General features: G+C 36.2%; 3 protein-coding genes across 23 annotated transcripts; 2 read left to right on the top strand and 1 right to left on the bottom strand.

Annotated features, from left to right (window-relative positions):
- Window positions 1-48,029: 48,029 nt before the first annotated feature.
- On the bottom strand, window positions 48,030-54,991 carry LOC148654907 (arg8-vasotocin receptor-like). Its single transcript, XM_088644844.1, has 2 exons — window positions 53,892-54,991; window positions 48,030-48,256 (listed from the first exon to the last, which is right to left on the bottom strand). The coding sequence occupies exons 1-2, from the start codon at window positions 54,811-54,813 to the stop codon at window positions 48,060-48,062; spliced, it is 1,119 nt and encodes a 372-aa protein (XP_088500970.1). The 5' UTR covers window positions 54,814-54,991; the 3' UTR covers window positions 48,030-48,059.
- Window positions 54,992-66,574: 11,583 nt separating this feature from the next.
- On the top strand, window positions 66,575-105,807 carry pnpla8 (patatin-like phospholipase domain containing 8). Of its 3 annotated transcripts, XM_088644840.1 has the most exons (10): window positions 66,576-66,762; window positions 67,776-69,012; window positions 71,473-71,622; window positions 73,477-73,628; window positions 74,777-74,871; window positions 76,811-76,982; window positions 77,629-77,686; window positions 84,370-84,564; window positions 103,213-103,408; window positions 104,799-105,807. In XM_088644840.1, the coding sequence occupies exons 2-10, from the start codon at window positions 67,873-67,875 to the stop codon at window positions 105,071-105,073; spliced, it is 2,433 nt and encodes an 810-aa protein (XP_088500966.1). In that variant the 5' UTR covers window positions 66,576-66,762; window positions 67,776-67,872; the 3' UTR covers window positions 105,074-105,807. The 3 variants fall into 3 exon arrangements, with proteins under 3 accessions (XP_088500968.1, XP_088500966.1, XP_088500967.1); XM_088644842.1 differs by lacking the exons at window positions 103,213-103,408; window positions 104,799-105,807 and adding an exon at window positions 85,641-90,049 and having other exon boundaries at window positions 66,575-66,762; XM_088644841.1 differs by lacking the exon at window positions 84,370-84,564.
- Window positions 105,808-120,264: 14,457 nt separating this feature from the next.
- Window positions 120,265-250,923, top strand: nrcama (neuronal cell adhesion molecule a). 19 transcript variants are annotated; one of them, XM_088644817.1, is made up of 34 exons: window positions 120,266-120,448; window positions 151,376-151,465; window positions 160,699-160,778; window positions 202,150-202,347; window positions 205,754-205,771; window positions 206,506-206,611; window positions 206,834-207,030; window positions 207,648-207,770; window positions 208,139-208,309; window positions 208,850-208,906; window positions 211,411-211,522; window positions 212,392-212,576; window positions 212,672-212,803; window positions 213,029-213,172; window positions 213,839-213,950; window positions 214,725-214,891; window positions 215,590-215,737; window positions 217,546-217,670; window positions 218,317-218,346; window positions 221,786-221,887; window positions 222,805-223,002; window positions 223,089-223,159; window positions 224,643-224,868; window positions 228,625-228,740; window positions 229,214-229,418; window positions 231,034-231,156; window positions 232,430-232,606; window positions 238,284-238,319; window positions 238,895-238,960; window positions 240,447-240,569; window positions 243,623-243,778; window positions 244,999-245,130; window positions 245,223-245,301; window positions 248,565-250,923. In XM_088644817.1, the coding sequence occupies exons 4-34, from the start codon at window positions 202,254-202,256 to the stop codon at window positions 248,797-248,799; spliced, it is 3,966 nt and encodes a 1,321-aa protein (XP_088500943.1). In that variant the 5' UTR covers window positions 120,266-120,448; window positions 151,376-151,465; window positions 160,699-160,778; window positions 202,150-202,253; the 3' UTR covers window positions 248,800-250,923. The 19 variants fall into 19 exon arrangements, with proteins under 19 accessions (XP_088500947.1, XP_088500948.1, XP_088500954.1 ...); XM_088644816.1 differs by lacking the exon at window positions 151,376-151,465; XM_088644818.1 differs by lacking the exons at window positions 120,266-120,448; window positions 151,376-151,465 and adding an exon at window positions 158,156-158,303.
- Window positions 250,924-267,101: the final 16,178 nt, after the last annotated feature.

Raw genomic sequence — 267,101 nt, 5'->3', positions numbered from 1 at the left:
GTGGACAAGTCAATTGATAGGAATTTAGCCTGTTTGTAACATATTATATAGTTGTCTCTTGTAGGTTAAGAAACAGCTAAACTTAAATGAGAAGTAAAAATGTTGTCAAAGTGCACTCATTTTCTCAACTCAACTATCAGGAAAATCTTATAACAGAGGAATGATAATGCAAACCTACTTGTAGCAGTTACGCTATAGCTATAAAAGGGTAAATATAATCTGACTATGCAAAGCAAGATATAGCAGTTACAGTATAATTTTTAAAGGGAAATAATGGGAAATGTAATCCAGTCATACCACCTACTGTAGTATTATGCTGACCCTGGGGTCTGGACCAGGCCTAGAAATGCAAGACAGAGGGAGAAAACAAAGAGACAGAAGAAGAGAAAACCAGCACACCCTATACTTGCTAATCATCAAACGCTACCCCTTGGAGTCAGCGTTAACCACATACAGTTATATCCATAGGCCAATTTAGAAATAAGAGTAAGATGATACTGGGTGGAGTTATACTCTATCTTGGCACTGTGCATCCTTGGAGCCCACAGTTGACCAGGATAAGGACCAGAACCAGCATCAAATACATTATTGAGACTTTAAAATATAGACAAAACTATGCACTCCTGTTGTAGTAGGTACATGCAGTATTTAGTATTCATAATATTATTATAGTCTGATGTAATTTGTGTAAGATGAATAAATACAGCCATCTGAAATAAGCAGCAAAATATATTTAACATATACAGTCCTCAAATCCATAGACATCATTAATACAGGTGCTATGCTTTTGTAAGAAGTTTGACAATTTATGCTCGCTTAATCTTTAGTATCACATGGTGTCAGAGTGTTATACTGTTGTTTAGCAAATTAGATGCAGAAAGATGTACAGTGTGCATTTAACAGGTGGGTCATTAAACACAGTGGAACAGAATAATTTATATTCAGTTACAAGGATGAGCTAAATGAGCAATGCTGCAAATATGCACATATTGTATTTAGTTCTTAGAGTACACTGATTTATTTAACTCATTGTTTTAAGTCCTTGACTACATACAGTATTGTATGTACAAGACACAATGAAAGGGAAATGACTGATGTACTAAATGAATATTTCTCAGGTGTCAACTACAAAAGAAGTCAAAAACATGCCTCTCTCTGGCGGCAGAATGGCAATCTTCTTTTTATCTTAAATTCTATTTAATCTTTTTATTCAATAGAATTAGCATAGAAAAGGGAGAAGATTTTTAAATTCTAGAAGCGCTAAAAAAAATCAATTCTGAGGTTATTCATAAGCCAATTCTTCAGCCAATCACTCAACCCAATGGTAGTATTCATGGACTGGAAAATTGCTAATGAAGTGTTCATCTATAAGAAAGGTGAAAAATAATAATCCAAGTTATTTTAGACCAATAAGTTCAAGTTCAAGTTCAAGTTTATTGTCATTATACTCGTATACAGGTATATGGTATAACGAAAAGCTATTTAGCTAGCTCTCGGACATAAGTAGTACAAAGAAAAAAAAACAACAACAATACAATTGTATAACAAAAGAAAGACAGAGACAACCGGCAGTGTGCAAAGAACAACAGGCACTGTGCAAAAAAACAACAACAGGCAATGTGCAAAACAGCAAAAAGGTAACAGGTTATGTGCAAAAACATGCATCAACAGAATGAAATAAAGGGATAGAAATAATGGGGAGTGAGCTTTTGACTTGTATGGTAGAGGTAGATTTTTCAATGTGTGTTTGGGTTTTTGGTAAGAAAGAAGGCACTGTGAGGTTCAGATCATAGGTGAGAGGTGAGGTGAGAATGAGAGAGGCTGGGAGTTTAATAGTTTGACAGTGCAGGGCTAAAAACTGTTTCTGAGTCTGGTAGTCCGGACCCGAATGCTCCGGTACCGTTTTCCAGATGGTTGTGGATCATACAGTTTGTAGCTGGGGTGTGTGGGGTCTTTGATGATACTTAGAGCTTTCCTCAAGCACCGTCTATCATAAATGTCCTGTATAGATGGGAGGGCAACCCCAGCGATGGACTGGACAGTTTTCACCACCTGCTGTAGGGCTTTGCGGTACTGCAGTACTGCAGTTGACTTACCACACTGTGATGCAGCCTGTCAGTGTGCTTTCTGTAGTGCATCTGTAAAAGTTAGTGAGGATCTGGGGACATATCTTAGCCTTTTTCAACTGTCTTAGGAAGTACAGGCGCTGTTGCACTTTCTTGATCAGACAGGTGGCGTTGAGAGACCATGTGAGGTCCTCGGTGATATGGACGCCAAGGAATTTAAAGTTACTGACCCTTTCCACTTCAGTCCCGTTGATGTGGATAGGGGCATGTCCGGTTTGCAGTTTCCTAAAATCAACTATCAGCTCCTTGGTTTTGCTGATGTTGAGGGTGAGGTTGTTATCATCACACCACGTTGTAAGGAGATTGACTTCCTCCCTGTAGGCCCTCTCATCATTGTCTGTGACACATCTCATCTGAAGGACAGCACCTGTTTACAGTATAGTGTCCCCGTCACTATACTGGGGCATTAGGACCCACATGAACCGCAGGGTGAGCACCCCCTGCTGGCCTGGCCCCTGCTGCCCCACTAACACCTCTTCCAGCAGCAACCTTAGTTTTTCCCAGGAGGTCTCCCATCCAGGTACTGACCAGGCTCACACCTGCTTAGCTTCAGTGGGTTGCCAGTTGTGAATTGCAGGGTGATATGGCTGCTGAAATCAAATTTCAGACGGTTACTGAGGTGTATAGCAGCCGTAAGGCATGAGTCTGCAGCTGCCAAGAGAGACAGAACAGGAATGAACATCACATCAGGAGCAAACCAGCAATGATTACTCTTTAAACAAGATCACTATCATCAATAGTCTACCTTTATGAAAAATACGTTTTTTTACAGAAGTTAATTTTCTAGGAAAATCAAGGCATTGGCATATACAATACCATCATTGGTAGGAAAAAGTGCTACAGAGGCTCAGTTAATATCTTAAGTATGTGTGTCTAAACAAATTCACTAGAAGCAGAGCTGTTCACATAGCGAGAATTTCTGCCTAAATATTCACTCTTTCACCAGCACTGTTTTAGGTAACAATTCATAATGTACTGTTATGAATTCCTTGGCAGTTCTTTTTCAAATATGATTCCTGAGAGATTTTCAGAAACCAAGTTAATACCGTTATAGTATGTGTATTACTAAACAAACTTGGAGGGTTTATAACCAATGCAAAATCTAATATTGAAGCATTACTCATTTTGTTTTGCTAATATTGTTCAAATGTTTTTCACCAGTATAAACTGACCATATTGAAAATTACTAAAGCATTTTAATATTTATAAAGCAATAACAAATACCTAGCAAAATATTGAACTCTGTACATTATATGTAGTCTTTGTTTCCAGAAGAGCACAATGCATAGGGAACAGTCTTAAAATACTAAGATATGGTACCTAGCATTAGGCTGTACATCTATCAGACAACATTAAAAAGATAAAACACATCAGATATTGTTTGAAAATGTCTTTAAAAGACCATAATATGTGGAAGTTGTTTTAAAATTCAGTTTGATTTCTAGGAAGATGGCTCACATTAAATAAAACTCAAATGTTTTTAGATTCTAACTCATTTTCACCTGTTTCAGTGCTGTGTTCTTATCACATTACACTTATGTGGTTGAATCACAATGGGATAGCTTGATGCAGAAAAAAAACACTTTGAAGTGCTGATTATTGCTCACAAATTGTTCAGGAATACTGTTCTTGCATCTATTCTTTGAGATATTTATGTGCAAACAGTATGCTAATTTACTAACATTTAAACAAAATTCTAATTCTAACTTTGCATTAAGATAATGACTACAGTATGAATACAGGAACAGAATATTTTTTCTACTGTTAAATACAACATTCCCCTGTTAATGCAGCATATTAAATTAAAAAATAGTAATTTTTCACAGTGTATTGGAAGGAACACAAACAAATATGTACATTAAATATTAAAGATTTGCAGTTAAAAAGGTAAGAGACCTAGTAAGTGATATTGTTAATTGATTTTCTTTCAATAACTGAACACCTTTACAAAGCTAATTGCTGTGTTGGATTGGTATTCATTTGTGAACAATTCCTGAAATTCATCTTTTAAATGACACACCAATTAGTTTGTTCAAACCTAAGAGGAACCCAGTTTCAGTGCTATAACCTATAATATTATTTTGGCTGACAAGGTTTAATACAGCACTAGATGCAATACAAACTTAATTCTCCTGGGGAGAGCAGCAACCTTTCATCATAAGCCCATAAATACTTAACAACATAAATAAAATCACCATAGAAACCAAAATTAACCTTTTTGTTCCACCGGTGTGCTATATAACATAACAACACTAACATAAAACTTGAACTGATTCATGATGACTGATTAATTTGAATGAAACACTTTTCAGCTAGATATTTCTTCCTTTCATTCATTAGAAATGCAAAGATTACTATAACCTCATACACAAGACTTTACTCTCATGCCTACACCCATTCATGTTTCTGTTGTGAAATTGCCTAATTGCCTAAGTGCCTAATTGTCTTCATACTTTTGATAAAAAAGCAATTACAAATAAACCTAAGAAAGAAAATGCTGGTGTACATCATCTTTTTTCAAGATAAACTAAAATGACAGAATGAATAAGCAGGTGTAAACCTGATCAGTACCTGGATGGGAGACCTGTGAAAAACTGAGGCTGCTGCTCATCCTGGAGCCTGGGTGAGTCCTAATGCCCCAATGTAGTGATGTCGGATGGGACATCCCAACAAATAACGGCCTCCCATGGGATAAAAAAAGGGGGCATGGTACCTGTCAGAACATTTGACGAAACGTATACTTTCACTTCTCTGGGTTCACTCCGATACATGGTACTGCAAAAACATCCTCCCACAAGCCTGTTGATCAAATCACCTTGTTGAATACATCAGAGAGGGTTATTTTTATGACTGAATTTGGGTGTTAAATGTTATCTAACAAAAATAATTTGTAACAATTGGGCATTTTAGATTTTCAATAGGTTTTGTTATGTCATGCGTTCCACAGAGTTCTGTTTTTGGTCCTATTTTTTTTTTATATCTACTGTATATGCTAGCATGTGATCACATTGTTCATAGGTGTGGTATTTGTTTTCTTTTCCATGCTGATGACATCCTGATATTAATCAAGCACTGTCATTTTGTTACACTGCTTAATAATTTGAAAAAATGACTGCAACATTTTTGACATCTGAATTCTGTCAATACTTTCCACATCAAATCCATTTTTCTTGTAACAATTCCTTTGTGTTATACTGTAAGTTTATAAATTATCTTACAATCAATCCCAGTACTCAGGTCAGTAATCTCTTCTTCACAGTCTCCTTTGATCTGAATCTTGCATTTAGAAGCTTGAATTGTTAATGTTATGAATGTGTCTTTTTTTCATGTTTTTAACATTAATTGTAATCTTTCTTGTCTCTCCTGATCTGATGCTGAGACGCTAATGCATGCATTTATTTTTCAAAGCTATGTTTTTCTAGACCAGTGCCTGGTGTTTTATCCAAATGCATTCTTAACATGTTTTATGTTCAAAACTCAGTGTCTTAGATCTGAAGTAAAACTAACCTTTAAAGGCTTAATTGGTTTGGATCCTGACCATGACTATATATCATCTGAACTCCTTGGACTCATTTACCAAAATTATGCTCCAAACCTTCAATGATCATGCTTGTATCAAAGTATTATATGCACAAGTATGTACTGTTCTGTGTCTAATGTTATTGTTTTGTTTTGGTTTATTGTAAAAAAACTCCCTGAAATTATGAAAGTGTGTATTATTATTATTATTATTATTATTATTATTATTATTATTATTATTATTATTATTATTATTATTATTACATATGCTCCTTCGGTTTATTACATTAACATTAGATATTTCTTTTTATTTTTTTACCTTCCAAAATTGCACAAAACCATTCACTATACTTGCTGAGTACACTTGGAACTCCAGGTCATTTAGCACTGGTGTTACAAACATTGCTACTAAGATTAATCCAGAGTAAAACAAAAAGGGGGGTTATAAGTTTACCACCGTGAAATATAGAGATCTGTTTTGCTGACACGGAAGATTATTTTCCAAGACAACATTAGAGATGAAAGACCTCTGGAGTCACCAGTACCAGTTATGCAAGTGACCTTTCCACCCTCAACAGGTCAAGAATCATTTAAATGTGTGTAGAATAGATTTGTTTACAAGATACTAATACAAAGATAAGCACCTCATTGCAGTTATTATACCTGATCTCTAGATCTCAGTGTGATTTAAATATGCTCATCCCATCTTTGGAGAATATAGAGGATTAAGGAGCTAGATGTTCCGGAGGGTTCAATTAAAAATGGTTTTTAAAGCAGTCAGTTATTCTTGCCCATGCCCATAGTTACATTTTACTGTCTGTCGGGACTAATGCTATAAAAGCTTTAGAGCTTTGTTTCCAACAATACGTCTACAAAACTATGTCCTTCACGTTTTCTTCTTTGAAATCATCCTAACACTAGTGTGGATAAATGTGCTCAAGATAAATTTCAATAAAAATACATGATGCTTCCGTTGATGATTGAGATCTTGTGAATACATACTGCATTTTGATTTTAAATCCTTGTTAGATGATAATATCTGAGACAAGAGAGATTAATGGCCTATACTGGAAACCCATTTTGTCAGTGTGACAGAGTGCTTGTTATTTTTTCTTTCTTTCTAAATGTGAAATACTTCCCCTACCCTTCTGGTATGTTTGAGAGAGTGTATGTGATACAAAAGAAGTGTGAATGATACTTACCCTTTTTGTTGTTCCCCTAAAAGCACTGCAGTGTTTCCCCAGTGGAGTATTGTATTGTATTGTGTTGATCAAGATGGCCACCAGTCACCTTTCCTGTTTGTAGTATCACACAAATGATCTTAAAGGGAAAGCCATCTAGAAATAACCGATGTAAGGTTAGTTGTTTTTGTTTAAGTGAATATATCACAGTTGCATGACTCTGTTAAAATGTATAAGTTATTTTGGGATAGCTAAATACTTAATTTTGATCAATCTGCCCATCTCTGTTAACAAAAATGTGAGCGAGTCCCTTTAGGAGGATGGTCCTTAGAAAAGAAGGGTGCCTTGGAGGAAAGGTATGGAGAGTACTCCTGTAAGGGTTTTTTTTTTGTTATCCTTATTTTTTGGCAATAATCCAGTTTTGTTTGCATCTGAAGACTGCTGTGTGGAAGTTTCTTTTCTTTAGAGCCAAACCTGGTCACTTGGCCGGTGACAGTCAGGTAAGACCATGCCATGGTAGTGCAGTTGTTAGCATTGCTCCCTCATAGTGGTGGGGTCCTGGGTTCAGTTCCAGAACAGGGATGCTATCTGCATGAAGTTCGTGTGTTCTCCCCATGTTTGATGGGTGCTGTCAGGGTGCTCCATTTTCCTCACACAGTCTAAAGACACACTGGTAAGTTAATTTGATTCTTGGAAAGCTGGCTGGCCCTGGTGTGGTCTGTGTGTACCCTGTGATGGACGAGCATCCTGTCCAGTGTGGACCCTGCCTTGCACCCATTACTTGCCTGTATAGGCTCCGGCTCTGCCTCAATCCTATACTGGATAATGAGGATGGGTGGATCATACCAAACAGGAATTTAATACTTTAAGGGTTTCTGTACGTAAGAGCTTTGTTTGGATGGATATCTTCTGGCTTCAACGTTGATGTATTTTTTTAGGAACCATATTGAATATCAGTGTTGCAAAGAAGTATGTACTTATTTGTATTAATCATTTATTTGTCAAAGAAAAAAAATATGTAATTGCCCAAGGTAATGGCATTAAGCAAATCTTTCATTATGCAAAAAAGAGTGGTCTTTTGCCAGTCTGCTGATTTCTGGCCTCAGATAGACAGCACAATGCACTATGTTCATAGATAAAAAGTCAGCTTGTTGAGTTATCGATTTCAGCATGTGATTTAGTAGCTTATGAAATTAATACTTTCTGTACATATTTCATTTTTACTTCTAATCTAATCATGTATAAACACTTAATTTGAAAGCCTAAAATTATGCAGTATAGAAATTGAATAGTAATTTGTAGAAGGTCTGTTGTAAATGTTCAGTTGGATAGGTTTTTTTACTTCAACAACTATAGTACCTTGAAAATATTCTAATCCTTAACAGAACTCAGAAATTATCCCACTTATTTACCCATAACCTGATAAAAACAAGGCCTTTTCTTAATCTATTTTTTTGTACTTAGAAGAACAACTTAAAGCCTGGAAGATGTTCCTGTACATCTCGAATTGTCAAAAACGAGAGCCAAAAGTCCTTAACCCTGAGAAAAAGCACAATACACTATATGTGCTGTGAGTATCAATACCATCCCTACTCCCCATTTTCAGGAAGACAAAGTGCAGGTGAAACCTAGAGGAAAAAATGCTGAAATCTGAAAAGAACATAAAATTATGTAATAAAATCACATTTTAGAAGAACTTTAAGCATTAAGCATTAAGCACAGGGTCAAAGATCTGACAAGAAGACAATGAATTTCATTGAGTTGGTCAGTCAAAGTCCTAACTTTTTCTACATAGGTTTTGCTGGGTTTTGAACAAAAAGTTCATTTGGGAAAAAAAGGCTACATCAATTGTTTTTAAATCAGATGTAATTGGGTAGGAGTGAAAAATAGGTGTGTAAAGTAACAAAGTAGAAATATTTCACAAAGCTACTTACAGTAAGTGCTTTATTACAGGGATACTTTTACTCAAGTACCTGTATATGTTTAGTAAAAATAGGACTTTTACTCTACTACATTTATCTGAAGCAAATCTGTCCAAGCTCAACATCTGTGCGAATTCAGCCCAAAAAATGTCACAAGGTCACATATGCACTTGTTGTGAAGTCTGCATAGCTCCACAGCGTCTCGAGAGATTCTGCCCTATAGCAGCCATAAATTCAACACAACCGAGGAGTGGTAGTCAACATTTGGTTTAGCAATGAATTGCTGTTCCTCTCACATGGGTTCTGTATACGTTTGAGTCACAAATGACTCAGGACATACACAACAAAATTGTACATGGCAGGAGTTAAAGTTATGCATATGCTTTTTTTTAAAGTGTTATACATTGCTACAGCTTTAGGTGACTAGGAAGTGTCTCTTAGAGTTTTGATAAAGTTTGTGACACCTGGCAGTGTAAACACTTCTAGCTTCAAAGCAGAGGGGATGTTTGTTGAGATGTGTTGATGCCCCTAATAAAAAATGAGGATCAATTGTACTTTGGTATACCTAGGTAATTAAGTTGTGAGTTAATGATTGTAAATTAACAGTACAGAAACACACCATATAAGATCACATTCAGACCACAGAGAGACAACAAGAGAAAGCACAAGAAGAAGATAGGAGAGAGGAGCCCAGAGGAATTGGAACTTGATGCTTGTGCCTGGCAAGAGCGCCTACTTCATGATTATCCAGACAAAAGCCAAATGTATTTGAACCTTGCTAGAGAAAGCTTGCTATTCTGTGTTTTTAGAGAATGGGTTTCCTGGGTAAAACATTTTGCTTCTTGACTAAACCACTCAGTGAAGCTCAGTCAGCGAACATGTGGCAGGATAGCCACCTAACCCTAGCTTGAGGTTGGAACTCTGCAGTGTGCAGCAGAAGACCTGCTGCAGTGATCCAGAAACAGTGGCATGAGGTGCACTGTGCAGATGTGGACGTAGTATAGAAACAAGCAGTGAGTTATCACTTTCTGAAGTTTGCTAGAACTGAATGGATAAAAAAGGATTCCAAATTATATCCACCAAAAAAAAAAGTTCTGTTTGTTAGTGGAAGCTTGGGGAGGGGAAAGAGTTTCTGACTGACACTGCACCAGTAGGACGCCAATAGAGAAAGAGAGAAGTTAATGGGGAGAAAACCTGTTGCCATAGCAGCCTGGGCTGTAGGTGTGGTGGTTGGATTAGATATTTGGGTTAATTAACTTCTAACTACCACGTTTGGTTACCTATTAGTGACAGGGGATAATAATAATAATAATAATAATAATAATAATAATAATAATTGCTTACACTTATATAACGCTTTTCTGGACACACCACTCAAAGCGCTTTACAGGTAATGGGTACTCCCCTCCACCACCACCAATGTGCAGCATCCACCTGGATGATGCGACGGCAGCCATAGTGCGCCAGAACGCTCACCACACATCAGCTGTCAGTGGGGAGGAGAGCAGAGCAATGTAGCCAATTCGTAGAGAGGGATTATTAGGAGGCCATGATTGGTAAGGGCCAATTTGGAAATTTGGCCAGGACACCGGGGTTACACCCCTACTCTTTTCGAGAAGCGCCCTGGGATTTTTAATGACCACAGAGAGTCAGGACCTCGGTTTTACGTCTCATCCGAAGGACGGCGCCTGTTTACAGTATAGTGTCCCCATCACTATACTGGGGCATTAGGACCCACATGGACCGCAGGGTGAGCGCCCCCTGGTGGCCCCACTAACACCTCTTCCAGCAGCAACCTTAGTTTTTCCCAGGAGGTCTCAGAAATCACCATTATTTTGAAATTAATTACAAGAAACTGTTAATTTAAAGAATTCTTTACGCATTCAGAAAATAAAATAACAATGAAGAAGAAACATGTTAAGGCAGTAACAACAGTATTATGTTACATTTTTCAGTTTTTCTCAATAAAGTCACACCATAGTCTAAAGTGCAGCTGGTTGCCCTTTAATCTTAACTGAACAGAGCATAAATGTAACAAGTATATTGGAAAGATTACGAACAATTACATTTTAACTACATATTTGATGAAAATAGCAGAAGATAAATTGGGATTTAAAATGCAGGCAATTAAATAGAAGCTCTCTGGATTTTTCCCTGGGAAGAAAAGTTAATTATTTTGAACAAGGAACGAGGAAGGAAATGACATTCAATTACATACGTTAAAAATAATTTAAAAAAAAGATATCGAAAAAATTTTCTAGGTTAACCAAGATTGTTATCTAGCTGACAAAGACGTCCCCTGGTGTCATGTATAGTGCAGGGTCCTGTTTAAGTCGTGCAGAGCCAGCTCCAGATTTACATTGACAAAGTCGGTAATCTGCAGCTAGAGATGCACTGTTCTCTGGCATCCTCCCCTATTGTTTGCCTGCTCTTAGTTTCAGTAGCCACCAGAGGACCTTTGCAGCTATTCTTTATGAAGGACAGGAATTCCAATAATCATTGGTATCTGGTGTTAATATTAGATTTGAGTCCAACAGCCCTAATAGAAGAAGTAAAGATCTACATTCCAGTGTGTAGAGGGACACTTTTGCAGAAACTTGTCCCCCAGCTTCAATACAATAGCCTGACAGCACAGGCCAGGTAGACCAGTTCTGTCAGCACAACCCCATCCATAAGTATATAGTAAATATCTTGTTATACATGTGGGAAGTATATAATGGTAATGACCTAGTCTATTCATTCTTATGAATGTCAAAGGTGTATATTTCCAAACAGATTCCATTAAACAGATGACAGCCATGGGGGATGAGCAAATGGAGTTTCACTTGGTCTTAGAAACTGCAATGGAAAATATACATTGCTCCCATTCATGACACATTTTTTTAGGCCAGTTTTTGTCTCAAGTTGTAGTTGAGACAGTGCTCATAGCAGCTGACATAACAGGAGGAATGGGCCCAATATATAATGTATGAAGAGTCTAGTGGCATGAGTGGGACAGATCTAGATGGACTAGACTTTGGTAGTGGAAACTGGAACATCACTCACTGGTGCGGAATGAGCTGTAGTGGGAGGATGAAAAGTACCAACTAGATATAGTACGTCTTACCTCTACACACAGCATTGGCTCTGGAACCAGATTACTTGTTTGAGGGTGGTCTCTTTCCTACTCTGGATTTCAACCAGGTGAGTGGCCCTGGGTGGGTGTAAGGATACTCATGAATCCCCAACTGTGCCGTTCAGTAGAGGGTCACCTCAATGAAACTACAAGTTGCAGTGAGGAAAACTCTGAATGAGTTTATGCTCCTAATGACTGTTTAGAGTATTCAGCCTTCTTTGAGATAGTGAATGTTGTGCTCAACAGGATTTCACCTACTAACTCTGTAGCCCTGCTGGGAAATTCAACTCTCACAGAATGACAGAGAGAGCTGGGTGAGTATGATTGGGAGGAATGAATTCCCTGAGTTATTATTGGATTTTTGTGATTCCTACGGACTATCTGTAATGAACACTATGTTTGAAAACAAGCTTATTTGTCAGTGTACTTGGTCCCAGAGCACCTTGGGCAGACAATTTATGATTGTATCATTGGACCTAAAGCCATATGTTCTGGGCACTCTGGTAAAGAGAGTGGCAGAGCTGTCAACCAACCACCATTGCAAGTCTCTGGTGGTGGTCTGGGTCAGATAGATGAGGTGTGAGCTTGACAGACTCAGCAGGCCCAGACAGGTAGTGAGGGTGACCTGGGAATTCCTGGCAGATGCCTCCATGTGGGATGAGTTCAACTCCAAACTTCAGTAGAGCTTCCCCTTTATCCTTGGGCAGGTCAGGACTTTGAGTCCTAATGAACTTTGTTCAGGACCTTAGTCGTTGAGCTAGCCACAGGGCAGGAAACAAAGGTTTCAAACATTGGAAGACACTAGCTGTAAGGGAAGCAGTCAAGACGAAGATGGATGCCTTTAATGCATTGCTTGCTGAGGGTCTCCAGATTTGGCTGAGAGATGCCAGCAAGTCAAGAAGTCTGCAGGAGAAGCAATCACTGAAGCAAAAGCCCAAGTATAGAAATTCAGTGAGGCCATGGCGATGAGGCTTTTGGATGTTCTGGCAATCCATAAGAAGACTCAGGAGGAAAAGGCGTCATGCCGCATGGACTGGTCTTTATAAAGAATGTTGTCCTTGTCTAGGGTTAACCTTGATACGTAGGAGCTCTTGAATTTGGTGGAGACATCCTCCTTTTAGGAGGCAGTGCTGGAATCCTTTGATAAGTCTGGGTCCATTTCTGTGGCTGAGGTCATTGAGGTGATTAAACAGATATAAAGTGGTAGAGCTGCACAGGGAGATGAGATCTGGCCAGAAATGCTGAAGGCCCTGGATGTTGTTGGGGTGTGGTAGTTAACGCGCCACTTCAATGTTATGTGGAAGGTGGGGACAGTACCTTTTTATTTGGAACCTGAGGTAGTGATCCCCATTTCCAAAAAGGAGACCAGAGGCTGTGTTCCAATTACAAAGGGATCACACTCCTCATCCCCCCTAGGAAAATCTACGTCAGGGTGCTGGAAAAGAGGTTCTATATGATAGTTGAGTCTCAGATATAGAAGGAACAATACAGGTTCCAACCTGGCAGTTGAACAGTAGACCAGCTCTTTGTCCTTGCACAGATATTTGAGGGGGCACTGGAGTTTGCCACTCCTGTCTATGCTTGTTTTGTTGATTTGGAGAAGACCTACTACCATATACTCCGGGGTATCTAGTGGGAGGTACTGTGGGAGTATGGAGTACCAGAACCTCCACTATTGCCATCTGTGCCTGTATTTGAAGAGCAAGAATTGTGTTCATATTCACAGCATTAACTTGAGCCCATTCATGGTAGTCTTCATTGTACTTCAATTATTAAGCTTAATGCCATTTCATAACGAGTGCTTGTGAATGAATTCAGTGAATTGCACAGATTTCTTCATTTTTCTTATTTTTGGTGCTTTGCTACTCTTGAAAGAGACACTGTTTAGTGGTAGGCTAAAGAGAACAAATTTAGACAATACAAAGGACATTCTTCTTTGTAGGCTACAGCAACAACAACTGATGAAACAGAAATTGTGTGACCATCTTGGTTCACTTCACCAGCAGTAGATGGGTCAATTGGCAAGTCTGCATGCATAAATACATTGCAGCTCAATTCTAATGATTCTAATCAAATCATTTTGATTTTAAATAATGTATGAAAACATTTTCAGTTAAATATAAAAACGATATTTTATTAGAAAATTAAAAATAAACAATTAGCACATCTGTCAAGGCCCATCCAAATCCTCTAGGCATACGCCTAGTTTGTCTACAACTTAATCCGTACCTTTGTCAACTTTGCAACATTGTCAAAGAGAATTAGGGGATGGCTTTACTTAATTACATGAGTAAATATATATAATATAAAATATACAATCTACAATTAAAATTTCATAGGGTTTCTATCACATCCATTGAACATCACTTGATAACAACAACAACTACAAAGTTACTTGCATCATTACATGGTAATATTAGCATAAGATTATAGGCAAAGTAGCTATTTTTCTTTCTGTTTTCTTAACAATTACTTTTCTAATTGTTATTAAGCAAACATGAAAGGTTATGGCTCAGCCATTAAATTGCTAAATGTATTCTGTAAGGAGAAATGAGAAGGATTGACCATCTGAGGGAGCAGGAGAACAGGAAAGGAAAATGTGCTTTTATGTCATCCAAGTGATATGTGACATGCCAAAAAAAAAAAAACCAACGGGGGAGAACCTATCATAAAAAATACAAAATAATTGTATTTAGAAATTTTCATATTAATTTAATGTTTAAATATTTGATTAAAGTATTATTGTTGGCTTTTTAGATAAATTCATTGTGAGATGGTGAACCAGGACGCATCTCGGCTGTAAACCTTAAAACACCTGAAGAAGACTCAACAGCCCAAACCTCTACTTGTTCTTTTTAAGCCCACACATAAATGCAGATCCACACTCACATCTCTTTAAACTTCATATTCTGCCAACTCTGACCGAACCAAGAACGATGTCTACATAGTGGTGAGTACAGGGAGGAGCTCATAAATAATTTCTGTAAAAATTAAAATGTGAAAGTATGGTATGCTCTGTAACATTTCTATTTTCATGTGAAGTTGTAACAGTGAACAAATAGTGATATTTTATATGATAGTAACAATGAAGAATACTGTCAAGCAATGCAATGCTGAAATTCTGAAACTGTGAGAGGAGTGAAGAACTTACAATTCGGGCTAGAAAGTAACTGATTATTTTGAATAACTTGGTATAGCATAAGAAACTTTGAGTATTGACATTAGGTGTGCTAGGAAATTGTGGGAGATATGATTGTTGAATTTGAACATACATGTTTTTCAATAAACAGTAGAGTAACTGAGAGATAAGCAAACTATTACAACCACCTGTGTACAGATACTACCACCAATCTAGTGGTATCCAAGGGTTCGGTAGTCTTTGTATACAGGTTGATTAGTTGTCTTAATCCAATTTTCAGCACATAATCAGTTTGCTTAAGAATAATAGCCTTTTTCATATGCTTTTATTGTTTTCATTATTGAATGTTCATTTAGAAAACATGATCACAATGCACAGTAAGATCAAGAATACCTTTCACATATATTTTTCAGTTATAAAATGCAAATGACATGACATCTTGTTTAAACATTTATTTTATTTAATAGCTAGAAGCAGATCAGTTCCCTTATGAATCATATCTCAAGTAAGATGTTTACTATTGAACATAATTCTTCCCTGTGGATCACTAGCAAAATGAAACATATGAAATTATTATGCATACCTACTCCTTCATATCTCAAGTGGCTGAATTCAGAAATCTGTGAAACATAACTAATCATCCTGGAGAAAAAACACAAATAAATGCCAAAATATTCCATGCTTACAAAGATGAGCAAGCACTAGACATGTGACTTTCTTAGTTCAACATCATCATCTAAATATTTTAACAAGGATGATAACAGGACTGTGGGGAATGGAAGGTGTTTGTTTTGAAGACATTTGCAGAGGCAATAGTTACTCATATCCTCCTCAGTTACAATAAATATAATTCCCTACAGTGTCTTATATTTCAGTTCATTAATCTGTGTTGCAGTGTGTCACATTTTAATAGTACTACAAGTACACTACTCAAGAAAGAGCTGCACACCAGAGATCACTCTCCTGGTAATGGATGAAAGGTTCTTGTATTTGCTGCTCATTATAATGAGTGTGAAAAATAGGTCTGCTGTTATCACAGCAATGAACACTGTTATTCTTTAAGAACAAACAACTAGTTTGTTTGTAACACATCATTAATACCATATGTACTGATGTGCAATGAAAATGCAACAGCCTGAGTTTTTACTGTACTGTATATTTCTGAATACTTTCTATATTTTCTATATTTTATATTTTCTAAAAGTGCTCAGTGTCTGGTATTTGAGTGGAATTAAAATAATCAAAATGAAATGATTAAGAATGATTAAGAATGAATTATTAAGAACCATTCAAAATGGTCTGATTTTAAGTAATGTAGGAATAACCATATTCTACTTGAATAATGAAGATGATCTGGTTGCTATTGGTAAGCTTGAAAGTGGTCTGTCTGTAAGGGCATTCACCTAGAGATGAGATGCTTTGCTTCTGGGATCAGCAGACTACCCCAGGAAGCCTTCTCTGAGGGAGAAATGACAATATGAAAGACAGACAGTTACCACACTCCTGATCAAGACCATTACATTAATATGATCTACAGTACTTGTGTTATTCTTTGACTTTCTGTCATGGTCAAGGAAAATGTCTTCCATGAACCCAGAGATGACTTATGGAGCCCATACAGGATCTGTACCTGCTCTCTAGCTTGAGCACGTGTTATTTTGGGAGTTACTGTATCTGGTTGTGTACAGTGCAATGTGGTGATGGTGATTTTTTTACTCATTGATCTTGCTTTTTTTCTCATTGTGATACTTTTAGGTCTCAAATTACTTGAATTTGTTCCGGAGATTTCTCAGGAGATTCCCAGGGCTTGCATATATTCATGTTTGCCTTTGCCATTACTTTAAAATACTTCCTCTGTTCTCATCAGGTGCAACTATTTGGCCCAGTTGGAAGACAGTTCCACCTTTGGGGAAACTGGAGTCAAACATCTAGATAGATCACCTAACAGGACTTAGGTGAGAGATAATGATAATGTCAATGGTTGTGGTTTGAGAGAACACTAAAGTGGTAAATCTGCTCTCTGTTCTCTGTAATTATCAAATATAGGAAAATGGGATTTTCAATATTTTTTTTCAGACAAAGTGAATATAAAAAGTGAGTCTATTTTTATTTTTACCTTTTTAGCAGGTAACCTGCTAAATAGCCAAATCCTGTGCTGATTATTAAGCTGGCACTAGATGATGATAAAATACTTTAGCTAAACATTTGGATATTCATGAGCTCTTCCAATCCAGAAAGAAACACAAAGGAATTAGAACACAAAACAGACTGAAAAGTCTCTGTCAATATACAGTACCACATAATAGCACACAAGAGGTTAAATATTAATGTTGAAAATGTTTTCATTTCTTTCATACAAACTTTTCTTTCAAATCACACATTTGCCAGCAAATATTTTAACTTGAATTAACATATACTCATAAATATTTCTGGTTGTTTTTGAAATTCTGATTGGAATAATAAGCACACTGATGTTAGATTTTGGGGCCCATGTCAGCTTTAGGATGAATGTTTTTTTGCTCCTATCTGAAAATGTTTTTGACTGAAACTTTTCGGTGCCTGGATGGTGCGGTACACCATTCTGTAATTTTATCCCAAGACTGAGTCGTTCAGATCAAAAGTTGTAAGCAAACATTATAGAATCTAATATACTTGCAAGAGCTTTTATAAATGCCTTTGATTGTTTCACATTCAAGCTTTTTGGTTGGGGGAATATGCCAAAATCCGATACCCAGAGGCCTTCAGATATTGATCCTTGAACGGGTCAGTTAACTACACAGCTAGGGTTAAGGTTAACAATCACACTCTACTTAGACAATTTGTACTCTCAGTGCTGGATTTTGGGGCCCAAGTCAGCTTTAGGATGAGTGTTTTTTTGCTCTTATCTGAACATTTTTTTTTTGGAAACTTTTCAGTGCCTGGATGGCACAGTGCACCACTTTGTAATTGTATCCCAAACGTGAATCGCTGGGATCAAACATTGCAACCAAACATTATAGAATCTAACAGGTTTATTCAGCTGTGTAGATCCCTCACACCTGAAGAAGGCTTCACGGCCAAAATGTGTTTTCTTTCTTCTCTATTCAGCATGGAATACACATGCTGACACACCTGAACTACTTATAGAATCTAATACATTTACATGAGATTTTATCAATGGCTTTGATTGTTTCACACTCATGGCTTTTGTTTGGGGGAATATATCAAAATCCGATTCCCGGAGGGCTTCAGATATTGATTGAGAAACAGGTCAGTTGACACCAGTGCTAGGGTAAGGGTTAACATTCAAACTCTAATTAGACAATTTTTAGGTTTATCTGTTCTCCACTGAATGTGTTTCATCTACACCAATAATAAGTCAGATTGACGATTAATGGTGTATTGTTTTATAAGATACAGTGGTAGATAGAGAACTAGATTCTAAGATTAATGTTTTCTTTTTACTTTATAACACTGATCTATTGTTTCAGGAGACAAAATGTATTAATAAAACAAAAAAAATTTGGCAAATGGCAAAAAAAAAAAGCGAAAATGGCAGTGGAACAAGACACAGGATAAATATACTAACAAGAACCTGAATTCACATTGCTCTCAAGTTACTATACAGTACACGTCCAAAATGTAATTTCTATTTCTGTACTGGATATGCAAACAATCATCAGCTTCCTGTTTACACTTACTAATGTCATCTTAGATAATAGCTGTTGAGTTTGGTTCTGGGATATCAATTTTGAAGATATAATTTCTTCTACTTATTTAAACTTCAGTAACAACAACTGAGCAATGATGCATAACACAGTTATGAATATGAATGAAAAAAATGTATACTTTTAAAGTACAAGTGTAAGAAGATTATTGGTCATTTACAAGTTATCAATGCTAAAAATACCCATTTCCCTGAAAATGAGAAGCTAAATTTGACAATAAAATTCCAATTTGACCATTACTGTACATTAGGATGCTACAAATGTAGTTCTATAAAATCATTGCTACTTAATGATTTTACCATATTGTTTCCTGATTGTGTTACAATTTTGTTTTTTTCCCTTATCAATTTTAAAGCATAGTTTTGAGGAAGCCAGCTTCAGGCAAGATGGCAGCTCTGTCCTGAGCTACATTCCTCAGAAAGCTATGAAGAAATGTCCCACCGCCTGCAGACCCCTACCCAGTTTGGGAAAAACTATTGGTCAGATGATGTTTTAAAAACCAGTACGCTGAGGCTTTCAGGATGAGAATGAGATGCTAGAGGAAAGAACCTTGTGTGGGAAAAGAGAGGCAACAGCAAAAGAGAGGACCCTGTGTGGGAGTCTGTGTGACACAAGAGTTTCTGAACTTTGTTTGGAACTGAGTCAGACATTAGTATTTTGTTTTAAGGCCAGTAAGCAGCTTAGCAGCCTGGTGTTATAAAGATGGTCACCAGAGAAGAAGTCTAATCAGTCGCTCAAAGAAGAGTTAAGCTTTTGTTTTTGTATTATTTCCCTCACTTATCAATCATAACCATTATTTTACGGTACTTTTGGGAACATACTTATACATAGCCTTGTATAGATACAAATGCTTTTTTGAAGAGTCTGGTTACTCATTATTTTACTTCTTCTTCATTTTAGCATCAACAATATCATCCAAATGGAAATGAGTAATTAAAGATTTTGGTCTCATTCCTGTCTCTTTATCACTAGAGTCTTTTTAAATAATCACTTTGAATTACAGATCAGTTGAATTCTGGAGAGTCTGTTTAGTTAACAAAATACCCTTTCATCATTACTGCACTACAGTGATTAAGGCAGATGAATATTAAAATTTCAGAGCACAGTGTTAGCATCCAAATTATTGCAAATTATAATAAGAAGAAGAACCAATTAGATTTACTGCTTAAACCTTGAAAGTCGGGGTTTGCGTTATTTTTTAAATCACTTAATACTGGGAATCATCAAGACACAACAAATCTTTCCCAGTAAGTTAGTGAGTACAGTTTTATTTTACTTTCTTATAAGTTCATTAATCTTTAAAGAAGGGTGAAGGTCTGAGACAGCTAAAATAAACTTTGAAACTTGTGGTGAACAAATCAGCATGGCAATTGGCCATCTTTGATATTCGTGTAATTGCTTTGGATCTTTCCTGTATGTATCTGTAATATAATGGGTAATAATGAAGTCATGCAAAACAAAACCAAGCTGTGATGTGACAGAAGCAGATACACCATACGCAATTCATCTCTCTTGTGAAAGTGCAGCTGTTTGAAACATTTTACACAAAAATGCTGAAAAACAAAATTAGGAACCATTTAACCAAAAAAAGCACAAATCTTTATGTAAATGCTGTTTTCTGCACTGCAAATGAGAGTAAATCAGATGCATAGCTACTTGAAAAGCTTTTACATTTTCCCCTTCCATATTTTATTATTAATACTGTAATTTGTATTTAAAGGGAGCATTTATCTCATAGATTACTGTGTGTTGGACACAACAAATCGAAATACTGAAAAATGCAACAGCTGCAGTGTGTGAGAAAGAAACACATCTCTTTAATTGTATGGTACATGTGAACATAACCATTGTCTGTTTACAGAGAGAATCATGGCTAAAAAAGTGTACAATGTATTTTCTCATACACATAAAAATAATTATAATGTATATTGATTATATCTAATGATTGTCATGTACCTACTATATTTCATGTATCTTTACTACTGATCTATCACATAGCTCTTTAAGCTGTTGCCTGAGACATTTAAAGATGGGAAGGCTTTAGCCCACACCTTTAAACATCATATTCCAACATGCATATTTCCTGTGATGTGATCAAGGGTCATATCATATGCTATGATACATTCTTACAGCACTAGAGGCTGAATTTGAATTTCTAAACTGCATGAAATGGCAGGGAACTTTCCTTATTGGTAAATGATGCTAAACAAAGTTCTGAACATGAACACAAAAACTTAAAATATACATTCTCTCCATATTTTTTATTAATAAACTTTTGCCAAGTATGATAAAAGGTACCTTACAATGGTCACACCCTATGCTGTTTACATTGAAGTGACAATTAAAGAGCATATACTGTACAGTATGTCATTATGTTTGTAGCAGCTTACCTGTGCAGCAGTAGAATAGAAGACCTTTTTTCCAATGCCATGGTTTCAAAACAGGTTTTTAGAATTATTTTAAATATATAAATATTTTAAATATGAAATACATAAATAAAACATTAACTTACATTTGAATTCATCAAAATTTATTTTTATTACGTTTTCTTTTGATAGGGTAGGAGTATACAGTATAGTATACAACTTAAGGAAAAAGAGAATCAATAGGTTCAATTATTCTTTTTGTGTAGCAGTTATTATACATGTCCTCTAACAGCCCCAAACCCAGCTTTTTTCGGTGGTATTCTTTCCATATTTCTACCCAAAGGATTGCTAAGCAGCATTTGACAGCTGAGACAGAGGCTCTCCACAAAGCTCTGGCAAGGTGGCCCCAAACGTACTGTAGCACAAATTAATGAGACTGGCTTAGTTCTCCTGGGTCATTGCTGGGACTGAGTGGACTCACCACCTGAAAAAAAATCTCTATATCTCAGATATGAAAGTAGTACAAACACTACTTTCAACCACAAAGAAATGCAGTGGGAGTCATTGTCTGTGCTATTTGTACAGGGGACAAGTTCACAGAGTCTATTTACAATAAGCCTCAGGTGCAGCACTTCAAGCCTCCAATGTATGCGTGTGCTTTTTAAAATGAAGCTGCTCAACCAGGATACTTAAGTATCATCTAACCTTACCTCTTAAGGTACAAATTAATTAAATTAAAATAGTTAGAATTACACATGGATATTCTCTCTTGTAACTATGTACAAATATCATTATGTAATGCCAAAATACTGATACCACTGTATATGTACTGTACAAATAAAAAAGCATTTACAATATTTACATCGTCTTACTTTGTGTCAGAAAAGGGGCAACCCCCTTTCTAGCATATCTTTTTTTAACTTAAAGCTGAAATTTAAAATACATAAAAAATAAAATGTTACAATTAATATCATTTTACAAACATAAATGCATAGCATTCCAGATAAATACTGTAACGCAACGGGGTTCAGGTGGGAGCCCTTACCGCATCAGGTCGGCCCCCCACCGTCGGGGGCTCAAACCCAGGACTCTGGCATCACTCAACAGGGACCCAGCCTGGTGAGCTAAAGAGAGATCTCACCCCAGCGGCTGTGGTCCTGCTATTACAGGGAAGGGCGGTGACGTCACCGCTCTGGTAAGCCGGCTCTTACACAGTGCCTGTCGGCCGTATGTGTTACAATACTGTTTCAGTATCTTTGTACTTTTTTCCTTTTAAAAAGTGTTACAGTACATAATACAACAGGGACTATTATGGCATGTACTGTAGCTACAGTATGCTCTTAGTATACGGTGTTTTTGTAAAGAATCCATATCTGTACACGCATGAGTAAAAAAGAGGGAAACGGAAAGCAAAAATGTACCTCTCTGGTTGACCTAAAAAACTTAACATCTCCCGGGTGATAACACTATAGTTTAAATGGGTTTAATAATCAATTTGGAACATACTGTAGTACAATCAATAATGAATCATTGCTTTCAAATAACTAAACAAAAAAGCCTTCATGCTTTCTTACATTGAAGAATATGGGCCCTTTACCAGAAGAAGTATTCTGATAAGACTTCTGTGCACATGTGATTAGCTGGAGACTCTTTGCTTTTATTTGTACAGATTCATTTTATGACTATACATACAACACTGCAAACTACTATGAATTGACGTGCTTTCAATCTCTCCTTTAGCAGAAATGTCTGGAGGAGAATGATGGATGCTGTTCATAAATATAAAAATAGATTATTTACTCTGTACTGTAGGTGCTTCTTTTTTTTCTTTAGAGTTCCTATTTTGTGGACATTCTCTCATTCTGACTCTGAAGGTGCAGGTTACACTCCAAGGAAAACTGCATTTAAAACTAACACAAATAAGAAAATGGATCAGAGCATAAGAAAGGTTACAAACAAGAGTATTTCATTTGGCCCATTTAGATTGGTTGTAAGTGGACAATTAATTTGAAAATCTCATCCAGACAGTTCTTGAAGGCCAGGCTACAAGATTTAACCACATGGCTGGGCAGCTTGTTCCAGATCTCCATATCTATTTGTATAAAAAAGAGCCTCCTGGTCTTGGTTTTAAATGCACTTCTGCATACTAACCACTTGTGTCCCCTGGTTGGTGTTTCAGATTTCTGAGAAGCCCTTTGAGATTTTGATTGCTTCTCTGTCAAACACTAAAATCTTTACTTTTATTATATTCTTATAGTATAAGGTATTCTTTTGAGTCTGGGAATGTACTGTATCTGGTTGTTCTTCTTTTGACTGATACCAACTAACTTTTTACATCATTGTGACCAAAATCACACATACTATTCTGAATAAGGTCTTACTAGAACATTGTAAAATGTACATAGTTCCACTGAATACAAATCTATATTTTAGCTATACAGTATATCCTAGCATTGTTGTATTGCTCCACATATTGTCTAAAATATTGATACAGTATATCAGCATAAATGGATTAAGTAACTTCAAGTTAATCATTTTCCACTTTGTGCAGTTTGTTTTAAGCTACCAACTATATGTACAATACTCTTTACTTATCTACATTAAATGTTATCTGTGACGTTTTCCCAGTGAAGGAATCCTTTTGAATGATCTTTATAGATTCTATAATGTTAACTAATTCTTAATTTGATATAAACTGCAAATGTCACTAGTTTACTTAACTATACCTTAAAACTAGATCATTGACATACAGTAAATAAGAAAAAGCAAAGATCCTTGTAAACATCTCTGTTTTCATCTTTTTACTGTTTTTGCTTGTTCACAAAAACACTGTTCAAAACAGGATAATCAAAACCTTCCCTTTATAAATGCATGTTAACTAGCTCATAGAATATCCTTTAATTTAGTTATTGTTCTAAAATTTTCTATAACCTCACATATAATAGAATTAAAATATATTGGTTGTAAATTTCTTGTTTTTTTTGGATGGGCATTACAGTACATAACCTCAACTGACAAATCCCATCTTAATCAACTATTGAAAGAATTGTATTAATATGGTTAATAATATTAAATAACATATTAAGGCATATTATTTGAGTCCTTAAGGATAACTGACTGAACATAATCTGATTTGTCTTCAGTGTTTTAGTACTTATCCTATGTAATATAGAACTAAATATACAGAAATGTTTAATTTTCTTTGGTAAACATATGAGTAAAATATACATGTAATACACCAGTTATTTTCTTCTTCTTCTTCTTCTTCTTCTTCTTCTTCTTCTTCTTCTTCTTCTTATTATTATTATTATTATTATTATTATTATTATTATTATCCTGGATATATTTTACTTCAGCCTTTACTGTTCTTTTGCTGTTGCAATATTGATGAAGGAAAGGATAAGAGTATTAGTTACAGGTAACATTTTGTAGAATAAGAACTACTGCAATCATATTCTGTCAAATATTGTGTTCATATTCCAGACTGTGGACATGTTTGTCATATTAACCAGTGCAAAAGGTGAGTCCCATAATTTATTTATTTACACTTGATCAAATTTCTTCTAAACATTTTCGTCAGTTTCTACTGCTAAAGGTATTTTCAAAATGACGAAACTCTGATGGAGAGTTAAAAAATTAAACCTTACTACAGACATCACCTCAGCTCCTAGAGGAATTTGAGTTTTCTGTTTTTTTGTTAAATATGTAGTCAGTTTCATTTTCTGTATGTATCTTCCAAGTTGTTTTGGTAAATTTACTTTTAATGAGGTGAATGTTTTGAGTAAAACCTCAAAAAGACCTTAGTCCTCAGCGATCTTAATTGACTATTAAGCCAATTGAGAACAAATTCTTATGTTCACTGATGAGATTTGGAGACTATCCATTTATAAAGAAGGGCATTTTATTGAGTTAATATGAATGAAGCTATTATCATCTCCTATATCTCATCTCTTTCTCAGCCGTCTACTATCATACCCATTCATTGCTGAGTCCACTGAGAGTCCACTCTTCCCACTCTTCCCACTCCTCCCACTCACTTACTGTAAATGCCTGTGTGACCCTGATCTTTGCTGCTATATCAAAAGTCTACCAAATAAGTTGAAAGGTCCCATCCCACTCACCATGTCTAGATCATTACCTATAATCTTCTCTCTACCCTTGCTCTTCAACATCTCTCTGCTCTCTGGCTTCTTTCCCTACTTATAAAAAAAAAAGCTTACATAATCCTAGTGACAGAGGGCAGATGCTGATACTTTGGGTTTGTTGCCATTGAAAACATTTTCAGTACAGAGTTGGGGACTAATTTCAGCAGCAATTGGTATATTCCTAGCTTACTAGTCTACTAGTCTAGAACACTTCACTTCACTTTATTGCAATTGACCCTATAAGTTTATGGAATTCATAATAAATATATGGAATTCGAATATAAAATATGGAATTCATAATAAATAATCAGTGACAAAAAGGTACATCTGTTTCCTTGTGGGTGAAGACCACATAAGGTAAAAATGTGTTTGATTTGAGTATGCTTTAAGTAAAAAGTAATGCAAGTCCCTCAGAGATCCCAAAGGAACATTTGTTGTACGTTCCAGGAGTTACAAAGTGTGTACTGTGACACACCCTGGTGTGGAGTGTCTTACAATAGGAATTTTAGGGGTGAATCAAGGTAAAACACACAAAGTACCCATGAGCTACAAACTAAGTGCAGTTACATATATTTACAGTGTCCTGGGCCAACCAATCAGGTAACCAAGGGCGGCTGCACATTCCCACCAGCATTTCAGGGAATGTGGTTGGAACAAGCAACAACAAGTTGGTTATGCAACATCTACCTTTTTATTATTAAATCCATTGTCACGATTATAGTCCCCCCTCCTTAAGGGTGCTCCAGCCCTTTCACTAAAGACTTCATTCTCTGCACCTGTTTCCCATTCCCTGCCCACCTTAAAAGCCAGGCGCTGACGCTCTTCCGGGCTCTGCATCTGATTTCCATATCGTGCGAGTCCGGGACCAGGAAGCGCCTGGTCCCGTTAAGGTTTTAACCTCGGTTCCCGTTCCTGTTCCCCGTCCGCCGGTTCCGACCCGGCCTTCGTGGTTTTTAATTCCTTCCTCTGATGGATCTCCTGGTTTTGGACTTACCCTTGCGTTTTGGATTTTCCCTAAGGATTACTCTCGGATTGTTCGCCACGGCCACACCTCCCCCGTGCACCAGCGCACCTTGGACACGCACCCTTGTCTTCAGCCCTGTTTTCCTGCATGACGTTTCCCTAGTGTTTCCCCACTCCGTCGGACTGTGTCGTCCGCATAGGGTCCGGAAAGAACTGTTCGTTACATCCATGTTACAGTATTTCCTTGGATTTATTTCCATATACAGTAGGTGATCCACTAGTTTAGTTCCTTTAATTGTTTCCATGACTTTACTTGTTCAAGAAGCCAGACCAATTTCTAACTCATTCTACGGATGGGTCCTGTATTATGTGGATGGGGACTGTTTGAAGTTGGAAGCTGCACAATGGCTCCTGAATAACATCTCTTGTTTTCTTGTGTAGTGGTAAGATAATGGTAAGATAAAATCAGGCCCTGATTTATTAATCTTGAGAGCTTCTAGAACCTGTTACAGTACACACTTTGACCTCTACCTTGTTCATATTTAGAACAAAAATTGTTATCTATTATAAGTATTAATTTTGTTTGGGTTGCTTTGAATGTAATTCACATTGGATAATGGTGTTGTCTAAATAAAAAAACATTTATATTTTACACTATTAAACAGACAACTGATAATTTGGTTTTGGTTGTAAGTATTGTATTTGATTAGTGTATGCAGCAGTACATTATAATTCCTGAATACAAATATGCAACATTAAGAGGAAACAATTTGTGTGGTCTTGTAATAATCTGCCTATAATCTGAGAGGAAGCTGCCATCATTGCAGTTCTAGTATCTGACAGCTGAGATCCTCTCTTTAAAAACATGTGCTCCCTTTCAGCAGGTGAATTCCTTCTATTTACCTTTACTATGGTTAGTTGTAAGCTGTACATATTTTTACACAGTATATACTGTATAGTGATTTCTATTTTCCTCAAACATTTTTGTTAATTACTGTATATTACTGTGTTCTATTGCCAAGTTTGAATACTTACATTTTTTTGTATATGTTTCATACTAAACAATGATAGTGAAGTGGTGAAATAATTTTATACTGGTTAAATGTCAAAAGCTTTTAGTTGGCTGAAGCTTTCATGGGGAAAAAAGCCTGCGGTGTTTTCATTTTAATTTGTTCCTTTATCGCTGCTTCACAGCTGTATGACCTTGAGTTCTGCTAAAGTTTTTATTGTGAGCCTAGCATATCTTATCTTCTGGTGCCTAACGTAACGCTCATCCTGTTTCTTCTTTTCTTTGATCCTTGAAAAGATTTTCTGACCATAAAAAACATTTTTTTTTAAATGGGCAATCCTGATATGGCTATTTCTTACCTCCACTTTATGTAACAATATTCTATGTTATGATGTTTGGATCTGTGCTGGCTTCATGGAATTGAACTAGAGTGGATTCCTACTACTCACATTACTATAACGTGACTAGAAGTAAAAAAACATGAATAAAATGTGTAATTTATCAATTCAATTTGTAACACCACCCTTGGTGTAGTCTCCAAACGAGACATTCTACCCCTTCTCATACCGTGCCTAGAATAGTCTTGCATGAATGTGATCACTTTTGCGAATGTTACCATGTCCCGGGGCAACTGCAGACTGTAAGCTGCTGCCTTCCTACACATGATATTTGTAATATACAAACCATCATTTTTCACTGTTTCTGTAGTTATTTCTCTCAAGCATTGTAACTTCAACACACAACATACTGTACATAAGGATACTTAACAAAATTGATCTCTTTTCACCTTATTGTACTCTTCAGTGTAACTGTAACAATATAGAAGATACCATGACCCCATGAGAAAAGATTTTCTGTCATCTGGAGAAGTAAACATCTCAAGCGGTATGCACTATGACCAGTATAATTACTGTAATTTAATAGTAATGAAACTTACAACAAAATTACTTTTCCCTGCCATCAACTTAATTGAACTCTTTCAAATAACAATATATCACTGTAAAGACCACTTGATTGAATGGAAAATGCAATGGTGATTGAATGCAATTTCATATAATAACTGTGCGCTGGGTAGTTTTTAACTTTTTTTGTGCAATTCACTTGAAGAGAATATGCGTGTACTCCATGTTATACATTATTCTGCAGAACATTCTTTCTACTACTGGGCATTCAAGAATGAAATGATCATTGCGTTTGATTTAAGTAAGGTAAAAGAGTAGCATTATTTCCTGTCGAACCCCAAACACTCTTAGTCTTCGCAGGAAATATAAGAGCTGCTGAACTTTGGAGCAAACACTCTCAGCATGAGTAGTCCAGCACAGGTTACTGTCTATGTGTACACCTAAGCACTTACAGTATATGAATCAACCTGAGTGATAGATGTGTTGTGGATTACTACATGTGAGTGATCACCAACTGCTCTGGGACCAAAAACTATTTCTTTTGTTTTATTTACATTCAAAATTAGGCTATTGTATTTGCACCATTGCACAAACCATTGGATTTCTGACAGTGTTTAAGAACCAAATGCATAATGCTTTAAATTGCATCATCGGTGATACTCTCCATAGTCAATAGTTGCACTGACTCTTGTTGGCCAGGAATCAATGTCACCAGATGGAACCCAGCTTTCATCAGGTGTTTCGACCCTTATCCATAACACCCTCCTGATTGCAGGTCAGCAGTGATAGCCAGTGATAGCCACTGCTCATCTCCTTCTGGCCTCCAGTTTAGCTCCTCTCTTCTGTTCCACAGAAGTCTAGGCAGCAGCCCATATTGAAAAAGCCACGTGTTGAATTCGATGAGTCCTGATTCATCCATATTCCTCAGCCACTCACTTATTTGCTGTTTCATGTTGCTGATATTTTCTCTGTCTGATGTTGTCTTATCAAACCAGTTACCCAGGCATTTGACTAGATCTGTCTCTTGATGGAATGGCTTCACCTTGGATCTGGAGTTTGAATCTATTGGTCAATCTACCTTTCCTGATCACCATACATCTTGACTTCCTTGGTTTAAACTTCATTCTCACCCATGTTGTATGTAATTCACCGTTGACGTGGTGTGGAATATGCTAGTGCTCCAGTGCAACCCAAGTCAAACTATATGGGATGGGTCTATATGTGTTGGCCAGATCCAGCCAGACAACTGTCAGGTCTACTTCTAATAGACTGTATGTTCAATAGTAGGGCTGTAGTGATTTTATAGGTCAAAAAAGTTATTAACTGAAGTTCAGGAGGGAAAACAGCCAAAAATAATTTTACCTACCTATTTTAAATTATGAGCATTACCAACACTATAGAATGTATATCTTATGCAAACAACTTTTTTACATTTTATATAATGGGTTATTGATTAATGTATGGACAAACAAGAAAGAAATCCAAACAAGCAAAACATAAACAAAGAAAATATTGTACTCATCTTGCATTTGCTTCACATTATTTGTATATATGTGGACCATATACATATGTACAGTATGCTTCACACTGCAAAGACAGAAAGAGACAAAAATGTTCTACCTATATATTATTTAGTTACATGCATACTTTAACACAAGGACTGTGCTTCTTATGATCAAACAAAACAAAATCTAACAAACTAAGCAACCAAAAAGAAACTTTTACATGTTTCTGTGTGAAGCTTCTCAAACAGAGGAAACAAAACAACCTATGACAGAATTGGAAGAAAACCAGCTGTATATTTTAAAACAAATGTTGCTGTGGTTCTGCACAGCTGCTGTTCAGAAAAATGTGGACTTGAGTAAAAATCTCTGCGTTCTCATCAGCCTGCTGTTTTGCATTTGTCTACTATTGCATCATTCCCCCTGCATCTCCCATTACTGCAAATACTGACATCAAATACTGGACTCTAGCTACTCTAGGTTGCAAAGGACTCTGTGATCACAGAAAGAAAAACGTGAAGCTTCAATAAACTAATCTTAATCCCACATGGTTACACCTGACAAAAGACTGACAAAGACAATCAATACCAGTTTAAATATGCTTTTGGATATTGGATATTTTTGGTATGAAAGGGCATAAACAGACAATTATAATCTGCTAAAGTTGTGACTGAATGCCTAGAGAATTTTCCATAACAAACTTATAGGATGTGTTCTCGCAATTATATTTTGTTTTAATTTTGCACCTGTAAAGATCATGAGATGTTTTATGAGTCCTGATATACAGTAAATATTTTTGAGATTACTCTTAAAAAATTGACTGTGTGGATTAATATGGCTAGACTGAGCATACCAGAAAAAATGCAGTACAAGATTAAAACTGAGGTTCGTAGTTGAGGTACCCACTAAATCGCTCATACAAATCCAATGCTGGAATGATGAGTTTCTGTTCATAATCACTTGCAATTGCAGTACTCTTATAGGCAAGGACATCTAAGTGAACTTCAGCAATATCTGCACTTAAAGTGGCAATTTATTTTGTAGTGCAAGTTTATATTGATCTCTGGAATTACCACTTATTGAGAAACATCTGGTGGTTTAAATAAGTATACAACAGAGTATGAACAAAAGACTCAAACCTCTACTTTGTTACCATACTGAGTTTTAGATTGATCACTGTTGTCAGTTTTGAAAATGGCTATTTTCCCCCTTAATGATAGTTTTATACGAAATAGACCTATATATAATGAGAGGCACTATGCTTCTGAGACCTGTAACACTTGATGCATGTTTAAACCCTTTCAGTATATACTGCATACTGTATGTAATAGTGTTTTCTTTCTCCCAAATCAAGATTCAGGAAATAAATGAAAAAAAAAATCCACTCTCTGGATGATGGTCTTATTTGACAATCAACAGCACTTGACACACTTCTTTCAAACCACTATCCTTTTTCCAAAGTTGGTAAGTACTAGGATGCTTTTCTTAAGAGATACTTCACAGACTGAAATATCAGCCAAGGTACCATCGCTCTTTGACTGGCATTTCACTTTGCAAAATAATGTCTCTCAGTATATGTAGCCCACTCCCTTTTCCCCTCTTGTCGCTTAAAACTGACTCAAAACAAGTTGTTAGTTTTTTTGATCGCCATTGTTGCTATATTTGAAAGAGCAGACATGATTTGTGTAATTACGTTTACTTATATTACTGTTCAATTTAAAGAATATTTGTAATTAAACAAATACTGCAATGGAATCTCAGTTATATTAAAACATTGCGTTTTTTATGTGAATATCTACTTTTCTGACATGTACAGTATTTACAATGTGTTATGAAGAGACTGGTGTACAAGACTTACTGTAAACTGAGAAATTAATACATTGATAGAGGACCACAATTTACTACAAAGACTGCATATAACTTATGTCAGCATATAAAGACCATTAATATGCAAACCTGAAAAATAAGCATACTGTATATGTCTGTATATACTGACATACCTTGTAATGTGTGGGTTATTTAGAGATAGAGTATTTGAATTCAGTCATTGTTTCTAACTTATTTGGTATCATTTTTTGTTAAACTCCCTTAACAAAAATACATTTTAGAAGGATTTGCATAGTGTTATGATACATGACTATTTAGTTAACATGCCTTTTGGGCTTTTATGATTTTAGATCTGTCAAATGCTGAAACAGAACTTTAAATTGATCTCAGATCCACCTACATACTGCATTCTGTATTCTACATTTTAACAGTCTCCATACTGTATATGCTCTGATGACGAAAGGGTTCATGTCTTCTGAAACTTCAGACTTGGACTATAAAAATAAAACTTGCTTCTTTTCACTAATGTCCATTTTTTGGATTCCTTAACTTAATTAATTTGAGCTTTCTGGGAGGTTTTACCTTTGATTATATTTATCTGAAATCCATAATGGCCTTTGGCCACATCTGACAGCACTAACTGAAATGTGACTTTCACATGGGTTGCCATTTAGGATAAACTGCTGTTTCTAATCATAATTCATCCATCCATTTTCTAACTACTTCATCCAATACACGGTCATAGGGGAGTCAGAGCTTATCTCAGTAAGTAATGGGTTCAAGGCAGGATACAGCCTGGTTAGGACTCCAGTCCACCGCAGGGAACATAGACATACACACTCACACCTGGGACAATTTTCCCAGAAGCCATTTCACCTACCAGTATGTCTTTGGTCTTGTGGGATTAAACTGGAACACCTGGAGGAAACATGGAGAAAATATACAAACTCCACATACCCCCAGGTCCAGAACTGAGCACAGGACCCCAGCACTGCAAAGCAGCAAAGATAACTGCTGTGCCACCATGCCACCCATTAATTATAAGAATAATTTTTAAAACTTAAAACTTTAAAAACAGGACAAGATAACAGCAGCAAAAACAATTAAACAAAGGAGATGACATCAATAGAAAAAAAAGGGTAGTGTCAATCACAACATCTTAAATCACAGGCCCAAAGAAGCATGTTGATGGTCCCTGTGTGTTCTATGCTGTATTTGTGTAACGGTTGTAATGATGGGGTCAATCTGGATCCAGCTGATAAGCAGAAATGTTAAATTATTCTGGGCATCAGTAAAGTCAGTGGTTCAGATAATGCATCTAAAACACGACTACCTTTGTTTGAATGAGAATGATGACATAATAAGCACCTTTTTACATGTGAAATATCATATGCTTACTGCTTCTTCTTGTGTAACCTAATTGAAATACTGCTTTGCTAAGGGATGGGGCTGCGAAGACATAACAGTGACAATCAAATCACCTACAACAAAAACATCCTGAGCTATCTGATTGGATGATTTATCTTGGCTCAGGAGAACAGTGCTGGCTTTTTTCACCTGAAATAAGATTTGATTTTTTCAAGCCATGTCATCTAAGTAGCAGAACTTTTTTATTAGAGAGTAAGCTATCAGGTACAAACCTGAAGTTGAGCCTCTGATATAAAACCCCCAAACAGCACCTAAATATAAATATATTCTAAATGGTCCTGACTCTCTGTGGTCATTAACAATTCTAAGTTGTTTCTCAAAAAGAGTAGGGGTGTTACCCCGGCATCCTGGCCGAACTTCCCATTGGCTTTTACCAATCTTTGCGTCCTAATAATCCCCATCTATAAATTATTGCAAATCAATTGTAATTAAGGAAACAATAAATGTTATTTATAAGTTTTTGACAGCTTGGACTACAGAATTCCTGTGTAGTGTAATAAATTATAGAGCAATAACTCTAACATTTATTATACAGTATGCAAAGCCATAGAAAATATAAGAACTAAACTAAAGGATCGTGTAAAAGGAAACAATATGTACACTATCTACAGCAAAAACTTAGGTCTTGATTACCTTGTTAGAGTTATTTGAACTAACAACAGCAATGGACTGTCACGGACGTCCAAAGGGACTAACCGTGGGGAGCAGGAGAGCGGAAAAAGACACATATGCGTAGCAGCGAGACGGGAAAAAGGCCCGGGCTCGATAGTGCAAAGAGTTCAGGAATGCCGTATAGAAACCTATGCCCTCAGGGAGTGGACGTGGGGCTCCCTGGTGCTAGGCGGGTCTCAGGACATCCGAACGTCAATGCTGAGCGAGGACAGAGAGCAAGACCCGGTATAGCCCAAGGGAAAGAGAGGGACCGGAAGGACAGCAGACCGGAAACTAGGGACAGGACAGAGAAGGAGCGCCCTCTGGCTGCAGAGGGCGTGACATGGACACACACAGAGCATATAATATGTGTACTGTATTTATATTTTAAGAGGGCTTTCCCTTATAGAAGATTAATTCACAAATACAAGCAATAGATAGTAGGGTAAATGTGTGTGAATTGAATAAAGATAAGGATGCTTTTATGAAGCATCTTTCAGGACCCTATGCAGACAACACAATCTGGAAGGGAGTGAAAAAACATGGGGGAAAAACACTAGGATAGGCGCTGGAAGAATAACAGGGGGCATGTCCAAGGTGCGCTGGTGCTCGGGGGTGGGGGTGTATCTAGGGCAAACAAGTCCAAGGGAATCTGTTAGAATATCCTGGGAAAGTCAATGTCCAAAACTGGGTGATCCATCCTGACACAGACGAACGAAGTTAAAAGCCGGAGTGGGATCCTGAGAAGGGTCGGGGGAAATAAAAGGGGGTTACGGGGACAGGCACTCCCAGTCCCAGACCCAGATGATCAGGACGCCGTTGTGAAGCTTATGCCGTCAAGTTGCTCCTGGACTCGTGGGTAGGTAGGCTTCCAGGTGTCCATCTTCCAAAGTTGAGCCCAGATTGGCAGGAACGTCTGGCTTTTATAGGACGGGGGCAGGAACCAGAGGCAGGTGCAGGAGATAAAGAATAAACAAGGAAAGGCTGGAGCGTCCTTAAGAGGAAGGGTTAACGATTGTGACAGATGCCTTCAAGTTGGGGTGATGTTAATAGTGGGGTACCACATGGATCTGTACTAGGAAAATCACTCTGCTTTAATTCACTGTTCTGTATTCTGGTGTAGTTAATAAACTAATAAGCTAATCAAGTTTGCAGAGAATATTAAAATAACAGGATAAAGCAAATACTGCAGAGAAGCTGAAGGCATGGACCCTTAGGTCTGATCACAGAAAGACATCAGACACAGCAGACTGGAGTTGATTGGCTTTATTTCATTGCTGGGAGACCACCCTCTCAATGTTTGTGGTGTGAAGAATTTTATCAGCCAAACAAAGTATTACAGATCTGTATAAGGGAACCCTTGCAAGGCTATGTGTGAAGTTATTTAGTTAAGGTTGGCAGAGCTTTAATACTTATACATTATTCAGCATAGTAACATACAAACAGCTGGAGAGTTGTCATGGGTAATGAAAAAAATTAAGCGAGGTTCATGTGACTTGAGATGGGACTTGTCAGTGAAACTTAGAATAAACTGTCCATACACAACAGGTTCTCCATTAAAGTCATTTAAAGTACTGTTGTTGATGTACTCCATTCCAAGTACTGTTGCTCAGCAACCATGGTAGAGGTCCGCCTCTTCAACTCTTGTTCTCCCCTCACAGACCTTCAAAGCAAATTAACTTCATAAAGACATCAAGAATGGTCTAAATGAAACATCTGCCATGTGTTTGTCCAAGTGCAGAGTATTACATACTAGTAGTAACATCATATACTCTAAATACACATTAAGATACACTGATTTTGATAAGGCTATTAATGAAAAAGAATTAGGTGCTTATGTTAACATTTACATCTTCTAGATGATGTTAGATTATATAGTTGAGAAATAGCATTTAAATCAAGGAATGTTATTTTAAAATTGTACAATGCAGTAATGGTGTAAAACATGATAAAAAAGATATTACTTCTCTGTAATCTTATAAAAAAGAACCTTTTTAGTCTCAACAGCAAAGGGGACCAGATCTGACCTCTGGACCTTTTCAGAATAATCAGTAAAAAAAATAAAGAACAGACATGGAAACTGCAGTAAATCCTTGTTATAACTGACTAATAAAGGGATTGTTATTGCAATAAGTAGATGTCTCTTTATTCAAGTATACCGGAGATGTGTAGTCTATGGCTTGAAAATCGTATGTTTTAGTGTTAATATTAATTGTAGCACATTTGTACTGCACAGTAAGCTTAAAATGCTTATTTATTTTTAATACATATGTATTTATATAAATACATCTCCTCCCTGGGCTACTTGCCTCCTCTCACCAAACCAGTATTCCATATCTTCACAGTGATCTGTTTCACGACCAGGCTTTCTAACCATCTCCTGTTTATTTACAGCTTTTGTCATTATAATATCATTCCCGAAGGATTTCGTATGAAATCTACAACATTTTTTTTTACACCTGAAGAAGGCTCCACAGCTGAAATGTTGTGTTTCTTTTCTTCTCTTTTCAGCATGAAATAAACCTTTACTTGGAACTTTTTGGATCATTACATTACCAGCAAACAAGTCAGCAAGATGAGCTTAATGCCATCCTTTCACTTTGTGCCATAACAGAATCTTAAACATGTAGACTGATCCAGGACTTCAGTCACATACAGACAGCCATAAGGTTAAGAACAATAGTGCAATGTATATGTATTGCAAGGAAAAAAAACAGACAGCACAACCCAAAACAATAGTCTAGCTCTTCTTTGAGCTTCTAACTGACTTCTTCATTCCCTAAATGACATACGTGGCAGCTAAGCTCCTTGCAGATTTCAAAAATAATCCTTTAAAACCTTATTGTCACTCTGAGCCTCTCCAAAAGCAGTCTTAATTGTCTTTATTACAATATGTTTCACAAACTCATGTCACAGAGTGGAAAGGATGGGTGTGAAAGGCGAGAAGTGTCAGGGGCTGTAGGGATGTTAATTACGTGACTGGACCACTAACACCTTAGTGTTGATGTAGTTTCATGACCTATCCTCTGCATTCCCTGCCATGATCAAAGGTCCACTTAACACAGACAATGGGCAATTAACTATTACCAAGCAGGGGTAATGCTTGAGGTTACAAACAGGTTTGACTGGAAATGTGTCAGCTATTGTTCTGATAAGATTTTGTTTCTTGAACAAGCTTTGGGCAGTTGGCTCTGCACATACAAAGCATCTCAAGGGTTACTAGTTGGCAAAGATGTGTACAAAGCAGGAATAAGTCTGGTTTTTAGGTGTTACCTTATCATGACACCCACAAGTTCCCCATTTACACAAAACTCACAAGCTCTGCCTATATTTTGAGCAGAGCAGACAGGGGGTCTGCCTTCTGATCCAGACAGCAGATCCTGTATCACTCCAATTGTATGACACAGACAACCTCCACTTCCTGTATTTTAAATTGTCAATTGTCAAATTGTCCTCCAGCACCTGGATGGGTGACTGAGAGCAGCAGCTCATTCCCCCAGTGGTTTCTGGGGAATGTGACTCAGACAACCATCTTTTCTGAATCTTACTTCTGCTTTTACAACATGTAGACTTCTTTACATTCTTATGTTCCACAGTTTCAGTTATTAAAATAAATTCATATAGACAATTGTGCACCCATCTCTTTCCATTTCTTCTAATGTAAATTACCAATAGGTAGACAGATGCATAGGAACACAGAAAAATGTGCCATTTATGACACTCCAGTGCAGAGGCTATTCACCCACAAGATTATTTCACGGTTAATAATATAAGAACATATGAGCCTGTCCTCCACGTCAGCTACCTTGAAATGGCAAATAAATACCATATTTTATATAATGCCTTTCATCAAAGTGAACAAACAATATGACTGAAATGAGAAGGGCTGTTTTGGGGGTTAAACTAGCAGTACATTGTGATAAACAGCCTGAAGAGAATTGAGGCAGGATATTGATTTTACCTGAGAAACATTAAATTAGATTTACATTTGTACAATAGCATTAAAGGAAAATTCAATAAATTTGGCAAAATGGACAAAAAGTCAACAAAAATCAACTGTGTATATTTTGTTTACAATATATACACATATAAAATAGAGGTTTCATTTTTTGGTTTTGTACTATTTCTAATATTTTCCACAGTTTCATCTGAATGATTATGTTAGATTTGCTCATGATTATTTGGTGAAGTTCTAATTCCAGATTTCTTTTGGAAATTAGACTTCGCAAATTATGACTGTAATATATGAATACAGAATTATTTTGCTTGTAAAGGTGAATTTTTCAGTGTGTATGTTAAAACCCAAGTGTCATAAAAACAATTTTTATTGTTTGCTCATGTGAGGGTGACAATAATACTTTGTTTTCATTGTATAGAGAAGCAGAGTACTTTCCTTCATATTTTTAATCTCCAGAGACTTTCCAGACAACCGCTTTAATTTATGAAGTACCCTTCAAAAGATTAAAAATTCAATTAGAGGGATCTGCAAATAAAATTACATCTTTACAAATATATTCCACATAGATAAATGGTCATGGAAAAAGTAGCAAATGGTATCTGAGACATAATTATTTCTTATTTGCAAAACAGAAAACAGCAATAATAATGCACAGTACAGGGCATTCTAAGTGTTGTGCAATGCTTATTAATAGACATTCGTTGCCCTTTCCCTACCCTAGTTTCAGGAGGTTCATCTGAGAGTCTCTCATCTGTTTGCAAAGGAGGGTTAAGATGTAATTAGCCTCATAAATAATCACCCCTATTAAATGTCTAACTTGGCATACTCTTTTTTGGCAATACAATGAGTTCCCCCACTACTTTTTATCTAATAAAAATCATATTGTCATATTACCACAAAATCATCTTTCTTTTCTGTCATGGAAAGTTACAGATATTTTCATGAATTCTAAGTACTTTACAAACGGGACTTGTTTAGAATGTTTACAATGATAATTAGAACTGAAACTAAAAACATCATATAAGAGCTGGTCATTTTCATAATGTTCACTCGGTTGTATATATTCCCAAACGTTTAAAATACGTAGTTACTTCAAAATCTGAAGTTTCTTTTTTACTTAGTTCTTTGCTATAAAAAGCCAGAGCTAACTGCTACAATAACTGTGTAGATATACTGTAACAAACTTTGAAACACATAGCATCTCGAGATAGAATGTCTTCCAGCTGTTTGGTGTTCATCTTTATGATGATGGGCTTTTAGCTGAAGTCATTAATGACTTGGCGTCTCATACCAAGTTCTATCACATTGTCGAACTGGACATACACAACCATGTTAACTGCAGTGGGTAATGGCTGCACGAAGCTTATTTCAGCTCTCAGATTACCCGTTTTAATAAGTGAATAATGCCCAGTGCACTCCTCGTTGGGGCTGAGGTTGAAAACTATCTTTTTCTCTTGACACCCCTTCTGATGTAAGCAAGGCCCAAACCTTCCTGCTGTGATGGTTGTGGCTTTGTCACTTTAGACATGACAGCACTTTGCTAACCATGTCTTTGGTGATGTTTTTAGCTGCCGATGCCATATGGGCATAGCTATTTCAAACCGGCGTTTCAGAAAAGGTATGACTTTTCTAAATAGCGCTCTGAAAATACCACCTATACCTGTACCGTACTGGACTGGAAGTCCCAAAAATCATGGTAATCTGTACCCAGCTTGGTGTTTATAGTAGTTTGTGTACAAAGAAGGATCCCCGTAGCTTTTGATAACAATCATCCTTTTAGATGTTTGACACTTTTGCAGGTCGGAAATGAAGCTTGACGATTACCTTGCCAAATGACACATGCTCGTTTTGATCCATCTTTATTTCAATAATGATGGTGTTAAAATGATCGATGCTCACTGGCACATAATGGGATTTGTCACACAAAGGAGTGATGAATTCACCATCCATGACTTTCTAGGGTACATAGCGCAAAAAAGGCACATACTGTAGACGTCGCCTATTACTGGTGTTCTATGATATCTGTATATACAGTTTTCTGTACATGGTGTTAAACCCACCCATCATATTGACAGGATGTGGTGATTTTACACTTCCAACACGTGGTCTGAAACCCAGGACCCTCGCCAGACATCCATGTGCGTGCTTAACAAGCCAGGTATCCCCAACAACCCTTGCATACCAGGCCCACTTCCCAGCTCCCGTCCAGGTCAATCGCCTTTGCTAAATGCTCCATGAAGCACAAGCTGGTGTTCTTTGGAACCATCTTTGAGGATAAATTACTGGCCAGTGTAACATAAAAAACGTTGGGATTCATTTTTCAACAGCTTTATATATCTTTCATCTTGGAGGCCTTTACCCAACTATTGAATTTATCATTCCACCCACGCCACTTTATCAAAAGCTGTTTGTTTTTCCCACGCCCTCTGGATGCTAAAATCTTTTGTATGCGGTAGACACACTCGGCATTGGGGTTTATCTTCTCAAGCTCTTCTGTGTAAAAGGAACCCTTAATGTTATCACCTGCATAGTCTTGCAATTTGTAATAGGGTCTCTGAGCCATGATCTGCTCTTTGACAATGAAAATTTCATCTGTAGAGGTCTGCTCATACCTCTTCTCAAACATTCCCTTTATTTTGGACATCCTTACATGGTCACCCACATTAAATGAAAACTTTGACAGTTTTCTTGCGAAATGATCACCATAGACTGTTCTCCACACCTTAATAGAGCTGTCTGACGTAGCAGAAGCCTGAGATCACTTAATAGTCGTGTGGTAACTACGGTTATAAGAGTAAATAAGGACGTCAATATATCGGGATGTGTTTTTGTGGGTAATTTTTTTTTAATAGTTCTGTTAAACCTATCTACGACACTAGTCTTCACGTCACAGGCCATAAAAAAATGTTCAATATTCTCGCGTTTGAGGAAATTTTGGAAGGTCCTGTTAAGAAATGATTTTCCCTTGTCCGATTGTAGCTTTTTAGGAGTATGACCCTCTTTGAGTATATTTCAGAAAGCCCTGGTCACTGCTTCTCCAGACTTGGTTTTCAGCGACACTGCCCAGGTGTATTTAGACAACATGTCTATACATGTTAAGATGTAACTGAAACCACCGTTGAACTCACAGTACTCTCTCATGTCTACTAAATCAGCCTGCCATTGCCTGTCCATATCCGACACCAACGTCCTGTTTTTCTTAAATCTCACGCGAGTCACCTTGTGCATTGTGTAAGCGAACTGTTCAGACAACCAGTCTGAACACAGCACGACGCCTTGCACGGCGACCCCGGGAGTGCACAGGCCTAACCAGGCTCTCCATGCAGCCGTAACTCCCCGGATCCTTAGGAGTATAACATAGCACGCTCAAATCCTCTGCAGACATGATCGCTTACTCCTGATACTAATATACACTTTCAAATATATATTTATAAGCACAGGGCAATGGTGGGGGGAAATTTGCACCCTGCGACATCATGCCACTGGCTTGGACAGGGGGCGCGACATCCCAACAAATAACAACCTCCCATTGGATAAAAAGGGGGCGTGGTACCTGTCAAAAAGCTTGACGAAACATGTATACTTATACTATTACCCAGATTACAATGTATAGCTTGTCAATGAATGGTCTTGCTACTGAAAACAACATTAAATGCCACAACATGGCAAGTAATATTTGGGTTATAATTATTAAATGGTCCAGACTCTTAAGTTTTGTTTTTAACAAAAGGAGGTTCAAAGACAGAGACGACATTGACAGATATTAATGGTTCATTGATGATGTGTGTAACAAAAGCCAAAGAGCATTTCAATATTAAAACAAAGCAAGAAAGTGGGAATAACATCAAAGGACTTTATGTTGTGTTTTATTTTAATGATTATTTCAGATATGCGCTGAGGAGAGACTTCCTGAAACTCTGCACAGTGAGATGCATTGCAGAAACTTGAAAGTAAAGCTGTGCTAAGACATGGAATAACAAAATACAATTTGACTTCTGATGTTATAAATTATACATTAAAAAATGAGTTCTTAACAATTTTAGAAATTATTACTTTAATTAATTACTTAAATTAATGTAATAATTTCTTAAATAATTTTAGGATCATTTTTCTCTTCTTCTATTAGATTCATAAAACACACTGAGCTAGCACATTACTATAGTGATGGTGGTATGGTTTGAAGGCTATGAAATAGACAGATAGTGATGTTGATGTAGCGGACGGCTTCCTCTGCATTGTGTCAAATGAACACCCAGGGACACCAGGTAGAGGTCTGTGATTTTATTTCCTTATATAACATAAAACACGTGGGCGTTACACAAGCTAAATGTCTCTCTCTCTCTCGCGTCTGAGACTCTTCTTATAATCATATTATATAAAATAACAGAATAATAATAATATCTAGAATGATATATAGTATATAACAATATAAAGAATGATATATAATATATAAAAATAATAGATTACATTGACAAGAAATTATATGGTAAAGCTGGCTGTTATGCCAAGGATAATATGGGATAAAGGATTTTTTTTTATTTTCTAAAACAGCACAATGGTGGAATTCTTAAGTATAGTGGCATCCTCAGTACTAGCTGACTAGTGGCATTGGACAAGAGGGTATACAATTATTTCAAAAAATGAATCTGAAATAATAGATGTAGATGTCACATACCTTAATACACTTGCATGTGAAAAAAGATAATAGAACCTACTGATAACAACACATGTCTAAATAGTCTGAAATGCCCAGATTAAGGAAATGCAGGTAGGAACACTGCAGGTGGTAACCAGGTCTATCTGATGGTAATCAGAAAATGACCTCAGTCTTGCATTGCCTTGAATATTAAATTATAAAAAATACAATAGAATTCTACTACCCTGTAGCCTAAAATTAAATTCAGTGCCATGTATTCAAATTATTTGAAATTTATACAGGCAATATTATCAGAGCAGTGTTAAGACAATGTATCCAACAGTTGAAGTAAACTTTAATCATAGCTAAAAATCTTCAGCAATACCTGGATTTCTTTTGTTCACAATGCTTATTTCACAAGCAATAATGACATCCAAGAATCAGATGCTTTGCAAATATTTATTGTTTATTAACAGGTAGCCTTCTGGCCAGAATATGAGGAGGCTTGATCCCCATTCAGAGAAAGGAGTTTACCAAGGGTTAGCTGTTAAGGTGGATAGGGTGGAAGAGGAATGAATGCAGAAATTGCCAGAAAAGGTACAGGTATGTGCAAAGAGTTAGATACAGTATGTAGTGAAAGTCAGCAATGATCGTGATTTAAAAGAGCTGGCTGAGACTAGCTTGTCTGTCATTATCCTTCCCAAACTTCAGTAAAGAACCAATTCAGTAAATTACCAATTCTTAATCAGCTCAGTCCATCACTACTTCCCCTACTACTTACCCTAAAATAATTTCTAGGGGGAGATCAAATGGTGTTCTACTTCTGAAAGTAAATTAATGTTATAGGAAACACCTTCCTTCTGAATTTCAATTTTAAAAGACTACACAAAAGTATTTTTTTGGTGTAATAAATGATAACCTTTGTAAAGTCACCGCTGAAGAAATTATCAAAACGTCCGAGTCTGGGACCATAGGCAAGCACATATCCTGCACTGAACCCATAGACAGGGTGACAGAAATTAGTTTAGTGTGCTTATTAAATCAACGAATCACACGTTTTAGTGGCTGGTGAGAAGCAACCTGAAGTACACCCCTTTAGGGAAAGTAAAGCTAATATGTTCAGTCAGGGAATATTATGGTCCATCTTGGGGACTTATATTAAAGGATATTAACCTTGGAATTCTAGGTCATTCTTAGCCTTGTATGCTGGTTGATCGTAGTTGTTATTAATATTTGCAAAGACTGAACCATCAACATAATAGAGGTTTATAGTGGCAAATATATTTGAAAGTAGACATGAAATATCTATATGTGTATCATTCATAAAACATTTACGGTATACAGTATAATGAGTTATATCTATAAGACATTAACCATCATCCCAATTTTGTAACAGTTTATTTTCTAATGAAAAACCAACATAATGAAGTTTAAAGACACAAAAGAATTTGTAAAAAAAACTATAGCCTCTGTAAATTAATTCATTTTGTAACATGAGTTATTTTCTTCCTTTCTGAAATATGTACAATAAATTTAACACAACTGAAATCCTTCAGAAATGTAGTCCACTGTGTTTCAGTGTGCAGGGGAAACCAGGTGAAGTGCACTGTTTGCATTTCAGTTAAATTTTTTGCTAAATGATATGACACAGCCAAAATTATTTAATTAAAATCTTGTGTGCTGATTTGTCTGTGACCTATTAGGTAGAGCCTAATAGGTAGACCTCTAAGGTAAATGTTTGCAACATATTTTTCCCAAAGCTATTCATTCTGTATTTGCAGCCTTTTACCTTCTTGTAGTAAGAAAGCACATACAGTATTCAAAGCCACAGCCATAACAAGGCTTACTTAAAAATATCTAAATACATTTGTATCAGAAACACCTCTTTTATGTTATGGAACATGTTCTAGAATCTGTAAGACATTGCGAAGGGATTTGTCGTCATATTTGTTTTCCATGTATGTATAATATTTTGCTTTTTGTTTAAGGTCTAATTTATTGATTTGACTTTGTTTGAAAATTAAGGTGTCAGAAATCCTGACAGTGAAATAGCTGTGTCCTAAGAAGTGTTAGAATAGCTATAGAACAAATGAAAAAAAAAATTCTTAATATTCTCTTCAAACAGTATATTTCATTTTTTCCAATCCTAATGATGAGATCTGACCAATGATGGCAGCTGGGTACTAGCACAGGTGAAATAATCAAGTAATAAAGCTGGCTGCAAAGGCAGAGATATGAGGGATGAAGAGACACATTTCTTGCATATACCATCTTGTTTTATTAAAATTAGATTCAAGATATGCTTGCATTCACTTTACCATTTCTGCTTATTTTTCCATTTCACTTATGTTTTATTGTCTGTAAGAGCCATCATTAGCAAAACCTTTATTGTAACATTCATCCCATCCATTTTTAACTGCTTCTTCAGGATTGTGGAGGAGCCACAGTTTATTCCAGCAATCAACAGTTGGAAAGCAGGCCGATTTTCCCAGAAGTCAATTATCCTACCAGTATGTTTTTCATTTGTTTTGGTGGTGGAACTGCAACACCTGGTAGAAACCCATGCAAACATGGGGAGAACATACAACCTTCACACAAATAGCACCATATGTTCAGAACAGTACTCAAACTTTTGACTGGTACTGTATAAACAAGCCACACAATTTTAAGTAACCTCTGTAAGCAATACTTTCAGAACAAAAACATTTATCTCTTTAAGGTCTCACAGTCAGGCAGTGAATTTCAAGCAATGATTCAACCATGAAGATCAAGGAGTTTTCAAAACACAAAGTTATATAAAGACACAGATCAGGATTAGCATGGGGATGTTGATCATTCAGAAGTGTAAGGCTCCCAGACACTGTCTAGACCAGAGTACAGAAAATGTGATTCCATGGCAGTTCATTGGGTTGATTTTGTCGAAGATCTTGAATACAAGAATCAGGTTAGCCCAGTTTCTTTTCTGTTCAAGACTAAAATTTTCAGTTCTTTTAGCCTGTCAATATACTTGAGGACTTTCATGGTCCTCATCATAACCAGTAACAGGCCATTTGTCTTTGAACTGACTCCACATCTCCTGGATGCAACAGTCCTGTTGAGGACTTGGCAATGATAGTCAGCTACAGTCTCATTTTTTGCTGGGACTTTTATGTGCATTTTTATTTTCAAAGTAATAATAGTTACTGTACAGTGTATAGTACTGTTTTAGTGCCTCCTAGGCTGTTGTTAACTGTAAGCTAAAATGACTTCAGTGGCATAGGGGTAGTCTGCTTGGACACAGATCACTGCTGAGAACGATGATTAGCTAAAGAATGCATGGGCTTGTCTTCTGGTTTGGCAGTAGGAACAGTATGATGCATCAGTGCCTGTCTATCTCCACAGCCTCTAGGATGTTATCATATTATCATGAACCACAGCGCAGTAATGACCAAACAATCATATGACTGAGTTCAGCCACTTGTCCCTTAACACAAACTTGTGTACTGCAGCCTGTTCTGTTCTGCACGAGTTATTCCAAACTTATTTTGAGTCAAACAACACAGTCCTCTGCTAAGTCTCTGCAAGGTTGCTCTGAGGTTTGGTCAATTGTGTAATTTTAGACTAATTCAATATTCTTAATTGGTCGTGTTTTTCTTTCCCATTAAAGTGATCTTCCTTCATGATGATATTGCTTGATAATCGTACACGGGAATGGTATGGTACCTTTATTATATCACCTGACTGTGTGCAGCAAAAGAACCCCCAGTCTTGTTAAAGTTTTATTGTAGGTCTTACATATTTAGATTTTCTGTTTTCAGTCTGGGGATGGAAATCCCATGTAGGCTGTATGCTTTCATCGACTTCTCAGCTATTCGTCTGCATGTTCCCTTGAGACAACATTCTCTTCCATTTACCAACCAGTGTCCAACAGGAGGGAATGTCACATGGCTCATCCAGCATCAAGCCTTTCTCTCAGAACACTCTCAGAAGAACAAAGGACTAGTTACATTCTACTTCCATTCCACACTTAATCAGTTGTGTGAGCATGAAAAAAATGAAATACTTTTAGGGTTATAGATAAAATAGAGTTGAACTGTTCAGATTTCAGTAGCAAGTGGAATTTCAATAATAAGCAAGATTTCAAAAGAACAGATAGATTGCTGAAAGTGACAGCATTGCCTTGGTAAACTTTATTTTATCAGCTATTGAAATACTGAATTTTTCACTGTGTGAATGATAATCTATACTTGTCTTATACAGTACATCCACCTTATATTGTAAAACATGGAGATGACTAGAACATTACAGGCACCGCAGCTGGAAACATACAAATTTAAGCAGAAACATTTCAGGTTTTAGAATCATAATACATTAGATGTTTTCATTTAATTCAAATTATCTTGATCTTTTGGTATGTAACAAAGGGACTGTTTTAATGATTATACAAAGATAAAACAGAAAAGACTTCTATAATGAATTGATAGCTTATTTTAGGATAATTTGCTATGTTACAGTATTTCATTTGTTTTGCAGTTTCACATAGGCTGTCCACACACAAAGTTGTAGCAAAAATATTTTTGCTTTACTAATGATATATCAATGAAAAATGTGTTGCCACATTCACAATATGTGAACAATAAATACTAAAAATTAGTTTTCCAGATCATGCATTTTAGATTAAATCAAAAGCAGATATTTATGTCAGGTTTTTGTTATTTTTATAGCAATGAATACGGTCTTTTTCACACATTTTTCCATGCCCATAAGAAAAGCTAAACAAAATAAGTTACAATATGTGTAATTTTATACATTGTTTTCATTATTTTGTTAACATTCTGAAGGTATTTGTACAGCTGAAGAATTACAGGAGTACAAACAGCTTTAATGAAGGCCAATGTCATTGTAATCCAGACAGATGTTATATCAAGGCATTTAAAACTGGACATTAAAAGCTAAAATATATATGTGGCGGATCACTGTGAAACAACAAAATGCAAAACATTTCCAAAAATGTTACAGCAAAAATGTAGAGCGATATTATTCAAATATAGTACACCTGCATGCTTTCTTAGTGTGACACTTTTTTCTCAATTCACATCACAAAGTGCAAAACATAACTGTAAATCACTGGCAGAAATGAAATAATTTCATTTTAAAACATGTCTAACAATGTCATATTTCAATATAATGCCATTTACATCTGCAATAAAACAGTGATACAACAAATTCACAAGGTTTATAATACATATATACAGTACTGTATGGAGAGCGAACAATGTATTTAGTGTAAAAGAAACATACTGTACAGTGAAACAGCACGCTTCCTCTCAATATCATCTTCAAAAGAATAATAACTCAACCTCAAAAATGTATTCACTGGGACTTTCTTAATAACAAAGACCCATCACCTAGCGTTTTTGTAAATAAGTCTGGAGTAACATACTTGCACTATGTTACAAACTACCGTAGCTACTTTTAGTTATCTTCTATTTTTGCAAACTTTAGTAGACTACTTTAATATACTAGATCTGCAGAACACTGTACTTTAGAAAAACATTTAGAATGATTTTATCTGAAATTTGAAAAATACAACCTAAACACGTTTCCTGAAACTGTAGTACTGTAGTGTGTATATTTCATACCTCTAACAGATTCTGTTTCCAATTTGTAATTATTTTTCCAATGAAAACAATTAACTAATTACATTGTCAGTAATTTCATACCCACTCTTAAAAATTAATTAAAATCAGCAATATTACAGCCATGTTTGAAACCAATAGGACTAGCCAGTTACTTATTTTTTATATCTATTGTCTGGAATTGCCAGATGCTAAGCGAATTGGGTTTAATGCTATAATGTTCAAACTTACAAAAAACGTGCACTTGTTAGAGGCATCTGCGATTTTTCACAGAGTGAGCCCCACAGAGCCTGCAGCATAGGTGTACTACTGATGACACAGTAAGGCACACCACACCAGAAATGTCTACAGCGGTGTGGAATGGTCTGTAGGGCCTTTGTCTCCGATGTTGATGCTGGCAGTTATCACAGAATCTTCCCGGATTGAGCTGCTGCCTTGGTGCTTTTTGCAACATGGTATGTGGCCACAGAAATACATGTAAATCCAAGGATTCGCACAGCTGTTAAGATTTCCCAGGAGCATGATGATTGTAAACACAGAACCTGGAATAATAAAAATGTGTTTCCTAAATTCACATTCAATTTCCATAAAAAAGCAAATACACACTTACAAGTTATATAGAAATTCTTTATCATGGTGAGCAATGAATCATTATTTCATCAAAATTGATGACAACATGGTAAAAACATGAATTTATATCCAATATCTGTATATTCTGTTTTCTAAAAACATACATGTATAAAAATAATTTGTGTTTTATTTTCATAATTTCAGTATATACAGTATGCATAGCCTAGTTCAATCATTTGGAACTGGTAGTACAGGACATACATAAGAACAAGCATAAATGTGTCTTTGCTTTACTGAAACTGACAGGGGCGGGAGTCAGTGCACAATATGTGGTTTGTCATCAACAAGAAAAGCCCTGTACCATGTACCTTTTGCATCTTCTTTCAGAAATGCATACTTTTCTCATTGTGTTAACAATATAAATTCATGGAGACGATGTAATGTTAGGAATTGATTTTTTCTAAACTATTTATTAATTGTTAAAATGAGGCATATTGTGAATATATGAACAGGTTCAGAATTTCTAGAACATAGATTTGGACAAAGAGTTTCTACCAAATATTACAGCATAAAACACATTATTTCAAACTTTTTTCTTAATGAAGTCTATCAACTTAAGAAATACATTGACACAGACTAAATTAAAAAAAAGTCAATTACAGGGTTTTAACTTTTAAAAGGCTGTGTTGCTTCCTTTCTGATTTTCTGTGTCATTAAAGAAAGTTCAGAAGAAGATTTCACCCTATCCTTACCGACTTCCATTCACCTACAGTACGTATAAGTACAGAAAGTATTTCTGAAAGAAATCAAATTCACACACTTCTCCTGGGTGCTGGTACCCCTCAGTCAGACCTCACACCACACATCGTTTACTGAATTACTAGCCCTTTGTCTTCCCAGCTCCACAAGCATCCCTGTAAGTACCTGTAAGTGTTAGTCTGCACCATCACTCCGCTTACTGTCCACTGCTCTGGCAGCTGACCCCCACAATCTGGCCTTTGTCTCTCTTGATACATTAACCATACCAGTTTGTCCATGGTTCCACTAGCCATCAATCTGTGGATACCCTTCCAGACAGCAGCTCCACTTTGCCTTTTGTCTTCCAGTTGACCAGCTATGACACCCAGCTCAAGGCAGTTCCTCCAGCCTGTCCCATCATTTCATCCATGGACCTTTCATCAGATACAGTACTTCTATCACTTTCAATGAGCCCTTTGCCTTCTTTACTTGGTTCACTCTTATTCTCTCACCCGTACACTCCTTCTGGCCCCTCATTAATGCCTGGAATCCTACCCACAATGATTCTAGTTCCAAAACCATTTTCCTATTGCACTTTCACCTCTTCTCTTTCTTCTATCATGGCTGCTCACCTGTCCTCCATCGTGGTCAACAATCCACCTGCTCACTGCCTTGGCAGCAAACATCTTCCCTTCAACAGCTCTTTTACCTGGCTTTGTTTCTACACGCCCAGCCCAGCCTCACATTCACCATTCTTACTCTAAGGGCATCGAGCCATTTCCCATTAAGCCCTCACGATGCTCTCAATCTTCTTGTTCACTTCCCCTGAGCCGACAACACATCAGCCCTGTCACGTTAGGTCTATAGGCTACAGTATTTATATGTACAGTAGGCTGGTAGTATAAGTGAGTGAGATAGGGGTTTGACCTTCTCCCAGACTTTCATTTAAAGCTTAATTAAGTGGAAATTCCTTACCTGTCCTCATAGAATTAGTTTTCTCCTCATAAGACTTCAAAAGGCAGAAACACCTCTGTCATCCAAACACCTTCCCCTTACCATCACATTTTTATCAAATTGCAAATGTACACTTTGAAAGTGCTGCCACACTCCTTTTAGTGACCTAACCCTGCAAGGACTATTTCTTTCTGAAGTTCCAGTACCACAATCTGAGATGCACTAACAAATACTGTCTTAAGTGCCAAACACTTTTCTGGCTAATCACTTTGGACTGGAGTAGTATTCTCCTATTGGATCCACACCATTGGATCCAACCACTAACCAAGATAAGTTCAGCTTAATTTTTAGCAAGTTAAGAATTTTGCACTGGCATAATGTGATTGTCACGCCCTCTGCAGCCAGAGGGCGCTCCTTCTCTGTCCTGTCCCTAGTTTCCGGTCTGCTGTCCTTCCTGTCCCTCTCTTTCGCTTGGGCTATATATTTCCGGGTCTTGCACTCTGTCCTCGCTCAGCATTGACGTTCGGATGTCCTGAGACCCGCCTAGCACCAGGGCGCCCTACGTCCGCTCCCTGAGGGCATAGGTTTCTATACAGCATTCCTGAACTCTTTGCATTAATTTCCCATCTCGCCGCTACGCATATGGGTCTTTTTCCTCTCTCCTGCTCCCCACGGTTAGTCCCTTTGGACGTCCGTGACAGTGATCCCATTTGCTTCATAAGGGGGTTCTGATAGCCTTATGGAGATGTTGTCATTCCTTTAGACACTTGGGGGTAAGCCTAATTCAAATTACATCTTTACTTAATCTTAATTCAGATTTTGCCAAACTACTGAAAGGGAGTTTTAAATTAAAGTTCAGAAGGAGATCAAACTGCAATCTAGCCCACCGAAATATAAATATCTTGATTCCAGTACTCATGCCTGTCATCATTATTATTTTGTATTTTTGAGATAGCTACCAAAAAGCACTAGTGTAAAATGCAAAAATGTGAACTTTTGCTCTTTTTCTTGCTCAAAATGTATTTTGGTTTTTGTCAGGTGACATCCCTTTAACTCCTCGGAGCTACCAATTCTATGCCCCAGTTATAAACATTAAATCCTCTGCTGAACACATAATAAATAAAGTAACCTGTTTCTCACTTATCACTACAGAGGAGTCCCTATTATGTCATGGAATGACAAAAATGGAAGAAGGGCAATGACTTGGGGGGCTATATTAACTTGAATTCGGCACAAAATTGCCAGTGTTTTGTTGGGTATGGTGTTTTTTTTTCTTTTGTGTCTGATTCACTCTATTTTAAAGGTCTTCCTGCTGCCCTTTCATGAACAATACAGCGGCCAGCAATCTTCATCTAAGTGATTGACCTGTCCAGTTTGACTAGACATCAATCAATTGCCATGCAGTCAGATGTGGCATGTGGGGTGTGTGAAGGTGCTGAAGCAGTGGGGACTGGACCTGAAACAGAGAGGCAGAAACAAAATAAAAAACAGAAGAAGTAAAGACTATAACACCTGGCAATCTGCATACAAAATGTGGTCCACAAATAGCCACTGTGGTGTCTGCTTCTCCCCTGTGATCACCTGGACATTCATAATCTTCATACCAGCCTTGATGTTCTGGCAATATAAGATTCCTGAACAGTAGAGGTACAGTACAGGGGCTTGAGCGCTCTCTCTTTCTCTGCCCTGTTTTGTTGCGTTAAGCCAGGTCAGTGGAAGTAAAATGGAATATTGTTACATAGGTTTTATTGGGCCTGAAGAGAAAGCTAGAAACCAAAATACTGCAGAGTTTTTTTTTCTTCTTTTTTCACTATGGCAGAAGGATGCATGCCTGGATAGGTGGACTGAGATGAGTAAGTACTCATGGGAGTACAGAGGCAGCAGCACGAAAGAGAAACCTGGAGCAGAGCAGATGTTTTTCCCTGATTTTTTGGTTTAAGTATGTCCAGTTCAGGAAAGTAGTGCTCTTCGGAAGTTATTTTTTGTATAACTGTACATACAGTATGATAGAGAGAGCTGGGACACTGCAGCATACAAAGAGCACTCCTTTAGATATTTGTTCTTTTTCCTCTGGTTACTTGGGAAATGTAATAAATATTTTTTCCATGTATCCGATGATACTTGCCTTATTGCAACTACACGTATTTAAGTAAAGCTAATATGCAAACTACTTTCTTGTGTTTTCTGTGGTTGCACTGGTGGCTCAGGGGGATCTGCCAGAAGAAGAGTCCTAGTACCTGTGTAGTCCGCTGCTATAGGTGTGCTTTGTCACTGTTGTAACTTCAATACACATTTCAATTCTGCAGTTTATCAATTGATAGACATACAGTATACACCCATCCTTAGTTTAAAAGGCAATTCACTCCTCTAAAATTGTTAAAAAATGCAAAACTTTGCATTGGGAACATTAATTTCCTGTAACTTGACATTTTTACATGTAAACATTTTACATGTAAAAGCTTATGACCTGTTCAGGAAACAGCTTTGTAAAAGAAAAAGCAAGTATTAAATGCTTCATTGTAGCTATAACAAATGCTGCCTAGGTTCTGTCTAGTATTTTGATCATTTAGGGTATGTATGTCTGGCCTGAGGGACGGAGGTATGTTGCCTCTCTTGTCAACTGCACATTAACCGACCTTGTAATTTGCTCATGCACAGTTTCAATATTGATTACCAGTCTTCCCAACCATAGGAAACCTTTGGTGATATACTTTTAATACACACATGGTTTTTCCATTAAGTCAAAAAGATTCTGTGGTCGTTTTGACTCCCTCACAAATCACCTTCATGCACCACTCAGCTCTCCGCAAATGAGTGTAACACCCATGATAAAATTAAAAACATGTATTGCCACTAGATTAAAATAGGCTGTACTGACATTACGTAAAAATAATAGTGTCTGTACATTTTTTCTCATTTTAAAGCGGGTAATTCGCGATTTAAGCGTTATTTTTGTTTCCAAAACGTATTATTTTATTAAATTAAATACCTGAAAATAAGGAGAGTAAAACACGTAATTATAAATCCAACAATAAAGAAATCGTGAAACCCAGCTCGCGTGCAAAATTATACTACAAACTGTGTGGCACTGGCTGATTTTCCAAGGTGCAGAAATGCACAGTTCATCTCTCCAAAGAAATGACTCACACCACTGACTCATTTAGTGCAGAGAAGTGTAAATTACATAGCTAAATTCTAGCTCGATTAAATTAAAAAGCCAGGAAATTGTTTGTGTGCTGTATTTGTGTTTAGTTCAGCCTTGTTAATGCGATAGTTGAATGTTTTAAGGTCTATGCTAACATTTAGCTGTGCAGGGAAAAAAAAACATTAGTTCTACACTAAACGCGTTTGGAAATCATGAACACGATTTAAACACCATGCCCCGAGGAGAGATGGATGTTTATTAACGATTAATATCTCAGCACGAAAACGATAAATCATGTATCTCTTGCAGACAAAACATCGATTTTCACAGCTGTCAGAAATTCTTACCCTACCTGTGTTCGTCAGCGGTGCGCAAAGTGTAAAGAGCTCAAGGCATCATTTCAGACTGTATCTACATCTGAAAAACCTTTATCTGAAAATACGAGATTTGTCGTTTTTATTTGGTGCAGAAGTATCAAGTTGACGTAACAAAAACGTTATTTATCATTTTTAACTGTTTTTCCCTGTATTCATAATAAATCTGTGATCTGACGATCTGTGTAAACTACCTGTCATATTACTGTATACTGCTGAAGGTAAGACTGAGGAGTTTCGCCAGATCACGGACTGCAAAAAGTAGAAGTTAATTCTTAAAAGACAATGGGAGAATAACGAGCATTTCGTCCTACTTTCATGAATGTAATTAACTACTACAGTACTTGTTCATTGAAAAAATAAGATTCCCGAGTGTGCTTAAAATATGTAACTCACCTTCTGTTATTGCGCTTGGAAACCAAACAGACCACAGTTGCACAACGAAGAAAGGAGCCCAACAGAGAATATAAACCACTACAGTTATAATCGTCATCTTTACCGTTTTGATCATTGCTTTGGAGAAACAGTTGAAATTGCTAGCTCTGGAAGGAATCACCTGCATCTGGTTATGTCTGAGTATATCCCCGTGCGTTTTGGCGTGTATGTTCATTTGAAGTATTCGGCATATCTGAACTTGACAAATAATGAGTATAATAGTGGGAATAAAGAATATAACTGTGAATACCCATGTAACGTAAGCCTCTAAACCCCAGGGAGTTATGAATTGAGCCCAGCATTCATTGACTCCAGGAGAGATTTCCGTTTTAGAGAATATGAACACTTGTGGCAGGCTAAAAATAAAAGCTATACACCAGCTAGAACAAATAGCTGCATTCCAGAAAGCCCTTTTCTTCTGGAAAGTCACCATTGGGTAACAAACTGCTTGAAACCTGTCAACAGTCATTGCAACAGTCATGTATGTCGAAGCAAACATCCCGACGAGTTGCAAGTATTTGACGACTCTGCACAGAAAATCGGGTCCCAGAAAGATGTCCGTTATGTCCCAGATAAGCTGAGGAAGAACCTGAAAGCCTGCCACTACCAAATCAGCAATACTGAGGTGCATCATGAAAACGTACATCCTAGACATCCTTTTTCTTTTCCTCCAGAGCACCATAACAAGAACCGAATTGCCGATTGAGGCGGTAAAGAAAATAATTCCAAGAACCGCAATTTCAATCCAGGCTAATTGTTGATCTCGCTCGGGTCTGCTAGATATTCCAGAGTTATTAGCTGTCGTTGTAAATCCATGCTGAAAAATGTTATCGCTTAAAATGTCGCTGTTATGAAGAGAATTAGAAGATGACAAATTTTTCATTTTTCCGTTTTTTAATACCACTTTGATTAAAATAATCAAGCGTGAATTGAATACAAATGAAACACCTGTAGCGACAAGGTGCTATGTTTAGAGTTTAAGGTACGAGTAATTCGGTGTTGCAATTTCAAAAGTATTCTCCGTAGTATTTCGGATACTGCTTATGCTGTACAAGGCTAAGAATTGCTATCTCACGCATATTTTGAACTTGTCTGACACTCCGTGTTTGGATGTTCCTTATTGTAGTCTCCGTCTTGGCGATCATCTGGACTCCGAGCCACTGCTTCAGCCTCAGCCAGTGGAATGAGTCACTTAATTAGATTGGGTAGTTCAAGTGCTACGGAGCTAAGGTAACTAGACTAGAGTACATTTTATTATGTGTTTTGATAGTAAAGGTAAACTTTTAAACATTGAACGCTTTATGTATTGGTATTTCATCCTGCATCAAATCATTTAACAAGTGCATTACCTGCACTTAGTTTTTAATCTTTAAACAGTTGCGTTCGCGTGCATAGTACAGTTACTGTAGAAATCATACAGTATGATCATATCAACTCCATTGAACCATGAATTGTAATCAGAGGACTTTAAAACGTGTGCGTACTGTATCTAACCTGTGAAGATAAACCGCATCCGAGAAAGACAAAATGATTACTCATATACTGTATGTAGACTTTGTACGAGGGTTAATACACAATCTTATGTATAAAAGTGAACAGTGTTAGCAGACATCGTACTTTATGTCATTTTCTATAAAATTATCAAAGTCGAAGCACACACACAAACTGTGCACCTTTTTAAGAAAAACGCCCCCACAAAGTAGCAACCTCTGACAAACATTTCCCAAAACGGAAATAACTTTTTTTTAACAAAATTAATTGGGATATTTTAGAAGTCCAAAACTATTTGTCTTGAGTCTCAATTTCACCCCACATGGAGTTTCATTTTCTTAGACTATAGAACAGAAAAATAACACTAAAATGGACACAATCACTAAATCACAAACACTAAAATCGACACAAAGATAGGGAAGGACTATAGTCGTGCGTGTTTATTAGCAGTCCATTCACAAGTGCTTTGAAGAATCTCAAGTGAAAAAAGTCATGTGAAAATCTGCAACAAAGCAGCAGGTTAGTGACAATTTCTTTTAAATGGGAAGCCTTTAAGTAAAGAAATGTTGTAGGGAAGATTTGTTTACACGGCTTCAGGGAAAGACACAATATTGTAATAAAATATTACAATAATTTATTTCTTACTTTCTGGAAGTAAATCTGCAAGAAATAAAGAATAGATTTTGAATAATATAATGCAGACAACAAATCAAATTTTTAAAATGGGCTCAAATTGTGTTCTAACCTTATTTAAATAATTCTGAAAATCTTAGGTGATGCTCACTAAGGCATTCAGTATATAGAATTCAAACATTTACAAACACAACATTTTTTTACGGCTTTACTTTCAGTTCTCTCACCTTAAAAATCACCCAAAACTGGCCATTATATGAGAATATTTTTACAAATATACAAGTACGAATACATTACATGAATTTCGGTTAGTTAAATGTAAAGTCAATTTCAATATTGGATAACAGATCATGATGCTCCAATACATAGCTTTACTACAATGTATTTTAATTTACTAATTGTAATGGATATTTTTGTGCAATATTAAGAACAAAAGGATTTGTCTTTTTAAAGCAATTTTAGATAGTAATGATGTAGAATCCTCGATATGGTTACAAATAAGTTGTACTACGTTAGTGCTGTACTATAGCACTATCTGAAAGAGGTCTTCAAAAACAAGTAAACAAGTATATGTAAGCATCCTTCAAAATCCTCAGGGGCAAAAAAAAAGCAACCCAACAGACTACTTCAGAATAAACATTGAAACATAAACTAGAAGACACAAGTGGAAAGTGGAAGCATTCCTTTACCCAAGATGTAGTACTCAGCCATATTGTTGAAGCCAATGCCTAAATGGGCTAGATAAGCCAAACACTCTCCTCTGATTTTTAACAGCTCTTATAATCTATTTTGTCCTTCTTCAGCTCTACTAGACTCACATCAGCTGATCTGGTGAGAGCTGGATCACTGCTTTCCTGGGTTGAAGGAAAAAAATGTAAATACGGTACATCTCTTTTGCTTTGCCTTATTTGTTTAACTTTCACAGTCTTATTTTAGTTTTATTAGGTTTTCTCTTCAGTTTCTCCGATGTCTGGCACTCCACGAAATTAAGGGTCTCAAATTGAGGTCCTGAATTTGAGATATCTTGAGACTCTGGGACCCAGTGAAGCCCCTCTGAGAACCTTCATTTGACAACTCAATAGACTCCGAGGACATCAACTCAAGAGGGGTCAAACTTGCAAGGACTACAGGAACAAAAGCCCTTAATCTCCCAAGGATTTACCAACTTTCTGAACTTGTTGAGGAAACCGAAGAAGTTCTAGAAAATGGTTACCTTCTCCCTGAGTGCACAGCTCCTCTGCCAAACTCTGGTAGCCAAAACCTCACCTGGTCCATGCTCCTATGCCCATTCTTTAGCACCTCCTGCACACTATCCCATCTCCCAGCCTGTTTCCAAGGTAAAGGCATGGCTAATTTTTCGCACACTAGCCACCAAATGCTACTGGCCAAGCATCCCTTCGCCTCCCATCATACTGTATGTTGCGCTGGAGTGATTTCTGGGCCATGTACATTGTCACAGGGGACAGTAAAGGGGCAGTATATTTCTGTCTGTGTGCTCACAAAGGGATTCAAAGACTCCTACTTCTTAAAGCCAGACTTTTTCATCCTTACACCAGGTTCACACTTTACCCCAGCTCTCAATGACCGATTAAATTATTTTCTAAAATCTTTCCCAACTACACATTACTGCGTTCCACACTTACCCTGTACTGTGTCTCCCAGGTCTCCCATGTCTTTCTTACCCTCCTATATCCATTCTCACATTGTCTTTCTTTTCTTATCCTTACCCTCATGTTCCTGCTGTGCTCATTTCCCCACACACATTCGCATTCCATAGCAAAACTGTTGTGTCCATCTTTTTTTTTAATTTTTCACTATGGAGTTAACCTCAAGTAACATTGATACAGCTTTCCAAACTAACTTCATTAAACAGTTTATATTAATCATTTGAATTTAGTTTGGTTTGACCTTCTCAGGCACACAGGCCAGATAAATGTTTGCTAGCCAGTTATAAATGTCTGGTTGACATCCTTTTTTTCTCAGTCTTTTTTCACTCATCCCTTGCTGATTTTACAGCACTCCCTAAGCTAAACTCTTATCTGAAAAGATTATTCTCATAACCAAAATCTGCCCTAAGTTCCCACTTTTTTAAAAAGATGAATACCTTTTTTTACTTCTCTACTTGAACTGAGGTGTAGAGGGCAAGCTGGCACATAAGAGCTGCCACTCATCAAGAAGATGGGTGAAGCACTTCAGTGGTAAATGAAGTGGGCCCGCACCTAAATGTACCTTGGTTTCAAAAGTGTTGTATAAATGCAAGAATACATTATTAGAAAAGTCCATACAAATCCCCATACTGATGGAATCTATTTTATTGAGTGGGAGTTTATTATGTCAAAGGGTTTATTTATTAGAATAAAGAAAAAGTTTGAGGTTTTTTAACTTGGACTCCAGCACCCTTAAGGAAATGACTAAAAACTGATTGAAGCCAGATAGATCAAATGTTCAGATGTGGAAGGTTTTAATGAAAGAGATATGAAGATTGTTTTAGGAATAGGAGAACTCACGCCATAATCCATCTCAAATGTATATGCAGCAAATTGTTGATAATAACCTATCCTGTGTTATTTTAAATGTTTAAAATGGAAACTTTTGCTGAAAGCTTTTATAGCTGTATTTTCTTGGACGAGTCTGTTTTCTCTTTTTTATTCATACTGTATTTCAAATTACACATACATATGCACAGGTTCTTTTATAATAAAATGCAGGGAAAACATAAAGACCATATAGAGCATTTATTGACTGAATCTTTATTTTTCTGACTCACCGTATGATTTTTCTTTGTATAGTATCCCATAATTTTGGAATCTGCAAAAGATAATATACAGTACAGTATGTAGCTTGTGGCTATCACTCCTGCTCTCTGCTCCAGTTCTGTGGACTTAAGGACTGTGAAGGCTCTTCTCTGGCATGTTCAATAATGTGCTGCTTGTCCCTTTTACTCACAGCTAGCTTTGCTCTGCCTCTGACTGACGTTATCACAAGCTCATTGCACATAGTAACTCACAAGGTTTGGTGATTATCAGCATACTTTGGCCACCTGAAGCTCACTCAACCTCTGTAGTATTCATTCAATTGTATACTGCTACTTGGGAAATTTCATTTAAAGATGGCTAATGACACTGCCCTATAACCCAGTTAGTGATATATGTAATATAGGGCTCAAATTAAGGAATTTGATCAAAAGTTCTAATTTTGTAATCCTCCTAACATGGCCATGTAATTTAAATGCATTTGTAAATTAAATGCATAAATGCATTAAGCTTCTGACAGTGTCCCATGGAGCTTTTCACTAACTAAGAGGATTGAGGTTATTTAAAATCTGTCTTTCAGAAATATGAAGTGCTCAGTCAAGATTTCTTTTTCTATCTACTACAGGATAGGAAAGGAGGGTGCCTTTATTTCATTTTTGTATTCTGTCTCCCTGGGATCTACTTGTGAGACTGACTGAATTGCTTAGATCTGGTTTGGAACTAAAAAACGAATTAGTTAAAAATAAAACCCTTAAAATCGCTGTTGGAAAAGTATTCACCGCTTTAACACAACACTCCTTAATAAGACCTGCTTAATTTCAAACAGAATTTGCACGATATGTTGATTGAAATCCACATGTGTGCAATTAAAGTGGTTAATTACTTGGGTGTCCAGGGTGTCCTGCAACAGCTAGAGCAATTTTGTAAGGAAGAGGTGGTGAAAATTAAACCTGCAAGATGTGAAAAGCATGTTGCAACATACAGTACCATAAAAGACACAAGGCTGTAATTTTTGCGAAATGGGGAACAACTAAATATTGAATACTTAAGGTCTTAGGGGAGTGAATGCTTCTCTAAGCTGTATTGTTTAGTGTTTTTATTTTTTATATTTTTTTTACATTAAAAAGTTATTATGTGGTAAATGTCCAAGTAAGGTTAATATTTTCTACACCCACTGTACAGTATGTAGTTAGGAGCCTCAGTAATTCCTTTGAAAAATGCTATTTTACAACATAAGACATCTTTGTTGTTTAAAAAAAGCTATGGGGCATGTTTAGAGAGGCAAAAAATATGTAATCTGACTGTAATTAAAACAAGTGTTAAATGTTTTTTTGCTTTGTTTGACACTAGGGATTTTTTGTAAAAGTATAAGTAAAACAATTCTTATCTTCATATCTCAAAAAGATGAACAGTTACAATACATTTCATATCACATTCTTCTTATTATTTTTTAGTATAATGACACAATAGTTTAACAAGAGAACTAATAATAGATTATAAAATACTTTCTAAATTTTAGAAATTTTATAATAAGATAAAATTTAAAAAGTACAAGTTCTTGCTTTCTGTGTTACAACTGTGATAAACAAACATTAGTCAGTGCCAACATATACAGTACTATTCAATTCAATTCAATTTATTTTTATATAGCACCTTTCACAACAAGGTTGCCCCAAGGCGCAAGCGACCATACAGTTTGTCAATATAGAACAGGAGACCAGAAGACAACACAGGAGAGGAACCAAAAACTCCTTAGTAAGGAGAAAAAAAACCAATAGGGGTCCAAGGTCAACTGGCTGCCCAACCCCTTTGGGCATGGTAACATTATATAATTTTAAAAAAGGAAATAAATGAATGAGGGTATTAATCCATCCATCCATCATGTCTTCCGTATCTGCAGCTCTCTGTAGACCAGCAAAATCCTCCTAAACGATAACTATATCCATGATGTCCCTCTTGGATACAGTGATGCAGCATCCAATTCAGATGGTGCCCAGCCCGGGCGCCATCTGGACATGTGGGGAGGAGAATAGGATAGTTTGGTCAGAACAGATGTATCTACCTGGTGGGCCAATACGGAGACACACAATGGCATGTACAGCAGCACCAGCAGCCATGGTTGCAGCAGGCTATAATGTAAGGTGTGGGTAGGCTAGGCTGAAGTAATAGGTCTTCAGTCTGGATTTGAATACTCAGGTTGACTCAGCATCCCGAATATGGGATGGGATACTGTTCCATAAGCTAGGGGCCCTGTAAGTAAAGGCTTTACCACCAATTGTTTTTTTTATTAATACTACATAAGTTTTTCAAATGTTAACAGAATTGCTTGTCCATAATCTGAACTTGTCCATAAAGGTTGCAAAGATGCTGTGAATCTTGGCTAGCTAATATTTTAATTAAGCTATTATTCAGTAACAGACACTTCTGTAGGTTATCACAAATGCCTCCACGTTGTCACTCTTGGTTGCATCAATCATCCCAGCAAAAGCTGTCAGCCCAGGCCAGCCACAGCATCTGTTGGGTAAGACCACTGTCAATCACTTTCTGGCCATTCACTTTCCAGCTGATGGTGCTGCACTAAGCAATAAGGGGCAGAAAAGAAAATTACATCACCCCCTAAACCAAAGAAAAATGAGTTACTTTTTATATATACCATACTTCAAAGAAAAATGAAATATTGCCATTACATTGTTATAGAATTTTGTGACTAGAAGGAAGGTTTGGTTAGCCTTTAAGTTGTGTAATTTCTCCAGATGCTGCAAGAAATAAGAAATCTTTCTTATATAGGCACACAAAATGTCTCATCTGTCTTTTACAGTTGTAAACACAGAACAGTAAACTCGCACCCCACTGTACTAGTCTAAACATTGCTTTTTATTATATTGCTACATTATATTGTAGCTTTCAAATGTGTTTGTATGCAAATCTCAAAAATACCTCTTAATTACAAAACCATTTTCTTAATTTGAGATGTGAGCCTAACCATAGACTCAGAATCTGAGCCACCAGACTGCTATTTGTAATAGCATTAACTGCAAACATTGAACAACATTGAGAAAACCAGGCAGCAGACACAACCAACAGCAACTCTATATCTACAACAGCATTGAACACCATACATTTACTGTACAGAGAGAAAAAGAACAGGCATCAGGGAAGCTATCTAACCCTACAAACTCCACAGACCAACATCAAATGAGCACATTAGGGATGATATACAGTACTTGTTTATGCCTTCAGAACACTGGACAAACATCTGGGCAGACTTTGATGTGCTGTTATTCGTAAAAAGTCAGCTGTACTTTTGCTTTGGCTTAATATATTTTACCAGAACTCTGTTCCCAATAAAAAAATAAAATGCAGATATTTGTATGTACCTGTTTTTTAGGTATTAAAAATTTACCACTTGGAGATATCTCTGGAAAACATCTCAGACTATTAGGCACATTTTCAGAATTTGTTAATGATAAAAATGGGCACATTATCATAATATTTTTTCATTGTACTACAAGGGTGATTATTTCCAATAATAATCTCTGTAGCAGTACGCCTGGCAGGTAAGTACATTTGGTTTGCCTTAGCGGACTCCCATGAAAAAACGCAAAGGCTTTCAGTCTGTCTTGTTATTGTGGTTTATCTATTCTTTACTTCCTCAGGGACCACTCATTACTGAGATCTAAAACTGCAGAGAAACTGTAATCATTTAGTGAGTTTAATGTTTGACATTGGCATTCATCCTGCGTATCAGTGGATTTACACAGAAAGGTTAGACTTTAATTTCTAAACATATTCTGTGGCTTGTTGCAATCACCCCTGGAAATACATCTTTTTTTTTTTACAAAAATATATTTTTTAAGGAATTATAATTGAAAAAAAACAATACACAAAACCATATCCATTTTGCATTGTTAGATCTTGTTAGGAAAATGTAACACACTCAGACTTCTTTCCCTAAGAACAATTTCTGAGAATGAATTAAACTAGGTGTGATTGAAAGGTATTGCATTCTTTAGTCAGTCTCTCATGACAGAGGATCCTTGGCTAAAATCAGATGCAGGATGCTGCTTTTACTGTATATCCTTTAATAAGGTACGTTGTTCATATTCCTTCAGTAAATGCTCTGCTAAATACAGTAAATGTACCTCTCTGGTTCGTAACTGTGTATGAGAATTTGTTCTCAATTGACTTATAAGGTAAAATAATTGATTAAAAAGCATGGTTTTTAGACACCCATCATAGTGACACCCATCAACCTTCAGAGTTATTATTGAGAAAGAGTTGGGGCTCAGCAGTGCTGTCACACCAGTCACAAAGCAAGGATAGCTCCTACAACTGATGCTGTTGCGATTTTGATGCTATGGTTCCTGGAATACGTGCAACCCCATACGTACCACTATATTTTAAATGAGCAAATGCTCTGGAAAATATACATGTATCATAGTATTGATTTATTTTTTTGTAAATTTACATGTACTGTACATTTACATGTAAATTCCTTGTAAAATTACAATTTACATTTTCAAGTTTTATTTTGCTCCTGATTTTACTTTGGTTTAGAATTTCTGAATTCTGTTTTTACTATGATCAAAATCGATATGTATACTTGTATATGTTAGCTTTTTTAATGATTGTATTCATTTTATTCATGTAGGTAGCTGCGTTAGCGTGTGTAGGCTGCAAAGGAACAAGTAAAGCTTTATTCCATGCTGAAAAGAGAAAAGAAACACAACATTTTGGCTGTGGGGCCTTCTTCAGGTGTCACACCTGAAATATAAAATAAAACATTTGGAGTAAACTTGTATCATGATTCAGTAAATCATTTCCTAAAACAGACTGCTTGCTGTGGTGTTATGTGGGGTCACCCTTAGTGGATGAACATCTCTAGTGATTGGAAAAGGAGGTTAGTTTTTTCTTGATATCATAAATATAAAATATTTTGTAGGTGAAAATGTGACTCTGGCTTCAGTGGGTCACAGGATGTCTGAAAAGAGTTATTCAGATACACTTATTTAATCCACATAGATAAAAGATTAAAGCTTGCCTTTTGCTTTAAAAGCACGTTTGCTTCTTTCATCACTGCTTTTGTATTGACGGTTTCACATGAACCATGTGGATACTAGCCTTCCCATGTCTTATTTGTGAAGACTGCCAACCTTTAAACAGTACAGAAGCATATTGTATATACTACAGTATACTCAACCAGTAAAAGGCTTAAGTATTCAAAGTAGTGGATGTCATTGTTATATAAAATTGGCTTTAACAAGGCTGACAGTCTGGGACATAAAAAAGTGTCATTAAATTAAAAAGAAATGCAAGTACATGTCAAGTACATCTGACATTTATAACAGATTAGTATGCATTACAAGCTTACTAATGCAAGACATGCTGTGGAATGTGCATATAATAACAGGTTGGTAGCTTGGTAGCTATATTAACATTTTTATTCCTTTTCAAGTTGTATAGTTTGTGTAAAAATGAAAAGAGTAAAAAATAAATAACAAGAATGTATGTGGCTATAGAGAAAGGCACTTTTAAATAATTTTAATATAATTCCAATTTACATCATACAATTAATATTTAATAATACACTCTACACTCCTTTTTCTTTGAAAACGGAAAACTTCAAAGGTGAAGAACATTTCATAACCTTTCATTTTGATGAATATTCTTTATAGCTTGAATAGTTTTTGGGTCCTCTTGAAATACAATACCTATTACTAACAGCACATTGAAAGAGACCAGATGTTTTCAGCAGTGGATCCTAGATTTATCTGAGGTCCAGATCATTTTGCCATAATAAGAATAAGAATAGTGTACATTAATTCATGACATTTTTCAACACACTGTTGTATAATACAATACATATACAGTGGTACACAGCAGAAGTAGAGAAAGTAGGGAAAAGCTCAGTAAAGATTTAATTGAAAATTATTTCTAAATATGTGTATGTGTGATGCTTGATAGGGATGTGCATATGACGAAATGACCAAGCATCTAATCAAGAGTTTATTCATGCATTTGCCAATGCCATTGGGATAATCTTTTTTTTACCGCAACCTTTTCCAGGAATGCGTTTTTTCTGATTGCAGTTAGGATTTACAGACAAAATCTGCTAAAATAGCCCAGAAATACTGGGCATCCCCCGCCGAAAGGGAAATACACTAATAATAAAACAGGGTAACATAAATAACTACGGAAGTTTAAAATTCTGCAATATCAATTGTGCCCTGTAGGGGTAAGTCAATTATTTGCGATAGGTGTTGTTTGTGTTTCGTATTCTTTAGGGAATTGTACACAGTATATTTAGGATTCATGAAATAAAGAGCAAAGAAACAATCTTCATTAACTTTCTTTATTTAAATTGTTTTAAAATAAGTCAATAGATAAATAAAGCATATTGTAACGCTACGGGGGTTCTGGCGGGCGCCCTTGCCGCATCCGATCGGCCCCCCACCGTCGGGGGCTCGTACCCGGGACTCCCGTATCACTCAACAGGGACCCAGCCCGGTGAGCCAAAGAGAGATCTCTCCACATCCCAGGGGCTGTGGTCCTGCTATCACAGGGAAGGGCGGCGATGTCACCGCTCTGGTAAGCCGGCTCTTACACACCCTGATGGCCGTATGCGTTACAATACAATGTGTTCTGCGGAGACCTGCGGAGTTGAACCCCGACCCTCACCGGCCGCTGACCAGCGCCCTATCTACTTATATAATAGTATGATTTGGGGCTGAAAACCCGTTTTCATTCGTGATTCATACAGGACACCCCTTCCCCCCTATTAGACCGTTAAACCGGGGGTTACTAAATGGTGTTGTTAACGAAAGATTTAAATCTGTGATTTTTGTACAATACTCTTTATTTCTTTCTATCACATTCTGCCATCTAGTGTTCATAAGATCACTCATCATTTGTTACTCATCACTAGTAGTGTGTGACTCAATGTATTTGAGGACATTTACAATATAGTAAATACATGTATATAGCACATTTAGTCATATAATAAAAAATATAAAATGCCACGCAAACACACAACTAATAAAATTTAGATTTTAATGCATGGACAGATAGCTGGGTAGAGCTATACAAATAGTAAAATAGCACGAAAGGATCCAATACACAAATAGCATTTTTTGTGCAACATCTTTCATTTATAACGTCTTGAGATAATCAAGCATAACAAAAACTAAATAAAATGGCAGTTAAGGAATACATTTTTATTCAACAAAGAATACATTTGGTCACAAACTGAAGTTTCTGATTCCTTTAATTTTTAATTTTGCGTGAAGATGAAAAATTACAACAGCTTCGACTCATATGAGTTTAATTGTGTAATTTTAATCATAGAGTGATTATAACGGTACATATTCTTAGCCTATATTTAATGCTTGTTTGAAATATTTAAAGTGTATATAGGCCATATATACTGTTTACAGTGTGTATAGTGTATATACTGAATAAAGGTCATATATTTGAAACCATTGTTATTCTCATAATAGTTTTAACTGCCTTTATGGTCAGGAAAAACGATAAGTGTAAACGTCCCCCCAAGCTCTCTCTAATCATGCTTTTATTGCTGAATTTGACATGGTTTTCGATGCCCCTTAGTAACCCTTCCAAGCACTGGTAATGACGTAAGAGATATTATGGGTGTGATTCTAGAAATGCTCCCAGTATTGGCAACCTCGGTGGTGGTCTGTCAATTTCAACCAATCATGTCGTCAGTTATTTCGAAGCCCAAGAGCAGCAGCCTATCATAGATCGGTTTAGATCTCTCGTGATTACCTATTCGATGTTATTTTTTCACGGCTGGGAAAGGAAAGTGTTGCTGTTGTTATTTTCAGATCTTGAGATGTAAACGGAAATTAATTGAATGCTGAAACGACGAGAAAAGAGAAACATGGGGTTTTGTGTTACATTATAAGGCATGATATGAGCGACCGGACTCTCTTATACCGGTACGTATTTTTATTGCATTACTAGCTAGCTGTATGGCTGAACTTTCGTATTAATAACAGAAACCTCTTTATTTTTTTTCGGTAATGCGGAACACTTACTGTACTAGAAAATATTGTATGTTATGTATGTTGTATGTAAGGCTACTTAGGGAGGGTTAAAATGAGTTTGGCGTTTGCTATTTAATAAAGAAGCTGAACTGTTCTGTCCTGCTATGATTGACTTTTTCAGATACGGGTTTCAGTTTGGAAATTTCTAGAAAACTTCCAGAAGTGTTAAAAGAATTAGTTATGTTAAGTCTGAACTGTCATCATTTTAAATCGCTTGTCATTATTTGCAGTCTTTAATATTGTCCTAAAGAAACAGAAATAGTGTTTTGAATGTAAAAAGCTGAGTATTTAGGGTACTAAATACGAGATAGTATTAAAGGTACTATGTTTTTAGTTGTAAAAGGGTTTCTGTTTGTTCACGAGAAGAGATGTGAACTAGTCTATTTCTTTTTAACTTATCTGCAAAATTGGAATGGATGTGTCAAACAACTTTGAGGCACTTGTCAAGTGTAGGCCTAACTGAAGACCAAAGTTCAGATTGCTCAAGATGTAGAGTGTACCACGACGTTCCCTATTTCCAGAATGATGACCAGGAATCCTGCTGTAGCAAATGCAGCCCATTAGATGGGACATTAAAAGGAGGTCCGGATTGCTTGGTTTTTAAACTTCCCATGGCACTGTTCATATGATCAAAGGTGTTAAACCTGGTGTCCTGGCTAAATTTCCCTTTAATTTTGTCTAATGTTCCCTAAATTCCCCCCTTAATTCAACAGGTAAAGCAGTTCCTGCTTTTTTATTTGATCCCCGCTGGGTCTGCCATTAAAAAAACAATGGCGTACATGATAATTGCATAATGGCTGCAGGAAATTAAGAAGTTGGGTGCTGCCCTTAAGTAGATGATGTGAGACTTCAAAGCACTGTTTAAAAAACATTTATTATTGTTATTTTTCTCTCTTTTTTTGCAGGTGATGCTTTGAAGTAATGTCTTCAGCACAATGATGATGGTTTCTGTGCAGCACTGGAAGTGACTTATTGAAAATACAGTTTCAGGAAAATAAAGGAATGACTGTTAGTCTGCTGTTGGATACCTATGTATTTGTCCTTTGTAGGACAGGCAACCTGTGGTTGAACCAAGGTCAAAGGCAGGTTTCTTCCCAGTCACCCAGTGTCCATTTTAGGATACAGAGTGCTCAACCAGCCACAAAGCTCCAGTTTAAAAGACCCCTCAGCTGTAAAGCTTGGTATTTAAACTTGAAGCAAAGCCACTGCACTAATTACAGGGGGCTGAAGGTATGGGTTAGTAGAGTTAGTTATCTGCGAAAGAAACTTGGTCTTCACACCAACATTTCCTTTTTAAGTACCTCAGTATCACGTGGAACAACAAGCTTCAATCATCGCATGTCGCGGATCAAGAGCACCTTGGACTCCGTTTCAAAAGCTGTCAGTGGAACACATAGTGAGCTTCTTTCCAGAATAGCACGATTTAAACCAAATGCCGTCCAGGCTTGTAAAGAAGTTGAGTCCAATGTGCAAGCTAATAATGAAGGTTCAGGAAGAGAATCATCAGGCACTGAAATTGATAAACTGACTCTACTTGAAGAAAAAAAGCAACCCTTAGAGCAATCCTTCCAAAACAGTGGAAAATCCACATCTTCCTTGACCAAGGCAGTCCAGAACACATCTGGAAATAACTCTAAACAGAGCGTTATAGAACTTTTCCATCCTAGCTACCTCACCACTAATTTTGGTGAGACGTATAATTTTCTGGCAAGTCATATTAATGAGTATTTTGGGGAAGGAACAAGAATGGATAAAAAAGAGTCGGATAGTAATGGCAACTCTAAATGTTCTGGCAAAGGCAGTCCTCTTCACAGTTCTGCAGATCAGAGTTCTGCATTAGGGGCTCCTGCTGCAGATAGCCAGTCTTCTGAGTCTTTACCTTCTAGTTCTGATCCTGCCTCCCCTAAAAAGCGCATTGCCCACTACTTGTCAAACCCTGGCCACAGTGTGCAGGCATTTGTTGGCAGCTACCTTGTCCCTTTGGTTCCCAAGTTTCGATATGAATCCAAGGGAATTCCAGAAGAAAAAGAAAAAACTCCTACTGTGGTAGAAGCAGGTGTTATAAAAGGAGAAGTTGCTAATGGTAAAGATCAGAAGAATGTTGATGACAAAGCCAAACGACTTTTGCTCCAGAGAGAGAAGGTACAAATAAAGTTTTTTTAAGTTTGTATTTGCAAAATGTAAAATTACTTGTGTGTCAGTGTGCATATGGACCACAATGTCAAAAAATCCTGTTTTAATATTTACACAAAAAATAAATTTGTAGTCCTCAGTGTGTTTGTGAAAATAATAAAACACACACCTATCCATCAGGCAGTAATGTGTTTTTTATTTGAATACCACTGCCATTTGACACTAGTATACTTTTTCTCAATGTGTTGTTTTAAGTATCTGTTAGAGTCTTAAGGGTTTCATCGTGATAATGTGGGTAAAGTAGTAGAGGAAGTTCCTTTCTACTCCAAAGAAAGCACCTGTTTTTAGAGAAACGTGTTAGTAGCATGTTAACTGGCAAGCTTGTTAACTGGCTACTGTTTTATTTGAGGTCTGCTCTTGAAAAAGGAATATGGGTAAGGTCAGATAAATATGTTTCCTCTTCAATCATTTACAAGCCAAGCTGTTTGAATAGATTTTTTCTAGAAGTCAAATGAGAAGATATTTAAGTTAGTAATATATTTAGCTTAGTAAAGCTCAGTCACATTTCCTTAATGCTGTTTCTCAAGTTCTGATTTTATGAATTAATGAATGTAAGGTATTTTTCACTATATAAGTGACAGGTTTTAAATCTTTATTAGATATCTTTCTAATGGATTACTTAACATTTCCTGTAAGTTTTGTTAGAGTAGTAGGGCAAGTTAACGATTCTTATGAATCTGATATTTCCATAAAGTGACATAACTTCAGAGGGTTAAAACGTGCCTTAATGGCCTGTGCTGGAAACCCATGACAATGCCGCAGTGGAGCAGTGGTTAGCATTGCTGTCTTGCTGTGCTGGGGCCCTGGGTTCAATTTCAGATCTGGGATGCTATCTGTGGTGATTTTGTAAGTTCTCCCTGTGTTCATGTGGGTTTCTTCCAGGTCCTCCAGTTTCCTCCCATAGTCCAAAGACATACTGACTTAATTGTCTTCTGGGAAAATTAGAATTGGCCCTGGTGAGCATGCCCTGGGATGGACTGGCGTCCTGTACAGGGTATATAATGCCTTGCACCCATTGCTTGCCGGAATAGGCTCCGGCTCCGGCTCCCTGCCATGGTGTATTGGATAAAGCGATTAGAAAACAGATGGATAACATTCTGTTTTGACTTTATCAGTGACACATCAGCAAATACTCTATTGCTGTCAACATTTTTTAAATAAAAAAAATATTGAGGTCTCCACATTTAGGAAATGTTTATAATGGAAGACTCATCATTGATACTGTCTGATGTATCTATCCACACATCACTGATTTATTCCTACCTTAAAAGTTGCACTAGAGTACTTAATAAACAGTCCTGCATAGTGATTTTCTGAGACAAAAATAAAAATGATTTCAATTAACCAACGCCTTATGATTAAATCTGACACAATTTTTGATATCTTGACACGTGATAATATGGTATTCATACCTGTGGTAATGGATAGAATAATTACACTGGGGATGAAATGAGTAACCATTGCTATTCATTTACTGTTTCTCTCTTAAATTTCTTAATTCAAAACTATATGTGCAGTAATTGTGGTCTGCAGACATTTCAGTTCTTGTATATTCTTCATCCCTAACTGTTTGTGGAGAGGTCTTGAAATAAGGTCACTTCTTGATAAAATTAACATGTTCATCTGCAAAAAATGTGCTACTGAAGATGTATTTAAACATTTTATAGTTTTTTTTTTTGAGTATTGACACTGAGTTGTTGTGGATTTGGAAACATTTGTGTTGGTTTACTAATTTTAGTGTGGTCTAGACAAAAAAATAAAGCTGAACTTTAGTTGATGACAGTGTTTTTTGGATCTTGTTTCATATACTGTAACTTACGTGTAATGGATTCAGTTAACTAGATGTTTCCATTTATATCATGTTGCATTATATTAAAGGAATATAATGTGTAGAAACAGGAATGTGTTTAAGTACAAAAATGGTGTTAAGGGGTATTTCTACTGTGTATTTCTACCTTTTCAGGCGATACGTATTTCGTTTTATTTTTTAGAAAATGTCAGTTTATTGTTAGATATTTATAGATTTAATTATATAATCATCATTATAAAATCATGAATGTTCCCAATTGTTACATTAAAAAGAACATTTATGCTCAATAAGACACAACCAAGTGTTGTACTAACATAGTATATATTTTCACAGGCCTGTAATCCTATGCTTTATAGTTTTTATTGAACTACTATACAGGTAAAAGTGGTTCTAAAGCATTAAAAAGCCATATACTGTACAAGTCTGCATATACAGGTACATTTAGCTTTAATGCAGTTGAAATTTAATATGTGGACTTTACATAAACTATCAGTAGTAATACAATTGTATTTTTAATGTTTTCTTATGGAAGTATGTATGTTAACTATGAAAACTTTTTGCATTCCTTTTCTTATGGTTCCATTTTTGCCTATTTCTAGATAATTGCAAGAGTCAGCGTAGATAATAGAACAAGAGCTCTTGTCCAAGCCCTGCAGAGAGCTTCTGATATCAAGATCTACATCCACAGGGTTGAGGAGCTGAGCTGCCATCTCCTTGAGTTCCCCGAAACAAGAGGAGTAGCAGTGAAGGTGAGTATGAGTTAAGTCCGTGACAGTATGCATTTTAAGTTACACTCATCTATGTTTTCTTTTTATAATGTTTAATTTCTTGCCTTTAGTTTATCTCCTTAAATGTCACCTTGCACAGTTCCTTGATTTTCCCTTTCTGCTTCAACAAGAGTAAAAACTAAATCTGTTCAGACCACCTATATACAGTATGTCATACTCCTGTAGAAATAAAAGCAACACTAGGATTATCATTATCATTAGGATGAATTTAACTGGATTGTCATGTACCTGTTGGCCATGATGTTACTTAACATCACTTATGCAGAATCTGGTATTTCAGCTTTGACTCTACTTTACCCATTCCATGAAACGTTATCCTTTGTCCAGCTCTCTCTGTATTATCTATCAGGCTAAAATCTCTTCCTGCAATCTTGGCTAAGATTTTTGTTAAAATGTATGTTAAATTATCTCTCCAAGAATTATAGTATTCACCACAATATACTGATATCAGCACATATACATTTATAGTTCTATGGATGAGGTGTTCTCTGATTGCTTGCATGTCAATCACAGTGTGCTCTACATGTCTGTACTATTTTGCATTATTGATCATATTACATTATTTCTAGTACTATACATTGCTATCCTTTTTTCTTTCCTGTACTTCTACAGAACATAGAGGTATTTAGAAATTCTTAAAACAATTGAGTTACTGTATATTTTAGGATTGTATTATAGCACAACATAACCACACTAATCAGGACCCATGTGGTTAAAAAAGGTATTTTAGGGCTGCAAATATGTCAAAGCCCTGTGGGACGCATGCCCACCTCCTGCGCAACCACTATACCTCCTGCGTGTTGGTATATTGTTATAAAAAGTCCAAGACGTAAAATAGAAACACTAAAAATAAAAAATTGTGAAAGTCATATGAAAATGTATCAGAAAGACACTGCAAAAAAAGGTCCAGTTCCAGGGTATGGAAGGAATATAGCATTGTAAATATTGATTACCTAATTAAATGGAAGATCAATTTCTATTACTGTCTTTGAAGAATAAATGTAAACCCTGCTGATCATCCATAATTTACATCCATGGTGTAGAGCATGTGTTCTATACAAAACCTTGATGATTCAGAAGAGAGTGATTGGCTTCACTGCTGCTGAGTCCATATTAGGTGTTGGTCCAATATACAAAGGAACAAATACATAATTCTTCTGAAAAGTGGGATATATTGGTTGTTGTTTGTGTTTTTCTTTCTTGATTTCCACCAGTCTTGACATTCAACAGGATAAATTAGCTCATCACTTAATTAACTGCCCAATGAGCTGTTTTACTAAGAAGGTGATTTATGAAATAATCACAGTTATGGCAAAAACATTTAATTAGTATCTGAAATTATTAGTATCCAATACTTTTATTTTTAAAAACATGTATGTATGGAGTAAAAGAGTAATATATTAGAGTAGGTTTCTTCAAATTTAAGATTTGTATCATTGTTCTACAAACAGAAAATCACCACCACCAGGGATTGATCTGGCCCCCCAAATATTTTGAGGACCCTGGTAAATTGTAACAGTTAAATTAATTAAATCTTATCACTTGTCCTGAATTCTATGCAGCTGTACAGGACTAGTTTTCCATTATGTAAACCCTTCTCATTAGAACAGTTTTATAACACAGTGAAGTTTAAACTGTGGTGATATTGCGTTGTTCCCAAAAAGGTTTACCTTTTAATTTAAAATGTACTTACCTGGAAAATGCTTGTTCACACGTAACTGTTGAAATTCATAATGTTTTTGCCACAGGGTACAGTAGACAGTTTTGTTTTTAAATGAAAAAGAGGAGGATTAAATGTCTTTGCTTGTTCTGCAGGAGAAGGTCATCCCTTGCTTGTTGCGCCTCAGACAGGCAAGTGATGAGACCCTGCAGGCTGCAGTGAGGGAGGCACTGGCTCTAGTGGGGTACACAGACCCTGTCAAAGGCAGGGGAATCCGAGTCCTTTCCATTGATGGTGGAGGAACAAGGTAAAACTGCTGCACATGCCGAAAGATTTCTGGAAAAGAATTCAGCCATGTAGAGATTTCATACAGTACATTACATATAACAATTTAAAAAATCAAATGTGTTGTAAAAAAGTTTTGAATTTTTTTTGTCTTTGGGCAAATCTTTGCTATCTGTTTCTCAATCTCCTTCTCCTTCTTCATTTATAAAATACTCGTAATCATAATAATATGCTAGTAAGATACATAAAGGAAACCAATACAAATATTTTATTATGGTCAGTTTTCTTGTCACAGTTGTACCTGGTAAAGTTTCACTAGCAAATCAGATTATTCTATCACTGATAGAAAATACAAAATGAAATCTTGAATAATGTTATGCCAATAATGTAATTGACTTATGGTCTTAGTGGAATGGGTTATGCATGTAAAACCATGCATCAGTGTTAAGTCAATTTGGAACAAGTGAAATTGGAATTGAATTGGAAGTTCCATTAGGTGACAAGGTATTATTTTTCTCATTGCGAAACAATTAGTGGAAGAAAATAATGGCGATCAAACCTTCAAGTGTAATGGCTTAAATAAATATCAGAAAATAGGAAAAGTGTTGATCAGGGCATTAAAGTACTCTAAAGGCAGTTCTTTTGGATATACAAATTATGGAATTCATGCCCAGCTGGACTAAATAAACTATATTTTACACGTTTTTTAATGAAATTATTTAAAAGAATGATTCTCTCCATATAGTATGTACAGTAATTCCGTTTTAAACCTCCCCTTGAAGGATCAGTTTTTCAGCTTCAATGATGTTCATTTCAAGAGGAAATATGGTGGTTAAAACTGGATATTTATCAACTAAAAGATGTTTAGGGTATTCTAATCCAGGTTATGATTTGATTTATTCCAACTGACTATACTTGTTTCAGTTTATTTGAAAGGTGTGTTTTAAAACGTTTTAATTTCTCTTTCTAAATCTGTATTGTAAATAGAATACATGAAAAAAAAATATAATTTGCAAATCTGATAGAAAAAGAGATTGAGTATGGATGTAAAATAAGTTACCAAGATCACCTTAATGTGGTGGTGTCCTTTATCTTTAAAAACAGTGAAGGCACATTATAAGTAGCCTAATACTGATGAAGACTGTAAAGTGTTTTTTTTTCTTATTGCAGGGGACTAGTGGCTCTTCAGACACTGCATAAACTTGAAGACCTCACTGGAAAACCAGTATATCAACTGTTTGATTATATCTGTGGTGTCAGTACAGGTAATGTACTTCAGAGCCAAGACAAGTGTTGTACTTGCAAGTTAAATTGTTTTGTTTTTTATTGAGGCAGGAAATATATATAGCTTTTAATTAATTATGAAAAGGTAGTTGCTGCTGTTTTTTTTCTTTACAGCCTTTCAGCGGAAGAAATATGTAACGGGTTTGGATATTGACTGAAGTGTTAACATAATCTGTAAAAGAACATGTACTTTTTTGTTCTGCAAAAGAAAATGTTTTTAATCTGCTGTTTATATGGCTTTGTATCACAAAGAGAGATTTTAATGGGCATGTGTTTATTTTTTACTCATTATTCATTTACAAAGTAGCTTTTTCAAGCCTTTTTTCAGCTTTTTTAAATTCAGCTGTGTGGATTTGGCAGCCTCTCTGCCAAACAAGGAAAGACTTATTTTAATCTAATTTACATATCACTCTGAGCTAGAAAACATTATTTGCATGAAAAAACACAAGATCTGAAGTGCAGACAGAGCAAAGAGTACAGAACAAAGAGGCACCTGCACCTGAATTCCTTTCTTAAAGGAAGGACGGTCTGTAAATTTGTCACCTAAGGTCAAACTAAGTTTCTTACATTCTAATGGGAATTTGCAAGCCTTTTTTTACAACTTTATTACAGTATTGCCAAAGCTCAGTTTGTTCTTCCTCTGTCATAAAAACCCACATTTTAAACTGAATAAAAGGATGCTAAATGTCCCCTGCAGTTAGATTTCTTAAATTAGCTTTTAAGCTAATTTTCAATTTTATTCTATTTTGGGTTTTACTTTTTAGGCCTTAGCAGTTAATCAGGATGTGTTCAGTTCTTATCAAGATTATTATTTTCAATTCTGCTAGCAAAACACAGCTCCTGTTTGTGCTGTAAAACAGCCTTTATTGAGTTTCCATAGTATTTGTGTGGTTATATGTTTTTGTATATTTAAATATAAGGGTGTGTGAGGACAGTCACATCTGCATTAAAGCAGTCTGCCCACAGAGAGGCGCTGGTGAACATCATATATTCTTACAGTTCCAGAGCACACTATCATTGATACAGCACCAACGGCTTTACAGATTCTGAAAGCAGAAGCTGGCCCTAATAATATAAACATGGCAGATTTTGTTATGCTTTGCTAAGCATGTTTTATCTTGTTCTTTTTTTACTCCATATTGTCTATATTCCTCTGCAGTTTAAATTCATACTGGTTCAGCTTTGTTCTAAGCTAAAGGAAGCCAGTGGACAGGAAACATTGAGAGAACATCTGGAGCTTTGTTACATGTTAAGACAATGTTCATTCAAACATAGTTGCAACATGCCTGATTTCATTCTATTGAATCTCTTCTCCTTGGTTCAGGAGTCCAGATGGCATTATGTGATGTCACAAGCATGTTCCCAATAAATTTAATCCAAAGGGAACAAGGCACATCAAAACGATCCTTCTGTCTTTCTCACTCTATATCAGGATCTGGTGATCTGTCAAGAAGTCTTTTATCCTTTGGTCATTTAATCTTGTATGACTAGGGAATGTCTGTTACACAGTAGAGTTGTTTTCACATCAATTCACTTTACCAGGATCAGAATCTGAATTAGTGAATAGTCAAAATGTCTGCAAAGACTAAAGTCTCAGAATTCAATTCTCTGAGTTGTCTGTGTTAAGTAGCCCATACTGTAGCTTCCTTTTCATAGCTCTGACCTTTCGAACTCTGCACAGAAAACAATAATAACCACAATTTATACTGCGGCTGATTGTAGAAAATTATTTTTTCTATTATTTTCCCTTTTGCAGATGGGTCATAAGACAGTTTGGTAACAATAAAAACATTCAAAATCCAGAACCATTTTATGAACAGCTCGTGCTCTTGAGAGGAACAGGTACCACTTAGCAAGATGAAAAAAGAAATATCTGTGATAAATAACAGTAATCACTCTGATCTTCTTATTACCTACTAGGGGCCATTTTAGCCTTCATGCTGGGAGTTTTCCAGATCCCCCTCGATGAGTGTGAGGAGCTTTACAGGAGGCTGGGTTCTGATGTTTTCAAGCAGAATGTCATACTGGGAACAGTAAAGATGGGATGGAGCCATGCCTTTTATGACAGTGAAATGTGGGAAGCAATACTTAAGTAAGTTTTCACTTTCATATTTTGTTTTCCTCTGTTTTTTTCAGGATTTGTGTATTTAAAAAATAACCATGACACGGAAGTCTGTGTTACACACAATAAATATGTACATTTGTAAATATTAAAATCCTTTAATTCTACGTTAAGCTTCCTTTGCCAGTAGTTCATTGTTATTGTTTGTTCCTTGTCATGTATAATTTAATGACTTACAAGAATCCTAGGAATTTGTTTTGTAAAGTACTTGCAGGTATTTTGTAATAGTTTACAAAAAAAATCAAAATAAAGACATTGTGAAGATCATAAAAAAATATATTTTTACTTTAAATGTTCTACATCTTGGAGCTTTTTGACAATCCTTTCATTTTTTATTATTGAACAAATTCATTATATCTTATGGATGGATGGTAATAAAACCAAATTGTGTTTTATGTGGGTAGTACATAAAGTTTTAAAGACTTCCAGATATGGTGCGGAATGTCACCAATATCAAATTCTTTTTAATTTAGCTTTTCCTCTAGGGTGACCCTGTGTTTTTATTGTGTATTACCTCTTTAATTTTTCCACATGGATAAACATGTTTTTTTCCACTGCTGTACTTCTTTTTCACCACTAATAGTTAAATAACATAACTCTTTTTTAATTGCAACAGAGAAAAAATGGGATCTGATCTAATGATAGAAACATCAAGGAATTCTAAATGTCCAAAGGTGAGTTTTTTAATATATTTTTTACAAATTCCAATGTACAGACGACTCGCAATTTACGTGGGGGTTAGGGATTTTGAGTAATACGTAAAGCCAAATTCACGTGTAGTCAAATTTACCCTATAACCATTATAAAAACCCAACTGATCTCTTACAACATATTAAATATTAGTATAAAAACAGCAAATAAAAGTAAATATGACAACTGTATAGGCTCACTAACTAGCTCTCCTAGGCGTGCTTGACAAATTTTTCAGCATTTTTTCAAGATTCTTTATGGAGCTGACAGTGTAAAGTTGCAAGCACCTTATTTGTGAGAGCGTAAATTGCAAGTCTACTGTGTATAAATTTTATCTAATTAAATTACATGGCATGCAAATTGAGTGTTGGCTTGGGGATATTTTGAAATTAGAATTGTGAACCCTTTACAATTGAACCCCAGGAACTCCTTAAAGATTTTGTTCTGAAAGGAAAAGAGATAAGTTATTTGACTGTGAATTAAAACTCATTAAGTCCAAGTTATTGTAAACCTGTTAAACATTATATTGTAATGTCTGTGGGTATAAACATTATAATGTGAATGCCACTTCATCAGTAACTGGCTGGTTTTAAGCATGACAACAATACTAAATTTTCTGGACTGGTTTCAGCATTAAACCACCCTGGTCTGTAAAGATATTTATTACATTTTACAGTTAGAATTGTTAGAAAGGTTTTAGGTGGTGTTAATTATATAATAATTGTTAGGTTGTATTACATATATAACCAATGAAATGTTACTAAACTATCAAAAGTGACACTATAGCTGCTACTACATACAGTAGTTCTCCAAGAAGGCCCTTTACTTTTTAAAGAAGCGTGCTGTTACATTCAGGAAACTGGCTTTCGTAATTTAAATTGTGTATATTTATTAAAATATTTTAACAATAACAATACTACAAGAAAAAAAGACCCTTGGTGTTTTGCAGTATGCTACAATGTATGTGAATTCAGGTATTTATCATTTGGCAAAACTTATTAACAACTGCTGTAGGAAATGCATTACTTATTTACCTGACAATACAATAACATAGAGAGAAATTTTTCTTTTATTGTGTTTACTGACATCATTACTACATTTATTTTTAGTTGCTTGGCATTGTTTGCCATTATTCTCTAAAAATAGTCCAGACTGTTTTTACCTGGTGATGTGACTGGTGAACCCCTATGACTTGCATATTTGACAAAAGGCTGTTTGTATGATATGCCAAGAAAATAATAAAACAGTGATGAAGAGATGGAGAACCTGAGTAGAATGCAATTTTATCACTTAATAATGGCATATATGTATTGTTTTTATACTTTATTCCCAGAATAATTGTATCTTTGTAAGTCGGTGTTTTGGATGTTAATGGGATTGTTTTAACACAATTTTCTCAACACATTTTGTCAATACTTCAGTGTGTATTTTTGCCCTAATCATTTGTAACATTTGTCTTATTTCCCCGTCTGCAGCACTCAAGTGTGTGCTGATACAAATAAAATGTTTTGGCTTGTGAAGAGCAGAGAGATAAGCTTTCTTAGAGGAATAGATTGCTCAGATGGTCTTTTGCACTGACACTTGTTTATAGCAAGATGTCATTGCTAGGACTTAAAATTGCTCATTAGAACTATCATGAAACACTTCAGAAATGCAAACATATTTTAATTTCATTTTGAAATAGAAATGTATAAGTTTAGGTATTAAACCTACTTTAATTTCAGGAGTGAGGTGAGAAGGTTGCCTGCATAAAACTAAATTTAGGGAGACTCTTAGACACAAACAACAGTATAGCTAACAAGCTAATTACTGTGAATTAAAGTACAGAGCCTGCTGTACTTTGCTAAAAATTATGTAGTAAGTAACTGTAAATATACTGTACCACTGTTAAGCCCCTTACTAAGAAAGAGTATTTAGGTTATGCTTTTTTGAAGTATTGTAGCTTGCATTAATATAAGACAAATCTATACTTTTACATTATGGTTTTATTAAGAATGTTGTTCTCATTGTGATTAGTCTATGTAATCAAATATACAGTACTTGGCTACTACCAAAGGCTACAAGTGGAAATTACAGGGAAGTGCCTTTAAATTATGTAGGATAAGGCTCTGTGTAAGGAAGGGTGTTCCATTTAGAGCTCATCTAACAAAGGACGGGAGAGTAGTCCCGTTCCATCTGGTTGAATGGAATGTCCCATGTTGTTTTGGATCATGAATAAGTTCTAGGTCATTTCTTGATGCCTAGTCCACACGTACCTCACTATCACTGTCTGATGCTAAGTATCCCCAGTCTGGATGATGACTGTAAAGTCTCCCATATAGATGGCTGGGTGGTAAAAGGAATGCAGCACTTGCCACTCCCAGCTAATACTGAGAGGTTTATAAATGTTGACTATGTGGAAACTACCAGTCATCATGATGTCAGAATATATGGTTTTTCCCAAATAGTGTGCTTGAAAAATGTCTGTTCTATATTGATGGCCATGTTTTGCATGTGGGTGATAGCATAAGAGGTCATAGCCTTTAATGGAGTATCGGCCTACCTCTTCTGTTGCAGTGTGGGTTTCCTGCAGACAGATGATGCCGTTGGTGTGTTGGGCAGCTTTGACTTCATTGAGGCTATGCTTGGATGCTGACAAGCCCTCAACATTTAGTTGCAATATTTGGAGATCTGGTCCAACAGTGATGTTCTTTTTGTTTATTGTCTTGGCTTTCGAACTTGCTCCAGGATTTAGTTTGCTAAGTGGATTATTAGCTTCCCTGGACATACCTGGATACTGAGGTGGGGAACAACACAAACACTGATCTAGTGCTCCCCTCCAGGAAGTACTGGACCCTCATATGCCCACTCGGAGCTGCTAAAAACCCATGCATTCAAAACCACCCTTCTGTCATTCCCAATCAGATCTTTAGCCATCTGCTTGCTTTTGCCAAGTCACCCCTGGAAAGAAACACCAGAATAATAGTCAGGGGTGAATCTTTTGGGTCACAGAACTACAGAAGATTCTGCAGGACCTGAAGGCAACAGGATATGACACCACCATCAAGCCAAAGATTATAAAACAACTTGGTCCATGTGCCCTTGCCTGGATGACTCTGTTCTACTCACTGATTATGAACTCACAACACCATCCCAAAGATTAGGTGGAGAGCAAAATTTCCATCCAGCTACCACCCAGTTTCCCACCTATCAGTCTTCTACAAAATCCTTAGGCGCTCATTCTCCAACACATTACACCAATGTGGACCAAGCTTGTTTCTGCAAGGAGCAAAGCACAACAGAACAGCTACTGGCCATCACCACCTTTCAGAAAAACCTGAACACAGGGGCTGTGTTCCTCAATCTCATGGCAGCCTATGACACAGTCTGGCACTCGGGGCTTCTTTTGAAGCTGTCACAGGCCCTAACCCCCCAGCAACAAGACTAATCCAAACACTTCTAAGCAACAGACAATTCAGAATTCACATTGGACCAGAAAGCAAATACATAGAAACAAATGAAACAACTCCCTCTAGGATCAGTAATGTTCCCACTCTATTTAAACTGTACATAAATTACCTCCATAAAACTGCATCTCAAAAGTTTATACTTTGGACATCTGTCTGGCAACAATCTCAATTTTGACAAATTGGACCAGGGCCTAAGTGAGTGTATATCAAATCTTAAACAGTACTGCAACACATGGTGACTCAAACCAAGCCCTGCAAAAACAGTATCCTGTCTATTTTACCTGCACAATACAAATGCTACAAAAATGCTCAACATTCATATGAACATCAGAAATATCACCAACCTACTCCAGCATACCTTGACGTGACTCTAGACAGGACAATTATGTTCCGGTAATATTTAAAGACAACAGCAGCCAAAGTCAAAACAAGCAACAATCTGACCTCCAGGCTTGGTGGTACAACAGGGGAGCTGCCAATATCAACCTCCGGACCTCAGACCTTTGCACCGTCTATCTCAGCAGCACAATATTATCCCTCTGTCTTGTCAAGATACAGAGTAGTCACCCAGCTGTCCATCATCACTGTCCACCCCACTCACCTCCCTGCCGGTACTATCAATCCTTCACACATCCGGTGACTCACAGTAACCCACAAAATGCTCAAAAAGATATCATAATAATAATAATTGATTACACTTATATAGCACATTTCTGAACTCTCCACTCAAAGCACTTAACAGGTAATGGGGACTCCCCTCCACCACCTCCAATGTGCAGCCCCACCTGGGTGATGCGATGGCTGCCATAGTGCGCAAGTATGCTCACCACACACCAGCTATCAGTGGGAAGGAGAGCAGAGTAATGAAGCCAATTCATAGATGGGGGTTATTAGGAGGCCATGATTCGTAAGGGCCAATGGGAAATTTGGCCAGGATGCCGGGGTTACACCCCTACTCTTTTCGAGAAACGCCCTGGGATTTTTAATGACCACAGAGAGTCAGGACCTCGGTTTTACATCTCTTCCAAAGGATGGCGCCTGTTTACAGTATAGTGTCCCCATCACTATACTGGGGCATTAGGACCCACATGGACCACAGGGTGAGCGCCCCCTGCTGGCCCCACTAACACCTCTTCCAGCAGCAACCTTAGTTTTCCCCAGGAAAAAAAAAAGTTTTCCCCAGGAGGTCTCCTATTCAGGTACTGACCAGGATCACACGTGATTAATAGGTAATGTTTTCTAAATTTTAATCAGCTTTAAAATCGTCTACATAACTTTGTTATGCCCTACAATAAAAAATGGAAGATTGTTGTTAATGCCATTTGTGTACTAATGTGTTGCAAGATCTTATTTTGATCTGTTTCTCTGTTCCCAAATGTAATCATACTGTACATTTTGTTGACGAAATTAATTACCATACTGCATTTATGTATATCTACCCATTGGGTAGTTAATCGGCATTTAATAATCAAGAAAGATATAAGACTCAAGATAAAATGTATGATGATACAACATTCATGCCTAGGCGATTGAATGACACTATGTGTTTTTGTGTTGTTAACAGGTCAAGTATTTATTCATAAATAAATAATTTATTATTATTTTCCTGAAAACATTTTCGTGTCCATTGATACTGCAATTTCAGTTGTGAGGAGTTTAAAAAATATATTAGTATGAGTGCATCACTGTCTATTCTGACTGAGAAGACTGTTTTGTGAGATTTGGAGGGTTTCAGAGATGTTTTGCAACACACAGTCATAATACAAAAGCCTCATACCTTATGACCTGCAATTTGGTGTAATTTGTTTTTTGTTTGAGAGTGGACTTTCCCTGTGAGAACAAGAATAACAAGGTAGATAATATCTGACAAAACAATTCTCACCTGCTGTTGTATAGACATTTTTCGGTACAACCCTTGGAGTGTTTTATTGATTTGTGCTTGTCCTACTGATACGTGCAAAGGATTTTACAAATGTTTCTCCACATTTGATCAATTACAGTATGTAACATGACTGCTAATAAAATTGTAAATATTAAAGTTTGTTTTTTTAGATTATGAACATTAATTGTAAAAATGTTTTATCATAATGATATATGCAGTATCATTCTAAAAGCACTTCACATATACGTTGTCCCACTTCATTCATCACTGAAGGCAGTATCCAGCTGGATGACATGTGGCAGACTTTATGCATCAGCAGCCTCACTATGCAACAGCTCTAGTGGAGAATTGAGAAATAACTTTGATTGAATTGCGGAAGAACTTTTTCTAGGTCAGATTGCACAAGCTCAGAGTGGAATTTTGCCAGCACACAACCATGCTTCACAATTTGCCAGGCATACAAAGATGAGCAGACCAAAGTAAATATTTACCAAAATGAAGGAAAGGTTAAAGTGTCAGAAAAAGAAAACAACTGCAGATGCTCCAAAGAACACCTTATCTATGAAGAATAGTAAATATAATCTCATCACTTAGACATGCATTGCTGCCTCTGGGATGCTCTCTTTTTGTCTAAATTGATGCTGTGACTACTGATAAGCAGCAGAATGAATTCTGAGGTTTAGAGAAACATTGTTTCTGCTTGTGTAGAAAAAAAATGCTTCTGTACTTATTGGGAGCACTTCAGCGTGCAGCATGGCAGCAACCGAACTCGTACAGTATAGCCATTGTGACTAAGGAGTTCATCAGGAGAAAATAGCAAGATGTCCTAGATCAAACAAGACATTCTCCAGACTGAAATACAGTTGAGGATGCATTTTACAGTACATGCTGAGGTACACTGAATACCCCAAGAATAGACAAGGACTCAAAGTGGCTGGCACAAAGGCTTGGCAAAGCATCTGAAACAACTGCCCAAGAAGGTTGGTTAGCTAAGTGGGTTGCAGACTTCATGCATTTATTGCCTTAAAGGGATATGCATCCAAATACAAACTTTTACACTCTGAAATGTACTTAAAGTTAATGTGTTGCAGTACACACAGTCACTTGAAATCACTGCGTTCAACACACTTTGTTGTTGTTCAAATATGATCAAAGTTGTGCATGGAAATATCCCCAAATAAAATGTGTTCTGCTGTGCATATTGTAATGAATACAAATAACATCACTGTAAAGCACAAATAAAAGTTTAAATTTGCTGTCATAATACTTTTGGATGGCTTTGTATAAGGATCTTCCCTCACCCCTGATCGTACTTAATTTCTGTTTCTTCCATAAGGTGGCGGCAGTGAGCACAATAGTAAACAGAGGCACTCCTTTGAAGGCCTATGTTTTCAGGAACTACAACTTGCTCCCTGGGGTGAAATCTCACTATCTTGGAGGTTGTCAGCACAAGCTCTGGCAGGCAATCAGAGCATCTTCTGCAGCACCTGGCTATTTTCAGGAGTTTGTACTGGGAAATGACCTCCATCAGGTAAAATCCGTTAATGTATATGACTAGAGCTTTTAGGATTTTAGCCATTTTAGATTATTGAGCACCTTTTTGAATGTAGCACAGTCTACTTCTAAAATGGTTTTGCTAATCGATACCAGTTATCCAAACTATTGATTATACTTAAAACAGGAGTGGGCAGTCTTGGTACTGGTGGATTGGTGTGTTTGTATGTTTTTAGGTTTCTTTAAACACCAGCAGTTGGAGAGCTAGGAGAAGGTGTTAGATTGGTTCAATTTTCCCACCAATTATCTGATTTTTCAAGACCTAAATTAGAATTGAAATCATTCAACAAATCCCAATCACACTATAGGATGTTACTTCCAGTTTTACATCAGGTGTATGGTTTCATTTTCTTCTGTCCTAGAAGAGTGTAAACTTCTTTTACAGTTCTTTCATTTGTGATCTGGAGCTCATTTTATTTGTCTCCATCTTTTCTACCAGGTAACCAGGCTTTATTCTAAATTTGCCTGTCTTTTGTTAAGTACTCAGCATATTGTTTAAAGGATCTTAGTAATGTGTTCTTATGAATGATTTATTGCAATCATTATCCACAAATTGGCCATAAACTACATTACATTGCAAAAACAGACATGCAATTTGTAGTTTTTTCAATTGAGTCTCATATCAAGGAAAATAACAATTTTAATACAGTTCTACTGCTTCATTTCTTCTTTTTACGTATTGAAAAAACCCTGGAATGCTTGCAGCAAGCATGTACATTGTAGCTTTTCAACAGGAAGGCCTTTTTGGTCTCAGGTTATAGCTCTTTCAATATGAATAATGATTGTTTCAAAATTCTTATTCTCTGTAGCAGTCATCACTTTGGAAATACAGCTCAGTCTTTAGTATTTGGTTTAGGTTAGATGTCTTGCAAAGTGAAATGTTTTAAGGATTTGTTTTGTTCTAACCCTTGAATGTAGAACAAGGTCATGACTGTGAAGATAATTTGAAATTGCAGTTTAATTAAAAACTTAGTGAAAACTTTCAATGAGCAGAAGATGTAGCCTGACTTAGAAGTATAGGTGTTACCAGGATGTACTGTATGTCATTGACAGGAGGATAAATGAGCTGAACGGAATGAGAAACACTTGGGTAAATCCATTTTGTGATTCATGAACTGATGTATGTTCATCAGTCCAGCTGTGAAATCAATATAATTCATTTGGACGTTTCCACAAAGGGATCCTTAAGGTCAGGTATAAAAACTCTTTGGTACAACAGTGATACTTAAGACATTTTCCTGAAATAAGAATCATTATTACATATGGCAAAAACCTTTATTTTTTGTTCTCTGTACCATTTGAATTTTTTTGTTTATATTTCTCAATATTGGAGATGAAAATAAATCTGATCATTGTTAGGGTCAAAAGAATGACTGCAAAAGGAGCCAATAATATGATAATGCTCTGATTTAAAATCTGTGTAGTTAGCAGGGTTAGGAAGGAGACTAGCTGAATTGAAAGAGAATGTAAGACGGTAACCTGCAGAGCAGGGAATTCGCCAGATTGCTTTTTGAAGTTCACCTTTCATCAAGGGAATCATTAATCAATCCTGACTGCGTTTCATCAGTTCAGTTTTCACTTTATAAATTACATTGTATTGCTTGTTAATACTTAACTTAAAAATTTAAGAATTTGTATCTACTGTAGATCCATACATTTACCAAACATTTTCTTAAATAAGGTTTGAGAAACAAAAAATACTTATTTTTTTTAAATATAACATATTTATCATAAATATTAAGTAACCCATGCAAACCCAGCTATTGTGCTATTGAACTTTATAAATAAAGAATGAATGCTTTAATTTGTGTATTTTATATATTCAGGCATCACAAGTGATGCTGAGTAGTAAAATGAATGTTTGAGTCATGTGTAGAAGTTTGTTGATGCTAAATTTCAATCCATTAAATTGTCTTTTTTACTAAAACAACATTAACAGTGATATTCTGGCTCTTAGTGGATTATGAGCTAATTCACTGCAGCTCTGCTCTGTGTTCAGAAGCTGTCCACTGACTTGAGTTCTTTTCAGTTAGATGCGTACAGTAAGGACAGAGAGAACGCAGCCTCAACCTTTTTTTAATACCAAGCTTGCATTCCCAGAACTTCTTTTCTTCTGCCCACACATTACTGCTGCCAGAACTGAACTTGTTTCAGATTCAATGTGCTCATGCTGGCATGTCAAATAGCACCAAGAACTTTATTCATTGCAGTTTCTTTCCAGTTTAAGCATTATTTTGTTCAAAAGGTTTTGTATGCTTGCTGCCCACTAGTGCCCTTTGCCTTTTTTAAATTAAACTTTTGAAGAGTTGTGTTATCTTCCTGAGTTATACATGCAAGTACATTATGCTAAAGATCGTCTAGAAAAGATGTATTAACACAGCTTGTGATTGTCAAACTTATCTAAGTAATTTCTCTCTGTGTTTTTAATATACAAAATGACCAAATGAATAGGAAATCTCACCCTTTTCCTTTGACTCCCTCTTCATGATAGGGTTATCATTCACGTTACAAAGCATGCATTGTTTGAATAGGGAAAGAAATAGAAAACACTGCTTTGAAATGTTGAAAATTAACAGAATTTTAAAAAATCAAATATAAGACATTGGAATTGAATGAAGAACTGAACAGAAAAAACTATGTGTGTAAGCTTTTTGCTAATTTTGTTTTGGTTATGTCTGAAGTATTCTAAATGCGTACCAGGAAGATATCCCAGAATATTTTTTTTTATTTGTCCAGTTAAGCAGCTGGCTTTAATTGATTTTGACAGAGAATAGGAGAGGTCAAGGATAAAGAGCAGTAATGAGCAATTTATGCGGGCTGCAATCCCCCTGTTGGATACACAGCAACAAACTGCATTAAAAATGTACCACCTTTAAATTATTTGGGAAGAATAATACAACCTAAGCTCTTGTTTATGGTTAATTGTAATTTAAATTTTTTAGAAGTGTAATTTAAAAGGTAAATTGCATGATTCGTTCTTTAAATTTGTATGTAATGTACTTTTTATGGTCATTTTTATAGTTCTTTATTCATGTTTTAATCTAGAAGGAAGCCTAAGATTTCATATTAATTAAATAAAATTTGAAGAGATCAAAGCTGGTATTACTGTTCATAAAGCTAAGAAAGCAGCATTCATATGTCATGAATCCCCCCACAATATATACACACTGAAAAGATTAGAATTTACATACTAATTAGATATAAAAAAAAGAATTAAGCTTCATGCTGTTTTGAAATTAATCATACATTATGATGGGTAACTAAAATAGCAATCTCTCTTTCAGGATGCAATATCTAATTTATAATGCTGTGTTTGTTCAAGGACTGAACTCAGAAGGAACATAAGAAATATTATAATAGAGTCTGGTACATCCTTCTTGTTTGGTGGATAGATTAGTATTAGTAAGAAACTCATTTCTTTTGACTTTTGCAACATACAATGTAGGTGTTGCCTATTCTATCTAGAAACTGATAGAAACAGGTGTCAGTCTTGGCTTCATTTTATATTACCTGCTCTGGTCCTTTAGTCGATGTTGAGTTTAATGTTCACAGTGGCATTTGGATGTCTTTCCCTTGCAGGAATCTGGCAAATCTTGCATAATTATTATTTTCTTCCATCTGTGGAGAGTTAGGACAATGAATCTAGTGTCATGTTATTATAATATAGAGGATAATAGTATAGAACTGTTTATGCTTTTATAATTATATATTAAAATGCACCTCAAAACAGATTTAAAAGTATCACAGCAAAGTACCTCAGGTTTTATTGTGTGTTTTTTTTTAATTCTCTGCTTCTTGTTAAAAATCCTGGTTGCCATATAGACACTGTGAAGAGGTTGCTGGGAAAATAAGTGCATAAGGAAACTAAACTCTGTGATAGGTGAGGTGGCTAAATACCCTCAACATGCTAAAAATCGAAAAATAATTACAAAGAACAACTGTTTACACATTGTAATAATACATAATCTCTATCTTGAACTTGATTAAGTTATTAACTTATACATGTACCTCCTTCCCTCTGGAAGTTTCTGTCTGGTACTGTTTTTTTAAAGAGTGGGTCTACTGTATACTGTCTTGTTTTTAAGTATCTTGATATACATACTACTGTATATGAAATACATATTCTTTGTTGAAGATTATCTTTGGATTGTTATTGTCAGACGTGAGAATATTGGAGGTTAGAAATGTGACTGTAGTCTACCCTATTTACAGTGTACTTCATGGAAAAAATATATTATTATTATTATTTTTTTTTTTTAACATTAAAAGTGAAACTAATGCAGAGATTTTGATGTGCAAAAAGTGAATTGTTTTTTGCTGGAATTTGGTTCTCGTGCTCTGGTATTTGATGTCTATCATTTTACACATTCCTTACATAAACATGGCTACCACTTGAGAAATACTAATGCCCTGACCATCACATTGTCTCTCCTCTCTGTTTTTGAAATAGGGCACAAATTTTAAATGAGTATGTTTTGTTGACTGAGGTCACTTGCAGTGCCCAGTAATGGAAAGGACTTTAGAGACTCTTGTTACTGGCAGAAGTATGAAATTAAAGAGAACTGGTTACCAGCATCAAGCTAAAGATTACAATTACAGGAATACTGTGTTTTTCCTCATACAATGATAGCCAGCTGTGTCTTTTTGACAAACCAGAGAATGAACTGAGGGGCTAAAATCTTGGTTTCAGAGCACAGATTGTGTGCACTATTTCTTTACTACTGTTTGTGAGTTATATAATAGAAATGTGTTCAAGAACAAAAGTAATCCTTGTTTAAATAAATGTACTCATTAAATCAAAGTGTGCAGTAAACATGTTTGTTCTTCACCTTAGCTCTTGATATTTGTTCTTCACTTGTACTTACGCCCTAAAGTTTATACTAATTATTCTGGTTGAAATAGAATGGATTTATGATACAAAAATGTAATCAGTAAAAATATAAATAGGACTGTTCTGTTGAACTGGTATCACAATGTTTTTAGTAATGAGATGAAGAATTCTGCACACTATTTGATATACTATCCAATTTAAATATGAAAAATGCTTTTTAGGAGGTGAAGGAGCTGTTCCGGCTTTGTCTAAAATCAGATCTTCTTTAAGATAGTAACCCCTTAGAATTACAATTGCAGTCCTCTATCTTCTGACACAATGCAGAGTGGGAGGAGCTGTGGCGAGCAGCGGTAAAAACGCCCTGGGTGAGGGGATGGGAGCACCAGTGTGAGGTTAAAGTGTGAAAAATAAACAGAAAACAAAACGAAAGTGTACCGCTGTGCCTCGTAATCTCCAGGCTAGGCTTACCCTATTTAACGGGGTCCAGCGTGAGAGAAAGATCAACAGCTAGCACAGTGGTGTGCTACTGTGTAGGGAGAGGGGAATAACGGGTTCTCTTGTCCTATTAATACCACAGAAACCAGGAAAGGCTCTGGTTCAGGGAGGGAGCCACTTGGATCTGATACAGAAATGATCTGTGGTCCACTTGAAGTACCCTTAAATCAGATCTGGTCCATCAGACTGTACTTACCCTATTTAATGGGATCCAGTCTGGTAGAGCAGGGCGCGTAAGGCAAAAACAAAACAGAAACTTAGTGCGTGAAAAAGGTGTGCCAGCCCCGGTGAAAATATGTGATGAGACAGGCAAAAAGAAAAGAAAAAGAACATCTTACACAGGTGCAGTCCCCTCCAGGACTGTCAGTGTAAACAATTGACAGCACCAGAAGAGCATAGATGACTGAAAATAAAATTTAGCTCAGTAATTGTAAAGGTTTTTTACAGCCAAGTTTTTTTAGTTGCATACATACCTGTGTCACATACAGTACCTGTGCGCTAAACTGTAAGTCTTCTTGGGTAGATCTCTATCAAATCTCTATCAACATTGTACACTGGCTTGGTACATCATTTAGTTGCCTTGTTGTAAAGCCCATGTGTATTTGATATGTTATTTCAGTTTCATGTAAGCCCCCTTTGTGACCTGGATATTGTTGACTCATGGACATTTTCTTCCATCTCAGCCACTGAACTCTGTTACTCTTTCAAAATAACTGTTAGCCTCATGTGGCATCCCTAACAAATTCCAGGTGCTCAGTTTGAAGGAACAGCATGATCTAGGCAAAGTGTGGGTCTATTGCCTAAACTTGATAATCGACTTCCCATCAGGGGGCACTCACCCTGCGGTCCATGTGGGTCCTAATGCCCCAGTGTAGTGATTGGGACACTATACTGTAAACAGGCGCCGTCCTTCGGATGAGATGTAAAACCAAGGTCCCGACTCTCTGTGGTCATTAAAAATCCCAGGGCGTTTCTCGAAAAGAGTAGGGGTGTAACCCCAGCATCATGGCCAAAATTTCCCATTGGCCCTTACCAATCCTTATAATCCCCCTCTATGAATTGGCTTCATTACTCTGCTCTCCTCCCCACTGATGTGTGGTGAGCGTTATTGCTGCCGTCGCATCATCCAGGTGGGGCTGCACATTGGTGGTGGTGGAGGGGAGTCCCCATTACCTGTAAAGCGCTTTGAGTGGAGTGTCCAGAAAAGCGCTATATAAGTGTAAGCAATTATTATTATTATTATTATTATTATTATTATTATTATTATTATTATAATACAACTTTATCCCTTAGCTGTTGTGAAAGCTTCTTGGTCTTCACAGTTGAATGGTCTGCTTGGCATTCACTGAGAAGCTTTATAGAGATAGGTTTATTCTATTTATTCTGAAATTGTGTGAACCACTAATATGTGGTACTAAATATGTAGGGAGAGGAGAATAATGGGTTCTCTTGTCTTATTAATGTCTCAGAATCCAGGAAAAGCTCTGGTCCAGGGAGACACTTGGATTTGATAGAAATTACCTATGGTCCACTTTAAGTACCCTTAAGTCAGATCTGGTGCATCCTAACAAATCAGTTTGACACACCTGAATTGCGCTCTGAATAATGCAAGAAAGGTAAAAGACATTACCATACCCCCTCTGTTTTAGTAGTAATTGAATTTAATAGTAGGTGAGAGATGTTGTTAGGAAAATGAGATGTTATTCAACAAACAACAGACTAGTCTAAACCATAAACCCGGATCTTTGAGAGACTGCATATATTATGATTTCCAGATCACAGTGTCTACAGCACAGGGAATTTCAGGAATAAATAACTCAAATGTCCACAGATAGATCTGACGGAAGATGGTGTGTGTGGAGGCATCATTATGAGTGTTATGCTGTGTGTTGTATTGTTAAAGCCAATTGGTACTGTACTGTAGGGCAGTGAACATTATATAGTATAAAGAGTAATTTCCACGAACACAAGACACCTTTGGCACAAGTTGATTGCTACCTTACTCTTCAGCACTACATTGACATTCTTGGCCCAATAGTTTCTTTATCCTATCCCTGAAGTGTCAGGTTTCCAACAGGACAATGATGAACCACACAATGTTTGGATTACAGTGGCAAAATAACGTTGATGTCTTGCCATTGCAGTTTTCTCTTGTGGCCCAAGTCCAATACTAACATAACTGCTCCTGCACAGCAAGTGTGTCAGATCATCCCACAGTGATCAAGAGGCTGATCAGGTATACACATGAACATGAAAGTCATTACTGTATTAATGCTCAGGGAAGTCATATCCAATACTAACTTTGTAGTTTAATTTTGATGCCATGTTGAGTTATTTACTGGACATTCTTAATTCTTTGATCTGTATTTTGGGTCATGGTTTTGTATTTTATTGTTTAGTTTTTCTGTCCAATAGTCCTTATTCCTGCAGTGTTTCTGTGCATCTTATATTAACAATACTGAATACATTTTTGCAACAAAACATTGATGCATAAACTACATTTAGTGTGTTCCCTTTTTAATTAGGTAAAAACAAAACAAGTTGCTAATGCCTAAATGATAGAAGCTTTAAAGTGTTAAAATAATTTGAATTAGAAGCTTTTATTAACTCTAATGGTTACGATACTATTAGCATAATAGAATCCTAGCTAAATATGTAGGAATGTGTACATGATGAGTGGATCTAAATTATTTAGGAATGACAGAGATCACAAAAGAAATGTATTTTTACACTACAGGAGCTCTATATGTTAAACACGTGAATCACCTAGGCACTAATGAGAAGAATACATAATATGGATGTATGCTGTAGGCTGCTAGGATTGAACAGTAACTTCAATTTACACTTCTGCAAATATATGGATTACCTGCCTTGAAGATGATGATGTAATGGGAAATTTTAACATGAAATACATTTTTTTTTATTTTCTTAGTATCTTTAAGATAGAAATGTGACCAGTATTCATTAAGTACCGTAAGGAAAAACACAATTAGCAATTTTTGTAAATAGCCTCCACAAATAGAGATTTTTTAAAGATTTAACTTTCATTTTGTAGTTTATGAGGTTATTAGAGTGGTTTCAGTTGTTAAATTGTCAATTTCAAATGTAAGGAACTGAAAAATTATAATCTAATTTTATATTTTGTAATGCTGGGTCACTCACTAGTATGACATTTCTAGAAGTAAGTTATTTATTAGTACTTCACATGGTGTGCAATACAGCCTATGATAATCATCCATATTCCTTATAGTATAGTGCTTGATTACTTTTCTTGCCTTAGGGCAATGCAGGCACTTTCTTTAGCACATAATTTGTGAAAGAATTAGGATTTCCTTCCTGTGTTAGAAAACGAGATGAGAACTTAAACCTCATTATGACTCAAGAAGCATAGGGCCATAGGTCAGGGAAGCACATTAGTCAACATAGTTATATAATGTTGCATAAAAACCTTTGGCTTGACTGACCCTATTTAGGACAATGCTAAAGACAGAGCTGGAGGGTGGGTTGTCCGCTTAGGCTAAGCAGGAATTCCTTTTCTTTAACCTGGCTGTTTTGTTTTTATTGTTATTCTGTTTTGCGCCACAATAACTTCTTATTTACCGATTCTTATAAAGCAAAATTTCCAGTGAGAATTATTTTTAACTGATTCTGCTCTCATCTTTACTTTAATAGTTATAGTTAAATTATCCTTCTTTTAAATATATATTGTTAATGTGAAGGCCTAGATAAAATAAAGTATTGCCTTTGTGTACTTACATTATAGTAGATTATAAAACTGCCCCCCTTATGGTATATCTTCTTTGCAGACGTTGAGTGTTTTGATTGAGATAAAAAGAATAGTTTAGACTGTTTCATGCATCCAGGATTCATAGCTCAGCTAACCTCTACAGATTGTCAGCTTTTCCAGAACTTGGTCTTCCATTTCATTGTTTATTGAAAGAAAGGCAAAATGATTTACTAATGGTAGTGGCTCTTAACAGAGGCTTAAAGATTGGCTGGAAACATACTGACGCTTCTCCAAGCCTTAGAGTGCCTCTTTCTTTTGTATTGTAATTACTTGTCCTTTCAGCTTTTATTCTGCTTTTCAAAGGGTGCTCTGTCCAAGCACTGGGTAAGGAAAAGAAACTGTCTGATGAGTGCAGTTGTTGTTACTCTTAAAAGGGGCAGATGTGCTCTCAGAGTAGGATTTTGCTTTTCGCATCTGTGTGTGCATAAATTCCTTTAAAATGATTTTTTTTTCATTTGATGAAAAAATTCATTTGAGTTTTTGTATTACAGTTTTATATGTGCAGTATATTTTAAATATAAATTCTAATTTTTATTTTTATATGAATGAAGCTTGGTAATTTAAGTAAATAAAAAGTGTTGCTTATTGTAGTTGACTCTATTTTGGGTTGTAATAGCCTCCTGTGGCATGATAATACTCTGATGCTGAATGCTTTGGGAGTAATTCCTCTTTACTTAGCTTTTGTAGAACTTTATAAGCTCCCTTCAATAGTCAGAATTCCCTTAGTAATGTTTCAGAATCATTGTTGTTCTTAATAATCAAACTCCTGGAACATTCTGTTACATTAATTAACAGTAAAACAAGAACATTTGTTCAAATCTGGAAGAATCACAGCAGCTAATTTGCAAACTAGTCTTAAAAGCATGAAGGAAAGACTAGATACTAGTCAATTAGGAACATTTAACCCAGAAGCAAAATGAGGGCTTATCAGTGTTTTAGTAGCCTTGATGCTTCAAATACTGAACATTACTTGCACCAAGACATTCAATTCTGACAAAGACATTAATATTAAAATAACAGCTTAACAGCTTGGCAAATTTGCACCACAGTTTCTGTTCTTCCGTTACTTCACAGTATTCTTCTTTCTTACAGTTGCTCTTTCTGTTTCCCACATTCTGGTTATCACTTATCCTGGGCCACATAGTGGAAGTCAGTGAATATATTAATAACATAATAATAAAAACCTTTTTTATATAGTGCCCTTTAAGGTGGCTTTTCAAAGCACTTTACAGAATCACAACAACAGTAAATAAAAAGATAAAAAACAAGATAAAACACAATAACAATACACAGAAGAGACTGTGGATGGTGGTTCTAAATATAGTAGGAGCAGAGGGGTAAAGAATGGAACCAGGTAAGTGAAGGCTCTTCTAAAGAAGAAGGTTTTGAGTCTGGATTTGAAGGAGTTTAGAGAAGGTGGCTCTGATATCCTTGGGGAGAGAGTTCCAGAGCTTGGGGTCATAGCGGGAGAAGGCTGTGTCACCCATAGAATGTAGACTGGCTTGGGGGACAGTTAGGAAACCAGAATTAAAGGAGCGAAGGTTGCGAGGTGGGGAGTAGGGCGATAATAGTTCAGACAAGTACTGAGGTGCCAAGCCATGCAGAGCCTTATAGGTGAGCATGAGGATTTTAAGGTTCACACAGAATTTGACAGGAAGCCAGTGCAAGGAGTCCAGAATAGGAGTAATGTGAACACTTGCACTAGACCTAGACAGGATTCTGGCTGCCGAATTTTGGACATACTGCAGTTTGTTCAATGTAGATTTAGATACCCCAGCGAGTAGAGCATTACAGTAGTCAATTCGGGAAAACACAAATGTGCTTTTCAGTCACAGTTAGTGATAACACAGGGCAAAGTCTAGCGATATTTCTGAGGTGAAAAAAAAATGTTTTGACAATATGCTGCGAATGTGGGTCGATTGTTAAGACAGAATTGAATATCACCCCAGGGTTTTTCAGTTTAGACTGAAGTTCAAGTACAGAACCATCTGCAGATAGGGTTACAGAATGGCTTTACGAAGTTGATGGGGGGTGCCAATAAGCATGACTTCAGTCTTGTCACAGTTAAGATGAAGGAAATTTTGAGTCATCCAAGTTTTTATGTCAGAGATGCAATAAGATAGAATAGAGACAGCCATATCAGTGTCAGGTTTAGTATGGATGTATATTTGAGAATCATCAGCGTAGAAATGATAGCTGGGGCCATGTGATCTTAAAAGCTGACCAAGTGGAAACATGTAAATGTTGAAGAGCAAGGGGCCCAGTATTGAGCACTGAGAAACACCAAACTTAACAAGACCAATTTCAGACCTGTACCCATTAAGAGAGGCAAAGTGACAGCGATCAGTGAGGTAAGACTTGAACCATTTGAGAGCAGTGTTAGAAACTCCAAACACAGTCTCAAGACGAGAAAGTAAGATGTCATGGTCAACAGTGTCAAAAGCAGCACTGAAATCAGGAAGGATGAGTATAGAAAGAGAACCAGAATCAGAAGCTATTAGAAGATGGTTAGTGACTTTGACCAGGGCGGGTTATATGCTATGAAGTTGATGGAAGCCAGATTGGAGGGGTTCGAAAAGGTAATTTGCTATGAGGTGGAAATGTAACTGAAATGTGACAGCACGGTCCAGAGTTTTTGCAAGAAGGGGTAAGATGGAGATGTTTAGATTGTCGAGAGCCATATTAGGCTTTTTTGGCACGGGGGTAATGGCAGCAGTTTTGAGTACCATTGGTACAACACCAGTGCTAGAGGATTCATTTATAATATTGAGGACAATGGGACAGAGAGAAGAGAAACAAGACTGAAATAAAGTGCTGGGAATGGGATCTAAAATAGATGTGGTGGATTTCATGTGTGTAATTAGTTTATCGAGGGATGCTGAGTCAAGAAGAGAGACGTTGGAGAGAAGGGAACCAGAAATGTTGGATAAGGAGGGAGGAGGTATTGAAATGACATGCGTAGTGGAGAGAATGTGGTCGGATGTTGTCGATCTTTGAGGTAAAGAAATCTAAGAATGTTGCAAAGTTGCAATGAGGCAGGTAATGTGGTGGGGCAGTTTGGCTTTAGCAAACTGTTGATGGTGGAGAAAAGATGTCCGGGGTTGTTAATAATCATTATCTAACTATTTTTGCCTAGTTCACAATCATCTTAATCTGGAGATATGGTTTAAGGAGGAAGGGATGGGCCCATTGGTTTATATAGTGTAAATGCATATCTTCACATCTCAGACAGTAAAAATAATCTTACACACATACAGTATGCACCATGATAAGGGGTTAATTGACATCTTAGTTTGTAAGTCTGTCACCCACACAATATGCTGAAAGTAGCGTTAAAACTGCAAATTCAAATATGTCATAGCTTGAGCCCCTGAAAATGATGGCTCAGAAAGAGGAATGATCTCATTGGCAAAACGGAAGTAACCAGTGAGAGTGAATAGCCACAGTTTAGATTCCAAAAGTAGATGGCATCAGTCATCTAAGTACTGTGCCAGGACATCACTGATTAAAAATCCTACCCTGTATTTTCTGACTTGTTTTTTGCAGCTGTAGCTAGAACTGACCTTCTTATTTATGTAGATGAGTCCTGAATAATTTATACTGCCAAACACACACACAGAGTACAGACACTCTTCAGTTACTTAGATTAGACATTTAATTTAATGAGGAAGGAAGTCTGTGTATTTCTTCATTAATTTTCTTTCAGTTTTTATTAGAACCTGCAGGTGCATCTCTTACAACAGTACCTCCGTTGGGATTTGTTCTTTAAATTGGGTAAAACTTTGTTTTTTATGTGTACTATGGAGTACACTTACTAACTAATTCTAAACTAATAATATAAAAGTACTTATGTTAGTCAAAAACATTGAAAGAATGTATTTTTATGCTGTTATGCTACATTGTGTGGTTATACTGTATGGTGGTGATTTGTTATGCCTAGTATCTTGTCAACGACACAATGTGACCTTAAACTGAAAAAACATACCATCAAAAGTAACCACTTAAAACAGCAAAAATCCCCACAAATTATCATCAGGATTTTTTGTTGTTGTTTCAAGAGCATTGACATTTGAAACAGACATAGGTAATTATCTAAATTACAATTATATTCAATAGGGTTGATCAACAGTGACTCTACTTTCATAGGCTAGTAGTAGTCATAGGCATAGGTGTGTGAAGCCACTGTTGAGCAAAATACAAGCTATACATCTGCGATGCATGCTTTACACCAGATTGCAGATGCTGTCTTGTTGAATTCTTTTCCATTCTTCTGCCAAAACCCAGACAAATATGTAGTTGTTCTATCACATAAAAATGTAAGAAGAGTAATAAGCAAATGGTCCATTTGGTTTTAAGTAGCTCCTTTCTTGAAGAAAGCTATAATATAGGGTTCAAGCACATAGCTGGCTTCTCAATTTTGACTTCTCAAATAGGCTTCCGTAGTTCCTTCTTGTGTCCTCTGGTTTTTATTTCACTGTTCTTTGCGAAGAAATCCACTACATTAACTATATCAATGCCTTTGAGAGCAGAAATGGTCCTTATACAGATCCCTTTGGTAAACTAAGGTTGCTGCTGGAAGAGGTGTTAGTGGGGCCAGCAGCAACCTTAGTTTACCAAAGGACCATTTCTGTTCTCAAAGGCATTGATATAGGGCACTCACCCTGCAGTCCATGTGGGTCCTAATGCCCCAGTATAGTGATGGGGACACTATACTGTAAACAGGCGCCGTCCTTAGGATGAGACGTAAAACCGAGGTCCTGACTCTCTGTGGTCATTAAAAATCCCAGAATGTTTCTCGAAAAGTGTAGGGGTGTAACCCCGGCGTCCTGGCCAAATTTCCCATTGGCCTTTACCAATCATGGCCTCCTAATAATCCCCATCTATGAATTGGCTTCATTACTCTGCTCTCCTCCCCACTGATAGCTGATGTGTGGTGAGCGTTCCAGGTGGATGATATTGCTTTGATCATTCACCGCTTACATGTACCCTATGTCTGTTTTCTATTTACAGTTCTCTTTGTACATGCACTCATTCCCCTAAGTGCTAGCCAGCTGTAACTTGATATTCATAATTTATGGAGAATTCAGTCAAAGAGCTAATGGAAATCTAAATACACCATATAATGCGCTGTGTGTGTTAATTACTGTTATTGATTGTTCAAAGTTCAAAGCACTATAACAAGTTGGTTTAGACAAAACCTTCCTTTTCTATATCCATGGTGACAATTTCCTAAGATGCTATTTCCATAAAGATGATTCTCTAGTTCTAACAAGTTCTAGTAATCTAAAAAGTCAAACTTATTGGCTCAGTTTTGTCAGCTTTCCTATGGATTAATACTATATTAACAATTTTCCAGTCCATGGGTACTTACACTGTCTTGAGTGACTGTTAGGAGAGTTGTGCCAGTGGCTTCCGAGTACAACTGGTGAAATACCATCAGGCCCAGAGATTTATTTTGAGTCCATCTAGAACCTGAAGCCTATTTATGCAAATATTATTTAATAAAGAACTTCTTTCCACTGCTGGAGGCATGTTGTTGACTTCTTCCTGAGTGAAACTCTCGTTACATCTGCCATTTCCCTTTCAACATCCAGAAGTGTACTATAGTTGTCTAGGATACATTCTACTCATTCTCAATGGTTCTTCTACAGTTGAAGTATTGAAAGAACTTTTTATTTATTTTAGCCTCCATTGCAATATTCCTTTCTTTCTCTCTCTTGGCTATTCAAATATTCTTTTTAACTTGGTCTTGTAATTCATTGTACACCTTTATTTAAGTGTGTCCTGTTGTTTTTTAAATTAATAAAGTATTTTGTTTTCCGCTACATTTTTCCTAGGCCTTTTTTGATGTAGAGAACACACATTATCCCCACTCAACCCTTTAATGATCAGTGGGGTTAATTTTTGGTGAGGCATCCATGAAATAACTTATCTCATCTTGCAAGAAAGCGGTTGTTATATGAGCAGATGAAAATGTGCATTGTCCTGCTGGAGTTGGGTTCAGGACAAGCCAGTAGATAGGACAACAAGAAAGGTCCATTTTATCAAAGTTGTGTTATACAGTCAGGTTGCCATCAGTCACTACAGGAGAAGTTATGAAGTGACTAACACTTCTACCTAGACCATCATAGCTTGGACCTTTCCAAGTGTGAAACGCTTTCAAACAGTAGTTTATTTTTCTATATGTCTGTGTCACACTTGCTGACTTTCATCAAGGTGGTGTACACAAAACCTTTATTAATCACTTACGAGTACCTGATAACTTCATCACCTGTGCCAATCAACACTCACTAATGATGCATTTTTAGTGGTAATGCAACAAACACCCAACTGTTTTTTCATCATGTTCACCACAGTCAATCATACATAATCAAAAATGTATTTTTTTAAACAAACACTTGCCTACAGATATTATTTAAGTGCTAGTGAATTCTTGGCATCACTGTCAGTCATTGTCTGGGGTGTCTTGTTTCATTTCTACAATTTATTATATAAGCAGTGTCCTTTACAGCACCTATTTATTTGTGGAAAACCTCAGGGAAAGATGTTGAATAATTTATTTTTCAACTGAACACTGTCATGTTATAAGATTCTTAAGACCAGCCATATCTGCCAGTTTCACAATATAATCATGACTGCATGGCAGAGATTCCATATGGAATCACATGCCAATTTTAACAGCAAAATATTTTCAATGAAAAGGATGGGGTTTGTTGAAACCCATCACAGTCTTAAGACCTAGTGCCTAGACACTTGAATTAATAGCTTTTGCCTCAAGCTTAGTTTCCTAATGTAGAGTCAAGGCATTCTGTTTGATCTCAGGATGAGCATCCTGACTAATATCTATTCAGTAGGCAAGCTGTCATATTTTTTCATTTGGAAAATAATGGACATTCACCATTTCTTTCATGATTCATATGGGTGATAATAAAAGTTCAAAAATGCTGATTATGCCCCATGTGAAAGCATTTCACTGGGTTATGATTTAATGCAGCAGTATTCAGAAATAGAGTTTTATTAATAGATCATGGTATTTGCTTCCATAATCATCATGATGTGAGCAGGACGCTTTCTGTAATCTACGTCATTCTGTCTTTGCTGTGAACGTACACAACCACATTTAGATACAGCTTCTCTGCATTAGCAGAGTTTGATGTCAAAAAGCTTAAAATTGTCAAAGCCAGTTTAGCAATGATTTTCTAAATAGAAATGAAACATTACAGGTTTTACAAAAGAGTATGCTGCCATTATCAGGTAGAATTTGACTTAGGAATTCTTACACAGTGTCTGTACAGTAATTGACATAGAGGGAGTGGACAAAAAATGGAAACACCTGGGTAAATGAGGGACACCAAGTACAGTATATTGATGCCACTCAGGTGTAGCTCATGTTTATTAAGGAAATAATATCAGTGCATGTTTAGGGTCTTGTATAAATATGCTAGACAGATCTAATTTACTATATTTGTGGCTAGCATGTCTGCAGGAGACCTCAGTGTCCTGTGAGCAGCCAGTTACATCATGGTCTTCTCAGTTAAGAATTGCTGGGACATTCTGGCATGACACCAGAGACAGTTTTATCCCCCATCATGAACCAGAAGTGAGCAGATTGACTTTCTCATTAAAGAATGGTGCCTCCAACAGAAAAGCTGCTAGACTGTGCTATAGCGTATTCAGGCCATACTGGCTGCAAGTGGTTGCTTAACGTTTAAGTGAATTTACATTGTTGTGACTTTTTTTGTTTACTGCCTGTACTTTAGAACATTTTTAATTTATTTTGGACACAAATTTTCCACAGGATGCTGTCCTCCCGCTCAAAGGGTGGATTTTTTAAACTCTAACAAAAATTGAATGAAAAGCAGAAACCCTGTAATAAATTCATTGGATTTCTTTTTTGGGTATGGGATTTCTGCCATGAAACAGGCAGAACTACTTACTTACCACAGTCTCCCCATCTTACATACTGTAGATACTAGCCTGGATGTGTTTGTATGCTCACCAATTAGATAAAACCATTTAAATACATTGATATTTTTAAAATCAACTTTATATGACATCATTTATAGATATAAATGTAGGTACAACATTGTTTATGCTACATATGCCTGTTATTTGATTTTGATTTTGTAGAAAGGTGAGCAATTCTGTGTGTACATAAGAAAGGTTACAAACAAGATTAATAATAATAATAATAATAATTGCTTACACTTATATAGCGCTTTTCTGGACACTCCACTCAAAGCGCTTTACAGGTAATGGGGACTCCCCTCCACCACCACCAATGTGCAGCATCCACCTGGATGATGCGACGGCAGCCATAGTGCGCCAGAACGCTCACCACACATCAGCTATCAGTGGGGAGGAGAGCAGAGTAATGTAGCCAATTCATAGAGGGGGATTATTAGGAGGCCATGATTAGTAAGGGCCAATTGGAAATTTGGCCAGGACACCGGGGTTACACCCCTACTCTTTTCGAGAAGCGCCCTGGGATTTTTAATGACCACAGAGAGTCAGGACCTCGGTTTTACGTCTCATCCGAAGGACGGCGCCTGTTTACAGTATAGTGTCCCCATCACTATACTGGGGCATTAGGACCCACATGGACCGCAGGGTGAGCGCCCCCCGCTGGCCCCACTAACACCTCTTCCAGCAGCAACCTTAGTTTTTCCCAGGAGGTCTCCCATCCAGGTACTGACCAGGCTCACACCTGCTTAGCTTCAGTGGGTTGCCAGTTGTGAGTTGCAGGGTGATATGGCTGCTGGATTAGATTAAACCATTCAACCCATCTAGCACATTTGGTTGCTGGTAACTGCTTCAAGCCATTCAAGCAAGGATATCATCTTTGAAACCACACTACCTCATTTGTTAAAATTGACTCCTTTTATGAATGAGGACATACCACTGATTTGATTCCTCTTGAGTTGCCATTGAGGATTTTGGATAATTGAATTAGGTCCCTTTATAGTCGCCTCTGTTCGAGACTAAAATTATACATCCCTTTTAGCTTCTCAATATAAAATATTTATTGATGTACTTGGTCACTCTTCTTTGGGCTGTTTCCAAAATAGTATTGTTTTTTTGTGAATCTGTGACCAGCATAGAATAACATAACATAAATATTGTTTAACATAGAATAGAATAACATAACATAATGTTTAAGAATAAAATAAATCAGCGAAATGGTAACTGTAAACTAAGCTGAATCAGAAAACAGTCCCAGTGCCCTTTTAAAAATGTTTTAATGTTTTCAAGCTTTAAAATCACTCTGTATGTCTGAGTCTCTGATTTGTTTGAGGAAATGTTTTAGTAAACCAGTATAAGCTGAGCAAAGGTTACAAGGAAGGATGTAAACAAATAACATTACTTTGATACTGTAGTCTATAATTTAAACTATATATCTCTTAAGGTTTAAATTGTTTGCCTCTGACAGTGTAGTGTATGTACAGTAGTTCTGTTTTACTGTATAATGTATATGTTGTGTTTTATGTGTGTGTATTTAACTTTTTTCACAGGATGGAGGTTTGCTGATAAACAATCCTACAGCCTTGGCCATTCATGAGTGCAAATGTCTTTGGCCAAACACGCCTGTGCAGTGTGTTATATCCCTGGGAACTGGTCGTTTTGAGAGTGCAGGCAAGAACAATGCCACCTACACCAGCCTCAAAACCAAACTGACAAATGTTATCAGCAGTGCTACTGACACAGAAGGTGGGTGATGGCATATTTTCACAGTAGTGCAACAAACATGGCGGTATTGTGAGCTTTTTTATTAAAGATTCTTACTTGCATTTCCAGTGAATAAAACCTGTTTTACAATGTGATTACAATTGTAAAGAATGTTTTAAAATCTTAAATGTGTGAACTAATACCAATGTTAATGGAGTTTATCAGAGTGTTTTAGTTTTTTTTGTTATCCTGTGCACCCATTAAGTATGAACGTATCGGTAACAAACTATAACATTCAGCTATAATGTTTAATGTTTATTAGAATATCTGACACATCATTTGGTTTTAGCATTTGGCATTTTTCAAACTTTATTAACTGTATGATATTTTTTATATTTGTGTTTTTGCACAAACCTTTTTCCTCAAAGTAATTTTATGTTCATTCATGTACTTTTCAATTTTCTTTCATTATTGCAGTATTCAGTACTTAGCATGTAAGAAAATATTTGACTTTGTCTTGCTAACCATAGTTAATTTACACATAAATAGCTTTGGTTAGAAACCCCAAATTTGCATTGGTAGCGATGATTGTTTCAGGTGTTGCACTGAGGTGGATTAACACGTAATTGAATGTGACAAAGACCAGTATGACTATCCTACTGTATTATTCGTGCTGAAAAAGGAAGAGGGTTTCCAAATGAAGTGCTGTTCATTTTGCTTTAACATCCTCCTAAAGGTTCAACAACCTTTAACAATAGAAGCAAATATACTGTACAGCAGTGTCCTACTTTTGTAAATTGAGAGCAAATGTTCAAACAGCTATTACTTTCAAAATTCTGTGTGGTACTTCATACAGTTTAGTTACCCTCAGGTGCACCATTATTACAGCAAAAAATGTAATTTTGGGACGGTTCCTAACCATTACTATGAATAGCATTAATTATGGTGACATACAAAGTATCTGTATATAAATGTGGTAGAAGACTGGTAAACACATTAGACTAGATTCTATATTGTGTCTTGGCGAACATTATATAGTTGCACTTGGATTTTGGCACACTAAACAGATATTTTAAAGTAGCTGTACAAAACATAACATAGTGAGTGAAAGACAATCATGCTTTAACCTTGGCACTTTCTTTGATGTCATGAGAAGAGGTGATCTTGTTAACCTTTCTATAGCACAGTTGATTTATACTTGTAGACAGCTGTTTTTTGCTTTTGTGTCTTCTATACCCGTTTGTGCTTGATTTATTGACCTATGGACACATTTGCCAGAGAAAACAAGGGTTGAGCCACACTGCAGTGGCTCTAAATTGTGGTAATGAATGTAAAATTGAATCACAAGTGAACACTGTACTGTTTGTATAGAGAAACCCATTATAGCATAGACATTTTTTCATGTTTCAAATAATTTATCATTTTTATCCAGAGGTCCACACAATGCTTGATGCCCTCCTACCCCAAGATACCTATTTCCGCTTCAATCCTTTTATGAATGAGGACATACCACTGGATGAAAGTAGGAAGGAAAAACTTAACCAGTTACAAATTGATGGAATTCACTACCTGGAGAGGAATGAGCAAAAGCTGAAGAAAGCTGCCAATATATTAATTCAGGAAAAGACCACGCTTCAGAGACTGCATGATTGGGTTAAGTTAAAAGCAGACATGTATGATGGTCTGCCATTTTTCGCCAAATTGTAGGAAGAACAAAAAGAAATGTATTGTGTGTTGTTTTCAATTCTTTACAGATCCATAACCTGAGTTATTTAATTCTAACACCAGTAGAGCACATTCTAGGCCTGACACTATTGCCAGTTTTTGGCTTAAGAGTGTTATCATGGACTGTAACAAAAACTAAAATTGTCTTTAGGCTAAGAGTTTTTCATAGTTACACAGAGTTCTGAGCAGCCACTTTATTAAGACTTTAAGGGAACAGTGTTTAGTGTTGAAAGAGCCAAATGGGGGAGGGAGGGAGATGCTCAAGCCACACAGTACTGGAGGTCTGTCCTTTAGTACAACTTTAACAGAGGAATGCTGTGCTGCATAAACTTATTAATGTTTTCTTTCAGGAATAGCATTTGACTACATTTGTATTTTAATTCACTAGTGTCTTTGACATTCTGTCCTTTCATATTATTTATTTAAGATAATGTTTATGTATAATAAAGAGACGGAGCGCATTTGAGAACATTTTTTTTAAGTGAATGTCATTATTCCCTCCCTTTTTACCTCTATTAATTGTATTTGTGTAATAACAGACTAATATGGTAAAAACAAAACAATCATGCACTAAATGTAAAGAAGGCTAGAAAACTACACTTTTCTCTTCCCACTTGACAGTTGTATTATTTCTTTGGAAATGACCTATATATGTACATAATCTTTTTTGTCTAATACAATCTGTGTTTGATGCAAGGACTGAAAACAAAGTAAAAGCATGTTTATTACTTATGGATTACATCTTGCGCTTCAATTTCATGTTTATAGCCAATAGCAGTAACTTGTTTTTTTATCTTTCATTTATCTTCTATTAATTATGCACTTACCTACCTACAACAAAAGAACTTAGATTATAATGAGATTCAGCAATGAATGGTCTCCTCATGTCAGTCTGATTTTCTGTTTTAGAAAACAACGTTGGGTCACTTATTTCTTCAAAACGAGTATGTGAGATATTTTGGACCAATATTCTTTATGCACAGTGTTTTTTATTATTAAAGAGATGACTGAATATAATATTGTGCTTTCTAAACTTCTAAGCTTCTGCAGATGTGCTTATCCATTTTTGTGTATTTTTTGTTTACCAACACAACACTGAAAAATGTTTTGTTTTGATGTTATAGAGAGTACTTGTTGCACATCCAGTAGATTGCAAATAAAATTGTATGTTAATGTACGAAATGTCTTGTTCTTTTACTGTAAATCGCTTATTTACTGAACGTCTGCATTTAGTACTGTAATATCATAATTAAAGGTAGCCTAATTTGGCTAGTTCAGGGGTGTTTTACAGTTTTGCAGGCATAATACTTTTTTAATGACAACAATAGCCCTATTTACATTTTGCTGAATACAAATTGAATGATAAAATTTAAATAATTTATTATATATAATTATATATTGCTAAATGGCACATCTTACCATTTAGTATGATCTTTGCCCTTGGTTTCCCTTGCTGAGTTCTCCAATTTCAGGCTCGTTGCTTGACACTTTAAAGTGCACATTGTCCATCTCCTGAAGCAGTTTGAACTACCTGTGCATCAAGGCTGATCAGACTACGAGAAAATTCATTATTTTCACCACTGTGAAAATGCACAAAGATTTCCACAAAATGATTAATAAACATCTTTGCTACTACAGTATATATCTTCCCCTGTAGCTGTGCCAAATACATTTTTGTCTTTCAACTTTAAAATCTGTTGTTAACATTTTCAGCCATTTCACATCTCTCCTCTGATCTGGCAGTCATGGGTAAGTTTCATAGACCCAGCCTTGTCCATTTTATCCTTGAAGTATTGTGTTTTATGTGAAAATGTCATTGGATACTTGATGGAACAAGTAATAGGTTTATTCCATGCTGAAAAAAAACACAATGTTTCGGCCGTGGAGCCTTCTTCAGGTGTGAGAAAGACAAGGCAGTAGGCAAAGGTAATGCAGTGGGACAACAAAGGCTGGGAGGGAGGAGGGGAAAGAAAGAGAGGCCAATCAAAAGGTGTGAGGTCAGGATAGGTGTAGAAAGGTGTGAAATGAAACTTCCAATGAATGGAGAAAATTTAGTAGAATAGGAGTCCGTCGTTAAGAGAAGGGGGAAGGTGTGATCCTAGCTGCAGGATAAGTTTGGGTACCGAAACGGGTTTTTTTTCTCTCTTCTTTTTTTCAGCATGGAATAAACCTATTACTTGTTCCTTTGCAGCCTACGCATGCTGACGCAGCTACTCACCTGAACGACATTGGATACTTGATGTTCAACAAACATTTCTGTCATAACATACACCACAAACAGCATGGTCTTTAAGTTGAACAAATCCATATTCATCTCTCCAAAAGGGCTGAAATGTTCAAACATCTAGCTTTTCTTTCTTGGCTACTGCAATGCTTTTCAAAATGTTTCAGAGGCACAAATTTAAGAGCTTTCCTTTGAAACAGACTTTTCTGTTTCACTAAAAATTATGAAGTAAATAAATCAAGTGAATTGTTTTTTTTTCTGCGCCAAAGAGCTTTCATTAGCGTGTTATAGACAGTATCCTAATAGTAATCATAGTTTTTATCTTCTGTTTAAGTTCATTTCTTCAAGACTTATTATTATTATTATTATTATTATTATTATTATTATTATTATTATTATTATTATTATTATTTTATTGCAAGTGCTGTTAAAAATACCTTTGTATGACAATGATGGCATGCATGCTGTAGGTTTCCGAGTCCTGTCTAGTTTATTCATTTTATTTTTTTAAAGTGTTGTTTAGTTTGGACGTTTTATTTCCCAAATTATTTTAGTTCATTTTAGATGAAAATCCAACCATTTGGTTAAAATGGAACCAATACCCATACCAAAAGCTCTCATAGAAAGAAACCAGAAATCCTGAGTCCATGAGTTTGACATTGCTGTAAAAAAATAGCTAAAACCATGGAAACTCACAGTGTCCAATTTTTTCTGGCTCATAAAATCAGTTTGCAATTTGTTACCAATGTGTCACATGAGGTAGCATACATGTTATTTCCTTTTAACTTGTGTGCTCAACCTGGAGGTCAATTGAAAGTGATAAAAATGAAAAGCCTAGTTAGTTAAGTTAAGTGTGTTGGCCAGATGATTCCTGTGCCAACTCTGCAACATCTTTGCCTAACCATGTATGGCAAATCGTGACTATCTAAGATTGGGTTACAGATCACATCAGAGGAATTTCAGTTTTCTTTGTGTCATTAAATGTATAACCTCCATTCATAACCATCAAGCTACCAGTGGCCTAACTGAATGTTTTATCTTGGCTTTTAAACATGCAATGGGAAAAAGAGATACAGTATACTGTAGGCACAGCTGTCACTTCCTGTTAACCTATCAAAATTCAAATAATGCTACATTAAAATGGACACAAGCTAATGGGCCCACATTCAAGATCTTGAATATACTGTATCTAAAACTATTTTCCCAGGGATATGCAGAACACAGAGTGCCAACAGTGCAGAACAGCTATGCAATTTGGACAAAATATCTTAGCATAAAATAATCAGAACCAGACGGGTGCCTGGATAAATTGTCTTTCAATCCAGTCCAGTGACACACCTGAAATAGGAGATAAAATCATCCAGTGTAGACCTGCAGGTCAGATCATGAATGCTGAACTTAATTAAACAACTGAACTGCCATTGTTGCATACTGTATGTACTGCCGCCATGTTCAGAATTTGCTCTGTTCGACAAGCAAATAGGATTAGACCTTGAACTGAGAAAACAATAACACACATGAGACTTCTGTGACAACAGGCCCTGTTTACTGCTCTAACACTTGAAACTGTGGTGTATGATGATGGCATTAGCCTTATAGAATTCTACATTCACCACAAAGTCTTTATCAGAACAGATCAGAACATTGCTCACAACAGGGAAAATAATCTTTTAAAGATGTTTATTAAATAATGCCTAGTATTACTGATATTTTGCATGGTATAAAAAAACATAACTAATTGAATGCTGAGATAATTAAACATATAATAAAATGGAATACAGCTAACAGTAATTGATTAATTAAGTAGTTGCATACAGACTATACAACAGGGAGGTACATCATGATATTCCATTCTGATCAAGGACTTTGTAAAGATAACATCATGCTAGAAACAGGCTGGACTAGCTCTTCAAGGATAATAATAATAATAAAAATAATAATAATAATAATAATAATAATAATAATAATAATAATAATTGCTTACACTTATATAGCGCTTTTCTGGACACTCCACTCAAAGCGCTTTACAGGTAATGGGGACTCCCCTCCACCACCACCAATGTGTAGCCCCACCTGGATGATGCGACAGCAGCCATAGTGCGCCAGAACACTCACCACACATCAGCTATCAGTGGGGATTAATCAGTGTTGTCACACTCGCCAACTAAGCATACTCTACATTGTTTGTATTCTCCACTTTTGAAGATGTACTGTACCTCAACACTAACACATCTAAGAGAGGAGAACCAAGGTGAAGCTTGGTATATTCGTATGAGTATTTCATTACAAACATACCTTACTGAATCTTGGAAGTCTAGAGCGGTACACACAGCAGAGAAAAAAAAGTATTGAGTAATTTGGTCTTAAACTTTTAGTTTTTAAAAGTCTTCTACACTGGTGGCGAGAAATTGTAATATACCGTATATGCACATGACAATAATTAGGATCTTTGTCTTACAAGTAATTTCCATTAACTGGAATACTAGGAGGCAGTAATATGGTGCTCTTTGATACTGTATTCAGTGCCCATCTTGTTTTTGAAAACACTAAAAAAGACACTAAAACAAGTAAGTGCAAGTACATTTGCTTTTTTAAATTTTTAACTGGGCTTCTTAAAAAAAATCGTAATTTTATTTTAAATCTTCCAAGGTTTTGTCAGTCTTACGCCAAGGAGCAGAAAGGAAGTTCAAAGCTGAGTCCTCATATGAAGAAGAATGGGTGGGTCAGCATCATCAAACTAACGTAATAATAATAATAATAATAATAATTATTATTATTATTATTATTATTATTATTATTATTATTATTATTATTATTATTGTTGTTGTTGTTGTTGTTGTTACTGTTGTTGTTGTTGTTGTTGTTGTTGTTGTTGTTGTTGTTAATATATACTGTAGAATCTTTGAATACTTGGTAGCAGTCAGGGATTTTTCTGGTTGGTCAGGATGTAAGCCTTCAAGACGCCTTGTTTATAAGTTTGTAAGTAGTGTACAATTAGTGTGTGTATTGTTATTGTTAAATCCAGTGTGCTTGACTTATTACTGTTTTCTCAAATGTTGTGCTAAAGAACAAAGAACTCAGGTGCCTCCAATTCTGCTAACCACTCAGGTATATCCTTGGCAAAACCTTTCCAAATTGGGGTTATGATTTTTTATTTTAATTATTCACTGATTTGCTTGGTCATTTTCTGATATTCTCTGTCTTTATAACCCTTATTAGAAACAATATCAGTTTTATGAGGAAGTTTTCATACAGTACAGTGTTAAATCAGAATTGGGTAAAATAATTTACATTTTATATAAGAGTCAGAACAACATTTATAGTGTAAACTGTTTACTATTTCAATAAGACTCCAATACATAGTATAGACATAGCAAAAATTATGCCATTATTAGATATCAATACATGTCTTGAATTCTTACTGAGAGCATTACTCTACCTTAAGAGTCCTGATAATGCTTTGATGGGACAATACAATATGTGCTCTTCCACCCCCTGAAGACAGGTCTGCTTACTTGTTCATAAAGATTCCCATATATTACAGGTTAAAGATTCTTTTGTATGCCCATTGGAAATAAATCATTACTGTCAGTTGTTTGTTCACAACCTACCTGGGCTACCTAAAACTCACATTTTTACCTCTTTCTGTAGATGCTAACTTTGGTAGCCGTCTGTTAGATATAAACTGGAGTGAGTCCATATCTATCTGTTTCAATGCAATTTGAATTACACTAAAAAGAGGCTGAAAGGATGCCTTTTATTTGGCACATTTGAAGTGTACATTCATACAGGTGTTCTGAAACAGACATTTAGCATTCAATTAACAGTCTTAATAGCATTGTGGGATACTGTATGCTTTAATCTAATTGTAGCCCCTATGTGGCTTTTAAGACCTTTTTAACATCCATTAACATTATTATTTATGTACAGTAGCTAACCCATTAACAGATTAAACAATAAACCCAAGAAAACACCAAGACAAATTGCTGACCAGTAGATGTGATTAGACAAAAGTGAACTGGAATAGGTCCCAAATGATTGCATTTGTGAGTTTAATGAAATGACTGTCTCTGGAAAACAAAAGGCCAAGCTCTTGAGAAAAAAAAACTGACTTTATTTAATGCATTATTACCATATTCCTTTGCTGTAAATTATAGGACAATTAATAGCCTACAACCTGTTCATTATGTGAATTGCATTTGTTTGATCACCTCAAAGCAGATGAAGTAAAGTTCTGTTCTCAGATCTTTCATGATGATTTATAGAACTGTGAAAGTTCATCCATCAATTTTCAGTCACTGTTAAGTCCAATACAGGGTCACAGTGAATTACAACCAAACATGAGAGACCATGGGCATTATAGGGGAAAAAGCATATAGGTCACACATGGGTGATAATTCAGAGACACCAATTAACCTAGACAGCATCTCACTGAAATGCGGAAAGAAACAAGTACAACTGGAGAAAACTAATGCAAACAGGAGGAAAACTACCACACAGAAGATGCCACAGGCCAGAACTAAGCCCAGGGCCCTTGTTGTGAAGCAGGAACACTGCTGTGCCACCCTCTGAAAATACATTTCTGAGTAAAATATTATAAGCATGGTATTATTTTTGCACTACTTTCAAAACATAGTTTGCCATAGTTGCCTATGCCTTTCTGTTAAACAAGCAATTATTTTGAGATTTTCATTACTTGGGAAAATTCAAAAAGAAATGGTTCAACAGCAGAAAATATCATTAACAATTGATCAGATAACTAGAAGCCCAATTAAATCATGGCGTCTCTTCTCAAATATAGAAGAAATATAAAATCATCATTTCCATCTCAGCACTGCTGCTTGAGGCAATCAGTGTTCTAATCTACTGCAGAATAGAGGTGCTCCATTACCCTCCAGTCAACATCATTTAACACTTCTATGAGAGCTTAATATGAATAACGCTTTCGGTGCAATAGCATTCAGAAATGAAAAACCTATCAATGTCACATATTTGGCTTTAGATATTCTCATTCCACCCTTTCTTGTGTTCTTTAAAAGAATCCTCATCGTGGCAGTTTTAAGATTTTTTCATTTGGCAACAATTTTTGTATTAGCAATTTTTAACCTTTTATAAGCTTAAAAATGACAGTTAAGGTACCTATACTGAATATGCGTACTTGGCAGAGATAACAGGATCCTAAAACAATGCCCTTTTCTGGTTTAAACAGATAATCTTTCATTCCATCACAACATCTGATTCACATATCCATCATTATTCCTTCTAATTACCTTTCAGGGAACGTGGCTAAAAACGTGCATGCATTGCATCTCACACGTTGCTACCCAGAAGTCATCCTAAAATACAATATACTGTACATTTATATGACAAAAGAAAAGTAATTGCCCACTTAATATAAACAGTTTTTTACCTTTCAGTGCCAGCTTCGCTAAAAATGAGAAATTTACATTTTCTTTCAGATGAATGCTCAGACTGGAGTGATAAAATTAGTGGAATACTGTAGGTATCTGTGCTAGGACCACTGCTCTTCTTAATTTATATAATGGATCTAAATGATGGTACTGTATAGCTAGTATTCAGTTACATTTGCAGGAGATATCAAATTTGGAATACAGGCAAACACTGTAGAAGTAGCAAATAATTTGTTTTGAGCAAATAAAATGTTAAAAATGCTTAGATAAAATTCAAGACCAGACAAACAGCTGACAAGTAACATTTACTGTACTGTAGACAGCTACAGTGCTTTTCATGTAGCAAAAACATCAAATAGAGCTACAACAATAGGAACCCCATCATTCATTTAAGTATGGATCCTACATCAATTTTACATATGGGCCTACTATCCGTCCATTCCATCCATCCATCCATCCATCTCCACTCCACTTTTCCTGGTGAGGGTCACGGTTGGAGCCGAGTAGATTAGCCCAGACCTCCCTGTCCCCAGCAATAGATTCCAGCTCCTCCTGGGGGATCCCCAGGTGCTCCCAAGCCAGCCAAGAGATATAATCCACAGGGTCTCCGCCCAGTGGGACGTGCCCGGAACAGCTCCAGCGGAAGCCGACTGGGGGCATCCGAATGAGATGCCCAAAATACCTCAACCGGCTCCTCTTGATCTGGAGGAGCAGCGGCTCTCCCGGATTGCCACACTCCTCACCCTGTCACGGAATGGGCCTACTAATTGGTGTTAATTCACAGAACGACACATAATGAGTTAAAAGTTTTAAGTTTTTTTTCTTGACATAGAATCGGTTTAGGGCTATGGTAAATCTGGTTTTGAGTGAATAGATATTCAATTGAATTATAATTGACTTATTTAGTTGATGAAACTTAGAACTGTGCAAAGGTCTGTAAGAAATATATTGATTTTGGAATCTTCCAATATAAGACAGAACCACAATAGAGGTAACAGACAGAAAGATCAGAGAGATCACACAAAGTCATATCTATTCGTGAGAGCCTGATAACATGAATCTCTGGTAGAAGAGACTTCTACTCCTGGTAGAAAGATAAAAGCAGTCTTTTCATTGCAGATGTCAAGACAGCGTCCTTAAGCTAGCGGTTGCCCTGGGAAACTGTCACATTCTCACAAGGGCTCATGGTTTTCCAGGATTTGCTGCTCTGACTGGATCACCTTTCTGTGATCTGTGTTGATTAGCAATTTCCTACTTAATATTCCCGTAATATTAAGTATTACGGGAACTTACAGGGATGAAGTTGTACAGCTGCTTAGGTGGTGTCATAGCAATAACCTGGACTTGAACATAAAGAAAACGAAAGAGCTAATAGTGGACTTTCGGAGACACAGGCCACACACTCACAGCCCACTCAGTATTGATGGAACGGAAGTGGAAACAGTCACCAGCTTTAGGTTTTTGGGAATTCACATCTCTAAAGATCTAACCTGGACTGTGAACACTGACTCTATCATGAAGAAGGCTCAGCAGCGCCTTTATTTCTTGAGGTGCCTCAAGCGATGGGGGATGCCAATACATGTGTTGGTGAACTTCTACCGCTGCACTATCGAGAGCGTCCTCACCAACGGGATCACCGTGTGGTATGGCAACACCTCTTCGCGAGAAAGAAAGGCACTGCAGAGAATGGTCAATATGGCCCAGAAGATCATCGGCTGCGGTCTCACCGAGATTAAACAGCTCTATGAGGACCGCTGCCGTGGTAGAATTCTAGCCATCACAGAGGACAGTCACCACCCAGGGCATGAGCTCTTCACCCCACTGCCCTCAGGCAAGAGATATAAGAGCATACGGACACTTACCACTAGATTCTTCAATAGCTTCTATCCACAAGCAGTGAGACTGGCGAACACATTTAGCCATCCCCCTCGGACCACACCTACACCATCACCATCTACCTCATTGTAATTTATTAATTGTACGTCTCCAGTCATTGTTTACACGTCTGTATTGTTTACATTCAAACTGTCTGCATGTTTACTTGCACATTGTCTATTGTTTGTTTGTACATTGTCTTGATGCACTGTTTGCACTTTGTTTTGTTTTTTACACTTGTTTTATAATTGAGAGACTTTCTGTAAGTAAGAATTCCATTGTACCAGTACCGGTTACATATGGCAATAAAGTTCAAGTTCAAGTTCAAGTTCAAGTTCAAGTTAATATTGTCTATTTAAAGCCGAGGTGCCCCCTTGACGGCTCTTCACCATTTTTTACTTCACCCTAGATTTTCACCTGCACTACTGCTCTCGCTCTCCACATTTTTCTTAAAGCAAGCCAGCAATTCACTCTGCACAGACGTTGCAGCCTCAGACTTGCCCTGTAACCTGTTTGGTCCCCTTTTTCAGGAGACTCACTCTTCATTTTCACCTGAGGCTCCCTTTCTTTTCCGACCCACAAGTTGTTGTTACAGTTCCAGCTTCCCACCACTAGAGGGCTCCTAAACCACTGGCTCATACCTCATCCACTTAGGGGAGGTGTAGACCAATCAGACATCCTTAGCCAATGCTAGTACTCTCGCATCACCCCGCCTCCCTTCTGCAGCCTATTTAAACCCTGCTCTCTCTTCCTACAGTGCTCAGTATTGGTTTAGACTTTGAGATTAGATTTACCCACATAGGGTCCATCCCTTTAAAAACAGCTGCTCTGCAGTCTAACACTTGTGCAGCAGTTTTCTGCCTCAAGCCTACTCTTCAGTTCTATCTGGTTCCCTTCCAAGGAGGCTCGCTATTCGGTTTCACCCCTGCCTTAGGCTCCCTGTTTCCAACCAGCAGACAGTGTCTGGAAGTCTATGCAATTTCAAGTCAGCACTTCTCCTTGCTCAGCAGTCTCTGCATCCTCAAGCCAGTGCTTTCTCCCGTACCCCATGCTCCCTGTTTCTGACTAGCGGACTGCTTTTGGCAGTAATTTTAGCTTCAAGACAGCGCTTCAAGCTGCAAAACACCCTCAGCTCTCAGCGCTGCACGGTGTAGCCGTTTCAGCTCCAGCATTGCCTGGCAAAGCAGCCTCAGATCCTTGCCTGCTCTCCGCATCGCCTGATGCAACACTCTCAGATGTAAGACCAGATTCCTTTTCATACTTATTCTTCTCACTGGTCACTGTGTCGACCCTCATATTTGTCAACATAAACCCCCAGCACTCCTGAGGGCTGCCCTTCTAAGCCTGTTAGGTTCCCTTTTCAGGGGTCTTGCTATTCAGTTTCTTTCCATACCCAAGCCTCCCTTTTTCTGACCAACGGGCTGTGTTTAGCAGCCTTTTTTTGCAAGGGATGCAGATAGCCAGGTTTTTACTGGGATCCTCCCCATTACTGACTTGCCTGGGCTGATGAAGTCCCACCAGCCAATTATCAATTATTTCATTATCACCTTTCAATTTTCACTCTCCAGTCTCTTGTGCTTGGGTTCTCACCACCCAAATGGCTGTATCTGGACACAACTTTACAGCAGAAAGTTAGATGGGTTACGTTAAGGTTTAGATACCACACAGAGAGCATTTTGTAAGGATATGCATGGCTCCAGGTTAGGAAAAGGAATACTGGGAGGGGTAAAATATATTTAACTTTAATTCAAGATGAATATTTTTGCTGGTTTAGTATAATTAATTGTCCTTCCTCAGGATTCGCTTTAAGGATTATATGCTTGAGCTATTACAGTATTTCTAAAGGTGCCAGGAGACACCACCAGCAGACACAGCAATAGTATAATGTATAGATGTGTAAACCTCTTATATTGTCCTCAGACATGCTGCACTGTTGTAACTAGAGTCACTGTGCAGGTGTCCATTAGACTGGACGATGTTTGAATCAGATGGGCCAGTGCTCCAATTTGACGATAATCCCGTGTTGCATGTGCAGTATAGGAAGAGGATACCAGATTAATAGCAGATTAATGAATGTTGTCTTCATTAATAACAAGTGAATGTTTGAACTATTACCTTATGGCTATTCTTCATAATGTGTTTGTTTTTGTGTTTACTGTGAAAAGGTCTTGTGCCCAATTAAGATCATTATTTTGTTAGTTTGTTAGTTTTTTACCATTAAAATAAAAAAAAAATCTGTAATCTCTGTACCATGTCCTTACATTTTCATAAGCTTTAAACCATATAATCAAAATAAATCAAGATAACCATACTGAAACTGGTTTTGTCACAGTATAATTTCATTTACCTTTCCCCTGCAGTCTTGATTACAGTAGCAGCATGCCTTAAAATTAAGGAAGTGCCATGACCAATGTGCCATCATTGGAGAAATACTTTAGCTTCTCCACATTTACAAACTGCAAAGGCCCTCTTTCTAAACCATCACATATTAGAGTAATAAGAATGCTTAAACAAAAGAGATGTAACAGATTGTCACCAGATAATGAAGGAATTTACAGCACCGTCACTCACCTAATGGGTCAGTGGAGCTGCTTTGTTGATGGCCTCTGGATGGGCAGCACATGGATGACTCCAGATTTTGAAATGGGAAAATATTACTTTATGTCATGTGATGTCCCTAAGCCATTATATAGTCCTGTCCTCCATGATCCTCAGCACAATGCATTTCTCAAAGCAAATAGCAAAATGCATCAGTGCATGAGATAAAACAAAACCATTAAAACGTGAAGTCATGCACATCCAGATGTACAGGAACTCAAGGCTATCCATTTGTCTTGCAGCTGTTGGACAGGAACACTTTTATTGAATTAGCATTTCATTTAAAAGGGAACCATTTTATTAACATTTTTCATGAAAGAAAAAAAATACATGAACAAACTCCATACAGGAGAAATCACAACTAAAAACTTATTTTGATAAGTAAAAAGCAATTGAGCATACTGTCATGGTTGTCACAATAGCAACATTTGATCTAATCATTATTCACTCTTTAAGAGTAATTTCTGTGAATTCATTGAAGTACTATCTAAAGGTATTTGATTCTCCCTTTAACCTTGCAGGACTTGTGGCTACAGTTAGATCCACCAACAAAAGGTGTTCCTGAAAATAACAGTAGCCTGAGAGCGCAGCTTTAGTGACACAGTCACTGTATATCCAAAACCTTTTTAAATACATACAACAAGAAATTGCTTTATTACAGGACATTACCAAAACATTACACCCTTCACCTTGCAATCGATACATACTGTACAGTATATTCCTTTGGTATATGTATGGATATGTATGTGCTCTGAATATAACTAGTTACAGTAGAATGATGTTGTTCTAGGTTTTTTGTTGGGAGTGAAATATGGATCATGGAAAATATTAAATTAATTTGACAAAGTCCATTCATTTTTATAATTGAGCTTCTGCCATTTAGTATAGCCTGTAAAGAAGATAATCTAGTAAAAACTGCTATAATTCTATTCTGGTCATCGATCTTATTATCTTTACAAATCTGTTGAAAATGGGGGGAAATCTTAATATCTAAATACCTGCAATACCTGTGGGTGACCAGGAATATGGAGTTGGTAGAAGAGAGGTTGTCAAAGCAGTCAGATCCTTATGAATAAGGATATAGTTTTATATATCCAGAGAGTCTACCAAAGTTAGAAATGTGTTTAAAATGTAGATGAATAACAACAATTCACAAGGAATGACAACGCACCAAGATCGAAGTGTAACGAACTGTTGTGGAGGGAATATTTGGCTTAACCCGCTTAGCTGAGGGCCAACCTCCTGGCCGTAGGACGAGGAGGCCAGGACCCCCCTCCGTGAGGTAACTAAGGGGTAGCTGCAGAGATGGAGTTGGGGTGGAGGTGGGATGCAAAAGTCGTAAGCGAGGGAGAGAGATATCACATTTGGTGTTTATAGTGTTCGGTGGAGGAAGGACGAAGGGAGTGATTGCTAATCACTGACAGCTGGGAATGATTGAGCGTGGTTGTTGTCATCCCTCCCGAACTTTAGTTAAATAAACTCCATACAATGATGGTGATATTTTAAGGCCTTCTTCAAGCATCAACTGTATGCCCAGTATACTTTGAGGGACATCATTGACCATATCTGCACATACAGGTAAGTGAATGGATTGATGAATAGGATACAGATCATATTGAATAATGAAACTTCAAGGCTAACGGCTGTTAGAACAATCCATAGTTCCATTCTAGCATATCAAATGGTTTCTTTGCATCTAAAAAAATACACAGACCTTTGGCCCACAAACATGGTAGCCAATACTACAGTTTATGCACACAAATCATCCCAAATCATCAGTATGTACAGTATACTAACCAAGCACTTCTAGAATTAAACCAGTACTGTATACAATAAAACCAACAATGTACAATATGTAAAAAAACAATATTTTGTCTGTAGAAGCCATCTTGTGAAAAGAAAGACCACTATCTAGGGTTTTTAAAATAAACTGTCATTTGCTTCAATTTAATTTTCTCAGAAAAACATAAGCCTACAAATTTGCATTTATATTAGATCTAGACTGTCTCGCAAAGGTACTGTATTAGGACTTTTTATGGTGTCAGATTTCATGAAATTATAAAATGGTACATACACAGTTGTTTAAAATTGTATTTCATTCAAAACTTGAATACTCAGACTAAAGACTTCTAAGGATAAGACAAGTTACAGCAAATGTAAAATAAACCTAAAGAATAAAAACCCAACAACTGGTGAAAAGTATTTTTGGGTAAGTCTGTATCAACATTGCATACTGACTTGGTACTGTACATTTCACTACTTGACCAAGGAATCTAGGAACCTCACAGAGACAGGTGTTTTTATTTGGAAATATTGAGAATTACTATTATTACAAATAGACAGAGGAAACTCAACTAATTGTGTAGTTTGATAAGGTAGTTTTATGAAAGTACATTAATTTAGGTTTACCACAGCAAAGAGTTTGAATGCTAATGCTATCACTTTTCATTTTTTTTTCATTCATATGAATTATCAATTTCCTTATTTCTTTTCGTTTTGGATATATGGAGTTGGTTGTGTATAACATATTATTTGCTACTTTATAGTATGACTGCAAGCTTTAAAGCAACAACATGTGAAAACTGCGCAAGGGTATGAATATTTTCGCAAGGTATTGTATGCAGATTGGTTTGTATGCAGATTTATACTGGATGTAGTGGACGCCCTTTTTGTTCAGTTAGAAACTTATTTTTTTAAGTAGCTATGTTTCGCCCAGAAAATTGATTATAAAATTGATTAATACTAATTGTTTGAGAATGTTAGGTTATTGAAAATTTTTCATTATTCATATTTTTGTGATGGTGCAATACTTTGGCCATACCAAAATGTGAGCATATTAGAAATCACGTGAAATGTGCCTTTCAAAGTTTCTGCAAGGATACGGTACGAATTACGATTGCAGCAAGGAATATTTGAATATTTTGGTACAGCTCATAGGGATAACGACTGGAGCTTACGCCGTCTGAAACATTGTTGTTTAGAAATAGTAACACGGTACTATTTTGACACATCTATTGAGACGACTCATGCTCAGCAACCGCCGGTGTCGCTGCAGTGACAGTTGTACCGAGTTTGCGCAAGAAAATGCTGCTCGTCAATTTGGACAGGGAGCTGGTGGGAGAGGACCAGAGGCAGAGTGAGTGAAACAGAGCGCTACTCTCCAAGGGTCTCTCTCCGGCAGAGGAAAACAAACGACAGCATACACCGTCTGTGTACCAGGAAGATACGAATTGTCCATCGCTTTGCACTGTGAGTCTTTTTTTTCGGGGAATTTATAAATGCATTATGGATTATATTTTATAGTCTGAAGGAATTGTCATTGCAACTGTGATAGCTCCTGTTCGGCAACATAAAATGCGCATTTGATGCAGTAGATGTCAAGATAAAGCGGAGGATGGTGGTTTCCAGTTGAACATTTTTCCATAGCAACCAATAATGTTGCGGAAATATGTCTATACATGCCGGTATAAAATGTATAGGCCTGAAAGGAATTATCGTTTTCTAGCTGATATAAATGTAAGTGAAAAAGTGATAGAAATGATCATCCAGTACTTATAAAAATGATCAGTAGCCATGAACGATAGAGGTATGATGTTTTTACAGTTCTAACGCGAATTGATTATTTCTGTTAAAATGCATAAAATATGGCTGCAATTTAAATATAATATATAAACTACATATTGTCCGCGTGTTTTACTAAATCTCCTTTCCAGTAGGTTCATTATCACAAACCAGACATTTCATATTTTAATGATTGCAACAAATGCCGTGAAGAATGGTTTTGAAAAGACTATCATGTTTCCATGATAAAATAAATAATACATAATAAGGCTTTGCTGATTTTATGTGTTTATTTTGCCATAGTTTCTAAATAATTCAAATGAGTATTAAACCTGCACACTGATTTTACCTTGAGGCTGGGCTACAATGCGGTTACCAGTAGTTTCTCGTGTATTAACGCAACCTTTATATTGTAACCCGCCGAGACATTTTATCCAAAAAAATTGGGTGTTTTAAATTTAGTAGGATTATGGTATGTGGTAACAGCTGACGTTTGGAGATTAAGTGACAGTTTATTTTTTACATTCTGGACTGTAATGTTCTGGCATTTGTGTGTTTTTTTATAGTTCCTGTCAATGGCTATGCGGGGCACACCTTATGGATGTTGCAAAAGATGATTATAGACTCGTTTTCAACATTTGGATTACCTGATTGCATTTTGTAACAATTTTTATATAAATATTATCATTATAAAGAGCCCAGTCTAGATGGTTCATCATGGTTGTCCTCTATAGAGAGAATTTCAAGAGATTGTGTTAATTTTCACCACATTGCTAGTGCTTTGTTTTCAAGTATCATGCAGTTTAAGATTAAGAAAGAATGTTTTTTTTAAACAAATTAACATTTTACAGAAACAAAACAAGCAGTTTTGAATGACTGTTGACCTAATCTGGAACATTTATGAAAGATTTTGGCTTTCCAATAATAATAGCCTGGTGCACTTGTTCTAACAAAGAAGCACAGTTTGTGGCAAGCAGAAAATGTATTCAGTCTGGATTCTTGACTAGTTATTGGTGAATACAAATAAATGTTCTGTGGTTTGTTTTTGATTAGTTTTGCTTCGATGGGAGTAAGTTTCCCACTTCAGTCGTAGTTTTATTCATGGCCCTGATTTTTCTCTGGATGAAAACATTCACGGTGACATACCTGCACATATCCAGTACACATTGTATGGAATGGAATCATTATGGGTCCCTCACTTGTCAACAAGTGTTGTTAATATAAATTCAGAACCTAGTCTGTCAATGCAAAAATAATTTTCTTGCATTCACAAGGTATTTGAGGTTAAGAATGTTTTGTCTTGAACTAAAAAAAAATCATTTTGGTATTCCATCTTAGCATTTAAGAATTTAATAATTAACATGACTAATTTTGCACTCCCTATGTTGCTTTAGGTCTGTAAAGATTTTTTCTTATTTGGAGAGAAGAGACACCTCACTTTATTGCATTGTCCTGCTAAGAATATCTCTGATATGTTTCTTCTCTGCTTGAAATTGAATGGGGATGCAGGTTGCATAGAAGTGTTGAGACAGAAATGTCTAAAATCTTTTTAAAAGAACAGACTTTTAGGTTGACATGATAAAATTCTCATTTGTGGCATTTATGACTTTTGTCCAGCCTTTCATTTCTGCTTGCAATATATGACAGTTCATCATATGAATGAACCTTTTATATGTTTTCTATTGAGAGCCTGCAGAGCCCTCCAAAGCTTCAGACCTCCTCTGGCTGCAGTTTCTCTACTTAATGTAAATGGTACAATGAAAAATATTCTTGACAGTTGTGGGAATGCGGCAAAAAATATGGAATGACCCATTTGTCTAGTCATTATATCGTTTAACCTGAAGAAAAGAAATCTGAACATAATTAGATTTCTATAGCATAGACATAATGACAAAAGACCAGTGGCATTGTTCTGGGAAATGTGAATTGCTCATGGTACCAATGACCTGAAGGAAGTGTTATGTTATAGTAGGAGGTTGTGCACTGTGCTACTTTGAAATGAATTTCACTTATTTGGCCATGTAGGCTGTAAAGCATGCAAGCCATTTTGTCAATGTGTATTTTTTTTACTTTCTACTGAGTTGTACTTCACTGCAAAAGTCTACATGCCATTTACTGTAGATATGAATGTGTGAGATTGAGATTGTGTTTACGTCCATAAAAACATTCTGAACTTCATTGTGCTCTTGTCTCCACAGACCAAATGGTAATTGCAGGAAGAGTGACTAAATTGAGCAGTTCATTTAGAATACTGCTGGAAACACAGAGTATTAAAGTTGAAATAGAAATAGAAAATAGCAGAGAGATTTAATTAAAGAGGATTGTTACTACTGTAGTTGCATAGTAAGATTATATTCTAAATAATATCTGATTATGCCATTTTATTTTAAATTATTGTGTGCTGTTATTAGAAAATCAACTAACAAATGTTCACAATATCAGATACAGCGTCAATACAAGTAAATGATGCAGAATAACCGATTTTTACAATAGCACTTGACCAGAAGCATTTTATAACAACATGACAAGGTTACAGATGAACATAGTTAGTATCTTATTGACCCAAGGACCAACAATTTATTGAAAGAAACTAGGATATCGACTTTAACAACATGGCTGGGTAAATGGTTGCATACTCCCACAATGCTTTGGATAAAGAGGCTGCTTCTGTTCTCAGTTTTAAATGCACTTCCACATAGTTTCCACTGTTCAAGACTTCAAGACAGAAAAGATTAATTTTCTTCAGATTATCAGGACATGCAACCTGGTTGCTCTTTTCTACTTGGATTCCAGTGCAGCAATATTTTTCTATAACATGTTGACCAAAATTACACACATTATTCTAAACGAAGCCTTACTTGTGCAATATTCAATGATTTGATTTTGGCTTGATTTAAACTATATGCTTTAAAGATTTAAAGTATATAACTATCATTTTGTTTGCCTGATTACTTGCTTCCCCACCATGTCTAGAAGATGTAAGTGATGTGTCATTATAAGCCCTTAAGTTTTTTTCATAAGTAATACATTCCAGAATTTTACTGACATTTGACTTGCACACATGGTTCTTTTCTGAAGATAAATATTTATTTTTTAGAAAATGTAGCCAGTTCCCACAGAACATCTATGAAGGCAGTCATATGCAATAATTCATAGATAGAAAAACATAATATTTAGCAATTTAAGCCAAAAAAACAACAACAACAGTATATTGAAATATAATCTGTTAATTAGTTAATTTTTTCTGAATATTGTGTTTATGGCAGCATGATGGTTATGATAATTCAATCTGAAAAGTAAATACTCATAATACTCTCAATAAATATGATTAATTGTTCATCATGCATCACTTTTGCATTGTGATATTCTTTAACTACTTCTTTGCAAATCCATTAAAGTGCCTTGTTAATCTAACATATACTGTATGGCTTTCTACTTGCTAATTACTGTGATGCCACCCTGAGAAAACAGTTTGATTTAAAACATCAACATAATAACCCTGCTGTAGCAGGTTTAAGCCCTTTGTTATAACTTTTGATTTGTGTGATCAGACACTGAAGGAAGCATGGTGAGCTCCTGGAAATGTCGCTAGAACCGTACTATGACTTAAAGACCTTTTTATACTTTCCATATGAGAAAGTCTTAACTCCAGTTCTAGTACAGATAAAGTTTCTGAAATTGAATTCCTACTGTGATGATCATCTGATTTGTTGAGATTTAGGATATTTGTATTTTAATTTTTTATTTGTACTTTTTGTTCATCCACTTAATACTACTCTAGATGATATTCACTGAAGTTCACTTCAAGTTGTTTTTTCAGAGTCATATTTACATTCTGGATGGCATTGTGTCAGGGAGATTTTAGGGGATGACTGATCTAATCAGATGGCAGATTACATTGTCATTGACCGATTTTGTTTCTGCCTTAATCACATTATCATATGTTCCCTGTGTCAGGGAATTTCCTTGCAATATATTCCTGTAATTAAGTAAGCAAGGGCAAAACTATTATTTTCTTTCTGTTGCATAAACTTCTTGTGGTGCCCAGTAATTTTTACTACATTGTGCTATTTCCATATACTGTATTTTTAACTCATAATTTGCTACTAAGACTTAAATATACATATTAATAATAATAAAAATAATAATAATTGCTTACACTTATATAGCGCTTTTCTGGACACTCCACTCAAAGAGCTTTACAGGTAATGGGGACTCCCTTCCACCACCACCACCAGCATCCACCTGGATGATGCGACGGCAGCCATAGTGCGCCAGAACGCTCACCACACATCAGCTATCAGTGGGGAGGAGAGCAGAGTAATGAAGCCAATTCATAGAGGGGGATTATGAGGAGGCCATGATTGGTGAGGGCCAATGGGAAATTTGGCCAGGACACTGGGGTTACACCCCTACTCTTTCCGAGAAACACCCTGGGATTTTTAATGACCACAGAGAGTCAGGACCTCAGTTTTACGTCTCATCTGAAGGACGGCGCCTGTTTACAGTATAGTGTCCCCATCACTATACTGGGGCATTAGGACCCGCATGGACCGCAGGGTGAGCGCCCCCTGCTGGCCCCACTAACACCTCTTCCAGCAGCAACCTTAGTTTTTCCCAGGAGGTCTCCCATCCAGGTACTGACCAGGCTCACACCTGCTTAACTTCAGTGGGCTGCCAGTTGTGAGTTGCAGGGTGATATGGCTGTTGGCCATCATACTTTCTTATACTGTTTAACAGGACTGTCATAAACAGTTTTTGATTTAAATATAAATTCTGAGTCAGTTCTATTTATAATTTATTATAAATTATATATATGGATGGGAAACAGTAAAATTAAATTTATAATTAAAATGTATTGTAAGTGTGTATTTTAAATTCTTCTTTAATTGTCACACTTTTAAGGTAATATTTAACTTTTTTTACAACAATAAAACATCTTCTAAAAATGTCACAACACATTTGTTTTAATCCTCATTTTAATCCTTGGTTTTTAACATAAGGGTAGGATGGTTTGTGAAATCCTGTTATTCTAAAGTATCAGGTAGAGCTGTTTGTTATATCATGTGTTTGTAGCGGATTTATTGAAATGACAGTCACTGAGTTCTTGAAGCGTTCTTTTGCAGAATTTCAGAACTTTTCCTGTGAATTGATTTGGCATGATCACACTGTAGGAAAACTGTGGTGTGGAAGTATTTGGTCAGGCTCTAGGAACTGGTGAACTGCTGAAGACCAGGTTCCTCTCCTTCACTCTCATCACCAGCTCAGCATTCAGTATACATACATACTGCCAACCTCAGCAGAAGAAAATGAAAAAAGAAAGTGCTTATAATACTGTAAACCATGTCTTGAAACCTGAAAGGCAGAAAACCACTATGTTAAAAATAATGCAAGATCTGAATGAATCTATAAAGCCTTGTTCCACATATTTTATTAATTTGCCAGTAATGTGTTTTTTGTGAGGTCATCAAGCTCATTTGGTTCTATTTTTCTATAATCATTGGTTGGAGATTATGTTTAATGCGGATATGTGCAAGATATTACAAGATGACAGATGTCACTAATGTCAAAGATCAGAAGTGTGGTATTGGACTGAAATATTCTCAGTAATTGAGAATGATCTAGTTTACATAGACTAATCACTACTAGAGAGTATGTGGGAGCAATAATACAATATGTACATGTATTGTTAACTTTGCAGAATTAAAATGAAGCAACATCATGTGAAAATGATACAATACATTGACTGGACCTCACTTGGACTATTGGGTTCAGTTTGGGCCACCATATTATGAGAAAGACATTAAAGAAGATAAAAAGTAAATAAAAAGAAAATAAAACATTCTTTTTCTTGGACTATGGGGCATTTCATACCCAGACAGACTAAAGGAACTAAATTATTTTAGCCTGGAATAGAAGCAATCAAAATTCAGGTATTCAAAATCCTGAAGGACATTGCTCAATTCAACTCAGGGGACTTATTCAAGATGACCAACTACACAAGGAGCATAAGTGAAAATTACATTTAGAGTCTTTCATGACACAACACAGGAGTCACTTATTTACGCAGGAGACACTTATTTATACAGAAGGGTGTGGGAATCTAGAACTCACTCCTGAGTAATGTGCTTGAAGCTGTTTCAATTGGATTCTTTAAGAAATGTATAGATGGATTATTAAACAGGTAGCACCCAAATAAGCAAGGTGTGCCAGAGGGGTTTTGCTTATTTGTAACAGTAATTATGTTGCAGCAGTCACAGAGTTTTTATATTGGCATATTACTTGTCTCCTTTAATGCGCTTATTTATTATTTGCTATGGGTTATTTGTTTTACTTTCAGTTAGACTCGTAAGAATAAATTTACCAGGTCTGGGACTTGATAGTTTAGTGTTGTTTATGTATTTTATTTCACCACATTATATACCCAAGGACTGGCTAAGGAACAATGTAGGGACTTACCGCTGATGGCGGAGATATTAAAAAGAAGAGTAACCGTCTACCTGACAGAAAAGAGGGTGAAATGATGGGATGTGTGAGGGGAACTGGGCAGTAGAATAATATTAAGAATACAGAAAAAGAAACAAACCTCAACCACAATTTTAAATTCCAGGGTATTCAGTCATCCTCCTGGACAGACAAAAAAGTGGCTGTGGCATGCGCAGTGCTATTCGATTGGCACATCCTTTCATGACCACCCTACTGTGCCCTTTCATGGATCCTTCACCAGGCACCATTCTGTTGGTGCAGCATCTTTATCACACTTTCAGTCTGCTCGTTGTGAAATGACCAGATGACTCATAAGGGGATTGTGTCATGATCTGTCTTTCCACGTAGTATCGTTTTGTGCCTACAGACCTTGTTGTTCTCTTTTTTTTCACTCTTGGTAGACAGTGTATATACAGTTGCCCATTATGAGTACTCCGAAGCAGTCATTAGTGCACTCGTGTTGATGAAGCCTGACTAGTGATATTCTTGGCTAGCAGGCAAGTGCAATTACTTTTTTACAGCTGAGTGGAACTTCAGCCAGATGGGAAGTGACACTATTCTGTTTTCAAACATTAGCAATTCTTACAAATTATTTAAAATACCCTGTTTTGTTGAAGATGCAATTATTTTTATACACCAGGATTCAGAAACTATTTTCTGCTTTTGGAACATTAACATTTTTAAGTAAAATTTTAAAACTAAATCTGTGCTATAAACCTGCATATAAGGAACATGATTTCAGTAGCAGTATTCATGTCTCCAGAACCTTTCAATTTAATTCAAAGTTCATTGTAGTAAAGTAGTCTAAATTGAGCTATGTTTAAAATAATTTAACTTTTTTAGTTTGCTCTTGAAAGCATACTGGTATGCCATGTTTGGTGGTGGAACTTTAAGTATAATGTGTTTTTGAAGAGGTTTGGCAGGACTGACAGTTGGCCAAATAAGATCGGTCAACATTGATCACTTTCATTTGCTCAAGGGACAATAGTTTGCAAGTGTTAACTGTGTCAGTTTTATTACACCATTTGGATGGACAAAGGCAGTCGACTGCTCCTCCATTTGAAAATTCAGCTTGCTGCAAGAATTAAGTGCCAGTGCCTCCTTTGAAATGCTTAGTAAAGATAATGAAAAGTGACATTGTTTTATGTTCTCCACTTAGCTACTGATAGGTTAATCTGCCAAAATATGAATGAATAGAAACCTCATATGAAATGTGGTTATAGGGGGCCTGATTTATTCTGTACTTTTGTTTTGCGCACAAACACAAAAATTAAAAACAAAATTAAAAAACAAACATCTAGTGCTACTTGCTAGTCAAAATCCAAGCTTGCTGTAAACAAGTTACTTTGGTATATTGTCACTTATTGAGAACTGGCTAAGCTTTAGAATCATGTACCTCAATAGAATGTTGAAAGGGAAAGTTTGAACAAAGGAGGCCTGTTTTCCCTGTCCCACTTGCTGGGCTGTTGTTCTTTCCCTTTCTAGTGAAGTGGGGGGTACTGCTGGGTCAGAGTTGAAGAACATTGCAAAAGAACCCAGGCATTATATCACAATTTGAATTACAAGTTAGTTCTGGAGCTTTCCAAGTATGTTCTCATGCACTGCAACCCTAAAGTCTATAGAACCTCTGGGCAACAGATGTTAAAAGTACAGCACTGCAGTGGAGAGTGCTGCTGAATCACACAAGAGCTGTTGTGAACTGAGGTCCTGAAAAATCCACACTAAGCTGTCTGTTGTGTGTTGCGTTTTCTTGGAAGCATACACTATAATGATCAGACACTTTTGAACACTCAAAGCATTTGCATAGGCTTAAGGAGAGGCTCTTCCTGGCGGCGTACAAGCTTTGCCACTTGTGTTGCCTAATTGCTCAGCAAAGATTCCACTGTAGCACTCGTCCAAGTTTATTTATCCAATTATGAATCACTGTATTCTAATTAGGGGCAAAACAATAAAGCAGATGGTATTTACTGTAGATTCCATTGTGAAAATAGAGAAGTGAAGTGAAAATGTCTCTTTGATGTAATGTGAAATAATAATTTCTCTTATTAATCAGTTTATAGTCTAAGTCAGCTTTTTTTTCACTTGCACTGTGATCAAGATGAAAGAGCTGAATTCTCTTAAATGGAGAGAGAGTTGTATGGTGAACTTTTTGAGAGTAAAAAACAATACAAATACATTATACTGTACATTTCAAGTCATGAGGTAAATGTGCTACTTTCCCATGGGACACTATGTAGCAGCAACTTCACAATGTTGGATGGCATTTCTGCACAAATGTTAGGTTGATTTCCAGATTCAACAAATATAAGTAATTTCAGACTGAGCAGTAAACACCCAGTAAGCATGAGAAAGCAGGCCCAATATGATCACAACTAAAGATGAAAGCAATAAGTCGTAGACAGATTAGATCATATAGCTGTGGCTCAGGAAGCTCTCAGTGAAAATCAATGGTATTTTTGTCTTACTCTTGAGTGTTACTCATTTGCATTGTTTGCCTACATTTCACTGGTAAATACTTTACTCAAGGACTGAAAGCATGATTCTGATGGCAGTGAGTCCCAATAGGCTCAATATTGTATTTTGCCAGAATCAAACTTTAAAAAAATATCCCTTTAGCTAAACAACACTTATTGTTGTAATCTTTGTTATTTTATTTTCAACTAGCTGTGCTTACCCCTTGAGGATTGCTTTTTAGCATAAAGGTCAAAAGTGCCTTTAAAAAGTGAACAAATAAGTAAATAACTGATAGACTGGAACCACCTTCCTCATTTTGATTACAGCTACTTCTATTCTGCATTTCTTCTATAGTCCTAAGAATTCATCACAATTTCTGTCACAAAGAAGTGATTTCACTTCTTGTCATGTAGCCACTTATCCTACAAATGTCAGAAAAAGAGGAGCTTTTTTTATTATTCATTAAGAACAAAAGAAATGAATACTTTTATTCATATGTATAACCCAAGTTACATAACAGTATTGTTGGAAAGCACAATGTCTTCATAATCCTAGTTCCCGGAATCCTAGTTCATTCTTTATCTAGAAACCAGGCTGATGTGATTTATCATGTACCAGTTTGTAGCTAGAACCAGGAGCCAGCTGATGAGACAGTGACTGAGGAAGAGTAATGGTTGCATTTCTTTTCTGAGAACAAGAGGTGTGAAGACAACCCAGAGTTCCCTTTGACGGGCAAAGAGCAGTCGTCAGCAAAGGGGATATATGTACTCAAGTCACTGTGAACAGGTCTCCAATAGCTACAGTAGGTCAAGCAGAGGGCACAGTGCTGGAGAGATCCAGAGAGCCCCTAGCATTCAAGAGCCGATTGCTGGTCAAAAAGACTACATTATATTGAGGTCACAGAACCTGGAAAATGTAGAGGAGGAAGCCCGTGTAGCTGCAGATATTATCTAGGGAATCTCCATCAAAAAGGGACCAAGAACTGGTCAGAATCCTGGTGGAACCGGTGTTATGTGTTTACTGCACATAACCTAGCTAAAGTGCATTACTTCCAAGAACTTAAGCATACAACTTGGCAGTTATTAAGGTGCTTCCCAAGGTTAACATCTTTGAAATGACAACATACTGTGCCATACAGCAAGTGAGTGTTTTTCCTTCCATTTACTCTAATTAATTGGTCACATTTCAGCTTAAACATGAATGAATGAGACGGGTAATGAAATATAATTAGCACAGCACTGATTCCAGTTACACATTCCATTCAACTTTTAAGAGCTAAAAGCAAATTTAAAAATCAAGAAAAAACTGACAACCTTAAAAACAAAATTGAAATCCATTGACCTATGATTAAGATCCCAGCTAGAGCAAAACCCATACGAGACTGCTTTTTTAGTTAGTTAAGATTGGTGACATGACATTTTCCCATTGGAGGTGACTGAATTTCATCCTTGAAGGATGTTGCTTCCTGTGATACAATAATCTTTTATTACACTTAAAAATTATTGACTTATAAATTTGATATGACAACTTTTGCATAAAAATAATAAATTGTATGGGTCTTAAAGAATAAAAAAATAAAAGAATTGTTAATCCTATGATACATATAACCCTTTTATTAATTTAACGTCAGAAGAAAAAATGAGCATTTCTTTCGATCATATTCCTGCAAAATGCCAGTTGCAGCTTGAAGTAATTTGAAATATACATCATTACTGACAGAGTACGAAATAGCTGACTGAAATGATAAAATGTCCATCACTAATACTTTAATCAATTTTAAAATGTGCTAGGCTATGATTTACTTCATAAGACATATAAAGCTGCACTACATCCATCCATTTCATACTGCTTCATCCAGTTCAGGGTCGCAGGGGAACCAGAGCTTGTCTCAGCAAACAGTGGGCACAAGGCCTCACAGTGCACACACAGACACAAACACAGACTTGCACACACTCAAACCAAGGCCATTTTTCCCAGAAGCCTGTCACGGTCGCAAACCCCTCCTCTTAAGGGCACTCCAGCCCTTCCTTGTTTGTTATTCATCTCCCGCACCTGCTCCCTGTTCCAACCCCTTTTCAGGTCCCCCTTAAAAGTCTGACGCTGGGTGCACCTGGCCCCATTAAGGTTTTAGTTTCTGTTCCTGTTCCCGTTCCCCCCGCCTGTCCCGACCCGGTTCTGGTTTTAATCGTCTGACTTGGATGGATCGCCTGGCTTTGGACTTTCGCACCGTTTTGGATTTCCCTTTTGACTCATCTCTGGATTGTTTGCCAAAGCCAGACCTCCCCTGACCACCAGCACTCCACGGACCACGCCCCTTTGTTTTCATTCCCGTCTCCTGCATGCCTTTTTTCCCCGTGTTTCCTCACTCTACCCCGGATTGTGTCATCTGCATAGGGTCCGGAAAGAACGCCTCCCTGACAAAACCACTTAACCTACCAGTATGTCTTAGGACTGTGGGAGGATGCTGGAGCACTCAGAGAAAACCCACACAAAGATGGGGGAGAACATACAAACTCCATTCACATAGCAGTGGTCCAGAATTTATCCTAGGGCTCCAGTGCTACAAGGCAGTAATGCTAACTGCTGCGCCATCATGCCACCCAGCTTCAGTAGAGTACATACAAAATTCATTGGCTTCAAAATGCAGGCTGAAAAATACATTGTAGGGTTTCTCTATAGGTAGCTTGTTTTATTTCCTTGAAAAGCTGTTTTAATGGTACAATAGCAAATCAAAAACAATATAAACTCTTTTAATTTACTGGTGTTTTTAAACAGAAATCTGGGACAAGGGTAAATTTTAATCTCGCCAGTTTCTGCTCAACAACACATACTGTAAATGTATCGTCTGCCAAGTACTCCCTTTGCATTTCCTTCTCAAATTTGGCTTCTTGCTCTCATTGGAGTCAGATGTTTCTCATACTCAGTATTGCTACACTCGACATTTCATTTCTTCATTGTTCATTGGCCTTCCTAGCATAACTGGACCCTGCAATCTGACCTTCATTAATCTCCTCTAAGGCAGGACAAAAACTGCCTAAGTGTGACGGAATTGCACCTCTCTTCACAACAAACAGGTTTCTTCACACTCTGGATGACATCCAGTTCCTTGCATTCATCATGATATCTGCTCTTTATTTCTTGCTCTTTTGATGTCCTCAGGAACAACTGTGGAAACTCCTTCCCCTCTCTCTATCTCTTCTGCTTTCCATTTTTTATTCAATGCCCACTCACCCTGTAGATCAGCTGTTGTACACTTTATACCTTAAGCCCCTGCCTTCTTTGTGTCTCTCCACCTTCCTGATTCTCATTTCTGCTGTTCTCATAGGAGCCCTGATCACTCATTCAGTCTTGAGGGTGCAAGAGCACCATGTCAATCCTCATTTACAGCTTTTTCTGACCTTGGTGCCTGTGCTTTACTTACAGCACAGCACAGGACAGCATAGTTCCAACAGGTTCCCTCCCATGTCCTTAATATCCATAGTTTTTATCACTATTATTTGGATGCTCATCCATCCAGTTGTAACAAATGGATCAGACTGTTCAGTGCATCAAACGTGATTCAGCTATTAACTCTGCACGTCTCTATTTGAGTCACTCTGATGTGCTGTTAGCCTTCCTGCTCAGTGGCTAGCATCAGCAAGTGGTTACTGGTTCCTACACCACTTCTACCTTCCTACGAAAGCTGACCCCAGTGCAGATAGCCTTGGGCTGTTCACTTCAGATCATCACAGTGCCTTCTGAGCTACTGAACTCCATCCTAGTTTGAAAACAGAGATCATCAATGATTTATTATAATTAATGTACAGTACCTCAAACTGTTTGCTGGGGGGGGGGGGGGGGCAATTGGTTATGGTACCACCCAGGTCTGTATTCTCCTCCCACAGATAGTTTTTCTTTTCCATATCTCTGTGCCCAGTGTAAAATTCTCTAGTGTTCTCTGTAGCATTAAAGAGCTTGCAGGAGACTCAATCTCCCTTTTTCAGCAACACCTGTTTGCTTGCAACTCTCGTATAAACTGAACCTACTTCCAGTCCTACACATTTTTCTCCAAGCCAGCCACACTGGTCTGACCTCCTTGCCTAGGAAACAACTTGCTTGGTCAAGTCACCAAGTTGTCTGACCTCTTTCCCTGTTCTGTATAAGCGCTTCCAGCCACCGATGCCTGCTTTAGCTGCCCCCTTTCAAAATAACAAATAAACCCAAATAAGGCACCCATTGAAAGGATAGAAGTTACATAATCCAAACTGCTTATGAAAGGTCACCACTTCCATTGAGATGCTTAAAAGTAAATGGCTTTCCCTTGCAAAACTTACTGTTTACAGTTGTAACTAGTTACTAGAGATCCTCCCTACTCAGACTTAAGATGGAGTACTTTTCAGTGAGAAACATACAATTAAAAAAATCTAACTTCATTGATGATCCTTATACTATTGAATTTATTTTATCAATAAAAATATGGCACCATCACCTGTGGAAGATACAAGCACAAGTTTGGAACATAAAGTATCTGTCATCAGTTATAAAATTATAGTATAGTTCTGCATTTTATATTATTTTATGAGCACTGTAGATATGAAACCCTCAGCTGATTAGTCTTAGAACCTTTAATTTTTACTGCCATCATTCTAGTCTCACCTTCATCTTAATTTCAGTGTCTCCTTATCAAAATAAAGGATAAGAAATAGATTTAAGCGAGTATACTGCATACATTTTTTCATTTGCACTTAGCTGGTTTAAAACTAGAAGTGAAAACATACAGTATACTCCAGCAGGCCACAATAAGACCTAATCCACCCCCACAAAAACATCTAGCCATTGAGTCTCTTAACAATAGCTGTTCTGGAAGCTCTTTTGTGCCATTGCATTGGAGAGGTTTATATAATTTCTTTATTTAATTACACTCACAATTGCTAGGAGTTTGCCACTTTTTTGGTTGCTTTTTATCACAAACACTCATGTTCTAGTTATTACAAAAAAATGCATTTTTTGTATGTACCGCAGAAGAGGTATATTTAATTTGCTTGCTGTGAGTCTAAAACAATATCGCTGACTGCTGTGTGATTATGTTGCATGCTGTGTAAAAAGAATAATCTATACCAGCGTAATCTATGTCTCTGCTTCAAAATGATTAGAGAAGATTGAGGTCAAAAACCCATTAGCATCATAAAATTAGTGCACTAACCCATTCTTCTCTATCACAACAACCAATCATGGGACAACTCTGCAGTCATGTGAAAAGAATCATTCAAATTAACCAATCATGTTTAAATGTCAAAACAATGACAGTTTTCTGAGAACATAATGCATTCTGTCAGCTATGGCAAATTCTTAAATCCCAGAAGCATGTGATCTTTCAAAAATGATTTCTGACCAGCATTTTGATAAATGTACAGAATACTGTCCTATTTTCTCTGTCTCTAATATGTATTTTGTGCCTTTTACCAATGTATATATTTTTGTTTATAATCTGACACACATTAAAGGCATCACATTAATTTTTAAAAACAGCATTCTGACTGAAAGCGAGCTGATTGCATGCTTGTTAACCTTCTGAATTAAACAATATAAGCAACTCCTTATACAGTATATACAGGCATCACCATTTTCAACTTGAAGTGAAGTGTGGCAGCTTTTCTGGCATGATCTAAAAGTCTGACCTAACAATAAGGCCTTTCTGCTATTTAAATGGATCTTTTAGTAGCTGAATGAACTTTATTGTCTTAAAGATAAACTATTCTGCAGCTGGGCTTTGGAAATCATCTAGCCTAAACATGAAGTGGATGAACTACTGAGTCCCCTTATACAACTTAATTTATCAGTGTGGAGGCCAGCCACTGATAACCTAATTAAAGCTCTTTTCTGTTTGTTGGTTGTCTCAACACAGAGGAATGCATAAGACTGGCATCTTTAGCTCTACAATCTGAAAAAATGTCCTTGTCTTCCAGTCTATATATTTTTAGAATGGTGAGAGGAGGGTGTTTTAGAGCAGCTCTCAGACAACTGTTGCCCTTGACATTTTGAAATGTCAATAGTCGTAGATTACTACTTTGTCAAAAAAAATCAAATAAAGTCAGTTATTTATTCAGTAGATAAGCAAGCAAGTAGTGCAAAGGAAATACAGAAAACAGAGAACACAAGGATTTAAGAAACTAGATTTAAAGTTTCATTGGCAATGTACAAATAATCCTGTACATTAAGACGTGTAAGACAACATAGGGTTTTACTGTAAATATTGATGCAGATTGATGCATATATTCTGCAGTGTTCCATATGTCCTGTAGAACAGATTTAATATATTATTTAATGTATTTTATAATCATGGTCTCCAGCTTCTGTCCTGAAGAGTTCCAGTCTTTCTGGGCTTTATGTCTTTAATCAGTGGGAAAACATCATGGGGGTTTTGACTAATTAAGTATCTAAAACACATCTGGAATAAAAACCCGAAAGCTCTGTGCATTCCAGGACCAGGGCTGAAGTGGAATGTGTCTGCTAAAATGAGAACATAATGCAGGACTGTGTGTTAAACCACTCCCAAGCAGCTTAAATATTTCTTTGAGCTGAATATTCTGTACAGTATGTGTTGGATCACTTGCACTTTGTTAGATATGATTAGCTTTTTTATGATGCCTGAGTTTTAAAACAATGCTCTAGGAATATGCAGAGGTATGTGTGTGTATTTTAAGTAAAATTGTGTTGTTGAATGCTGCATAAAACAATCTCTGAAAGCTTCTCAAGCAACATGAGTCCCAAAAAAGCAGGCAACAGTGCTCCTGAAGAGCGGGTTTCACATTGAATGCCATGAATGAATGTAATGTAATAATGAATGTACTGTAATACAAATTGATGGGAAAAGAATATTGAGACAGTTATATACTGGAACGTACATTGCTATTAATATTCTACAACCTAACACACATTGTTTCTTGGTAAGATTTCTTGAGTGTTAAACCTTTGTGAATTTTCTGACTTTCCAGGTCATAAAAGTATATGCTAAAATATAGAATGTAGTAAAAGCTAATTATCATAGAATTACTTTTGTGTGCAATACAACTTAAATGGAGTTAAATTAGTGGAAGCACAGCTTACATGGTTGAGTCATAAAAATGAGAATGCTGGATATGAAATTAGAAATAAATGCATGCTGAAATTTGAGATCAGATGAATATACTGTAGGCTTCTTTTTTCTTATTCTCAAAATATACTGAGTTCTAACATTGAATAACTGTATGTACTCTCATGTGAGTTTTAAGAGCTGTTCATATTTCTACAGCGAACATTCCATTCTAGGTTACAATACATGATTAAGTGGCATTCAGTAAGCTGTAACACAGGCCTCATTCAATCTGTGAGTGTCTGCCATTTAGATGGAATAAATTCAGCAGATGTGTAATTTTCATCATTAGGAAGTCAGAGTACTGGAGGCCTACATGATACATACTGTATATACTTATATAAATATACCATAAATACCTTTGTATCTAATTCTTGCATGTGTGTGATTTTAAATTTCTGGTCTGTTTATTTTCCAATAAGTAAAATAAAGGATTATTACCTTTGCATTTACTGCATTTATTAAAAAAAATACTGTTGGTAAAAAAGGTATTGCTAACAGTCATTGTTGTTCTTAAAATTTATTTTGGTCATAGTTTGTTTCCATAAATTGGCATCCCTCTGTGTGGTCACCATGGTGTTTTTCTTTTGTTAGTTGAAGTTGAAAGGGATCTAATGTGAACCCATACTAATGGATGTCTTTATAAGGCTGGCTGATCGCAGGCTTCAGTGACCTTGTATACAATGAATTATGATGAAGGCCTCCTTTTAAAAGTGGTATTTCAGATGAGTTTCTTGAAAAGGTTCTTGCATGACAAAATGCAGTTCACAAATCTGAATGGAAGTGTAGGAGCCTATATTAGAGCCTATAAAGCTGCTTTAGAAGGCAAGTTTCTTTGTTGTTCTTTTTACCTCAGTATGTTATTGTAAGTCATGCAAGCAAGGATGCAGAAAACGTAAGTCTTGGATGTCCAGATTGTAAGCAAAATAGAGCATTGGACCAATTTTTTATGTTAGTTACCCAGGCTTAGACCTGTACTGTTGCATTATTTAAGATCACCCAAATGTTCTGTGACATTTATTTTATTTATGTGAAGATAATGTACTGTACTTTAATATACAGCTGTGTTAATAAAGCAATTACAACTCATATACAACATACTGTATAAAAGGTGGACAAATAAAACCCTGTATTAAACATTCAGACATTTCCTGAATAAATATGAATGGACATTTAGATGCAAGTACAAACATAGGATTTTATGTTATTGAAATTCACAGTTATTCAATTTATATTTATATAAAGCAGTTTTCTTGAAAGTCCCTTGAGATTTTACACAGCCATGGGGAAATTTTACATCTACATGCTGATCAAAGCAGATCAAATGTGCATCACCCCTAATTTTTACTGATAGATACAAAGTGTGTTCTTTATAAAAATGTGTTGTTTAGAATATCATTCATAGCAATTGTGATGTTTATCGTTACTAGGTTTCTGAAGGATGCTTGAAAATAATTAAAAATGAATCAGGATCTATAACCAAAACTATAAATAAACACCTTTTATACCACACCTTCTAAAGGTGTTACCATTTTTTCCTTTAAATTTCAGTTTCTTCCAGCTACTCAATGTGGAAAGGTCACATTTAGGAAATCCAAACTGAAGACAGTGTTTTTTATTATTTATTATGAGTATAGTATTACAAGCTATTGAGCCCCAATATTGCCACATTGCACAATTAGAGCATTATAATTGGTTGAAATCTTAAAGGAACTTTCATTCAAAAGGAGTAGTGTGTTCATCATACTGGAAGGAAGTGTGCCACTCCCTTTTGAGTCATCCAGACAGGTCAAAATCTTTGTCTTGGGTTCATGTTTTTTCTATGTTTGTACTTTCACAAATACGTGGGATTTATATATCAAGCTGTGAGATTGAAACCAAATATTGGACTTGATATTTTAAGTAGCATTTTCCCTATTTATCATTGCCAGAAAACTCAAAACAAATACATATGTCCAGAACATGATAAATTGTGTATTATATAGTTTTGTGGGAAAGCAAAGCTCATGCTCCAAACTATAAATATTGATAGCTGCATGTGTGTGATAGTATTTAAATGTGAATATAAAGCAGAAGAACAAATAGATGACCAAGGCTGTGGTAAATGATTCTTCATGGTCTATGTGCATAAAAAAGGCAGTTAAAGATTTGGTGCCCTGGGTAATATTTGTTAATATTGTTATCTTCATATACCCATGTGCAGTCCTAAATATGTAAGATAATATTTATATTCTTACAATTCATAGCTAGAAAATAACCATGGTTACATGATTATCATTAAAATAATCCCGACCCCCTTCTCCATTTTCTATTTACAGTGGATGCATTTTATACCATTCATATTGTCAATGCCATCAAACAGTTATGAGCATTTTGAATACTTGTCATATTTCACTGTCCATTATAAAGGGAAACCAGTGTTAACAACAATTGTGATACCGTAGCGTGCATTTAAAAGGTTAATTTATTTAATATAAAGTATTATAAACTGTAATTTGAATAAGTAAATGTAACTTTGTAAGAAAATAAGTAGAACACATGAAAGGCTATGAATGAGAGGGGGGTCATCTGGCCTGGCTAACTTGTTTGGTTTCTAGTAGCTGTTTCTTAAATCTTGTTCCAGACTCCTTCAACTCTTTGTTTAAAGGCATGCCTCCTGAGATATGAGTCTTTATTATACAGTACCTCTCCTTTTCAACTTGTGTCCATTTCTTAATTTGTTTCTTTAAAGCTTCAGTTCTGTAATACATACGTATGACAGGCCCTTAAGAACCCACACCTGTAGGGTGCAGGTGATGAGCTACAGCTGTGGGTGTTGCTACTTAAACAGACTGTCTTACTCCCATGACACAGATATCTGCAGATATCTCTTTGCATCTTGGTGGACATAGAAATGTTGACTAGGTGAACTCTTGTAATATCAGTAAATTGTCATGATGCTATAATCTCTGATATTTTTCAGATATATTAACTTGAATTTTACTAATTTAAATAACCCTAGAAAAAAAGACTAAAGTATTAAAATTAAGCAAAAACATTGACATGGATAATAAGAATCATAAGAGCATAAGAAAGTTTATAAATAAGAAGAAGCTCTTTGACCTACACTATGTAGCCCATTTGGTAGTAGTTAATTGATCCAAGGATCTCATCCAACCGTTTCTTGAAAGAAGCTAGGGTATTGGCTTCAACCACATGGCTAGTTAACTTGTTTTATACTCCAACAGTCCTTTGGGTAAAAAAGGCCTTCCTATTCTCCCTTTTAAATGCACTTCCACATAGTTTCCAATTGTGTCCTCTGGTTTGTGTTTCACTGTTCATTTTGAAGAACCCAAGTCCTTTGGGTTGCCCTTGTCAATGCCTTTGAGTCTTAAATCTCAATGCCTTAAATCTTTCTATCAGGATCCTTTTCCTTTGGTCAGTTTTGTCAACCTTCTTATATATGCGCAATCGGACCATAACATGTTAAGCACTTAACCTGTGCTTGGAGTTCAGTGTACTGACAGGTCCCTTCTTGTGACAGATGTTCTCAATTGCTCAAAAAGCTTTCAAAATTTGACCCCTCATTATGACCCCTCGTTAAGTTTCACCCCAGCAGGTAGAACATTTTGATTTTTAACATTTATTTACTGGGATTGTGATCAATACTATTGACTTCCTACCTTTTTAATTTCTGTCATACCCGAATGCATTTGGAATGGAAAGAAATGTTTTCTGCTGTTAATTCTTTCAGTGCATCCATTTTTTCCCTAAAAGTGTCAAACAGCATGGAATGTTTTAATGTGTTTGGTCTTAAATAAAAAAACTATGTTTTTGCAATAATTAGATTAATCAAAATCAATGATTCAATATAAAGTAAAAGATAAATAGCACTAAGAAATATATTTCAGTTTGTGGTTGTTTTCTCAAAATCTGGCTCATATGTTTGATGCATTATATAAAATACATGTGGGAGACCAAGCCCTTTTTAAGTGTCCTAGTTGCAGCTTGTGAATTATTCTTAATTTTAGCAAATTATATGTTGGATGCTAAATCAGATAAAGAACATGCAGGTTTATAAAGTACGTATACACCATACAGTACAGTATATAACATATCAATAAAGACAGCATAGAACAGGTGTTATACAAATTTTATTATCACCAAGTAAGAGGAAATTCAAGCTTTCATACATTACATTTACATATATGTAAATTTACATTTACATTTAATCATGCCTGCAGTCTCTGTGATATACAGAGATTTATCACACAACACTTTTCAGTTTGTTTTCTGACTGAAATAACTGCTAACTTGGTTCAATTATGGTATCAGCTCAGGTACACTTTGACAGTAATTCAAAGGTCGATAATATAATAATAATATATAGTTATTATTTGACATATTTCCCTTGCATACAGTATATTAACAGCTTCTGAATCTAATATTAGACCATTTCTAGAAATATACCTCCATAGCCATGTTTTGAAGAATGATACAATCAAATTACCTTATGTGACAAATAATTTCCAGTGTGTAACATTTAAAATCTCAAAAAAACAAACAAATCAACCAAGAAATATTTAGTATTTTGTTTACTTATACTTACACTCAATATATTTTGATGTGTGGTTTTAAAAAGGCATTAAAACAAGGTGATGTCATTTGGATTTTTATAAAATGAGAACCTGTTTGTATTTTTCAGACTTCATTCTTTTCTTCTCAATGATGACTAGAGTGCTTATTGAAATATGCAGGGTCTTGTCTCTGATATCCAGCGGTGAAATTTCATAGAGGTTTCTTGCCAGTTTGTATAATATATACTGTGTAGTGCCTGACAAAAGTATTCATCCCCTTCCAATAATGTTCAATTTTGTTAAATCACAAATGATACAGATTTTTCACTGAATATTATTAATCATACTTGAACACTCAAACTGAACACTTTTATAAATGAAGGATGTTAAATGTCAGCAATCATCCAGATTTATTGGATGGAGGGGAATACTTTTGCAAGCTACAGTAGTGAATATATTTTGCTGATACTTTAAATAAAACATCAATGTAAATGAATCTCACTGATTTGCCTTTTCTGTTTGATTAACAGCACTTCTTGAGGCTAAATACATATAACATTTTTGTTAAATAATTTATTGACTTCCTGGCAGATACGTGAACATGAATGTTTCATTTTTCTCATTCAGAGTGTCTAAGCCCTAGGGGACAAGTCAGAATGCTCAGTGAAAGCCCATACATTTTAAAAAAGAATATTTGATCATTCTTTACAAACAAAAACTTTGTGTGAACATTTCTTAATGAGGTAAATCCCAATTCTTTTGTTTTGTGTAAGCTTTAAAGTAATGTTTTGAAAAAAAAACATTAAATGAAGAAAAAAAGAATATATTTTAGCATTGTGTAAACTTTGAGTTGTGACATTTTTTACATTGAATCTAATTGTGGTTGTTGTCCTTAGACAGATTTGCCATTAATGTGTATAGTTGTTGGAATAATTGCTTAGAGTATATATCTTTCGATTGGAGTACACAGGGATATTACTCATGATTATTATTATTCTTGCATCAGAAATGTTCTTTGCCATTGGTTCAACTCAGCCATGCCTCCTGTCCATGTCACTATCCACCAGAGGTAGAGGAGTGGAAAGCTGGGGAGAAGTGAGAGGTATCCTATCCCCACCTGCTAAGTACAGCACGCTGATTGGATACTGATGCTGATTGTTGTACGTATCTGTCATTTCTGCCATGTGCTATCTCTTACAAACACAAACATCATTTCACTATTGTATTTGGATACATGCAAATAGTTGTTCATTTGTTTTTCTGTGAATCTCTTTGAAGAAGCAGACCACTGTAAGTCTGAATTTGACAGTCTTTTAAAATTACTTTCCTGATTTCTGCTCCCACATTAAGGAGATTTATCACAAGTGGCTCATGCTGTCAGTTGCACTATCAACCCTTGTGAACAGCAAGTTTAACCAACTTATTTTATAGAATAGTTACATGGTGTATGATCTGTCCACTGAAATGCACTTCTTCCTGGCAAGGACTATAGCACAGTGGTGGAAAAAATAATGTTTCTGTTGTTATAAGAAATTTAGAGTCATGTTCGAAAAAAATCTTTAGATTGTATAGTATGTACTGTACACTAATAAAATTCAGTCATGAGCCAGTTTACAGACAATTTACAGACAAGATCACTTCATGATTTAATATAAACTGTACACACATTTTCAGTGTTCGTTTATCATGATGTCTTTATATTTTGTGTTCTATACTTGAATTTTTTCTTATCTAAGTGTTTTTACTGTGTGTCAACTCAATGTAATGCATAGAACCCATTTGCAGTGGATTCAATGTACTGATTTAAAGTTAAGTCTGACAAGTTTAGCTTCAGGAAACTGAAGCATTCATTATAATTTTATGAAAATTGTGATTTGAAGAAAACAAATGGATCTTATGTTGTTTTTTGGCATTCCTAACCAGTTTCCTGACAAGGAGCTTCCTGTGGAAAGTGGGATTGCCAGTAATGACCGGCACACTTCCAGTAAGGCCTTGGTGAATTGAAGCATTTCAAACTGATGAAAACACCCAGTGAATGAAAGGCTCACATTGATTGACTGGGCCACTGTGATGGAAATCAATTGTACTCCTAATATTCAATAACGTACCCCATTTATCTACATTTGATTTGTATTGTTTGTTAACACGATGGAGTGTTTTGAAAGATAATGCAGTCGTTTTTGCAGACATCGGGGCTTTCCAGTTTTCAAAGATAGAAACTGAGTGACAAGTCAGTTCTATTTTTCCTTTAAAGCATGGTACTAGGTTTAATTCTCACTCAATTGTGTCTGCTTTCGTTGCTTCAATTCATTTAACTCTTTGATTTCCTGGGAATTGTCATGCTAAAATATGAAACCCCCCAAAAAAGACAAGTAGTAGAAAAGCTTTTTGCATGAGATCTCTGCAAATTCTGCAGTTTATATCAGTTCTGTACAAATGTATCTTGCACTTAATTCTTCAGTTTGTTAGCCAGTCTTTTTTTCTATGTATCTCTGCAATGGCTCTACATTCATATCACTTTTTCTGTTATTGACCAAATTGCCATGAATGGATTTTCTGTATTTTTAATTACAGAATTGAATTGTATTGTCTGAAAGAGAGTGCATGAAAGGACTAACATCAATAAAATAATTTGCCACAAAGCAACAAAAGTTACTGATATAGTGAAATATAAAGCACAACCATTTGTGTATTATGCAGTATGAGTACTTTTAATCTCACTTTGGATGTAAGAGTATCTTTTATTATAAGATTTCCCTTCCTTCAGACAAATGTTTTTGCAAAAATGTTGGCTTTCAATATCAGCTTATCAATATCAATGTCTGAATATAGTTATTCATGATTGCTAGGAAAGTACATTGATTTATTGATCCTTTAAACAGGTTAACAAGGAAGGTATGTACTGTAACACTCCAAGGTGTTATCATACTTTCTTTGCAACATTTTGTATCGTTAAATACATATTTAAGCTACTGTAATATCATCCAATCAGACATTTGCAACTGTGATTGAAATTGTTTTTGTAAAATATAGACCATTGTCTGTAGCTAGTTTACACTGAATGATAAAAGAGTATCCAACATTATAATAATCCAAGTCTCTCCTGAAGAACTGATGGTGGTTGTTTTTCCAATTTGCTATTAGAAACTTGAACAAAAGCTTCACTGTGCACAGAGGACAACTTCCTATTAGCCTTAAGTAAAATGCTCTGAAATCATTCAATTTATGCAAAGATTTGGTAACACAGCTTTTCTATAGCTGAAGTTCTAAACAATTACTCTGAATTATGCTGGGTCTTTTGCATTTGTTCAGGAAAGTAACAAACTTCTAAGTAATTTTAAAAATAGTTTATCATCGTTTCTAATTATCTGTCCTTGCCTAAAGCTAAAATGTTTTTAGTGCATTAGATGAGCTACTCTGATAGGATTTTTAAATGTATCTTATTTGCCACTTTTAGTTCTAATAAACAAGGATTAGATATTTTGCTTAGGAGAAAAATAAGTTCATTTAATTTTGGGTTGTATTGTTTGATTTTCTTTTTCAGGTATTAGAAAACTTGAACGTAATTCATTCTAATTTATACACATACTTCTGGGATAAATTTATGTATTGTATTTGTATTCATAACAAGTCTGAGAAAGGTACAATCTTCTTGTTTTATTTTCTTTGTTTTCTTTTTCAAAGATGAGTATTATCTATAGAAAATACTAATAAGTAGAAAATAAATTTTGCCAAAACATGAAATCAACACTTCTTCTGCACAGACTTTAATTCGTGATCACACACCTCATATGGAGTACATCTGGCATACATTTTGATTCAATCTTAAAAAAAGTTGGATGTATAATAAAAGACATTCTGAATGATTAATGGAAATATGTGGGCAGTGTTCTGTAAAGTATGTCATTCTACCCCTGCAGAGCTCAGTGTATGATTCCACTGTAACTGCTCTGGCTGTGCTCCAGGTAATTTTACTGTAGCACCAATCTGTGCTACTGTGCACGTTTTGTATATTTCTATACACTTTATTCACCAGAGGGAATGTGAGAACTTTCTGTTTAGATATTTGGAAAGATCTGAAAGATAGCCCGTGGGTTTCAAACAGAAGTTCCCCATTGCTCATTTAGTTTCACTTGAGAACACCAGCCCAGCTTGAAGCAGTCCGTAAAGAAATAGGTGCCACCCGTCCATGTCATGGCCAAAGCTCTGCTACACTAGTGAAACTGTAGTCTCCTGCTCTAAGCCATTCAGACCACTCAAACAATGCATTTTTTTCCGTGCCATAAAGCAGATGCTGTATTATTCAAGTACAATAGCAAGCACATCTGAAACTGCTTAGCATTTGAAAGGGCCCCTTCGGTATCTGAATTCCAGACTGTGCGCAGGGCCGTTAAAAGTTTTTAATGAGTCTGCTGCTGTAGTGATTGGATGACACATGCAGTTATTGTACTTTCTTAATATGTTTTAGAGGAAATGCATTAGAAAGTGCTGAGGTGTCCTTTTTAATCAGCAAAAGTTTTTTGACCACAGAGAGATTACCATGTTGAAGAGTGAGAGCATCAGCAGTTTTATAGTTTCTAGGCCCATCGTAGTGATAACAATAGATGTGTACAGAGATAACTATGACCATGTGTTTACCTCCTGTTATCAACTGTAGTCAGGCTTCCGATTACATTACAATGCACTGAGTAGGTTAAATGGAAGTACTTCATCCTCTAGCTGCATTAATACCAGGAGTCTTGAAAGCTTGTGTTAGGGACCTGATTATACATATACTATATATACATATTTAATATTTATTAGGTGCTCTTAACAATGAATTTAAAAATAAGACCTAATTTTAAAGTGTATGTAATTGTCATCTTTGTATTGTCATGGTTGTCATCAGATATGTAGAGGAGTATTTTTCTGATATTAAAAATCCCATTAAGTAATTAACTTTTTTATTTTTTGTAATTGCTTGACGTTAAGTCTTTTCACAAGGTACTAACAGAAAAACAAGTCTGAGATGAGCCTTACATATATTGATCTGAGGAGAGATGTAGACTGTCAATAGTTCCATGCTCCTATTACCTTAGACAACTTGTATGGTTTTTAAGTAATGGTTTAACATCTATTCACAAATATTTGAAATGAGCTTTATAAGCATTGCACTAGATATTCTACCATGTTTAATAGCTACAATAGTCACATAAATCTAAGAAATTGAACAATTGTGTATGTTTTTATGCATTTTTTATACATTTAATAACTAATATTTTGACAATCAATCACAAAACCAGTACTACTGGAACTTAGAGCATGTTGCTATATCACTGTTATTGTGCAAATTTTAAATTGCAGACCATTCAAAATTTAATTATTTTTACAAAAGTATTTTTTGGTTGAAAAAAAAATATTTAGCCATGAAAATAGCTAGCATTCACAACCAAGGAAACAGACTTTAGAATTGCAAGGAGGAGCTGTCGATTAAATCCCAGGGGTGTTTCATGCCAAAGGTGGTTCATCACGGAATGACATGTGTCCGGCACCTTGCTATTTTTGAGGCTTATCCCTGCTGAGTTGTTGATCTTGGCTTTGGCTGAAGCTCAGCAGTCACAGAAATTGGCATCCATGCCTCCAGTATTTCAGCAGGGAAAAGAAACTCAGATCAACGTGTGGCCCTTAGCTTAGTTCAGTATTACCTGGGTGGAATTCAGTTTTCCATTAATTAATGGATCGACAACATGCACTCATAAGTTCATCATATGAAGAGATATGTCTTTGGCAGTCTGAATTGTTTCAACAATGTATTTGTAAAAGTGTTACAATCTTTTTCCAAAAGTGGGTATTAGATACCTTCATTACTTAATCATCTTGATAATAATCCTTTACATTATTCTGAACAAAATGTTTTAACAATTGTATTATATTAAAACAAGTTGTACACATAATTTAAATTAAAACAAAACAATTATGTTTGCCTAACAATTTATTATTTGCCTTTTTTCAGTATTTTTAATTTCCCATTTTTAGGATTGTTTTACACTATCTTAAGTAAATATTGCATAATGTTATATAAATATTGGAGTCAGTGATAGATCCTGAGAAAATATCAGAACTCAGTAGGATACTCCTATATTGTGTTGAATCTATGGAAATCACATCTGTAGATCTTTTTTGTGTGTTTTATCTAACAGCTAATGGGCATTTGATCAATAACATTATCTCTTTCAAAACCTTTTAAAATGGTTTATATAAAAGACAGTAATGCTTACTGACTGAGTTAAGGTAAAGACTAGGTTCCATTAGAACTTTAAGTGCTGTAAACTTAAAGGGACCAATTTCCACTGGGAGTCTGCTTTTACTGCTACAACTGGAATTTGGGAACTGAAAGTGAACAAGATGGTGATGTATAACACTACAGTTGTGTGTAGAATGTTGTTATATCGTGATATTATAATATTATTATATTGTTGTTACATTGTTATATCAAGGCAGAGTGAAACATGTAGTGTAATTTTCTGATGGAGACTAGAACAAGGAAAGACATAATGGAAAGTGCATTTGTTACTCAAGTAAAACTTAGCAGGAAAAAATTCCAAAACAACTTCAGAGCTTTTTAAAATCTGTGTAAACCACACACACAAAAAACCTTTAAAAGACATGTCTAAGTTTAAAGTTATACAGTATTTAGCCTCCTCACAATAACACATGTTTTGGTCTTTTTTCCATTATTTTAATATTCTCTTTATAACTAATTTTATTTTTTATAATTCTGTTCATAACATTAAAGCTGTTAGAAAATGGATGGACGGAAGTATTTAAAGAATCATTTCAACCTAAAAAAGAAGACAAGGTCATTTAACCTCAGAGCAAAATCCAGCTGCTGAATTTCTTTGAATTTTAAGCTGAAAGAAAGTCTTCAGCTTTTGGTAGAGCCAGAAAGGTGATTAATCACACTCACAAGTATGTTTTTATAATCTAAGGTGCATACGGACAATTCAAATGTTCTTAAATGCGAATAGACAGAATAATTGTAAATTATTTTTTTTGTTGTTTTGTGTCAAGGACAGTCGATAGCTGATTGACTTGTATTGTTCTAGCTGAATCAATTTTGGCACAAATGTGTGTCTACAGCTGAAATTGAAATGTCTAATTCTACTCAGTGGGGAATGGAAATGTTCTTCTACATTCTGGAAATTCTATTGAACTATTAAATGTGCTGCACACCTTATTTACATTGGATGCATAGGAAGCAATAGTGTATTTAATTGGAATTATTATATTAGTTTTAACATCTATTTAAAAGAAGGATATGATTAACTGTGGAAGGGAGCATCAAAATAAATCAATAAAAGAATAAGAGATAAAAGAATCCACAGTTGTACATCCTCAACACCATGGTAAATTTTACAGAGGATTACATTCCTACCATGTATGGTCGTTCACTGAGGTGACTCTTTTGTGATTTTTGTGTGGAAATAATGTAACCTTCTATATTAAAGCAAGTCATGCATTTCCATATTATTTTTGTTTCCTAAATTTGAAAAGCAGTCATAATCTTTAATAAATTTTGATTGTTGAGTAATATCTTTAGATAGTGATTTGGTTTCACTGACTTGGTTTTTCAATATTTTTTGTCTAAAAAGGTACAGCAGCATTCAGGATGTTTGGTTATGTATTTTGTAATCCTTACATGTTGACTAAAAATGTAAAATCCACATATATAGTTAGTTTTTCCTATGCAGGTTTTATTTTAAATAAAGACCCTTTCCCCATCTGATTCAGCTTTACAGGCTACTGCCAGAGGATTCCAGTGTCAGTGCAATGCTCCTGTGGTGTGTTATTTTTTTGCATACGTTAAACACTCTGTGCTAGTGGCTGATATCATCACATTATCCATGTGCTATCACCTGAAGCCTCAGGGAACCCTGGGATTTCTTTTGTGATTGCTAGAGAGTGTTTTATCCAGCTCATTGACTCCCATTCCTCAAGCTACTCTTCACTGCATCTGGGCTGATAGCACACCCTCAGTTAATATTAAAAAAAGAATGGTGCTAGGCAGCATCAGGCTTTAATCTCAGCTGGTTTATGGCATCCAGGGGCCATCTCTTTCTGTAATTTTCATGAACTGAAGTGACTATGTTAGTATTGCATGCTGGAAGGAGTTGACTGCAATGCTGAGGTCACACTTTCTGATCTGGGTGCTGGGGGCATTGTGGGGTGAAAGTGTGGCTAACCACACTCCACAATGCCTTAGATAAATATAACTCGGCACTTCTAATGACTGCTTCTGATTCCGGTCTATATTTCATGTAATTTCAAGCTCGAGTAAATTAATAAAAAAAACTTTAATAGCATTTTTGCTTCAGTGCATTTCTGAAAAATAAATGTATCAGGTTCAGAAGTACAGCACAGTGTCTGTCATTTTGATGGGACAGGAACTTCCACAATATGTTTATTAAGCTAATCATATTTAATTGTAAGGAAGACTTCACTGGTGATTCAATTACTTAATAACTTGTTGTTCAATTTTATTTGAGGCTACATTAAAACACCTGTTGCATTCTTATTTCATAATAGTAATTGAACAAATTTGAAAATGTTATTTTTTTAAATGTTCAGCTGTGTCAGTCCTTGTAATATTGATATTTTTGGTCCTTGGAGCAAGGACTGTTTTTACTTCAAACCATTTCTTGTTGTGTCTAATTAGTGTATTGTCTGCAATTGAATTAGTTTTTATTTATCTTTGTGTGTTTTCCATGAACCTTTAAGAATTTATTTTCAGACATTTTAACTGTATTTTTAAAACTGATCAATTCATTTACAATTAAAATTAATTTTGTAATATTCCTAAATGCTCAACCAGATATTTCACATATTTCCACATATTTCAAATTTCATGAAGTCTCTTGCTAGATACAGTATTTGTGGATTTTACATTCTTACTATGACTTATACTGTATTGCATGTCCAACAAGGCAGCTCACACTTGGGGGAGTGAGTCATAGTGTTATATACAGTACAGTACAGTAATAGATTGTTATGCACTGGGACCTGTGAATATCAAGGGGGGTTGGACACTAAGAAAATAACCCTAGACTTTTCATTTTCCATATATGTGATTATCTATATTTCATAACTGCCACCAATATTAAGAGAATCTAGATAATGCTGAGTCTATAAAAGAATTAAACTGACTTCGTGTTCATTTAATTCAGCATAAGGTGTGTTTAATACTAATCTACAGTAGATTCAAAATATAATAGAATTAAATTGATTTTTTTTATTCACAGAAATATTATTGTTTTTTGTGCCTATTTTATTATACTACAACATTTGATACTGAAAGTCAAAATACAGTATCATATTTTTGTTGTTGAGGTCACTTCTTCTTGATAGGCTGGTCTCTTGACCCAAACATTTTAACCCACCAAAGTAAAATAGTGTAATTTTTCATTTTAACTAATTAAATACAATACAATGAAAGCAAATAACATACACCTTATTATGTTCTAACTCTCTTACATATTTTGTTTTAAAATATCCTTGTTATTAATATGGAATCAAGCAGTACCACACCTTTAACATTAACAGCTCAGTAAAGTAAATGTGCATTGAAAGAGGATTATCGTACTGGTTATTTTAGAATGGAAGGATACCACAGTTCATTTTTAATTATGGACAGGTGGTGTCTGTGGTGTGCAAACAGCATGATTAGAGTGTGAGGAAAATGAACTCATATCCTGCTGTTTTTACAGATTGTGGCTCTGCTGTTTGTTTCTAAATTAACCCTGCCTATCAAAAAACGTTTGTTGTTATTTACCAGTCTTCACGAAAAAAGTCAAGTGGCAGACTGTAAATGCTTTTTAGAAGACTGTTTACTAATCTCAGCATCCTTTCTCAGCATTTATTCTAGACATTTGATTATAACAGTATGCTAATTTTCTTTTTTGTTCTCTAGAGAATTTATAATGCTAATCTCCTTATATATCATGGCTGAGTAGGTCTACTATTCACACACAGGTACAAGACACACTTGGAGATTGTGTATTGTCATCCATCCATCAATTTTCCAACTGCTTTATCCAGCACAGGGAGCCAGAGCAGATCCCGGTAAGCAATGGGCACAAGGCAGAATACACCCTGGATATAATTATTCACAATGTATAGTCAACTGCTTAATAAAAAAAGTATATAAGACAAACAGTACTTTGATACTTTGAGTTTTATGATACTGTCCTGAAATAAATTACATTAAATATGTATTGCGTCAGTTCACTATGATGCAGCTGCCAAAGTCTAAGCTTGATACTAGGTCAAAACTCCTCTTCTAGTTATAGTTTATCTGAAGGAATAACCTTAATTTAGTTATAGTTTTTATTGAGCACTTTTTTTTTCTAAACACTTGTTTAATCTCTGTTTTATTTATTTTTTATAGTATGTCACATCAGTAGTTGCATAGCTGATTTATAGCAGAAGAGCTTTTGAGCAAACTGTCTGAGTATAAAGAATTTATACCCTAGTGGAATGGAATTTGTGCAGTTAATCATATGTCTACATATTTTGTGTTTTTAATATTTGGAATGCTATTTTCAATTGAATACACAATCCACCCTGCAACTTCACTTCTGACCTGAACAAAACACCACATATACTTTCTCAGAGAAGTTCTCCCAATCTGATGACTTTCTTGTGACTGTTACATTTACTGAAGGAGCTGAGCTTTGATTTCAGGTTCAATATTCAGTCACATTCCATCAATTTGTATGGCAGAAGTCATCTCTACAGACATAATAGATTGTATCTAAATAAGGTGCACACCAGCCATCTTGGCACATGACGATCCACAGGGAAATTCTCAAAAGATATTAAACTAGAATGTAAAGAGGGAGAATTCAGGGAAAATATGAAATGGAGATGCACTGGATTTAGAGCCGAAAAGACAACCCCAGAGAAAAACCAAACATCAGAGATTTAGGTAATCATGTACTAAAACAAATGCATGAGATAGGCATGTGTAATGTACCTGTATTTGGAATCACAAGAACACATCTAACAGAGATTGATACAACATACAAGGATACAACATTATTGGATACACTGTGTTCCTTTCTTCCATCTTTCCACTGACAGGAGAGATGGAAGAAGGGGAGGTGTGGCCCTATATGTCAAAAAGACATCCTGGCACATACAGTAAAAGTATTTATCAAAAAGGTAGACAGCTGTTGTCCGAATGGTTTATTATATCAATCAAGAAAACGATAGAGGCTGAAATAGTTATGTTTTTATAAGTATTTGTTTTAGATTGTGAAATACTTAGTACATTACTTTAAGTGATTAACTAAATTGAGCATAATTCAGGTGAAGGTAAAGTATATAATACATTTTTAATACAGGTAAAATATATTTGCAAACCTATGAAAAATGAACCAGAGGATACGAATTTACACTATGGGGCGTGCATTTAGAATGAAGAACAGGATGTTTTACTTTTATAAAAAAATTGTAAGAGTCTTAAACAATTGATATCACTTCTTCTTTCAAGATGAACCAGTTGAAATTGTTGAATCATTTAGCTACTAGCAACCAAAATAATCGAGATAAGCTAAATGTGCTACTCTAATCTATAACCTTTCTTAATGTTCTTTTACTGAAGAAGGCACTTGGAAGATCCCAGAAGCAAACCAATTGGGACCAGATGCCCACAAAGCTGAAATGTGTATTTTAGGTTATGCTGCTCTATTGTAATACGCGTCATGAAATTGTCTACATTTGAGGTACTCTGTCAATATTTATAGCTGAACTGTATGTGGTGACCTTTAACAGAAATAAGACACATTTTGAAGGATGGGTGGATGTTTTTTTTTAAAATATCCAATTAGGTTTTTTGATCATTGTGTAGTATTTAGATACATTGTATTGGCAAAATTGTCAACTTGTTTTTCCGTTTGTATTGCAATCTCTTAAGCACAAGTCTGTCTTTTTGTGCCTTGTGCAGAAGTGGTGGCTGCCTACAGCTGGAAGACAATTTGATTGGCTTTGTACCGTAGTGTTTGTGAAAGAGAAGAGAGGAGGCCCAGATCTCAAAGTGAGATAACCTAGATACTGAATGTCTTCAAACATGAGAGTGTGTAGTATGACAGTGATGTGCTTCTGAGGAAGCTCTGAAGGCTCAACACCTGATTGATTTGGGAACAATAAACAGCACCTAACAGCAGGAACACAGCTTTTGCTGTTTTCATCAGAAAATCACTGAGCCTTTATTTTGTATTCTCAGGGTAAAAAGATGTACTGTACTTGTTAGGAGCTGTTCAGATTCGGATATGCAGAATATTTTTAATCTTCATTTACTTGCCTACTATTTTGAAAAACTTATTTAGATGCTAGTAATCAATCATTGGGCTTTATTGGACACTTACCAAAGCACCAAAGTGAAAATAGAAATACATTTGTAATTCATCATCAATGTGATTCATCATTAATCATATCTTCTTATAAATGACTCTTAACATTGAAATACCATATCCATTAAAAGTACCATGAAACATTAGGATAAAACAAACCACTGAATGTCATAAGTAATAAAGGTTAAGATTTTAAACAATAGAATTCAGCTCGCTATGTGTCTATAGATTCATTAAAAGTTTACTAACTTCAGTTATAAAACTATGTGTGACAAATGGTAGGATGCATTTTCAAATATATGAGCTGTATGTTTTGCTTTTATGGCATTAGAAGATACATAATATACAGAATATAAAAACAATTTACAGACAACCATCTGATATTAAAAATATATAGTCAAATATTTTCTTACAGTACATACAGTATGACTCAAAGCAAGTTCAAGATCATGCAGGTGCTATATATCTGTGTAAGGCTAATTTGTCCCTTCTGTTTATGCCACCTGAAACCACAGTTCATCAAAACAATAGTAAAGACCATTCAATTTTTATTACAATAGCTGTCTTTGGCCATAATAATCTGAATTTAACTTTCATTTTTTCCCCTCTCAACACTTTGTCATCTCTTTTGAACATGTACAGTAGTAAGAACACTTGATGTCAGCAGCGTGATACAGTCCAGAATGAATACTTTTGTAAAGACTCTAAATACTGTAGTCAGGAGTCTAGATATTAGTATTATTTTAATGGTTGTAATCAATATATTGTTAAAGACATACCCTGTTTTTTTAATACACTGGTAAAGGTATTACTGTTTTCTATTTCCGAAAATGACATCAGCATAAAATATATTTAATGTAACAGCACTTCAGAAGGCAATTATTATTTTCCCAGGAAGCCTTTTACTTTAGCTGCATGCCAGAACATCAGAACCATCTGCTACTTCTTCTTGTAGTACTCCCCTAGACTTCCTGAAATAATAAAAAATGTTTTTGATTTCCTCACTGGCGCTAAACCAATTCTTTGATAACTTTGTTCTTTTAACTAAAGTGAGGATATGAGAAAAAATACTTGCTGGGCAATAATGCCCTAACCTCTAGAAAACCGTCTAGCATGTGGGTGGTAATCTTTGATTAAATGGCTTTACATTTCCTTTGTACTTTCTTATGCTTCTCAATGTCTCTTTCCCCAGAAGCCTGTCTGGTGGTATGTTAACACTCAGACTGTGTAAATGAACTGCCCCTGGTAGAAACTTACAGAGCCATGGAAACCAGTTAGATTGATTTTATATGTGGTGCTAGACAGGGGGAGGGGTGTAAAATTATAGCTGTTGGACCATTTTTAAGATTTCAGAGTAAAAAAAAAGTATCATTACAAGTTTCAGATTGTCATCTCTTCAGTTTTATAGTTTTATCAATTGTTTAAAATAAACATTTCTTGAAGAAAGCAGGTTCCATCTTCCATACATTTTAGTTGATCTCTAGTAATTCTGGTAATTGATTGGATGTGACCCAAAAAAAATTGAAATGCAAAATATGTTGTCTTATTCTGTGATCATTCAATGAACTATTAAAATCTGTGCACTGTATATTATAGGTCATATAATAGGTCATGTTTCTCCTTCTTTTGACAATTGGTTTGTCAAAACAACTGGTTTTGATCTTTCTTGGCTTGGGCCTGAGTAAGATCTTACAATAGGGTTAAGAAACGCAAAAGAAACAGTGTAACAAGACTTTATATTGCTGATTTATAAAGATCCATTTACAAATACAGTAGATATTAAATTAACTGTCCAAAAACAGATTATGTACAAACTGCAAGATTACAGCAAGACTGTAATCAAAACAGGCCTGCTTCTAAAAATTATTGTGAGTGCAGGAAAGGTGGGCACAGATGGGATTAATAATAACATTGACATTGTTGAAAAAAAGAAAGGCTAAAATAACTACTTTCAGTATTTTGTGTACAGAAATCTCTCCTTGGATGTGATGATTCTTCTCATTGATATTTTGGAAGGCTCAGGATTACCATAGTTATGATTTAATGGTATTTCCAAAAAGCAAGTCCTGTGTTCCGCAAATACATTTCATAGAACAGAATTTGAATCAGCGGGTTGTTAATACTGTGCCACGTCTTACATCATAGGATGTGAAAAAGTACACAAAGCCAAATGATCTTGTTTCTGGGAAATAATAATAATAATAATAATAATAATTGCTTACACTTATATAGCGCTTTTCTGGACACTCCACTGAAATAATCATGTAGAGTATGAAAATGCTTCCAACCCTCTTCTCAGGGTTTAGAAAAATGTGTCCCTCCTATTCTTTTTCAGCCAATCAGTTCTCATTTGGTTGGTTTGGTTGGGACCCCACATAGAGGCTTTTCCTTCCTCACTTTATAAAGCCCCCCACCACTTTCTAAGAAGTAAGAAATGCAAGCGCACAGTGAGCAAGATAACTGATTTCAGTATGAACTTCATGTTTTAAAAAATTCTCATTGAAATATTGGGTCTTCATTATGTGTGCTGTGATACCCACTGAGTGCTACTGTCTTTATAGCAACATAGCACAGTGTGAGACTGAAGGAAGAAGGGACATCAAGAATCATTTAGTGTTTAAGGGGTCTCTGCTGATGAAGAGATTCAGTGTGCAGAAGTAATTCTGATTAGACTTGGTCAATCATGCTTTATAATCCGCATATTGAAAAAGTATACTTTTATTTGGAATCTTACATGAGAAATATGTGTACATTTACCAAACCACAGGTCACTTGTTTAAGGCTTCCTTGAATAAAACTGCATAATCTAATGAAAGGTGAATGTTTTAGTCATGAAATAATGGTGCTTGTGTAATGTTTTTAGCTCAAAATGTAAAAGTGAACAATTGAGATAAAGAGTATGTAAGGTTTGAAGACTAACAGTCAAGAGGAAGAAACATGACATAGAGGAGTGAGCAAAAATTGGCACCAAAAAAATTGATGAAGCATGAGACTTTTGAAAGTTAGTTTTGTCCCAAACAAGTAATGCATATATGTTTACTACGTTTGATGATTTTTTTCCCCAAAAAAACATGAAACCTTTTTATTTACAGCTCAACAAACCGAGACCAGTAAAAGCCAAATTCTTTTTAATGCTCTGGAAACTTTTAACCTTTTGCTGGAAATAGATATGCCTATAATTACATGCAACAATGACTCTCAAAAAACACCTTTCATAATTAAACCATTAGCTATTTATTTTGAATTTTGAATTTGTTTCAGATATTGCATGCTGTCTTTTTCACTTCATCTGTGTTAGAAAATATTAATACACAATTTTGAAATTAAAGACAAGAAAACTAGAAATAGTTGCGAAAACAAAGTTGTAGGAGGTGGTCTTTAAAAGATTTAATCGTTATCTTCCTCTGATGGACAGTGTGCTTTGAAGGAGATTATGTTACATTAGCTGTGCTTTAGTGAAGAGGAGCATTATACTGGGCAGGGAAGGAGAATAGACAAAACTTTCAAAGGGATAGCGCTTGCTATTGTTGCAGGCAACAACCATAGCTAACAGATGTCAAAAGGGATTTTCAGGTTTTCCCTTTAATGGGTGGCAATTCCCAATAAACAAACCTATACATGTGACGAGTGTGGATAGAATTGCACATAACATCTGTTTAGGGGATTTTAATACCTTTTTAACCTGGGAAATGATAAACCATGGAAAAAACTACCTTACATGTTTCTTTAAAAAATATAGAGTATTTAGCAGGGAGAGTCTACCATAATTCTTTGGTTTACTGTGGGTAACCTCTGCAGCATTATAAATAGTATAACGTGCGGCTTAGTGGGATTCTTCTTTCTTGTTCCTCTTTTAAAACAGAATTGAAATTGTAATCCTTCAATTACAAAACCCAGCATACAAGCAGTGCAAAAACCTGTGGTAACAAGGAGTTGCTGGCAAGATTTGTAATGTGACCAATATTTGTGTACAGTATATTAGAGAATTTACTAGAATTTAGAGGAACAAAACAAACTCTTAGAAATATGTGTTGAATTTCTTTCCATATACAGTATATATACAGACAAACTATAAGGTAATATACGCTTACAGGATCCTGAAATTGGACAGGATAAGGCATGAATATTTTACATAGTTAACATTTATCATGTATTTCAGGAACCTTAATTTAGATTTAAAGATTTCTGGAATTTTAAAATAGACATTCGGATACAATAATTGTTTTCTGAATTTCGGTGTAACTCAGTGGATTTTCCTTGCTTGCATATGATACCAGGAAATGTTTAACCCCTATTGTGTTGTGACAAAGGCTGTTTTAATCCCACTGTGAAGGGAGGTTCACACAAAGTTTGGTTGGCTGTTTGAAAGAGCTACCTTTTGGTACTGCAGCCTTTCAGCCAGCAGCTGAGGAGCTATCATCAGAAACCTCTCTGCTTGCCTTGAGGATTACAGGAAGAAGGAATATGTGTCACCAACCAGATTTGTATGTTGTCAAAAACAGATGTCAATGACAGCTCCATGAATCAAGGAAATACTTTGAAGGACAGTAAGTTTATAATAGGAAGGAGAATCTGTGTTTTACATCTGAGTCTCAGCAAATTTAATAATAGTATGTGTTTGTTGTGGCTAAATCTATTGTTAGTAAAACATATTCATGTCTCAGTATTAATTTAAGTATTAATGCATTAGTTTGTCACTCTGTTGATTAGCATTGCTTTGTTGTTACTAAGAGTCGCAAGTATTATAACTATGAAAGTGTTTTGAAATCCATTTGCCTAATAACCAGAGGTTTTACTGATTGTACATTTTTTTCTGTGTTACTGTTCTTCCTATGTTTCTTTTTTTGAAGCTATATAGAAACTGAACGTTTATATTTAGGAAGTCAGCAAATACAGGCATTACTATGTTTCCTTCTGCTTCTGTAGCTTGTCTAGACTTGGTTATCTCTTGAAAAAAAAGATTATACAAATTTTACCTTATATGTTTATTTTTTACATATGTTTTACATAAAAATAAATGCTTTAGGATAGTTCTGTGTTGCTGTTGTGTGGGGTTGTGCTCTGTATTGTATATATAAAAAAATGAACTTTAATAGTTTTTATATATATTAATGCATTTCTTGTTGAAATACATTTAGAATTACATTAGGTGTACTTACTTTATGTGTGTTATGTTAAATTACATCTTTCTGGAGTTCTTGTAAATGCTTTTACTTGCAGAGAACTTTGAACAGTTTGTTTCTGAAACTGTTTGACACGCAGTACATAAATACATTATTAATACTGCACTGTGCATCCCGTTGAAGAATTTTTAGATTTAACTTTCAATAATGCATGCTCTTAGATTCCATGACTTCCTTGCTTTTTTTAAAGCAACTCCTTTCCTTTCATCTCCATAGCAACAGTACTGGGCTTAGGTCACCTCTATAAGTTGGTATACAGTATATCAGCAGTTTGTGAGAGGGGGTTGTCTTTTTACAGTATGTAAAATTTACATTTTTTTTAAGGATTATAAAGTTCAGTGAAATATTCAAGTTGTATGTACAATACATCACCTTCACTTTTTGGTACAAATAATATCATACTGTAGTATTCAACAATAAAAGATTTTCATATGCATATGGGGCTGTATTAAGAAAGAATTAAGTAATTGTTAATCAAATTCTGGGGTACAGTCTTGGAGGGCACCTGCCTTCCAAATACACTTAAACATCAGGACTTTAACTTGGATCATTTTGACTTGTCTTATGTCATTGCTAATACACAAATTGATGAGAGGGGCCTTCAAGAGGTGGTTAGCAATTCTGCCTCACATCTCTAGAGTCCTGGTTTTGATTCTGACCAGGTGGAGTTTGCATGCTTTTCATGCATTAATGTGGAAATTCGTCAAGTGATCTGTTATTGTCCACCTCCCAGAGACATTCATGCTAGCTTGTTCAACTGCTCTAAACTATTCACATAGGCATCTCCCTCATGAAGAAGAGGCAGGTCTTCCCTGCTCATTATCTTGTCTTGTCTATCTCATGCATAGAGTATGGGAATAGCCAGAGCTTCCTGCCTTTTTGGGAAAAAGGGAAAGAAAATTGGAAATGTCAGCTAGTATTGCTAAGACATGATTCGGAATTATTTTTCTTTTTAATTCTCACACAAGCAGAGGCTTGAAAGATAGGCTCTTGAATGTTATGTCAGATACTGTACACCCTTAGACAAAAACCCTTTTCGCTGAAGAGGAGTATGAACCATTATAGGTTTCTCACTTGAGATGCGCAGACCTTAACCCTGCTTGATTAGAAATATATTTAAATATATTAAATTGAAATATAGATTAATAGAAATAGAAATTAAATATATATAATAGAAATATAATATGACATCTATCCAGTTTTGCTGTTTCCATCACAAAACTGTCCCAGCTTTTCTCTAGTACCACCAATTACATTTTCTATGGATGTTCCACTGGGCCTCAAACTGTACTACTACCAAATTAGTCTCTTCAAGAAGTTGCAAACAATTATTAAATAACCTCATTAACCTCTCTCAGCTATACAGTATGTTAAAACCTCTTTAACATATCGAGGCAAATCCCTAACTCATCAAACACACACCTCAGTTTGATAGAAAATTTGCCATTATTAATAAGGCTGACATAAAAATAATTGTTTTAAAAATATGGTATTGGATTTAACTAATCACCTAGTTTATTTAAGTGATTTCCTATTTTCTGATTTAGATTTCTTTATTCACAATTAAATACATACGCTAATCAATTCTTTTTTGTGTCTGTACTAGTTATATCCATTATCATTTTCATTTTGAGACAGATTTTCCCCAATGATTCATTACTTTTATTTCTTCTTTCACTATTTTTAGTTTGTGTCAAAGAGCAAAGAAATCCGGGTTGGACTGAGAAGAATTTTAAAATGGCATTTACCTTCTTTGCAGGTTTTAGAGCACATCCACGAAGCCTGCCAGAAAGGAAGACTGTAAGAGACGAAGGGATTAACATTGCAAGGACTCTACAGGTTGGACAAGTTTGAAGTCACGATGCTTTTGAGTTCACTTGTGAATGTACAGTACCTTATCCCTTTAGACGAACATCATACTGTATATCACAGTTTTTGTTCATGTCTTGTGGAATTTGCTAAATTAAAAGCAGCAATCAGTACTGTATGTAGTTCTCATGATCTTGATAAGCAATATGTTGTGTAAAGTTTAGTCAGATTAAGGTAGAAATGTAGAATTTTTGTAAAGCTTTTTCCTCAAGAAATCCATACAGTAGTATTTATTTTTAAAAATCAGCATTTTCAAGTAGATGCAATTGTTGTACAGTATGTGTGAATTGGTAAAATTTTGCTTTGCAAACAGGAATTTGTGTTAAACACCTATTGATTTGTAGGTCAATAAGCCCTAGAATCAGCAATAAATGTGCTCTTTGACATGCAGTAACTGGTAATCTTGTTCTGTGTAGAAATTTATCGATACTTTCTCTGTTCCTTAAATTGTTCTTCTATGAAAGTTATATATATATGGAAGAATCAATACAGAATAAGGGGTCCTTCACAAGTAATAGAGAGAATTGTAACCTTTCTGAAAATGGGCTGCAAGTGAAGTGAACTAATGTAAACTAGCTAACTAATATTTTTTAATGAACATTTCTTAAATTTGAAAACTGATCATATTTAATTATTTTCAATGGTGTTTTGTTTCTAGACAGCTGATTTAGGATTAAAATGAAAGATATGAGTGAGCATTGTGAGTAGTAGCAATGATTTAGATGCTTTCTATTTCTTTCCATTCTCTACAAAACCCCCTAAAGGTCAACTCTGCCATTGACTATTACATCAGCCAACTACGTCAGTCTGTCTGCACAAATCTGATAGAACAGAAAGACAAAGATTTTTCCCAACATGAAACATCACAGCACATTATCATTTATTCCCCCTCATGTTCTTTTGGGAAATCTGTGCAGTTGGATATTCTCTGAGTAATTTTGACATTTTAGATGTTTTTTTTAAATATAGTAACATATTTGGTAGCTTTGTTAAATTAAATAGAACAGTCAGCATTACTTTTCCAGTGTTACGGCTGCTACTCCCCGCAAGCACCTAATCAACCCTAAGCAGCACAGAACGAGGTAACTAATTATCCCCAGCTTTCTACCATCAACTTACTTCCATTTAAACCCTCTCTTCTCATCACACTGTACCTAGTATTGGTCTCTCTCTCTCTCTGGAGTTCATACCTCGCCTTCGCTAAAACTTTTCTGAATTGAAACCATTCGTCCTTGGACCACTACTTCAGTCTCATGGATCAGATTGTTATCATCCAAGGAAATCTCTCATTTTCCTAGTTCTTCCTCTACTTCACACAGAATCCAATTTATATTAAGGCTGGCCAGGCCTAACACATTTTTCCCGTTGTACAAGTAAGCTGCATTGAAAATCTCATTGACACAAAGAAAGAATAATCTAATGCAATGTGTGAAGTAGATGGTAAACACAGGCTGGAGGAAACAGTGGGGTTAATTTCCCTGGTATTTAAATTAAAGTGTATAGAAAAAAATATACTGTGTTACTGTCTTAAGATTTTCATGTTTCTTAACTATTATTGTGAAAGCTCTCACTGGGGAAGCATGTGATACAGACTTTCCTCAGTGATGAGTTAAAAGCAAGCGGCTGAGTCTTCATTTTTGATTTGTCTCATAAAGGAGTAAGCATTGGAATATAAATGGAGAAGAACGATTGACTGATTTGGCAATTTGAAACACAGTCAGGCATGAAAGTTTTGTTTGCAGAAGCTTTTGAAATTGGTTTTGAATTGTGAGCTGCCAGATTTTCTGTTTGCTGTGTCTGCCTGTGTTTATGGGATTCTTAAGGCTTTTAAAACTGTTCAGTATTATCTGTTTTTTTTTTTTTTTGTGGTGATGTGCAATAAGACTGAGAGTACTAGTGACTTATTTTTTTACTAGTTTGGGTTTGTATTTATTAGTAATATGTGTAGATGATGAAAATATTCTGATATTGACTTCACTGTAATAAAATGCTACATTAAATGCTATTGGCTGTCATTGGTTACAATACATTTAATAAAGCACGTGTTTTTCACAGAGTACTGAATCAAAAGCTGAAAACATCTTTGAACTAATCTGATAAGCTATTCCTAGAGATATGTTCTTGTACTTTTAGTTCTTTTAGCAGTTGGATGTGTATTATTCATCAGAATTAATTTTGCCATTTGAAATGTTTTAATAGCTTTTTCCACAATGCAAAGAAAGAAAGTTTAGCTTCCTTTGATAAAGTTTAGTAATTTTGTGTTTTGTGAATGAAACGTGGGATGAAACATTTCTTCCTATTTAGCTTTACATCCTGTCTCATCTAATACTTTTCAAGTGCATGTTAGTAAGGCTTTGTTTGACCTTGGATTTACATTAAAAAATTGAATTGCTTTTTCCAATACAATTATATTATGTTTGTCTTTAGTGCGAACAAAAAATATAGTTAGAATAAAATAAAAAGTTTAGAATAGCAATTGTGAGTCATAGCAATTTGAGTTGTATGTCTTAACCTACAATATCTTACATTTTTATTTTTTGTTTTTCTTTGATATCTTGAGCACTGTTTTGAAAAGACAGGTGCATAGAAAGAATTGGGAATTTAAATTTAAATTTAAAGTAATGCACCTTTACTTCTAAATATACAGTATATGTTTCTTATATGACATTAAGAGTATTAAACCAGTCAATACTTGACTCGATACCGCATTAGTGAGGTCTAATATAAGCAAAATATTTCCTTGCCTTGACAAAAGACATGTATACATGTGATTAAACAATCTCTTTAGACATGTAGAATGACTTTGCATTACCTGTAGACATGACAGTATCTTCCCAGACAAAACCTGTTCAGCCTAGCAGAGAGGTTGTGTTTCACCTACTGGACTTATCACTCACCTTTAGATATAGGGAGGATGATCATTTTTGACTGCGAGGGATAGCCAATAGATGTTATAATATGTATATTTACCATGTAGCTCAAATAAATACAAATGCTCATGTTTCCACTATTCATTTATTTTTAATGCATGTCAGTATTTGTGTGAAATACTCATAGTAAATTGTATGTTATTTTCTAATGGTAGTGTTTAAAAATATATTTTAAAATCAGAATGTACAGCTTCAGTGTAGTAAAGCTACAGACAATGTTCAAGCCAAAATATCTCAGATTTTGCTTGCCAAAGGTGAGAAAAAGATTTGTTGCCATATCTGGATTCATGAGATTATAAAGATCAGTGAAGCCCTGAGGGACAGATCAATATTTCACGTATACTGTTGCCTATCTGCTCATTTCAGTCTACTGCCACAGGGGAAGATAATTCACTGTGAGAAAGCCAACAGTGCATTAAGTTGTTGTGATTAGTGAAAATGTTACACCTCCGCATTTTGTCCTGAATGTGTACGTTATGTAAATTTTCTTTTCATGTGGTTTAAAAATTAAACCTGATGTCAGATAAAAGTACATTATGCCTAGAAATGCTGTTCTTCTTTTCCTAGTTCAACTCAATATTAAATCACTGCACAATAGTAACAAGTAATTGCTATACAACTTTAACAACTACTAAATGATAGAAACCTGTGACTGTTGCATTGATGTTATACCCAAGGTCTTCTGGTGTAATGAATTCCCCACGGCTGGAGAGACACTGTTGAGTGAGGTGTCATGAACAGGATTTTTATAGATAGGTCTAGGTAAAACAACCACACAAAACAGACACAAGGTTTTTAGAGTTAATGCCCTTTTATTTCAGTGTGAGGAAAATAACCAAAACACTCATCTTTCGGCTTCTAACTAGAATTTTTCAAGAGTCCTATCTAAAAGCTCAGCTGGCAGTGACTGTAAGCTGCTTACCGAATCCAATCACTTAAGTCTCCCTCTGAGACTCTTCCAAAACTAACATATTCAAAACTCGTTCAGTTTTGTTTTCCATTAATTGCCAAGTCAAATTCTTCATTCTCTTTTATCCTCTAGTGTAGTTTGCATAACAGTGGATCTACTCTCTGTCTCTGACTGCAGATGTTGACTGACTGTCTTACACCAGTTTTTCAGGTGACTGAGGGTGGTAGGTCATTCTCCACATCTGTCTGGGGAATTAAGTTCTAACAAGTGCTGTCATCTTTCTTGACTGGGGGAGTGTTGTAATATTTTGCAAAATTATCCTTTTAAGGGTTGTGGAACTACAGTATAAGGGGCATTGCAGTCTCAAGGCTCTTATATAGGCAGGAACTCGAAACAAACCAAGTAGTACCAAGTAGAGGACCAATACAACAGCCTGACTTCTTCAGAGTTTAAGCCAAAACAAAAATGCAACAACCAAATTGCAAATTCAACTAATTTTGGTACACTTTGTTCTTCATTCTCTCAGACTTAATGGCATCTGTACCTTCCAGGTTGCACTAAATTACTCAGGAATGAGGATGGAGCAGAGTTCACTTTATCCTCATAAAGGCTCATAAGCTTCAACTCTGCTGTTCTGCTCCTCCATGTCACACACCAGAAAATCTTGCTTTGCCTATTTTTTGCCTATTTTGCCACACAGACGTTTGGGAAATGTAGGAACAACATCCACCATCTGACTCTCTTCCCACTGCAGAGCACATATATCCAACACCTTGTGATTAAAGCCAATGACAGACTGTTAACAGTTTGGATTTCATTGTTTCTGGCTCTGAGGACATGAACAGTTGCTCAAAAAGGATCTGGACACTGAGCACTTGCATTAGCAACCTCTTTCCTTGAGCAGTCAGGTGACTGCAAGCAGCATCACTTCGTTCTCAATTTCCTTCTCTTCAGGCTCAGGCTTGGCCAACAACAATGTTTCATTATCATGCTCATTTTTGTATGTTTGCTCCCCCTTTTCATTTTTTTTTTCATTTTTTGTGCTGTGATGGCTCCTCCTCACCTTTCCCTGACACACAAACCTCCGTTATCTCCTCCTCTATATATAGGAATGATAGGAATTCCTCTCCTATACCTGACAGACAGTCTTCAGGGACATCCTGTTCCTAATATTGTAGCATTCACCTGAGATCTCTTGCTAAGATCACGGTGGCTCTAGCAACTCTTTATCTTCAGTTACAAAGCTCCTCCCTCTAATCCAGTAAGGGATAACCTTTCCACCCCCCTCCACACTAATTTCTTTGCTGGAAGACTCCCTAGGCTTTCTTGGATCTCTTGACTGGAGAAAATGCTAGTATCCACACCTGGACGACTTTGGAGACTTCAGCCATCTGCCCCCCTTAGATCCTTTTAGGCCCTCAAATGTAGCCTTTTTATATTCTGACTTGGAAAGCTTTTGTAAAGCACGTATAGTATATTGCCTTTTTATGGCCTCAATCCTGGATGACCCCCAGGATGTTCTGAAACATTTCCTGCCTTTATCACAAGCTAGAATGGTCATTCATTCAGTGGTCCAAGGATCATTCATTCAATCGGGAATTAAAAACAATGACAACAAAAATTCTTCCTTCTTTCTGGTGGCTTTGTTCTGTAATTGGTGTAATGTAATTGGTTATGGCTGGTGTTGAGTCTACTTCTTACCTTAAGGGTTGTTTACAGTAGCTTCAGCTATAACCTGACGTGCACATCCTATCCTGCCCTTCTCTCCACACACCAGAAAGTCTTTTTCTTTCTGTATTTTATGACCACCTGACCAATTGCTTTTCCCAGACTGGTTGGGTGAACGCAAATTCAAAAAGGCTACTGAAGAACATATTGCTAAAAAAATGTACTATTAAGCTCCCCACATACTGCAATGCCACAGTGTACTTGAGATTTATTTATTTGACATTGAAGCCTCTAGATTCGAATTGTTGTGTTTTCTTCTTTTTATATTTCAATACGTAAACAAATTTAGATTTCTTTTACTTGTTTGCATGCTGATTCAGCTCTTTAATCTGACATTCATTCATTGTTTGGAAGTAGTTTAGTTAACAAGAACCTAAATTCATTCATGCTACTGTAAAGTTTTCTTTAATGAATTAAGAAAAATGATTAATTGCTGTTGTTAAATGCAGATTATGTCACTTATTTTAACCTTGGTCTGGTATCTGTTGCAAACTTTTTAAAGTTCGCCTTTCATTTTCCTAATAGAATGTCAAGATCTTATAAATGCTCTAACAAAATAAAATAATTTACAATAAATGGTGTACATAAAACTAAGAATCTAACAGTGATATTTGTGTTAATTAAGAATGTACCTTATTTTTAAAAGTTTACAAATTAAAATGTTTCAAATGTTAATGTAAATCTTTTAGCTACAGTAAGTCAAACATTTTTATATAGGCTATTGTACACACATTACACATAACCCTGAAAGCAGCTGTGAATGGAATTAAAAATAACTGCATAGATCTACAACAGATTAGAGAATGATTCAGAATGTAGACGTTTCTCAACCAGTGTATATACTTTTAAGATAGTACTGTAAACTAAATTCTATTTACTTTATGATGTTACACTGCTAAAGCGAGGCAAATTGTCTTCAAATATCAAATTACTGTACAATCCATTAAAAAAATTACAATATTCATATAAAGTGACAGCTGTCCGGCACTTACAATGCTGCAAATTGTATGCTTACAGATTATTATCTGCTACTCTGCAGACCGATAATAAAGATTAAATGTGATTGTTTTTCTTTTCAGATAAGAAAGATTCTTATCACATTTACTGTGAGAACAGACATTATTTTAGATTTCTTTTCATCCGTAAGTGTTGATAAGAACAGGTAGAAATATTTTTCATTGGTCTATTTTTATCTTGGCAGTAACAGATCTTGCTATCAGTTAATGTGTAGGATAAAAATGGCCTATTCAATTAGTTTTTAAGGTATACAGCATGCAGATGAGTTTTATTACGAAACTGTCTCATTTTATGTACGTGGCCAGACATTCTTACATTGGGGAAAGTTTTATTGTTGGAGTAATTGTGGCTTAGAAAGAAAGGCTTCTTATCTACATGTATCTTTGAAATAGTAACAATTTTTAAACAATACATAATGTTTTAAAACTAATTAGATATATATACAGTATTAAAACCAGCAGAGTTCTGTGTGTATTTTGATAGAGATGTATTGATCCGTTTTACCAGAATGTTGTCTTTATTTCTCCTTCATCCTGTCTCAGTGACCGAAAAGTTCCAAAATTTTTTGTACATTTCAGAATTTCTTACTTCTTTATATAGACCCTAATTAAATTTATTATATGACAGTTTGTCCTTTTCTTTTATGGATGTCAAAAAAGTGCAGCATGTTTTTTTAAACCATAATTTAGTTAAAATGGGCAGTAAAGTTCACAAATTAAATGACATTAAACTAAATTAAATGAAATGACAAGTACCTCCCTGAACTCCCAGGAAAGAGAGTGCAAAGGGCAGCAGAAACTTCACTGGCCTTCTCCAAGCCCAGCACAGAGCTCAAACACATGGAAACGTCTTCTCATTTGACAGTTCTTCTATTGTAATTGAATTTCCTCTGTATGTAAGGAGCAGTGAAGGAGAAATGATTCATTTACTAAAGTTGAATGGCAGAGGTAAGGGGCTATTGAGAACATAAAATGTGAATGCAGAATAGAAAAACAAATATTTCTGGTTTATCAGTAATCAGATTGTTTTTTTACAAAAAAAACCCCAACATATTCAATTCTAATTGTGTAGTGTGTAATAAAATACAACACAGTTATTTAAAACTAGTTATTAGTATTGGAAATCAGCAATACCAGATGTGTTTATTTAGCAAGAAAATAGATATCCTGTGAAAAGATAGAAAGAAGAGGGCAAGAAACATCTTGGGACTTGTAGGGTTTTGCTTAGATTTGGAATGCTTCCCAAGATTATTTTATTTGCACTTAAATCATTTTGTATTCTATTCCTTCATAGTCAAGAAATAAGAAGTATTTAAAAATAATTAAAAAATAAAGTATTATAGCATTTTGATTACTGGATAATTGGACAAAGCATCTTATGTCAGCATTGTTGTTTTATGTTAACTCTGTATTTAAGTTATTAAAATGTATATATGTACTGTATATACAGTATGTGGTCCAGGTGGGTAGTTGCGTCAGCATGCGTAGTCTGCAAATTCCATGCTGAAAAGAGAACAGAGGCTCCACACCTGAAGAAGGCTCCACAGCCAAAACTATGTGTTTTCTCTCTTCTCTTTTCAGCATGGAATAAACCTATTACTTGTTCCTATACAATAGTTGTCATGTGTCTGTAGTGTCTAATGATATACAGTAGAAGTATGCTAATAGGGATAGATATAAAGTTTAAAATAATACTGATAGATTCTCTTGATCTGCATTGACCTGACACGAATGGTGATATGTTTGAGTTACAAAACCTATGCATCTGTTTTCTTTTAACTTTATTGGATTTGTCTTATTTTTTTTTTTAAGTTTCCTTAAAATCAATTGAAAAGTTAGAAATGCAATGATGTGTTTGTCCCATCTTTACTTATTCTTTTCCTTCTTTATATGGCTGTGCTGTGGTGAGAATGATTTGTACAAGTTCCTATGAAGTAAATAGAAAATAAGTGGTTGCTGTCTTTGGCAATGTTTTCACAAATTGGACATTAAGAACAGTCTTGATTTATGAGAGTTTACAAGCTGATGCTAATGTATCCTGCTTTGATGAACTTGTGACATGATGCATTTTCATCGATGTTTGTAATTATATTCTCTTTTTGTTTTGCCTGCCAGATGTGGCCTTCCAGGGCTTTCAATGTATCTGTCACAGGCACAAAGAAATAAAAGTGACCAGGACAAGAGTGGGTATTTAGAATTGCTTTTACAGTTTTGTGGTACAGGTCTGGTTCTTAAGAGAGCCTCTGGAACAATGAGGCGTTTTCAAAGCTCTGTACCCCTTAGACCCCTTTGATTTCATTTCCTGGCTTACACATATACTGTTCACTTTATACTGGAAAGAAAGCTCAAAGCTGGTGGGAGACATGGACCTCCTCTGCTCTGACCTTTCAGAGGCGCAGGTGGAGTTAAGTCTCGGAGACAAAAGTAAAGGAGGAGAGCTCTTTTGTTGGGCTAATGAATGCCAAGAAGGTTGAGCATTTTAACAACACAGTATCTGGTGTTAAGGAATATTTTCTCACAGGTCTCTCCTTGTTACTGACAAATTGCTGTGAGACTGGTTCTGCCCATCATGTGTATTTGATTTTTGTATCTTTATTGTTTTTTACAGAATTGTGCTTGAAACGTTTTTGTAACTGCTTTTCAGAGATGCCTGAGAGCATATTTTGCTTCCATTTATACTAAAGGTTACTGAATACCACACATTAATATTGATGTTAATGTTTTTCACAATAGATGCCATTAATTGGAGAGAAAATAAGGTATTTTGGGTTGTAGCTACCATATTAATGTAACTAGAAATTCATTTATTTTTCGGCCATAAATATGAGTGCTAAGGAAGTATTTATCATAACAACTAGCTTTTCATTTGTGAAATTTATAATGATTTTGGGTGACCTTTTTGGAGATAAATTGGTGTTGAAGCATGAATATGCTTTTCTACCTTCTGTTCTATTGCTCTTATATTGTAGTTGTGGGATAGACGTGAATTTTGTTGTAAATGCAGAATTATGTCATTTTGAGACTGGAATTAAAGGAGTAAAAAAGTAGTAAAACTTTTTTGGAGTAAAAAAAAAGTCAAACTTTCAGAAGTCAAAAGTATTATAAATCAAAACTCAGTCTTACCTGATACTTTCCATCAGCTTCATTTAACAAAACTATGAAGTAAAGTAGATTTAATTTCAGATTAATAGTTACAGTATACCTATCTGTATACCCTCACCAACACAATCTATAAAGATTTGACTAAATACATTACTTGTAAAAAATTTTAGATGCATTAGAGAAAAAAAAAACACTGTTCTTATTTCCACAATTCTACAGAAAGGTACTGTAGTTGCAGGTAAAAGAAAGGAGGGTTCATAATGGTTGTAATACTTGCGGAGCACTACTGTAAAGTTATATTAGATGGCACAATTCTATTGGACAGAAGATGCAAAAAGGCCTTAACACGAAAAACTGTAATCAAGCACTGTTTGTAATTTACGATGAATCTCTGATTTAAAGATTTGATTTAGTCTGGGCCAAAGGTAACTACCATTAATCGTAAAGCATGTCCAGCAGTAGCTTATTTCATGAAGTTTTATGACTGTTTTAACAGGAATTAAAGTGGCATTCTCTGTCATTAAATCATCAGTATAGAGGGATATCTATATAAAAAAATGGTCAGTTTTGGATAGTTTATTCTACATCAGATTTATATCTAATGATTATCAAAATGGTTTCAGCTATTTAAATTATGTTGTAGTGTTCTAACACTGAACTTTCCATACTTATAGCACAATATCCTGTTTTAGGCTAAAGGCAACTACAGTACATCCTTGAGAGGGAATGTGAGTATAATATCTGCTCATGTGTATAGTATATTTTAAAACCTATCAGTCGTTTCCTTATTCAATGGTAATTTCCTAAAACTAACATATATTAAATGTATTATGGTGTATGATATACTAAGATAAAAGTGAAATTATTCTAGTATTCAGTTTGTGATACAATCAGAACTCTGTGCAAGCTATAGTAAAGTGATGATTGAATGTTCTGTTGAACTGAAAATAACAATGCTCCTTTGGTTGAATAGCAAGCTGCTGACAATCAGCAGTTTATAAAGCCCAGGAAAGCTAATGGAAGAATGGTTATTGATTTGGGACAGTGCTGGAATGACAGAACTATGAATAGCTATGCATGTACAAATGAAAGGGCTGATGTCATTTATTTTTACAGACAAGACATGCAAACTTTGCAAATGGAATATTCACAATAAAGTCAGGAGTTTTGCTTTGTTAAGGATTGTCACCTCAGATTATTCTGGTGTGACAATTTAAAGTATGTTGGAAACAGTTTGCCTGACATGTTTTTAACAAATAACAATATATTTTAAAGCAATAAGTACTATATGTGCTAGTTTGTGAACAATGCAGAAGGGAGCCTGTGCACAATTATTCTTCCAGGCAGAAAATGGAAGTTTAAAGATTCAGAGACTAGGATTTGCTGATTAAATTTTAGTTTTATAACTACTGTACATGTTGGCACAGATAGAATAATTCTAATTTTTTATACACCATTTTCATGTTTCTTATTAAAAAGTGCATATTTTATTTTGGGTAAGTTGTTTATTTCATGCTAAGGATTTAATCTGTTTAATAATCCAACTGCATCTGTTAACCTAATGCATTTGCTGTTTCACTTTCTATAAAACATAATGCAGGACAGCATCTGAGACATTCATTTTTTTAACCTTTCACAGGCTGTGTTAGTAACAAGAATTATATCATAATAATATAAGATTTGTGTATATTGCACACTGTAAATATAGTTAGAGTACAGGTGGTCCAAGCATCACCATTTTGAGTTAACTGTATCATTATCCACCTGTGATTCAAAAAAATCACTTATCAGTTTCTCAGTTACCAAAGAGAATCAAACAAAATTCAGGGGTAAATTGTGGAAAATGGTAAATACTTTAGCTCAACACTCTCTGGGATGTGAGCTTTTCATTCCTTAGATGCTAGAACAAGGATTGTAATAGTAAATTAAAGGGATTGGCAAGCAGCAGTGGTAATGAAAAATAATCTGTGGTTCCAGATTTGAGTTTAAATGTTTATGTAAGTACGCAAAACAAGCTTTTTCTAAGCTGGCTGTGAACGTTTATAGGTCTCTAAGGAGCTGCATCAGCATACAAGCAGCAAAAGGAATAAGTAGAGGTTAATTCAACTGAAAAGTATAAAGAAAGAAAAAAAAGCACAACTTCGACTGCAGAGCCTTCTTCAGGTTTGTGGGAGAATGAGGGAGAAACCAGGGGTATTGAGACAAAAGGGTGGATAAAGAGGACAAAAGAAATAGAATGTGAGAATGTGTTTGGGATGTGAGAAAGGGGGTGAAAAGAGATGGAAATCTGGGAGAAAAATTCCAGGGACAGTGTGAATGGCTGAAATCAGTAAATGAATGAAGTGGTTTAAAGCATAATTAGTAAACCACTAAGAGCTGGATGAAGCTGTGAAACTAGTTTAAGTATAATGTTGGGTTCTGGTGTCTCTTTCTGGTGTCCCTGAATACCTATCAGAGGACGCACAGGGAACAATGTTTATCATGTCATTATATTATCATGGTCAAAAAAGGTAAAACAGGGACCCTTTGGCTTAGAGAGATTTTTGATTCTCCCTGCTCTGGACAAACATATAGGTTGGTAGCCATATAGTTTGTGACAGATTTCACTGGTGATATAGTGCAAGTGTGCCTCTGAGACAATGCTAGAGTTTCCGGTAGGAGCTCAAATTCTAGTCTTGCCCATTTCTGCTCTCCTACACATAAAATATCTCAACTCCTGTGTCTCCACTTAGCACATCTTTTCTTGCGCCCCTCATTATCAGCCTTGTCCTTACAGGCAGACTGACATTCCCTCAGCCTGACAAGTTACTACAGATACACTTTCAATACATTTAGTCTCTTCATCGCATTAATTAGGATTTGAATTGCAGAAAACTGATACAGAGAATTTTGCCTAACAAAATTTGACCAGATTTAGAATGAATCAAAGAAACGACGTTGAAGTCTGGCCTTTTGTCATGATGAGGTCATCACATTGGTCAAGTACAGTTGTTAAATTTTATTTACTGTTCATTAAAAAGAAAATATTACCACTGTAGCCACAGAATCCCATGAATACATCATAATTAACTTTGAATTTTACTACCATCAAAATCCCCTGGAAGAGCTGTGGTTTAATATAAATGATTTTTTTGTGTTGACCTTAATGACATAGAAGGCAGATGAAAGAAAATTATGATTAAAGCCCAGAGAAGGAATTTAGAGATGGATTATTACTTTTAATGAAACACACGGATAGTAAAGTAAAAAAATATTTGTCTTGAAGTTGCTGATGATCACTATTAGAGGAAACCATTTTTTATTGGTGATTAAACAAAAAATTATATACATAGTGTATGAATTATTCTCAGTGCAAATACAGATAAAGAAAATTAAAAAATTAAAGAGCACCTATCTGGCATGAAGATAATGTTAATTCCCAGTTGTTAATCAATTTACTATTAATACTTATGTTAATTTCACAATCCTTGAATATACATGAATGTATGGTGCATTTTACTAAAGACCTAGCAAGTTTTAGATTATATACATATAAAAAACATTGTGTTTTCTTATTTCACTGTTTTGTGTTTCATAACAGTATCCTGTCAAATAATTAAATGGTGAATGAAATATGGTGTTTGTGCTTATGAGTTACTTAATGGTATTATATATTTAAAAGGACATAAAAAGAATAATAATTTTAATTCAAATGGTTATTATATATTTAGTAAATATATCCCTGTTACATAATTAAAATAATATAATTTAAATGTTTAACTGTGCATTAAGTATTTCTGTAAAAGTGCTCTAGAATGATAAAGTCAAGAGTGCTATATAATAAATTGATATCATACTGAAAATCCACAGTGTAGTTTTGCTGTAGTCACAATCACAACATAAAGGTGTATATATACATTACGGTATATATATATATGCAATGTTCTTAATTAAAATGAATAGTTGTTTTTATGTTATGGATAAGGCAATGGATAAGGCCAGACTGAAAACATTCCCGTGCTCCATCCAACATGTTTGTTTATGCTAATAAAGTGCTACATTCTACATAACAATAGCCCAGTGGATACATACTGTGCTTCAATTCTGTCAGTGCTGATTTCCTTAAGAACCAGACCTTTGAGTTTGAAAAAAAGTGTCCTCTATTCAGCAATTCCAGAAAACACACTTTCTCACGGGGTGTTTTCTGATACATACAGTAGGTAGTTGCTATTGGTAAAAAATCTCAATTTTTGGAATTGAATATAAATCCCATCTCAGAAATTTTAACAAATTCAAGGATGGGTCTGCAGCCACTTACGCTTATAATTATTATGATGTAAGGTGCCATTTCTGAAAATATAATGCACTTTTTTCTCATCCATAGTCTTACTCATATCACCTTATTACTTCTACATATTTTATTCCCCTCTCCTTTGTTTAAATATTAATATTTTTTTTCATGAAGGTTTTATTATATATTAAACATTTGTTATACCATAATTAAGTTAGATTAAACCGCCTTTAACAAAACAAAAATAACATGCAAATGAAAGTATTTATCTTTTTTATGTGCAAAAGTCCTTCCAAATCTTAAAGCTTAAAGCAAATGTACTAATAATTACATATTTGAAAATATATTTGGTAACATGTATTGCTTATTTTGCTCAACTAAACAGTTTTGAGGCTTATATTCCAGTGTATTCATGATTTAACAAGTGAAATAAACATTTTTTTCTTATTGAGGTAAATGAAAATATTTTGTTATTCCACAAATAAATAATATGTATGATTATGAGTTTTAGAAAATAAGCAGTGTTGTGTCATTTCAAGATGAAAGCCCATTTCATATAGGAACTGAACCTACAAGCCTTGAGGCCATCACATTAAAATCATTGCAGTATGATCCTGGATTATATTCTGATTAAACTGGGGAACATTGCTTTTGTAACATTTTGTTAATATATGCAATCCGTCTTTCCTATGAATACTAAAAAGGTCCTTTTTAAGATGAAGGCTTCATTAGCATTTGATAGATCAGAATCAAAGCAGAAGGTGTTTTGTTTGCGTGTGACAGTGGGGGAGGGAGATTAGGGAATGTGTATGTATTTGTGTTACAGAATTGTGTGTGTGGGGGGAGGGTGCATAGCACGAAGTTGTAGTCCTAATCATAACCCTCCATAAAGGCACACTCCAGCCACAAAGCAATATCATATATTCCTAAACAAAGTCATGGTACTTTAAAATCTGCTTTTCAGTTTGAGTAAAGAATCTGATTTCTGTTGAACTGTTAACGTTTCCACACCAAATCTCTGTGTAGTGTAGTTGCCATTGCAATGTGATGACTTGTCGCAAATTAAAACTTAATTATATCAATGCTGCTGCTTGTAAACTGGAAAACATTTGAGCATTGCGCAATACTGATGCGAGACAAAACAACTCATTCGGATCAGTTTTGTTTCTGAGGCTAATTAATAAAAGATGAGACTTTGGATAGTATGTGAGGGAATCTTACTTTGAATATTTATTTAGATAACACTAATAACCTAGATGAACACTGGGCATGTAATTATAAGCAACTCTACTGATATGATAAGTACACCATTGATTTGCATATAATCCCAATTCCGAAACCTAATGAGTACATTACGTGGAATGTCTGAATTCACTAACAGAGAAAGACCCATGTGAACAATTCAACAAATAATGATCCTCAGCCAACTGCAGAAAAGAAGGTCAGAGTTAATCACTAAAATATAATGACCACTTCCTTGTTTCTCCTCTTTTAATTAGGTTGAATTTGTGTTTATCATCCATTTGGTATTTAATATTTTTTGTAATCCATTGTTAGATGATTTTATCACTTCCTTGCTTCTCAAGAATGGCCATTTTACTTACCAGTTTTCCCCTTGTGATCACATATTTTTGTGCAAAGAATAGAAAGAAGGAATTATAGATATTTTATGAGGAAATAATGCTGTGACTTTCAGGGAAACCCTATATCTACACCTATTAGAGCATATTTATTTTCTGAGTCTGTTTTAATATCATGATAGAATAAATATAAAACACCTCCTTGTTGTAGTAGACTTGTACAATTATCATATATTAAGTGTTGGGTGTCTTCTAAATACATCTGAGGCCTAATTCTTTAGTTCTCTCATTAATAAATTAATGATAGACCTGTCTGGTTTAATTTAATAGTAGGTGTTATTAAAAATACAGCTTGATGAATTTCTCTATATTAATCATGGATCTGGAGAAGATCCCTATATTCTTTGGGTTTCAGTTAAAGGTTTTATCAGAAATACTACTACACTGCTTCCAGTCTTAATAAACCCCATCTCAATAAAATTATAGAATTGGAATCTAACTTAGGTCTTCCTAAACACACTCTGAAAAGTGACTTATCCAAGACAAAGGCTTGCAAACAGAAAATTACTAGGACAAATCTCAACACTTTTCTCAGGTGGTGTGCAGAATTTCTTATGCACAGAACAAGGCAGAACTAGTATTTTCATTTTCATACTGCTACTACTCTTCTGCTTACCTTCTGGGATCAGCTGTGACCTCTGTTACTTGAAATGATACAGGCAGTTATAGAAAGTGGTTTCTTTAACAGGAATGTTAACACTACTGTAATTTCCTTGCTTCTGAAAAAAAGATGGACCCCTCTCTATTTGCCAGCTATCAACCTCTGTCTTTACTGAATTCTGACGTTAATATGCCAAGGTACTGGCACAGAGACTAGATAACTTTATGAATATCACATCATGACCAGCTGGGATTTGTCGGGACTTTACTAGCTACAGATAATTCTTGCCACCTTCTCCAATCCATCCATGCCTACAACAATGACAATTCTGTTTATGCTGTTCTGTTACTGGCTGTTGAGAAGGCTTTTGATCATCTTGAATGGGATTATCTCTGCACAGTTACCATATGGGGCTAGGCATAGACTTCATGAAAATGATTAAAATATTATTCTCAAACCCTTCAGCTATGGTTATGATGAATGGTATCTGCTCTCCTTTCAAGCCCATATCTATATAATTAAAATGAATAAACATCCCCTCCCCCCTCCCAATGACGAATGCATTAAATTACAGTCACTGGTCACTGTGTTGTGTAGAGGGGAAGATGACCACATCTTACGCCTTTGATGCTATGAGAAATCTGTAGGAGGGTTATTCTTGCCAAATTTCAAGCTATATTCTAGTCATTCATGATGCATCCAGTCACGGTGTGACTGTTTAGATAATATAACTACCATGTCTTAGCGCCACTGTAGGAATTCTCAGTTTTCACTGTTCCACTGTTTTTCCACACTGCCTACACAATCTGCTTTTGTCTGGCATATCTCTGAGGCAATCCAAAGTACATTTTGACCCTGTTGTTTCGTAGCTAATTACAGTATGGATCCTAGTAGAAAGACATATAAAAATCAGAAAAAATGGTTCTCACACTCTCTACTTATTCATAATGCTGGTCTCTTATCTGGAGGGTGCCTATTTGTCTTTCCACTATGATCACATAAGGGAATTAATATTTTTTTAGACATTATTGTGGATAACATCATGTATACCTTCCAGGATATCCAATTATATTCTAATATATCAAATAACATATTTTTTATGTAATGCATGAATATAGGGCTCTCTGAGACACAGAACTTCTAGCACTGGATGCTGGACTGGACTTTGAAAATAGTGTACTTGAATTATTCTTTGTTATTGAGATCCTTGTAAATCTCTGAGAATCAGGGATCATGGTAAAGAGTCCTTTCTTTTGTAAAAGGCCTCATCCCATGGGACAATATTCGGAGTAATCACTATTCTGAATTTTGCAACAGAAAATCCTGGTCACTAGCTGATACATTTTAATTGTATTCATAGGTCTTACTTAAGTCCTCAGAGAATTGTAATGCATGTTACTGACTCTGTGTACACTTAAATGTACTCTGTGTTTCCAGTGATCCACATGCACATTTTGTCTGGGAATACAGAGATGTTTTAGAGTTTTGGGAAAGTGTACATTATGTGCAACACTGCCCATATAGTTAAAGCAGAGTATTCCTTGCAACCCTTTGGTATTACTGCCAAATGACGACTCCTCTGTTGGCTTAACAGCAGAGCTGAAGAGGGTCTGTTGGCATTACTGCCGCCAAAATAATGATCGTGCATTTCTAACAGTTGTCTCAGTCTTTTCCCTGGCGCCAATGGGCACTTTTATTGACGTTGCATGAACGGAACTGTCTACTACTTGGGTCCTTGATACCGGGAAAGAAATTCTCTGGGAGACAAGTGTAGAAAATATAAAAGCGTTTTACATCTACCATCCCCTAGTTTCTGAGGAAGACCTGAGAGTTCCCCAGGACAGGGCATCTGGGGTTTAGACAAAGGAGTTTGTTCTGGGTTGGGGAGATTATTAGCAGCATTTTGTTGTTGTTTCTAAAATAAATAATGTTGGTTGACAAAAAAATGCTGCACATCACTTTCTAAATAATGGATTAATCCTGGAAAATGCTGTGTAGTGTGCTCAGCTACATAGAAATATGAGCGTAACATTTCCGATAATAATGGTACAGTTGACTACTTCAGTATTTAAAGTAATGAAAATCCAGAACCATAAATGTGCATCAGATGTTCCTACTTTCTCTGTCATGGTCTCCCATTGCTCATATTAGGCTTTCGTATACTTCTCTGTCCTTTGTCATGCCTTTCCCCAGTATTTCACTGTGCTTTATACCACTTGACTGTGCTTTTACCATGGTGTGTGACATTGCATTTTTAAAAGGTGAATTCTGAGAACATTTCTAAAAATTACAGCTAATATTTGGTTTTTAAAGAAATTACATGAACATAATCGAGGAATCCTAATGTCATGAAGGAAATAAAATTTAAAGCTTATTTAATCGAGGAATCCTAATGTCATGAAGGAAATAAAATTAAAAGCTTATTTAGCTTTGACAGTGAAGCAATCTGAAAATGTATCGATAATTCCCCATTAGTCTACCCTGTAATCTACCCAATCGGAACTTCAACTTGACAGCAAAACCAACTAAGCAGAAGAGCCCCAGGAAGCACATTTGGCTTCATCTCAGTGATTTGTGCTACCCAGACTGGAGTCAATTACCAGTCCTCCGCACTGTTTTTCTTGTACTGCCTACAGGGCAAACTGGCCTTGAGTACTCTCTCACTGCTTAATGGAAGAGAAAGAGCGCAAATATATCCTTAAATTCAGAAAAAAAACTGAATTTAAGAATTCATGCTACTTGAAATTAGTAATAACTTGCAGTGTTAAAGAGATGTTGAACAGGTAAATAGTTCTATTTCCTTCTTTTATAAACAGCCTTAAGCTTTTACTAAAGATATTTCATTTGATTGTATGTTTTAAATAACTTTCAGTATTTTTCTGTTGAAAATTCCAAGTTTCACATTTTTGTTTCAGGAAAAAAAAGTTTTAAAACACTGCTGTACGACTTTTTAGCTTTTTAAAGTAAAGCAAATTAGAGATATGCACTATTATGGTATCTATTTACAATTACGATAACTAAAAAAATGATTGCTGATGCATAAGTTGTTCTAAGGGCTCTAATGGGTATAGATGATTAGTTGAGAAGACAAAGGCAATATTGAGAGAGAAGGGAGGACTAAAACTTTGATTTTAACTAGAAACTTGAACTTAATGAGAAACTAAAGGAAACATGGTCTCATAGGAAACTGCAGACATCTCTGTGAAAGAATATGGATTTATTCTAAAATTGTTGACAAAGTGTTGTATAGGTATTTGGGTTGTCCTTGGGAAAATACTCATATACTGTATATATTTTTTCATTAAGTAAAAGTTACATAATGTTTACTAATGATTACAAATGCTTTTGTTCAGTATGTTAAATATCTGTATTAATGGTTCAGGTGGGTAGCTGCGTCAGCATGCGTAGTCTGCAAAGGAACAAGTAAAAGGTTTATTCCACGCTGAAAAGAAAAGAGTGGAGCCTTCTTCAGGTGTGAGAAAGACATGGCAGACAGCAAAGATTAAATAGCACAGAAGAACAAAAGATGGGAGAAGGGAGGAGGCAGGATGCAGGAGAGGGCAGAGAGGTCACTCAGAAAGTTCAAGTGGAGAGGTGTGAAGAAAGGTGTGAAGTCAAAATCATCATGAGAATAGAGAAGATTACACGAAAATAATTCGGTCATTGAGAGAAGGGGGAAGGTGTGAACCTAGTTTTGTGATGAGTTTAGTTTCTGTAGTCTTTCTGCTATGGGAATTGAGAATCCCTTCTTTTGAGAACAGAGACAGAGAGATCAGTGTGATCATGGCTGTCTGAGGTGAAATGAGAATCTATGGGCTTGGAGAAATCTTTAATCTTCACAGCCCTAACATATTCTCTGAAGCGGTCTCCTAGTCACCTTCCGGTTTCCCCAATGTAGATCGCTGGGATTTTTTGCAGGAGATACAGTAAATGAGGTTACTGGAGGTACAGGATGTCGTCTGGGTGATCCGGAATTGACCTGAGGGGCCCTGTATGAGTGTGTTTTTAGATATGTATTTGCACGTGATGCAGTGAGTTCTGTTGCAGGAGAAGGTGCCTGGTGGGGATGAATGATGATGGATTGGTGATGATTGGTGAGTATTTGTATTAATGTATGGTTTACAGGGTTCTTCAAAACTGTCTTGCTATTTATTGTTGCTTTCAACTATCCAATTAAAACTTATCTGGTATAACAGAATGAATGAAACAGTATAACAGCTCTGCACATCCATTCAGCCAGTCATTCTTTTACACAATTCATTTGTTCCAAGTGACCTTGGAGTTCAATGGGATGTGCAATGCAGTGTGCTCATTACAAGTGTGCAGAAGCAATTAGTTTGCCAATGGTTAAGTAGCTTGCCTTGTAAAAATCGCAAAGCGCTAATTGATCATGCAGCGTTAAAGCTAGGCTGCAGAGCAGAAAAAAGCTAATGTTTGTTTTTCATGCAAATACATTTAAACAACACGTACTAACATAGTGAAGAAACATGCTTCACTCAGAGCAGCTACAGTACATTCTACGAATGACATTACTGTATGTCTACAGAGGATTACTTTAGTATAATCCTTGTGAACCTTTGCTACTTCCAAGAATGCATCTAATTTCCCAATAAGAGAAATGTTCCCTGACATTTTCAGTATATTAATTTAATGTACTTTAAAATAGACACATATTGTATAATATTACTCTTGAAAACAAAAATGTCATAGTTTGAGTTGAGCTTTAGTGTAAACGAATTAATATAGGCATATAAAATTTCAGTAAATAAAATAATCTCTTAACCACTTTACCATAATAAAACGAATACACTTTCTATAAGTCCTTCATTACTGTTACTTTATCAACACAAGAAAGTATCACAGGTGTAATAGACTTGATAGAATACTTACTCTAAGAAATTTGAATTCTTGAAACTAAAGTACAGAAAATTATAGCAATTCACTAAATAAGCAGCATTTCATGTTTGTGGATTTTACTTATAAAATATTTTTTTAAATAGTACAATAACAACTTCTTCATTTTGCTAGATGCACTTTTAATTTAATTTATAACATTTAAAGTGAATAGTAAAAGTGTACTGAACAGCAAAAGACAGCCCACAATTACTTATATTATTGTTGTCATTGTTGTAGAGCTATATGGTGAAAAAGTCTAAAGTAACCTACATTTTAAGAGTAAAAGCCTTGTTTCTGGTTTTTAATGAGAACACAAATAAGAAGGAATGGGCATTAAGGGGAACAATACTAGTTCCATCTAGCATTCCATCAAAATATATACAGAAATTAATACTTGAAATCAATGTTGTTTAAATTGAATATGTATATTCTAGGTGAGCGGGTTTTATTCATGTCAAGAAAAAAAAAACTTAACCTTAACTAGCCTTTATGTGCTTAGAAATACTAGCCTTTAAGTATGGGCTGCTATTTTGTTGTCTCTCACTTCAAAGCTGCAATTTAATTGATTTCTTTAAAAGCCTCTTACTGCTGTTACAACAGTCTTATACTGTACAATAAATTTGGACAACTCAAGTGTCCTTCAACAGAGCATCCGTTTCATCCTTTTATGCCTTTTAAGTCAAAGGAATGATTTTCCCCACTGAAAACCGAGGGACCTCCTTTTCACAAATTTACTTCAATAAACCTTTCCTTTCTCAGAAATAAATTCTCCGGACAATGGAAAGGAAAAGGAAGAGGTATTTAAATTAATATCTCACTCAGATGTTTACCAAGGAAATAGTTAACAATATGCCAAAGGCTGCAGAAGGACAATTTTTTTTTATATTAAATAGTATTAACACAGAAGAAGCAGAAGTGGTACAGGTACTGGAAGCATTTAACATAAACAAATCTTCAGAGTCTGGTATTCTAACAGTTGTATTTAAGGGCAATACCCAGGAATATGAAAATTACTAATTTAGTGCCTGTTCATAAGTGAGTAACAAGCCCGAACCAAGCAATTATAGACCAATAAGTATTACTTCTATTACATCTAAGGTTATGGTAATAACCTGAATTACATAATAACTGAACTAAATTACAGTTTTGTCATTTTAGAAATAAGATCCCAGTGATTACTTTTCTCTGTATTGATTCCAGAGGAACAATATCTGGTTTTAAAAGTTCTGGCCAAAATTGTACATTGTCTAAATGAGGTCTTATATCTGCTGTAGACATTTTGCAAATTTTCTAAAGTTCTTAAAAGAATAGACAATTCTTCAGACCTAAAACCAGAGAAAAAAATCATCCTTCAGCACAGTATTGACCCAAAGAGCAAGGCAAAAGTTACACTGGAGGGGCTCAAGAGCAGGAAAGTGAATGTTCTTGAAAAGGGCTCATCTAGGTTCTGACTTAAATCAACTGTGGATAGACTTATAATGCTGTCCACAAGCAATCCTCAAGCAAACAGAAAGCTTGAGGAGATCTATCAGGAACAATGGTACAAATTGGACCAGTTGGTAGAGTCTTACCCTGAAAGATTTGTGGCTGCAATTGCTGCCAATGATGCTTCTGCCAATTTCCAAGTTAACAGATCTGAATATTTATACATTCAACATATTTCATTTTCTTTCTCTTTAGTTTTTGCTGACATTTACTGTGATGTATCTTACACTTAGAAGTTTTTATTTTGAGCATTTTCAATAAAATACAAAGTTTAAAAAGTGTAGTTTTACAAAATGAGATGCAATAGGAAAATACTTTTAGTTTTTTAAAAGTACTTACTGTACTGAATACTTCTGCAAATTAAGTGGTGAACTCTGTGGCTCCTGAAAAGGAAATCGTGTGTGACAAGAGCTTAGAAATCAAACCTAAAGTTAAATACATCTGATAGATTACAGACCAATTGCAAGTTAAACCCAGTTCAATAAGTAAGACTGTTACGATGCATCTTTCAGGACCCTGTTTAGAGAGTAGAATCAGGAAGGGAGTGAAACAGACACGGGGTGGAGATGACGAGGAACTGGGCAGGTTGACGAACAGGGGGGCATGACGACGGTGCACTGGTGCTCAGGGGGGCGTGGTCCAGGGGATCAAGCCCGGGGGGAAGTCCAAATGTAAAAAAAAAACAGGAAATCCAGAAGAGACTACAACACGACAAAAGTTCAAAACCGGAGCATGATACGGTGAGGGGTTGGGGAGATAAAAAAGGGGTAACTGGACCAGACACTCCTAGTCCTGGACTTGACTGTGTCAGGACGCCGATAGGAGGCCTATGCCCTCAAGCCGCGGGCGACTTGGTAGTAGGCAGGCCTCCGGGCATCCGTCTCCCATTGCAGAGCCCGGAACAGAGTGAGCGTCTGGCGTTTAAGATGGGCTGGATAGGAGGCAGGTGCACAAAATCAACTTAAATGTGAAAGAGCCGGAGCGCCCTTAAGGGGGAGGGATTTCAATCATGACAAAGACTGAATGACTACTACAGAGCATATTGTAATTCAAAATCCTGGAAAACAATTATTCATGCTCCTGTATCTATAAACAGGAAATGAATAATTAATATATATATATATTTGTACAAAGTCAGCATTATTCAGACCTCCAAATTAAGTAAAAAAATCTATTTTGCTGTTATCTTTACAGTATGAAGTGTTCATCATTTAACATTTGTTAATTTTTGCACAGCCACCTCTCAGAAATTATTTTTGAAAAAATGACACCTTAGTGTGTTATACATTTCTACCTTTTCAATGAATTTAAATTTAATAACACAATCTCATTCAATACTAAGATTCCATGGACATTAGTGGTGACATTTCTATTTTTAAAGATCTAAACTGAACTGTTGGTTATATTTCTTATGCTATTTTTATGATGTGTGCTTATTATTTTTTCTTTTACAATACCCAAATGAAAAGTGTCTCAATGTCACTGAAAGTGCCAGTCTGGACACCAACATACTGTATACTGTACATCCTGCTTTGGTATCACTGTAGCTCATGTATGCAGTGACAATGCTTTTCTGCAGTGCTTTCTGTTAAGTCAGTCTAGAGCAATGAGTTACATTCATTTGGTAAGGTGAGTCATATACCATGAATTATAGAAATACTGGGCGCAACCACAGTATTATTTCACAGTATCTATTTGTAGTGTTTTGTGTTTTACAACGACATGCCTCTCTAATTGGCAGGATGGTGATGCAGTATGGTTAGCATTGCTACCTCACAGTGTTGGGGCCCTGGGTTTAATTTGTTACCTGGGGCGCTAATCTAAAACAAAAAAAGGGAAAAATGATAATTTTATCCATAAGTGATTTAAAATAGGCAGTCAATGGAAATTTGAATTGGCTTGAATTTATCTGTGCTGTCAAAATGTTCAATGTTTCACAATTTGTACCAATTTTTTCTGGCTAATTACTTTACTAGGTTAATGGACTAAGTAATAGAAACATAACTGTGTTTTGACCCTTACTCTTAAAGGAGAAATATTGGGAAATTTTATAAACTTCAGAAACAAGTCATAAGCTTGAGCATGTAATAGAAATTTTATTTCCGTAAAGTTTCGCGTTCCGATTAGGTTTGGAGAATGGGTGTACAGTATGTGTGTATCAGTTGTTAAACTGCAGGATTGAAATTTGTGTTGTACAACTCTAGAATAGTGATGAGGCCTGTAAACTCTTCTTGAAGATCTGTGAAACCATTCACAAGTGTGATAATTTTTTAAAAAAAGCTTGCCTTATTTTTGTATTAAGTAGTTTTATTATTTTACAATAAAACAATCGACAAAATGTCAAAGGGATGCTTCATATGCAATGACGGGTCCTATTTGTATGAAATCAGTGATTTAAAAATAGCAAAGATAACTCCTACAACTCTTTGTAACATCTACTTGTACAGATTAAGCACGTCAGTTTTTCAGCTATACAAAGAAATATAAATTTCCTTAATTTAAAATGCTTATTTTTCTTTTCTTTGATAACATCATTACAAGTTACTTAATATAATTTTCAGAACTCTCCTTTTGAGATAATACAAACAACTAGACATAGTTTCAGTAATAGTACTGTTTGTTGATTCAGCTGCAGAGATTCAGGTGGTCATTTTGCTACCACAGTTTTTGTGCAAAGATATGTCCCTGTCAAACTAGATTTGTGACCTCTTCAAACAGGTGCACTACATTTGGATAGAGCTAGAGAACCACAGGGAGTGCTGTGTATGCGACACTGATACTGTGACATCTGCAAGGACACCTGCTGTGTGTGTGAGCTACAGTATTGAGGCTCAAGCAAGATGAGAGTAGAATCCCTGGCCGGCTGACTGACCATAGCTGCCACAGTGGCGCATGATCTGGACGTAAGAGCTTGTTTTCGGCATGTTTCAACCCCTCCCCCCTCCTTTGAGAGCAATTAAATGAAGAAAAATACGATGCATAGCATGGTAAATTAAAACAAAAACGATGCATTAAAAACAGGCTATTTTGAAAAGATAAGGCTTAATAGAAAAAGCATTTAGAGAAGCAAAATATGTGCTGACATTTCAAAAGTCCATGTTTTGCAGTCTGTGGAAATTAAATGCTTCAGGTAACATTGGAAAAAAAACAATATACTAATGTAAACAACTAAACAAAAATCACTTCTCTTTTCTTTTTCATTATAAAGGAAAACTAAAATCTAGTTTTAGGATGATGCTCATATAAAGCTCCTAGATGTTAGTGCTGTATTAAAAAAACAGTTTAAATATGTTGAGTTCTTAAAATACATTGCTTATATAACAATTATCACATCAAACATAATTAGATAGCCTTTTCTGTTTCACTGTAATGATAATGAAAATAAAGGAAGCAATCGCTTTGTGGTTTTAATGTGAATGTTCTAGTATTTATTTACAGAGTGACAAGAAATTGCATTTTGTATCTCCCTGAATAATGACTCTGTCAGCCCCCAAGCTGTAAATTAATGACTTGTGAAGGCAGATTCAGTCATTCAAATCAGTGTAATTGGCATTGTCCTATCAATGTGTTAGGTAACATTTCGCCTCTATTTTGCTGTTATCTTTACAGTATGAAATGCTCATCATTTAAAATTATTTGTTAATTTTTGCACAGCCACCTCTCAGAAATTATTTTTGAAAAAACACCTTAGTGTGTGATACATTTCTACCTTTTCAGTGAATTTAAATTTAATAACATAATCTCATTCAATACTAAGATTCCATGGACATTAGTGGTGGCATTTCTATTTTTAAAGATCTAACCTGAACTGTTTGTTATATCTTTTGTGCTTTTTTTATGATGTGTGCTTAATATATTTTTTTTAACAATACCCAAACAAAAAGTGTCTCGATGTCACTGAAAATGCCATTCTGAACACCAACATACTGTATACTGTACATCCTGCTTTGGTATCACTGTAACTCATGTATGCAGTCACAATGCTTTTCTGCAGTGCTTTCTGTTATGTCAGTCTAGAGCAATGAGTTACATTCATTTGGTAAGGTGAGTCATATACCATGAATTATAGAAATACTGGGCGCAACCACAGTATTATTTCACAGTATCTATTTGTAGTGTTTTGTGTTTTACAACGACATGCCTCTCTAATTGGCAGGATGGTGATGCAGTGTGGTTAGCATTGCTACCTCACAGTGTTGGGGCCCTGGGTTTAATTTGTTACCTGGGGCGCAGATGCAGCCATTCAAACCCGTACCGCACGCATCTACCCACAAACCACCACGGCATATCGCGGTACGTGATTGACTGACCAAAATGACCGAGGGGGGCACCCGTGGTGCATTGGTTGGTAGTGAAAAGATTTAATTATTTAATCTCTTTACTGTGCACATTTTAATCCGTTTAGTATTGAATATTTATATGGAATTTTACCACTAAAGGGAAATGTTAGTAGCTGAGCATAAAAAGAAAAGGAGCATAATGCATCTGATGGTCATAAACGATATTAATTTAGGAACATAAACATATTATGTAAACTGTATATTGCTGGTATTGGTATTTTAAAGAAAAAATACACACCAGTATTCCATTTCTCCCTAAACATTTAAAGCATCAAAGTCTTACATGTGGTTATTTCTAAACGTTTTTACGTGCTCCTTCTGACCATATTACTGTACTTTTATATACTTTGTTAAAATTGATCGTTTTAACCTTTTCTGCGAATACACTCGTTATTGGATTAAACAAAAGCATACTTTTAGAATTGGATTAATAGGGAATATAATATGGATTTGCGTATCTAAATAAATGAATAATGGTATAATAATATTCATATACTGTTGCACAAACAGTAGTATAAGACTTTCCATTGATATGTGTATGGCTGTTTCAGTGGTTGTCGTGACTTGCCTTGGTGCCGTGATAGCTTAAGTGACTGATTTATAACCCTGAAGTCGGGCTTTCACACCCAGCTGTCGCCATGAGTTTTCTTTTAACAAATAACCATTTCTTTGAAAAACAAAAATAGCAAATATTATTGACATTATATTGACCTTTTTATATTTCTACATATCACAACATGTTCGTACTGTATGTACACAATGGTACCGCAGGGTGTAGAGCACAAATCCATGTGAGCCCGAAAGCCCTACATAAATGTTGTACATTCGCCTGGCGCTGCGCGGTTTTCATCTCTCTCTCTCTCTTTCTGCGGGAGTGCTGGCTGTGCCGAATTAAACCAGTTTCACAGGTATTTTCAAAGTAGAATAGGGCAAGTCTTCCAATGAAAGACACTCCACCTTCCCCCACGGACACATTTTCTTAGAAAAACAGATTCACAACGCGAAGCTGTGTCAATCTTCTGTGTAAAAAAAAAAATCGGTTTGAATACCATGGGTGCTGTTTTTAAGACGCTGCTGAGTAAACTATAGGAATTTTCCTGCTGTCAGCAGTATTGTGTATATAGTTGACCCTTACCTGAATGAAAACAGGACATAAAGAAAGGGTTTCAGAAATCAAACAAAGCTTTATTCCCGTGTTTACAGTCTGGGTAATTGGAGGCTACGCTGTTATGCTTCCTATGGTGATATACGGGTTTTTCGCATGAAGCCGTATTGAGCAGTATTTCTTGCGTTGTGAACGTGTGTACACAGTGGTCCCCCAGGGTTCCAGTTAGTGTGTAATTATGCATCAATGAAAAACTGGAGGTTTAAAAAAAAAAGAGAATTAGCTCACTGATAGTTTTATGTGGAGGCTGTGAACATTTTCACAAGTCGTGGTCTTTAAAATGCATTTGGATTGAAGGCTTTGCGTGTTTCCCTTGTGAAGACATGAACAAAAGAATATTCGAGCGTGGTAAAAAAAATGGCTTAAAATGACATAGTGAAGGCTGTGAAAACAGTCACAATGAACTTTGTACACACAGCAAGTGTTTTCGTAACTCTAGGAGGTTTCGTGAAAAAGCTACAGGCGTGCCGAAATCATTCTCGAACTTCAACTTTACCCCAGTGTGGACACCGCATTGTTATATCAATCACCTGCTAATATGTTTTACACCACGGGAAGACAGGAGAATGTGATTGTACTGTATCTGTATGGAATGTGTGTTGCGTTTTCAAATTCAAAGTGTTTAGAATGCATAATTCAACATTTTTAAAAAACTTGCAGCTTATTCAAAGATTCTAAGACGATCACGAGGAAGTGTATTGCATGTCTAATGCTCTAACAAAAACTACAGTATGCTTAAGAGTTGTTAAACCGGTTTTTATTTTTCGGCCCGAACCACAAGACTTTGTATGGTTGGAAACGAATGCTGTGGTGTGTGGTGTCTCCGGGGGAAAGTTTATGTAAATGAAAGTAGTACTCACACCACACTTTTCTTCCCTGAGTTTCGTGGTGTTTCTTCCTCCAACTGGCTTCCAAATACAGTCCGTAATCCGTTCCCTTAATCCTGATCCGATCCGAGTTCCAGAAGTCCGTAATAAAGCCAATCCGCGATGTATCCTTATCCAGTGTCCGTAATCCAAAAACCATAAACCTTTTCTCCTTTCAGTAGTCCGTTATTCTTTAGCCCGATCTTTAACATGCACCTCTTTCCTCTCTTTTCCTCCAAACCGCATTCACCTTATCGGCTTCCGCCCTGTTCACTGCCTCCGGGGCACTTATATTTCGGTTCCTGATGCGGCTCAGCTGTGTCTCATTGTTTCTCAGGGTAGACCCTTTCCATTTACCGGTCAGCTGATTCTTTTTGCTCCTCTATAATTCTTTCGTCAGTTTCGCTTTGGATTTGGTTCGCCACCCGTTGCACTTCGATAGCTTCTTGTTGTCCTTTTAATGCCTGGAATTGGGCGAGGGTGGCCTGGGACAACTGCTGTATTAATTGTTCCATATTTTTTTTTCACACGCGCAAAGCGAAACCCGCACACAAACACACCAAAAAAAAACTTGCTTTCTTTGATTCTCAAACCCGAGCGGGAGTTGCCCGCATCCTCCACCAATTGTGGTGTCTCCGGGGGAAAGTTTATGTAAATGAAAGTAGTACTCACACCATGCTTTTCTTCCCTGAGTTTCGTGGTGTTTCTTCCTCCAACTGGCTTCCAAATACAGTCCGTAATCCGTTCCCTTAATCCTGATCTGATCCAAGTTTCAAAACTCCGTAATAAAGCCAATCCGCGATGTATCCTTATCCAGTGTCCGTAATCCAAAAACCATAAACCTTTTCTCCTTTCAGTAGTCCGTTATTCTTTAGCCCGATCTTTAACATGCACCTCTTTCCTCTCTTTTCCTCCAAACCGCATTCACCTTATCGGCTTCCGCCCTGTTCACTGCCTCCGGGGCACTTATATTTCGGTTCCTGATGCGGCTCAGCTGTGTCTCATTGTTTCTCAGGGTAGACCCTTTCCATTTACTGGTCAGCTGATTCTTTTTGGGCGCCATTTTGCTAAGGTCCATATCTAGTATTTTCAGTGTTTCATTCCGGAAATACCGGTTATAGATGACCCTTCCCCGGGTCCTCTTACATTCCCTCCCCCTGAGATCAGCCCCGACCTCGGGCGATCTAGAAAAAAATAAACAGTGCATTCGGGAGAAGGCGTCTACATTTCCTTGTTTCCTTCCGGGTCTATATACAGTTTGGAATTGAAATCTTTGCAGACTAAGACCCCATCATGTAATTCTATCATTTTTATCCATATTTTGTAGCATCCATGTTAATGGCGCATGATCTGTGTATAATATAAATCGTCTTCCCAATAAATAATACTTCAAATAGTCTAGGGCCCATTTGATTGCTAGACATTCTTTCTCTATCGTAGAATAGTGCTTTTCAGCCGGATTCAACTTACGGCTGATATACAGAATAGGATGCTCCAGTCCTTTAATTTCTTGCGACAGTATGGCTCCAATCCCAGTGTCCGAAGCATCAGTTTGTACCATGAAAGGCTTACTGAAGTCTGGTACCTGTAAGACGGGTTGAGAAGCGAGAGTTGCTTTTAAGTCTCGGAAGGCCCTCTCTTCCAAGTCGGTCCATTTTATTTTCTCCGGACAGCTTATCTTCGTCAGGTCGTGTAGAGGGGCGGCTATGGATGCAAACCCTGGAATGAAACGTCGATAGTAACTCGCCAGTCCCAAAAACGTTCGAATTTGCTTCTTGGTAGCTGGTTTGGGCCAGTTCTTAATTAACTGTACCTTCTGATCTTGGGGCATGATCAATCCTCTCCCGATCGTATAACCCAGGTAATTGGCTTCCCTAGCCCCCAGACAACATTTATTTGGGTTGGCCGTTAATCCTGCTGCTCGCCATGCTCCAGTCACTGCTTCCAGGTGTTGTAGATGTTGTTCCCAGGTCGTGCTGTGGATTACGACGTCATCCAAGTAGGCGGCTGCAAAATCCCGATACGGTCTCAGAATTCGGTCCATCAATCTTTGAAATGTTGCGGGAGCGCCATGCAAACCGAAGGGTAGGACCCTATACTGATATAGTCCCTCAGGTGTGGCAAAAGCGATTTTGGCTTTATCTTCTTCGGCCAGCGGCACTTGCCAATATCCTTTCATAAGATCAAGGGTGCTGATGTATCGAGCGTTACCTAATCGCTCGATTAGTTCATCTATACAGGGCATGGGGTATGCATCAAACAGCGAGATCTCATTTAACCTTTTGAAATTGTTGCAAAATCGAATAGTTCCATCCGGCTTGGGGATCAGAACTATCGGGCTAGCCCACTCACTATGGGATTCCTCGATTATTCCCATCTCCAGCATTTTTCCCACCTCTTCTTTAATCAATTTCCTTTTGGCTTCTGGTATTCGATACGGGGGTAGCCTTACCTTTTTCCCTGATTCCGTGACAATCTTATGTTGTATAAGGTGGGTTCGACCAGGTGTCCGGGAAAAAACATCTTTGTTTTGGGTTAGGAATTCTTGTAGTTCCTGTTTCTGTGCCAGAGCCAGGTCTCCCACGGCTACCGCACCCGTTTCTTCTTCCAGAGGGTCTGGGGAAAAGTGGGTGAGCAGAACTTCGGAACCATGCCATTTCTTCAGCAAATTGACGTGGTAGATTTGATGCTGCCGTCTTCTGTCATGTTGCTTGACCTTATAGTTGACTGGCCCCACCTTTTCCACCACTTCATAAGGCCCCTGCCAGGATGCCAAGAATTTACACTCTGGGGTTGGAACTAGAACCAGTACTCTGTCCCCAGTCTGAAATTCCATCGCAAATTTGTTGTTGTTGAGCCTGGGCTTTCTCCAGGTTTTCTTTCACTATGGGAACAATAACATTTATTCTTTCTCTCATCTGTTCCACATGCTCAATGATAGTTTGTAAAGGGGAAGGTTGATGTTCCCACGATTCTTTGACCACGTCCAATAGGCCCCGTGGTTTCTGAGAGTATAATAATTCAAATGGGGAAAATCCAGTCGAAGCCTGCGGTACTTCTCGAACCGCAAACATGAGATACGCGAGCAGCTGATCCCAATTTTTCCCATCCTTTTGCATAGTCTTCCTAAGCATGCTTTTCAGGGTCTTATTAAAACGTTCTACTAGACCATCGGTTTGAGGGTGATAAACTGAGGTTCAGATCTGCTGTATACCCAGTAGCTTACATAAGTCTCGCATGACTTTAGACATAAAAGGTGTTCCTTGATCAGTCAGGATCTCTTTAGGAATTCCGACTCAAGCGAACAGTTGTACTAGCTCCCTAGCTATGTTTTTGGCGGTGGCAGCTCTCAACGGAATGGCTTCGGGGTACCTGGTAGCATAGTCCACTATTACTAAAATATACTGGTGACCTTTGGTGGTTCTGATCAGGGGCCCCACTAAATCCATCCCAATCCGTTCGAAGGGGGTTTCAATAATTGGGAGGGGAATCAAACGGTTTCCATAATAAGGTTGTGGCGCCATTTTCTGACATTCGATGGCCTTATAGATCCCTGGCCAAAAGAACCTAGAGAGGAGTCTCTCGGATGTCTTCTTTACCCCCAGGTGTCCGCCCAGGAGGTGGCTATGGGCCAAGTTGAGGAGCTTCATCTGGTAGGCCCGGGGAACAAGGAGTTGTTCCACTTCTTCCTGTCCCTTCTGCTGCACCTGATAGAGGAGATTATTCTTTATCATAAAATATGGGTATCTCACTGTATTAGGATCAGTACACCACTTCCCATCAATTTTCCTGACATGCCCCCACACATGTCTCAAGTTCCCATCTTCTAGTTGGCCGACCCAAACTTACCACGACGTTCTAGGGGTTCCCAGTTTGGTAGATCCTTATTTTCAAACTCAACTCTAAGTTCAGCTCCGCCTTCTTGTGGGTCCGTCTCATCAGGTTCGTCGGTAGGGGCGTCACCACGGTCTTCCGGGCAGGGGATTGGCCTAGCTGTTTGGACCGTGTTCCAAATCTGGAGGAAATGGGGACAGTCTCGTCCCAGTACGACAGGGTATGGCAACTGCTCAACCACTCCTACCGTTGAACGGTAGGTCCCCTGTTCTGTAGAGATGCTCAATTCGACCGTCGGATAGACCTTGGTGTCCCCATGAATGCAAGTAATAGGTATTCCCTCTGTTCTCGGAATCTCTAGTTCTCCCGGAAGTATTGTAGGAGTCACCAGGGTCACAGTACTGCCAGAGTCCAACAAGGCCTCGATGGGTTCTCCCCCTATCTCAACTTTCGTAAGATGGGGATCCTCGCAGGTCGGGACCCGTGCTGTAAGGTAGTTACATTTGGCTTCACCTCTGGGGTCTACCTGCATGGGTTCGGACAGGCCGGGGCAATAGCTGGCTAAATGCCCTTCTTCCTGGCAATTAAAACATCGCCGGGTTTCTTTCCATGGCCGGGGCCTTGAGTCAGACCTCCCACGAAGGGGTTTTTTAAATTGTATAGGTTCCTGATAATCACTATACTTTTTTGGCCGATACTTTATTTCGGTTTCCAGACTCTTGGAGCTTCGTCTCTCCTCCTTCCGAAAGTCCCCCTTTTCCTCCCTAATCAGGGCCTCTGTGGCATGGTGTCTGTCCACCAAGTCCACGGCCTGATCTAGTGTGATCCAAGTGATCCAACACCACCGTTTCTACCACCTGTCCTGGGTTTAATTCTTCTGGCTGGAGCCATTTCTTTGCCAGATGTACCAGGTCAAACATCTGAGACCTCGTAGGCTTGTTCATCTGGTATCTCCAATTGTGAAACCGGACTCCTCGTATCGCCATGGTTACCCCTAGTCTTGCCAATATCTCCTTTTTCAGAGTCTCATAATTCTCTGCATCTTCCTCTTTTAAATCATAATATGCATTTTGGGCTTCTCCAATTAAATAAGGGGCTACTCTCCCAGCCCATTGCTCTTTGGCCCATGCATTTCGAGATACAGTTCTTTCAAAGGTAGTTAAATACGCTTCCACATCATCAAGCTCAGTCATCTTTTGTAGCGTAATTTCTTCCGCCTGAGCGGTGTCTCTCCCCGCAACGGGGGCCTGCCGGATTTCTTCCCCTAATCTGTACAATTCTGCGCGTACTAATTTTTGCTCCTCTATAATTCGTTCGTCAGTTTCGCTTTGGATTTGGTTCGCCACCCGTTGCGCTTCGATAGCTTCTTGTTGTCCTTTTAATGCCTGGAATTGGGCGAGGGTGGCCTGGGACAACTGCTGTATTAATTGTTCCATAGTTTTTCTTCACACGCGCAAAGCGAAACCCGCACACAAACACACCAAAAAAAAACTTGCTTTCTTTGATTCTCAAACCCGAGCGGGAGTTGCCCGCATCCTCCACCAATTGTGGTGTCTCTGGGGGAGAGTTTATGTAAATGAAAGTAGTACTCACACCATGCTTTTCTTCCCTGAGTTTCGTGGCGTTTCTTCCTCCAACTGGCTTCCAAATACAGTCCGTAATCCGTTCCCTTAATCCTGATCTGATCCAAGTTCCAAAACTCCGTAATAAAGCCAATCCGCGATGTATCCTTATCCAGTGTCCGTAATCCAAAAACCATAAACCTTTTCTCCTTTCAGTAGTCCGTTATTCTTTAGCCCGATCTTTAACATGCACCTCTTTCCTCTCTTTTCCTCCAAACCGCATTCACCTTATCGGCTTCCGCCCTGTTCACTGCCTCCGGGGCACTTATATTTCGGTTCCTGATGCGGCTCAGCTGTGTCTCATTGTTTCTCAGGGTAGACCCTTTCCATTTACTGGTCAGCTGATTCTTTTTGGCCGCCATTTTGCTAAGGTCCATATCTAGTATTTTCAGTGTTTCATTCCGGAAATACCGGTTATAGATGACCCTTCCCCGGGTCCTCTTACAGGTGTTACTTTTTGTCAATGAAAAAATAAAGTATTTTCGTTTACAAAGACAAAGGTAATACTTTGAGTTTACAGCTTGTCCAAGGTAATTCATTATTAATACTATTAGTAATATTTTCGGTAAAGACTTTGATGCATAAAATATTTCTGCATAATTAAAATATTTATGATTAAAGTAGTAGGTTGTGTACTTTTGTCCAACTTAAATTCTTAATTGAATAAAGATAGTCCCTCAGCATTGATCGGGATTGGAAACTGAGTGTTTTCTGGTGACAGCTCAAATGCTGTACATGAGAGGTTAAACTTTATTAGCTCCACCTGGCGGTTTTACAAGGTGATTCTGGATACAATTAACAATCTTATTTGCATAGGGTACAGTGCAGTAAGCCGCAAAATGACGCGTTATGGCGTGTTTCATTGTGACACGCCCCCCTCTTTGTGCCGCAGCATACCGCACTCGTTCTGCTCGTTTTCCCTGTTTTGAAATACACTGATACTGTGACATCTGCAAGGACACCTGCTGTGTGTGTGAGCTACAGTATTGAGGCTCAAGCAAGATGAGCGTAGAATCCCTGGCCGGCTGACTGACCATAGCTGCCACAGTGGCGCGTGATCTGGACGTAAGAGCTTGTTTTCGGCATGTTTCAATCCCTCCCCCCTCCTTTGAGAGCAATTAAATGAAGAAAAATACGATGCATAGCATGGTAAATTAAAACAAAAACGATGCATTAAAAACAGGCTATTTTGAAAAGAAAAGGCTTAATAGAAAAAGCATTTAGAGAAACAAAATATATGTGCTAACATTTCAAAAGTCCATGTTTTGCAGTCTTTGGAAATTAAATGCCTCAGGTAACATTGGAAAAAAACAATATACTAACGTAAACAACTAAACAAAAATCACTTCTCTGTTATTAGGTCGGCCCCCCCTCATCGGGGGCTCGAACCCGGGACTCCCGCGTCTGCAGCAACCCAGCCCGGTGAGCCAAAGAGAGATCTCTCCACAGCCCAGTAGCTGTAGTCCTGCTATCACAGGGAAGGGCGGTGACATCACCTGCTCTGGTACGCCGGCTCGTACACAGTGCCTGTCGGCAGTTTAAATATGTTGAGTTCCTAAAATTCATGAGGAATGCCAACGCCCCAAAATCGAAGCGTAACGAACTATTGTGGAGTGAATATTTGTCTTAACCCACTTGGCTGAGGGCTGAGCTCCTGGCCGTAGGACGAGGAGGCCAGGACCCCCAAAAGAACCAAGCGGGACCCCAACTCACCAATGCAGAATTTGGAAGAGCTTGGAGAGGGAAAGAAGGCATGATCTGTGGCACGTAGGTCGTGCAGGGGTAGGGCAGTCAGAGTGCCTGTCTGCGTTCTGTATAGGTTTACTGTAGGGAAGGTTGCTTCTGTTGGCCTGGCAAGTCGCTTATTATGGATAAACGTCAAGGTGTTGACGGAAGGGAATTCGAACGGACGCAGGGTCTAAGTGATGAGAAACGTGTAGGCTCTTCGTGGATGGGAAAGGAAAATCGCTGCTAATATTGGAATAGGTTAGTGGTGCCGGCGTTATCTGGATGGGTATGGGCCTGTTTGTGATTGTCCTCCAAAAGCAGCAGTGGAAATTGGAGACTCCTGCACTTGATTCGCATGGTGATCGGGAGGAGAAATGAAGGTAGACAGTAGCAACTTGGCCTTTTATAGCCGTTAACTTTGATGAAGGTTTCCTGGACTGATGGAGTGGCCAGCTCGAAGGAAGTGTGGAGGCTTGTAAACCTTATGGCAAGTGACACCTTGCTATCAGACAATATATTGAGTATAAGGAGATGGCTGCTGGGACTCATGGAATCTTGAACTGGATGGCGAGCATTGATGGCCTTATGACAGATCTATGTGGGCAATGTGGAGAGGAAAACAAAAACTCCCGTTGGGAGAAAATAAACCTCTGGGGGTCCCGGCCCAATGGATACCCCCCTCCAGGCAGCTAGGCATTTTTTGGATAGCTCCAGACTCCACCTGTGGTACTGTAGCTCATGGAATTTACGTGAAGTGAGAGCGGTACTGGATCGGAGAAGTAACAGTGCGGAGTGGGAGAAATGATCCCGGTGTTGGATTGGACATCATGGGGCGATTGTTGAGTAGGCAGAGGTAGGAGGCTAGGCGGTCCCAGGGCCAAGAGGTGGTGGCGACAGATGGGGAGGATGAGAGGAAGAGAAATGGGCCTGGGGTCGGATCGGATGCCGGGGATAAAACGCGTGTGAGATGGGGGAATGAGGTGAGGGACTTACCTTTGCGGACGTTGAGGGCCGGATTCGTGGTGTGACGGGGGCGATAATTGCAGAATGTGAACTTGAGCGAGGAGTTGAGTCTTGAGAGAGCTGGTCGGAGATGAGCGCTGCTGGTAGGAAGGCAGGCTGGTCGAGGAGTTTTGGGGAATCCTCTGTGCTGCCAAAGGTTCTTCATGGGAGCAGAAACTTTACGGGTCCGAAGGCGATCAAAACGCAAGAGAAAAGGCACGGGCTTGTGCAATGCGAAAGACACAACCGAATATGCAAAAGTCGCAAGCGAGGGAGAGAGATATCGCATTTGGTATTTATAGTGTTCGGTGGAGGAAAGAAGAAAAGAGTAATTGCTAATCACTGACGGCTGGGAATGATTGAGTGTGGTTGTTGTCATCCCTCCTGAACTTTAGTTAAATAAACTCCATTACATTGCTTATATAACAATTATCAAATCAAACATAATTAGATAGCCTTTTCTGTTTCACTGTAATGATAATGAAAATAAAGGAAGCAATCGCTTTGTGGTTTTAATGTGAATGTTCTAATATTTATTTACAGAGTGACAAGAAATTGTATTTTGTATCTCCCTGGATAATGACTCTGTCAGCCCCCAAGCTGTAATTTAATGACTTGTGAAGGCAGATTCAGTCATTCAAATCAGTGTAATTGGCATTGTCCTATCGATGTGTTAGGTAACACTTCGCTTCATTGCACTTGTGGTTCAAAAAATGTAGCTTGTCAATGAATTGTTTCTCAAAATTAGAGTATGAGCTGGTAATGCTTTACATTTTAAATAAATAGTGAGTACTGAAATGGTGACAAGTTAATAAAGGTCACTGGAGAGTTTTATATCTAGGACTCTATAGGGAGGGAAAAAGACTTCTCTATCAGTTCCTTTGTGTATATTTATAAAACCTGATATCTCATTAATGTTCTATTGACATAATAATACAGGGTCTCTTATAGATCCAGCTACTAGCATTTGGTATTCAATTCTGTCTTCTATACCTCCCTTCATGAGTCTCTTAACAAAAGCACAAAAGCTCTCAACAAAATTCAAATGTTTGGTAATTGTATATTTTTAAAGCAGGTTAATTGATTTGTCCTCATTGCAAAACAATTTGTCTCTGAAATTATACCAGTAATCAACAATGCAAGTAACATAGGAATGAGAGAGGCTTGTCTAGATCTTATTGCCCCCCCCCCAACACACACAGATTTGACACTGATCGTCTGAAGATATATACCCTAATATCCCTAAAATTACCCCAAAATCAAACCAGAGCCTATCCTGAAAGCTTAGATTGCAAACTCAGGACTGCACCTGGATGTGATGCCAGTCCACTGCAGGTCACACACACATGTTTACACTCACACATGCACAGGGATGATGTACAAACACCAATGATCCTTGTCAGCATGTCTTTGGAAGGTGAGTGAAGAAACCAGGGAATCCACAAGCCTGGCAATCCAATATATTTAGAATGTCAGTCACGTGTTGTTAAGATCAATCCCCCAGCCTTCTGGTTGTGCTATCCAGGGAATAGTTATTATGGCTAAATGCACACTAGCACTCAGCCACATTTGCTTAGCTCCAGAACATCATATATTAGCACTCAGAAGCCAGTTTTGTCAATAACAGCTTTTTAGCTGCACTCATCAGAACTCATGTGAATGTAATCATGAGCTAGTACATTTCTGAAGGAATAGTGCTCCTGGAAACCTACAGAATCAGTGGTGAGTTTTCTTTTATTATTTTGTGAACTTGACCTTAATCATGAATAAGTTTTCTTATTTCTGAATGAATTGTTCATTTAAGATATCATTTAATATATTTATATTTAAGATATCCTATTCTGCAGTATATGTTGTCAATCAGACATTCTCAGGATTATCAGGATATGTTTTGTTGTGTCTGCAGGTTGTGTATAATGCAATAAAATAGAAATATGCATGCAGTTTCTACACTAAAACTAGTAATAATATGATGTCTTGCCCTAGTAGCACGAGTTCACTCTGGAAATTGTATTAAATTCTCAACCGTTTGCCTGCAACAGAACAGTTGAACAAGGGGAGTATATTGCATACCTTTGCTATCATCTTTTAAAACTAAAGCCTTTTGTTTTTTTTTTGTATCACCAATTGTGTTTCATGATGTAGGGGATTTCTTATATGCTGACCCTTTAAAGGAAATTGAAAATAAATGATCAGGGCATCAGGTTTCCAGTACTTTTTCGTTCATTGTGGACCAAAGAGCGATCACTCCTCTACTGTTTTTTATGCCAGCTCCTGTCTTGATCTTTCACTGCAGCAGAAAAGTACTTAACAGACTGGTCCTATATTCCTAAAAATATCATTTTTTATTATGACTCCTATGTATGTCCTTCCTGTGAATGAGTGGATTCTCTCGTTCCTCAACATGAATCATTTGGAGATCTTCACTGCACAAATCTGTGGCTCTAGCAAAGTCCCTGTTCATGCCTGGAGTGCTGTAGCTGAATGTGTAAAATCCATATTTCAAGTCAGAGTGCTAATGTGACTTCTGAATTACAAAAACGTTTGAAACTTTTGAATTGCAATTTAGTGCTGTCTCCTCTATTTTTTATCTTGGCATATGAAGGATGTGGGAGTTGTGAAGGTTTGGAGAGCAACTGGACGTGGTGGAAAGTTCTTTTCATATTTCCTGTATTATCAAAAAATATTTGATTTAACACTCACAAATACTTAATATTTTAGCTCAAATAACATATTATTGACACCTGATAGAATTATCGGATATCCCTGACATACAGAGATAAATTTGAAAACATTTTACAAAGAACAAAGTAAATGTAAATTGTAAATGTACACTATAACAATTACAGGTTTAATATAATGTTAATCCATTATATACTGTATATGTAGTGGCCAAGGGGTATACATAGGGAAAAATAGGACCAGCACCAGCTTTGGAGTAACACATGCCCTTTTTACTCCCGGAATTGTGTCCAATTCAATTTTTAAGAACTTTGTTTTCTTTTCACAAATAAATACAGATAATCACAAAATAGAAAGCTTTACAGTATATATACTTATAACAGTATATATGATCACATCTCATTAAGTTTAGACAAGGTAACAGGTAACAGTTACATACCAACAATTCATCTTGTTCAGGTGCATTTTTTAAAGTCATTTTTCATCACTTCCAAAACAGGACAAATCCCATTTTTTACCTTTACATGATAATCTATATCACAGAGTCTTGAGGTCACAACTTGAGGTCACAACAAGGCAGCAGCAACCATATTAACGTGCCGGCAGCAATAGGAACCGGTACACATGTTTAGGGTGGACATAACTCTCGGGAAAAACAGGGCCAACAGCAACAATACGCTATTTACATATTTTCCTACACAACTATTTACATGCCCATGGTCAGCTAGCTGACTCTCAGTCCATCCCCCGGTGGTGATTCCCACCACACTGTGACGCATTCATTATCCGCATGCGCTTATGCTAAGGCACCCAGCGAGGGCGCTACAATATATATCAAAACTAGATGACATGTAGCTTAGTTTAATAGTTTAATGGAAACCTTTAAATTAACAGTAAGCTCAAAATGTTTTGGAGTAACATATTCATGCTACTTTTTTACCAATAAAAATTGCTGCTGCTGCTGCATTTTGTGCTTTCTGTAGACTATAGAGTCCAGTGGGAGCAAGAAATTGTTTTCATCCAAAATTGCTTTACGTGTATTAGGGGAACCTGCTTCATCCACCATTAAATTTCCCTACGGGATTAATAAAGTATTATCTATCTATCTAAAGAGCAGCATGTACTATATGTGCCAGCCTCCCCACTACACAGCAGATCAGTTAGTTCGTTGAAGTAGGGGGAAGATTTTGGTAGGCCAGATTGTACAAACCCAAAGTGGACATTAGCCAGAGCATTAGAAATTAGCCAGAACACAAATGTCCTATAACAATAGCGTAATAACCAATTAATCAATACGCCTGTTTAATGTCAAACTCAAAGAACAACATTTCCTACAGTGCAGTGTCATCAGTCACTGTACTGGGACATTGGAAATTCTTGTCCAGAGGAAAGGATTTTCACTTTAAAATACTGAATGGAAGTGTTTATTTTCTTCTTGATAGATGTAAGATTTCCTTTTTGTCCCCACCTGACCCGACACGACTCACAGTGTTAACATGAACTATTTTTTGCTTCCTTTCTCAGCTGTCTGATTTTTCTGGATGTGCTGAATCCTGAAGGTGTAGTCCTGATTCAGGAGAGAACAGGGACGTGGCTTGACCGCGGAGGTCTTGAAACAGTAGTTGAAGATGCAGAGAAAGAAGAGATGTTTAATACCCGCCGGAGCTCTGTTCATGCTGTTCTTGAGTCACATAACTGCAGCATTGGATGTACCTCTTGATCGTAAGTAAAAATATATATTTACAGTATGTATAAATGAGTTTATTTTTAGTAAGAGTCTGATATGATATAATATATATTTGGATGGTTTTTTTCAATAGGCACCTGTAATGGTCCACTTGTATAAAAATCAATACAAATACAATATAAAGTAATTTCAGTTGAGGCTTTGTGAATGTCACAGTCATGTCTATCAGAATTATAAATATTTAGAAGGAAGAACTGGATTACTGATGTTTTGTGTTACTAAATTATTTATATGAAACACCTAGAACAGGATCTGAGATGTGAAATACATGTATATGTACAGTAGTTGGATACAGCATGATATATAGTACAGCACAACAGGACTGTCAGATATTAAATCCTCAGAAGACTATACCCTCTACAAGCTGGCAAAACTTTATTAAAACACCCAGTGGGTGAAACGTTTCTAGCAAAATGCAATTGAACATTACAATTAAACAGAATTAGCTTCTGAATAAGAGTGTTAGTTTTTTCTGCGAGTACAAAATAAAAACAATGTAATTTTTAAATTGAATTTTACATAAAGAACCTGAAGCTTTTGTGTTTTTGGTTGATGTTTGATTTTTCTTTTCTTTAATTGTAGACCAATCATAAATAATTAACTGTGATTCAGGTTTGTGATACAAAGAGAGCAGATTGCACAGATTGTAAAAAATAATGTGATACTCTGTGAAATTGTCTGTGAAAGCAATGCATATAAAATACAGAGACTGCATAGTTTTTTTTTTCTCAATTCTGACCTGTTTCTGAAATCCTCTCAAGATTGTTCTGCCTCTGTTACTAATAAACAAAAACAAAACTAGATATTGTTTCCCAGGTCATGCACAGCAGCTTACTCACAGTACAACAGTCTTCAAAAAATACCAATTTTAGCACTTCAGTTAATGGGAAGTGTTTCATTTTTCTTGTTTAAATAAATTATGACTTTATAATGTTCCAATCTGACACACTCACTACTTGCACTTTGAAGAACTGTGAGGTTTTACCTTTTCTGTGTTATCCACTGAAAGACAATACATATTGTACCTTTCATTGATGACACTGCGAGCTCACTGGTGGCTGTTGAGTCTCAGGGGTAACTGGTCAGTGGCAGGCCGGTTGGTCATCTCAAGGTAAACTAAAGTTGGTAGCACTTAGCCAGTTGTGTGCAGCACAGCCATTTGGGGAATCCTCGTCACAGGTCTCTAATGAGACCTGGTCTCTAATCCCTTGGACTTGAGCTAGAGATTCTCAGTTTACTCAAAAAAGTGAAGATTACATAGTGTAAGCATTCATTGGTAAGGGTCTATATATTTAAGGTGCTGACCATATTTAAGGTATAAACTAGTAACAGAATTAGTTATTATTAATTAATTAGTTAATGGCTATACATTTAAATTAAATGCAATACATATGGTTCTGAATTATGGAATTGAAAAGTTGTATATACAGTATGTACTTAAATTAGATACACTTAATATGAATAGTCTGTATATATATATACTTTTCAAGAGCTGTTCTTTGGAAATGAAATAACTATATGTACTTATATATGCCTTAGATCTTTACTATATATAAATATAGTACCAGTAAGATTTCTTAATATTAATAGACAGATGTCAGAGACTGTGTCAGGTTTAACATGACATTATTTTGGGTAATGTTGTGTTTTTCTGTTTACTTCGAATTACATTATCAGAAATAGCAGTCATGCATGTGGCAGTAGCATTTAAAGATGTATTGTTCTGCTTAAGTCTGATATACAAATCATATATTAAAAACCTCTTTAATTATTAGTTGGTTCTTGTCAGAATGACCTATTCCAGTGACAAATGCAGCCTTCAGACATTGTATTATTGCACATCTGACTACCATGTTTGTTAATTCTGGCTTTCAAGGTACAGTAGTTTTGATACAATAATATTATACGATAACATGCCAGGGCACAGAAGGCATTCTACCTTCTTTCACTTACAGGTTAATTCACAAAATATATATATATATAAATGCTAGGGCAAAACTAATGCTAGTTAAAAACTAAAGTTTTTGTCCACAAAAATTTAGTTAAAGCTTACAAAAGAAGAGTATAAGCAGTATCTTGTTAGTTGCATGTACTCTGCTAACCATAAGTAAAATGCCTACAAAATGTGGAATAGAAATCATGTCATTAGTAAAGCTATATGTATTTAATTAACACATGATTTTAACTTAGGCATGGGTCACATGAGTAGGTGTTCCTTTCCAGGAGGTGCAGTTAATGATACTACGCTCCCTGTAAAGGATGGTTATAAGGAATTGCATATGTGACTAAGAATATAGGAACATTTATTGACTTTTGGTTTACAGAGAATGTAAAGGATTTATTAGTATGTCTTAAAAATATCCTGGGTGGCACTTCTTCTTTCTCTTTCCTTTGCTAATGGCATCTTTGTGTTGAAGGAGTGCCTCCATGCCCAGATTCAGCATTCTTTCTGCATGGCAGCTTTTATGAGCGCAATCTCAGTTCATTACACTTGCTTTTCACTTTAGCCACATTGTAATTAAGGTCTTTTTGAATACCAGGTACATATCGCTATCCTTATTACTGCTGCATAATTTTCATACATTATCATCAATAATATTCAGAATATTTAAAGTATTCAGTATGTGTAAATTTATAAACCTTCAAATTTGTTTTTATTTGGTTTGTGAATGCGATTGTGAATATGTGTCTCTTGTCATTTGCTTAAACAGTTTTAATCACTTTAGAACCCTATGTAAATGACACCCTAAAGGTTTAACAATAAAATTATTTGACAAAATAAGCTAAGAGGAAAGAGCCTACTTCCAGTTTCAAGAATTTAGGAACCCATCTGATTTATCTAGCTATATATAGCTGTATGTTCTTTGGAATAAATGTCATATTGTATTGTAATGTCTTTTACAAGGCCTAACATTTTTCTATTTTACATGCTTGATATAAAATGTTTAAGTATCCCATTCCGGTAGTACCTTATTAATCTGTGAAGCTCATAAAGAATCTGAAATTAAGCTACATACTGTACTAGATACTAATGAAATATCTCAATACTAATATTGTGAATAATTATAGAATATTCTATTGTATATTTTAATATTTGGCTTCAATATATATTTTAACTTTAGCTATGTAAACCCCCCAAAAGAAGAATGGTTATAATAATATATAATGATTATAACAGTAGCATAAAAAAACATGATGTGTGATTTGTTTAGTGTATATGTCCATGACTGCATCACAGGATCACAACATAAGTTTAAATGAGAACCCTACTTTTCAGCGAGTTGTGTACAGTATGCCTATATCTTATTTTTATCTATACTAATGTTTCATTTTATTTACTCTGTGTCTGCTTATTTATATGCTGATTCTTGGGGGGAAAAGCAAAAGTTCTGGAAGGATGTAAGTCCATGATGTTAACATATTGTGGCTGTTAAAGCTTGTGCAGATTTCGTCAGTGCTTTTTGTTTTTTTCAGTTTTATTTATTATTTTATTTATTTGCTTGTGTGCAGTGCTGTTAGTTTTGCATGCATCACATGTTGTTTTGTTGTCATGGGAATGCTTAAATATCCAATTTTCATTCAGAATCTATAGAGCATTTTTTCAAATCTTTTTGCTCAAGTTCTAAATTTGTTCCACTTGTATTTCTGTCGCCAAAAAAGTCAAACTGAAATTCCAAGATTAGATCAAGTTTCAATGATTTATTTTTTCCAGGGTCATTCTTACTACCTTTATTTTCCCAAATTTTAACAGGAGCAAAAAGTCTTGAAAATTGCCTGAAAATTGCACTGAATTGTACTGTATGTTTATCCAGTTTTGTAAGGAAAAAATAATGAGAATGTGTGAATAACTGTACATGTGACTTTGCATGATGTTATTCTGCTGTGTTTTTACAGTTTTACAGTTGAGTGTAATTATTGATTTCCTGACATTTATAAGATATGATAAATTTCTATAATAAAGATATAATTAGATAAAGATTCATGATGCTAATGAAAAACATACTGTATACATGTTTATGCTGTGCTATCTACTGTATATTGTCACTATAATTGCATTTGTACAATAAGCAAATATTTATGGTGACATGTTAAAAAGTATTTCACATAATCTCATTCTTCTTTCTTTGATCCAGTGCCACAGCCTCCCACCATCACTGCCCAGTCTCCAAAGGACTACATCATAGACCCTCGAGAGAACATTGTTATCCAGTGTGAAGCCAAAGGGAAACCACATCCCAGGTACTTCATCATGCAACATCCAGTAACAATTTCAGAGCAGAGATTCTTTGGAACTTTCTACAAAAATCTTATTTCAATTTAAATATTATGTCTCTGGTGAACTTATAGCCTTAATCTCTTCTTAAACTCTTTGAGGAAGTTGTTGTTAGGATTAACGATGAGTATTTTTATGTTCATGCCTGATTTGTGGACCTGTTAATATTTTGGTATTTGCTTGAGCAGCTTCTCCTGGACAAGAAATGGAATGCATTTTGACATAGACAAGGATCCGAGAGTGACAATGATGCCCAATTCTGGAACCATTGTTGTTGACATTGTCAATGGTGGGAAAGCGGAACTCTATGAAGGAGTTTACCAGTGCACTGCAAGGAATGAACATGGAACAGCACTATCTAACAATATCATCATTCAACAGTCCAGTACGTTTTTCATTGGTCTACAAAAACCTGCAAGCCTTAACTATTCATTTTAATAATAGCTTTATACTTTTGACACAGTGATTTGTATTTCATTTGGCTTGTGTATGTAATCTGCTTAACCACTTTTCTTTTTCTCTCCTTTTTTAAAAAGATTTTTTTTCAATCATCAAATTCTTCTATCTAGAAGGTAAAAATAGCACCTGGAAGGGCAGCATGGAATTTATCCTTTACATTTTTCCTATAAACTTACATTCCTGGTATTATCCTGAACATATGACCTAATCTTTCTCCCATGCCGTCACCTTGTCTTGTACCTTTCACAATGAATTTTCCACAGAACAGTCCCAGGGTTGTGCACTTTTCCAATGTGCATGCCATGCTGAAATCCTGTTCACTCTGCAAATGGCCATGAGAAGCTTTATTTAAAATGAGGTTTATTCATTGTGACCACTTAAGTAATAATCAGTAATCACTGATTTCTTTGATTGTTTACTCTGCTAATGCAGAGAACAGTATACAGTACTTAGGCATAACATATTTTGTGTGCCTTGTGCGATCTTTTGACAAGTATACAGAACTGTAGGAGAGACTGACTGGATTTCATGTGCTTCTCCCAGGGTCCCCCTTGTGGGCCAAAGAAAAAATTGACCCTATTTTTGTGCAAGAGGGTGTGCCACTTGTACTGCCATGCAGACCTCCTGCTGGACTTCCACCTCCCGTTATATTCTGGATGGATAACAGTAAGTTAATAGCTATTAAAAAAGTAGATCCTTCCCCTGAGAATTAATATACAGATGCTTTCTGTATAATAATATATGATTTTGTATTGCACACAATGACATGAACATTTTTGGTAGCTTTGATTATTTATTATTTGCTATTGTATATAAAACTCATTTTATACAGTTGGGAGGCACTTGAGGTATGTTTGCTATGTTTATAATCAAAATGGGAATTTCTTAGCATTTGCATTATAATCCATTTCATGTTTGTTTTTGTATATTAATGGAAATCCATATGCATCTATAGCCTTATAGATTAAAATAATGACCATGACAGTATGAAAGTGCTGAAATGACACTCAAGATGGATATGTCTTTCTTTTTAGATTTTCAGAGGTTACCACAAAGCAAGAGAGTCTCTCAAGCCTTAAATGGGGATCTTTATTTTTCTAATGTGCAAATGGAAGACACACGAAATGACTATATTTGTTATGCGAGATTCACTCATACTCAAACCATACAGCAGAAGCAACCCATTTCAGTGAAGGTTTTGAACAGTAAGTACATTTGCTTGAACTGCGTTATTGACCATAGACCTGTGTTCTGTAGAAAAGCTTGCTGCAAAATGTTCTGAAAAAAAACAAACTTCCTGCCAATCTAGCACATGCTGAAATGTTGTGGCTCAAATTTCTTACAGGTTTCTTCATCTGTAGACTCTTTTAATAATCCAGAATTGACATGTATTCTGGAATTTACAGGGAAGCTTCCTGTGAGATTAATGAAGGAATCCTGAATTTTTCAAGTATCCTTCAGGGGTTTTTGTGCCTGGAGCATTTCTGAATTTTTAAATGTTTTGTGACATTAGCACTTCCATCATATTCACTAGAAACTGGTTAGATTTATTTGTTACAAAGAAATTCATATTCATATTTGTTTTTTTAAGAATTTGCCTTACTTCATTATGGTGACATTCTTGTAAAAGTATTTAAAAACACTGTTTCTTGTCAGAATTGATTTCCTTGAGTGCACTTGTGATACGCTATATTTACAAACACTTGCAATACACTGCATGTTTATGATTTTTTGTTGTATTACAGTGGATGCAATCAATGAGACAATCGCTGCTTTTTTGAATGACACTGATTTTTTTGGTGGTGAGTCTTGGCAACCCTTAGTGATATACTATACTTTACCTACAGTCTAACACTAGAGCTAGAACACTAACATACCATGAACCCTATTTCACCTTCTTCCATTTATAAGTATAAAGGAAGTGTTCATATAACCAAGTGTTAACATTTTTTTCCGTATGTTGAACCTTTAAAGAAAAACTAATATTAAAGCCTTTTCTTCTTTTTTCACATTTCATATCTCTTCTTATTTCCTTCCTTTTGTAGTTTATACAGGAATCTAGCCATTCTATATTAACTGCAAAAGAAGAAGCAGGGGTTAATTCCACACTGTAAAATAAAAAGAAAAACAATCACAATGTTCCAGCTGTGCAGCCTTCATTAAGTGTTTTTTTTTTACTTTTCAGCATGGAATTTACCTCTACTTGGGATTTTTTCGGGGAGCTCCTCAAGCTTATCTTGTGTTGGTTAAGCTAATTACTTAACTAGGTTAAGCTAGTTAAAGCTAATGACCATTTAAAAAAATTGAATTAAAAATACAATAACTCATTATTCAAATTGATGGAATTAAAATATAGAAATTAATTCCTTTTTATAAAGCAACCCACATTTTGTTTCATAAATTATATTAATCATTTTGCTCTACTAATGCATATCTGTGTAGTGAACAACTGGCAAGATATTTCAAGATATTTACATGCCCTGATTAATGATTAAATAAGAACATTATTATAGAAGGAGCACTGGAATGGTGGTTAGTGAAGGACACTGTTTTTAGCTTTTCTGTTTTAAGGAACTGAAAAAATCATGAAAACATGGAAAGGAAAAAGCCCAAGACTTCCTCAAAGACTTTTGATACCACTATAGATAAGGGGTTGCACATGTCATTTAAAATAGCAGAGCAGTAATAGTGTTAATAAGGAGGTAGAAACTGATCCATACTAATGATTAACAACAAAATAATGAACTCAAGTATGATTGTTTTACTATATAAATGAATTATAACAGTTAATTAAGTTGCCTGTTTGCTGTGCAAATTATTTATTTAGCAACCTCTAACTATAGTGTTATCAGCATTTTTATCTCTACTCTTCATCCAGTCATTATATCACACATATCATATACTGATGCTACCCTTCATTTGTATCAATACCCTTTCCTCATCTTGTATTCTTGTGTTTTTGGATAAGAACAATTAGAAGAAAAAAAATAATTTACCATTTCTGCGCTAAAGAAAATGTGGTTGCTAAATCACCAGTTTAACAGTCCGATAGAGGGGAAAAGGGTGTCCATTATTGTCAAATGTCTGTTCAATCAAAAAGGACACTTTTTAAAACCCAAAAACACACTATTATATGAAATATATATATATATTATATTTTCTGGATTTGTATTTAACGATTGCAATAAACACAGTCAATGGAAAATGTTCCTGTGCTTATTTTTATACAAGCTCTTTTTTTCATGTATATTAAATACACTGTATAACATTTGCTAAAGCATATGAAACACAAACAACACCCATCGCTATCCATTCTGTCCATTAATTCTGAAGCATGTTAAACCGAGTGTTTATAGATTTTAGCAAAACTCTGATTTTTATCTTATATTTTGAGAAATGCGTACAGTAATCCCTCATTATACAAGTGTAATGGATTCCTTGAAAACTGCTCCTAAGGTGAAAATTCACATTACTTCTGTCTGTTACCCATGTCTGATTGGTTCCAGAACTAAATAAAATGCATAAACATTAGGTACTATCCTGTAATATTAACACACACAAGCTTTTATTATAATCAAGTTAAATCAATAATAAAATGTAATAAAAAATAAAAAGTAAATTCCTCATCTGAGGAGATGCGATGAAAGAAGAATCTTGGCAAAGCATTATGAACACCCCACTCATAAGAGTGAAAATGTGCTTGTTAAATTAAAAAATAGGTAGCAATGACTATATCTCATAAAGACGAAAACACATAAATTGGTTGCTCGTATAGTGAGGGATTACTATATTCAGTCTCCAAGAGTTGAGCCATGATGATCTGACGTCATTATAACAAACAGCTCCTTACACTTGGTAAGGTCAGCTAGACATTAAAGGCTGGGTCTTTTATTCATGAGGGGGACGTTTTTAGGTATATTCTTCCATTTTCTATTCATTGAAAGGAAAAGGGTGTTTAAAAAGTAAAGATATATCACATAGTTTGCTGATATTGACTTCAGAAGGTAAGGTAGAGATTAGATTTACATTTCAGAGATTTTCTTGACTGGTGCTACAACAAAGCCTTTTGGCAGGCTTTTCCTGAGGTTTGCCAGAAGTGATGATTGGGATTTTAGTGTACCAATTCAAATGACAGCTAAAATTTAACACATCACTCTATTCTTTTTATAACTGTGTCTGATGCAACCTCCAATGGGTAAATGATTCTTTTTCCAATTCTTTTCATTGAACTTGAGAACTTTGGGAGTGGTTTTAGAGTAAAGTGCTCAAGAACTGACACTTTGAATGTTGTCATTACTCATTTCAGACAGCCCTGTAGGAGAAAGACGTCCAACGTTTTTGGTTCCAACAGGATCCGTAAGCACTAAAATGGTATTGAGAGGACAGGATCTCAATCTGGAATGCATTGCTGAAGGGCTGTAAGTCATCACACAACATAAAGAATATGTTTTTATTGATGTAAAATCCTATTTACAAAGTTCCATCTTTTTTGATTTGTTAAAACTTATCAGACATTATCATTGCTGATTTTTATAGTCGTGAGGGAAAATGTAATTACAGTGTGATTATCAGAAATATTTATATGAGAATACAAGTTTTGGAAAATTGTAAATGTTGATACTGTAGGTACAGTAACTGTTAAGTGTGTTAAGTAACAGTCTCTTAACATTCTGATAGCTCATTAGTTTCTGATATTTTTCAAACTGTTTATAATCATGCGATAAAGCCAGTTTAAATTAGAATACATAAAAAAACATATGTATTGATGTCTCTTTGTGTCTCTAAAAATTTAGTCATTTTAGTAGAGGATTCAGTCCCACAGAAGAAGTCACTGTATTGTAGTCACATAGATCATTTTAACTGACCATCGAGTAGAGACCCTTGATATACTGTATGTTTACTTGTAGTAACTAAGGAAATAATTGGTTACATTAAGTTAATCAGAGCTCAGCTGGAAAGAAAAGAAGGAAAAACAATGGCTTTCTGAGCAGAAAAGATACAGATTAAGTTGCAATATTTCTATGTACTTAGTCAAAATTATGTTGTTAACTTGTACACCAGAGGATGTACAGTATTAAATAGCAGTTGCAATTTGCTTTTCTTTTGTGCTTTAATGCAATGGTGTATCAGGTAGCGTCTGACTTTTTTAAGTATCTGATAAAGATTTATTCTATAAAGACATATAGATGTGATAAAGATTTAAAAATCCACACTGTATCAGTTTTTGGAAGATTACTGCATAAAACATGTACAACGTTCTGTAAGTCCTGATATTTGTTCTTTAAAGGCCAACCCCAGAAATGACCTGGATGAAGGAAAGTGGAGAGCTACCCAGCAAAAGGACTTCCTATGAAAATTTCCAAAAAACACTGAAAATTACTGACATCACTGAGGCTGATGCCGGTGACTATCGGTGTACTGCAAAAAATGTTTTGGGATCTGTACACCATACTATAAAGGTTACAGTTAAAGGTACGAGATAAGTTTCTAAAGAAAGGAAAACATTCAGAATACATTTTCATAGTTGCAACATTGTTTCATTTATTGTTACTTTTTATTCCGCACAGCTGCTCCATATTGGATAGGTGCACCCAAGAATCTCATACTAGCTCCCAACGAAACTGGATTGCTCACCTGTCGTGCCCAGGGAAACCCAAAACCCTCCATCACATGGTTAATGAATGGCATTCCTATTGAAAGTATGATTTTTTATCTTTATTTGTTTCCTGGATATACAGTATGTACTGTTCAAGCAATTGTTAAATTCACAGTTTTCTGTAGAAATTGTACCTATAGTATACTGTATATGAATATGAATGTTTGTAGCCACATAAAAGTGTAGTCATACCAGTGCAAAAGGAATGTAAGGAGTACTTCTGTAATGGTATTCAGAAAGCTCTATTGTGCCTTTTTCTTTTGGATAGATTCTCCTGCAGACACCAGCAGGAAGGTGGAGGATGACACCATTATATTCTCAGAAGTTCGGACTGGTTCAAGTGCAGTTTATCAATGCAATGCTTCCAATGAATTTGGGTATTTGCTGGCCAATGCCTTTGTTAATGTGCTTGGTGAGTTGAATTCAACATAACATCAACATTTTTTACACAATAGTGTAAATTTCTAAGCATTTTGTTAGAGAGCATCAGAATTGAAATAACATATTAATGTTATTAGTGTCCTAGAATTTGAGCAACTTTATTTGGAGCCAAGTCATGCGTACAGCACATTATAACCTAGCCTTTTGCAACATTAATATTGTAACATTGAGGCCTGTAGCTTTCTTGCACAATATAAATGGATCCATATTAAATCTTTCAAGCAGATAGCTGTGTCAGCATGTGCAGGCAGCAAAGGAACAAGTAAATATTTTTCCATGCTGAAACGCTGTGTTTCTTTTCTTCTCTTTTCAGCATGGAATAAACCTTTACTTGTTCATTTGCATACTAAATCTTGTTTGTTCAAGGATAGTTTGGATTATTGTAAATTACTATCATTGGGCCTTACATACATAAATCTCCTTTTACTTTTAAATTCATAGGCAGGTATACAGGCGAAAGAAAATAAGTTGAGGTAGTGTAAGGTAGTGATCAAGTAGTTTTTACTGATATTGAATTATATTATATTGAATTAAAGAATATCATACACTTGACACTTATTATGTAGTAAAGCAAATCACACATGATAGAGTTATGATCTCATTATAAGTCAGATCTTTTTATGTCTCTTAACTTCAGCTGAACCACCAAGGGTACTGACTGAATCAAACAAAGTTTACCAGGTCATCAGGAACAAACCAGCCTTACTTGAGTGTGCCTCTTTTGGGTCACCCAAACCGAAAATCAAATGGTAAGTATTGCATTCACTTTAAGCTTCAGTATTTTATCTAGATGTAATATTGTGAAGTATAGAGACAGATTAAATATGCTTGAAATTAAAACAATTCGCTTCTGGTAGAAAGGTTGCTAAAGACTACTGAGGTAATAGTTTTTGTGTGTGTGAATAGATACAGTATACACATAATGTATATAGACAGTCAGACTTTCCAAAGCATAACATTTTTATAATGTTATTTAAATATCTTATCTTAAATATGTGCATTAGATTCATTAACACCTCTATCCATCATTTGTTCTCACTATGAAGCTTATTTATTGATATTTAACTGCAAAGTGAATCATTAGGAAATGTGTTAAATGCTCCCTTTACACCACTCTAATCCATGCAGCAAAAGCTACCTTCCTGTTATGTAGTGACAGATTGCTATTTTTCCATTTCACAGCTGGTGATAATATTAGTCTCGCACTTACAAGTCAAATGTATTTTACAAATACATCTACTAATTAACATGAAAGTGCATCCACTTTAACAATGTTAAATTCATACAATTTGTCTAACATTTTTTCTTTAATTCTTTCTTTACTACTTTATCGGTTGAATTGCAGTTCAACTTTAACATAGTATTTATAAGTGCCGCTGTATCTTTTTTCTTGCTCTATGGTTGTTACTTAAACAATACATTTTGTTGAGATATGCATTTCTATGACTTTATATATGCAGTATATAACTTTGGTTATTTTAGCTCTTTTTGTTCTAATTGCATGTCTTTTCTTTTTTAACAAGGTTCAAGGATACCCAGACAAGTGTTTTGGATGGGGATCCCTATGTTGTGCATGAAAATGGAACCTTGGAAATTAATGTTGCTCAGACTGACCATAGTGGAAAATACACTTGTTTTGCAATGAATTATCTTGCCAAAGCAGAGAATGTTGTTTATTTGGAAGTGAAGGGTGAGTATGCAAAATAGGGTCTAACAGAGTTTTTTATATGAAAAACACATAAGGGAATCGTGAAGTACCATTCAGTGCCTTGTTGAAAATGAGTTAACTGAAGTGTAAACAAATAAGGCAGTTTGTTTTTCTACTGAATTGCCATAAGAATTGCCATAGTACCTCACATAAGTCAGGTAATATTTCAGAGCTAATAAAGGTTTGATAAACGCTTAGACAGAGCAGCTCAATGAAGACACAAGCGAAGCATATCCATCAGTAAGCAAACAGAACTTGCAGAAGGCTATTTTTGACTAGTCTGAAACACTGTTTGCTCCAGCATTAGTAATAAACTAGTGAAAAGTGAGTTAGTGAATTAATGATTAGTAAAAAAAACCCAGTTAACAGCAAACTAAAGATAGACAGCATATGCTAAATTAGTTAGTCGTTAGATATAGATCAGGTTGTTTAATTAGAAACATATACATCAACCTGCACACAATTAATTATCTTGTTGTGTATGCTATTTACTGCTGTTCTCTACAAGGAACAGTGTTACATAAGACATGTTTAACCTTGACAAATCATCCTCAGAAGAACAGTACATAATTAAATAAAAATCAACACAATGACAGCGCTAAAGTCAGGAAAATGTCTTTTAATGTGGTGTAAAACTTGGCAAATTATTCAAAACTGTTTCTTACTTTCTCATGTTTTAGAACCAACAAGGATTATTAAACAACCAATATACAAAAATGTGCAAAAAAACAGAAAAGTGATTTTTGAGTGTAAGGTTAAACATGACCCAAGCCTAACCCCTACAATGACCTGGCTAAAGGACAATGAGAACCTGCCAGATGATGAAAGGTAAGTGCGCACATCCTATGTGTGGGCACACAGTATATGTAAGCATAAAGTATACCAGTGTAAACACACAGTATATATATATACTGATGGAAAAAGAAATGCAACATTTTCTGGAATGAGAATACTATAGTTTTAGCTTATGTACTTTCACAAAAAGTTGTCAATTTGTTTTAAGCCCTCTGACCAGCTTGTGCAGTGAGACATTGCAGCTTGCCAATCACATGAAAGCTCGTTAGGTGCACTTTTACCAAACGAGGTCCAGGTGGAGCTGTGCCTGATCTGATCACCTTTAAAATGTTATGGACACAGACTGGGATCTGTGTCAGGTCTTGTAGTGGACCCTATGCGATGCGGTAAGAGCTGGAGAAAACAGGAGGCATGGTAAAAGGAAACACACAGGGGTTTAATAGTGCACAAAATAATAGTGACAGTCCGTGAGACAGTGAGCGGGGAAGACAAGGAATAGCATCCAAATCCAAACAGGTCCAAAGGCAGGTCAGGGCACAGTCCGGGAGTCCATCAGCGAGTAATCTATCCTGGGACGCGACAAGGTTAAAATCCTCAGGAAGGGGGAACAAACAGACAAAACATGGAGGTCCACGGGTGACGGGGCAAGATCCTCCAGACCCTGGGCTCAGGAAGCGGGAGGTGTCAGGGATGAGGCCTATGCCCTCAGGAGAGAGACGTAGGGTTTCTTGGTGCAACATTTTTACCCTAAAGATGAGCCCCTAGGACTGGAGGAGCTAGTCTTTAAATAATACGGCTAAGATGGTACATCTGGGGAGCTTAACGATCACAAGGACAATAACGGGAACAGTGGCGCGCCCTCTAGGGAGGGATGTCGGGCGTGACATAAAAGGCCTTAATTCAAAGCTTAGGTCACTGCAAGAAAAAGGCCACACTTAGTCAGTTTTCTGTGCATTGAATGTCACCAGAAGCAAGAGAGAGGGCCATTGGCATGCTGCAGGCAGGCATGTCATGTTCCAGCATTGCCAGACACTATGGAGTAAGCCGCTCTACTGTGTCCTGACTGCAGAGAAGGTTTCAGCAGAACGGCAGGAGAGATGACCATCCAAAATCCGGTTGCCCTCGAGTGACCACACCAGAGCAGGACTGACACATCAGACTGGTCCATCTGAGAGATTGTTTCAGATCTTCCACCCATACTGCTGCTTAAACTGCCTGCAGACACAATGCCTGCATCACTGACAGAACAGTGATGCCCCATGGTGCTGGCCTTAGAGCAAGGTGACCTGTCAGAGGCCATCTGCTCACACCTCCTAGATGTTACACCTGACTGGCTTGGGCCAGACAGAGGCTGCGATGGACTCATCAGCATTGTCATCAGGTCCTCTTCACGGATGAGTCACTCTTAAGCCTGTTCCACACAGACGGGCCAGGAGTGTTTCGTTTCTTTTTTCGATCAGTATATAAACCATTAGTATTCTTACTCATCTACAAAGACCATGGTATTTGATTACAGCTCAACAAAATAATGTTTTGGTTTTATTCATGAATGATGTTTATTTAAAAACATTTACAAAATCAGTTATTGTGTATCTTAAATTGTATTTTGGAAATCTGATTTTCAGACTTACCAGTTATTTAAATGAAATACATTTAGGCAAATCAGTGGTTTTAATGAACTTCTGCACCCAATTCATCTGATTTTAGAGATAAAGCACAAGCCATGGAATCATCTGAGACTCAGGCCACTTGAACAGAAATAAATCATAATTAAAAAAAAAATTCTGGCATTACTTATCACATTAATTACTAATATACTCTTTTTTTCTTAATATTTTAAGATTTGTAGTGGGTTCAGAGAGTCTAACCATTAATGATGTTACCGAACTAGATGAAGGTACATACACGTGTATCATGAATACCTCTCTGGATCAAGACTCTGCAAGTGCCGTGCTAACAGTTGTTGGTAAGAACGCTTTATTTTTCTTATTTAGCTTTCTCTCTTTACAGGTTTCTTCATACATTCTAGTACACCTAGATGATGTCATAGAAAAAAAACAACGTTTTTATCTTTATGTGGTGAATGAATGTTTTAAAATTAATTTAAGACACACTGCTATTACCTTTTTTATTTTGCATTTTCAAAAACCTGCTCAGTTTAATATTCCTAACACATTATAATGCAATACACTGTAGAAATGTATTGCTGTGTTGTGTTTTAATAATACATTATTATTAGTAGTAGTAGTAGCAGTGTGGTGGCAGAGCTGATTGTGATGGTAACATGACTCTAGTGCTATATGCTAAATATGCTAAATTTATATGCTAAACATTTAACCAGTAATAAATAGTACAGGGGTTAATTTGTGTGAATGTAGAATCAATCTGGAAAAAAATGTATTGCATGATCTTGCAATATGAATTCACTTAGTATGAAGGTTGTGTCTTTCTGATACCTAATTTGTGACCAATGCAACATTTTTATTTCCATTTGCCAACACAAAAGCAAACATAAGGTTACATTAGCTGTGTGACTTCAATGTGGCTAGTACAAAAACTGTAAGTTACTAACCACTAACTACAACATTAATCCTACATTACTTTCCTTCTAGCTGCTACCCCAACTCCAGCCATTGTATACGGTAAATGATCAGCAAGTGTCTGTCTTAACTTTCAGCATTTTCTGTTACCGTTTTTTTTTTATTCAAGCATGCTGCTGTTGGGCAATGTTTGTTTCATTTGCTATGCACATCAGTATCATAAGCACAATGAAATGTTGTGGAAAACAATAATTCCATTCATTACATCCCATGTACTGTAGGTCTTTGGAATATTCAGTACTTTTTTATTTTCAGTTTCATTAATTAATTGTTAATTGTCATTAATTCTTTATGAAAGGTATTGATTTGGTGTCTTTTACAATATTTTTGTTATGTCTCAAAATGTTTTGCAGATGTTACAAGCTCTTTTAAAACTAAACAGAGTATTTTGACCTGGCTTCTGTCTTAAACCATGACAAAACAAAGCAAGTCTTCTTGCCAAAGTGTAATAAAACTTTCTTAAAAGGGGAACGTCTTACTACTTTTTGAGAAATATGAATTCGTCTTCAAGGCAGTTTTGTACTTTTGCATTTTACTCTTATTTTCTATAAACATAATCCCCAAAATCTTTAAAACATTACTGATCAAGGTCTCTGTGTCTTGAAACGTTTACTATAAATTATAAAGATCTGTGCTTTTTATAGGAGTTTTTAATATTACGTTTTGTATTTTAAATTGGCTTTCACTTTATCACCACACATTGACTAAACATCAACAGTCAAACAACAGTTTTTTAGAGAAAGCAAAAATGTGGTGGTTACAAAAAAATCATTTGCAAAACATGCATGTTGCTGTTTTATAAAGGTTCTGGATAAATGCAAAAAGCTTACTTTTATTTCTACATAGAATTCAAACATACAGTATAAAGAAGCTTTTGGAAAATGCAAAATGTGTTGTAATGTGTTTTTTATGTATTAAATGTATTATCTAATACAGAGACTAGTAAAATTATTGTTGGAAATAATTGTTTGGAGACTGCATATAGACTTTAAACTTTCTTTTTAAGAAAACAAAATATGCAAATATTTTAAGATACAGTATATACTATATATACATTCACAGACATAAGAAATTGGCACCCCTAACCTGAATAGCTTGTTTCAGAGAATCATCCCAAATACAATACAAATTGTATAATGATCCTTCTCAGATGTAACATAACACAAATACACTACAAAATAATTCTGTGAAAATTAATTGTAACACACTGAGAAAAGCAAAAATGTATCAAACGAATAATTAAATCAATAACATTTGTTTTGTGTATAATGTCTAATGCCTCTCAGTGTATTTAACATAGCATAAGTATTGAAGTGTTCTTTCACAATAAGTATTGATACCACTTTTTGGTACTTTGCGTGTATTTTGTAGTTTTACCTCAATTACATATGAGAAGTGATTGTACTGGTTATTGCTTGATCCAATAAATGTATCAGTTGATATACAGTATTTGGCTTTCTTGCTTTACAAACTCTTGCTGGGCAAAGGTAGATATGTGAAGTTTGGCTGCTACAGTTACAGATCCCTCGATAGCATTTGGATAAGATACAAGTCAAGTGACAGGGATGACTATTTCAAAGTGATTGTGTGGCTCCTCTTCAAAAGTTGTGAACTGGATTTTAACTTCCTGTAAGTTAAGTTGTAGGTTGTTTTCAGGTTGGAAGATTCATCCAATGCATCTTGACCTTGTAGTAATGATGATTGGAATTTACAATCAGAAATTGGAACATAAAAGTCTGAGAGTATGTGGCTACTAGAAACAACCAGTCATATGAAATGCAGACACAACTACAAATTTAACTGAACAACAAAATATAATTTTATTCATACATACAGTATATAATTATACAATAATAAAATGACTGTGATGGAGTGGCATCCTGACCACCCACTGCTTGCTCTGATAGGAACTGTCTCCCCCGTGACAGTGACTGTGACTGTGTATTGCAGAAAGCAGTAATAAAATGGATGGGTGAAGGATGGAATAATAAAGTGAGAAAAACTTCTACATAAGTCAGTATATATGTTATATATGTTATTGAATATGCCATTATTCATAGAAATGGCAGATAAATAAAAGGGATAATAGAGCAACAGGGTTAAATGTTCATTGACTGTAATTTGTAATAAACATTCTCATATAACAAGTTGGCATTCATAAACTCGAAAGACAAGTAAATATCTTTTTTTTACTGTCATGAATTCATCTTTATCAAACATATTGGTTTGGAATAATAGATCCATTTCCAAATGTTACAATTTGAACATTGAATATAACTAATCGGAATAAGACAAAAGTATCTGACAATTCATATTGTCTTTATTCATGCAAATAAATTAGTTTTAGACTGTCAAAATAATGTTGCCTTTACTGTTCTCAGTCAATATTTTAACATATGTTAATTCAGGACTTCCCATTCCAGATCCTCATACCTCCAGTGTCTGCAGGGTTTTTTTTTCATAATTTATTTATTGCATTTACCTAAGAATTAGCTAATAATTTAATTAATAAAAATTTGAAATTGTTTTGAGCTCTATAACTGTAAATAATTTAAATTAAAATTCCTTACACCATGGTGGCATAGTTGTTAGCATTGCTGCCTTGTAGCTGTGGGACTTTGGGTTCAGTTCCTGTGGCGCTGTCTGTGTGTAGTTTGTACAATATGTTCTTCTTGTGTCCTTGTGGGTCTCCTCCAGATGTTCCAGTTTCCTCCCACAGTCCAGGGACATATTGATTGGTTAATTGGGTTCTGTAAAATTGGCTTAGATGTGAGTGTGTGTGTGTTTGTGTCTTTGTGTGCTCTGCAGTGGGGGTGTCCTGCCATGCACCCCTTGCTTTTTGGTACTGTAGGTACTTCATAGGCTCTGGCTCCTCAATGACCCTGTATTAGATAAAGCAAATGGATGGATAATGATCATTAACTTGAAGACTGCATTGTTTTAGGAGAAGGAAAAAATATCTAATCACATTATTAGTTTAATAAGGGTTCAACTAAGCAACCGAGAGTCCTTCTAGTAGGAAACATACCAGACACTAGTCACTAGGACCATAACCCTGTCCTAATCTGAGATTTTGATTAATAAGTAAATATTGTTATGCCTATTTGTAAATCTATACCATCTCCTGATCCTGAATATATTTTCTCTATACTCCTTTTTAAATTTAGAGTGATTAAAAAAAAAGATTTTACATACTAGGGCTGCCAATACATATATCTGTGACTGTGTGTATAAGTGTTTTTAACCTGTTAAAAAACGTTTTCATTCTCTTTGTCTTCTTCTTAAAATAATGTATTTTGGAATTGTTCTGCATTTCTAAACATCAATTTCATTATATATTATGAAATTATGAAATTGATCATAATATAAATTTGATATATTATGAAAATGAAATTTTAGCAGTTTGCTTGTTTAGTGATTTGAAACAAGAACGTGTCAATCCCTTTATGTTTTATACGTACTTAATAAAGTACCTTTTCAGATCGACCGGATCCTCCTACTGATCTGGAATTGACAGACAAGCATAAGCGAAGTGTGCAGCTCACTTGGATACCTGGAGATGACCACAACAGTCCCATAACGAGTAGGTCTTTTTTTTACCGTAGTCGTAACATTCAGTATGAACTACTACAGTATACTGAATATCCTAGCCTCCTTTTATTTTCACTGTGTATCTGACTTTCATATCCAGTTAAATTAGTGAGGCAGTATTAGAATAGAATCATTATCTAAAAAAAAACACAAACAACTCAAAAGTAAATATTTGTATGTAAGTATTTTTGTTTTTGTTTATAATGGTTTTATGGGCTTCTAGTTCAAACCTTTATAATGTAAATATAAAGGTTTTCTACTTAGAATATACTGTATACAGTATTGTATTATGAAAATAATAACAATCCTGGGTCATTCAATACATTTTAATGCTTAAAGTCATTATTTTATGCAGAAACAATAGGCAGGAATACCATAATAGTCCTGCTCATAAACATTAGATACTATCCTGTCCTGTTTGGATTTTACACACAAAAGCCCTTATTGTAATAAAAGTTAAAATGTAATGAAAAATAAAAAGTAAATTCCTCATCTGAGAAGATGCAACAAGAGAACAAATGCAACAATACTTTACAAGACCCAGCTTTTACTATTATAAAAGGGAATTACAGCTGTATTCAGAATGCTCCTGTGTTCCCACCATTGTGCCATAAATAATATTTTCTCATAATTTTCCATGAATGATCTTTTCTTTTTAAAAAAAAATTGCTTACCTAGAAAAAAACATGAAGGTATAAAAGAGAGACTAAAAACAAATGTATTATGGGAGCCAGTCATAGCATACAGGAATATCAGCTTATGAATTACATACACTTTTGTACCCTTTAGCAAGGTGTTACACTCAATTAAATGCCCTGCTAAATAACTGGGTGGCCATCTGTTTTTACTTTAATTCTGTATCAGTGAGTACATTTCCTTCTCAGATCCATTTTCTTTTTTCTTTTTCAGAATTTGTAATTGAGTATGAAGATAACCTTCACGAGCCCAATGTGTGGAACTATCTGACAGAGGTCCCAGGCACTAAGGCCACAGCTCATCTCAAGCTTTCCCCCTATGTCCATTACTCATTCAGAGTGGTGGCAGTCAATGTGGTGGGCCATAGCAAGCACAGCATCCAATCCCAGCAGTATATAACTGACCCTGCTGGTTAGTGATCTCTATAAAGTGCTTCTTTTCTCAGACTGAACCAGAGTAAGTATAGTGAATTTCTGCTCTTACATCTTTTTTTATAGCACCTGATGAAAACCCATCAAATGTAGAAGCTACTGGTACTGAACCCAAGAATTTAATTATAACTTGGAAGGTAAGAGAAAACATTTGATTTTAATGCTTGATATCTCTATAATTTCTTATCTTTATGTGCTCATCTGTATTCTTTTTTTTAGAATATTGTTCTTATTTAGCTTTGTTTTGTGCTTTGCTGGCAGTGTGTCATAAAGCTTCTGCATGTCATTAATTTACAGAGTTCTCCCTTTCTATTTGGTTGCCAAATCACACATAATATGCATTCTCTTTCTTTTTATTTTTCTGTGTGGAATTAGCCTTATTTGTTCTTTTGCAGCTTACTTATTTAGGCTGGTCTCCAATATAAGTTTTTAATATGAACGCTGACCAATTTTTTTTTTAAGTTTTAGAATCCTTTGCTGTTAACTTGCCTTATCATACAATTTAAATTAGATCATTTATTTTAAAGAAAAATAATAATGTTTAAAAATGCTTGAAGCTTAAACAGGGTACAGTCAATTTGTTCTCAATCAGATCAACTGTTTTCTGAAGTGACGTAACTTTCAGGATGTAGAACACAACATTTTAAGCTTTAATGATAAATCATCTCTTGGATTCAAACATTATTTACCTTGATCATTAAAAACAGCAAAAACTGTTGCAATAACACACAAGGAATTTATAGTGATAAGGAAATTGAATGGTTACCGGTTGTATTTTAGTATTTTCTTATCATATAGTGCTTAGTATTCTTTCAGGTCTTACATTCAAAGAATCAGTTATAGAATGACCATGTCCATCCCTTCTTATGATGGCATATTTGCGAATTAGCCAGTAGTCCATTTTTTTATTGTGAAATTGAGAGAATATGTTAATCCTACGAGAAAAATATGTGGAAAAGTCAGATAAATATCAGGCAATATCAATGCTGGAGTTGAATTAAGTGGGTAAAGTGATCCATTAATATCAAGGCTCCATAATAGCTCCATAATGTTATCTGTAGAGATATATTGGGAATTATTGTTTTCCTCCCATGTTGTTTATTGCATACATAGGTATAAAAATGTGCACATGAAAAAATCACAAGAACCCTACTGTACATTACAGTAGAATAGGAGTACTAGGTCATAATGGTTTCATAAAAGACAATACACAGGAAACTTACGTTACACTACTGTTTCGTTTTCCTAAAGAAAGGGAATTGTTGTATTGAAGAAACATTAACTCAGATTTTTTATTTCTGAGTTAAAAAAATACTTTACACATATGATTGTCCAGTCCTAAGAAGTCTTTCAACACTGGGTTTATTGGGTACAAATTACCTACAGTATACTGTACATCTTGGGATTACCTCTGCTGCTGAAATGAAAACGATGGTGTAAACTAGGCAACAAGCTGCATTATAGGTATCAAAGGTAAACAATGAGGTTTTGACAAATGCAGCAGTTATATTTAATAAATGTGAAACATGACAGTTTTGTGATTATTTTGGTATGTCTCAGGATCTGAATGAAAATATTCCTAGTGCACCATTTATAATCTAATTTGCTTCCTTATTGCAGCCTTTGACAGGGTTACAGTCAAATGGGCCTGGACTTCAGTATAAAGTTATGTGGAGACAGAAGGATGTGGATAAAGACTGGGACTCTGTCACTGTTGCAAATGTTTCTAGGTTTGTAGTTTCGGAGACACCAACCTTTGTCCCTTATGAGGTGAAGGTACAAGCTGTAAATGACTATGGAAGTGCTCCTGAGCCATCTACTGTCATTGGATACTCAGGAGAAGATTGTGAGTACTCTTTTCTTATACCGATAAAACATAAAGTAAAAGACATTGGAACACATCAATATGTGACTCTGGCTTATCTAGCCTCAGAGTTGAAGAGCCTTGAATCTTTGTAGTATTACAAAATCAGGCAGAGTAAGCATATCACACAAAATGCTGCTGCAGTTGTATTAGCATCGCAAATGCCTAATCAATCAGAGTTTATTTATCAAATGCACAACGATACAGCGTGTGGCAGAAATTGCTGGCAATTAAATGTCTTTTCTGTGAGCTCACCGGGGGGGAACATAAAATAAAAATTACAAAATTAAAAGTTACAGAACAAGGTTACATAATAATAGTGCAATATAAATTGAATAAAAAAAAATATAAATAGAACTGCTACATATACAGGGTGTATGCAATACATTATGTCCAAATAGTACAAGATGCAGTATGCCAAATGCAATGGAAAGCTGTACTGTATGTCCATGTAACCTGACCATTTAACAAAGACCATTAGGGGTGGTTGCTGAAGGTGACTGCAGCTTGTCTGTTTAGCAGTCTTAATGTGTGGTGGTAGAAGCTGTTCCGTAATCTGTTGGTCTTTGACTGAATGCTTCGATACCGTTTAACTGATAGTAGGAGAGAAAACAGTTTATGACTTGGATGGCTGAGGTAATTGAGAATAGAGCTGGCTTTCTTAAGACATCTAGCTGAGTAGATATCCTGGATGTTTGATAGCTCACTGCCGCTAATGAGCTCTGCTGACTTCACCACTCTGCAGTATTTTGCGATCCAGGATGGAGCAGCTCTCATTTCAGGCAGTGATGCAGCCAGTCAGTAAACTCTCAATAGTGCACCTGTAGAAGTTGGTCTGGATATGTGTTGGAATGCCAAACTTCTTTAGCCTGTGGAGATAGAATAGGTGCTGCCATGCTGTTCTGACCACGATGTTGATGTAGTGAGCCCAGGTTAAGTCCTCTGTGATGTAAACTCCCAGAAACTTAAAACCACTGACCCTCTTCACTGCAGTCCTGTTGATGAGGATAAGTGTGTGACCTCCTCCCTGATGTTTCCTATAATCCACAATCATCTTCTTAGTCTTACTGAGAGGTTGTTATCCTGGCACCATGCTGCCAGGTTTTAAACCTCCTCCCTGTACGCAGACTCCTTACCATCTGTGATCAGGCCAATGACTGTTGTATCATTCACAAACTTAATGATGAAGTTTGAGTTATGCCTGGCGACACAATCATGGGTAAATAAGGAATAGAGGAGAGGGCTAAGTACACAGCCATGGGGGGCTCCAGTGTTTAGAGTCAACGTAGAGGATATGTTGGTGCCCACCCTCGCCACCTTTGGACGTCCCATCAGGAAGTCCAGGATCCAATTACAGTAGAGATGTTCAGTCCCAGGTCCTGGAGTTTGCTGACAAGCTTTGAGGGCACTATGGTGTTAAATGCTGAGCTGTAATCAACAAACAGCATTCTCACATATGTTAATTTCTTATCCAAATGTGAATGAGCAGTATGGAGGGCAGTGGGGATCCTCTGTTGATCTGTTCTGGTGATATGCAAATTGCAGTGGATCCAGGGAGCCAGGCAATGAAGAGGTAACGTCTCAGTACAGTGACAGGGACAGTATTCTGTAAAATAGGTGCCGTCCTTTGGATGAGACATAAAACTGAGGTCCTGACTCTTTGAGGTCATTAAAAATCCCAGGGCATTTCATGAAAAGAGTAGGGGTGTAACCCCTGTGTCCTGGCAAAATTTCCCATTGGCCTTTACCAATCAGGGCCTCCTAATAATTCCCATCTATGAATTGGCTTCATCACTCTGTTTTCCTCCCCACTGATAGCCGATGTGTGGTGAGCATACTGGCACACTATGGATGCCGGGTACATGCTGCACATTGGTGGTGGTTGAGGGGAGTCCCCATTACCTGTCAAGTGCTTTGAGTGGAGTGTCCATAAAAGCACTATATAAGTGTAAGGACTTAATATTATTTTTTTCAATATTTTTTTTTAAATTGAATTCCTTTGAGTAGTAAGACTAAGATATTTATATCAGATATTCAATCCATGGTAACTTCCAGAGAATTAAATCAATTTTCCTGCCTCACAAAAGAGGTGATCTGGACAAAGCAAGTAAATTTAAGAAAAACAACCTGCTAAGACCATGTTACTATAACAATGTAGTGATTCATAGCCGTTTCAGGGACGCCAAATATGTAATGTTAGTGGCTCTCTGAAGGCACCAGTTCTGTAGGGTTTGGGCATTTACTGAGACAATTATTAATTGTAACAGTAAATCACAAAGTTGATTCTTTTGATGGCTTTAGAATCCAACCATGCGACATAACTCAAACAACGCGCACACACAGGTACTAATACACGAGGATACATTTATTAATACATAGAATATGCATATAAACCTAACAGATCTTATCGAGAGGGTTATCAGAATACAAAAGATATATATTCAATCAGTTACGAAGTGTTACATATATCAAGAGGACATACGTTCAGTATATCATTCATTAAGACCGTTTCATAAATGAACTTGGTTATAACTTCTACATTAGATACTCGAAACAAGTACATAACTCTTAGGAATTAAATTGATATCAACTGGTTGGGATAACAATTGAATTCTTGAGCTGTAATGCATTGAAGTTGAATACTCATCCAATCTTTGGGGATTCAGATCTCCTGCGGGCACAAAGAAACAGTTGCAGGCTGTTGCTGTCCAATCCGCGCTCTCTGGCTCGGTGCCAGGCTGTGCTGTGCGGCTTGCGACGGTGCGCTGCTGATGCTCACTGACCGGCTAGTTAGTGTTGGCTTTAACTAGCAAAGTTTGTGCACAGGAGAAAAGATGACTGTGGGTCCCAGCAAGTCAGGAAGAGGACCGGTTCGTTCCTAATGAAGAGCTAGTTCTGAATAGTGATTCAGCTGTCCACAGTTCCGACCTGTTCACGAGGCCTGCTGCTGGTTACTCTCTGGCAACCTCCACTCTAGACTCTTAGAACAAAGGAAAGTTCTGGCACTCGGACACACTGGCCGTTCCGTGGTTGTCCGGGCTGAGTCTCAGGATGGTCAGGAAGCGCTGCCTTCTGCTCCTGGGCCGTCCTGCCCTGGAATTCTCCTTTGAATTCCCTTTAGAACAGTCCACAGAATCCTCTCCAGAATCCCTTCTGAATCTGAATCCCTGTGTTGCCTGTTTTTACCTGGAGGAACTTCAGCTCATTGATTGGCTGAAAGTTCCATGGGCATCAGAGTCCCACGTGGGTTACTCGGCCCTACCAGTCCCTGATTGGTTGATCAAGGTGAGATATGAGTCACTTACTCCTGACACTTAGGAATGCAATCCAGATGTCCAACTCGCACTCCCTAGACAGATAGGCGCCAATGGATGACCATTGATCATGATAGCCAGGCTTAGCTAAGTGCATCCCCCTTTGGGAGCTGGTTTCTTATCACAAGAAAACATCTTAAATCAGCTTGCATGAATTCTTTCTCTGTGGCTGCACCACAGAGATGAACAGAGAAATTAGGCCTAATTTGGGAAAGCTCAGAAACACTTAATTCTGCCTTATTAATAAGCCTCACCGCTACAACAATATAGCAATAAGCCCCATTGTCATTTGATAGTGATTAAATAATTCGACAAAACATATAATTTTGAAGGATCTACAGTATATGTGAGATGTTAAAGATATGTATTTTGTATTTTAGTCATTGGATTTTTCATTATAGCAATAAAATTGGCTATTTTGCAGTGCCAATGGTCTCCCCTGAGAATGTGGATGTACGAGCACTGAACAGCACACTTGCAGAAGTTCATTGGGATCCAATTCCTCCAGAAAGTGTTCGAGGTCGATTGAAAGGATATAAGGTATGCAAGTTAATAAAAAATGTTATTCAATTGCTGAGATTGAATTTAATTTTAAGATGTAGTAAGAATGAAGTAAGATGAGGAATGTTCACCATTTGTTTTTGTTCCATTCTGCTTTTTGGAATTTTAACAAATTTATTTTGTATTTCAAACTGAAATAAGTTATTCCTCACTAATCAAACAGGTAATCACATTGACATAATCTTTGTCAAGTCTGATCTTTAAGAAGTCAGAATTGTTCAGTAAGATATTAATAATTGGATTATCCATATAATTAATAAATTAATCAAAAACAATAAATTAATTGCTTATAGTTGCTTTTAGTTTACTTTTAATTATTCTAAAACATACACAGCAAAGCCTATGTGATCTTTAAGTCTTTTGAATGTCTGTGATCTCCTGAAACCAATTTTCATGAGTAAATTCTGTTTTTTTATTATGTTGTCCTTTTCACATTTACATATTTTTTACAGATTTATTACTGGAAGGAGAGAAGTTTATCCAAACAGAATCCCCAACATGAAGAGCAACAGATTTTGACATTCACTGGAAACAAGACTCATGGGAAGTTACCTGGGCTACACCCTTTCAGCCTCTATACATTGAATGTCAGAGCCTTCAATGGAAAAGGGGAGGGACCATCTAGTCCCAATCAGCAGTTTGAAACTCCAGAAGGAGGTATGGTTATGGCTGAGAGCTTGGTAGTAAGAAAATGATTTCATTAAGTTATTCAGACCAAAATACAGCAACAGTGTTCTTCGGTGTAGTGACATATACTGTAAAATGTAATGATGTCTAATGCATATTTAATGCATTGTCAGGTTATTTTAAGATTTTTTTCTTAAAAGAAACAGAGGGAATAAATAAGTGTTGGGGGAATATTACCTGAACAAGTAATCCCTTACAGTAATGTGCAAGAGAATACTATTTTAAAATTAAGAATCAGTTATTTTAAAATGTAATGCATTATTTTACATAGTAACCATACACATACTACATAGATCACTGTAAGTGATGAATTATTCAAATTATTTCTTCCCCAACTTCTTGTTAATTTTAAGAACTAATATTTAACATAAGTAAAGTGTAACTGCAAATAATTACTTTTTTAAAAGTAGCTTGCCTCAAAACCGGAAGAATTTCTTGGATCAAGTCGTTACTAGCAACCAAATAAGTTAGACAGGGCTCTGGCCTCTGGTTATTTGCATACTTTATAACTGTATGTTTTCATGTAATTTTAGAATGTGATTAAAACTAATTAAAGTTAATTTAATTTTCTAATTTGCCTTTCATTATGCCTATTTCAGTATGCCATCACCTCTCATTTCTCATGCAATTGTAAACATCTCAACATAGTAGTAACCAAAGAAACTTGAAACAGACACACCTAACTATACACCAATATGACTATTCTGTTTCTGAATAATACCAATTGACAAGTAATTGTATAGTGAAAAATAAAGTTTACTTTACTGGGCTGAAATTAGGACTGAAAATAGAAAATTAATATTTTTCTTTGCTTTTTCTGTTCAAACTTGAATGAACAGTTATGGGTTTAGCATGCAATGATATTGAAACAATTTGTTTCAATTTAAAGCTTTACACTAATATTCCAGTACCTGAATTCGTTCAAACAAACTGTTTGGAAGGTGGTAGATCGGAAAAATTCCATTATTTCTTATGGGGAAAATTCCACCCCCTTCCAAAGCAAAGAGTTCACTCAAACACCACTCTAAACATATAATACCATACAGAACATTATAGCAAGCTTAGTGAACAATGCAGTTCTACTCAAATAAGCCAACTATAGCTATAAAATAATTAATGATAACATATTTAAATTTTTCATTCTTTCGTAGTAGATTGCTATCCAAGAGATCAGCTAGAACGATGTGCATACTGTTGTTGACTATTACGCAAAAAAATATTTTTCTCTTCCTTAAATGACAAGAAGAGAGCACGGGCTTTCACTGTGAATGTAAACAAAGCACTGCTGCCTTACTGTGACATTAACCACAATGTCTTGCACCCGCGCAGAAACAGACAGCTGTTCGGTGGTGCTGAATCAAGATGTTCGCAATAGGTTCTCGGCCAAAACTGGTCACTTTTGAACATCAAAGTTTGGATTAGCAAAATTCTGTTCCTATGATGAATTACAAAGTTCAGATTAGCGAAAAGTCATATACCGACCATTCTTATACTAGGGTATGAGTGTATTCGAATTAATGAAGAGTGGTTTGTTTTGTTTTAATCCTTTACATACTATTTGTTATCAACTTATCTTTTTTTCAAGTTCCTGGTACTCCTACATATTTGAAGATTACAAATGCAGTGCTTGACTCTTTGACCTTGGAGTGGGGCCCACCTTTTGATCGCAATGGAATTTTGACGGGTTACACACTGAAGTACCAGCCAAGTGAGTTTGGTCATTGACAACATTGTTCTTGGAGCGAATTTTTCTTTTTTGCAGTTGTAATGTTACACATAAACTGTGTTCTCTCCATACCAGTACTGCAGTGAAAAAATAAAACTGTTGACCAAATATCTTGCCTAAGAAAATGCAGATGCATTTGAAAATGTCTAAATCAGTGAAGGGTAAATTGGCACTGAAACACAATTTAATGGCTATGTCGTTTTGGAGGATAAAGTAGACAAGAAACATCTGTTATACTGAGACACAAGCCTTATATCTAAGAATCCTATGCAATGACTGTTCTGAAATCAGAGAGGATTCACATTCCCTATGAACAGACAGTATGAATAATTTTATATACCATAAACATCTGTCCATTTTTTAGCAGCCAGTATAATGACACTTGAAATATTGAAGTGGCAGAAAAATATAATAAAAGGCATTTTATTGCTCAGTTGTAAGTTCAGCTTACATTTTGCCTTAAGTAATATTGAATGAGGGTTAATTTACAGAAAGGCATTCAGACAACAAAAATATGTATTACAGCTTTGCAGTGCTGAGTTGAAGAAACTGTGTTTTGAGAATCAAATATCACCTTAACCATGTTCAAGGACATGTATGTCTTAAGGACAGGACATTTGGGGACTGTGAAGGGGCGGAGAGGTGGCTCTGTGGCTAAGGATCTGCGCCTGTGACTGGAAGGTTGCCGGTTCAAATCGCGCGGCCGGCAGAGGAATCTTACTCCGTTGGGCCCCTGAGCAAGGCCCTTAACCCCAACTGCTCTAGGGGCACTGTACAATGGCAGACCCTGCGCTCTGACCCCAAGCTTCTCTCCCTGTCTGTGTGTCTGTGTCTCCTTGGAGAAAAAAAAAAGCTGGGGTATGCAAAAAGATGAATTCCTAATGCAAGAAATTGTATAGGGCTAATAAAGAAACATTATTATTATTAAAGTCCAGGTCTTTTAAGGCATCCCATGACCACATGAGTTTCCAGTTTTCACACTTTTTAATAATCAAGTGACATTTCTTTATATCTTGTGAGGTGTAATGTTGTTCACTTACACTATTCATTTTTGACCATTCTTTGTATAAGCTTTTATCATTTAATATATACTGTAAGTACAGCAAATTACAATCTAAGCAGAAATAGAGAATTGCAGGAAAGAAATGTTAAATGTTGATGTGTTTATGGTGTAGCTACAAGATACCCCTTGGTTTTCTGAAATATATGGGTTGTAATAAAATGTTGCTAATCCCATTAAACCTTTTCTTTAAAGTTAACAGCACCAATGAACTTGGGCCTCTGAAAACAATTTTCATACCTGCAAATGAAACCAATTGGACACTGAGTAACCTGAAGTATAACACTTACTACAAATTCTACTTAAATGCCCATACCGTAATAGGAGCAGGACCAACAAAAACAGAAGAGGCAGCAACAATTATGGATGAAGGTAAGTTAGGTGACAAGCTTTTTTTGGAAAATAATACCTTTAAAAATATTTTTGGTGGTTGGTATCTATGTAACACTAGCATTTTAATTCTGGTCTCATACGCTATATATCTTAGAATTTTGCTACAGTAGTTACATGTTAACATGTTCTTAAACAATGAGTGTATTCACCCAGAGTAAATGTGATTTCAAGATGCTTATTGCTATATTTCCAAATCTGTTATCTTAAAGTATGTCTTCTTATTTGAAGTGATCTTTTTGGATGTTTACAATGCAGTTAATGCAGGCATGCTTAAGTCTTACTCTCATGTAGTGTTATTATGGTTCAGAAATGTTTTTTATTTGGAAAAGTAAATTGTTCAAAGAAAACTTAACTATCTTAAGAAAATGAATGACAGAAAAAACATGTGAAGCATCTTTCTGTATATACAGATCTAGCCATTCAGGATACATGATGCATAATGCGCCATACTGCAAATTGCGTACTTCATTACAACGTGTGTTAACACAATAAACCTTTTTATTTTTTTTAAAAATCTAAAATCTAAAATCTAATGTGGGACTGCACTGCTTTGAAAAACCGCCAGTTGGTGCAGTGAATATTTAATGTGGCGTGTGGGCTGTCACACGAAATGCCTGGCTACGAATTCCAGCCAATGCCCAGCCCTGTGGGGAAAATCTTTGTCCCATAATAAAATGTAAATTATATACGATATTTGACATCTTTATTAATTTTATATATCACAGTATGTTAAATATTAAATTTATATTAAAAATAAATGTAAAGCTGTTTCAAAAACAGAATTACTCAGCAGGATATATAAGAATAGTTTGTTGTTGTAGGCCGTTGTGAGGGCGATATTTTTTTTAGGTTAACATAACCATTTAAAGAATCTATATCTGCCTTAATGCTAATTTAAATAAAAAATCATTTGGAATCTTAATTTTATTTAAGATAATAAATTATAAAAAAATATATTATATATATACTGTAATGACTTTAAAACCATATGGTATCATACTATATTTAAGGATGAATAAACACAAATAGTGCAGTAAAAAGCAAAAGAGTCAGGTTCTCCTGTGCCACTGTAGTGGTGCTGAAAAAAAGTGCTTCATCTCGGGAACCAAAGCAGTACAAAAAGCACAACTTTAACAGTGCTACTTTATACAGCACAAAGAGAGCACATCATACTAATTAAAAATCTATACATTTCCTATAGCTGTTCATCATTTCTTGCATCAGTTTTGACTGGTTTTAGCCCGTTCCTCTTTACAAAACTATTTTAACTTGGTGTTGTTTGAGGACAGTGAATTGGAGTGCTGTGCAGGACTGTTCCCATGTTTGTGGCATCACCTCTGTGTCACGATTGTAGTCCCTCCTCCTTAAGGGCGCTCCGGCTCTTTTCACTTTGGATATAATTCTGTGCACCTGCCCCTTGTTCCAGCCTCCTTCCCGTCCCCCTTATGCCAGACACTCAGTCAGTTCCGTGCTCTGCATCTGGTTTCTATATCGTGCGAGCCCGGGACCTGGTTGCACCTGGCTCCTTTATGTTTTTAAGTTTCTATGCCTGTTCCGGTTCCCCTTGCCGGTTCCGACCCGGTTCTTGTTTTTAAATCCCTTGTCTTGGATGGATCACCGGGCCATGGACTTTTGCCCGTATTTTGGATTCGCCTATGGACTTATTCTTTGGATTGTTTGCCTCGGCCACACCTTCCCCGTACACCAGCGCACCTAGGACATGCCCCCGTCTTCATTCCCGTCCTCTTCATGACTTTTTCCCCAGTGTATCCTCACTACATCGGATTGTGTCGTCTGCACAGGGTCCGGAAAGAACTGTTTCGTGACACTCTGATAAATTCACTCATTTTAGTAAGGGTCTCCGAGAAACAATGATCAGCATAGAAATAAAATAAGAAAAACCTGTTGATAAATTTGTGCAATTATCTGTCAGTCTAGTAACAAAAACTAACCTAATCCACAAAAAACGTCTAAATCAATGTATCGTTCAGTTTTTCCATTGCTTTCTCTATTGGCTTGGTCAAAGTTTGAGTACATTAGCAACGGTAAATAACCTGGGCCCAAGGTAGGTTATTTTTGTGATTTCCTGTATATTGCACTCAAAACCGAGATCGCAAAATCTTTCAGGTTCAGTTTCTCCTCAAGTGTAGCAAACATGTTAAAACTACCATAAAAATTTTAAGAAAACTAATTAATCTGGTCATTTGAGCACCAGAGAGTAAGCCAGCAGCTATATCACCTTTTTGAGTCACAACTTACAGCCCACTGAAGCTAAGTGTGAGCCTGTTCAGTACCTGGATGGAGGATCACAGCCCTCAGTGAATCTCATTGCAGAACAGAACAGGAAAGTGTGTCATGTGATCCGTCCATGTTCATTCATGTATTTTTAATAATTTGAAACTAATTACGTATAACTATTGTGGTATATATAATTAATAATGTAGTATATAACATGTATTATTAATAATTAGAAAATAATTACATATAAATATTGTGGTATATATTATTAATATCCATCTTGTGGTATTTATATAACATATCCAAAATACTATATACATATTTGATTTAAATATTACAGAAAGTCTTTATTTCTTAAAATTAGAACTAGCACATTGGCCAGGAAGCAAACCCAAGACCTTCTAGCTCATATGTGAAAATGCTACCACTGAACCAAAGTGTCACTCAGGTTGAATAATTTTTTTAGCAATCTTTATGTTTTTCACTGCGACAATCATGATAGGAAATGTAATTAAAATAAGAACATCATAAACACACAAAATGTTTCCAAAATAACCACAGGTGACAAGTTAAATTAGATTAAGTTGTTTATGAAGAAAGTGGAATGCCTTCCCACAACCACCTACAGTAAATACATTTATATTCATAAATTAATATTGTTAACTATTGCCATTCAGAAACTCATTTAAGTATATAAAATAAGTATATAAAAAGTATTATTGTTGGAGGAAACTCATGTTTTCACTATCTAATGTACCACAAGTGCCACTTATCAATCATCTTTGGCCAGTGAATCACAAAAATGAATGGAGTTTTTATAACAAAAGTTCTGGAGGGATGACAACAACCACGCTCAATCGTACCCAGCTGTCAGTAATTAACAATCACTCCCGTTATCCTTCCTCCACCAAATGCTATAAATACCAACGTGATTTTCTACTCTCCCTCGCGTGCGACTTTTGAAGTCCCACCTCCACCCCAACTCTACCTCTGCAGCGACCCCTTGGTTATCCTGCGTGGGGGTCCTGACCTCCTTGTCCTATGCCCAGGAGGTTGGCTCTCGGCCAAGCGGGTTAAGCCAAAATCCACTCCATAATAATTCATTACTCTTTGACTTTGGGCGTTGTCATTCCTAGTGAAAGTAAGAAATGAGTTATGAGGTTTTAATGTGCATTCTGAATGGCTACATCTGTATGCAGTACCATACCTTAAATACAGTATACATTTGCATGATATTTTGTTGAAGTTTACACTGAAAGCTATCAGATATTTTATAATGAAAATACACTTGATCAGTATCCCCATAGTAACTACTGTAATTTTACATAAATCCTAAATTTAAGGCAATCAAATCTCAAGTGGCTGTTAATGAACTGCTTTTAACACTTTACCTTCAAGAAGAAAATCCTACATTCTGTCACCATTTTGTGCTGAGCTGATTGTCATCAGATGCTATAAAATTACTAAAGTGAGGTCACACAGGTGAAGTGTTACATTTAGGTCAACAGCATAATTTCCTCTGCATTTAAGATGCCAATAACAGTTGTGTAATTTAAGAATGCTTCAAAACTACTAGATACATGATTTTCAGTGCTTTCTGTACTTATTCTGTGTACACTATGTGTGATTGTTATGTAGTTTTTGGTGTTTTGTTTTTTGTTATATAGTTAGTTTGTGTCCTCCCTTTATAGAAAATTATTTTATTTTGAATGCTTTAAGACGGAGGGGTTTCATCTGATTGCTGTTTCATCGTAAGGATCTTGTCTGGTGTATGTTGCCTATATTTCTCTCTCTTTCCCATTTTCTCATGACATTAGAGCTTATGGTCCATATTCTTTTTTAATCACATTTTTGAATCACAGCACTAATTAATAGTGTGAGGAAACCAATATCATTATCTGATGTATCTGACTGATACAGTAAGAGTCAAACTACTCCTGCCAAGCTGTAAACCAAACATAAAGTACATTACTTATAGTACAGCAACAATAACATCAAGGGAACAGGTCTGATACACACACCAAACACCCACAAATCCCCAGAGCCCCCAACTGTGGGACGCTCATTCCTCTCTGTATCCCCTGACAAGGGATATGAGGGGACCTTTCTGCATGTGGATAGATCTCAGTTTGTACTAGCCCACTAGGTGTCTCTCTACTCACACTCGCCTTGACTCCTGCATGCAGAGCCCCCTCACAGGGAACTATTTACACCCATAAATCTGTTTATTATTACAATCTGTTACAATCAATGCAAATGTAAGCATCTATTAATATGGGGCTCCATATCCATTACAGTATAGTTCAGTATATGACAATATAACATATGGGAAAGATTTAAATCTCATCTTCTAATTTCAAATTATCAAATTATTCAAATTTATCAACTAAATATGTAGAGACCTGGACTGAAAGACAAGAGGTTAAAATTCTGACAGTTAAATTCAGTTTTATGATCTGCACTCATTTATGTACATGAAAGTGTATTTCCTTTTTTAAACTGTTGAAAGCTAATGAAAATGCAATAATAAGTGATTATATAAGTGCAATAATTTAGTGAGCTAGATGTATTCTGGGTGCAACGTTACTGTTGTTTTGCAGAGAAGATCTATCATCTTGTTGCAGAAGCACAGCCTGTAGATCAGGCTGATTTACTAGAAGAGACATTGGAAGAATCATTGCACATGGAAGAGGGAAATTTCTTACCTAAATTTTAGTCTTTTCATTTGGTTTTCAGTCTTCTTACTTACGTACAATTGGCCAGACTAACACACACATATCTATATATTAAAATATAAGACTTTGTCTGGGAAAATATGTTGTGTAATTGAACTGAATTTAGTTTTTAATTTTATGATATTGGCAGAGACCATATGCTGTTCTGCTTAATATACTGTACTGTATGTATAATGAGTTGTGTACATTCAGTGTTAAAGTAATCATTTTTTTTTGGTGTGTTCAGAGAATAATATGTATTTTACACTTGTAAAGAGATCTAAGGCTGCTTATTTAACCTTGTATTTTACATACAGTAAAGGCTGAACCCCCTCCATTGTTTGAGTGAAGCATCTTCTAGACTCTGGGTCCTTGATTAGTTTACATAATCAATCCACTGTACAGTAGTTCAAAAACTAGTGTTTCAGTGTTTTCTAGTTTGACTGATTTGTAGATCCTATTTTCCTAACTGGATTCAATTTGTTTATTTTCCTTCTTTAATTGTAAAGTATTCCAAAGAGATAAGAAATTATTATTACACAGTTTGCCTTACCTTACATGATTGATTGCTGACACTTGCATTGTAAATATTGTCCTTCAAATTGATTGACTCCTTTAGGAAAACAGGTACCATTTTGCAGTTTACTCTGTGTTGTCTTCCTGAATTTACATTGGTTCCCTTTGTTTCTATGTTTTTTTCAAAGCTCATTTTCTTCAGTCCGCAGTAGATGCGGGCAAAGGTAAAATCATAATGGAATCAAGTGATTGCATGTCATTGAATAAAATGATTTTTATTTTAAGAGAGAGCTTTGCTAATTTACCCTTAGAGAGGAAATCTGAATTTGCATGTACCTCTCTTTTAAAATTCTGTCCAATGGCTTTTGCAGTGCATTGAAGTCACAGCTATGTATACATATTAGAAAACTACGATGTATTCTGTTCAAAACATTTCACATGCATTGACACAACACTAAGTAATACTAAGTGGTAGTACCAACAAGTGACAAATCCTTCACATTAAGATGCTTTTGTAAAATGTTTCTCGCTAAATCTTTCTTTCAGTGATCTATATGTTTTAACTTTGTATTCTACTTTAAGTATGTACCAGATAATGTCATTCATATCTAAAAATATAAATTTTTCTTTCAACATTTTAGATTTTCTTGCTTGCTCATTAAGTTACTTGCATGACATTATATGTATTGCATGCCTGCTACTTTCAAGTGTCTTTTACTGTCTTTCTAACTGTGTTCAATTGCCTGACATTCTAGTGTCTTTTATGTCGTTTACCTTATACCTTTCCATATTCTTCCAGGATACACAGAATCCCCTCTTCTAACTTCCCCTCTTATACAAACTCTGCGCCCCCCATTCCACAAGGGTACATCGATTTCTATAGTCAAGAAGCTGTTAATGAGTATTAACTTCTAGAGATCTGAAATATTTCAGAAGACTTTTTCCTTCTACTGTATATCACATTTGTCACTTTTTTTTAACTTTAACTGTAATAGTGATACTTCTTTTTTATATAATCAATTTTTAAACATGAGTATGCAATTATCTGTGTAATTGAATAAATGTGCGTTACAATTTATTGTAAGTTTGCACACAAGTAGGTAACTATTATACTATTATTTGTGTGACCTGGATATACTGTACTAGTTCCAGTGTCTCAGTATCATGACTGGTAAGACATTTAATCAGAGCACAGGTTATGTCCTGCAGCCCAGATATTTCTGGTTTGGGATAGTGCCCCAGTTTACATTGGATACATTGTATAAAGATTACTCAAGTAGCATTGAATAACTGGCAAAACACTATGAGAGCTGGGTGGGCTTGAATCAATAAGGTTTTTCCTTAGAGTGGCATAGAACAGCAGCTCCTGACTTGCCCGGTATCTTCAGGTATCTTACTGGCCAAGTACTTATGAGCTGGCATTGTTAATGAGAGTTGAATAACTCCCCAGATCAATTGTAATTCTCCTGGTTATAAGACACTCGGGAATATGCTGTGTTGTACAATAAACACTGCTAGTTTAACTGAAACAAAAGTTTAGACTCTTACAGCTGAATATCCTTGGAGAAAATGTGTTCTTTTTGATTCCCCCTGTGCTGGTACAAGGCTTATAATATGGCTTTAGGAGATTAACAACTGGCTTCCAGATTTCCTTAAAATGAAAAGAGTGGGTGGTTCTAATTAAAACCTTTGTTTCAGTAAAGATTTTGCCTGATTTTATGCTGTTCACATGCTATTTACATACGATTTACATAGGAGTAATTTGCAAGTTTAATTTGTTAAGGTAAAAATATTAGCAAAAATAACAGTAGATTTACCTTAAATTTTGAATATGTAATATTTAATGTCACATTTGCTGTCTATTTGTCAAAATGGATATTGTACAAAACAAGCATTGTCAAACATTTGACATAAAAAAAATAAATGAGTAATATACAGCTGACTTATATTCTCAAACACTTTAAAAATTAAATCAGCTTCAATTAAATGGATAATTGCATATTAGTTTAATGTGACTAGTATCCAGAAAAACTGTTACAAGTGTTAAACAGAAGTAATGCATATCTTTAGATCTGGTGTCCCTTTCCTAAAGTAATGCCGAGAGATAAACTAATTGTAACCTTTGACCAAGGGAATTTGCATCTATGTGAAATCTAAAGAAAAACTAAAGAGAGATAATGCCGAGAGATAAACTAATTTTAACCTTTGACCAAGGGAATTTGCATCTATGTGAAATTTTGTCTATTTTTTTTTTAGATTTACATGTTGACAATAAATCATTCTTCCAGCTGATTAACCTCTTTCTGACCTGTTAGTTTTACAGTGTATGTTCTCTCTTGTTACATACTCAGTGCGTCCCGTTGTTCCTGCGTTTGGAAACGTTAGCACCTCCGTGTCAGAGGATGGGGCTTTTATCAGTTGGGAGTACTGGGGACCAGATAAGAATGTTTATGTTGAATATATAGTAGAAAACAGTAAGCCATCATTTCACTAGTTGCTCTTAAGATTTGTTGTTAAACCTTACCGGTACTGGCACTAAAGAGTTAGGTGGTGGGTGACTCAGAGACCTTGCAGCTTTGTCAGCAGTTTATAGGTTTACTGAATAAAATATATTTGCAGAACATTTTCTGGCATCTGAGTGTTTGAGTTCAGGCTACAACACTTGTCCATTTGTACACTTGTAGCCAAGGCAATCAGTCACAATAGGACTGTACATATGGACATGAGGAGGGCATGATAAAGATAGCTGAGCTGTTGCAAAACAGCACTTTTAAAGGAGTTTCTGCAGTGATGCACAGAGCAGGTAGAAACAATGTCTGTACTCCAATTTGCATTTTATGCTATTTTATCTCTTGATCTGAAAAGGAGCAATACAGTATGTCTCCAAACATGTACTGTACATGTTTCTCCACCTCTGTGTCGTTAATGAGTTTTTTGGTAGGCTAACTCTGGTTTTCAAGGGACATGCATAGCCCTGTAGAATTCCTGGGAGCTTTCCCATAAGCTTCTGATCATGGGCCAGGAAACTGGTGATTTAACTTCTCAATTAATTTCAGTTAATTAAGATCAGCTTTGAAATGAAAATCAATATCACCCAACCCTTTTGTAAGGTGATATATTATGAGTTCAGTTGTGTTGTCCATCCTAAGTCTTGTTAAATAATCAATTCATTTTTGTTAGACAAATCAATTCAATCAAATTACTGTTGTTAATCATTCATCAATTCATCAATAATCAATCTACCTTCAAAAGTAGAGCTGCAAAGTGTCCTTGAAACTGTTTTCTAGCAAAGTTTACAAAAAGATACTTTTGTCTCTGTTATATGACTGTTCTGCATGTTTTTATTCATTTTGATAAAAAGACAAAGCTAAGGTTCTTTCTCACCTACTGCCAAACATATTTTGTACGCATCTTGTGTACTTTTAGTATTTTTCCTGTAGCTTTAAGCAGGGGTCTCAGATTCTGTTCTTGGAGGTCCTTGTATCTCCTGTTTTTTGTTCCAGCCCCCAGTAAGCAATTAAACAATTAGTCTTATTATTGTCTTTGATATACTGTAAGCAGCCATATCACCCTGCAGCTCTCAACTAGCTATGCACTGAAGCTAAGCAGAGTTAAGCCTGGTCAGTATCTAGATGAGAGGCCTTCTGGGAAACCTTGTTTGCTGTTAGTGGTGTTAGTGGGACTAGTGGGGGGCACCCACCCTGCGGTCTGTGTGGGTCCTTATGCCCCAGTATAGTAGCGGGGACACTATACTGTAGTGGGGGCCACCTTTCGGATGAGTCGTTAATCCGAGGTCCTGACTCTCAATCGTCATTAAAAATCCCCGGGCATTTCTCGTTAAGAGTAGGGTGTTATCCCAGTGTCCAGACCAAATTTACCTTTACCTTGGCCGCCAAATTGTCCCCATGTACGATTGGCTTGCTCTTGCCCTGCGATGGACTGGCACCATGTCCAGAGTGTACCCTGCCTTGCGCTTGTTGCTTGCCAGGTAGGCTCCAGCTTCCTGCAACACTGTATGGTATAAAGCGGTTTGGCAAATGACATTTTCTTTGATATACACAGAAGTTTTTCTTAAGATTTTTCAAAGAGAAATACTCAAGTACTCATGTCCCTTTTTTGAAAATTACAATTACCTTTTAAAACACCCTGAGCCTAGTTTGAAGTTTTACAATCATGAAGTTCATTAAATAATTAGACCAAATACATAACTTAGAACTCAGGTAGAACAAAACTCAAAAGACAGCAGGACCTCCAGAAACTAGGTTCAAGACCCCTCATGTATAATATAGTATTGTAATGTATTGTATTTTTCAGTATATCCAGGACCTATTATATATTTTTGCAAACTCATGCAGTGTTTCGGTTTTTGTAGGGGAATGGTAGAGATCCTTAAAATTAATTGCACCAAATTGTGCCCCTTGGAGTTTGTTTTTATAACTATCCACCTGTTTAATAATGCAAAATGCCTGTGTTTATTGGTGTGTTTTGTATGGAGTATTGGATATGCCATTTTGCCATATAAATAATTTCTCTTTTTTATTTAAATAAAATATGTTGACTAAAATGTTTGCAAGTACAAAATATTTGTGCAGTAGTTGCACTACAAAACTTCAAACAAAATACAAATAATTATGGAAATAAAAACCACATCTACATCCAAATATAGCCTAAGATTACTGTTCATTAAATTAAACCAGCGGTAGTTGAAAAAATATGAAATCTATAAATTCAAGTATGATATGAATTTAAGAGTTACAGTTACCCGGAAAGTGGCTTAGTACTGCAAAATTTCACTTGCCAACCCTTTTCAAATCCGAAGCACTGTATATATATATATTATTTAAATTTAAATTAAAATGTTAAAGACACCCTGTAACATTCAATTGTTTATATATTATACAGTATTATACAGTATATATTATACTTTCAGTTTAAATTTTGTTTTTTTTACATATATCTGATACTCCAAAACATTGAAAACGTAAAGCAGTGGTTAATACCTCTTTCTAGTAAATTGTTTGGTATAAGCATGATTTTATATTTCTAAACATTGCACCTGCATTCCAAGTTATTAAATTTATCTATATTTTTAAAATGCATTTAAAGAACTAAAATTAAGAACAAGACAAAATCCTCGAAAGTGTGCAGTTATATTGATAGAGAAAATAAAAATTAAACCTTTAATGATATAATTAATAGTCACAATACAAATGTAGAAGTAACATAAACATTATTCCTGCTTTATTTTGTTATGAATAATTTGCTGTTTGGCCACTGCTTTTAACACAATGTGTTAACAGATACAGCAGTATTACTACTGTCAAACCCAGATTTCATTTTAATCAGTCTCTAAGAGTAAATCTTAGTAAGACTGTCATAGTATTCAGTTAATCAATAAGAACTAGACAATGAGCATGTGTCAATGTAACAACAGTGATGTTGCATTAAACGTCTTGATAATTCAGAGAACTCCAAATGTAGGTTTATTTCCTTTTTTCAAATTCATTCTCTTCCTAAAATCTTTTAGGTAAAGAAGATTGGAAAAAAGAGTTTGTAAATGGCTCTCAGTCCTTTTTGATAAAAGGGTTAAAGCCAGGAACATCATATAAAGTACGAGTTGTTGCTAAAGATCAATCCGATGAAACAATTCAGAGTACAGAAGAGCTTATTATAACTGTTCCAGGTGAGGCAGCACTTGTCGGCAAAAAACAAAATTCTGCCTCATGTTTTCTGATAAATTGAATCTCCAGGAAAATCTTCCATTCAAAATGTTGAAACGTTGATATATTTGTGTTTGCTTGCATTTTCACTATTTACTAAAAAAATAGACAGTGCTCATGTGCATGGGAAGCCCTGTAGAATAAAAAATTAAATTGACTATTTAATTTGTTAAGAAATCTCAAAAACAACTTTTTGTATTGCAACTTTCAGAGTTTTAATATTAAACATACACTGTGATCTTATCAGGGTTTAGATTTCCTGCACTCTTAAATAGTGAAATTAGTTTTCTGCTTGTTACTCATGCTCAATTCATTTGCTTTGTCAGTAATGTTTCCATTTCCTTTCTTGAACTGTTTTTGTCTCTGAATAATTTTCATAAAAGTTATTTATTCATGTTGGTTACAGTAGCTTTCCAATACTGAAAGTAAAATATGAAGTTCAGAATAAAAAATGTTGATATAAAATGTCTTTGAATAAAGGGAGTCAATATACGGTACATCTACAGAAGGCTCACAGTTTGTGTAGCTTCAGTTGGATTTTTAGATTATGTTGTATTATGTATTAGATGGATTCCTTTTCTGTATTAAACAGAGGATTACTATATTTAGTACTGTCTGTACTGTATTCTTAATGACCAGCTTCAGAATGTACTGTTTAAGTACCTTTTTTGCATGGAGATGTTGATTTAATATGGGGATCAGACATACAGTATTAGCGCTGACTTGATATTTTAAATCAAACAGCGTAACAAGCTGCTTATGCAGAGATGTTTCTGATAATATCAACTTTTCAGTATTTTATGTTGCCTGGCATGGACCCTTTCATGCATGTTTTTGATATTTCTTTTGTAATTATTAACCCATTGGCTTTTCCACTTTGCACACAAAGCATATACTGCCAAGTACATTTTTAAGGGACAAGAAGGATTATTTTTACATGTCAGATCTACTGTATGTACCGTATTGCTTTCTGTATGTTTAAGGTACTGTCTGACGATTGTAATTCTGTTTATTAACACTGCCACTGTGTGTGGAAATGAGGATTTTAAATACAAAGTAATTTAGTGAATAAAGCTAATCTGGGATAATTTTTTTTTCATTTCCCAAATGTTTCAGAAAAACAAATTTCTGAATTGAATTTTCTTTAACACATCTTTGTTTCCTTTGTTTTTAATGTGTCTAGCGATGGCAAGTCGACAGGTAGATATTGCCACCCAGGGATGGTTCATTGGCTTGATGTGTGCCATTGCCCTCCTTATATTGGTCTTGCTGATAATATGCTTCATAAAGAGAAATAAAGGCGGCAAGTACCCAGGTTAGTTAAATTTCTGTATGCGTTGTCTGGAGTCTTCAACATGGAAGAGCTGTTTTTCTAGAACACACATGTCCGTTACTCTAATTTTACAGTGAAAGAAAAGGAAGATGCTCATGCAGACCCAGAAATCCAACCAATGAAAGAGGATGATGGGACATTCGGTGAATACAGGTGAGAAGTGCCTCTGTGCCCTTACAATACTCATGGAGCAATTTTGTACCAGCAGGTCTGGAGCATCAGATTATTTATTGTTGGAAAGTATACTGTACATCTTTAAACTACAGCTGCACATGAAAAAGCAAGCAATTGGTGGACTTTAAATTGATGACAGATTAAAGAAATAACAGAAAACATGCAGATGTTAGTATAATGAACATTAAGCCTTATTTTAGCCAAAGCACAAATGTGTCATGGGATGATGTATCTAACTATATTGTATGAGTGGTGGACAACTCTTGTTCCTTCTGCACATGGCTTGTTTTTGCTACATTGTGCTGTAAAGCCATCCAGTGATTTTCATTTTTTGATATTGTGAATTTTTGGAGCAAAACCTTAACAAAAACGTTATCTTGACAAAATGTATTCAATGAGAGGCCTACATATTTTGTTGTTCACTTCTAAATCATGTGTGAATCTTAATTCATCAAAACTGTTAACTTTGTATGAAATACAGTATGTATATGAATGATTAAAATGACTTCTTTATACAGATTAATTAAAAAACACATATACACCACTGTGCAAAGTTCTAGACATTTTGCACTGTCCTATTGTTTTTTTAATTATTTTTCGGTTTTATTCAAAAAACAAAGTTTTTGATTTTCTGCCGATATTAGCCTCTTTGTTTTCAGATAACTGAAAACAAAAATTTTCATTTCTATTTTGTAATATATAAAGTATCCTTTTTGGTTCATGAATGCTGGATAAAAATAAATGATTTTAATGACAAGGAACACCTGTCTGATTCTATTAGATTTTATTAGAAATTGTGATAGATTAGCTCCTTCTTATTAGCTGCATATGTATGCTTAGCTACTTTGAATTATTGTGATCCGTTTTTTGTAGATCCTGATTAACAAATTCAATATTGATAAATAATAAACTTAGTTTCTGTTGACCCAAAATCAGCTATATTAATAACTATCAAAGTTATTTAATTAGGTAAAAATTAAATTTAATTAGGGGCTGTTAAATTATTGATGTTCACATCACAGATATATTTTAGCTTCAGATTGTGCCTAATGTGTTTTGCACAGTTGTGTGTATAACATGGCAGTCTTAACAAAGTTACATTTTTTAAACCAGCTCTTTTGTTTTGTAAGGCTACTTCTTCAATTGCAATCTTGAACAGTTCTTTTATGCACTTTACTTCTGTTTTGCTGTTAAGATTTTTCTCTTAAGCAATGTTCAGATTTACTTACTCTGTGGTATATGATAGTCAGACCACTGCTTTTAATTATTTATCTTTTATATAATGTATTACATTTTAAATGTATATGTTTATATATAGTCAAGTGCTTTAAACCTTATGCTATAAAAAGAATGTTGTATGATGTGCATGGCTACTAAATTTATAATTTGCTCGATGTAAAAATGTCTTCATTGGAGTGGATTAAAATGTAATAAATATGGAAGAAGAAATATGCATTTGAAATATACAGTATATCTATGTACACAATACTAAAGTTTCTGTGTAAATGTTTGCCTTTGCCATTCAGTACATCACTTTAAAAAATAAGTAACAAATATTTTCTGTCATTTTCAAGTATGAAAAAGTCATTGTAGTGAATCAAAAGGCAAAATGTGTAATATAAAGTCTTTCTGAGTGTTAAGCATATACAGCAATTTCTAGAAATACCATCCCTTTTAGCCAAACTGACACAAACTATTAGTCAATAAAGATACAAATAAAATACACTTTCTTTTGTGTTTTGACTTTACTGGAAGCCTTTTATTTGACATGATTAAGCCTGTTTTAAGGTAATAGTTATTGAAGAAGTAATCAATCTTAAATGCGCACTTACCACTTAGCCACTTTTCTATAGATTAATGAAATAAAATACTGTATTAGATAAATCCAAAGAAGTGTACTGCAGGTCAAAATGATTGCAAAATGCAGAAAATGTTTAGAAAAGCTGAAAAACATAGAGTTTAGTAGAAAGTAGCATAATTCTTGATCACTTGTACTTACTGTAGGACCTTTTTATTATAGTTTTAGTTTAATAAAACTATAACATAATAAAAGTCTAACATAACAAAACTATTTTGTTATGTTAGACTTTTCCTGTTTTGTAAGAGATGTTCAAGCACTCTGTACCATTATAATCAGAAAGGATTCAGTAGTGGCACCTACATTAATTGCCCTATTGTGAATTTTCATTGTATTTATTGTTAATAATCATCATTAGTAAAAGACAAAGATTTAAGATGTCAATGTAGAAATTACAGACAAACAGGGGTTAACAGATGCCATTCTTTGAAGCTGCAATACAGTTTTATTGCAAAAAAACATTATTACTCGTGATGCAATAATTGTGTTTTCATTAAGTATTTCATGGCAGATTGTGGGGTCAGGACTGACAGGAATAAGAATTCACTTTTCCTCTTAGACAACTTTCATTTGTTCCTTCTGCATTCTTTATAATGGGAAATATAGGTCACTTGAAAGGTAAGGAGGTAACTGCAAGTCTGGCATGCGCAACATGATACACATGACTATGCAGTGGTGTCTGCCTAATATTAATGGCACTTTGAAAAGCTTTTTTAAAATCGCTTAAGTGATACTTATGCATCATTCACTGCCATGAACCATGTCTGGCTATCATTATTATAGTTAACATGGACTAACTGTCAGCCAAAAACAGCTTTTTTGTTTTGGCAGTTACTTGGTCCTCTGGTTGTTTGTTATTATTTTTGGGCTGAAGTCATGCTTTGTATTTCATTTGCATCACTGCGTTGGATTTTCATTTTTCATTGTCAATAAAGGTTTTGGTGAAAAAGTGTTTGATGACAATACACAGCTAGCATCTATCATAAAATCAATGACTTGTTAGCATTTACTGGCTTACAGGGGATATCAAAATAAAGTAAACAAAAATGAAAATAGTTCCCTGTTTCATGATGAAATCCAACCACTCATTGTTGGATTAATCACTTTTGTTTTTTGTCCATTACGTGTTGGGTTTTATTAATCAAGGTTTAACCAAATATCATCATAAAATAGGGAAATGGATTAAATTTGCATTGTTTTCTAATAGCACGTGTGAGCCACACTCTAATTCAAGTCATTGCAGGATATATTTTAACGTATTTATGTATAATAAAGGACATGCATATCTAATGTATATTGGTGGCATGTTTTTTTGCCTTTTTTGCTCCATTGAAAACAGAAAGAAATTGACACCTAAAATGGCTGAATATTATTTGTTTCGTAGTGACACAGAAGACCATAAACCATTAAAAGGAAGCCGGACTCCTTCCAATGGGACAGTTAAGAAAGAGGACAGTGACGACAGTTTAGTTGACTACGGAGAAGGCGGAGAAGGACAGTTCAACGAAGATGGATCTTTTATTGGACAGTATAGCGGAAAGAAGGAAAAGGATACCGCAGAAGGAAATGAGAGTTCTGAAGCTCCTTCTCCAGTTAATGCAATGAACTCCTTTGTGTAATCTGGAAGTTGGAACTTCTCAAGTGACTGTACACGTTCATTTCACAGGCTGTTCCATTACACTGTGACCTGCCACTACATGCACATACTGTATGAAACCATGACAAGAGAAATAGGCTAGGTGCTCTAAGAGAACATAAAAGCAATATGGAGAATGTATGGCAAGAATAGGCAGACTGCCTAACATGTTTGGTGATAAAGAGAACTGGGATATGTTTTTGTTCTGTTATTCTTTGCATAAATATATTTTTTTCTAATCATAATGAATTGGCAAGTAAACTGCATAAAACCCAACATCTTTCATCCGCTTCTAATATAGTGCATGAGAATAATAACTAAAAATAATCTTCTATCACACTTTATAGCACACAAAGAAAAACGTAGTGTATGCAGTTAAAGCAGTGGATTCATTTTTGACTAAACCGTGCACATCTGAATTACTGGGTATGAATTTTGTTTTATTGTCAAAGTGTTATATTGGTATTATATTAAAAAAGGCATCAATGTCTTTGTGGACATTGCTTTGGAAATTGTGACTAAATGTATAGCTATTATTATATGTCTTTTTGCAAGACAGGAGCTGTTTGTATATAATTGCAGAAAAAATATATATAGATTGGAAATTGAGGATGTATGTTTATGCATAGGGCTCTGATCTTATAGTACTTGTAGTCACCTTAATATTTTAAAGATTCAGCATACTCTCACAAATGTACCAAGACTTGGGTCAGTGTAGTAATTTTTTTCAACAGAGATTTTTCATATTGCAATTGCACTAATTAAAAAGGATGCTCAAACAACCTAAAAATATCAAAATCCATAAACATAACACACTGATTTTTGCTACTGTATTTGCAATTCTGACCAACAAGGCAGCCAGTGATGTAAAAGTGTTTTTTTTTTAAATGTGTGTGTTAATGTTTCAGAGTCCTGCCTTTAGCATTGAACAAAAAGTCTGCTTACTGTATGTCCACTCAAATGTTTAAAACAAAACAATTGTCTCTCTTCTTGCAGTCTCACAAAATGGGTGGTGAGCGTCCTTCAGTGAATAGTGCCTTTGTAGACACAGTATTATTTCTAGATTCATTCACAAAAAAGCTTCATTTTGGTTAAAGGAAAATATAAGAAAACATCTTAGCATGTGCTTCTTAACTATTATGGCTGCACATGATACTTTTTTAAACTATCAGTAATTGAAATAATTAACCATAAAGGTACTAAGTATATCCATTCCATAATTCTATTATAGGGAGACTATTAATGTAGTTTCCCTTGCTTTGCCAATTACATACTGTAGCAGCTGTAATGTCTGAGAAGTACAGTAGCTGCTAATTGTTTTCTGTTTATTCTCATTTTCAAAAACACCTCTGCAATGGAGCAATATTGGAAACACACAAAATGTTGACATCTTACCAAATGCTTCCTCCACTTCCATTTGCACACAGGAGAACTGGGAAGTTCGGTCACAAAGATTAAAAATTCAATTAGGCCTAAAACTTGTACTCCTTGTAGAAATGCCAAGAGCCTTGTGAGTGAAAATACTGGAATTTCATAATTTGGGTGTTCATAACTTGCATCAAGTTTACATTTAATTTTATGCTTTTGTGTGTAGATATTTTGTTGAATTTGTAAATATACCCTAATTTGCTGTAGACTCATTAGGCCTAATATGTACTGTGTATGAAATACTTTGGCCAGTGAAGTGCATTGTATTGAATATTATCTACTATACAGTTTCCTTTGCTGTGAATTTGTAAATTTGTAACTCACAAAATGCAAGTCTTGCAAGGTTTCTCACTAGCTCTAAAGCAGGTTAGAGAACACAGTATGACTTCCAAATTGTATTTTTTGTTAGGTGTAAAATGTTTCTTTCTGACCTTGATGCACCTTTTCATCATTATAGAAAACCAACTCCACAAAGGCCTCCAGAAACAAAAGCACCCCAAAGTGCTAATTCCTCTTGAAATTGCAATTCTGTTACTGTAGGTATGAAATGCCATTCTGGTTAATGTGGATGCTGAATGAGACTGTGCATGAAAGGCTGCCAAATTGGTTATTCAGTAATATCGCAAGATTATTTTGTATTTGAATCAAAATAAATGTGGTTTCAGGATTTCACTAACAATTTATTTATCTTTTATTTGTTTCTTAAATGGCTATTATTCAACATTCATTGGGAAATCTTTTATTCTGTGTAAAGCAAAACAATATTTAAAAAGAACTACAACCTTACATCCTTTCTTGAGCTTAGAATTTAAGGTATTTCAGCTTTTTTAATTCATTATAGAGAAATATACTGTACTCTAGAATGAGTAAATATAATTTATAGATTCTGATAAGACAAACCATAATAGAACATTCTATTAAATAAAAAAGTTAAATAATGGTAGGGGTGCAGTGTGTCTCAGTAATAATAAACACTTCAGCCTAATTAGTATGGTAAAAAGGTGCAGAAAACAATATACAGTATCACCCTGTTTAACAAATAATATACTTCCTGTTTACTAATTACTGTACATGACTAAAAATGAGGATAGAATGAATCTTGGTTGGTGTTTTCTACTAGAAACGGATTTTGGTGAATTGTTAAGTGGTTGATGGTTTTATTAGTTTGCATTCAAGGTTGATCAATGTTGTAGTGTGAGAAACACTTGCATCAAGTAGTGATTGTAATGTGAGAAACATGTCTAACCGTGCAGAATCCCACTGTATGCTAAAGGTCTTCTCAACGAGGCAGCTGGCTGCAGTTTACCATGGTAACCAGGGTAACAGAATGCTCCAACAGAATGCTCTACCATTCTACATACGTCACATATTTTAATGTATAATTATGAACTAAATGCTAAGTAGGATTCTAAATGGTGAAACAGAATTCACTTGGAACTTGATGTAAATTAACATCTATTTTCCTCTCAATCTTAGCAGTTTTTATTATAATATAATAGTGTAGCAGAAAACTACACTCTTTCAATAACCTAAAACATTTTGAATATCTTTATATACAGTGTAAAGAAATCTTCTAAGGAGCCACAGCTGATAGAAAGCAAGGGAAATTATGACTTTTTCACTGCATTGCATTTTTAGTTTCAGAAGTGTTTTTGAAATGAATAAATTGGAGCAATATATGCATTTCTATTAGTCGCTTACATTACTTTTCAGCAAAAACAATGTTTAATCAGTATCTTTTGTAACTGTATTAATTAAAACAAGCCAGGTCATCTGAAAAGTAATTACAGAATGTTAGTGTCAGGAAGAGGAGAACAATGTTAATTCAATCAGATGTGTTTCAGTTAGAGCATAAGTAGAAGGAAAGTAATCATCATCTTGAGTTTTAAACATTCAGGCAGACTTCCGAATCTACATTATTTGTGCTGTCATGATACTGTAATGAAAAAATAAATAACTTTTTGCATAATATACAGATTCAGTGAATAAGCATCTTTGCACATTGTAATAGTAAACTGATATACTGCAAAATATTGGAAGACATTTTGAAATGTGTCACTGCCATTTTTGTACTAATGTTTAACTTTCCACTTCTATTTAACTCATTTTTTACAATATGCTGTGGTTTATGTGCGTCATACGGTAGTCTAACTTTTAAATATGGGGATTTTAGAAGCAGTTTTGTTGCTCCTGAAAACTGAACACTGCAAGAGCTTTATTTGATACACACTGAAAACTATTCATTTTTTACCATGTAGGAAATATATACAGAAGTTATACAAGGCTATAAAACATATTTATAACCAACTGCTTAAAGCTCAAACTGTATATAGGTTTTTCTGTATGAAGAATCATTTTATCACTCTACTGGTAAAATAAAAATCTAGACATATAATACAGTGATGATCTTATTATAGTGTGTTTTATTTTTTACTACCACCTAGTGAGTCTAAAAGCAGAAAATCCAATGGAAAACTATTAAATACATTGCATTATTTCCACAGTGTAATTGAGGAAATAATATCTGAAAAAAATATAAAATGTATTTTCTAAGACCTAATATCTATCATAGCATTCACTTTGACTCTGAATGTTAGTGTAGACTAGCATAGAGCATAAAAGGAATAAAAGAATGAAAAGATGTACAAGTACCACTGTGCTCAAATGTGGAAGTATGAAATTTAAAAAATGTTTTCTATACATTTACAGGGTGCTGCATTAGGCTGCATGGTGTTTAACCATATATATTTACTAAAATAAAACATTTGCATGTACCATTAATCCTAAGAGCCATTATAACAATTTGGAGTTTTGGTAGAATCACAGATGATATAGTAGTTAGGTTGAAGGTGACAAAAAGAAGTTCAACACAATACAGAGACATCAACAATAAAGCAGCTGAAAGAAGAAGGCATACTTTGCAAAGGATGCAAAGACAGATGAAATTTCTACTCCTTCCAGATTCCATGGGGTTTCAATGGCCTAACACCCATGATGTGTATAAAATCCATTCATAACAACTGGCAAGAGAAACGGGACCGGAGATGTGATCATCAGGAGTCCCTAGTCATGGATCCACATGCAAGAGCTGGTCAAATGATGGTGGAGTGTGTTTACTGTGACCAAGCAGTCCATTTTAGCCTCTGCTCTGCTCACCTTGCATGGAAACAGATGAAAGAGATGCCCCAACTTTATCTGAAAAAACAAAAGGCCATCCCACTTTACCTGAGTGGATAACCGCTTCACTGAAATTGGCATCACTCAAATTGTGGACCATTATTGTCACCTGAGAATCCTTACAGTGTAATATCTACATTGCTAGTCTCAGCAAGACCTGTCATGAAATCATGCAGAGGTTATCAGAGGGAAGAAGGAGGAAGCTACACATTTTTCTGGAAAGCTCAACGTTAAAGTGGCAACTGAGTACATTGTGTCAGTTTTGCTATCAATTTTACTCTTACACTGCAGTTCTGACCACCATCCTAAAAAACATAACATTTTCCTACTCAGCGGCTTCAATGTGAGAATATGACAGGTTTCTAATGTATGGACAGGCACCACTGTTAAGGAAGGTATTGTATGGGGAAGGCTTCCAGTGTTATCCTCCTACTTTACAAATCTCACTGACATCATCTTTAGAGAAAACTAGAGGTACAAAACAGCTAAATCCTTAATATAATCCTAGATAAAATCCTTTTCAAAACAATAGGACATCAGTGACTATGACAATGTAAGAACAAGTGATCAAAAAGATGTCAATATCACACTGTCATGACAGGAGTGGAAGGCTGCTGGGGCAGTCATCATAGTAAGATCAATCATCTTTTTAATCTAAATCATCGTACAGGACAAATTAAAAAATTGCAAACAATCCAAATTGGTCTGATTAGAGTATAGCCCTAAAGCTCAAATCCTGCGTCCTCTTGCAGAGGAAACCCCCCTGAATCCCAAATGCAGTTTCACGACATCAAGTGACACTACAGACATGATTTTTGTCTCTTGGTAGATCCATGAAAAAAATGTCAAGAACAGTGCAGGATTTGTAAATGACCATAGCAGAACATTCACCCATTAGGCCAAATACAAGATCTTATCAAATTTTAACAGCCCTGGGAAATTCCTAGCTTGCTGCCTTCTTCATGACCAAAAGACTGACTCTATCCAATGCGGCGGCTCTCTTACTTAACCTTTTGCATCAAGTAGTGATTGCATCAATGGTGACCACTGGCTAAGTCCCATCGTGTGTGGACTTCTAAAAGTAAGTTATGAAAGAAAACTTATGTGGGTCCGTGGCTGGCAGACAAAAAAGGAGAGGAGAAAATCTGCCCCATATATAGTAACTCCACTGTGGGAAAGACAAGCGCATCACTAGATACTGTAGAAGAATAGTGAATTCAGAGGTTATCAAAATATAGGCATTGCCAATTTAAAAAAATATTTTTAGCATTCTATTAATCAGTATGTTCTTCAGTTCTACATGCAAAACACATGCAGGAGTTAATGTGCTTGGCAATTTCGGTATTTTGGCTGTAAGAGTTGCGCTCGTCCAGGCTGCTGCTCTGTGAGGAGAGTTAGATTGGAATGGCAGCCAGCCTCTGCTCCCCTAGCTGTCTCTCAGTGCCAGTTGCCATGGACACCAACTGTCAAGAGACCTAGATCACCTGGAGGAAATTACCATTTCGCCTGTCCGGGTGATTGGGGGGTGGGAGTATTTAAGGACTTCTCGGACTCTGCTTTGGGCTCTGTTATACAGTAGATCTTGAACTCTGAGTCTCCATTTTGTTCCCTAACTTTGTCTCTTGTGCCTTGCTTTGGATTCCTGACCTCGCTTTGTTCTCTTGACCATGATAGCTGGATCTCCCTTTGGCTTTGTTTACATCTCCTCGTCTTAGACCCGGATTGCCTGACTCCAGTGCTATGACTTCATGCCTGCCTGACCATCTCATCTGGTTTGGCCCCTGTGCTTTTGCTTGTCTCCACCTCTGTAGCGTGCCTGCAGCTCTGCAACTGTTGTGTGGTTGCCTGGCAGTGCAGCTTGGAAACCCTGCCTGCTACACCACCATCCATGTGCGACTTTTGAACCTCTGTCTTCATGCAGTACTGCACTGCAGCCTCAGCACGCCGCTCACAGTTTCCCCAGGTTTCATCCTCCTCCCTGCAAGTGGGTTGTCCCATTCAATTCTTGAACCGCTGTCAGTCCCACAAGCAACAGGATCATTAATAAGATTATAGGAAAAATGTAATTGTGTTTGTGACAATGTGTTTTATAAGACAACCATCTAATTCCAAGCTTGAGAGGAAACCATTAAAACACAATCTTACACTGTAGTTCATTTTTAAGATTTGTAATTCGATGTTAAATGTAACATTTATTTCCATATTAGTGCTCAAGTTTGAAGTTTTATAATTGTTAGAACATTTTTACATGAGTCACTATAATCGTTATAGATTTAAACATATGTTCATTTCAAACACTCCTTTTCTATGGTTTACCTTGTTTCTTCATTTAACCTACTTAATAAATTTTGTGCACAGCAAATTTCCTTCTTTTTAGAATTACATTTACCCAATATTCAGTTACTTATCTGTTTAATATGACCTTATTTATTTTTCTATATATTAGCATGCAAATTAATTAAAACAGCACCTGCTTCTGTATTCTGATTCACTGTGATGTCATGAGCTCAAACCAGTGCAACATTCTGGAAAGCGTGCCAATAAACTCTTTGACTACATAAGATAATTAAAATAATTAACTAATACTTTAGGGAAAATACCACAAGTACCTGCTCTGCAGTGCCAAAGGTGGAATAGCAAGAAGAGATCCAAGCACAGGGCTTCAGGTATCTCCAAAGTTATTCAGGGAGAGTCTAGGCTTGGGTGCTTCTGTCAGATTTGCTGTCAGATTAACAGCTGTCCAGGATTTCAAGCAGACGGGGTATACAGCACCAGATTTTTCTGAGTCTTCCAAACAGCCAGGCTGCTCAGGGCTATGAGACAGGTAAGTGAGGCTGCCTGGTCTCCTGGAAGAGGGAGACTAATCACAGCTGTCCGAGGTTTCAGGCTGGTTAGTTAGGCTCCCTGGGTTCCAACCAGAAGAGACTGATATTTTAAGTGGTGCTTGACAGAGGTCTGGTCTTCGTTTGGACAGACATGAAGCTGATCACCATTGGTTGTCAGGTGGTCAATGTCAGAGCTCCAAATAAGCCATGAATCAAATCTTTCTGTGGTTGTTAATTAGAGGCTTGATTAGTACATTGTCTGCTTGATTGAAAGGCAGATGGAGAAACAGACAAGCAGCCTTCTGAAGAGTGAGCACTAGTGTCAATGCTGGACAACTGCAGGTAGCAAGCCACTCTCAGCCCAAGCATGACACAGGCTGCAGATGACTTTTAAAAATATACTGTATGCAGTTACTTGGATAAGAATTAATTGATTTCAAGGAGTGCATCTGTACTTCCTAGAAATTGTCACAGCTATAGGTGTCACACAGAAAATTTAAATTCAGGTTCTTGTATTTTTTAATCTTTTATCTGTAATCCACCTGATTGGTTACAGAATTATTGCTGGACTGATGAGTGTCTACTCGTAAGAATGAAAACGCAGTATAGAAAAATACCTCAAAGCCACTGGAAGTCACCATGGAGCAACTTAACACACAGACACCACCAGCTATAATGATATTCTCGTGAGATAACATGGGAAGCTAAATTCAGCATTTAAGGTAGAATATAAAAAAAAAATCTGGAGCTGAAAGAAACAAGTCAGGAAACTCAAGTAACCCAATAGGACAAAGAATGGGGGAACAATATAGGCAAACAACCCCACGTGATCCAGAACACACAAGCCAAAGGTCAATAAGCGCAGGAGAGAATAAGCGAAGGGGAGAGTAGGGCTCTATGAGTATTCCTCAATAGTAATCAAGGCGTAGTGCGGTTGAAGGGCTTAAGAAGGGAGGAAAGTGGTTGGATACTAGATTAATTGCGGTGAACAATGCATGTTGGAATGTGGTAGCGAGTGCGTGGTTGCATGGTGACTCTGACTGTATCCCTCCCCCTCCTCAAGGGCAGCTCCTGATGCCCATATTGGATGATTTGGAGATGTGCGATGTAAGTCTTTAATGAGATTACGGTCCAAAATGTCCTTTTCGGGAACCCAAGACCTCTCTTCCCGGCCGTATCCCTGCCAGTCCACAAGGAATTGCTGCTAGCCTCTGTGACAAAGAGCATCCAGGATCGTGTTAACTGTTGAACGCCATCAATGAGTCGAGGGAGAGGAGTAGGTGGCTGCCGTCTGGAGAGAGGTGATCTATTGTAAGGTTTGAGGAGGGAAATGTAAAAGGTGGGGTGGATTCTGAGGGTTGGGGGAAGAGAGAGGGGATAAGTGAGGGGTTGTTTAGGAGATGATCCAGAATGAGCCTATAAAACGAGGTCCCAACTTGTGTGAGGGTTGTCATAGTGGGAGGTTTTAAGTGGAGAGCCAGACAAATTGTCCTCTCCTTAGCCTAGGGAAGGGACTTGGGTGGCGGTCAGCTATGGTCTTTTGCTGTTGAGCAGTCTTCAGGAGGGCAATCCTAGCGTGTTTCCACAGTTTCTGTAGCATGGAGATGTATTGCTGTACAAAAAGAACATCAGAGTTGAGATGGGTGACCGGGATCAGTGATGGTTGGTAGCCTATGGCACAATAAAAAGGGGGACATACCCGTGGAGGAGGTGTAGAGGGAGTTGTGTGCGTACTCGGCCCAGTGAAGTAGTGAAACCCAGTCGTCTTGGGAAATGGAGATGTAAGCCCTCAGGAACGTTAGGAGATCTTGATTTTTTTCTCTCCAACTAGCCATTGATTTCTGGGTGATACCCCGAGGTAAGTGATTCAGAAGCTCCTAGAGCCTTGCAAAAGGCTATCCAAAACCTGGAAATACTGTAAACTGAGGGCCTCTGTTGGAAAACCCTTTCTTCGGAATGCCATGCAGCCTGAAGACATGAAGGACGATAAGCAATTTCCCGGGCAGAAGGTAGGGCGGGGATCGGGATGAAATGGGCAGATTTGGAAAATTGATTGATTATGACAATTACAACAGTGTTGCCTCGACTTCTGGGAAGGTCGGTGAGGAAGTCTACAGAGAGGTGGGACCAGGGATGTTCAGGAACAGGGAGAGGTTGGAGGAGGCCTGCCTTCTTCAGACGAGGAGACTTGACCCTGGCGCATACAGGACATGCCTTCACATTTTGCGTGATGTTGTCCTTTAGGGATGGCCACCATAAGTCCCTGGAGATTAATTCTAGGGTACGATTAATGCCAGGGTGTCCGGCAACAGAGCTCGCTGTATCACCTGCAAGTAAATATCTAACACTACACTCATTCTAGGCCCCTCTGGACAATTCTGGATCACTCAGAAGACATCTTGTACCTCCAGCAACCTCATTTATTGTATCTCTTGCAGTAAATGCCCAGCCATCTACATTGGTGAAACAGGAAGGAGAATGCTTCAGAGAACATGTTAGGGCTGTGAAGATTAAAGATTTCTCCAAGCCTATTGTTTCTCATTTCACCTCTGACAGCCACGATCACACTAATCTCTCTGTGTTCTCAAAGCTGGTTGTCCTAACTCTCACATCAGAAAGACCAAAGAAACTTAAATTATCCTGCAGCTAGGATCACACCCTTCCCCTTCTCTCAACAACTAATTTTCTTCCAAATTCTCTCTATTCATTGTAAGTTTCATTTCACACTTCTCTTCACCTATTCTGACTTCACACTACCTGATTGGCCACTCTGTCCCCTACTCCTGCCTCCCGCTCCTCCTCTCTCCCAGCTTTTGTTGTCCTATACAACATTAACTTTGCTTACTGCCCTGTCTTTCTCACACCTGAAGAAGGCTCCATGGCCAAAACATTGTGTTTTCTTTCATCTCTTTTTAGCATAGAATAAACCTATTACTTGTTCCTTTGCAGCCTATGCATGCTGATGCAGCTACCCACCTGAACTACTTTATTTACTACAGTTCCTCTTTTAGCATGATCATCTCTCTTGTTTTGATAAGCTAGCAGAGATGGGTATAGATCAGACTCTGATAGGAAGCAGATGGTGAAGCTGAAGGATGCCATCTCTTAACCTCTCACCTTGAGCACAGGCATTCCTTGGGGCTGGGTCTTATCATCTCTCCTCTACTCACTGTACACAAATGACTGTATTTCACATTCAGATTCATTCAAAATGTTCACGTTTGCTGATGGTAATATTCTTATAGGGCTCATCACAAACATCAGTGAGTCAGTATACAGGAATGAAGTAGCTGAACTAGTTGAATGGTGTAGCCTAAATAACCTGGAAATAAATATCAATAAAACAAACTTGTGGTAGATTTTAGGTGAGGCAAGGGATTTTAGGTGAGGCACCACTATACAATACATCATGGTCAGGCTGTAGAGGTGGCAGAGAATTTTAAGTTCTGCGTTTTAAGTGATGGGCACTACTGTCTCCACTACTCTAGAATGGGAGGTTAACATACCCATCAAGAAAGCTCACCAGGGGCTGGTCTTTCTAAGACATGTTGAGAGGGTCTTTGTGAACTTTGTGCATATAGTGTTTTGCTGCCGCTGCAGTATTTTATAAGGTGGACATACAGAACTGGTTTGAAGTGAAATGGAAGAATGCTGGACACAAGGGCTACTATGCAATTCTATATTGTGTTATATAGGAACACGTGCTAACACATTCTTGTGTTAAAAGAAGTTATCTTTGGAAGAGGACAATGAGCATGATTTTGCAATGCTGCCAATCTGATAAGCACAGGGAAGTGTAATAGATAACAGAAAAATATTTAAGAACTGTTCTTATTTAATTACTTTGAGAAAAATACACCAAGCATCTCTCAGTGTATTTAACTCCAATGCACATGAAAAAAAACTTATTTTAACTTCTGAGACTCCTGACTGTTTGATTGCCGAGTCAAAGACCAGACTGTGCTTAAGTATATAATGAGATGGAGGTGTGGTGGTGAATAAGTGATCCAACAGGTTGACTAATTCAGAGTGGTCTAGGCCTTTTTCTGCTAACCGAACTCCGTTGCCGGCAAGCAGGGATCGTAACACTACCCCTCCCTCGAGTGCCGGCTCCTGACGCCCTAGCGGGACAATCAGGGAAGTTGTGATGGAATAGCGGATCAGGGTTGGATCCAGTATATCATTCTCCAGTACCCACAAACATTCCTCTGGGACATAGCCTTCCCAATCAACAAGATACTGGAGGCAGCTATGAGACCAACGGGAGTCTAGGATCTTATTCACAGTAAAGGCGGGATGTCTGTCAGTTACCCGAGGCGGTGGGGGCTTGGGTTGGGGTTTCGACAAAGTGGATCTGTGAAAGGGCTTAAGGAGGGAAATATGGAATGTAAAGTGAATCCTAAGGGTAGGAGTCAAGGCCAGTCTATAAGTTACTAGAGTGATCTGTGTGAGGTTGCAAAAAGGGCCGATGTACCTAGGGGCAAGCTTGCAAGATGGTTGCCTTAGTGGAAGGTTGCGGGTAGACAACTAGACACATTGTCCATGTCGAAGTCTGGGTATAGTTCGATGTTGCTGGTCCACCGTGTTCTTTTGCTGAGCTATGGTGCGAAGCAGGGTGGCTTTTGCTTTTATCCAGTGGTTTTGCAGATTTGTGATATATTCTTGAACAGATGGAATCTCTATGTCCGGAGGGGAGTCGGGGAAAAGAGAAGGCTGGTAACCCAAGGCACATTTGAAGGGTGACATGCCTGTAGAGGAAGTTGACAAAGAATTATGCGCATATTCTGCCCACGGAAGCAATGACACCCAGTTGTCATGAGTAAAGAAAATATATGCCCATAAGAAGGTTTGCACCTTTTTTTGGATGCAAGAAAGAGCATCTGCTTTGACGTTTGTGGAGCCTGGGGTGTAGGTGATAAGGAAGTGGAATCTGGTGAAGAATAGGGACCATCTAGTTTGGCAGGGACATAGATGTTTGGCAGATTGCAAATATGCCAGGATTTTGTGATCCGTGTATATCAGGAATGGATGATGAGCTCCCTTCAACCAGTGCCTCCCTTCCTCCAAAGCCAACTTGATTGCGAGATGCTCGCAGTTACCCACATCGTAGTTCATCTCTGCAGGAGATAACCTCTTAGAAAAGAAGGCACAGGGGTGAAGAAGCTATCTTTCTCCATGGCATTGACAGAGAACAACACCAACACCATGACCGGATGCATCAACCTCAACAACAAAAGGCATAGAGGGATCAGGGTGTTTCAGGATAGGGGCAGTTGTGAATAGGTGTTTCAAGCACCCTAATGCCTCTTCCACTTGAGGGGTCCATTTACCTTGTCTTGGTCCTTTGTGAGTTAAAAGAGTTATAGGAGCAACCACAGAGCTGAAGTTTCAAATAAACCTTAGCAAAGCCACGAAACCATTGTTCTTAGGTGTGGGCCAATCTGTAATAGCGGCGACTTTACTTGAGTTCATTTCTACCCCTTCTGGAGAGATTATGTAACCTAAAAAATGAATCTTGGAAGTATGGAATGTACAGTACACTTCTCCAGTTTGACATATAGTTTATTCTGTATGAGCCAAGAGAGTACTTCTCTACCATGGAGTACATGATCCTGGAAATTATTGGAAAAATGTAAATATCATCCAAGTATACCAAGACAAATTTTTGTATTAAAACTCAAAAAGTATCATTAATAAAGGTTTGAAAAACAGCTGGGGCATTTACTTAACCAAAGGCATGACCAAGTATTCATAATGTCCATGGGTCACCATGAATGTGGTTTTCCACTCATCCCCTTCATGAATACAAATTAAATTATAGGACCCTGTAGATCCAATTTGGTGAAAATGTTGGCTCCGTGCACGGACTCAAGCGCTGCCTGTATTAGAGACAAAGAATACTGGTTCTTAATTGTGATCTCATTGAGACCCCAATAATCAATACAGGGATGTAGCCCATCATCGTTTTTTCCACACAAAAAAAACTGGCACATACAAGCGAAGTGGATGGACATATAATTCCAGCCTTCAAATAATCTTGGATATATTTTTTCAGAGCCTCTGATATAGTATAGGAGAGTGGAAATATACGACCTCTAGGAGCGAATGTCCCCAGAAAAAGGTCCGTCGCACAATCATACGGTCAGTGGGGTGGGAGAGCCAAGGCCTCTTGCTCAACAAAGGCTTCCCTTAGGTTAGTATATTGGGGGGGTATTGTTGGAACTTCGGATAGGGGCACTTCCGTGAGCACAATTCTCACCGGTAAAGTATAACATTAGGGTCCCCAAGTTAGAATTTCCTTTCGAAACCAAGAAATGTGGGGGTCATGCTGTTGGAGCCATGGAGAGCCTAATACTAAGGGAAGTAATGGGGTCTCCAGGAGGTAAAACCAAATGTCTTCAAAATGGGTGGTGCCATTTTGCAACCTTATTAGTTTAGTTTACCATTTATAAGTCCTGGAGATACTGGGGAACCATCCAAAGATTGCACACAAAGAGGGGGAATTACCTGGGTCAGGGGTAAGTTTAAAGTATGAGCAATAGAGGCATCTATGAAGTTCCCTGCTGCCCCTGAGTCAATAAATGCAAGAAGAGGCATATGTTTATTATCCCAGGATAGCATAGATGGAATAAAAATCCTGAAGCAAATTGAGAAGAATTAGTAATCTCACTTATCTTAGGATCTTGGGTGGCTGGGGGGTACCTCAGTGACGAGTATAATGCAGGGCAGGTGACTCCGAAATACCCTAATTTCCCAAAGTACATACAATAAACCTCTAGACAGCATCTCTCTTTTTCTTCCAGGGTTAACTTGGTGTGAGCTACAGTATTTCCATTGGTTGTTCTGAGTCTAGGGTTCTAGTAGGTGGTTGCCGAGGAACCTCAAGCATTCGTGTCCAGGATCTTTCATGACTTCTTTGACGGATTCTGACCTTTAAGTCAATCACCTGGGAAATTATGACTTCTAAGGTTCTGCCTGACAGTGGCATTGTTACCAAGTGATCTTTTATTTCCTCACCTCATCCTTGCCGAAAGAGAAAAATAAGGACTTCATCATCCCAGTGAGTCTCAGCCGCTGCTACCCAAAAATCAATGGCATATTCCTGCACCGACCTGCGGCCTTGGCGGATAGATGAGAGGTTGGAGGTGGAGTCTTGTCCAGCAGATGAACAAAAGAAACCCCCCTATAATTTCTCTTGAAAGAGGTCGTAATCCTGTACCTCAGAAGCCCAGCGATCTAGCAAGGCAGTAGCCCATTCCAGAGCGCAGTCAGTGAGCAAAGAAATTATAAAAGCTATATTTTCCTGAGATGTTGGAAAGGTTTCTGATGGAGTCTAAAAACAGAGAGCAGTGTGCTAAAAAGCCCCGACACTTGGTGGGGTTGCCGTCAAACCTGTCAGGTGGGGTGAGTGGTAGAGGTTGAGTCGCAGGTGTGGCCAGTGGCATGGGCGGTGCAGATATGTCTGCTCCAGTATTTCTAGTGGGCTGCATAGCGGACAGGTGTGCTGAGATCTGCTGGACAGAAATCTGTAACTGGATTAAAGCTTGCCAGTGTTGATCTAAAATGAATTTCCTCTTGCTCCGCTGGGTCCATGTTATTAGGCTCAGTATTCTGTTACAAGTCCGGCTAATAAAACCAAAACTAAGATATAAACCCTAATGTGGGATCTGGGAAATAATCCTGCAAAAGATCTTTTCCGCAATTCAAAAAAACTCAGTCAAAAGGGGAAGCCAGTAATCCTAAATTCGAGAGACCGTGATTGCCGAGTCAAAGCCGTAACCCGAGAGTCTAGTTGAGAGGAGAAAGCCAGAAATCTAAAACCAAGGTGTGTACTTTCCAAAGCCAAGCTGTAATCCAAAAGCCATAGGTCCAACATAGAAAAGCAGTTCCAAGCCAAAAAGGTGTAAACGAGAAAAAGCGTAAAGCAGTAATGAAGCCCATACGGAAAACCAATACTGAGCCAGGAGGTTAGGGAAGACTGTGCTTAAGTATATAATGAGATGGAGGTGTGGTGGTGAATAAGTGATCTGACAGATGGCCTAATTCAGCATGGTCTATGCCTTCTTCTGCTAATTGAACTCCGTTGCTGGGAAGTGGGGGTCGCATCACTGCCCATCTTCCATATACTTTCCTCCCCTCTGATAAGTAGTTGTGAGATGTGTGAGCTAAGTACTTTGATTTTGAAATTTTTGCGTAGCTCATTGTTATTTTATTTGGTCTCACTTTGTATTATTTGCATATATATATAATTACTGGTGTGCATTATGTTGGTATGCACAGATGTGTTCAGGGATGGTTTTATTGGCTCTATGTTGAATATTTGTATAGATTTGTATGGATATTTTAATTAAACTAAATTTCATGCAACTGGCTGTTATGACAATACTATATTGAACCTGAAGATTTGTTTTTTAACCAATCCTTGCAGATCATTCCTTTTAACCCAAGAAAATACTTGGTCACTTCTCTGGACCAATTCAACAGCCACAATCGTATTCAAAATGGTACACTATTATAAATGGGGTTTTTGTGTACATTGGACAATCTTAATAATATCCTTTAATTTAAATTCTGTGGATCTAACTATATATCCTGAGACTATTTGCCTCTTACTGTTTTCCTGACATTCTCTGGTGGATGTGAATGTCACCAGCAGCCATATCATCCTGCAACTCACAACTGGCAACCCATTGAAGCTAAGCATGTGAGCCTGGTCAGTACCTGGATCGGAGACCTCCTCGGAAAAACGAAGGTTTCTGCTGGAAGAGGTGTTAGTGGGGCCAGCAGGGGGGCGCTCAACTTGCGGGTCCAAATGCCCCAGTATAATGATGGGGACACTATACTGTAAACAGGCACCGTCCTTTGTATGAGACGTAAAACCGAGTTCCTGACTCTCTGTGGTCATTAAAAATCCCAGGGCGTTTCTCGAAAAGAGTAGGGGTGTAACCCCGGCGTCCTGGCCAAATTTCCCATTGGCCCTTACCAATCATGGTCTCCTAATAATCCCCCTCTATGAATTGGCTTCATTACTCTGCTCTCCTCCCCACTGATAGCTGATGTGTGGTGAGCGTTCTGGTGCACTATGGCTGCCGTCGCATCATCCAGGTGGATGCTGCACATTGGTGGTGGTGGAGGGGAGACCCCATTACCTGTAAAGTGCTTTGAGTGGAGTGTCCAGAAAAGCGCAATATAAGTGTAAGCAATCATTATTATTATTATTATTATTATTATTATTATTATTATTATTATTATTATTATTACTTACACACTGTCAAGGGAGCTGGTTCTGACTCCTGTGGAGTGTGTTAATAAAGACCCTATGTGGATGGTAGAATCTGTGAAAGACAACGGAGGAAGGTGCAACGGAGTTCGGATGGGTTGACAAGACAGGGGGCGGTGACTGTAGTGAGCAGGTGCACAGGTGAAATGCGGAAGCAACCAAGTCCAAGGAAGTCCAAAAAGGAAAGTCGGGGCGCAGTCCATAATCCAAGAGCCGGGAGATCCATCCAAGACAATAAGTTAAAAATGGGAACCAGGTCGGAACCGGCACAGGAACAGGAACTAAAAACATAACGGGACCAGGCACTCTGAATCCCGGATCCAGGCGGTCAGGACGCCGGGAAAAGGCCTGCCTTCGGACAACCTGGAAAACAGGCAAGCCTTGTGGCATCCATCTTCCAATATTGAGACAGGAACTGCAGAGATGCTAGCCTTTTAACCAAAAACCAAAAGAGACACACCAGGAAATAATAGAAACTAATCATAACAGAAAGGGGTAGGAGTGCCCTCTAGAGGAGGGATGTGGAACGTAACACACACACCTATGTCTTTTTCATAGAAAGCATCTTGAAGCTCAGTTCATCATTTTATTTGTAGGTCTGCCAGGTGTTTGTTCATTCCAGAGCTCTACCTTGAATTTCATTTGCACATTCTATGCTGTGTGCTATCAGTCCTACTTAAATTTTTCCAAATAAAGTTCAGGCAATATTTAAAAGACAACTGATGAACTAAAACTGTGACGCCTCATAGCAAAAACAACTTACTTTTGCAAACAACATCCTGATTTTCATGAAAGAATTTCTGGTTTCATCAATGTTGCTCCAGGTTAGCTATTGAACTGTTACTCCAGTGTTGCTCCAGGTTGGCTATTGAACTTTCACTAGACAGTATTCATACAGTAGTTGCCATTTTCTCTATATTCAGTAAATTAACAGATCTGCAGGTTCTCAGGTCTCAAGGTCTGCAGATAAATACAGTCTACAAAGAAAAACCTCAATATGAATTATTAGCAGCAGTGAGGTGATCAAGTAAGTGTTAAAACTGAAGATCCCAGATTGTTTTATGGACAAAAACTGGTAAAGCCATGGTTGTATCAGGTATTCTAGTTCCAAAAGAGGGCAAATTAACGTAAGGCAGTCCCCGGAAATGGATCTCAAAAAATGATTATTGACATTCCTGGTCAAAGGTGTAACACTGACAGAATTTCATCAATTAATATTATTTAAACCAGTCCTCCAAATGCTCAGCACAAAGAGATCAGCAGATTTCAGGATGTACTTGGCTCTATTGGAGATGATATTGTGATTATATATAATAAAAACTACTTATGATTCAGAACATCATGCCAACTATACAGAAATAATTATATAGAAAAGAAAATTGATATCACAATAGCTGAATTCATCATATACTGTACAGAATTCTTTAAGTCTTATAATGAAGTAGGCAAACCACATTGCTAACTACAATTAGAGACCAGTTTTGCCTTGAAGGGGCCACGTTTTTTCCATCAATTCAACTGGCACCTGCAGTCATGGCGAAAGAGAAAGCTATTCAAAAGAAATCAGATCAAGCA

The sequence above is a fragment of the Lepisosteus platostomus genome, chromosome 9 (assembly GCF_059453375.1).
Source record: "Lepisosteus platostomus isolate fLepPlt1 chromosome 9, fLepPlt1.hap1, whole genome shotgun sequence".
Lineage (NCBI taxonomy): Eukaryota > Metazoa > Chordata > Actinopteri > Semionotiformes > Lepisosteidae > Lepisosteus > Lepisosteus platostomus.
Note: the sequence above shows the minus strand (reverse complement) of the source record. Positions and strands in the feature narration are given on the sequence as shown.

Bases quoted from the DNA above. Each gene is read 5' to 3' on its own strand.
- LOC148654907 (XM_088644844.1), bottom strand. From the start codon at position 54,813: ATGAAAAATTTGTCATCTTCTAATTCTCTTCATAACAGCGACATTTTA. The intron at 48,257-53,891 runs GTGAGTTACATA...TTATTATTCCAG, and splicing joins TCCAAGCGCAATAACAGAAG to GTTCTGTGTTTACAATCATC.
- pnpla8 (XM_088644840.1), top strand. From the start codon at position 67,873: ATGACTGTTAGTCTGCTGTTGGATACCTATGTATTTGTCCTTTGTAGG. The intron at 71,623-73,476 runs GTGAGTATGAGT...CTTGTTCTGCAG, and splicing joins CAAGAGGAGTAGCAGTGAAG to GAGAAGGTCATCCCTTGCTT. The intron at 84,565-103,212 runs GTAAAATCCGTT...CTTTTTTCACAG, and splicing joins TGGGAAATGACCTCCATCAG to GATGGAGGTTTGCTGATAAA.
- nrcama (XM_088644819.1), top strand. From the start codon at position 202,254: ATGCAGAGAAAGAAGAGATGTTTAATACCCGCCGGAGCTCTGTTCATG. The intron at 223,160-224,642 runs GTAAGAGAAAAC...TCCTTATTGCAG, and splicing joins ATTTAATTATAACTTGGAAG to CCTTTGACAGGGTTACAGTC. The intron at 228,741-229,213 runs GTATGCAAGTTA...TATTTTTTACAG, and splicing joins GTCGATTGAAAGGATATAAG to ATTTATTACTGGAAGGAGAG.